At 38.9% G+C, this 249,847-nt stretch overlaps 13 protein-coding genes and 1 long non-coding RNA gene across 24 annotated transcripts; 11 read left to right on the top strand and 3 right to left on the bottom strand.

The window, feature by feature from the left end:
- Window positions 1-19,721: 19,721 nt before the first annotated feature.
- Window positions 19,722-20,989, top strand: LOC129770045 (uncharacterized). The gene is made up of 3 exons (XM_055772638.1): window positions 19,722-19,940; window positions 20,040-20,198; window positions 20,275-20,989. Exons 1-3 carry the CDS (start codon window positions 19,868-19,870, stop codon window positions 20,763-20,765), a joined length of 723 nt encoding a protein of 240 aa, XP_055628613.1. The 5' UTR covers window positions 19,722-19,867; the 3' UTR covers window positions 20,766-20,989.
- Window positions 20,990-31,574: 10,585 nt separating this feature from the next.
- On the top strand, window positions 31,575-32,808 carry LOC129770493 (uncharacterized). Its single transcript, XM_055773370.1, has 3 exons — window positions 31,575-31,769; window positions 31,867-32,025; window positions 32,097-32,808. Exons 1-3 carry the CDS (start codon window positions 31,697-31,699, stop codon window positions 32,606-32,608), a joined length of 744 nt encoding a protein of 247 aa, XP_055629345.1. The 5' UTR covers window positions 31,575-31,696; the 3' UTR covers window positions 32,609-32,808.
- Window positions 32,809-39,385: 6,577 nt separating this feature from the next.
- On the top strand, window positions 39,386-44,659 carry LOC129766602 (uncharacterized). The gene has a single exon (XM_055767181.1). It carries the CDS (start codon window positions 39,386-39,388, stop codon window positions 44,657-44,659), a length of 5,274 nt encoding a protein of 1,757 aa, XP_055623156.1.
- Window positions 44,660-47,536: 2,877 nt separating this feature from the next.
- LOC129770978 (uncharacterized) lies at window positions 47,537-48,719 on the top strand. Of its 2 annotated transcripts, none has more exons than XM_055774197.1 (3): window positions 47,537-47,732; window positions 47,833-47,988; window positions 48,049-48,719. In XM_055774197.1, exons 1-3 carry the CDS (start codon window positions 47,660-47,662, stop codon window positions 48,576-48,578), a joined length of 759 nt encoding a protein of 252 aa, XP_055630172.1. In that variant the 5' UTR covers window positions 47,537-47,659; the 3' UTR covers window positions 48,579-48,719. The 2 variants fall into 2 exon arrangements, with proteins under 2 accessions (XP_055630172.1, XP_055630173.1); XM_055774198.1 differs by having other exon boundaries at window positions 48,064-48,719.
- A 5,596-nt stretch (window positions 48,720-54,315) lies between these two features.
- Window positions 54,316-55,405, top strand: LOC129771345 (uncharacterized). Of its 2 annotated transcripts, none has more exons than XM_055774885.1 (3): window positions 54,316-54,521; window positions 54,621-54,767; window positions 54,827-55,405. In XM_055774885.1, exons 1-3 carry the CDS (start codon window positions 54,449-54,451, stop codon window positions 55,321-55,323), a joined length of 717 nt encoding a protein of 238 aa, XP_055630860.1. In that variant the 5' UTR covers window positions 54,316-54,448; the 3' UTR covers window positions 55,324-55,405. The 2 variants fall into 2 exon arrangements, with proteins under 2 accessions (XP_055630860.1, XP_055630861.1); XM_055774886.1 differs by having other exon boundaries at window positions 54,842-55,405.
- Window positions 55,406-59,887: 4,482 nt separating this feature from the next.
- LOC129771746 (uncharacterized) lies at window positions 59,888-60,932 on the top strand. 2 transcript variants are annotated; one of them, XM_055775743.1, is made up of 3 exons: window positions 59,888-60,022; window positions 60,122-60,268; window positions 60,328-60,932. In XM_055775743.1, exons 1-3 carry the CDS (start codon window positions 59,950-59,952, stop codon window positions 60,822-60,824), a joined length of 717 nt encoding a protein of 238 aa, XP_055631718.1. In that variant the 5' UTR covers window positions 59,888-59,949; the 3' UTR covers window positions 60,825-60,932. The 2 variants fall into 2 exon arrangements, with proteins under 2 accessions (XP_055631718.1, XP_055631719.1); XM_055775744.1 differs by having other exon boundaries at window positions 60,343-60,932.
- A 15,063-nt stretch (window positions 60,933-75,995) lies between these two features.
- On the top strand, window positions 75,996-77,210 carry LOC129769932 (uncharacterized). The gene is made up of 3 exons (XM_055772468.1): window positions 75,996-76,211; window positions 76,304-76,453; window positions 76,516-77,210. Exons 1-3 carry the CDS (start codon window positions 76,139-76,141, stop codon window positions 77,007-77,009), a joined length of 717 nt encoding a protein of 238 aa, XP_055628443.1. The 5' UTR covers window positions 75,996-76,138; the 3' UTR covers window positions 77,010-77,210.
- Window positions 77,211-84,032: 6,822 nt separating this feature from the next.
- Window positions 84,033-91,397, bottom strand: LOC129766603 (pupal cuticle protein 36-like). Its single transcript, XM_055767182.1, has 3 exons — window positions 91,286-91,397; window positions 84,351-84,488; window positions 84,033-84,283 (listed from the first exon to the last, which is right to left on the bottom strand). The coding sequence occupies exons 1-3, from the start codon at window positions 91,374-91,376 to the stop codon at window positions 84,033-84,035; spliced, it is 480 nt and encodes a 159-aa protein (XP_055623157.1). The 5' UTR covers window positions 91,377-91,397.
- Window positions 91,398-106,527: 15,130 nt separating this feature from the next.
- LOC129764165 (uncharacterized) lies at window positions 106,528-107,094 on the bottom strand. Its single transcript, XR_008741073.1, has 2 exons — window positions 106,794-107,094; window positions 106,528-106,712 (listed from the first exon to the last, which is right to left on the bottom strand). It is a non-coding gene; the product is annotated as an uncharacterized LOC129764165 (long non-coding RNA).
- Window positions 107,095-107,935: 841 nt separating this feature from the next.
- LOC129766604 (uncharacterized) lies at window positions 107,936-112,377 on the top strand. Its single transcript, XM_055767183.1, has 4 exons — window positions 107,936-107,980; window positions 108,041-108,541; window positions 108,719-109,476; window positions 109,549-112,377. Exons 2-4 carry the CDS (start codon window positions 108,106-108,108, stop codon window positions 112,375-112,377), a joined length of 4,023 nt encoding a protein of 1,340 aa, XP_055623158.1. The 5' UTR covers window positions 107,936-107,980; window positions 108,041-108,105.
- Window positions 112,378-112,450: 73 nt separating this feature from the next.
- Window positions 112,451-113,851, top strand: LOC129766605 (uncharacterized). Its single transcript, XM_055767184.1, has one exon. The coding sequence runs from the start codon at window positions 112,451-112,453 to the stop codon at window positions 113,849-113,851; it is 1,401 nt and encodes a 466-aa protein (XP_055623159.1).
- Window positions 113,852-114,730: 879 nt separating this feature from the next.
- On the top strand, window positions 114,731-115,906 carry LOC129764164 (28S ribosomal protein S15, mitochondrial). Its single transcript, XM_055762997.1, has 4 exons — window positions 114,731-115,033; window positions 115,087-115,220; window positions 115,280-115,475; window positions 115,541-115,906. The coding sequence occupies exons 1-4, from the start codon at window positions 114,822-114,824 to the stop codon at window positions 115,830-115,832; spliced, it is 834 nt and encodes a 277-aa protein (XP_055618972.1). The 5' UTR covers window positions 114,731-114,821; the 3' UTR covers window positions 115,833-115,906.
- Window positions 115,840-205,327, bottom strand: LOC129764163 (SH3 domain-containing protein Dlish). Of its 3 annotated transcripts, none has more exons than XM_055762994.1 (3): window positions 205,018-205,327; window positions 116,355-117,319; window positions 115,840-116,292 (listed from the first exon to the last, which is right to left on the bottom strand). In XM_055762994.1, exons 1-3 carry the CDS (start codon window positions 205,028-205,030, stop codon window positions 116,128-116,130), a joined length of 1,143 nt encoding a protein of 380 aa, XP_055618969.1. In that variant the 5' UTR covers window positions 205,031-205,327; the 3' UTR covers window positions 115,840-116,127. The 3 variants fall into 3 exon arrangements, with proteins under 3 accessions (XP_055618969.1, XP_055618968.1, XP_055618970.1); XM_055762993.1 differs by lacking the exon at window positions 205,018-205,327 and adding an exon at window positions 117,742-117,986; XM_055762995.1 differs by lacking the exon at window positions 205,018-205,327 and adding an exon at window positions 117,443-117,598.
- LOC129764161 (protein FAM13A) lies at window positions 127,687-242,264 on the top strand. 6 transcript variants are annotated; one of them, XM_055762989.1, is made up of 5 exons: window positions 127,687-127,941; window positions 159,911-159,942; window positions 180,801-182,594; window positions 225,778-227,418; window positions 240,292-242,264. In XM_055762989.1, exons 4-5 carry the CDS (start codon window positions 225,784-225,786, stop codon window positions 240,949-240,951), a joined length of 2,295 nt encoding a protein of 764 aa, XP_055618964.1. In that variant the 5' UTR covers window positions 127,687-127,941; window positions 159,911-159,942; window positions 180,801-182,594; window positions 225,778-225,783; the 3' UTR covers window positions 240,952-242,264. The 6 variants fall into 6 exon arrangements, with proteins under 6 accessions (XP_055618964.1, XP_055618963.1, XP_055618966.1 ...); XM_055762991.1 differs by lacking the exon at window positions 127,687-127,941 and adding an exon at window positions 152,350-152,621; XM_055762988.1 differs by lacking the exon at window positions 159,911-159,942.
- The last annotated feature ends 7,583 nt before the right edge of the window (window positions 242,265-249,847 follow it).

Consider the following 249,847-nt stretch of genomic DNA (forward strand, 5'->3'; position numbering starts at 1 on the left):
TCGCCACTTTTTCAAAATTTTTGTTTTTTTGTAGGCTATGTACTTATCGGACTGCCCTCGTAAGTATTAAGGATGCCTGTTAACTGCTCGCTAGCTGAAACAAGACTATGTAATACACTGAGTTTCACAACTATAGAACCACTCATTTTTTCTAACATTTTTTCTTAACTAACATTATTTATAAGGCTGACCATTTGAGCTTTATTTTTGTGTCCAGGCGCGAAACATTCAAAAAACTAAAATTTTAGTGTTTCATATCTATAGAACCAGATGGAAGAACTTTCACTCCTTCACCAAATTACCCAATTATCACGGTGCTTTTGATACAAAAACAGAATTAAATGATTCTGAAGTACTTCGTTGCACTTCTGACTGTTCATTCGTGTTGATGGTGAGCTATCTTAACCAGGTCTTTTTGAAAATATTTTCGTCAAACCAACAAACTGCTGTAATTTTTTTTAGAGTTCATATCGACATTGTGACCTCGATGCTGGATTAAGAGTTATTTTTAGGTGTAGAAGATTGAAGGTTAGGTCTGTTCGACCTTTAAATTCATACATGATCTGAGTTCAAACCAGTGCAAGCCAGGTTGGTTTCTATCTGCAATTAATTAATTATATTATAGTACGAAAGGATCTAATATAAAAAATAAAAATTTTATTCGAATGATTTACAATAATATTCCTTAGAACGAGCACTGAATTTGCATTTACAATGAGCGATTTGTGCAGAAAAAAACTGCTGAGTATGATATTAATATTAACCCTTTCTCTACGGCAGAGTGTTCCGTTGGAGTGCTACCGCTGGACGAAGTGCTACGCTGGCGGTATTTTTTAAAAATTTTCATTTGTTCATAAAATTAGTTACAATCATCTGTTTTAAGTCAAATATGCGCCGTTTTGTTCGATGACTTGTTCCCAACGAGATGCCAACTTCATAATAACCCTGTTATAGAAGCTCGCTTCCTTATTGGCAACTCGGATAGCCAATTTTCACAGGCCTCTTTTGTGGCTAACTTCTGACTACCTAGCTCGTTCGCCATGGACAAAAACTGGTGGTAGTCACTTGGTGCAAGGTCCGGACTATACGGCGGATGCAAAAGAACCTCCCATCCGAGCTCCCGGAGCTTCTGGCGCGTCACCAAAGAAGTGTGTGGCCTGGCGTTGTCCTGATGGAAGACAATGCGGCCTCTGTTTATCAAAGATGGCCTCTTCTTCATGAGTGCTACCTTCAAGTGGTCTAGTTGTTGGCAGTACAGGTCCGAATTGAGCGTTTGGCCATAGGGAAGCAGCTCATAATAGATTAAATATTCCTTGACAATCCCACCAAACACACAGCAGAATCTTCCTGGCCGTTAATGAGGGCTTGGCCACCGTCTGAGCCGTTTCAGCGGGCTTCGATCACGACCGTTTGCGCTTCACGTTATCGTAAGTGACCCACTTTTCATCGCCAGTCACCATCCGCTTCAGAAACGGGTCGATTTTGTTACGATTCAGCAGCGATTCACATGCGTCGATACGGTCAAAGATGTTTTTTTGCGTCAACGTGTGTGGCATCCATACATCAAGCTTCTTTGTGAATCCAAGCTTCTTCAAATGGTTACTAACGGTTTGATGACTTATCCCCAGCTCTTGGCCGATGCTACGGCTGCTACTATGTCGGTCTTTCTCGGCTAATTCAGCGATTTAGTCGCAATTTTCGACGACAGGCCTTCCGGAGCGTGGCGCATCTTCGACGACCTCTACACCAGAACGAAAACGTTGAAACCATCGTTGTGCGGTGGAAATGGAAACTGTATCGGGTCCATAAACTGCACAAATTTTATTGGCAGCTTGAGATGCATTTTTGCCTTTGTCATAGTAGTACTGTAAAATATGTCGGATTTTCTCTTTATTTTGCTCCATATTTGCGACACTATAACTCACGAACGACTTAACCAAACAAAACACTGTCAAGGACTATATTATAGCGCGCAAAAATACCTTTCCAACAAGCTATAGTATGACTCGATACAATGAATACAACTAGAACTACGCGCTTACAACGACACCTCGCGGAAATACCGCAGGACTTTTTTGACAGCCTAATATTTAGGGAGAAATGAATACAGTGTAAAAACTCGAAACATTATGCGTTCACTCTGCACTACTCGAATCCCAAATCCCATAAAGATTTTTTCCGAAGTATATCCAAAAAGCCTAAGTTTTCACAGCATGTTGCGGAGCCACTGAACGAGGCGTGAAGAACACAAGGGTTCTTTCCACGCATCCGTTGATTCTAAGAGTAGAGCAACACATCTATACTATACAGTCCACCCCACAGTTCTCAGGAGATGGAACATGATGATCGCTACAGGGTCATGAACAAAAACATTTTGTATACCAATTGAATGTCATCAATTGGGAGGAACTGTGGTGACAACAAGACCGTGCAACATGGTACATTACGTGTGTCGGCGCGTAATTTAGAGGAAGGAAAGTTCGAACGAATAATTTCACATAATGGTTCCGTGAATTAGTCTCCAAGGTTATGCGATTTAACAGTTTTCAAGGAAAACAGCATCAGCCTCCATCGAATGACTAGCAAAGGTTAGAAGTTTAGGTCGGACACGTCTAAAGAATGTCAGACGATAACTAGATTAATACCTTAATTTTAGTACCAAGAACAGAGGAACACAGCGTGCACGATGGCTTAACCAGATCATAGGTGACTTGCGAGTGATGAAACGCATTGGATCCTGGTGACAAAGAGCTCAAAATCGAGGTGAATGAAGATGACTTCTCGATACTGTACGAGTCGTTGGCGGCTATGAATACGTATTTTCAGTTTTGGAATATTTCGATGTCGTTATTGTTTCCAATTTCCAGGAAAAGCTCTATATCGCCCGTATACACAAGTACCGTCGATGGGGGTGAAAATGGGTCAAAAATGGTAGTTTTCGAACTTTTTGTTAAAAATCTATCGTAAATTAGAGTAAAACACAATTCTGATTACGTAGAAATGTTCTCTAATGATGAACACTCGTAAGTTATTGAATTATTGGAATTATTGGATAATATTAGTCTTTCACTGAACTACGATTAAATGAAATTTGACCCAATCTCACCCCTTAGAGGGGGTGATAATGGGTCAAAGTAGTGAATACTACTTTCTATTAAGACTTGTGTTTAGAAATCAATTTCTCAATAATTTCAAGATAATTTCCTAACAACATGTAAGTGTCTAGAATGATTATTTGAGTTACGAAAATAGTGTCAATCCACCTAAAAATGCGATGACAATGTTTATATACAGCCATTCCATGTCAATCCGATATAGTGGTTCTCAGATTTTCGTGAGAAGTGGTAGTTTTGTTCTTTATTGCAAAACATTAGACCCGTATTTTTTATCATTAGGGTGATCATTTCCATTTTAGGGTTGCCCAAGAAATCAATTTGTTCCCATTTTTTAAATTTTTTTAATTCATAACTTTTGAATTACTGTACCAATTCGGATGATCTACATATCAAATTGAATAGGTGATCATTTCCATTTTAATCTTTTTTTTTTTTCATTTTTTTCCAAAAATTACTTTCTTTTAAAACTCATAACTTTTGATCTACTGCACCGATTCAGATGATCGACATATCAAATTTAGCTCTCTTCGAAAAATATTATATTTATACTTTGAATTTTGGTCTTAATAACAAATTCAAAATTCAGAGATGCGTATTTTGTGTAATTGAGTTCTGATTTTTAAAATTAACCGATGGTTCAAAAAATCATTTTTCCCTTTTTTTCCAAAAATTTTTTTTTTAATTTATGACTTTTGAACTGTTCATATTCAGATAATCGATATACCAATTTGAAGTAACGTGAAATACCACATTTGCATAAAAATTGGATTCTAGTCGCCTAGATGTTGTCCAGTCGGCATAGTTGCATCGAACGAGAACTGAAAACTTGTTAACATTGCAAAATCACTCGAAAACTAAAAAAAAACCTCTTTGTTATTCGGATATATTATGTAAAAAAACCTCAGCTTTCAAGAAAAAATATAAAAAATAGTGTGACCTTATTTCCGAAACCATGTAAGCTATGAAAAACAATTACAATCAATAATTACGAAAACAAAATCTGTTTTTTTTCGAGTGTAATGTTTTTCGAACAAAACTAGTTATGAATTATTGAAAAAGGTCATTTTTGGAAAAAAGGAAGAAAAGTCGGACCACCATAAAATATAAATGGCCACCCTGATGATAAAAATAAAAAAAATACGGGTCTAATATTTTTCGATGAGCAATAAAACTAAGAAAAAAATGATGTTCAAAATCTATAATGACTCATCTGGCAAGACTTTAAAGAATAATTCTATATATTTTAGTAGTTCTATATAATATTGGGCATGAGATTTTTTCTGAGGTGTTATTTTAAGGCTATTTACACATCAAACTTTGATGAGTTATTAAATAATAACTGTTTGTACTACTGTTAAATACTATGCATTGGACTGATGATCGATTTATCAAATTAACTTAAATGAAAATTCTTTGAAAAAAGTCTGATCATTGACTTCAATTTGATTTGTCGGTCATCTGAATCGGCTATGAATTTTTGAAAAAAAAAACATTTTTGGAAAATGGGGAAAAATTATTTTTTCGGACCATCGGTAAACTTCGAAAAATCATAACTCAAAAACGAAAAAGACGCCTCTATGATTTCGGAATATGTTGTGTAAAAAAATAAAGCTTCCAAGAGAAAATATAAAAAAATAGCATCCTTTATCTTTAAACATGTGAACTCTGAAAAACCAATACAATAAAAAATAAAAAAAAACATCCAACAAAAAAACAAAATCCAACTTTTTCGGAAGTGTAATATTTTTCCAAAGAAACTCATTCAATTTAATACGATATATGAATTTCAGAAAAAAAAATTTAAAAAGGGGGAAAAAGTTTATTTTTATGACTACTCTAAAAGGAAAATGGGCACTATTATTAAAAAAAAAATGTGGGTCTAATATTATGCGATAAGGAACAACATTACCAGTTTTCACAAAAATCTGAGAACCACTGGATTGGTTTGGCATGGAACTGCTATATATACAGTTTGATTTATTTTTTATTTTTCAAATACGGCCTTTTCTAAGAAAAAAAAAATCAACGTAGAAAGTTAATTGGTATTACAGGTCGGACTCGATTATCCGGAGACTCCATTATCCGGGATTCGATTATCCGGAATTTTAGACTTGATTATCCGGAGTATTTCATTTTTCATTTTCGGAAATTTTGAATAATTTGTATAATAATTCTATATTGAATAGCTAATATGGGTATCAAAAGAAAGGACTTGACTAGTAGAATGTAGTTATTTATGAAAAATGCAAATCCAAGATGGCGGCCTCTACAAAATGGCGGATTACATATTTTCTCAGAATGCCATCAATATGGGTATCAAACGAAAGGGCTTGACTAGTAGAACACAGTTATTTATGAAAAATGCAAATCCAAGATGGCGGCCACTACAAAATGGCGGATTGCATATTTTCTCAGAACTCCATCAATATGTGTATCAAATGAAAGGGTTTGACTAATAGAACACAGTTATTTATGAAAAATGCAAATCCAAGACGGCCGCCACCGCAATATGGTGCCCTATATATATTTTTTTCACAAACCCATCAATATGGGTATCAAATGAAAGTGCTTGACTAGTAGAATACAGTTATTTATGAAAAATGCAAATCTAAGATGGCGGCCACTACAAAATGGCGGATTATATATTTTCTCAGAACCCCATCAATATGTGTATCTAATGAAAAGGCTTGACTAGTAGAACACAATTATTTATGAAAAATGCCCAAAAATGTATCAAAAGATAGTTCTCGACTAGTAGAACATAGCAGATAATGAAAAATCCAATTTCAAGATGGCCGCTGTCCCCAAACAACTAATTACTTTTCGAAAGGTTTCATTCAGCTTCACTTGTTTCTAAGTATGTTTGAATGTTTTTTGGGTTGTCCCACATCAATAGAAAATTGACCCCGTTCCTGTTGAATGATTGATCTGAAATTTGGAACATACATTTAATTCTACTTTCATTATAAAACTGCGTATTCCATGATCTTGAAAAATGCAATTTGGCCGCCGCAAAAAAATGGCTGAAGGCTTGATTTGGAGAATACACTACACTATGAACAACATAAATTCGAAAAGGTCGCCGCCATAAAATGGTCGACTATGTATTTTTTTGCAATCCCCTCAATATTGGTATCAAATGAAATGATTTGACTAATGGAATAAAGTACAGGTCGGACTCGATTATATGTGATTCGATTATATACAATTTTTGATTCGATTATATTCAGTTTGAAAAAAAATATATTTTTTATATTTGTAATATGGCTTATTTCATGAAGAAATGTAACCTTTCAACGTTAAGGTGAAGTTTATGTGGCTATTACATGTACAGTAGGGTAAAAATCGCGATTTTTGAAGATTTTCCTTGTATTTCACCAGAAATTGTTTATATCGATATTGCAGCCAAACTAAGAGATATAGAAGTTGTGCGTCAAAGAACAAATTGTGGATTTTCTGGCTTTAAGGGGATGAATCAAAAATCAAATTCCTCTTTTATTTTCAAAAAACGAAAAATACATGCAAAAAAACCAAATAAAGAAAAAAAGGTTTGACTCGATTATCCGGAGGATACGATTATCCGGAGTAAAAAAAAACTATACTCCGGATAATCGAGTCCGACTTGTATAAGTACAGTGGTGTAAAAATCGTGATTTTAGCAGATTTTGATTGATTGCTCGCCAGGAATTATTTATAACGATATTTCAGCGAAATTAAGAGAGATAGAAGATGGGTGTAACGAACAAATTGTAGAGCGGTTAGAGAGCTTTAATTTGGACGATGGAAACAATCAAGTTTACTATGGATTTTTGGGATAAAGCTAATAACAACACCTTATATTATTTTCTACTTTTATATTTAATAAACAATAAATAAACGTTTATGAACAATTAAAAAAATACTTCTCCATTCGATTATGTACAGGATTTGATTATATACAGTGAAAAGAAATTGGAGACTGTATAAAGGGTGTGTCACATCAAATTGCATCACGGAAAAAACGCTGTAGAAATTCGCCCTGTAGACCGATCCTTTTGAAAATTTTAGACAGTAAAATAAAAACTATTAAACAACTTTTGGCATTTTCTTTTTATTCATACTTCGAGCCCAAGCCCGTATGCTCGCACCTTCCTCTTTACCCCGTCCATAAGGTTCTGTACAACGTCAGGTTGTAGTTTTTTTTTTGAACAGAAATCCATTTTCTCTTGAAGTCCGCCTCCGATTTGACAACTTTTGGGTTCTTCCGGAGGGCCTGCTTCATAATCGCCCAATATTTCTCTATTGGGCGAAGCTCCGGCGCGTTGGGTGGGTTCATTTCCTTTGGCATGAAGGTGACCCCGTTGGCTTTGTACCACTCCAACACGTCCTTTGAATAGTGGCACGAAGCGAGATCCGACCAGAAGATGGTCGGGCCCTCGTGCTGCTTCAATAGTGGTAGTAAGCGCTTCTGTAGGCACTTCTTAAGGTAAACCTGCCCGTTTACCGTGCCGGTCATCACGAAGGGGGCGCTCCGCTTTCCGCAAGAGCAGATCGCTTGCCACACCATGTACTTTTTGGCAAACTTGGATAGTTTCTGCTTGCGAATCTCCTCCGGAACGCTGAATTTGTCCTCTGCGGAGAAGAACAACAGGCCCGGCAGCTGACGAAAGTCCGCTTTGACGTAGGTTTCGTCGTCCATTACCAGGCAATGCGGCTTCGTCAGCATTTCGGTGTACAGCTTCCTGGCTCGCGTCTTCCCCACCATGTTTTGCCTTTCGTCGCGGTTAGGAGCCTTCTGAACCTTGTATGTACGCAGGCCCTCCCGCTGCTTGGTCCGCTGGACGAATGAACTTGACAAATTCAGCTAATTGGCGATATCCCGGACCGAACTTCTCGGATCACGTCTAAACTGCTTAACTACGCGCTTGTGATGTTTTTCACTGACGGAGCATCCATTTTTGCCGTTCTTCACCTTCCGGTCGATTGGTTAGGTTCTCGAAGTATCGTTTTAGTACTCTGCTGACCGTAGATTGGACGATTCCCAGCATCTTACCGATGTCCCGATGTGACAACTCCGGATTCTCGAAATGAGTGCGCAGGATTGATTCACGACGCTCTTTTTCGTTCGACGACATTTTTCCAAATTTACGAAAAATTGACAGTGAAGCATGGCCAACGTGAGCTATACACTCTTATATGATTATAAGCGAAAACTGAAGATATAATTCCTAAAAATAAAATTTCTACAGCGTTTTTTCCGTGATGCAATTTGATGTGACACACCCTTTATAATCGAGTCCGCCCTATATTTGGGTTCAGAACGAGTGAGGCCAGAAGTTATATTCCGGGGACAAATCAAAAAGCAGCGGAGTGTATATTGGAGCGTTCCTATAGCACAAGACTATCAGCGGCTGTTTTTTGTACTCCTTTTTCACCACAATACCTTCCATTTGCTTTTCATTTCTTTTCCTCAAATTGTTCCGTATAATTCGCTCTCTATCTCTGGCGTTAATGGCCGAGCCAATCCTTTTTTCTTTCCTTTAAACCTATTTCATTTTTCTTTTTCCGTTCTTTTCCTCCTCTCCCATCCATTCCTTTCATCCTTCCTGCTTTCGGTTACCGTCACCAGTGACAGCTTGCCGAAATTTATAATTCTCGCCCAGGTGTTACACCGTCCTTGTGGCACAGTGGACATACCATAGTGGGGTTAGTATTACAGCTTTATATCAACAACTTTAATTCTAATTTCAATAAGAATAGGAACCAACCAACAAAAACAAATTTAATATAATAAACAAAACTCTACTGCGTTGACACCTAATTGTTCCGTTTTTCAACGGTAACAACCAAAAATGAATAATTTGCACATTTTTTTGGCATTCTCATTCATTACTTTAAATGAGCCTCAAGGTATCATTAAAATTTCTATCCAGCCATATCGGTACAGTTAATCAAGTGAGCGGCGAGTTTGTATATAATATACAGTGTCGGACAAAACTGTAAGACCACTGCTCAAGCAAAAAATGAAAGTGACAAAACATTGAGAAAAAGTAATCCAATCCAGTGTTTCAATCCATTTATAACAATCTATTTGCATTGTTCGAAGAGATTTATAACATATGTAGTTAAAAAAATTTTTTTTTTATTAAATCGTTTATTTTTACAGGCTCAGTTGCATAAGTTTAAAGGAACCAAACTCTTAAAGTAAAAAAAAGTCATTCATTAAAAAACGCGTTTTGAGTATATTTAACTACTAAAATGATGCGACAAAATTTAGGGCCAGTTCCTCGTTTCGGCTGTTTCGAGTATTGTTTCGACTGATTTTTGAAAAAAAATTGATTGTTCCTTGGTGGTATTTTGTGGTTTTCGGATCCTGGTAGGTATTTATCATGTAAACAGGTAGTTTGTAAGGTTTAAAACTCTCGAATTCTAGTTGCAGGCAACGAAAAATGGGTCGCGCGCATAATTGTACGGAAACACAGCAGATAGCCATCCGCAAAATGTCTAAGGCAAGCAGCAGCCAGCGTGAAAGCGCAGAGTACTTGTGACGATCCAAAACCTTCCTGTTTAATGTCATCTACGACCGCATAAATACGAAACGACTGGACCCCCAAGGAAAACGACCTCGGAGGATGACTATGCCATAAAGCGAGCCTTCAAGAAATATCCCTTCAAGGCTTTGAAAAAGATCCGGGACGAACTAAACTTGTCCGTGAGTTCCCGGACAGTTCTGCGACGGCTAGTGGAGCAGGGGCTAGGCGATAAAAGCCCCCGGAAGGTCTCGATGCCGACGCCGAAGCATCTGAAGGGGCGGCTGAAGTTTACGAAAGACCACTTCGATTGGATCGGCCCGGAGAAGAAAAAGCAGTGCCGAAATATACTATGGTCGGATGATACGAAGGTAAACCTCATTGGCTTGAACGGAAAAACTTGAGTCCATCGCCCAATAGGCTGCGCTTTAATGCCACAGTATACCACGAAGACACTCAAGGATGGAGGAGGGAACATTACGGTGTGGGGATATTTCTCCTGGTACGGGGTTGGCCCCCTTTACTGGGTGGATATGATCATGGATCAGTACTTCTACGCCCAAATCCTAAGGGATGTTCTTCTGCCACACGCCGAGTGGGAGATGCCCCTGAAATGGCAGTTCATGCAGGATAACGATCCGAAGCACACCGCCAAGACAGTCAAAAAGTGTTTCCACCGACGCAGTCACCGGATCTGAACTCTATATAGAATCGTGAAAAAGTCGATGTATACGGAGTCGAAGAATAAGCAACAACTGTGGGATAGGATTCAAGCTTGTTGGTACGCCATCCCGATTGCCAGAAGCTGCAGGAATCTATGCCAAACCGGGTGCGTGAAGTGATGCGTAATAAAGGTTACACGACCAAGTACTAACCCTAGAAGCTTTTCACGGTGTGAATTTTCTTGTTTTGACGTAGGACTACGTCTTTCATTTCTATACCGGGGTGTAAAATCAAAGTTTCGAAAACGAAAGCGTTACGCCGGAGACCGAGATTTTGAGCGTTAATAGCTCCTAAACAACTGAACGAAATGGTATGATAAACACTTCATTCGATAGATAAAATGTCTACGCGTTCTATACTTGTTACTTTCTGATCCAAAAACTTGTTTCAATAGTCTTAAAATTGCTTTCAATACAGGCTATTGAAATCACCAATCGGTATATAAGCGAGCGCCGCTCGGAAATCCACTCAGTTCTAATTGAACAGCGATTGGAGCATGTTGTCGCTGTTGTGGTGAAGCTCTTCGTTTATCATGAAAGCGCGAATGAACGGTGTCACCAAGAGCCTGTTTGTGCACCTTAGGCCAGAAGGGTATCCATCAGGAGGAGAGTGATGCCACAAACTCTTCCCCGGGAAGATCTCGAAGCAGCCGCTACACACACACACATACACACACACACACACATACACGCGCGGAATTCTTTCCGTTTGGATGCCATTCAGCATCGAGAAAGATCCGGAAAATAATTTGCCAGTTCCTCTGGGAATTTTCAAAATATAATCATGTGAAAGAGTTTAATTGAATGTTTTCTATCCATGTTACACTGTGACCAAATATGTTTCAATCAAGTGCTATTAACAGGTGGTTATCGAGTTGGCATTAACCACTGGTGGGCTTCCAGTATCGAGGAAAATGTGGAAATATCTAATCGTTACTGAAAATAATCTGCCAGTTCCTTTGGGAATTTTCAAAATATATTCATGTGAAAGAGTTTAATTGAATGTTTTCTATCCATGTAACACTGTGACCAAATATGTTTCAATCAAGTGCTATTAACAGGTGGTTATCGAGTTGGTATTAACCACTGGTGGGCTTCCAGTATCGAGGAAAATGTGGAAATATCTAATCGTTACTGAAAATAATCTGCCAGTTCCTTTGGGAATTTTCAAAATATATTCATGTGAAAGAGTTTAATTGAATGTTTTCTATCCATGTAACACTGTGACCAAATATGTTTCAATCAAGTGCTATTAACAGGTGGTTATCGAGTTGGCATTAACCACTGGTGGGCTTCCAGTATCGAGGAAAATGTGGAAATATCTAATCGTTGCTGAAAATAATCTGCCAGTTCCTCTGGGAATTTTCAAAATATATTCATGTTAAAGAGTTTATTTGAATGTTTTCTTTCCATGTAACACTGTGATCAAATACATCTGGTTTTGTGGTTTTTCAATCAATCGCAATTAACAGGATAGCTTCAGAAGATTATTCTTCCCCATCAGTAGGATATTTCCGTATCCAATATTGTATGCGCCCGCAATCGATTATTGCTCAGTCGCCGAAAGTTCCGAGCTCAGAGAGTTCATTCCCCTCTAGTTTGCCTTCCAAATTGCCATCATAAACCACACCTTCTCTCGATTCAATCACACACAAAAAGCATACTTAAGCGATATTCTGGTGGTGAGACACATTCATTTTTCGTGAGGACATCGACAAGACAACATCGTTGCCTAACGTGCTGGAGGAGGTGGACGGCGAAGGATCGATACATACACGCGCAGAACTCTTTCCGTTAGGATGCCATTCAGCATCGAGAAAGTTCCGGAAAGATCTAATCATTGCTGGAAAATAATCTGCCAGTTCCTTTGGGAATTTTCAAAATATATTCATGTGAAAGAGTTTAATTGAATGTTTTCTATCCATGTAACACTGTGACCAAATATGTTTCAATCAAGTGCTATTAACAGGTGGTTATCGAGTTGGCATTAACCACTGGTGGGCTTCCAGTATCGAGGAAAATGTGGAAATATCTAATCGTTACTGAAAATAATCTGCCAGTTCCTCTGGGAATTTTCAAAATATATTCATGTGAAAGAGTTTAATTGAATGTTTTCTATCCATGTTACACTGTGACCAAATATGTTTCAATCAAGTGCTATTAACCGGTGGTTATCGAGTTGGCATTAACCACTGGTGGGCTTCCAGTATCGAGGAAAATGTGGAAATATCTAATCGTTACTGAAAATAATCTGCCAGTTCCTTTGGGAATTTTCAAAATATATTCATGTGAAAGAGTTTAATTGAATGTTTTCTATCCATGTTACACTGTGACCAAATATGTTTCAATCAAGTGCTATTAACAGGTGGTTATCGAGTTGGCATTAACCACTGGTGGGCTTCCAGTATCGAGGAAAATGTGGAAATATCTAATCGTTGCTGAAAATAATCTGCCAGTTCCTCTGGGAATTTTCAAAATATATTCATGTTAAAGAGTTTATTTGAATGTTTTCTTTCCATGTAACACTGTGATCAAATACATCTGGTTTTGTGGTTTTTCAATCAATCGCAATTAACAGGATAGCTTCAGAAGATTATTCTTCCCCATCAGTAGGATATTTCCGTATCCAATATTGTATGCGCCCGCAATCGATTATTGCTCAGTCGCCGAAAGTTCCGAGCTCAGAGAGTTCATTCCCCTCTAGTTTGCCTTCCAAATTGCCATCATAAACCACACCTTCTCTCGATTCAATCACACACAAAAAGCATACTTAAGCGGTATTCTGGTGGTGAGACACATTCATTTTTCGTGAGGACATCGACAAGACAACATCGTTGCCTAACGTGCTGGAGGAGGTGGACGGCGAAGGATCGACACATACACGCGCAGAACTCTTTCCGTTAGGATGCCATTCAGCATCGAGAAAGTTCCGGAAAGATCTAATCATTGCTGGAAAATAATCTGCCAGTTCCTTTGGGAATTTTCAAAATATATTCATGTGAAAGAGTTTAATTGAATGTTTTCTATCCATGTAACACTGTGACCAAATATGTTTCAATCAAGTGCTATTAACAGGTGGTTATCAAGTTGGCATTAACCACTGGTGGGCTTCCAGTATCGAGGAAAATGTGGAAATATCTAATCGTTGCTGAAAATAATCTGCCAGTTCCTCTGGGAATTTTCAAAATATATTCATGTTAAAGAGTTTATTTGAATGTTTTCTTTCCATGTAACACTGTGATCAAATACATCTGGTTTTGTGGTTTTTCAATCAATCGCAATTAACAGGATAGCTTCAGAAGATTATTCTTCCCCATCAGTAGGATATTTCCGTATCCAATATTGTATGCGCCCGCAATCGATTATTGCTCAGTCGCCGAAAGTTCCGAGCTCAGAGAGTTCATTCCCCTCTAGTTTGCCTTCCAAATTGCCATCATAAACCACACCTTCTCTCGATTCAATCACACACAAAAAGCATACTTAAGCGATATTCTGGTGGTGAGACACATTCATTTTTCGTGAGGACATCGACAAGACAACATCGTTGCCTAACGTGCTGGAGGAGGTGGACGGCGAAGGATCGACACATACACGCGCAGAACTCTTTCCGTTAGGATGCCATTCAGCATCGAGAAAGTTCCGGAAAGATCTAATCATTGCTGGAAAATAATCTGCCAGTTCCTTTGGGAATTTTCAAAATATATTCATGTGAAAGAGTTTAATTGAATGTTTTCTATCCATGTAACACTGTGACCAAATATGTTTCAATCAAGTGCTATTAACAGGTGGTTATCAAGTTGGCATTAACCACTGGTGGGCTTCCAGTATCGAGGAAAATGTGGAAATATCTAATCGTTACTGAAAATAATCTGCCAGTTCCTTTGGGAATTTTCAAAATATATTCATGTGAAAGAGTTTAATTGAATGTTTTCTATCCATGTAACACTGTGACCAAATATGTTTCAATCAAGTGCTATTAACAGGTGGTTATCGAGTTGGTATTAACCACTGGTGGGCTTCCAGTATCGAGGAAAATGTGGAAATAACTAATCGTTACTGAAAATAATCTGCCAGTTCCTCTGGGAATTTTCAAAATATATTCATGTGAAAGAGTTTAATTGAATGTTTTCTATCCACAAAATATCCATATAATACATTTGGGTTTGTGATTTGTCAATCAAGTACAGTTAGCAGGTTAGCTTCTGAAGATTATCCTTCAGAACAAGCTTTTTCGTATCCTATATTGGATGCATAAAACCTTGTGCCTCCAACGTAACGCTCTTGTTTTCGAAGTCTCCCAAATATTCATTTATTCATTCATTCAGAATGGATTTAGATTCAACTTCAAACAAATGATCTCTAAATCAACGATAGTGCTACGTCACCCTTGCGGTTATACCATAGATATAACCCACTTCCTGTTTTTTGATTTTCACCATATATCATAAATAACCATAAAAACCGGTCCTAAATTTTGTCGCGTCATTTTAGTAGTTAAGTATGCTTAAAACGCATTTTTTAATGAATGACTTTTTTTAACTACAGATGTTATGAATTTCTTCGAACTGTGCAAATAGATTATTATAAATGGATTCTAGCACGGTATAGGACTATATTTCTCAAAGTTTAGTCACTTCCTTTTTTTGCTTGAGCAGCGGTCTTATTCTTTTATCCGACACTATATATGCCATAGCAATATAATAGCAATATAAGAGAGCAAAATAAGAGACACTTTGCAATCAAAAGCTTCACGTTGAAATATAGTGGCTTACGTTCTTCATTTTTCACACCTTCCATGTATTTTATAAGATTCAATTTCATTTTATGATGAGTATTATTCTCGTGCATTGGTATGACGGCACCAGTGGTTATGTGGAACAGTCTTACAACGTTTGGGATTTTTTGGGTACAAGCTGACATCGAGTCTGAGAGAATGAGAAGTTAGCTCCATTCATACAAACATTTTAACACTCTTAAAAACAGGTGCATTTATTTGTGCATCACGAATAACGGTTACTGGTGGAAATCAATGGGCAAAATTGGCAGTGAAACCTCGACAACATTTACCGTGTCTGGCATGCTTACAAATTCTAGGTCATTTTTCAAGTGATTTAGTATGTTTTTTAATGTTGCTGCTGTTGCTGCCAGTGTGAAGGATGACCCGAATGTTTCGATTCCACGGCGTGCTCAGCAATTGGGCTTGTCAAACACATCATTGTGGCGAATTTTGCATTTGGACTTGCACCTACATCCATATAAAGTCCAACTGGTACAAAAATTAGAACGTGCGTGACCATGGAATGCGTCGGGCATACGTCGATTGGGTGAACGTGAATTGGGTGAAAGTCACTGTTTGGTGCACATTATGGTCTGGTGGAGTCATCGGGCCGTATTTCTTTGAAAATGAGGACGGTGAGACGGTAACTGTGAATGGTGAGCGCTATGGCCGCATGTTAACCGATTTTTTTTGCCACAAGTTGAAGATATGGATACGGATGACATGTGGTTTCAGCAGGACGGTGCCACGTGCCACACAACACGACCGAACATGGCCATATTGCGAATGAAATTTGAGGGACGCGTAATTTCGCGTTTTGGTGATGCCAATTAGCCGTCCAGATCATGCGATTTGAACCCACTAGACTTTTTTTTGTGGGGTTATGCGAAAGACCGTGTCTATGCCAACTCTCCGCAAACTCTTGAACATTTGAAAGACAACATTCGTGAAGTTATGACCGAGATACCGCCCCATATGTGCCGAAAAGTCATCGAAAATTACCTGTTCCGGATCAAGGTGTGCGAGGAAGCCCTAGGTGGACATTTGAATGATGTTGTATTCCACACATAATGGTATAAACCAAACTTTAATTTGAAATAAAAGTTTCATCGAAATTCGAATTCTAAGTGTGTTTTATTTCAATCTACTTTCGGAATTTAAAGTTGGAAAACCCTGTATATTTGCGTAACGGAGTACGTAACATCTTGGATTTGACCGATCTAATCACATTTCGTGTACACGCGGACCTTCACTTCCGGGCTCCCGGGCTTAATACCATACCGTAGAAAAAAAAATTTTTGATGAGGTAGCCCAAATGCCAACCAACAACCTCTGCAATTTTTCTTGGCGTTTTTTTGGACGAGAAGCAAATTGGTAATCACTTGTTTATCGTACGTTTTCACAAGATATCAATGGAACACTGCAAGTACTGTTGGGCTATGTTTGACAATAATGACTGACACGTTCACTACAAAAGAGAAAAACTTCTATAATTTGGCACACTAACTCAAAAACAACTTCCCCCAGGGCTCATGTTTAAGTCCCCTTTTGTACAACTTCTATGTAAGCGACATCGACAATTGCCATACATAAAATTTCAGCCTAAGACAACTTGCAGATGATGGAGTTGTGTTTGTCGTAGGATCAAACGAATCCGACCTGCTAGGACCCTTACAAGATACTTTGAACAAGTTTTCAATCTGGGTCATTGGGCTAGGGATCGAATTCTCCACGGAGAAACCAGAAATGGTGTTTTTTCTATGAAGCATAGACCAGCAAAACCAAAGCTTCAACTTTTGGGTAAACCGATCACTCATGCTATGTCATTCAAGTATCTTGGGGTCTGGTTCGACTCCAAATGTACTTGGGAGGCCCATATTAGGTATCTGAGTAAAAAATGTCAACAAAAAATAAACTTTCTCCGTACAATAACCGGCACCTGTTGGGGAGCCCACCCAGAATATCGTATAATGTTGTATCGATCAACTATTCTCTCAGTAATGGAGTATGGCAGTTTCTGTTTTAAATTAGCTGTCAAAACACACCCCATTAAACTCGAGCGAATTCAGTATTTTGTCTATGAGTCTATGAGTCTCGAGGTTTTGGCAGGCATACTCCCACTAAAAGATCGCTTCAATTCATTATCTCTTCGGTTCTTCATCCGGTGTAAGGTTATGAACCCGTTGGTGATTGGAAATTTTGAGCACCTGATCGAGCTAAATTCACGAGTTCATATCATGAATTCATCTCCATGCAGGTTGCGTCTTCTGCGTATATTCCCAACCGTGTTTGTTTCCCTGTCTACATCAATTCGTCTGTGTATTTTGATCTGTTCATGAAGGAGGAAATCCATGATATTCCAGATTGTCTTCTATCGGGGATTGTTCCTACGATCTTCAATGCTAAGTATGGGCGTATCAATTGTGATAATATATACTTTACTGATGGGTCCTCTATGAATGAGTCCACAGGATTTGGAGTGTTCAACGTATTTTTCAGCACCTCACACAGTCTTCAGTATCCTTGCTCAGTATATATTGCTGAATTGGCAGCGATATACTGAGCGCTGGACAGCGTCGCCTCACGACCTGTTGAACACTATTACATTGTAACGGATAGTCTTAGCTCTGTCGAAGCTATCAGGAATAATAAAATAATAAATAAAACTCAAAAACAATAAAAAAAAATACTCAAAAACAAGTTGGAAAATTTCTTATTGGAGTGTTTTTTATCTATTTATATTTATTTATAGTTTTGATGACCTCAGTCAGCTCTGCAGAAAACTATAGATCCAAAACTATATCACAGGCTCGCGACATCAATCAATTTTCAAATTCAAATGTTTGATCGTTTGCTATGCTTTGAATTCTATGATCGCTCATTTTTTGTGAATTTTATTTGATTTCTGGAAAATATATTTTAATGGCCCAAGAGAGGAAGATATACAGATATCTGGTATAACAAATTAGGTTAACTCATTGTCAAGTCAAAACGTCTTTTCATTTGAATTTATAAATGAATCCTCAACAATCAAGAGTCTTTTCACTCGAGACTTTAATGCAACATTGGTACTTCTTAGCACGCAGCTCATAATTGGCACGCAATTTGCCAAATTTCCAATGAAATTATCATACAATATGTATCGAACGTTCCGGGTCTCTGACAGTTCCTACGTCATCCGTTAGCGACAGTGTCAGCTCCGTAGAATTATTTATCTTGCAAGCGCCCATTAGTCCGGAATGGGACCCATTTTATTATCTCCACCTGATCACGTTCTCTATTCATTTGATCGACACTCCAAAGACCCCGACTGCCGAAAAAGCAGGTGGATAACAGATGTTGCCAAATCGATTGACAGGATGTTCTGACGCGCAGAGCATTGAATGACTGGCGAAAGAAAACTTTTAAATAATATTGATTTTTCGCTGGACGCGATCGAAATGCTAAGTAATGCAACATTTAAACTCACATTTGCCATTTGCTGCTCCGTTCGGGTGTATCGGGAGCAGTTCATTGATATCGAAATTGACGGGGTAATTTGTCGCCTCCCAGTGACGTGATTGACGTAACACTTCTTCAGGGTGGATGAACGCCGACAAACGCGTCCATCCCAGAGCGAAAATGAAAGCCTTAAAAAAGATTACCGCTTTGATATAACAAAAAAAAATTATAAAAAACGGTAAGTGTATAAAGTGCTCCTAAAAGTTATAACCTTTTTTAAATATCTTGTAGGGATAAAAAATGGAAACAATGCACAATGTGTGAAACCGTATATCACTCAAAAGAGATGGACCCAACAAGCAACGTATATATCAAAAGTAGGAATATTAGGGTGCTCCCGTGGCCGAGTGGTTAGCGTCATAACTAACATGCCGGATGTTCGGGTTCGATTCCCGTTCTGGTCGGGGGAGTTTTTCGTCAAAGAAATTTCCTCCGACTTGCACTGTGATCACGCGTATTCTAGAGCTTGCCACTCAGAATGCATTCAAGGCGTGTTATTTGGCATAGAAATCTCAACTGAGTACTAATAAAAATGACGCAAGTAAAATACTACGTTGAGACGGTGAAGTTCCTCTAGGAACGTTAGTGCCATTGAAGAAGAAGAAGAAGGAATATTAGGATTAGTTTACAAGCTGGCAAATCATAATTATATTGCTTCATTGGCATTGAAGTTTTTTAACAATCACGCAAATTAAAATCATGCCACTTGGGAACCAAACCACCCTAACTGTAGACGCAATGTGCACTACGTACGTATCCCGGTATAATTTTTGGTCATCTCTTTCTCTGTACGAATTTGCGAATCCGGTGCGTCTTGTCGCGATACGATCCCGTTCTCTGGCGGGTCTCCTTTTCCTTCTTTGGCGCGGTTCTCTTTTGCGCTCGTGCGTACTCTGCGCTGCGCTTCAAGTAAGTCAAATTCAAATTTATTCTAAAATCTAATAAAATCGATAGCCGCACATACGAAATTAGGTTTGCACATACGGGAACAAAAGAAGCTATAATAATTTACCTTGTATGAATACCAACTAATCTTTTCGCTTCTTCGGTATAAAAGCGACTGATCCCGAAGTTTGAATTATCAGTAATCGGTGGAAACTTATCCAAGCGTTACATAAGTTTAGCTCCTGATCATTGTACCGGGGTTTCAATCGGAGACGAAATTGAAACCAGTGGAACAAATCAAAATTTTAAGAAATCTTATTCTTTGAGTGTTGAGCTAACTCAATAAAATTTGTGAAGATGCATAAGTTCGTCGCTCTGTTTGTTATCCTGTGCAGTATCAGTGTTGGATTTTCGATCCCTGTTCGAAATGGTGTGTGATCTTTTGAAAAGGACTTTGGTTTAACGCCCAGTTTTCGTGATAATTACGAGTGATTACTAATCTACACTATCAATGTCTCTCAATCGCCAGCTATCGTGTACTACCGGCAAGCATTGCCTTACATGGCCCCTCAGCAGACTATGTATGGATTCCATTATCAGAATCAACAACTGCAAAACGAGCGTCGTTCGGCAGGAGTCTCTGCTTTCGCTGCCGGAAACACTATTGCTGCTGGAACATATCTGAAGGGTAAGTTGTCAGATGTCCCAAGCTAGACTTGGTCAGTGAATATATTGCAATTAATTACGAGACTGCAAACATACAGATGTTGAAAGTGCCGAGCTACCCGCCCAAGATGAGCAGAATGTGCAAGCTGCAGCTGAAGCTCAACCAGAGTCCGAAATCATCCCAGTCGAAGACGAACCTCTGAGCGATGTTCCCTCCGTTAGCGATCAGGAAGCAGACGAAACGAATGCTGATGAACCCGCCGCCGCTGCTGTGATCCCAGCTGTCGTTCCGGATAAGAAGAAGAAGGTCATCGTTCAGCTCGAATCCGCCGAGGATGAAGAACAAGATCTTAATGTCGCTCGTCGTGGCGGAAAGGTACCAGCCCTCCCGAACAGCTATTTCCCAATAAATTTTGGAAGCACCAACGGTGGTGCCATCGCTATCGCCAACTCGTACAGCACCGGAAAGGGAGGATCCGCCACTAGCACTGCTACCGCTTACGGAAGCCCAGCAGCCGCTGAGCTGAGAAGACTTTCGCCTGCCCAGTTGAAACAGAAGCCGGCCAAACTTCGCGCAAGAAAACATTAGGAAACCTAATGAAAACGGAAGCTGCCCAGTGTTCTTAGCGATAAGCGTCCTAAATTATTAGGTGAAAATCAACTCCGCCGTAGGTTTAGGAAGCAAAAGTGCAAACTCGAATCGACTAGCGTTTAATTTTTGCAAATCTACAAGCATCCATTATTTATTGTAATTAACAGTGACCTCTCCCGAAGTCATCTCAAATATACGATTCTGGAAATCAATAGTAACAAGTTATTTGACTTTTGTTTATATTCATATATACTCACCTTATTGTCCGACGTATCTTACTGCTGTCAATTCTGATCGATCTCAAGTTCTATGACTGGGTCTAACAATTGTGCCTCCATCGTCGTTACGCTCATGAGTCTCCGGTCCTAGAAGTTCCCGCGGCAGGCTCTTCCAGATTCTTCTTTTCATTGTTGGCGAATCATTTTTAACAGTAGGGGAGGTGGGGGTAAAACGGACATGTTAAGAAGAACTTCAATTATATCGTTGGAAACTCATGTTTCCCAAAGCTTTGATGCAGTTTCAATATACTGTTTTTCCACCTAATTAGCCAAATATTTTACAAACAAATGTTTTTCAATGTCTTTACTGAAATTAGAACAGACCGAAAAGTACAAAAATTTTTTTGTTGCGGGTAATATGGACATACACTCTGTCCAACTTCTATAAGACCACCCTGATTCTATTTCGTAGCAACTCAAACAGTTAGAATTTCAACAAGATACATTAATACATTAGAATAAAGTATATTTAACGTCAATTCCGTTCAAAAGAGTTGTTTGTTTATTTATTGTGCTTAAATATGATAATATCAGCTGTCCAGTTTCTATAAGACCACTTCAAAATTTATTATTATCAGTATTATCAATGAAAAATTCAAAACGATAGGCTGATTTACATGTTAATAATTGGTAACCTTGCCATTTCGACTAATAACCTTGAAAATTCGTGTTGGAATACGATTTACCAAATTCGGCTGAACGGATTTCTCGATATTTTTCCATTTTTCCGAACTTGCGACCTTGAGTTCTTCAATCGTGGTGTACCGTTTTCCCTCAGTGTAGATTCTGCGTACAAGGATCACTTCTAAGATTTTCAACATGATTCAAGTCTGGAGAGCGAGCCGGCCAGTCGAAAAATTAGGTTTTTGGTCCTTAATCCATTGCTTAGTTTACTTGCTGGTATGAATGGAAGCATTGTTTTGCTGGAATGTGATTTTTTTGTGACGATATCCCCGCAAAAACGGTAGGAGAGAGAATTTCAGAACATGTGTGTAATCCTTGAATGATGTGAAAGCTATTTTGAGCTTTCCGGTTGTGCAGAATCCCGCCCAAACCATGCACGAGCCTCCACCAAAATTCCTGGTTGAAAAATACTGTTCCTTCTTCCGTGAATCACACCAGTACCCGTTGAAACCATCAGGACCATCCAAATTGAACTTGTTTTCGTCAGTGAAGATAACCTATACATTGAAGCAATCTTCGTTATGGTATATAGCAAAATGTATTCTATTGGAAACATTTTTTGTCATAACATACCATGTCCCACTGTCGGTTCATGTGAGCTTTGGCAAAACTCAGACGTCTTCCGAGGTGAGATGGTGTAAGATGAGGAGTTTTAACCTTTTAAGCCCTCTTTATGTGAGGATTTTTTACCAAAATTTGATGAATTGTCACCCGAGCAATTAAGTATCGTTCTGAATCATATTTCGGACAACATCATATTTCGGACAACATCATATTTCGGACACTTTGTTCTAATATCTTGAAATGCTTCATGCACTGATGATATAACTATAAATTAAATATCACAATTGCTTCTTTAGAGCGATCCCTTGGTTTCACTATCATTTCATTTGAGAATAACATTTGAATTATCACATGGTAGGAAAAAATTCAACGGTACCACTCATTATCGTTTGTGTTTGACGTTTGTTTTGCGTGAGCACGTAGAATTTACCCGTTCATAAATATTTAATTAAATTTTCCCGTGTTTCATCAGTTCTCATCATCGTTAACTGTTTACTGAGATTGCTTGGTAAGTGTTTCGCAGTTGACTATAAAATATAATCAAGTGTAATGTAATTTTCGTCCATAAAATTACAAAATAAAGTGTCCGAAATTTGAATTCAATCTATCCGAAATTTGATTTAGTGTCCGAAGCTTGATTCTTATTCGCTTCATTTGAAAAGCGTTTTATTCGATGATTTTATGATGTTTTCAATCAAATAGGTACCAAAGTAGAAACCTTGAAAGTATATTGAACTAATTTATTGAAAATATCTACCAAATAATACCTGTGCATAAAGTTTAGAACTGTTTTCTGCATCATATGCCTTAAGCGTCCGAAATATAATTCAGAACGGTAGTTGAAATATTGTTTTATTTGCACATGCGATTGTGAGGTATTCGAACCTGTTCTAGCTATTTCCCGCTTATCCCGGTCAGAGAGCTTCGATTTACGTAGAGCTCTCTTCTTCTTATCGTATCCTTGAGGATTCGCCAAATAATTGAGAACTACTTGATTGGACCGTCCGATCCAACGAGAAATTTCTCTGATACCAACATTTTCTTGGTGAAATGCATCGATGTCTCTCTTCTCTCTCCGTGAGGACTATTCCCTTCGGAATTTTCCAGATTTAATTGATCAAAACAACTAAAACAACGGAAAATGTAACTGGTCTTATAGAAATTTGACAGATGAAAATACGAAAACATTCGTTGACGCTCAGCGCTTGCACACACACACATATGAAAATCATGCAGTGTATGGTAGTCACCAACCCCTACACACTAGAATATAAATTGAAGCATTGTTTGTTCACAATGACACAAAGCAGCAAAATCATCACCTGGTCTTATTGTTGGACAGAGTGTATAGTGGGGGTAATATGGACAGATTTGTAATATATGAAGTGTAGACGTTTATCGATCGCGAGAGGAATACTTTTATTCAACCAAGGTCTGAACTCATCACGAATGTCCGTTAAATGATGAAAGAATCGAATTAATCCACCTAGAAGTGATATCGTGCTTTTCAGCAGTATACGAGGTATGGCTATTAAATAACGAGACCGCGCGCCTGGAGGGCGCCCTAGAGGGGTGGGGTAAAAAGGAATAGTGCGATCGGTAGCTTGAAGTGCCTGCTATAAACGTACGAAAACACGTTTTTGTCACTATAGTAGTTTGCGAGCAGCAGTGGTTTAAATGGAACGTGGTTTGTAGTGCGCGTCGGAAATCATGTGTGACGAAAAACACGAACAACAACGCACATGCCCATAACGCGCTGTCGGTGAAGCAATTTTTAGCCGATAAGAGCATTCCAGTGCTCGAACATGTCCCGTACCCGCCAGATCTAGCCCCATGCGACTTTTTTCTATTCCCCAAGATCAAATCCATGTTGAAAGGTACCCGATTTCAGTCCGTAGAAGAGGCGAAGGAAAAAGCGGCGCGACTTTTGAATTCCATAACAAAAGAAAAGTTTCAGCACTGCTTCGAACAATGGAAAAAATGTATGGAAAGGTGTGTGAGGAGCCAAGGGGAGTATATTGAAGGGGAACATACCGTTGTACCGTAATTTTTAATAAATAACCCTTTTTCGTAACCAGTCTAGTTATTTAATAGCCATACCTCGTAAACGGACAGACTCAACTATTTTGCTTTTGGTTCCAGTCAGCTTCTAAACAGTCCACATTTGGCGATTTGGTTTCCATTTATAGACGCAGAGCATTCCTTAGGAATAGATTAAACAGACTTTCCACAGTCCATCTCACTCCCACTGGCAACTGTCCGTTTTACCAGTATAATTATTTCAATGATTAAAATTTTCCACTCAAAAATGAATTTACTTTTCCATTCATACCTTTACGCTGCATAAAAGATTATTCAGGCCTTTTCTTTAAATTGAAGCCAGTGAAACGTTTTGAGGGTGCTTTTATTGTCGTTTGTTCAACAATTCATGAGAAAGCTTAACAGACGCAATTTAAGTCTGAAGCTTTTATTCGGCTATTAACACTTTTTCCAAACGACATGAACCGATTATTGGCTGTAATGAAACTAGTCAGTTGAAGAATAGCCGTTTACGTTGTATAAAAGATAATTCAGATCAATTTGAAGCTTCTGTTCAACCATTGATATTTACCAGTGAAGCGTAATGAAAACGTTTCTTCAACTACTGAAATGTTTGACTGTAATGAAATGAAATATTTGAAAAATGTATAAAACGCTCTTCAGACATTTAGTGCCGATGATTTCTTAGAAAATATACGGCTGTACTCCCGTAATCTCACATTTTGACGTGAACGTCAGAGGGAAGAATTTTCAGTACGAGGCTTTTCTTGAAATAGCATGTATAATCAGCATACGCGTATACTAAAAAATCAGATCTGTACAAAATGTGTGCACTTGACGGTAAAAAATTGTCAACGGCTTGATTTTTGAAAAAATGCAATTTTATTTAAGCTATGCCACCAACGCCAGTTCGTTGTGGAAACAGCAAATCTCAATGGCTGAGCAGGCGAGGAATGTAAACATCACCAAGAAACTTTGTAAGCCTTTATGTGTAATATGTGAGAACAGCAATACACTTCAATCTAGGATAAATTACTCCTTCAAGCTGAGTTAGATTTTATGAATTTAAATATTTGACGGGATTCTGAAACAGAGCTTCAAAGTGCATGATTTGAAGTTCTAAACCAACATTCTTATTATAAATGTAGCACAGCATGGGGATGGATTGTTTTCGATTGAAATATTTGCATGACGAGCTTTACGGAAAAGTGGTTTCTTTCAAGGAAGAAGGCATGTGGCTCTCATTATTTATACTAAACGTTCATCACGAAAGATGTTGTTATGTGAAAATTGCTGTCCTTACCATCAGATCAGATCACACCGCATCACAATCAACATGACTTTACGTCACGTCTTACGGGAAATGGCGCTTACGCCACTCCGTTTTCAAGCTTTCACATGGCCGGACGGAACTGAGCCTCTAGCGAAAAACAAAGTATGGACAATTCGATACAGATTGTTTACAAATGGTGACATTGGCGAAGGATTTAATGGCAGAAAAAATGAAATATTTAAGGGAGGACCCGGTCTGGAAGGTCGAAAAAATCGATTTTTTTGCATTTTTGGGAAGCCTATGCCCTCAAAAATGTTGTCCTAAAAGGATTTTTTGATATTTGATTTCGTTGGAAAGTTACAGCCAAAAGTATTAGGTCACCTCAAGAGATATAGTATTGCAGTACGAATTTTTAAACGCGTTTTTCTCGAAACAATGTTTTTTCAACTATTTGTATCGTTGTCTCAGGATCTACTCGATCGATTTGACTGAAACTTTTTATCAGTATGTAGAAATGAATTATTTTAAGCGTTACAAAGCCGTTTTTAATTGATAACTCATTCGAAAAAAAAGGCCGCCATTTTGGCAATTTGTTTGAATTTTCGAATTTTGAATTCAATTTTTTTGTGACACTTTAAGTATTGTCATATAGTTTCAAAATATTCATTGAAATTTGTTCTGTGACATTCCGTTGCTTCAGAACCGAAATCACCAGCGAGGTACCAAATTTTGAAAACACGGAAATACAGTAGAGCCCCGATCATCCGCGAAATAGTCTGGCTAGCTCACCGCGAATGACGAAAATCGCGGATAACGCCGTAAAGGACTGAAAATGTGTAAAAATAAAACACGAAAAAAAAATTCAGCCTGAAAACTTACTTCTGGCTGTAACTTTCCAACGAAATCAAATATCGAAAAATCCTTTGATATGGTGGAGAGAATATTCATTGTTCATTGTTTGATGAAAGTCGAAGTTTTAATATTATTCGTTGATGAATGCCACAATCAATCGATTATTCTAATTCGCGAGGAGGGTGTATTATTTGCGCTGGGTATTTTCGCGGAGAAATCGATTCTTCTATGAGCGTTAATTATTCTTTGCCAGCTAAACGAAGTGGATTGTAATTATTTAATTCAGAAGATAATATGTCTAACAGTTATATGCCTAATAAAACAGCTTAAAAATTGCTTTGGAAACAGTCTAATGAGATTACAAATCAGTGTATAAACTGGTGCCCGCTCGGAAATCCATTTCGAAACCGTTGTTTGGTGTTTGCTGAAACGGACAAGGTTTGCTGAGGAGCATCGAACGACAATGAAGTGTCTTTGTCAAGGCAGGGGGAGAAGAAGTTTGGATTGAGTTGTCCCCAAGGGCCCTTCTCAGGGCTAGAGACGAATGAACTGCAAACGTTTAAAGTCTCTTAAATTCAAGAAGAAGAAGAAGAAGAAGAAGAAGAAGAAGAAGAAGAAGTAGAAGAAGAAGGGAAAGAAATTCATTTAGCTCGCACTAGCTCGCATCTCCCAATCCCATTTCTTTTTTTCCGCCGGACTGAGCGGAACCGCATTTTTTGGGAAAGCAGCAGTTCTATTGTGGAATAACCTTGAGGTTGTATCACATGTATAACCCACTTCTAGCTTTTTTCCAAAGCTCATAAAAAGAGAAACGAGTTTGGTCTTGGAAGCGTTCCATGGAAATCACACAATTCCCATTCTATACTTGACTGATTGTATAGAACAGAATGCGAAGTCGAAATTTTTAGGTTGTTTTTGAAATGCTGTAACTTCGTAAAAAATCAACGCATGGAGATGGAATGTACATCATTCTAAAGCTTAAACTTTCAAGTTTATGAATAGTTTAGGAACGAATGTTGTGAATCGTTTATTCGAGGGTACGCATAACATTTTTTATTTCTGGTATAATTTGCGACAAAACGCTCCTCTAATTAACTCCAAATTTTGATCGATCAGCTAGAAAAAACGGCTGCTTTATTAATATGGAACGTTCACAGGGGTTTAAAAGATCACTCGGCAAAAAATTTGTCTGCACAGCCATTCCAAACCGATATAGATTTTCTCAGATTTTCATCAGTGCTAAGTGGTAATTTTGTTCTTTATCGCAAAACATTAGACTCGTGTTTTTTTTATGTTTTTATTAGGGTGCCCATTTTTGTTTTAGGGTGGTCCGAAAAAGTATTTTTTCTACTTTTTCCCAAAAATGGCTTGTTTCAAAAATTTATAACTTTTGAACCACTTAATCGATTTAGATGATCGACATATCCAATTAGAGCCAATAAGCTAGCCTTTTATTAAAAAAAATTAAAATAATAGAAAATACGGGCCTAATGTTTTGCGATAAAGAACAAAATTACCACTTTTCATGGAAATATGAGAACCACTATTTATATCGGTTTGGTATGGAATGGCTGTGTAAACATCGGAACTTACGGCAATATTCGCCGAATTACAGCAGATACGTTTTGGAATCGATGCAAAAATTCATTTTCTTTTGTCAAAGCAACAAACTATCCTTCTATATAATTTAGTGTAGTTTCCTGCCTTCCCATTTGTGATGCGATAATTATTTATTGAAATAATCATTATCGAGTATGAAGAGAAAATTTTTCATTCAATGAAAAATATCGTTGTATTGAAAGGTCCTACAGGAACGTTATAGGCTTCAAATGAAAGTTGGTTTATAAGGTTAAATGGATTTGCTATTTATTAACCAGACCCTTATACTTTTACACTGGCTAATATCATCAATCGCTGATACGTGATGTTCGATCAAAAACTTGAAGGATTTTTTCAACTTATCGTCGGGGTGTCACCCCTTTGAGAGTTGATATTGCGGACTCATGAAACGCCCAAAACGTCACATTCAACTATCATTGTCATCGAATATCTATGGTATACCACATTTTGGGTAACCGCATCCTTTTGTAGCATAAAATTTCGTTACTGAAAAGGCATTGCATGGTCTCTGGTCTGGCTTCGGGCATAGACACCTTGTATCGACCCTAGAACACTGTTACTGATTGAATATTATCCTGAATTACTTTACATAAACATAAGTATGTTTATTTCGATGAAACACACATATGACCAAATCACCCCACATCAAAATTTTAATGTCCAAAAATCATCTCTCTTATTGTTTTTTTTATTATTTTATTGTTAATATATGTTCGGTAGTTTCAAGCTTGATATAATGATTCAACAATCAATAATATTGAGAGAGTCTTTTTTTATTTATACCGTATTGGTTTGTATATATTAGGCTATTTGTTTTGGGGGTCCAAATTACAAATTACATTTCACCTTCATGCGTTGATTTTTACGAAGCTACAGCATTCCAAAAATCACTTCGAAATTTCGACTTCGCACTTTGTTCCTCTTTTTTCTTTTTGTCGAGTGTATTACATTCAAAGGTCAACGGATAGATAAAATGAGTACAAGGATTGGAAACGGATAAAACAACTTAATTTCAAAACGGAAAAGTACTGATAAATCCGTCAGCCTTTCATCCTGACTATGGTTGTATAATGTTACATATGATGCATGTTTCTATCATAGAGGCTGGATGATCTTCAAAAGCATTTGGTTCTCGTGTGTTCTCAAGTGACGATTGACAACCAATGTAGATGTAGTATTCCGTAGCTTGTATTCAAAATTCTGGATAAGGCTATACAAGTTTCGCAGGAGTAACTGAAAACTACGACTTTGCGGTTGTTGTTGTTCTTTTATGGACCACCAACAATTTCGAAATAGTTGATTTTATGTTAATTACAATTCCAGACTTATCCTCATCCACTCACACACTAGCAAGAAAAACTTTCAGCAATCTTTAAAGATATTCATTCATTCATTCATTCATGGAGAATTGATTCAGATGCAATTTTAAACAAATGATTAACGATCCAGCGGTAGACCTACGTTTACCTTGCGGTTAGATCACAGATATAGCTCACTTATAGTTTTGAAGAGTTTAGTGATATTATGAAAAATGAAGTATACATTGAAATTGGAGAAAGAAAAATTATGATCATGGTTTGTCCGAAAAATGATCGAGGTTTGTTCGGTTTCAAAAATCAACAATTTTTGAATGAAGAAATTCGTATTTTCAAGTAGATGTTTCATTTCACATTGCTTGAGTTTACTGTCATCATATTGATCCATTCATATTTTAGGCTTTCTTCAGAATATTGCCTTGGGTATTTTGAAGGTGAGCAGCACTCAACAGAGAAACTTGATTTCTGCTACGCGCGAAGGACATCATAAACAGTCTGCAGTGCGCCAAGCGGCTGCCATAGTAATCATGTAGACAAACCAGCATCAATGCATCAGACAAATCATGATCAAAATTGAGGTCATCGAGATGCATTAATTACATGATTCAAATATATAAATTTGATACAAATCGCCTTCAATGATTTTTTTTCTTTAGTTCGTAAAAATACAAACATAATGTTTACAATATTTGTAAGTGTTATAATCCACGAAAGGTCTGAATACGTACCAAATATTCATCTGGTGATTGATTAAAGGTTAGCTCAAATAAGGTGCGCATTGACACCAATTGGAGGTGCATTTTGTAAACCTTTAAAACATGTGAATTCGTGAAAATATCCTATAAAACTACTGTAAATCATGAAAAAGGCAATTTTATTTATTTTTTTGAAACATTTGAGTACCTGATTTAACACAGGTGCGCTGAACTAGAGTATTCAAAAAAGTTGAAAAACCAAGATCATATTTTCGACTGGACAAACCAACATCATTTACCTTCTTCTTCTTTAGGAGCGCTGGACCACTGGGACCATTAATTTGTTCCATTGTGGTGATCATCATTTAACCTTAGTAGAAACGAAAAGTTATTGTTTTGCGTGTTTCCGAAAGTGCCCTTGTGAGCCGACCGAATTCCACGCTCGAGCTAGTCTACAAAGGCGGCGCTGTATCCCGCCTCAGACGATCCCCATGGAGGGACTAGAGGTATTTATCTAAACTCTTCTGACCGAGAGTGAAAAGCAATACAGTCGATCATATGATAAGCATATCCAATTGAATTAGGTAGGATGCCATTTGTAACGAATACCATGGAGATAGATGGAAATGAAATGAATTTCTCACATTCTGGTAACCTAGGAAGATAATATATTGTTGTTAACAAATTCAGAACATCATAATAAAATTACATTGATCATCAAGAGGATTCGTGAGAATGCATGTGTCAAAAACTATCGTTACCAAACGACTTTCAGAATTTCCATAAAGGACACCCATTCGAGAAAATGAAAATAAACACAATTCTACAAAATGTAAGGAAAATCACTCACCTATATTTTTGATACATTTGTGAACCAATTTAACTCGACCCGAAAGGCTATTTTGCCTTCGACCGTCTTCGTCTCATTGCTCCTCTTATTTTTCCTTTGATTTTACTGATGAACTGTTTCCGTAACTGATACCATTATTTGGTCCAAGTTTAGTGGATCACATTATGATTAATTTAATTGTTCTGCAACCAGTGCTTTTACCAGATAGTTATCAATTGTCTTTGTACTTACATTGCTAGCCATACGATCTATAGTACATCCTCGTTTTCACCGATTCCAAGATGATCAAAAAACAAATTAAACTTGACGAGCCAGTAAAAATCTACTCCATTCACCACCTCCCGAAAACCACCCGCGTAGAACACGATCACAGTGACGACGTCACAGGTGACGAAGCCTCGATCGTCAGAGGAACATGCGTGCATAGGAAATCGGCGAAATAAATGCTAAAACTATGGGCTGCAGAAAATAACCATCGATCTCACCAAATTGGTCATACGAAATTGGGCTGTGCACAAACGGGAACGACAGAAGCAATAATAATTTACATTGCATGAATACCAAATAGTTTTTGCGCTATCTTTGGTATATAAGCAACTGATCCCGATTTTAGGATTATCAGTAGTCGGTGGAAACTTAGCCAAGCATTAAGTTTAGCTCCTGATCATTGAACCGGGGTTTCATTGAGAGACCAAGTGGCACCAATCAAAATTTTTAAAAATAATATCTTTTGGATAAACTGAGAAAAAAGTGAAGATGTATAAGTTCGTGGCTCTATTTGTTATCCTGTGCGGGATAAGCGTTGGATTCTCAACCCCAGTTCGAAAAGGTGTGTGATCTTTTGAAAAGGACTTCGATTAAATACAGTTTTTGTTTTGACTTCGAGTGATTACTGATCTGGACTATCAATGTTTTTCAATCGCCAGCTATCGTATATCAGCGACAGACATTGCCGTATATGGCCCGTCAGCAGACTATGTATGGATTCCATTATCAAAACCAACAGAGGCAAAACGATCATCGTTCCACTGGAGTTTCGGCTTTTGCTGTAGGAAATACAATTGCTCCCGGATCATATCTAAAGGGTAAGTTATCACGAACCCCAAGCTATACTTGGTCAATGAATGTTTGTAATTGCCAAATTGCAAAACTACAGATGCTGAAAGTGCCGAACTGCCAGCCCAAGATGAGCATGATGTGCATTCTGATGTAGAAGCTCTGCCGGAGTCTGATTTTGTGCCAATCGAAGATGAAACTCTGAGCGATGTACCAACCGATAGTGATCAGGAAGCTGACGAAACGAATGCTTATGAGCCCGCCGCTGCTCCAGCTTTCTTACCTGTAGTTCCTGCCGTGATCCCGGTAGCAGTACCGAACAAGACGAAGAAGGTTTTCGTTCCGACTGAATCCGACGAAGACGAAAAAGAGGTCCAGGTCAGTCGTCGCGGCGGAAAAGTTCCAGCTCTCCCAAATAGTTATTTCCCAATCAATTTTGGAAGCACCAATGGAGGTGCCATTGCTGTCGCCAATGCGTATAGCACTGGAAAGGGAGGGTCAGCCACGAGTACTTCTAACGCTTACGGAAGCCCAGCAGCCGCTGAACTGAGGAGAGCTTCGCCAGTGCAACTGAGACGAAAACCTGCCAAGCTCCGTGCCAGGAAATATTAGGGCTCATATGAAACAGGAAAACATCTCAAACATCTCAAACTATCAAATAATACTCAACTTTGCCGTAGTTTTATTACGTAAAAATCTCAACTCGAATCGATTAGCGTTTAAATTCTGAAAATTGGCAAACATTCACTATTTATTACAAATCAAAATGACTTCTCGCGAAATCATCTCCAATATAATAAATCTAAAACCGATAGTAATGTGTTATTTTTTGTAATACCGTCATCCTGGGTCAAATTATTCACCGGGGTGAAATTGATCTACTGGAAAGAAACATCAATTTTTGGAGGGATTGTGTAAGTTTAACAGGAATTAGCAATGCCAATAAAAGTAATAAAAATCCGAAAACTGCTGCTCTAACCGAATAGACGTCGCTATAGACATCTGTACTACAAAGCAGTATCACGATGGTCCTCCTGCGAGGTAGTGGGGTTGTTCGCAGGTCTTACAAACCGTAGGAGAAGGTTGCCCTAATCCGACCGGTGGTACTCAACCGACCATCTCTTGGATCTCGGAAATTGAACTGAACAGAAAATGAGTTAAATGTTCTTACAGACGTCGAAGAATTGTAAAACTGTACAATTTGGATTGCTTATGGTCTGCTCATCAAAACAAGCAGCGAGCACAAAAACTGATTCGGACTAATCGATATAGACCAAGGCGACGAGAACGGACTCTAAACACTTAAAATGTCTTCTTCTTCTTCTAACGTTCCCTGTGGAACTTTTGCCTTCTCAACGTAGGTACTACTTGGGTCATTTTTATTAGTAGTACTTAGTTGAGATTTCCATTGTCGAAAACACGCCTTAAATGTAGTCTGGAGTGGAAAGTTCTTAGAATACGCATGACCACAGTGCAAGTCTGAAGAAATTTATTTGACGAAAAATCTCCCGGGCAGAACGGGACTCTAACCCGAACCCACGGCATGATAATGTGACGCTAAGCACTCGACCACGGGAGCACGTTTAATACATCATGACTTAAAAATGCATAAAACGTCGAGATCTGGTGCTATCTTGAAAAAAAAATTTTGGCCTAAAATTTACTTTCTGGGACTTAGCCTGAGTGACAATGGATGTACGAAAAAAAATCATCATCGAATTTAAAAAACCGACCATGTACATTTTGTTTATTAGTGGAGGCGATCTAGCACAGTGGTATCATCCATACCTCTCAAGCAGAGATCGCGAGTTCAATTCTCACTCCCGACATTCTTCCGAAAATGGAAGTAAAAGTGACGAACCAGCCGAAATGTGTTGAAACTCACTATAATAGAGAAAAAAATTCGTTTATTGGCCCAAAAAAATGACCTGTGCTAAAATTTCAGCTCAATCGGATATGATTTAAGGGTGCCCCAAAGCGCTCGAAGTTTTGATTATAAGCGCTCATGATTTTGATGTTCATGTTCGGTTCAATGTTGATTTTTTTCCATACATCAATGGCCACCCTAATGTACATGTCCCGAGAAACCAATGTTATAATAATGAACACACAGGTCCGTTAAGTGTGCTTATATAGAAAACGGTATGTTATTTAAGCATTTCATAGAGTTATTTAGGTATTTTCACACGACTCACACTGGGCCACTGTTGTAAGCCGAGATGCCAACCTTCCTGATTTTTCAGGATTTCCCAGACTTTTTGGCTCGTATCCTGACATCCTGAAAAACACTCGTTTTTGCCTGATTTTTCTAAAGTGGTCCAGAATTTTCCTGATTTTTTAGTCGTTTAATTTTATCATAATGAAAAGGATCCTTGTTGGAAATCTCAACTGTCAGAATAGCCTACAGAAAAAGCTCTCCGGTTTTCCCTTGTATAGTGATTGCTCTTTCTTTCTTTTTGGAAGAATGTCGGGAGTGAGAATTGAACTCGTGACCTTGAGCGTGAGAGGCATGGATGTTACCACTACGCCAGATCGCCTCCTCTTTCGTTTATTATTTATTATTACGTATTAATATTTATTTAAATGCCTAAAACACGTAGTGCGTTTATTCCACCATTATGTTTTTCGCTCTCTCTCTCTCTCTCTCTCTCTCTCTCTTTCTCTCTCTCTCTCTCTCTCTCTCTCTCTCTCTCTCTCTCTCTCTTTCTCTCTCTCCAGAATCTTATGCCAAGGATTAAATAGTTATAGATATATAGCAGTTTTTTTCGTAAAGTATATAATTATCAACCATTCAAAAACCGTAAAAAATTTATGACATTCATTGTCGTAGTCATAGTATCACGAACCACAATACTTATAATGCATAGTTGTGGAAATGCCTAAAAAGGACAAGTGGAAGTTTGCTCAAGTAAGGTTCAGGCCTCTACAAAATTCATTCAAGAGCAAGAACTTCGATTCTATGGACAGCATAAAAAATACCTTGAACAGTTTTCGACGAGAAAGCGAACATGATCTGGTAGGATATAATGTTAAGGCTGTATGAAACATGACGAAATATTGTGAAACAAAACTGTGCCCATAAAATCGAATAAATGTATGTCTGCCTATAAAAATGATGCCTTTGTTCTCCTAAAAATTGGCACAAACTTACCGGACACCCCAAAATGAGCTAATAGTTGTCAACCCTGGTTGTAAGAAATGTTATTTGCTGTAGAGGCTGTAACACAAATGAGCTGGGCACATCTTTCATTGTGATGGGAAATATGCAGAAGCTTGTTTTGGGGTGGTGGCCAATCAATCAAAGTATGATCCCGATGATGACAAAAAACGAGCGTGAATTTGACCGCTTTCCAAAACATGTCATCAAGATCTCCATCGGAGATTTCAATGCTCTGATTGGTAAAAAGAACGAGCTTTGGGGGAGGTTTCTGATACACGCCAAATGGCACCACATACCAGGGATTAAGGGGGTAGTACACTATGGAAACTTGAAAAAATAGAAAAATATTTCTAGCTTAAAATTTTCTTTGGAATATCTATTTTACTATAATTTTTGCCCCCGGTTTGTTCGATGCTCCGTTCCAAAGTTACAAGCCAATTAGTGGACCTAAGTCTTTGCGTAAGGAGCGCGGGTCCAAAATTCAAAACGCGTTTTTCTCGAAACTACGTTTTGCAAACTGGTGGGAGTTCTACCTCCGGAACGGTTCATCCGATTTTGATGAAATATTTTTTCCCAGATTTTTCACTAAATTTCTTGTCATCGAATGTTAGATTTTTCTGATATTTTGAAAAATAAAATTTTGGTGAATGTTTTTGTTTTTGAGGCAAAAACGCATTTTTTTACAAAAAATTTCGCTATTTTGTCAAAAATCGATATTTTGAAAAAATCCTACGTACGATAACAGAAAATATATCCAAGATTACGTAAAAAAATCATTGGATGAAATCGGTCCACTAGCAAAACTGGTAGAACTCCCACAGGTACAGTACAATTGACACCAATATATTTTTTTGTTTGTTAAGTAATATATACCTAAAAAAATATGATATCAGATTAATCATAGTAATTTATTTTCTCGTTGAAAAAAATAGAGATATCACATACTTTTTATGATGTTCGTAGTGTTCTATCCCCTTAATATCAGAAACAATAAAATCTAGAATTCTATTTTAGACACTTTCATGTCAGAGAGCCACTCAAAACGGCAACTAATGAGCTTTATGGGATCATTCAAATATTCAAATATTACGTAACGTACTCAGGAAGGGAGGAGTGAATGCCTAGCGGAATCTGTCTTAAAAATAAATCCAAATCAGTCTTAACAGTTTTATGCATATGACCTTTTTTTTTGTGTTATGTTGGAAAAAGGGAGTAGAAAATAGTAGAAAATTTGCATCACGTAACATTTGAACGACTCCTAGTTGAAAAATTGACATATTGACTTGTCTCATGTCTGTGTATTCATGAATACGAATGTTTCATTTTTTTCTGTATTTATCACCATTCACAGAAAATCATCGGCAAATAACATTAATTAGTACATACATTGAAACCCGAATAAAAGTGTAAAAAATTGTCGATTCTCACTTCTGTTTCAACTTGCCCAGAAAAACATGGGTGAAACTGAAATGCCCAGAGAAAAAAAAAGATTTTCGGTTTAGTTTTCCAAATCACTAATCAAAATCACTTAGTTATCCCTATTAGATTATCTTACGTACAATTCTGAAGATATTTCTATTCAAAATCAGTGTTTCGGACCGGTTGAGTCAGTGCGCAAAAATGTTTGTTTTGATTACACGAAAGACGAAAAGTGAACAAAAGCACGGATTGCGTTGAGTAGGGATACCATCTGTCCTGATTCAGCAGGACATGTCCTGATTTTGAGATACTTTTCGAGGCGTCCTAATTCATTTTTCACATTCTAGCGTTTGTCCGGATTTTCATGAGAAATTCAATTTTGTTACACATTTATAGCAATTGAAATTTCATTCAGAGTTTTCGTTTCACCCGCCACGGTGTTGTTTTTATTGTTTTTGTTATTTTTTTTACGTAGGATTTCGAACGCTTATAACTCGAGCATTTCTTTATAGTTCGCATAGATGTTTACATCAATTGAACAACATTTTATTTTTCTTGAGATAAACAATCGTATAATTGTGAAATGTCAAGCATTATCCAGATGCATTATGTGTCTAGTTTTTATTGGTCCAAGTTGTGCTCCTCAAATGGTTCCGACCAAATGGAGTACTACGTCTCTTCGGTTATGTCATTCCCCACCCGTCTTTTTTGTCTCGATCAACTTGGAATTAATTTTGTCTAAACGAAAGTGTCATTTAACCGACGAATTGCGCAGGATATACCCCTGTTCCACAGAACGACCTCAGGATTATGAGGACTGCACTTCATATGTGATTCATACGTGTCGGCTAATAGCTGTATTTACATTCAGCCATTTTGTTCAGACAGAAGTTTGAAATTAACAATGATCCATTACAGGTAAATCTGATTAGGAAAAGCGTATCCAAACATTGAAACTCAAATCCAAACAAATTCACTAGAATATTCGATTGTCATCCACTTCCAAATCCATGCTGAACTATGGTGCAGAAATCAAATCCAGCCGCTAAGAAAATTTGGGCTGCAGAAGGAGCTCTTGCGTCTCAAACCCATGGCTTGTACTTCGGTACTATTGCGTTTGATGTTTGGGGATTATGAAACCGCCAAAAATCTCCAGTACTCGAAAAAAGACAGTAACCATCATCTCTGGACTATTTTTATTTGAATGCTGCAAACAGTCTAATCTCTGTGGCATTTATAGAAAAATACCTGCAAGGGATGATATAAGCATTTTAGACATTACCGTTTGACCAGTTTCTTATCAATTTATGAATGCTTTTATCAAAGATACGTTTTGGTCTGCATTCATTCAGCCAAAGAAAGCTCACGGAACGAATCATGGACGAAAAGGGCTTCCCCGCGAAGCTGACCAGACTGATTAAGGCTACGATGGATAGAATACGAGGTCTAATCAAGAAGTATTGCGAATTCTGAAATTCCACGTGTCTGGAAATAGCCCTAGGCTACAGCCCTGACTTGGAAGGAAGCTGTCTTCTCTTGCATGAGTTCGAAAATAATCAGGAGAATGTAAACAAGAGCAATTATTTCGGAGGCAATCACTATCTACATCGTGAGAAGAGGCTACGTCACTCCACTCGACGAAGAGCGAATCATCTTTAGGAAGAGAATAAGCCATCATCATTGAAGTGTGTGGTTGGACCCGTTTCTCCCGATCGGATGGAATCCTAAATACCGGCTGCAATTAATTATTGTTTTTAATGTTATGTTATGTATTATGTTAATGTAAATAGAGTGTTTAATGTATATCCGATGTAGACTGTAATGTTGTGAAAGAAACCGTGTTTGGTGTTGTCATATGTTGGACTATTAGTACGGTTAGCCCTTCAAAAGGAAGGCTACCAATATAAGTGGTTAAAAAAAAAAAAAAAAAATTAAATTTTACACGGTTATACCCCGACATTGGTCCTTCGAGCCGGATCTTATTACTTTGGATTCGCGCTCGATGTCGGCGAGCTTAATCTCGGTTAAAAAATTGCTAAAAGGAACTATAGTTGGTTGGACAATAAGACCATTCTTTGTGTTGATAATTTGCTGCCATTGTTCCGATATCGTAAATACTGCCACGACGTCTCCATTGAAGTTTATAAGGAATTTATGCTGTACACTGATTTCGAGCATTTGAAGTGATCGAGCTCTCCCGCTAAGACGACCGAAAGGAGATACAAGCATTTAAATGGTTACATCTGGTTGCTAATAATTGAGCATTGGAGAAGGAAAAGTGACGAAGAGGAGGCGCCGTGTATATTTTCCCAGGTTAGTGCATAGAGCATATGTCTGCCGAAGCTAGATTATACGGAAATATACACAATTTGATGAAATAAAAATTCTCTTCGATTCATTTATTGTTCCTTCCCTGGTTTTGGCACTCCCGGCCAAAAATGCATTACTGAGAAAACTGTGCATTCGAAGAACGTCAACTGAGATTATTGCATTTTATACGTGGTGGACGCTGTTGTTTCTCTAGGTGAGTTGCCACAGTATATGCCCAGCCGAAGGCTTTCTTGTGGATACTACAGCCAGTGTTATTATCCTCCCCCCTCGCCTATTACCACCTGCATCGATTGATTAAGGATCCATTGAACTGAGACTTGGTACTAGTAGCTTCTCGGTGCGTGTTGAAACTGTAATTCTGAAGTCATAGGGCGAATTCGATAACTGGTCAGGTTAGTTAGAACAGTATATGTTCACCGAAGCAAGAGGATTTGTGGAAAACTACACCTTTTCTTTCGTCATTCTGGTTCACTGCAACGATGCCTCCCACCGCGACGTCCACCAAGAAGACCCCTTCGCTAAAGATGTTGATGGCGAAGTTGAAAGACATACAGTCAACATTCAACGACATCTGGCGCTATGTGCAGGAGTTTCAAGTGGATGCCACTGCGTCGCAAGTAGAAGTGCGCTTGGAGAATATTGATGAGTTATGGCAAACTTTTCGAAGTACAGTCACCGAAATAATATCCCATGATGATTTCGAAGAAGAAGACGATGTTTACGAAAAGGATAGATTAGAGTTCAATAATCGTTATTACCAGGCCAAAGCTTTTCTGATGGATGAACTCAAGAAAAGAAAGGAGCCGGCGCAGCAGGATCAATCCCTGAGGGGTGACTCATCTGTACTTTCTACGGTCGACCATGTTCGGTTACCCCAGATTAAGCTGCAATCTTTCAGTGGAGACATAGATGAATGGTTAAGTTTTCGGGACCTTTTTACCTCACTTATACATTGGAAAGGAGACTTACCAGAGGTAGAGAAGTTTCACTATTTAAAGGGATGTCTCCAAGGTGAACCGAAGACTCTGATTGATCCACTACCCATAACAAAAGACAATTACTTGGTAGCTTGGGAGATGTTGATGAGTCGCTACAACAATAGCAAGCAGCTGAAGAAACGTCAAGTACAATCACTGTTTATGTTGCCCACGCTCTCCAGAGAATCGCTATCTGATCTTCATAGTCTTCTGGAGGGTTTTGAGAGGACTGTCTCGACCTTAGATCAGATTGTGAAACCGATGGAATACAAGGATCTTCTCCTAATAAATATTTTAACATCACGCCTTGATCTGACTACGCGAAGAGCTTGGGAGGAGTTTTCATCATCGTTAGAGCAAGATACGTTGAAAGAATTGACCGAGTTTCTCCATCGACGAATAAGAGTTCTGGAATCCTTGCCATCATTGCCATACAAGGGTACCCATCAACAGTCTGTCCTACCAAAACCGAGATTATCGACAGTAAATGCTAGTTTCGGTAGTTTTCAAGCAACTAAAGGGCGCTGTGTCGCATGTTCGGCGGATCACTTATTATACCAATGCGGTGAATTCCAAGCGATGTCAGTTGCAGATAGGGATTCCTTATTACTCAAACACGGTTTATGCAGGAACTGCTTCCGACGGGGACACCAAGCTAAGGAATGCATCTCCAGTTTTTCTTGTCGGAATTGTAGCGGGCGCCATCATACATTGGTATGTTTTAAACCGGAAGAGGATGCTAGTCCAAGGGTAATACCGGCATCCACCGCATCTACTTCCAAGGATTCAAGGGAAAGTCCAACTCCGGTATGCAGTAAGACAGTGAGCAATCTCCAAGTATCGGGTGCAGCTTTGCGTTATACATCTCAAGTTCTTCTCGCCACTGCGGTGGTCATTGTAGAGGATGACTTTGGTAATCGCTATCCTGCACGTGCTCTACTAGATTCAGGGTCAGAAAGCAATTTTATTACCGAACGGTTGAGTCAGCATCTGAAGGTATATCGAGAGAAAGTGGATATTGCTATCGTTGGAATTGGACAGGTATCGTCAAGGGTCCAACAAAGAATAAGGGCAGTGGTACGCTCACGTGTGGCGAGCTACGCACGAAGCATGAAATTTCTCGTACTTCCGAAGGTAACAGCTAATTTGCCAACTAGAAACGTGAACACCGATGGTTGGAAATTTCCCGAAGGAATAGAGCTAGCGGACCCTACATTCTGTGTCTCTCAGGAAGTAGATATGGTTCTTGGTATTGAGTCGTTCTTTGAATTCTTCGAAACCGGAAGAAAGATTTCACTCGGAGGAGAAATGCCTTTCCTGAAAGACTCAGTATTTGGATGGGTTGTGTGTGGAGGACAATCAATGACGGATCAATCGACAAAAATGAGTTGCAACGTATCCGCTTCCGAGAAATTGGAGGATTTGATAACAAAATTTTGGTCCTGTGAGGAGGTCAACCCAGTCAACCTTTATTCGCCAGAGGAGACTCAATGTGAATCGCATTTCATGCATTTTGTAAATCGTGAATCCAGCGGACGTTACACTGTAGCTCTACCAATGAAGGAGGACGTTGTGCGAAGATTGGGCAAATCAAGGGACATCGCATTAAGGCGTCTACTGTCAACCGAAAGGAGACTTGCAAGGGACGTAAATTTAAGGGAACAGTACGTGCTGTTCATGGAGGAATATATGCAGCTAGGTCACATGCAAAAGATTACTGAAGCCGATCAAGACTTAACCGAACGATGCTATCTACCACACCATCCAGTAGTCAAGGAGACTAGTACCACAACAAAAATTCGAGTAGTATTTGATGCGTCATGCAAAACATCCTCGGGAGTAGCTCTAAACGATGGATTATTGGTGGGACCGGTTATTCAGGATGACTTACGTTCGATAGTTCTTCGCTGTAGAATCAAGCAAATTATGCTCGTTGCTGATGTCGAGAAGATGTTTCGACAGATTCTAGTTCGATACGAGGACCGGCACTATCAGTCCATACTTTGGCGCCCTTCACCAAATCAGGAAGTTGATACCTTCGAACTTAATACAGTCACTTACGGAACAAAGCCAGCACCGTTTTTAGCAACTCGAACGCTCAAACTACTGGCAATGGATGAGAGAGAATCCCTCCCCCTAGCAGCCAAAGCAGTGGAAGAAGATATATATATGGACGACGTGATAACGGGTGCAAATACAAAGGAGGAGGCGTTGGAGCTTCAGATCCAGTTGAACGAGATGTTGAAAAGGGGAGGATTCAGGCTTCGAAAATGGGCTTCAAATTGCCCTGAAGCTCTACACGGAATTTCTGGAGAAAGTCTGGCAATTCGTGACTATTTTGGAATCAATATCAGCCCTGATTCGATGGTGAAGACCTTAGGGTTGAATTGGTCGCCCCAAAGGGATGAATTCATGGTATCGTTCAATATTTCCCCACTGGACAAAACTAAACCTATCACCAAACGACAAGTGTTATCCATCATAGCTACGCTGTTCGATCCACTAGGTCTGATTGGAGCGGTCATAACAACAGCAAAGGTATTTATGCAGCAAATATGGACATTGCGCTGCAATAATAATCACAGTTTTGATTGGGATCAGCCACTACCTTCAATGGTGGGTGAGAGCTGGCGCAAATTTTATGAGCAGCTTCACAGTATGAACAACATAAGGATAGATCGCTGTGTCATTATTCCAGGAGCAGTTTCGGTACAGCTCCACTGTTTCTCAGATGCTTCAGAGAAGGCCTATGGTGGCTGCATATATGTGCGTAGCGAGAATTCCGAAGGGAAGATAATTGTGCGATTGTTGACGTCGAAATCAAAGGTTTCTCCACTAAAAACGCAATCTATACCTCGGTTGGAACTTTGTGGAGCTCTACTAACCGCCCAATTATTCGAGAAGGCCATGCGAGCTACTCATTCGAATGTACCGACATATTTTTGGACTGACTCAACATGTGTGCTACGGTGGATCCAATCAGTTCCCACGACTTGGACCACGTATGTTGCCAATAGAGTAGCCAAGATCCAGAATATCACAGAAGGATTTGAATGGAGGCATGTTTCCGGAATTCAGAATCCAGCAGATATGATATCGAGAGGAATCTTCCCAAACGACATCCAGCAAAATGAAATTTGGTGGTATGGACCTCATTGGTTAGCTGAAACATCGATCAAATGGCCTTCTATAGGTTTTACCCAACATGATGAAGCGGAAGATGAACGACGACATTTGGTAATCGCGGCTCCTACAACAACTTCACCCACGGCTGAATTCAACGAGTTGTATTTAGAAAAATTTTCATCGTACTCGAATTTACTTCGGCGCACAGTTGTTTGGTTGCGTCTAATGGAGTATCTGATAAAATCTCCGGATAAAAGAACTGGGTTTATCACAACTGATGAGCTTCATCGCGCTGAACGAATATTAGTACGTTGTGTGCAAAAGGAATGTTTCGTTGAAGAATGGAAGGCATTATTGAAGAATGATTCGGTACCCCGAAATTCTCCGCTCCGGTGGTTCAACCCATATGTATCCAAGGATCAAGTTTTGAGAGTTGGTGGACGGTTGCGGAATGCTGCCGGGTGCGATGATACTAAACATCCAATGGTGTTACCAGCCCGTCATCGCTTCACGCGAATGCTATTGAAACATTATCATGTACGTCTGTTCCACGCAGGGCCACAACTTTTATTGAACACTGTTAGACTTCGTTTCTGGCCGCTAGGTGGACGGAGTACTGCCAAACAAATTGTGCATCAATGTATCAAATGTTTTCGTTCGAAACCATCACTAATACAGCAATTTATGGGTGATTTACCAGCCGCTCGTGTAACCATATCCAGACCATTTTCAAAAACCGGTATTGATTATTTTGGACCAGTTTACATAAGACCCGGACCTCGTCGTACAGCAGTCAAGGCTTACGTTTCGTTATTTGTATGCATGTGCACTAAGGCGGTACATTTGGAACTAGTGAGTGATTTATCTACAGATCGATTCATACAAGCCTTACGAAGATTTATGGCGCGAAGAGGAAAGTGCACCGATATATACTCGGACAACGGCACAAATTTCGTTGGAGCTAGGAACAAGCTTCGAGAGTTCATGCGGCTACTTCGGGATAAACAGCATAGTGACAAGATATCAAGAATGTGTGCAGATGAAGGCGTTCAGTGGCACTTCAATCCCCCTAGTGCCCCACACTTTGGAGGACTTTGGGAGGCAGCTGTACGATCAGCGAAACATCACCTATTGAGAGTGATTGGAGAAAATCCAGTGTCGATAGAAGACATGACGACTTTGCTGGCACAAGTAGAAGCTTGTCTTAACTCCAGACCAATAACTCCTATTTCGAATGATCCGTGTGATTTGCAACCGCTAACTCCTGCGCATTTCCTAATTGGTTCTTCACTGCAAGATTTACCAGAACCGGATTTATTGGCGATCCCAAGCAATCGGCTGCACCATTGGCAACTTATTCAACAAAGGTTACAACATTTCTGGAAGAGATGGCAAGGAGAGTATTTATGTCAACTGCAAGGACGTTCGAAACGCTGGAAACCACCGATACCCATTCAAACTGGCAAACTGGTCATCATCAAGGAAGATAATCTGCCTCCATTGCGCTGGAAGATGGGAAGAATCGAGGAGATTCACCCGGGAAGCGATGGAATAGTGCGTGTAGTAACGTTGAAAACAGCTACAGGTTCGCTTCGAAGACCCATCGAAAAGATTTGTTTTTTGCCAGAATTAAATGAAGAAAATTATTGAGAATTATCCAATTTCGAGCATACTATCATCTACCTATCCGTTCCCGCTCCCATATGGTCGAAGAGGATATTTATGTCTTTTCAGAAATCCACGCTATTTCTGGGTGGGTGAGGATGTCTGGAAATAGCCCTAGGCTACAGCCCTGACTTGGAAGGAAGCTGTCTTCTCTTGCATGAGTTCGAAAATAATCAGGAGAATGTAAACAAGAGCAATTATTTCGGAGGCAATCACTATCTACATCGTGAGAAGAGGCTACGTCACTCCACTCGACGAAGAGCGAATCATCTTTAGGAAGAGAATAAGCCATCATCATTGAAGTGTGTGGTTGGACCCGTTTCTCCCGATCGGATGGAATCCTAAATACCGGCTGCAATTAATTATTGTTTTTAATGTTATGTTATGTATTATGTTAATGTAAATAGAGTGTTTAATGTATATCCGATGTAGACTGTAATGTTGTGAAAGAAACCGTGTTTGGTGTTGTCATATGTTGGACTATTAGTACGGTTAGCCCTTCAAAAGGAAGGCTACCAATATAAGTGGTTAAAAAAAAAAAAAAAATTAAATTTTACACGGTTATACCCCGACACCACGGGTTACGTATATTTGATTTTTTTTTGTAGCGCTATGATGGTACTCATGTATCTCACGGATGCCGAAAGGTTCCACAATTTTGAATGTTCGATTAATTTCTGACAGCTTGCACGTGAACTTTGGCTGCTTTGGTCTTCGATTTTTTCCTATTCTAACTCAGCAGCTTCCATTGGAATGACTGTGTTCCTTAGCAATATTAATGCTGACCATATGTTATTTGAAGCATTATTTAACAATGTTCATAAAATGAAATATATAAACCCATCTCAGTTCTTCATTCGACCGTTTTGACTCCATTTTTTTACCGCAGTAGGGTAAGTGGGAGCACTTTGGACCCCCAAATCGCCTTATATTTCCAAACCAATACGGTCTAAATAAAAAAAGACACATTGTACACTGAGCTACACCTGTTTTCTCTCAATCAATAATGTTTATTCATCATATCAAGCTTCAAACTACCAAATATATAATAAAATTGAAGAGATGGACATTAAAATTTGATATGGGGTGATTTGGACAGTTTGTGGAATAATTTGGTCATGTGTGTGTTTCATCGAAAAAAAAACATACTTTTTTTGTAAAGTAATTCAGGATAATATTACAATCAGTAACAGCGTTCTGAGATCGATAGCAGGTGTCTTGTCCAGAAGCCAGACCAGAAAAATTGCATTGAGATCAGTTCGAGTTCTGCACGATTCTTTTCACTGTTGTTCGAGCATTTCCAAACAAACAAAGAAAATCCGTCCTTAATGGCCTGCGTTGCTCTTCCAGTGTTCCTTTTTCAACGTTGTTTGTCCATCCTTTTTTGTAATTCCGCGGCATCTGGCATCAATTAGACCAAAGAAAAGTCTCACACCTGTCTGACCAATTCCCCCCCAGAAACGTGTCCATGTCACCCCACACAACATGCAAAGACTTGAATGCAATTTATTTAATTTATTGTTTCGCTGCATAAAAGGGATCCTCTTCTGTCGGCGAACAGAACATCACTGCACAATACACGAAATTTTTCTTTAATCGGCGGAAAAACCTTAAAACCACGATCGTAAACTTACTTTGCTTACAATCAAAGTGCTTGCTTTAGAAACGACCCGTAAAATTTTACCAAAGTTTATTTACGTTAGGTACATACGGTTCAACAATGTGAAATAAAAAAAATCCAAGTTTAGCCGTACTTTATCCGTCCTGTCATTCGAAATATAAACAAGGCATTTCATTTTTCGTAGTAATCTCAAATGAAACAGTAAATACCACGTTTTCTAGTAATAAATAGTGTCATTAGAGAATAAGAAGAAGATGATGAAGAAAAAGAAGAAGAAGAAAAAGAGGATAAACGCGAAAGAATAGTCTGAAGAGATAAAAACTAAACCGAGAAAGATTAATCTGCTAATCAGAGATCACTAAAAACAATCCACGAATAAATAAAAATATTACTAGGAATGCATACACATAAAACAGCTGAATTGCGGGAACATTGTGGATGTATCAAGCATCACAGAGGCTGGCCGGTATAAAAAACAGATGTCGAATCACAACCAGTGAATAGTTAAGTATTACACAGACGGTGAATAGATTCATGCCGTAGCTTCTATTAAAAATTCTGGGAAAAACTGAAGAAGTTTTGAAGACCAACTTGAAAAAACAATAATTTTGGGGCATTCGTATGACGAGCAAAATTTTTTTGAATAGTCTACCTTTTTCAACAAATATGATGGAGGGAGACGAAGATGAAATGTTTAATTTCCTGTTTTTTGGCACTTCGTCTCATTTTTATCGTTCCTAAATTTCGTGATTGATAACCATTCTCATGCCTTACGATCAGCATTACCTTATCGATTAACTGAAATGCAACCAGCGCTTTTACCAAATACTTGCCAATTTGTCGTCAGCAAAGTAATCTATTGTACTTCTCGTTTCCACCGATTCTAAAATGACCAAAGAACAGATAAAATTTGATGAGCCTATAAAAATCCACTCTATTCACCACCTCCCAAAAATCATCAGCGTAGAACACTATCACATTGACGACGTCACAGGTGACGAAACACCGATCGTCAGAGAAACATGAATGTATAAGAAACTGGCGAAATAAATTCTGACACTGTAGGCTGCAGAAAATAACCATAGATCTCACCAAATTGGCCATGCGAAATTGGGCTGTACACAAACGGGAACGACAGAAGCAATAATAATTTACATTGCATGAATACCAAATAGTTTTTGCGCTATCTTTGGTATATAAGCAACTGATCCCGATTTTAGGATTATCAGTAGTCGGTGGAAACTTAGCCAAGCATTAAGTTTAGCTCCTGATCATTGAACCGGGGTTTCATTGAGAGACCAAGTGGAATCAATAAAAAAATTTAAAAATATCATCTTTTGGATAAACTGAAAAAAATAGTGAAGATGCATAAATTCGTGGCTCTATTTGTTATCCTGTGCGGGATCAGCGCTGGATTCTCAACCCCAGTTCGAAAAGGTGTGTGATCTTATGAAAAGGACTTCGATTAAATATATAGTTTTCGTGTTCGAGTTCGAGTGATTACTAATCTGTACTATCAATGTGTTTCAATCACTAGCTATCGTATATCAGCGACAGACATTGCCGTATATGGCCCGTCAGCAGACTATGTATGGATTCCATTATCAAAACCAACAGAGGCAAAACGATCATCGTTCCACTGGAGTTTCTGCCTTTGCTGTCGGGAACATGGCTCCCGGATCATATCTAAAGAGTAAGTTATCACATATCCCAAGCAAGACTTGGCCAATGAACGTTTACAATTAATTAATAGATTGCAAAACTACAGATGCTGAAAGTGCGGAACTGCCAGCTCAAGATGACCAGGATGTGCATTCTTTTGCTGAAGCTCTGCCGGAGTCCGATGTTTTTCCAGCCGAAGACGAAACTTTGAGCGATGTACCAACCGATAGTGATCAGGAAGCTGACGAAACGAATGCTTATGAACCCGCCGCTGCTCCAGCTTTCTTACCTGCAGTTCCCGCCGTGATCCCGGTGGCAGTATCGGAAAACGAGAAGAAGGTTTTCGTTCAGACTGAATCCGACGAAGACGAAGAAGAGGTTCAAGTCAGTCGTCGCGGCACCAAAGTTCCAGCTCTCCCAAATAGTTATTTCCCAATCAATTTTGGAAGCACCAATGGAGGAGCCATTGCTGTCGCCAACTCGTACAGCACCGGAAAGGGAGGATCAGCCACGAGTACTTCTAACGCTTACGGAAGCCCAGCAGCCGCTGAACTGAGAAGAGTTCCAGTTCTAGTCCAGCTGAGACGAAAACCCGCCAAGCTTCGCGCCAGGAAACATTAGGAAACATATAAAACAGGGAAAACATCCCATGCTATCAAGTGATACTCAACTTTGCCGTAGGTTTATGAAGTGAAAATCTTAACGTTTCAATTCTGCAATTTAGCAAGCATTCACTATTTATTATAAACCAAAATGACTTGTCGTAAAACCATCTCAAATATAATGAATTTAAAATCGACAGTTAAGTATCATTTATTTTTAGTACGAATTTGTTTTGTCCGTTTTTAGTTTGAAATCACTGAATGAAACAGAATGAATCAACACAAACATGAAAATATTTCCCTTCTCCTAGCTCAAACTTCTTCCATCTCCCAAGCAACCTTCGGAGTTCTATTTCAATTCCACTCAAAAAAAAAAAGATAAAAACCACATTTGGTTCAATTCTCCAGTTGCATTGAATAACAAATCCCTCATAAATGGTTTGAGTCCCAAATTAACAGTACCCAATACGAGTATACAAATTTGCCACGGTCGTGGATACTATGATAATTATCGAGTACATTTGAGTACATTATTACTTCTTCACAAAGAAACTAAACTTACGACTTTAGAACAACAACAAAACTACCTTCAAAATCATTGATGGGGTTAATTCGTTCCTTTCCGGTGGCCTTTGATTCTTTGAAGAAGTGGTCCTACATTTCTGCACATTTTTCTGTTTTCTAATAAAACTCAACTGACTCGGAAAGCTTATCCCAGGACAGATACTATACTCTATTTCAACCACAGCCAAGCACCGTGTCCCGAAGCAGGGTACTCAAGTGTTCTATGTTTCGTAATCCAGTACATATTCGGAAAATGTTTTTCAAAAAAAAAATGAAAACGGGCCATTGCACAAGATTTTAATCTAATGACGGCTTTCTCGTGAAGGCGTGACTATAATTGTCATTAGATGAGATTTAAAGTCGTTTCCTCTCTTGTTATCGACTCATATAAAAATCAGGTGTTCTGGCCTCCGAGAGCTGCGGTTAGCCGCAAGCAACTTGTTGACATGTGCTCACTCCTTCCTGAGCCACGATTAATCTTGGGAGACTTCAACTCTCACGGAACTACCTGGGGGGAACAGTACGACGACAATCGTTCATTGTTGATATATGACCTTTGTAACAGCTTCAATATGACCGTTTTGAATACTGGGGAAACAACACGTGTACCTAAACCTCCTGCTAACCCAAGTGCTCTTGACCTCTCGCTTTGCGCGAATTCACTATCGTTAGATTCCGATTGGAATGTAATCCAGAACCCCAACGGTAGTGACCACTTGCCAATCAATCGCTCTTCATCGCTCTTCATCGAATGAAAGCGAAGAATATTCACATCGATGGATTTTTGATTTTACACGGAAGGTTTGTCCCGATTCCGCTCCCGTGCGAAAAACTGATCGAGATATACCACAAGGTAGGTACGATCTCTTGCTCTCCTTTCTTGTAACAATACGGCTCCAGGAACGGATAGAATGAAGTTCAACTTGTTGAAAAACCTCTCTGATGTGGCGAAACATTGCTTGTTGAATTTATTCAATCGGTTTCTGGAGCATAATATTGTTTCAGATGATTGGAGACAAGTGCGAATCATAGCTATTCAAAAACCCGCTTCCGCGTGCTTTTGGGTTGAACGAATGGCTTACTCTCAGATACACAACATGGGTTCCGCAGGGGCAAGGAGACGAATGATTGTCTTGCGTTGCTTTCTTCAGAAATCCAAATGGCTTACGCCGAAAAAAAAACAAATGGCTCCAGTATTCTTGGACATCAAAGAGGCCTTTGATTCTGTTTCAATAGAGGTTTTGTCAGACAAATTACACTTTTGACAATTGACAATTGCCTTACACAAAATTGCAGCTTAAGACAACTTGCAGTAGTGTCTGTCGTAGGATCAAAAGAATCCAACCTGCAAGAACCCTTACAAGATACTTTGAACAATTTTTCAACCTGGGCCATTGGGCTAGGGATCGAATCTCCACGGAGAAAACAGAGATGGTGGTTTTTTCTAGGAGGCGTAGACCAGCAAAACCAAAGCTTCAACTTTTGAGTAAACCGATCACTCATGCTATGTCATTCAAGTATCTTGGGGTCTGGTTCGACTCCAAATGTACTTGGGAGGCCCATATTAGGTATCTGAGTAAAAAATGTCAACAAAGAATCAACTTTCTCCGTACAATTACCGGCACTTGGTGGGGAGCCCATCCCGAAGATCTTATAATGTTGTATCGATATCAGTGATGAAGTATGATCATTTCTGTTTTCAATCAGTTGCCAAAACACACCTCATTAAACTCGGGCGAATCCAGTATCTTTGTCTCCGTATTGCGTTGGGATGTATGCCCTCAACGCATACCATGAGTCTCGAGGTTTTGGCAGGCGTACTCCCACTAAAAGATCGCTTCAATTTACTATATCTTCGGTTCCTCATCCGGTGTAAGGTTATGAATCCAGTGGTGATTGGGAATTTTGAACAGTTCATCGAGCTAAGTTTTCATTCTGACTTCATGAGTTCATATCATGAATTCATCTCCATGCAGGTTGATCCTTCTTCGTATATTCCCAACCGTGTTTGTTTTCCTGACTACATCAATTCCTCTGTACATTTTGATCTGTTCATGAAGGAGAAAATCCATGGAATTCCAGATTATCATTCAATGCAAAGTATGGGCGTATCAATTGTGATAATATGTATTTCACTGATGGGTCCTTTATGAATAAGTCCACAGGATTTGGAGTGTTCAACGAATAGCACCTCCCACAGTCTTCAGAATCCTTGCTCAGTGTATGTTGCTGAATTGGCAGCAATACCCTGGGCGCTGGACAGCGTCGCCTCACGACCTGTTGAACACTATTACATTGTAACGGATAGTCTTAGCTCTGTCGAAGCTATCCGTTCAGTGAGGCCGGAAAAGCACTCGCCGTACTTCCTTGAGAGAATACGAGAAATTTTGAGTGCTTTAACTAGACGCTGTTATGTCATTACCTTTGTCTGGGTCCCTTCACATTGCTCAATTCCGGGTAATGAGAGGGCTGACTCATTAGCAAAGGTAGGTGCAATTGAAGGCGAAATTTATCAGCGTCAAATCGCCTTCAATGAATTTTATTCTTTAGTTCGTAAAAATACCATTGTTAACTGGCAACGCAAATGGAACGAAGATGAATTGGGCCGGTGGCTCCACTCAATTATCCCTAAGGTTAGCCTCAAACCATGGTTCAAAAGTCTGGACTTGAGTAGGGACTTTCTTCGCACCTTCTCCCGACTCATGTCCAATCACTGTTTGTTAAACGCGCTACTCTTTCGTTTTGATCTCGCCGACAGCAATATCTGTGCCTGTGGCCAAGGTTACCACGACATCGAACACGTTGTTTGGTCGTGCGAGGAGTATCATGTTGCCAGATCAAATTTAGAGAACTCTCCAGAGGAAGGCAGCCCAATGTGCCGGTGAGAGATGTGTTTGCTCGGTTAGACCTTGATTACATGTCCCAAATATATGTCTTCCTAAAAGTTATCGAACTTCGTGTGTGATTGTCCTTATATCCTTATATTCTCTTTTTCCTTTTCCTTCGCGAGAAATCAAATCCCTTCTTATTAACAATAGAATAAGGTGAAATGTAAAAACATATTAGATATAAGATAGGCCTAAGAATTGAGTGTAATGAATGTGAGTGTGAATGTGAGAGTGAACATTGTCAACATATCCTCTTATCCCTTCCTTTTCCTGAAGAAAATATGTCACCCTTCTAAACTCGAGTAGACCGCGAGTAATCGGTTTTCTACACCATTAACATTAGAATTAAGGAAAAATGTTTATAAATACTTGTAACAATACAGTCAGGAGTTTGGCTCATTTAAACTTATGTAACTGAGCCTGTATATTATTAAATTTATTAAATAAACGATTTAATAAAAAAAAATCTGTTTTAAGTCAAATATGCGCCGTTTTGTTCGATGACTTGTTCCCAACGAGATGCCAACTTCATAATACCCCTGTTATAGAAGCTCGCTTCCTTATTGGCAAAAAACTCGGATAGCCAATTTTCACAGGCCACTTTTGTGGCTAACTTCTGACTACCTAGCTCGTTCGCCATGGACAAAAACAGGTGGTAGTCACTTGGTGCAAGGTCCGGACTATACGGCGGATGCAAAAGAACCTCCCATCCGAGCTCCCGGAGCTTCTGGCGCGTCACCAAAGAAGTGTGTGGCCTGGCGTTGTCCTGATGGAAGACAATGCGGCCTCTGTTTATCAAAGATGGCCTCTTCTTCATGAGTGCTACCTTCAAGCGGGCCAGTTGTTGGCAGTACAGGTCCGAATTGAGCGTTTGGCCATAGGGAAGCAGCTCATAATAGATTATTCCTTGACAATCCCACCAAACACACAGCAGAACCTTCCTGGCCGTTAATGAGGGCTTGGCCACCGTCTGAGCCGTTTCAGTGGGCTTCGACCACGACCGTTTGCGCTTCACGTTGTCGTAAGTGACCCACTTTTCATCGCCAATCACCATCCGCTTCAGAAACGGGTCGATTTTGTTACGATTCAGCAGCGATTCACATGCGTCGATACGGTCAAAGATGTTTTTTTGCGTCAACGTGTGTGGCACCCATACATCGAGCTTCTTTGTGAATCCAAGCTTCTTCAAATGGTTAATAACGGTTTGATGACTTATCCCCAGCTCTTGGCCGATGCTACGGCTGCTACTATGCCGGTTTTTCTCGGCTAATTCAGCGATTTTGTCGCAAATTTCGACGACAGGCCTTCCGGAGCGTGGCGCATCTTCGACGACCTCTACACCAGAACGAAAACGTTGAAACCATCGTTGTGCGGTGGAAATGGAAACTGTATCGGGTCCATAAACTGCACAAATTTTATTGGCAGCTTGAGATGCATTTTTGCCTTTGTCATAGTAGTACTGTAAAATATGTCGGATTTTCTCTTTATTTTGCTCCATATTTGCGACACTATAACTCACGAACGACTTAACCAAACAAAACACTGTCAAGGACTATATTATAGCGCGCAAAAATACATTTCCAACAAGCTATAGTATGACTCGATACAATGAATACAACTAGAACTACGCGCTTACAACGACACCTCGCGGAAATACTGCAGGACTTTTTTGACAGCCTAATATATACAGGGTTTTCCAACTTTAAATTCCGAAAGTAAATTGAAATAAAACACACTTAGAATTCGAATTTCGATGAAACTTTTATTTCAAATTAAAGTTTGGTTTATGCCATGGATTAGCATTAATTTTTGAGTTTTTTTTAAAGATTTTTCCATATCAAAATAATACGTTGAATATTAATATTAAAAACAAGTTTCTGGCAATCATTTACTCATTCACTTTCTTTGCCACTCCCTTCATCGGTCAAGCGATCCATTTCTTCCGCCAATTCTTAGATGATTTATGTGTACATTACACTTGCCGAAACGGTGAATACTACTACTTTTCAAATATCGAAACCGAACCAAATATCGAATATTATCACAGCTTTCAATAGTGTTAAAATGATCGATCGTCAAAAGAACATGAATCTGTAAGAAACCGATCAAATAAATCTTGAAACTATAGGCTACAGAGAATAACCATAGATCACATCGAATTGTCCATGCGGAATTAGGCTATACAAAAAGGGAACAACAGAAACGATAATAATTTACATTGTATGAATACTAAATAGTCTTTACGCAATCTTTAGTATAAAAGCCACTGATCCTTATGTTAGAATTATCAGTAGTCGGTGGAAACTTATCTAAGCATTACAGAAGTTTAGCTCCTGATTATTGAACAAGGGTTTCAACTGGAGTTGAAATTGAAATCAGTGGAAAACATTAAAATTTTGAAGAATTCTATATTTGGAGAAAATTTTAAAAAGTGAAGATGTATAAGTTCGTGGCTCTATTTGTTGTCCTCTGCGGGATTAGCGTTGGATTTTCAACCCCAGTTCGAAAAGGTGTGTGATCTTATGAAAAGAACTTCAACTAAATACATTTTTCTTGTGATAATCACGAGAGATCACTTATTTATTATATCCATGTGTTTTATTCGCTAGCTGCCTATTACCGTCAGGCGTTACCACATAATGCCCGTCAGCAGACTGTGTATGGATTCCATTCTCAAAATAAACAGAGGCTCATCGATCAGCGTTCCACTGGAGTTTCTGCTTTCGCTGCAATTGCTCCTGGAACAAATCTGAAGGGTAAGTTATTACATCTCCCAAGCAAGACTTAGTCAACGAACGTTCGAATTAATTGACAGATTGCGAAAATACAGATTCTGAAAGTGCCGAACTGCCAGCCCAAGATGAGCAGGATGTGAATTCTGTTGTTGAAGCTCTCCCGGAGGCTGATTTTGTCCCAGTGGAAGACGAAACTCTGAACGATGCACCAATCGATAGCGATCAGGAAGCTGATGGAACGATTGCAAATGAACCCGCCGCAGTTCCAGCGTTGGCAGTACCGGATATGAAGAAGAAAGTTTCCGTTCAGATTGAATCCGATGAAGACGAAGAAGAGGTCCAGGTCAGTCGTGCCGGCGGAAAAGTTCCAGCTCTTCCAAATAGTTATTTCCCAATCAATTTTGGAAGCACCAATGGAGGAGCCATTGCTGTTGCAAACGCATACAGCACTGGAAAGGGAGGATCTGCCATCAGTACTGCTAATGCATACGGAAGACCAGCAGCAGCTGCGCTGAGGAGAATTTCGCCAGTCCAGCTGAGACGAAAACCCGCAAAGCTTCGCGCCAGAAAATATTAGAAAACATGTAAAAGATGAAGAACATTCCATGCTATCAAGTGATACTCAAGTTTTCCGCAGGTTTATAAAGTAAAAAAAAAACTCAAACCGATCAGCGTTTTAATTTTGCAATTTAAAAATCGTTCACTTTTTATCATAGTCCAAAGTGACTTACCGCAAAATCATTTCAAATAAAGGGTGGAACGATCAAGATTTGATCGAAGAAATATGAGTGTAGTTTGGTGCAGTTTTTTTATTTGAAAAAAATATTTTAGTAGGTCTATCAATATCATACAGAGAAAAATATTGATTCGAGCTTCCGCCTTGCCAAATCCGAACAGCCGTGCCTGCCGCTTAACACTTGCCTTAATGTTTTGTTCTGCATTAAAAAAAGTTATATGATTGATAAGGTAATCGAAGCATTTTTTTTAGAAGGCTAGGTATGATTGAAGGAAAATTTGGTCCATTGAATTGACTTTTGTAGTTTTTTATCGCCATTTGAAATTAGCTATTTTTTCAATGCATGCGTCATCTCTCTATAGGGCCCCAGAAGTGTTGGGAAAGTTGTGATCATTGGACACCATTACACGTTAATATATGCATACCATGCCATCTCCTTCTTTCAATTACAACAGGATGCACACCTCGTTTGATGAGGAGGCGATCTGGCGTAGTGGTAACATCCATGCCTCCTAAAGGTCACGAGTTCAATTCTCACTCCCGACATACTTCCAAAAATGGAAGTAAAAGTGACGAACCAGCCAAATGAGTTGAAAATCACTATAATACAGATAAAAAAAAACTCGTTCGATGGGGAAATTTTCACTCACCGGAATCGGTACCAGTGCTGGTCAAGAACCACCCTCCGATGAAGGATACCCCGGGTGCCAACATTTTTTCTTCTGTATTTTTCCCGTATCCAGGGGTGTCTTGGGAGGGTGATTGTTCAAAAGACAAATCGTTGACCGTATTTGGTGGAACGCAAGACGGAACACAGTCTCGTCAGCCTGCGTAAGAGGTGTACGTGGCGGAACCACTACACACGGCACGCCTTTTATGTATTCTGGAGTGGCAAGCTCTACAATACGCGAGACCTCTGTACGTGTCGGAAGAAATTTCCTTGACGAAAATCCCCCGACATGATGACCTGATAATGTTTGACGCTAACCGCTTCCATGTCCTTCCATGACTTCCATGTGAACACCGATATCTCCTTGCCAAAGACCTCATTGACTGTCTTGAATTATCCTTAACGTCATCAAGGCCCTGCTCAACATTTTCGATAACATTGGCTTGACCGCGATAAGTCCATGTAACTCCTCTTTCTTCGGTACCTAGTATACCACTTTTCGCATGTTTTCATGTTAACAACTGGTCCATAACAATTGTAAACCATAGAGACGGCTTCGCTCGTCGTATCTCCCAAATAAAAGTAATAACGTTTGCATTAAAAATGGACTGTTTTCGGATGGTGATAAAAAAAACTAAGACAGATAAATAAATTGTTGGAGTAGATCTTACGCTTCAGGTTTGCCCAGGAATACTCGATGGGACGCAGCTGGGGGACGTTGGGCGGGGTCGCCGACTTGGGTACCACATCGATATTCAGCCGCTCCATCTCCTCTAACGATCGTTTCGAGTAGTGGGCCGCCACCAGATCTGACCAGAACACCGCGTCTTGGCCCTTATGGTATTATTATGGTCGAAATGTAGTACAAGAACCTATCGAGTTTTGTTTGTAGTTAGACAAAAACCTATTTTAATACAAAATGGCAAATGCGTACGATACGATATGTTCTGATGAATAATTGCAAATATAAATCTATATAGAAGGTGCATTCGCATATGAAGTAAAATTCTATACGCTCGCGTATAGTGTAACATGAGCAAAGCTGAGCTCTTTTGTTATTAACAAGTTCTTCCGCATAGTAACTCGATGTTGATAATTCTTTAATATTTTCCTTCGTTGATCGTATTGTTTTCACATATTCATGTTGGAGAGCCTTAACCCTTCTTTTCGTTGACCGAGGCATTTTGATTGAATGTAATACTTTTTTTTTGTTTTTGAAAGCATAGGCAGCCGTGGCAGTGTTCCGAGCTCTGCAATACAGTTTTCTTAACCAATATTAAAATTGCTAAAACTTACATTATATACTCATTAAACTTAAAAATAATAATTGTATTGATATCAACACAATTTTATTCTATTGATTTTCATGACATGAAATGCTATGACTCAGTAATAACATTTTATTGGTTGGTTTTTATCGTTGTTTCGATGATGTTGTCTGGCATCAGTGTCGAAAAAATAACGATGCTTTCACCAATACAAACAAAACCATTGCCGAAAATTGAAAAATGAAAATTTAACTTTCAGTGCACTAGCCCGAGTCTTCCGACGTTTTTCACTATACAGTGCGACAGCAGATGTACCTCAAAGCGCTCAAAGTTTTGATTTTTTGATCCTCGAAAGGAAATTTAGAACATCGAAACATTTTTTTCGATACCAAATGATTTAAAAATGTATGAAACGTGGAGATATGGTGTCATCTCGAAAAAAAAGTTTTGGTCGAAAATCAACCTTTTGGGACTTGGGCCTGAGGGACAATGAAGGTATGGAAAAAAAAATATCGAATTTAAGGAAACGTGTACATTTTGTTTATTGGCCCAAAAAATGACCTGTGCAAAAATTCAGCTCAACCGGACATTATTTAAGGGTGCCTTAAAGCACTCAAAATTTTCCTCAGAGCTGATACAACAATACCGAGGTCTACCGAAATTCGACGCTTCGAGACTCCCTGCGCACCTTTGTCCCATAAGCAATTTTTGAGCTAATCGAATTTTCGAAAAAAGCTCTCGAACTTTTTCACAAAAACGAATACGATGTTGTAGATGCCGGAGCGGGCGCATCCTGCGTCCACAAAGTGCCGCACTATGTCCGTTTTCGACGCGGCAGGGTACTATTCTTTAAACGCGCACCCTTCTGAACGGTGTAGCTTCTCTGTTTGTGCCATCACGGTTAGAGTTCAACTGATGGAGCTGTCAATTTTTTTCTGCTGACTCTTGGGTTACTATGATTGATTCTGCATGAATAGTTTCGTCAGTGCGTGTGAAGGTAAACCCATGAAAAATCGGCAACTTTTATCCATTTTTTTAATTTCAAACGTTATCGAATAATAATTTGTTAGTTATTTTCTTGTCAAACTAGACCGCATACGTGTGTTCGGCCGGCTTGCGGTTCGACAGCTTCCCTATCTAGTCACTCTAAGGCTACTAAGGCTAACCCGTGATTCAGACAATACGATACGCCTCCATTGTATCATGTCAGGTGGACTTAGTGCTACCTGAGGGGTTGCTTGCCCTCAGAGGTTCAAATAAAATCCGTAGTTCAGTAATTGAGATGATATTCCTCCACTGAGTTAGAGCCGTTTGAGACATACTCGCGGTATGAGTATTACTTGTATTGATTCCAGCACATGGGCTTAGAGTTCGGCCTTTTTTCCGTGCGCAAAAGGATGAGGTGGTGAAGTTCCTTTTCAGTACGAGGTCAGACACTCAGGAGATGAGCTGAGATGAGACACTCAGGAGATGAGATAATAGAAGTTACGACCACTCTGATGGTTGATCTTGTAAAAGTTGAAACATTGACACGTTGAGCCCCTCGACAGGAAAGATGATCACTGAGATACTTACTGTTGCAAAGTAAGAACGTTAAAAAATATGGTTTGTTTTTGGATATGTTTCAAAATGTGACTACTTTTTAGTCGAATTTCTGATTTTTCTTTTATACAATAAATATCTTATGAAGCTGGGACCGACACCGATAGTGTACAAGCGCTCTTAATGCGGGTTGAATGGAAAGCACATCAAAAGAATTCGGGGCTCAACGTGTTAATTGGTGGCCGCCTCCGGACTTTCAGGAAGGTGTGTTCTGTAATGGTTTTACTTTTTGGAAGCACAGCAGTTGCAGAGTATTAATATTCTAGCATATTGTAATATTGCTATCAAACAACGTACTGCCATATTCATAATTCGCGTATGTTCTCTGATTTCGAACTACAATGGAAAAAATGGTTACACGTTGTAAGGACAATGAAAAGTATGATATTATAAAATCATAAAAGAATGAATGGTTTTACGGCCAGGATCAAATTTCATACACCAACGTCTATTCCTTACGCCGATTCCAAGATAATAATTGAAAAGATCACACTTGCCGAGACAGTAAATATCACCACTTTCTGAATATCGTTAGTGTAGAACATTATTACAGCTTTCATTAGTGTTGAATAAACGAAGCAAACCGGCAAAACAAATGCTGGTACTAGAGGCTATAGAACATAACCATCGATCTCACCAAATTGGTTATACGAAATTAGGCTGAACACAACAGGAATGACAGAAGCAATAATATGTAACTTACATTGCATGAATACTAAATAGTCTATTCGCTATCTTTAGTATAAAAGCCACTGATCCTGGTACTAGGATTATCAGTAGTCGGTGGAAACTTATCTAAGCATTACATAAGTTTAGCTCCTGATTATTGAACAAGGGTTTCAACTGGAGTTGGAGGAAATTGAAATCAGTAGAAAACATTAAAATTTTGAAGAATTCTATATTTGGAGAAAATTTTAAAAAGTGAAGATGTATAAGTTCGTGGCTCTATTTGTTATCCTCTGCGGGATTAGCGTTGGATTCTCAACCCCAGTTCGAAAAGGTGTGTGATCTTATGAAAAGAAATTCAACTAAATACATTTTTCTTGTGATAATCACGAGAGATCACTTATTTATTATATCCATGTGTTTTATTCGCTAGCTGCCTATTACCGTCAGGCGTTACCACATAATGCCCGTCAGCAGACTGTGTATGGATTCCATTCTCAAAATAAACAGAGGCTCATCGATCAGCGTTCCACTGGAGTTTCTGCTTTCGCTGCAATTGCTCCTGGAACAAATCTGAAGGGTAAGTTATTACATCTCCCAAGCAAGACTTAGTCAACGAACGTTCGAATTAATTGACAGATTGCGAAAATACAGATTCTGAAAGTGCCGAACTGCCAGTCCAAGATGAGCAGGATGTGAATTCTGTCGTTGAAGCTCTGCCAGAGGCTGATTTTGCCCCAGTGGAAGACGAAACTCTGAGCGATGCACCAATCGATAGCGATCAGGAAGCTGATGAAACGATTGCAGATGAACCCGCCGCAGTTCCAGCGTTGGCAGTACCGGATATGAAGAAGAAAGTTTCCGTTCAGATTGAATCCGATGAAGACGAAGAAGAGGTCCAGGTCAGTCGTGCCGGCGGAAAAGTTCCAGCTCTTCCAAGTAGTTATTTCCCAATCAATTTTGGAAGCACTAATGGAGGAGCCATTGCTGTTGCAAACGCATACAGCACTGGAAAGGGAGGATCTGCCATCAGTACTGCTAATGCTTACGGAAGACCAGCAGCTGCCGAGCTGAGGAGAATTTCGCCAGCCCAGCTGAGACGAAAACCCGCCAAACTTCGCGCCAGGAAACATTAGAAAACTTATACACCAAGAAGCTAGAACACTGGACTGCTCTCTGTTTTGATGAACATGCTATGCAATGAAGTGATACTCAATTTTGCCATAGGTTTATGAAGTAAAAATCTCAACTCGAAACGATTTAATGACACAACTTTCTGCAATTACAACTCGTCAAGCATTCACTATTCATGTCAATTAAAAGTGGATTTTCACGAATTCATCTCAAATATTATTACTTAAGAATTCGAAAGAAGTCAATTTTATTTCTTGGTTTCAAAAACCTTTCTTGGTTATTTTGACGTAGGATTACGTCTTTCGAAAACACATTGGGGGTACAAATTGAAAAACGAAAATAGATCGCACCTTGAAAAAAGTCCAATTTCAAATGCTGATTGCTCATTAATTCCATGATAGATTGATGAGATTTTTGCGACAATCGATTTCAGCATTCCATAACAATTGTTTACATTGCATAAAATAATGTATGTCATGTAACTAACTATCGACCAATTGAAAAATCTCAACCCCCATCCTAGCGGAAACACCCAGTTCTGATTGGTCGAAATTGACGACACAAGCAGCGACTCATGTACTTACAATTATTGCTCAGTCATTTTCTGATAGTTTTACGAGAGTTTTGCATCAATCATTTTGGGCACTCCATAACAATTCATTGCAGTGAAAATGAATAAAATTATATATTTTATGACTACAAGACTGCAAAAACAAGGTGCCTGGAGAAATCGGCATTGCAAATACATCAATGTAGGGGAAGCTTTTGCTTCCACCGAAATATGTTCCCTAACAGAGATTTCAAAACCAAGGTGCCTGGAGGAAATCGGCATTACAAATAAATACATGAAATATGGGGATCTTTGTTCCCACCGAAATGTGTTCCCTAACAGTGATTTCAAAACCTGGGGGAAATCGGCATTGCAAATATATGCAAGTCGGAGGCATTTTTATATTGCAAGTATGGTGGGTGATACAATTAATTCTAATAAATAAAATTTGGAACATTAATATTGGTTGTTTCGTGAAATTTCATATCATTGACCGATCATGCATTGTGAAACATTTAGCACAAGTGTAAGTGTAAAATTGTATATTGTAGCAGTTGTGTTAAAATGACTTGAAACGATGAAACGATTTATTTCAATTTTCATAAATAAAAACCAATGTGTGTCTCACACTTGAACGGATCGTCCTGCTTAAGCTGTCTGTTTTGTTGTGTTCATTTTCACTCAAGGAAGGGAAGGAAAAATTGTCAAAGTGAAGGAACTTTTTTTTATCCCATTTGTTTATTTTAGGCTCATTAGCATTTAGATGTAACAGAGCCGAATTTTAATCGTGTACATGTCACATGTTTATCATATCTAAAAATAGAACATTACACAGTTGCCATTTTCCGGCGTAAGAGTATTCCTTTCATACCATTGCATATGGTACATTTACACAGTCGTTGTGGTTTAATGAGTGTAAAAGTTAGTGCCTTGAACCGAGCACCTCTTTTTCGCAACGAATCTCCTCCCAATTGGATGGGAGTGACGTACACCCTTAATTCTATCAAAAATGGATGAAAATAACCGACGAAATGTGGTCGAATATAGTCCTGTTTTGACTTCCGGCTTGATGTTAATAGCCTTAAATAACCAGAAATGATGGAAGCCTCCCACGATATAGGTATTGGGTGAAAACGCTCTACTATCGGCTATAGTAGCATGTGGGCTTAGCAGGTTGCTCCATAGGTACATGAGGTCTCCTGACAGTGCGAAAATATAATAAAGTTTGCGAGAGATGAAAGTATTTACCAGTAGTCGGCTGAACGAATAAGTGATCCTGAGAGCCCTAGTCCCTAATCCTTAGAGTTACAGAGTGAAGAAAAGTTGTGGCTAACAAGTTGCATGTGAGCAAGACTTTCGTGCAGAATACCTGCTGGACTACTGTACGTTTGAGATTCAGAGATCCGCAAACCATGACGAGAAACAGAATACGTCTGCAAAAAAATCGTACCCGGAAGTTGTGCGACCAGAAGTTTACGAAACCTCACTGCTGCGTAATGGATGACAAGACATATGTTGAGGCGGACTTCAACCAGATTCCAAGAAACCTAGATGTGACTGCCAAGGATAATCTGGATGTTCCCGAGAACCTCGGGACCCTGAAAATGTCGAATTTCTGCGAGAAGTTCTTAATTTGGCAAGCAATTTGTACTTATTTATTTATTTATTTAAATCTGATTCATCTGACATCTGTGGTCTTAATGAATAAATATATAATAACATAATACAGTTATTTATATATTCGACGAACTAGTTAGTCTTTTTTTAAAGCGGCTGGATGTCTCGCCGAAATCAAATAGATCCTCCACCAATGTGAAAATTCGAATCATCGACGACAGTACGGTGAAATCTGTTCTATAGCAAAGATCGCTGTCGGAGAGGTCGTTGAGCAGCACGGAAGTCCAGTAATGAAAGTAGCCGATGAGAATCAACTTCCCCATTAAACAGCTTTGATACGAAAAATGCCTGTTGTATTTTGCGTCTTCTCTCAAGAGTGTCCAGGTTTAAAAGTCTGCATCGATCCGGGTAAGCAGGAAGGTTCAATGGATCGCGCCAAAGTAGATGACGCAATGCCAACCGGATGAATCTTCGCTGTAAACGCTCAATCCTCAAATTCCAGAAAATCACATTTGGAGTCCAAACAACGGCTGCAGTTTCGAGAATTGGTCGTACTAAAGCGCAATATAAGGACTTCAAGCAGTATGGATCAGTGAAATCCTTCGCAATCTTCGAAATAAATCCGAGCTGTCCGTTTGCCTTAGCAATGATTGAGGTTTAATGAGCGTTGAACTTCAATTTCTGATCCAGCACTACTCCAAGGTTAGTAACTTTTCCAACCCTTTCAAGCAAAGCACCGTCGATGCAGTAATCAAACTATAGCGGACTTTTGGAACGATGGAACGTCATGACGGAGCACTTTGGTACGCTGATAATCAGTTTGTTTAGATGGCAGCAGTCAACAAACACATTCAGCAAATGTTGCAAGCGTTGGCAGTCTTCAGCTGAACGGTTCATGCAAAATATTTTCAAATCATAAGCATAAATCAATTTGCAGCTCAACCATAATTTCGCAGCAATTTCATTAAAAAATAATATGAACAACAAAGGGCCTAAGTTGCTTCCTTGAGGGACTCCAGAAGAATTGCAGAAACACGAGGAAACGCAGCCATGAATTTTAACGCGCAGTTTTCTTTCCGTCAGGTATGATCTCATCCACGACACGAGTTTTGCAGATGATCCGAGACGTGACAGTTTAGCCATAAGTATGTTGTGGTCGATCCTATCGAAAGCCGCCTTTAGATAGGTAAAGCGGAAATATATAGTATAATATATAGTATATATAGAAATATAGGAGTATACCTTTCGTTACCGCAAGCACCATAAATGGACAGATGCATTCGGAAGAGTGTCTCCAAAAGCGGCTTCTCACTCTCCTGAATGCTCACGACGGTCCAAAGATCTGCCGAATTTGGCATCATGTCACTACACGAAGTACGTGCTAGAGTGGTATAAGGTGAATGATGGTACTTGGAACTGCGCTCAATATAAAAATACTGGGCCATTATGAAGGGGCACCTTCTAAAACGACCTATAGTGGTGAAGAAAGTATAAGAAAGGAAGGCAGCAACACGTTGACTGACACCGAGTTTTCGCTCAGGCTGCGTCAGTCACCGGTGACCGACAGTATAACATATGATAATAAAGGTAACTAATATAAGTATATAAGCTTATAAGCATTCCCTTTCGAACAAAAATACCTTCCACCACGATAAGGAACGATGGCCCTGATACGTTTAAAACTAACTTTAATTGTTTCATTTTACTCCTTGAAAATTTAGTGATAATCGGATAAAAACTCGAATGTTGAGAATGAATTTTGTGGGTGTGAATTTTACACAGTACACCCTTTATATTACTTATGCTACTGCCGAATCCAGAGAGAACACCAGGAGACGCGTCATCATACAGGCCTATCTAAATAAACGTGGATAGCTACTAATGCTCAAGAGTCTAACGAAGTGTACAGAGAACGAGCATTGACTTCCGAAGTTGCAGTTTGGGTTCCGGAAGAGAAAATCTACAGAGGATGCTATCCTGTGCATGATCGAAAAAGCAGAGAAAGCGCTGAAACAAAAAGGCGCGCCAATCGCGACGGCGCATTCTCGTCCATGAGAAAATTTAGGCGGCCAAACCCCAAAAAATTAAGTTGCATAAAAACACAAAAATCCTACAGTCCCTTATTCTAGGATGTTCAAGGCATCTTGGATCACGTGTTTCACCCCATTCCGCGCTCGCATCATTGCTCTGGCAACGCGATAAGATACCATTTTCGCATGCTCGCCGGTGCCACTATTTCGCGTGTGTTTTTCTAACATGTGTTTTGGTGAAGTTTTTAAACGAATTTTCTTTGGCTCATTATGTTTCTTGAACGGGGAATTTGAATTTGTTGTCAGTTTCAAAACTCGATTGGTTGTAGTATGTGTCAACTCCACACAAAGTAAGTACTATTTTGGAAGTTATTATAGATTGTGTTCGTTTTTTTATTGTTTTCATAGTCTTGGGACCAAGAGCGCAATTTTTTTTCATATTTTTTCTGAGATGCTGAGGATTTTTCACATAATATATGTCGAAACCAGAGAGGTGTTTTTTGATTTTCGATGAAACCAAGTTGAAAAATGAACTCTGTGTATCCGAAAACATGCATTTTGTTGCCAAGCGCGATAAAAACTGAAAATTTTGAACCATGCTCTTACTTTTCATCGCTAGAAAGATGGAAAATATATTTAATATTTATTTGTTCACTAGCTGACCCGGCAAACTTCGTCTCGCCCAAAATTTATTTTCCGTTATCACATTCACGTTTTCTTACTAAGCGCACGCTCATGAGTCCCATCGCAGAACTGTTCATTGATTGGTCTTCTAATCTACCTATTAAAATTACTTTTCACTATAAAATTCCTAGTACTTCTACCAAAACTTATTATTATAATATCAGATTATTTTCAGACACAATTCTCGTTCAAGATTTTTCAACACCTTGCAAATAACATGTTTCTCCGTTAAATAGAATAAATGTTTGATACAGAACACAGTATATGATAGAATAAAGACAGCCCCAAATCGGACAATTCCTTTCTCGAATTTTGCTCTTATCAACATATTCGGCGATCCATTTTTATTTATATAGATAGAAGATGCTATAGGAGTGAGTCTTATCACATTAAAATTCATGCGATGCGATGCGATGCGATGCGATGCGATGCGATGCGATGCGATGCGATGCGATGCGATGCGATGCGATGCGATGCTCTGTTCAGTCCGGTGGCAGAAAATAAATGGGATTGCCACTGTTCAGTCCGGTGACAGAGAAGAAATGGGATTGAGAGAGAAGAACATAGTATTTAGGGGAGCGAGTGAGAGAAACTATCACATTGCAAATGCAACTAAATTAATTTCCGAGCAGGCACCGGCTAATAAATCACTGTTCAGTCCGATGGCAGAAAAGAAATGGGATTGCCTCTGTTCAGTCCGATGGCAGAAAATAAATGGGATTGCCACGGTTCAGTCCGGTGGTAGAGAAAAAATGGGATTTCCACTGTTCAGTCCGGTGGCAGAAAATGAATGGGATTGCCACTGTTCAGTCCGGTGGCAGAGAAGAAATGGGATTGAAAGAGAAGAACATAGTATTTAGGGGAGCGAGTGAGAGAAACTATCACATTGCAAATGCAACTAAATTAATTTCCGAGCAGGCACCGGCTAATAAATCACTGTTCAGTCCGATGGCAGAAAAGAAATGGGATTGCCTCTGTTCAGTCCGATGGCAGAAAGTAAATGGGATTGAGAGAGAAGAACATAGTATTTAGGCGAGCGAGCGAGAGAAACTATTTTCCTATCACATTGCAAATGCAACTAAATTAATTTCCGAGCGGGCACCGGCTAATAAACCACTGTTCAGTCCGATGGCAGAAAAGAAATGGGATTGCCTCTGTTCAGTCCGACGGCAGAAAATAAATGGGATTGCCACGGTTCAGTCCGGTGGTAGAGAAAAAATGGGATTTCCACTGTTCAGTCCGGTGGCAGAAAATGAATGGGATTGCCACTGTTCAGTCCGGTGGCAGAGAAGAAATGGGATTGAAAGAGAAGAACATAGTATTTAGGGGAGCGAGTGAGAGAAACTATCACATTGCAAATGCAACTAAATTAATTTCCGAGCAGGCACCGGCTAATAAATCACTGTTCAGTCCGATGGCAGAAAAGAAATGGGATTGCCTCTGTTCAGTCCGATGGCAGAAAGTAAATGGGATTGAGAGAGAAGAACATAGTATTTAGGCGAGCGAGCGAGAGAAACTATTTTCCTATCACATTGCAAATGCAACTAAATTAATTTCCGAGCGGGCACCGGCTAATAAACCACTGTTCAGTCCGATGGCAGAAAAGAAATGGGATTGCCTCTGTTCTGTCCGATGGCAGAAAATAAATGGGATTGCCACGGTTCAGTCCGGTGGTAGAGAAGAAATGGGATTTCCACTGTTCAGTCCGGTGGCAGAAAATGAATGGGATTGCCACTGTTCAGTCCGGCGGCAGAGCAGAAATGGGATTGAAAGAGAAGAACATAGTATTTAGGGGAGCGAGTGAGAGAAACTGTGCACCTATCACATTGCAAATGCAACTAAATTAATTTCCGAGCGGGCACCGGCTAATAAACCACTGTTCAGTCCGATGGCAGAAAAGAAATGGGATTGCCTCTGTTCTGTCCGACGGCAGAAAATAAATGGGATTGCCACGGTTCAGTCCGGTGGTAGAGAAGAAATGGGATTGAAAGAGAAAATATAGTTATCTAAACGCCCTATCAACCCCGTTTTGAATGGCACGGTTTCCCCAACATAGCCATCAAAACCAAGTTGCCTGGGGAATGCGATGCGATGCGATGCTCTGTTCAGTCCGGTGGCAGAAAATAAATGAAATTGCCACTGTTCAGTCCGGTGGCAGAGAAGAAATGGGATTGACAGAGAAAATATAGTTATCTAAACGTCCTATCAACCCCGTTTTGATTGGCACGGTTTCCCCAACATAGCCATCAAAACCAAGCTGCCTGGGGAATGCGATGCGATGCGATGCGATACGATGCGATGCGATGCGATGCGATGCGATGCGATGTGATGCGATGCGATGCGATGCGATGCGATGCTCTGTTCAGTCCGGTGGCAGAAAATAAATGGGATTGCCACTGTTCAGTCTGGTGGCAGAGAAGAAATGGGATTGAGAGAGAAGAACATAGTATTTAGGCGAGCGATGCGATGCGATGCGATGCGATGCGATACGATGCGATGCGATGCGATGCGATGCGATGCGATGCGATGCGATGCGATGCTCTGTTCAGTCCGGTGGCAGAAAATAAATGGGATTGCCACTGTTCAGTCCGGTGGCAGAGAAGAAATGGGATTGAAAGAGAAAATATAGTTATCTAAACGCCCTATCAACCCCGTTTTGATTGGCACGGTTTCCCCAACATAGCCATCAAAACCAAGCTGCCTGGGGAATGCGATGCGATGCGATGCGATGCGATGCTCTGTTCAGTCCGGTGGCAGAAAATAAATGGGATTGCCACTGTTCAGTCCGGTGGCAGAGAAGAACATCAAAACCAAGCTGCCTGGAGAATGCGATGCGATGCTCTGTTCAGTCCGGTGGCAGAAAATAAATGGGATTGCCACTGTTCAGTCCGGTGGCAGAGAAGAAATGGGATTGAGAGAGAAGAACATAGTATTTAGGCGAGCGAGCGAGAGAAACTATTTCCTATCCAAATGCAACTAAATTAATTTCCGAGCGGGCATCGGCTAATAAACCACTGTTCAGTTCGATGGCAGAAAAGAAATGGGATTGCCTCTGTTCAGTCCGACGGCAGAAAATAAATGGGATTGCCACGGTTCAGTCCGGTGGCAGAGAAGAAATGGGATTGAGAGAGAAGAACATAGTATTTAGGCGAGCGATGCGATGCGATGCGATGCGATGCTCTGTTCAGTCCGGTGGCAGAAAATAAATGGGATTGCCACTGTTCAGTCCGGTGGCAGAGAAGAAATGGGATTGAAAGAGAAGAACATAGTATTTAGGGGAGCGAGTGAGAGAAACTGTGCACCTATCTCATTGCAAATGAAACTAAATTAATTTCCGAGCGGGCACCGGCTAATAAACCACTGTTCAATCCGATGGCAGAAAAGAAATGGGATTGCCTCTGTTTAGTCCGGTGGCAAAAAATAAATGGGATTGAGAGAGAAGAACATAGTATTATGGGCGAGCGATGCGATGCGATGCGATGCGATGCTCTGTTCAGTCCGGTGGCAGAAAATAAATGGGATTGCCACTGTTCAGTCCGGTGGCAGAGAAGAAATGGGATTGAAAGAGAAAATATAGTTATCTAAACGCCCTATCAACCCCGTTTTGATTGGCATGGTTTCCCCAACATAGCCATCAAAACCAAGCTGCCTGGGGAATGCGATGCGATGCGATGCGATGCGATGCGATGCGATGCGATGCGATGCGATGCGATGCGATGCGATGCGATGCTCTGTTCAGTCCGGTGGCAGAAAATAAATGGGATTGCCACTGTTCAGTTCGGTGGCAGAGAAGAAATGGGATTGAGAGAGAAGAACATAGTATTTAGGCGAGCGATGCGATGCGATGCGATGCGATGCGATGCGATGCGATGCGATGCGATGCTCTGTTCAGTCCGGTGGCAGAAAATAAATGGGATTGCCACTGTTCAGTCCGGTGGCAGAGAAGAAATGGGATTGAAAGAGAAAATATAGTTATCTAAACGCCCTATCAACCCCGTTTTGATTGGCATGGTTTCCCCAACATAGCCATCAAAACCAAGATGCCTGGGGAATGCGATGCGATGCGATGCGATGCGATGCGATGCGATACGATGCGATGCGATGCGATGCGATGCGATGCGATGCGATGCGATGCGATGCGATGCGATGCGATGCGATGCGATGCGATGCGATGCGATGCGATGCGATGCGATGCTCTGTTCAGTCCGGTGGCAGAAAATAAATGGGATTGCCACTGTTCAGTCCGGTGGCAGAGAAGAAATGGGATTGAAAGAGAAAATATAGTTATCTAAACGCCCTATCAACCCCGTTTTGATTGGCATGGTTTCCCCAACATAGCCATCAAAACCAAGCTGCCTGGGGAATGCGATGCGATGCGATGCGATGCGATGCGATGCGATGCGATGCGATGCGATGCGATGCGATGCGATGCGATGCGATGCGATGCGATGCGATGCGATGCGATGCGATGCGATGCGATGCGATGCGATGCGATGCGATGCGATGCGATGCGATGCGATGCGATGCGATGCGATGCGATGCGATGCGATGCGATGCGATGCGATGCGATGCGATGCGATGCGATGCGATGCGATGCGATGCGATGCGATGCGATGTGATGTGATGCGATGCGATGCGATGCGATGCGATGCGATGCGATGCGATGCGATGCGATGCGATGCGATGCGATGCGATGCGATGCGATGCGATGCGATGCGATGCGATGCGATGCGATGCGATGCGATGCGATGCGATGCGATGCGATGTGATGCTCTGTTCAGTCCGGTGGCAGAAAATAAATGCCACTGTTCAGTCCGGTGGCAGAGAAGAAATGGGATTGCCACGGTTCAGTCCGGTGGCAGAGAAGAAATGGGATTGAGAGAGAAGAACATAGTATTTAGGCGAGCGATGCGATGCGATGCGATGCGATGCTCTGTTCAGTCCGGTGGCAGAAAATAAATGGGATTGCCACTGTTCAGTCCGGTGGCAGAGAAGAAATGGGATTGAAAGAGAAGAACATAGTATTTAGGGGAGCGAGTGAGAGAAACTGTGCACCTATCTCATTGCAAATGAAACTAAATTAATTTCCGAGCGGGCACCGGCTAATAAACCACTGTTCAGTCCGATGGCAGAAAAGAAATGGGATTGCCTCTGTTTAGTCCGGTGGCAAAAAATAAATGGGATTGAGAGAGAAGAACATAGTATTTTGGGCGAGCGATGCGATGCGATGCGATGCGATGCTCTGTTCAGTCCGGTGGCAGAAAATAAATGGGATTGCCACTGTTCAGTCCGGTGGCAGAGAAGAAATGGGATTGAAAGAGAAAATATAGTTATCTAAACGCCCTATCAACCCCGTTTTGATTGGCATGGTTTCCCCAACATAGCCATCAAAACCAAGCTGCCTGGGGAATGCGATGCGATGCGATGCGATGCGATGCGATGCGATGCGATGCGATGCTCTGTTCAGTCCGGTGGCAGAAAATAAATGGGATTGCCACTGTTCAGTTCGGTGGCAGAGAAGAAATGGGATTGAGAGAGAAGAACATAGTATTTAGGCGAGCGATGCGATGCGATGCGATGCGATGCGATGCGATGCGATGCGATGCGATGCGATGCGATGCTCTGTTCAGTCCGGTGGCAGAAAATAAATGGGATTGCCACTGTTCAGTCCGGTGGCAGAGAAGAAATGGGATTGAAAGAGAAAATATAGTTATCTAAACGCCCTATCAACCCCGTTTTGATTGGCATGGTTTCCCCAACATAGCCATCAAAACCAAGATGCCTGAGGAATGCGATGCGATGCGATGCGATGCGATGCGATGCGATACGATGCGATGCGATGCGATGCGATGCGATGCGATGCGATGCGATGCGATGCGATGCGATGCGATGCGATGCGATGCGATGCGATGCGATGCGATGCGATGCGATGCGATGCGATGCGATGCGATGCGATGCTCTGTTCAGTCCGGTGGCAGAAAATAAATGGGATTGCCACTGTTCAGTCCGGTGGCAGAGAAGAAATGGGATTGAAAGAGAAAATATAGTTATCTAAACGCCCTATCAACCCCGTTTTGATTGGCATTGTTTCCCCAACATAGCCATCAAAACCAAGCTGCCTGGGGAATGCGATGCGATGCGATGCGATGCGATGCGATGCGATGCGATGCGATGCGATGCGATGCGATGCGATGCGATGCGATGCGATGCGATGCGATGCGATGCGATGCGATGCGATGCGATGTGATGCGATGCGATGCGATGCGATGCGATGCGATGCGATGCGATGCGATGCGATGCGATGCGATGCGATGCGATGCGATGCGATGCGATGCGATGCGATGCGATGCGATGCGATGCGATGCGATGCGATGCGATGCGATGCGATGCGATGCGATGCGATGCGATGCGATGCGATGCGATGCGATGCGATGCGATGCGATGCGATGCGATGCGATGCGATGCGATGCGATGCGATGCGATGCGATGCGATGCGATGCGATGCGATGCGATGCGATGCGATGCGATGCGATGCGATGCGATGCGATGCGATGCGATGCGATGCGATGCGATGCGATGCGATGCGATGCGATGCGATGCGATGCGATGCGATGCGATGCGATGCGATGCGATGCGATGCGATGCGATGCGATGCGATGCGATGCGATGCGATGCGATGCGATGCGATGCGATGCGATGCGATGCGATGCGATGCGATGCGATGCGATGCGATGCGATGCGATGCGATGCGATGCGATGCGATGCGATGCGATGCGATGCGATGCGATGCGATGCGATGCGATGCGATGCGATGCGATGCGATGCGATGCGATGCGATGCGATGCGATGCGATGCTTTGTTCAGTCCGGTGGCAGAAAATAAATGGGATTGCCACTGTTCAGTCCGGTGGCAGAGAAGAAATGGGATTGAAAGAGAAAATATAGTTATCTAAACGCCCTATCAACCCCGTTTTGATTGGCATGGTTTCCCCAACATAGCCATCAAAACCAAGCTGCCTGGGGAATGCGATGCGATGCGATGCGATGCGATGCGATGCGATGCGATGCGATGCGATGCGATGCGATGCGATGCGATGCGATGCGATGCTCTGTTCAGTCCGGTGGCAGAAAATAAATGCCACTGTTCAGTCCGGTGGCAGAGAAGAAATGGGATTGAAAGAGAAAATATAGTTATCTAAACGCCCTATCAACCCCGTTTTGATTGGCATGGTTTCCCCAACATAGCCATCAAAACCAAGCTGCCTGGGGAATGCGATGCGATGCGATGCGATGCGATGCGATGCGATGCGATGCGATGCGATGCGATGCGATGCGATGCGATGCGATGCGATGCGATGCGATGCGATGCGATGCGATGCGATGCGATGCGATGCGATGCGATGCGATGCGATGCGATGCGATGCGATGCGATGCGATGCGATGCGATGCGATGCGATGCGATGCGATGCGATGCGATGCGATGCGATGCGATGCGATGCGATGCGATGCGATGCGATGCGATGTGATGCGATGCGATGCGATGCGATGCGATGCGATGCGATGCGATGCGATGCGATGCGATGCGATGCGATGCGATGCGATGCGATGCGATGCGATGCGATGCGATGCGATGCGATGCGATGCGATGCGATGCGATGCGATGCGATGCGATGCGATGCGATGCGATGCGATGCTCTGTTCAGTCCGGTGGCAGAAAATAAATGCCACGATGCGATGCGATGCGATGCGATGCGATGCGATGCGATGCGATGCGATGCGATGCGATGCGATGCGATGCGATGCGATGCGATGCGATGCGATGCGATGCGATGCGATGCGATGCGATGCGATGCGATGCGATGCGATGCGATGCGATGCGATGCGATGCGATGCGATGCGATGCGATGCGATGCGATGCGATGCGATGCGATGCGATGCGATGCGATGCGATGCGATGCGATGCGATGCGATGCGATGCGATGCGATGCGATGCGATGCGATGCGATGCGATGCGATGCGATGCGATGCGATGCGATGCGATGCGATGCGATGCGATGCGATGCGATGCGATGCGATGCGATGCGATGCGATGCGATGCGATGCGATGCGATGCGATGCGATGCGATGCGATGCGATGCGATGCGATGCGATGCGATGCGATGCGATGCGATGCGATGCGATGCGATGCGATGCGATGCGATGCGATGCGATGCGATGCGATGCGATGCGATGCGATGCGATGCGATGCGATGCGATGCGATGCGATGCGATGCGATGCGATGCGATGCGATGCGATGCTCTGTTCAGTCCGGTGGCAGAAAATAAATGCCACGATGCGATGCGATGCGATGCGATGCGATGCGATGCGATGCGATGCGATGCGATGCGATGCGATGCGATGCGATGCGATGCGATGCGATGCGATGCGATGCGATGCGATGCGATGCGATGCGATGTGATGCGATGCGATGCGATGCGATGCGATGCGATGCGATGCGATGCGATGCGATGCGATGCGATGCGATGCGATGCGATGCGATGCGATGCGATGCGATGCTCTGTTCAGTCCGGTGGCAGAAAATAAATGCCACGATGCGATGCGATGCGATGCGATGCGATGCGATGCGATGCGATGCGATGCGATGCGATGCGATGCGATGCGATGCGATGCGATGCGATGCGATGCGATGCGATGCGATGCGATGCGATGCGATGCGATGCGATGCGATGCGATGCGATGCGATGCGATGCGATGCGATGCGATGCGATGCGATGCGATGCGATGCGATGCGATGCGATGCGATGCGATGCGATGCGATGCGATGCGATGCGATGCGATGCGATGCGATGCGATGCGATGCGATGCGATGCGATGCGATGCGATGCGATGCGATGCGATGCGATGCGATGCGATGCGATGCGATGCGATGCGATGCGATGCGATGCGATGCGATGCGATGCGATGCGATGCGATGCGATGCGATGCGATGCGATGCGATGCGATGCGATGCGATGCGATGCGATGCGATGCGATGCGATGCGATGCGATGCGATGCGATGCGATGCGATGCGATGCGATGCGATGCGATGCGATGCGATGCGATGCGATGCGATGCGATGCGATGCGATGCGATGCGATGCGATGCGATGCGATGCGATGCGATGCGATGCGATGCGATGCGATGCGATGCGATGCGATGCGATGCGATGCGATGCGATGCGATGCGATGCGATGCGATGCGATGCGATGCGATGCGATGCGATGCGATGCGATGCGATGCGATGCGATGCGATGCGATGCGATGCGATGCGATGCGATGCGATGCGATGCGATGCGATGCGATGCGATGCGATGCGATGCGATGCGATGCGATGCGATGCGATGCGATGCGATGCGATGCGATGCGATGCGATGCGATGCGATGCGATGCGATGCGATGCGATGCGATGCGATGCGATGCGATGCGATGCGATGCGATGCGATGCGATGCGATGCGATGCGATGCGATGCGATGCGATGCGATGCGATGCGATGCGATGCGATGCGATGCGATGCGATGCGATGCGATGCGATGCGATGCGATGCGATGCGATGCGATGCGCTGTTCAGTCCGGTGGCAGAAAATAAATGGGATTGCCACTGTTCAGTCCGGTGGCAGAGAAGAAATGGGATTGAGAGAGAAGAACATAGTATTTAGGCGAGCGAGCGAGAGAAACTATTTTCCTATCACATTGCAAATGCAACTAAATTAATATGTCGATCTCTAAAACCTCTAAATATTGGGTTATGCAGAAATTTATGCTTCATTTGTATGGCTACATTTTTACTATATTGCCTCGATTGTAAATGTTCACGGCCGTTACCATAAATTAGTCTTAGTTAAATAACATAGATAGCGTTATTGCATTGTTCAACAACGTTTTGGGTAAGTTAATTTTCTTTGTAACATCCTTCGCCAGCCGGTGAAACTACCATCTAATTTCCGGCCAATCCGCGATAATCCTTGAACACATCACACCTGCCCAGTCGGAAAGTATAACTGCTTCCCGAATAACGTCAGCACCGAACATTATCACAGCTCCATCGATCGTCATGAAACATGAATATATAACAAACCGGCGAAATCAATACTAAAACTGTACGGTGCAGAAAATAATCATCGATCTCACCAAATTGGTCATACGGAATTAGGCTTGTACACACCGGGAACAACAGAAGCAATAATAATTTACCTTGTTTGAATACTAACTAATCTCCTCGCCGTGTTCGGTATAAAAGCTACTGATCCCGATGTCAGAATTATCAGTAGTCGGTGGAAACTTATCCAAGCGTTACATAAGTTTAGCTCCTGATCACTGTACCGAGGTTTCAATTAGAATACTTTAATTAGTCTTATTTTTTTCGAGTATTATAGAGGCAGAAAGAAACAGTGAAGATGTATAAATTCGTAGCTTTGTTCGTCGCCCTGTGCGGGATAAGTGTTGGCTTCGCAAGTCCTGTTCGGAAATGTGAGTGATCTAGTGAATTGAAGTTTTATTAAACAATTTTGTGTCAAATGCGAATAAATAAATCTACTCAATCGATGTATTTCAATCGACAGCTATCGTGTATTACCGTCAGGCTTACATGACACCTCAGACTATGTATGGATTCCATTACCAAAATCAACAGTTGCAAGACGAAAATCCTTCAACAGGAATTGCTGCCTTTGCTGTCGGAAATACAATTGCTCCTGGAACATATCTGAAGGGTGAGTTATCACATGTCGGAAGTTAAACTTGGTCAATGAACGTATTTACAATGATTCAACAGACTGTGAAACTAAAGATGTTGAAAGTGCCGAACAGCCAGCTGAAGATGAGCAGAATGTACTATCTGTTGCTGAAGCTTTGCCGGAGTCCGATATTGTTCCACTCGAAGATGAAACTCAGAGCGATGTTCCAACCGATAGCGATCAGGTAGCCGACGAAACTAATGATGATGAACCCGCCGCTGCTCCTGCTATTTCCCCTGTAATTCCTGCCGTGATACCAGTGGCAGTACCGGCTAAGAAGAAAAAAGTTATCGTGCAGTCCGATTCCGCCGAGGATGATGTTCCAGCACTCCCAGTTGGTTTCTTCCCAATCAACTTCGGAAGCACCAAAGGAGCAGTCATTGCTGTCGCCAACTCGTACAGCACTGGAAAGGAAGGAACTGCCATTAGTACCGCGAATGCTCACGGAAGTCCCGCTGCGGCCGAGCTGAGGAGAATTGCACCAGTCCAGCTGAAACAAAAACCCGCCAAGCTTCGCGCCAGGAAACATTAGAACACTGGCCAGCTTCCTCTATCTTGATGAACATCCTGAATTATCGAGTGATAAACGATTTTGCCTTAGGTTTATGAAGTAAAAGTTCAAACTCGAATCGACTAGCAACTTGATTCAGCAATTTAGCAAACATTTAATATTTATTGTAATTAAAAAAGCTCTTCCCGAAGTCGTCTCAAATATACCTGATTTTAATAATTATGTGTAATGTGTTATCCAATTTGTATTTACCGCACAATGTTTTGTGTTACATTGGTACCTAATCAGATCGGTCAATGGCTTCACTCAATCATTCACATGCGCACCATGCTCCAATATTCTATTCTGTTTTCAAATTGCTTAAAATGATATCATATTGTTAAACGAATCTTTCATAAAAAATTATGATGCTAATTGTCCGTCTGTCAAGTGGTTTGAATAATGATAAATATCCGATGTGATTATCAGAGGAAATAATAGATAAAATACGTGATTTCATGATTTATGAAGAGCTATAAAATCCTGCGCATGACCAAAGATTTTAACAAATCGGTCCGTTTTTTAACTCATTCATCAACACTACCTCAACCGCCCAATCTGGCTTCCTGTGGCTATTTACTGTTTCAGAATTTATTTTGGCTATGAAAGAAAACCGTTTTGACTAAATCGAAGACATTCAACGGACGGCGATCGCCATACTAAAAAACTTCACAACCAATGACGCACAAAAGTAATTTTATTCAATTGTCGAACGAGTAAAATTAATGTTTTGACGTAGGACTACGTATATATTTACGGGTGTCAAATCAGGAAACATGTCACGCTTTTATAGAGTAGTTTTAAAACTAATAACACTTTTCACTGCAAACGGATTTTGATGTTTTGAATGCTAATGAAATCGGAACATCTTCAAGATTTGTTGTATATGTTGTATATTATGAAGATATTCTCATACAGCTTTTCAGTTCCCTTCTGTGCTTCCTAAACTGATCCGTCTATAACGAGCATCAAAAAATATTCCAATACCATTGCGAAATCAATCGTAGCAAAACGTAGGGTGAGCGACAACACGAATGTATTTTGGAACGGAGGATGTTTCAGAAGTCTTGGATCGGTCAATCGTTGATATCGCTGGAACCTTTCGGTCAATTCTTCAGTAGGTCAAACGCTTTCTTCCACAAATATCAGCCCGGCTCTCGATTTTTTGTTATTTCGGTCTTGAACTTATTTAAGCGTCCGCACGTTCTATGTTGTATCATTACCAGCTGACTTTTTAGCTGGGAAGGAAAAAAACCCAGAAACCAACGTTGATCTGTGTACGACATCTCAAGAGTATTCATTAACCAGAATGCCTTCTTCGTTGCTCGGGGTACACATTGTCAGATGAAACAAAGGTCTTGTACGTGTTCAGCTCCTTGTAAAATATCCTAGATCATCGAAACCTTTCCATTCCCGCACACTTCCGAATAGTTGAACCGATTCCGAACGAATGGAATGAAGAAACCTTCTTTTGCGTGTAATTTTCCAACCGTTTCGTTGCTGTCTAGACCGACTGGGATGCTAATTTGCACTGTGTGAATTCGACATTCAAGAGATTAAGTTCTCAGGTTCTCATCCGCTTCCAAATGTACAATGGTCCAGAAAGCGCACTCAAGTGGAAATTTGCGTCTAGAGTCCGACAGTTACTCTCTACACAGAAACTGTCTTCGACCAAGTTGTTAACTATAATTCGCGTTGAAGGCATTGAGCTCCGTTCACGAGTTCAGGGGAGCCTCAAACATAATATTTGATTTTCAGGCGGAATGAACACCTTCTTAAAATAAAATTATGAATAAAAATTAACTTTAAATGAAAAACCCTTTTCTTTTGCAGGTGGTGAAAAAATTTCATACGAAAATTGTTTTCGAAGAGAAATTCATGTTATACTGAAAAGTTTCAGTAAAAATGTCAGAAATGTATAGACAAATGATTAAATGAGTCACCTGATGTGAAAATTTTCGTTCAAATTTTAACATTTTCAAAATGGCTTCGTGTCCTCTAATCTGATTGAGATCACATTTTCGAGTTTGGGACCCAAATTATGACCCCTGATTGAAAGTCGCCACTAGACGTCAACACCGTACCACTGTCATCGCGAATTGATCGCTTATTTTTATGTTGTCAAAAATAAGATGGCCAAAATTTTCGATGTGAAAATAAATCTAACTTTCTTATCTTCATAGATAGAGGTAAACATAGTTCGACAATGTTGTAGCACCAGTTAATGTAAGCAACTTTGTAGAACAAAGTTTTTATCTGTCTCCTAAAATAATGATATAGCGCTTTTTTCTAAGTTGCATTATGGTCACCATAAAAAAACGAATTTTCTGGTCTAACTTTTATATTCCAAATTCTATATGTCAACTATCTTCAGAAGACATTCAGAGCTAACTATGACAAATATTTTGCGATGCAAAATTTGTCAATATCTCAACTCTACTCAAAGTTATTGATATTTCTCCCCCAAAAATACGCCTTTTTCATTTATTTGTGGTTTTTTCTGGGGAAAACATGAAAAATATTTATTGGCAGTATTTGAAAGAGAATATTTGACTCTACATGATGTGAGATTCTGAATACTATTTTTTTTTTGTATTTGAATAAACTGAAATTTAAATCATGAGTTTTTGTGTGAAAAACCATCAATAACAATCTTTTTTTTCGATCGCATTATTCATCGTAATTTTTCGGTTTTTTTTCGTCCTTCAACCTCGTTTCCGTGTTCATATTGTCCAGAAGTACTTCGTGACGAAAAAGGTACAGTCAATCCCAAAATTGAGTATACACATGCTACTCGACGATACTCGCCATTTATTTGGTACAAAATATTTTGAAATCATTTCTTCTTTTGATGCATATTAATAACACACACATTTAACTAACTATGCGCGCAGGAAAATTTTTCGGAAAGATTTTTACTAATTATTTATTCCAAAAAATTGAAAACAATCTCTATTCTAAGCATCGCAAAATTGAGTGTACACCTTAAATTTCACCAAACAAATGAACTTTTTTAGTAAGATCTTTGCGAATTGGCGTACTTTTTTCCTCATTTTGTGACGTCAACCCCTAACCACTGCTTTGGCAGTGTTGGTTTTTGTTTTTTGTAGATGTTTGAAAAAGTTTTTATCAAAATGGCAAGTAAGAGGAAAGAAATAGATATTGTTTCACGTACAATAATAATAAGTAAGACATGTCCAGAAAAGACATTGCAGGAAATAGCAGCTGCTGTTAGGAGAACCCACTCCATAGTGAAGAAAATCATGAACAAGTGGAATTACGAAGGAACAATCGAAAATCTCCCCGGTAGAGGACGCAACGGATCCTCTCTTCTGATGATGAACGAGTAATTGTGCGAGCATTGCGAAAGAACTCTTTAAACAAACATTCCTAAATTGACTACCGAAGAAACCTGTCAGCGCAGACACTGTCCGGAGAGCAGCATACATGAACAATCTGAGAGATCGTGTTGGCCTTTAAAATATTTGATCCCAAAGGTGAATATGAAAAAAATGACTACAGTTTGCTAAGGCATATGTAAACAGGCCTAAGGAGTTTTGGAATAAGGTATTTTATACGGTTGAGCCGGAAACCAATCTCCTTGAATCGGATGGAAGACAGATGGCGTGGAAGAAACCAGGAACGGTGCTCCAGGTTCAGCCATCCACAATTTCAGCGGCCCGGCTTCATTTTCGCATTTATAAAGAAAAGTGTAAAATGTGCCAAATTTTCTCTTTTTTGACCTCCATTGTTAACACCCTGTAACTCACAACTGAATGCAACAAACAAAAAACAGCAAAAGATTTTTTTCTAGTATGAAATGTTACCTTTACAACGAGTCTAAACTCGAAACTGTATGATCGATATTACGCGAGACATTGATCACTATCGAGAAAATAATGGAAAACTTTTCCCCCAACCTAATATACGAGGTCTGTTCAAAAAAGAATCGCGACTTTCGAATTTACGCGGGTTACGTATATTCGATTCTAGATTTTTTAATATCATTATGTTGGTACTCGTGCTGTCACTTATGCTGACAAGTATGGCTATTTTTAATGTTCAATTAATTTTTGACAACTGCTTTTCTTACACGTGCTTTGGTTTATCTTCGATTTCGCCTATCTCTAGAGAAATCTCTTCGTAGTGCTGAAGCAAAATCGGCTATGGCTATGGAAATGCCTAATGGAATGGGATAGAGTGGACCACTCCGATAAACGTTGTTTCGCTCCAAGGTAGGTTCACCAGATGTCACAATCAACATTCGGAATGTGTTCGCGCACTTAATTTTGTTTTTCACGCAAAATTTGATACAGATTTTTTGATCCATTTTTGCAATAGACAAAAATCGAAGATGAACCAAAGCACGTGTAAGAAAAGCAGTTGTCAAAAATTAACTGGACATTCAAAATAGGCGTACTTGTCAGCATAAGTGAGACCATGAGTACCAACATAATGCCAAAAAAACTAGAATCAAATATACGTAACCCGCGGAAGTTCGAAAGTCGTGATACTTTTTGAGCAGACCTCGTATACACCATAGCAATATAAGAGCAATAAGAGCGAACGAAACAAGAGACACATTGCAAATAAGCACGCATTAAACCGTTCCGTTTACTTTGCCAAATACACGGTCCAGGCCGAAAAAAGGTTTAAGTTTATACTCTCCTTTTTACCCTTAGAAATCACTTTCCAACTTCATTTTATAATGTGTTCTAATATTATCACGCATTTATGAAACAGCACCAGTGGCTATGTGAATAGCGTGGTCGTGCAAAAACAGCCTTGCATTACAGCCTTTTTTTTATATATATTTTTTTTATCCGTATAATAGTGACTTTCAACTCATTTGGCTGGTTCGTCACTTTTACTTCCATTTTTGGAAGAATGTCGGGAGTGAGAATTGAACTCGTGACCTTCAGCGTGAGAGGTATGGATGTTACCACTACGCCAGATCACCTCCACAGCCGGTCTTAGCTCAATCCCTGCTTAACATCGTTGGGACTTTTTTTTGGGTACAATCCCAAGCAGACGTTCAGTCTGAGAGAAAGAGACATACAAACATTTCAAAACTTTTGGAATGCTTTTATTTGTTCATTTCGCCACAGGAAAGAGTTCATTTCGCACACGAAAAAGCATTTTTTCTAGCGGGATAGATTCATGTCCCATTTTCCGCCATAGAGAGACAAACGCTAGAAGGAGACAAACAGCTGTGTGTGATTTTGTTCTCCTCTTCGTGGGCGTTGTTCGTGCTAAGTGTGTTTTCGTTTGTTTACGATGAAGGTCACGGAACAGAGCTTTCTCCGAGCGTCCGAAATCGTAGATGGCTACACGAAGAACTGTTTGCCAAAAATGATTGCTTTTGTAAAAAGCACCATAAGGATGAAGATATTGTGTTCTGACCGGATACTCTATGCAATACGTCAATTTACGTTGCAAACGCATTGACTTTCCTAAACGCAAAACGTTTATTTCCGAATAAAGCTTTCGTCAGTAAAAATTTCATATACTGCTTCCCTGACCCAACGGTCGCACCATAAACCATAGATTTGTCTTGACTGCACCTAGTTTGGAAATGACAACAAAATTGACGGCACAATGTTGACTCGTGGATCAAGTTATCTAGCCCGGGAGGTGGGTTGGCCGCCCATAACACAATCCCCCTAAACTGAACCGACCCTCTCTTGGATCTCGGGAATGGCGCAACCTATCGAACTTTTAGAAGTGTTAAATGAAAAATGTTCAAACACTGACAATTTGGTTGATTGATGACCATTGTCTTGCTCCCTTACTACATGGGCTGAAAAGTCCCGGGATTATTCAACAGCCACTAAAAACTGAACAAGATTCATTTCGAGAGGTTTATCTGTTACTAGCTTATGTGTGAAGTTTCATGACATTTCGTTTATTTGTTCACAAACTACGGTTTTTTTAGTGACCCTACATGAGCGTTCTTAAAGAAAATGTAAAAAGAGGAATATCATATTTTGATAAAACATTGATTTTTGATGAGAAAAACACCTGGAGAATTAATACAGTTGTAGACGAAATGTTATTCCACTTCTGCTCCTTCAAGAATAACAGTTTATCAGTAGTTTAGTACGCTGTACCGCACAAGCACCGCTACGAATCCAGAAATCGTAAAACAAGTGCATCGATTCGTTTTGTACGATCGTAAAGTGAAGTTACGCGAGTTAGCTGAGGCCCTATGCATTTCAGAAGAACGAGTGGGATACATTTTGCACTACATTTTGGACATGAAAAAGCTATCCGCGCGATGGGTGCCGCGTTTGCTGATCATCGACAAAAGAACAAAGAAACAGTTAAAACGTTATATCAAGTGTATTGTCCTCGAAGGAAACAATGTTAATGAATAAATACAGCTTTGCCCAAAAAACGATTGTTTTCATTGAAAATCCTGGGATTTTTCAGCCCATGCAGTATTTTTTTGCGTTTTGGCGATATTTTGCGTTCTCAATGCTCAAAAAAAAGGAGAAAAAAATAGAAACAGATTGTTTTACCTGTTCGGAAACGGAGTCAAATGTTATGCTTATTTGCTACCGCCATTTCGTTCTAACCCGATTTTCGTCTCTAGCACTTTCTTTGTCTAACTCCATGTCCGGTCTTCTCAATGAACCGCAAGCCAACATCTTCGTTTTTAAAATAGCATCGGAGTACAATATTCGATTTCGGCTGTGAAAGGCCTTTCGTCCAATACCCAAATAAAAAAAATAAACGAATTATTTCACTGTAACAGAATTTTTGTGTCCGGAATTTCTCGTGTTCAACCCATAGAAAGTTCTCCATAATTATGTCTTTCAATATATTATTCATAAGCATATGTTTTTGATTTTCATGGCAACAGTTTATTACGAAAATAAATTATTTTTGTTCATGATTATTTGCTTAGAACATATCAACTGTCGTATTCATCCAAAGAATCTGGAAACATTAGAAAATGATATATCCATGAAAATTATTCACTAGGTAAAAAACAAATTTTTCTTACGGTAACAAACTGCCTCCGCCCCCGAATGAATTTGCTGACGCTTGTGCATTCGAGGCAGCCCCACCGCCGAATCCACCACCAAATGAACCGGACTCAGCTGACGCACTAGCCGATGAACCCGCTCCTCCGAAGCCCGGACCACCTACAGAATTCGAACTGGCTCCCGCTGTGCTGAACGAACCACTGATGCCTCCGGGTCCAATGTTGAAGGAAGCTGTCTGAGCTTGGGCGTTGCTAGCTCCTCCCGCTACGAAGATGTTAGTTAACTTTGGGTATATATGACAATTTATAATCATCGAATAGTTCAATTTTACCTGGTCCACCATATCCGAATCCTGGACCACCATAACCCAATCCAGGTCCACCGTATCCATATCCTGGTCCGCCATAACCAAATCCTGGTCCAATTGGGCCTACAGGTACTGGGACTGGTACTGCTACCGGTAGGAAGCCTAAGAACACGTACACCATTACGTTTTGATCAGCTTTATCGCTTGTGAATTAAATTAGATTACTGGACATTTCCTAGTACTATTCAAATTCCAATGTTTCGAGTTTGTTCTCCAATGTTTCTATTTGTTTTATTTTTTATGTCTCGAATTCTGCTTCTGCGAATTGTGAAAAACTTTGCATAAAATGGTTTTGATTCGTTCATATCAAGAAACTTTGTTTCATTGCCGTCAGTGGTATTTTCGGATACGCTGTATCCTTGTAGAAATTTCGAGTTCGCTGATCGTAAACGTATAACCTCGAATATAAATCTGGTTCAGTCCCCTGCGATCAATGTTCACATTTTACGGTAGTATTTTGAATGTTGAGTATGTCATAAAATTGATAATAAAAATAATAGAATACGACAAGCGGAAGCGAAACTAATTTTTTATACCTTTGGCGATGAAAGAAGGATAGAACTTTAACTTCACCGACTGGCTGAAAATAGATTCATTTCGATTTTAAGTTTTCAAATTCCGGATCTCTTTTCAAAATTATGGCACTACTGAATTTAAACGAACTTTTTTATCCTGTAGAGTAATGCGGGGCATGGGGTAAAAGTGCGCATTGGTCTTTTTAAAACAAACAAGCATAAAAATTCGGTAACAGTGTATTTGTTTGACACATTATTACACCAGCAGCTCACACATATAAACAAGATACATTTCATGAAAGTGGCAAAAAGTTATGAAGTAAGGAAAGTTTTGCGTTGTTTTGATCTATTTTTTTCAATTTTGGGGATGACGATTTAGTTACCTCAAATAACCAGAAAGTTCGAAACCACATTGTCAAGGAAACCTTCATTCTATAGTAGATAGTAGTGCGTATTCGTTTTTGTGAAAACGTTCAAGAGCTTTTTTTTAGAAATTCGATTAGTTGAAAAATTGCTTATGGGGCAAAAGTACGCAGTGGCTGTTCGCACCAGCGTTTTGGTTTAAAAAAAAATATATAATGTTTCCAACCAAATTTTTAACGGAACTCACAAGAAGAAAACCAGTTTGATGAAACGTACTCCAGAAAGGACCGACAGAGGCTTCGGGAGAGAGTCTCGAAGTGTCGGATTGCGACAGAACTCGGTATTTCTGAATCAGCTCTTAGGAAGAGACTCATATCAAAAAGTGATTTGAATCTTCTTTTATTGACATTTCTACTTCTGCTGGGATGTACCAGCGAGTACCTAGGGCGGTTCAGACTAGTATTCACGAGTGAGCAGTCTGAGGATCTGCCGAACCGTTGCAGAGCACTGGACAAAGCTTTTTATGGTACGACTCTCAAAGATTTTCGGCGCCTGGAGTTTGGTTTTGCGGAGGCCAACAACCTCCAGCACGAATTCAACCAAGTTGCAAGTTGGGCTTCTAGCCTCATGAGGAAACATCGCCTGTATCTTCGAACCCCACAATAACGCAACAAAGCAACAGCGCTCCAGGGCAAAGCGTCGGAATCCTCAGAACCGGATTCCAAGATGAGGAAGAAAAAAAAACAATTGCATGATAATAATTGAAAATGAATTTCAAATGAAAAATATTTTTATTTTCACCATGCATTCAATTCTATAACGGTTATGTTTCGTTTATGTTTATGTTTTCACAATGAACTTCAAATAAATAATTTTTTTTACGTGGAACTACGTCTAACCGGAGTATATGGGGGTGAAATGAAAACCTAAACATAGAACATGCAGGAGAAAATGAAAGATTCCGAAAGCTTATAACTCGAACACATCTTAATAAATCGGAAAGATGATTACATCAATTGATACGAAATATTTCCACGCGTCTATCAGAATTAATAAAATGTTACTTTTCATGAGATAAACAGTTGAATAACTGTAAAATGTCAAGCGTTATCTCAACGCCCTAACTGCCAAGTTTTGATAGGCCCGATTTACGGTTTCCCCAACGCAGACTTCGAAATCATTGTACCTGTGGGAATCCGCTTTGCAAATATACATGCAAGTAGGGGGGTTTTTGTTTCCACCGAGCTGTGTTTCCCTAACACGGACTTCAAAATCAAATCCACTTTGGAAATATATGCAAGCTTCGAGTACTTTTATACGCGCTTGTCCTAGTGCAGACCGAAATATGCTTCCCTAACACGTACTTCCAAGCTGAGAAGCCTGGGAAAATCGTCATTTCAGATACTAGAGGTGAATGAACTTTCGCGGTTCGAGAACGTAAACATGTAGGATGCAATAATTTCAGAGGGGAATGTAAAGAACAATGATCTTTTGATAATTCTTCGGTTCATATATTTTGGTAGTCCTAGACATCATATCAAACGTAAAAGGACGGTCATCAAATTTACATGCAACGAAGAACATAATCTATTACACTGCATCAATCGATCTTACATGGCAACTGTTCAAACTTTTTACTTACAAAGCAAATATGTTGAATTCAATTGAATTCGAAAATTCGTTTCAATCCCCTGGTTTATAAATGGTTAAAATTTCATGAAAACCTTAAGCGTTTCCGTTTCATTTCTCCATACATTTCTTCTGTCCATTTGTGTGCTTTCCCGAACAGAGCTGTCAATAACGAGCAATGAAGGGGAAATCGTAGGATTTTAAGTCTCCGTGAATAAAGGAAAAGAAGAAGAATGAAGGGGAATACTTGCTTAGAGTATAAACTGTGGATCTCGCTGAGGCAAACTTTTAAAATCATTCTTTGTGTGGACACCGACTGGACAACATCGTTGCTGGACGAGCTGGACGACGAGGGATCGAGTGCATTTCTCAAGGTAATGAGGGTGGAGGTGTAGTGCAGGAGGAGAGTAAAGTTTTGCATGGGCCTTCCTCAAGGCTAGAGACGAATGAACCGAAATAGTTTAAAGTCTCTATAATACAAAACCTGACATGACCTGGCAAACTTTCAGTCTCGTTCTGTATTCAAACCATTGCTGATTAATGGTCAGCTGCATCCCAATAGGAAGTATCCCGTGTCGGGCACACGTAGAGAGCATTGGAGACAGCAACATCACAATTACGAAAACCCTTTTAATACTAACCTCGAGCCAACCGCGAGTAATCGGTTACATATTACTAACATAGTTATAAGGCAAACATTGGCGAAATATTGAACTCCCGGCCCCGTCAGGTTGACGCCATATGAGCCTTAATAAAAATGTATATTTTGAATAAAAAAAATAAAAAAAAAATCAATGTCTTCGTTTCGGATTGAACTGTGGACGCGACCAAATTATTTACTCGCTGATTGCAATTTCTGGTATTGCAATCATTGCATCAAACTGACGCCATTGCATTAAGGTTCTGAGCTACATAATTGTGTGAGGAATCATCAAGCTAGGCTATCGTCGGCTCACCAAGAAAATAAATGTTCTGGAATTTTGTCTGTGAGTTGGTTTCACGTGCCTACTGGCACTGCATTGCAAAACCGTAAAACATTCTCAACCAATGATGACAGCTACGCTGATCGAAACCACCAATATTAACAGAAAGGGCTTCTGTTGAGAAGGGTGCAAAACGGAGATAAGTTGCTTCAAGCCATCGATATATAGATATTTGTGTGCATTCGTGCGTGCTTCATAACCCGTATGTAAAAATAGTGCATATTTTCTACGCTGAAATCCCATTTGTATCTGCTCCCGTGAGCATTGGCCTTGTCGCGATGCAACAATCGCGTTATTTTTGATTGACGATTTTTGGTGGTGCAAATTATGCAGCCGTAATGATAAATATAAACAAGGAGGGGAAATAGCGGTCCTAGAGGCGAATGAACTGCAAAGTTTAAAGCCTCTCTAAAACAAAGAATTGAATTGAATTGAGATAGCGGATATGAAATATTTGCGCCTAGGGTATTAGTAATTAAACCCTGCTGAGGCAAATATTCAGTCTTTTTCCAAGCAGTTAACATGGTTTGTTTCCTTCATCACAAGGGCTTCGTTGGAGCCTTTGACATTGCATCAATGCATCAAACTGGCGTTATGGAGAAGCAGATGTTAAGGCTGTGCGTCGAAAAATTATTTGGGGAACACTAAGTATCTTGAATGTCGCACTAGAATGTTGTAAGTAATTTGGGTTCGCGTGCCAGTCGCAAAATTGTCTTCAACTAGGATGCAATTGCGCAATAATCATTATGATGCAATGCTACTGTTTTCGAGGTTGTTGATATTAACAAAAAGAGTTTATTTCACTTGTTTAGTCACCAAGAAAGTAAATGTCGTTCTGGAATTTTGTATGTGATTAGCTTTCGCTTGCCAGTCGCAAAACTTCCTCCACTAAGGGTGACAGCTGCGCTTATCTCGAGCACGACAAAGTAATGCAACTTTATCCGAGGTCAGTAATATTAACAGAAGCGTTTCTTTTGAGAATAGCGCGAAATTATGAGAAGTGTTTATATTCCTAGTAGTTTCAAGCCACCAATGTATGGCTCTGTATGCATGCTGTGGCGAACGTTTATTCGGCTCTTGGTTTACGTAGTACGAACGATGCCTAGAAGTGCGATTCCACTGAGACAATACTAAATAACATGTAGCACGATATTTGATACTTGCAAGTATTGTCATTGTTGTTGTTTCCATGCGGTACCAAAGATATATTGATCTAGTTATGAGATGTGGAATAATGGTACTGGTGCAACATGTATATGATCGACTGTAGCCGAATCTATATTAATTGCGAAAAAGGCCACCGGAATAGCGTTCGTGGTAAATTTTCAATGCATTGACATGAAATAAATTGCGACATACGACCAGTTAATGTATTGTTCTGCGATGGCAAGGATGAATCATCAATCAACTATCGTCAACTGACTCTACAATGGAAAAACCATTTCGGGTTTATTCTACTAAGCAGTGTTCCTAAAATTTCACAGCATTATAGAATAATATTCGAAGTTATAAATAAATGACTTATATAAAATAAATAACGTGGTCGTATCTTGGACACAACCTCCTATAGTTTTTTAAAATACAGAAATAATTCAACCTTCAGCAGCATATTTTTAATTTGTCTTATACTGCTTGTTGAATTCATAACAGACTGGTTCACAATTTTATTTTTCTCCTTCAGCATTTGTGTGATTGTCATAAGATGTACACCGTATTGTTAAGTCTTATGTGCTTTGGATAACTCACTGTATTTTAATTTCTTTAAAATGTCGTAATTTTTCGTAGAGCTAACAAATTATAAATTTTTATGCTGACTTGGGGAGCTTGGGAAACGACACGGGTTGTGCATTTCACTTTTTACACAATTTAAGAAAAAGACGCCCAGAATAATCCATATTTTTTGATTCTGAACTCTTGGAAGCGATACGAGGAGCTTTCAAGAAATAGATGGTATACACTACAAATTACGCAGTAAGAAAATTTTCCGTAAGCACCGTGAATACGGCTAAACATTACAATTGGCATGAATGCTTTAAAATATTTTTTTCTTTTTATGAGAATTAAAATTTCACGAAAAAATGAACTTTCCACATTATTTGTTATGTTTTGAAAAACGTCATATAAGCAAAACATTTTCAGTGAAAAATTCGATAGTGATATAAACGAAACGTGATATAATCGAGACGTCACTCTATATGTTTTAATATCAATACAGTGGAAATTTTCTAATAATCAAGACGCCTCCATTTAATCCTAATAACCAAGACGCCTCCATTTTTACAAGAGAAATGAAAAACATCAGATAAGCGTACGGTCATCAAATACTTGTATTTGAAAGGTCTTGAGGAACTGGATTTCACAATGGAAGACTCTTTTCAATTCGTTTTAAATGGTTAAACAGTGGATTTCTGAATTCAAAAAAAAGGTGCACGAACACTTCTGAACTCCGCTCAAGACACTCAAGATCCAAATTTTAGGAATAAAAATAATCAAATAGTAAGAGAGGACCGTAGATTAATTATGATGAATGGACCATTATGGTTAAGAAATTAATTTGATGGAGATTATGTCAGACACTTATTTTGGAAAATTGTCAACATTTCCTATAAATCTGCTTACGCTCGCAAGGGTAGGACTTATTTCAACGAAAACATTCGAACATTTGCTTTTAACTGGATTGGCAGGTTCTGTTGCTTAGAAACGACATTCTGATTTTTCCAACACATATATGTTGGTGTCACGATTCGAATTTATTTCCAAAATGATATTCTTGATAAAAATGGGTAGAATGTTCAACTGTAGCTGGTATGATAATTATATTTCCAATATTTGTGAAACTGTTGAATTTTAAAATTTGTAAAACACTCACCTTTTCGCAGTGCTGTATTACATCCATATCAAACAGTACGAAATCGCAATATATCGAAATATCGAAAACAAGACAGAATGTTATTTTCACTGAATGTAACTAAATTCTTCAACATTTCATACCTCTTCGATAAGCTGTCACACCAAATTAAACATTTTAAATAAGACGTAGCATGAAAATAAAATGTTCATAGATTAATACCGTGAAATAATGATCACACTTCGCTACTTTGTATACCTCCTGGCCGCACACCTATTGGAGGGTAAAAAAATTGAGGAAGGGCCGACGCAATCGCCACTAGCCCAAACAAAACCGTCACAACCCTCATGTTACCGAATAAACGCTGAACGCTACAACTCGCACGTGTTTCTAGGGAACGCCAACCGACCACTGCTGAGATACACCCTTCAAAACGACTTCACGGCGAACTGTTCACTATTTCAAAATGCTAATGAAAATATGGCTTTTATTCTCCCCACCATCCGAAAAAATTCAAATGCATGTTTTTCACTCTCAAAAATGCTCCAAAGATATGCTTACGTTTCTCCAAGACAGATGATTCTGTGGCCGTGATTGAGAGGAAATGATTCAACAGTTGGTTATGTTGTATGGGTTCAACGTTCCATCGCATTTTTTCGATGGATGCATACGATATATTTCACACGTTGATCAAACAAGTTCCATTCTCGGCACAACACGGTATGGGACCTTGAATACTACTAATCACTTCGGTAGTGGCATATGGATATGTAGATGAACGAGTTGTTTCCGCATGTTCAAAAAAGATAAAATAGAACTGGGGAAAACCCTTTCATTCTAAGAGATAGATCGGAATGCACGTTTCCATCTTAAAAATGAAAACGATCTACAACTCATATAAAAATATCTATTAGCAAATAACAAACAAAGCTCATACATTGTTGAAATCACTGCATTCGAAATTTCCTCAAATTGATTTAAAAAGCTTTCACGAATTGTTATTGTGGTTCTACTCGAATAACGATTCCACCCCGCGGCTCCTCAAGTATATCGTGAAAAATTTACTGTTTCTGTAGGGTTTTTTTTCTCTATTATAGTGACTTTCAACACTTTTCGGCTGGTTCGTCACTTTTTACTTCCATTTTTGGAAGAATGTCGGGAGTGAGAATTGAACTCGTGATCTCTGCGTGAGAGGTATAGATGTTAACACTACGCCAGATCGCCTCCAATTTCTGTAGGGTTAAAAACCTAGAAAATTTAACGATAACGAATACAATACAAATTAAAAAAATAGATGAATTTTTTTCAGGATAAATTGCGAGTCATATCTGTGACTGATATGAAAGAAGGAAATGCAAGATTTATAATATAAGCGGGGCCTTTGGATTCGATTTCCGGAGGATTTTTCGTCAAAAGAAATTACTTCAGACTTGCACTGTGGCCACGCATATCCTAGAGCTTGCCACTCAGAACTCAGAATACATTCAAAGCGTGTTATTCGGCATTGAAATTACTTAGAACTTAGCTAAGTTCTAATGAAGACAGACGCAAGTAGTTCCGGCGAAGTTCCTCTAAAACGTTAGTGGCAATGAAGAAGTACAGTCTATCGCAAAATTGAGTGGACAAATGCTACTTGACGATACTTTCCATTTATTTGGTATAACATATTTTGAATACATTCGTTTGATGCATATTAATTACTCTCACATTCATCCAGTTGTACGTGCAATAAAATTCCGCGAAATATTTTCTGCTAATTGTTTATTCCTAAAAATTTAAAACAATCTCTATTCTATGAATCGCAGAATTGAGTGTACACCTTGAATTTCTCCGAACAAATTAACCTTGTAAGTAAGATCTTTGCAAATTACCGTACATTTTTTCGTCAGTGATTGGTGTCAACACTTAACCACTGCTTAGGCAGTGTTGGTTTTTGTTTTTTTTTTATTGATGTTTGAAAAAGTTTTTATCAAAATGGCAAGTTAGAGGAAAGAAAGACGTACAATGTACACGTACAATGATAATAAATATGAATTGTCGTGGAAAGACATTGCAGGAAGTAGTAGATATAGTCGGAAGAACCCACTATACAGCAAAGAGAATCATAAACAAATAATATTCGAAGGAACCATGGAAAATCTCCCGAGTAGAATACACAAGCGTATCCCGTTTTCTGATGATGAACGAGTAATTGTGCAAACATTTCAAAAGAACTCTAAAACAAACATTCCTAAATTGACTACCGAAGTAGGCATCGGCATCATTGGAAGACTTGTCAGCACAGATATTGTCCGGAGAGCAGCATACAGGAACAATCTGAGAGGTCTTGTTGGCCGTGAAAAGTCTTTCATTTCAAAGGCGAATATGAAAAAATGACTACAGTTTGCTAAGGCATATGTAAACTGACTTAAGGAGTTCTGAAACAAGGTCCTTCTTTATACGGATGAGATAAAAACCAATCTCTTTGAACCGGATGAAGGACAGATGGTGTGAAGGAAACCTGGATTGGCGCTTCATATTCAGCATTTGGTTCCCACAGTAAAACACGGCGGCGGCAGTCAGATGATGTATGGTACGATGGCGACTTCTGGAACTGAAACCATGGAGTTTATCGATTCTGCGATGGACTAGATGGCTTCATTGAATATCCTGAAACGTAACCTCCAGTGTCCCGTGCAGAAATTGGCTCTCCCTCGTGATTGCTACTTTCAACAGAATGATGACCCGAAGCAAACTGACCTCATCATGCGGGAATACCTGCTCTATAATGTCCCAATCAACTCAGTACACCTCCGATATCACCGGACTTCAATACTATTGAGTATCTTTGGTGGGAAATCAAGAACCATCTAAAGAATAAAAATTCAGGGAACAAAGCTGAACTCGAAACGACGATTACGGAGATCTGGGAGGCACTTCCGTCTACAGTGACCAGAAATGCTGGACGCCAAAGGGGGACCATACCAAAAACAAGGGGATTGATTTTTGTTATCTGTTTTTTGTTTGTTCTTTGAACATCAAGTCGAAATGTGACAATTTTAATTTTTTTCTTATCACTACATGAGAGTGAAAAGGATCAATTTTACAATGAATATGAGTCGCTTTTAATAATTTACTTTTTTAACCCGAAAAACTCAAAAATAACAAACCAACACGGGGTATATACTAAATATTGCAATTGACTGTAGGGGAACGTGGTTATTAAAATTTAATTTAATAGTAAAACTCTAGAAAGTCAAGGGTGTGACACTTTTCTCTTGACACTACTGAATATTCGGTAGACGCCATTCTTCAAATTCATGACGGTCGAAACATTTACTTCTGGTTAGACACTCTTCTTCTGACAAAAACACTCGTGATGATTGTTTATTACATGAGGATCATGACATGGTACTATCAATAGGGGTTTCAAATTCTGAACTGGCCAACTTATTCGCCCGATCCTACCCTAATCCAGAACATGTAGGGATTGATCGTACAGAAACTATATAAATATATATACACTAGCTGACCCGGCAAACATCGTCCCACCCAAAATTTATTCTTCGTTATCATATCCACGTTTTCTTACTAAACTCTGTTCATGGGTCCAATCGCAGAATTATTCATTGATTGATCTTCTAATCTACCCTTTAAAATTACCTTTTACTATAAAATTCCTAGTACTTCTACTTGGAGTGTCTAACCACCATAGAATCATTTACTGCACCCTTAAACCTCCATACGCCTAATTTGGTTTCATTTGCTTGATTACTTCTCGGGTAATGCAGAAATTTGTGCTTCATTTGTATGGCAGCCCCCACTAACAGAGGGGGAGGGGTATCTACTATCTACCACTGGAGCACCTCTTGACTGTAGTGGCAGCTGACAAAATCCGGCCAAAACTTCACCGCACCTTTGTGAGCCTTAACACGTTGAGCCCCATGTCGGTCCCTAGGGACTGACATTGCGCTTTTCGTTAGAAAAACGTTAATCACTGAACGCCAACCGACCACTGCTGAGATACACCCTTCAAAACGACTTCACGGCGAACTGTTCACTATTTCAAAATGCTAATGAAAATATGGCTTTTATTCTCCCCACCATCCGAAAAAATTCAAATGCATGTTTTTCACTCTCAAAAATGCTCCAAAGATATGCTTACGTTTCTCCAAGACAGATGATTCTGTGGCCGTGATTGAGAGGAAATGATTCAACAGTTGGTTATGTTGTATGGGTTCAACGTTCCATCGCATTTTTTCGATGGATGCATACGATATATTTCACACGTTGATCAAACAAGTTCCATTCTCGGCACAACACGGTATGGGACCTTGAATACTACTAATCACTTCGGTAGTGGCATATGGATATGTAGATGAACGAGTTGTTTCCGCATGTTCAAAAAAGATAAAATAGAACTGGGGAAAACCCTTTCATTCTAAGAGATAGATCGGAATGCACGTTTCCATCTTAAAAATGAAAACGATCTACAACTCATATAAAAATATCTATTAGCAAATAACAAACAAAGCTCATACATTGTTGAAATCACTGCATTCGAAATTTCCTCAAATTGATTTAAAAAGCTTTCACGAATTGTTATTGTGGTTCTACTCGAATAACGATTCCACCCCGCGGCTCCTCAAGTATATCGTGAAAAATTTACTGTTTCTGTAGGGTTTTTTTTTCTCTATTATAGTGACTTTCAACACTTTTCGGCAGGTTCGTCACTTTTTACTTCCATTTTTGGAAGAATGTCGGGAGTGAGAATTGAACTCGTGATCTCTGCGTGAGAGGTATAGATGTTAACACTACGCCAGATCGCCTCCAATTTCTGTAGGGTTAAAAACCTAGAAAATTTAACGATAACGAATACAATACAAATTAAAAAAATAGATGAATTTTTTTCAGGATAAATTGCGAGTCATATCTGTGACTGATATGAAAGAAGGAAATGCAAGATTTATAATATAAGCGGGGCCTTTGGATTCGATTTCCGGAGGATTTTTCGTCAAAAGAAATTACTTCAGACTTGCACTGTGGCCACGCATATCCTAGAGCTTGCCACTCAGAACTCAGAATACATTCAAAGCGTGTTATTCGGCATTGAAATTACTTAGAACTTAGCTAAGTTCTAATGAAGACAGACGCAAGTAGTTCCGGCGAAGTTCCTCTAAAACGTTAGTGGCAATGAAGAAGTACAGTCTATCGCAAAATTGAGTGGACAAATGCTACTTGACGATACTTTCCATTTATTTGGTATAACATATTTTGAATACATTCGTTTGATGCATATTAATTACTCTCACATTCATCCAGTTGTACGTGCAATAAAATTCCGCGAAATATTTTCTGCTAATTGTTTATTCCTAAAAATTTAAAACAATCTCTATTCTATGAATCGCAGAATTGAGTGTACACCTTGAATTTCTCCGAACAAATTAACCTTGTAAGTAAGATCTTTGCAAATTACCGTACATTTTTTCGTCAGTGATTGGTGTCAACACTTAACCACTGCTTAGGCAGTGTTGGTTTTTGTTTTTTTTTTATTGATGTTTGAAAAAGTTTTTATCAAAATGGCAAGTTAGAGGAAAGAAAGACGTACAATGTACACGTACAATGATAATAAATATGAATTGTCGTGGAAAGACATTGCAGGAAGTAGTAGATATAGTCGGAAGAACCCACTATACAGCAAAGAGAATCATAAACAAATAATATTCGAAGGAACCATGGAAAATCTCCCGAGTAGAATACACAAGCGTATCCCGTTTTCTGATGATGAACGAGTAATTGTGCAAACATTTCAAAAGAACTCTAAAACAAACATTCCTAAATTGACTACCGAAGTAGGCATCGGCATCATTGGAAGACTTGTCAGCACAGATATTGTCCGGAGAGCAGCATACAGGAACAATCTGAGAGGTCTTGTTGGCCGTGAAAAGTCTTTCATTTCAAAGGCGAATATGAAAAAATGACTACAGTTTGCTAAGGCATATGTAAACTGACTTAAGGAGTTCTGAAACAAGGTCCTTCTTTATACGGATGAGATAAAAACCAATCTCTTTGAACCGGATGAAGGACAGATGGTGTGAAGGAAACCTGGATTGGCGCTTCATATTCAGCATTTGGTTCCCACAGTAAAACACGGCGGCGGCAGTCAGATGATGTATGGTACGATGGCGACTTCTGGAACTGAAACCATGGAGTTTATCGATTCTGCGATGGACTAGATGGCTTCATTGAATATCCTGAAACGTAACCTCCAGTGTCCCGTGCAGAAATTGGCTCTCCCTCGTGATTGCTACTTTCAACAGAATGATGACCCGAAGCAAACTGACCTCATCATGCGGGAATACCTGCTCTATAATGTCCCAATCAACTCAGTACACCTCCGATATCACCGGACTTCAATACTATTGAGTATCTTTGGTGGGAAATCAAGAACCATCTAAAGAATAAAAATTCAGGGAACAAAGCTGAACTCGAAACGACGATTACGGAGATCTGGGAGGCACTTCCGTCTACAGTGACCAGAAATGCTGGACGCCAAAGGGGGGCCATACCAAAAACAAGGGGATTGATTTTTGTTATCTGTTTTTTGTTTGTTCTTTGAACATCAAGTCGAAATGTGACAATTTTAATTTTTTTCTTATCACTACATGAGAGTGAAAAGGATCAATTTTACAATGAATATGAGTCGCTTTTAATAATTTACTTTTTTAACCCGAAAAACTCAAAAATAACAAACCAACACGGGGTATATACTAAATATTGCAATTGACTGTAGGGGAACGTGGTTATTAAAATTTAATTTAATAGTAAAACTCTAGAAAGTCAAGGGTGTGACACTTTTCTCTTGACACTACTGAATATTCGGTAGACGCCATTCTTCAAATTCATGACGGTCGAAACATTTACTTCTGGTTAGACACTCTTCTTCTGACAAAAACACTCGTGATGATTGTTTATTACATGAGGATCATGACATGGTACTATCAATAGGGGTTTCAAATTCTGAACTGGCCAACTTATTCGCCCGATCCTACCCTAATCCAGAACATGTAGGGATTGATCGTACAGAAACTATATAAATATATATACACTAGCTGACCCGGCAAACATCGTCCCACCCAAAATTTATTCTTCGTTATCATATCCACGTTTTCTTACTAAACTCTGTTCATGGGTCCAATCGCAGAATTATTCATTGATTGATCTTCTAATCTACCCTTTAAAATTACCTTTTACTATAAAATTCCTAGTACTTCTACTTGGAGTGTCTAACCACCATAGAATCATTTACTGCACCCTTAAACCTCCATACGCCTAATTTGGTTTCATTTGCTTGATTACTTCTCGGGTAATGCAGAAATTTGTGCTTCATTTGTATGGCAGCCCCCACTAACAGAGGGGGAGGGGTATCTACTATCTACCACTGGAGCACCTCTTGACTGTAGTGGCAGCTGACAAAATCCGGCCAAAACTTCACCGCACCTTTGTGAGCCTTAACACGTTGAGCCCCATGTCGGTCCCTAGGGACTGACATTGCGCTTTTCGTTAGAAAAACGTTAATCACTGGGATTGACAATTGCAAAATAAGGAAACACAAAAAGAATATGGTTTGTTTTCAGATGTTTTACGATATATGACTACTTTCTGGTCGAATTTCTGACTATTTTCTTTTTCTTCAATGAATATCTTTGGGAGCGGGACCGACGGGGGGTGTTGCAGAGTGAATTCCAATGAATATGGGGGCTGTCCAAAATCCATCTTCACGTACGTTTCATCATCCATTAGCATGCATTCTTCATACTTCGTATAAATGCTGTTGTACATCTTTCGAGCGCGTCTCCAGAGTTTTCTTAATTAAACACTTAATTAAACATTGGTTGATTGCAGACAGGGAAATTGCGATAGCTTTCTCGCATACAGATTCTCCGGATGGTACTTTGGTTAGAATTGTGTTTTTTGGACTCTCGGACTACGACGTCCCGGGTTTGCCTTAATTGTTATCAATACCTTCAACCTCAGTTTCCGATCGTAAGTTCCACTGCGACGCGTACTCTGATCCATCCGAACAACAGTTTTATGTTCACGGAAACATTTCAGCACATCATACACGGTCGATTCAGCCGATTTAGCGATCAGCGATTTTCCGATTTCAGTACCTGACCACGCCGAGTTTTTATGTGAGTGTACAAAATCAAATTTCTTCTCTCTGCGTATACCCTGTACAACTTTTTCAAAACAAAAATTTTCAAATTTTTACCGTCGAAAGATACAGGTTTTTTCGCCTACTTCCTAGCAGCGGTCGTTGCTAGGAAATGAACTGTAATTTTGGATTCTAATTGATCCAAATCGTAGGTACTCTTTTTTTGTCTAGTACAGCGCTCCCGGTGGTCGGTTCTGGAATCTTTGACAGTAGTTTATTTACAAGGTCTTTCTTTTTGAATCCTGTGCAAAAGATGCGAAAATTTGTGTTTTCCTAAATTGCCCCGCGATGAGAAAAGAAGAGAAAAAATTCGGTACCACAGTTATGAAAACTTGAAATGATTGGAAACAAAGATCGAAAAGGAATCGAAAATTGTCAAAACCACCGCAGTGGTTACACGTTACAACGTTTGTCTGTTTCCTGGAAGGTTCAATCAAGGCGTTGAATCGGTACAGTTAATCGGAAATTGCGTCAGAACGTCACAAAGGCCTTCAAAGCAAATCCAGTACACCGTGAATCTTAATAATGATATATCATTTTCATCCATAAAACTGTTACAATAAATCTGTGTGCGCCCATTAATAATGGACATGATTTTTTTTGGTTTTCTGTCGAGTTCCAATAAATTCGATGGCATTTTGCTAGAAAAAAAACAAACAAAAACAAATGCTTAGTAAAGGCTGCCATCACAAGTGACGTTTTCAGTTAGGCCTAAATAAGCTTTAGTAATGCTTATTTAAGGGTGTAACTGAAGCATTAAATCAGCGCTTTATTTCTCCTTTTAAGCATTATATTCACCCTACATTGGTTTATGTAATAAGCATTTAGTGTAATAAGCATTTATTCAGTATTCTATATGTGAATACAGTGCTGATTTAGGACCACTTCTTACTGGTTGCCTGGGTGAAGCTCTCTTCATTTCTGTTCCCTATTTTCCTTCACTAAGGGTGTTCTTCTCAGATAATCATTCAAATCACAATGTCAGTATAACTTGATCAAAATAGCTGATAAATACCCTACAGGATTTACCGAAATAAGGCTTGCCTTAAAAATCGCAAAAGAGCTAATGGACCAAATTGACATCGGTGACTCGCTGCTGAATCGAGACAGAATCGATCCATTTTTGACATAGAACTACGTCTTCCATGTCTATACATCCATATGTGGTATAATAATCATTTCATTGGAAAAGGTAAAATGTCTACGAGTGATATTGATTACTCATTGACCCGAAAAACTGGTATGTGATAAAAGCTCAAAAATTGCTTTGAAAATAGACTATTGAAACCACCAAAATATGTGCATCACTTAAGGCAACATCCTGCAAAAACGTTTGTGATCGAAGCGCAGTTAACCGCCTCAAAAGGATTCCAGGATTGACGGATAGAAAGTTTTTGGTGTGTGTTTGGTGGGATGTAGAGGAGCAATCGCGCCAGTGAGTCGCCAGATGCTTCAGAAGATTGGTTGACAGATTTTTTTGCATATACCTTATAATTTGGACCTGACTCCAAGCGATTGAGACCTGTTCCCATCATGGAGATTTTTTTTCTGTTTATTTTTTTATTGGTCTCATTTAGCAATTCAGCTGTAACAGACCCGAATTATCGTGTACATTTCTCATGTTGTATATTATATTACACAGTAGCCATTTTAGGCGTAAGACAATGTCCTAGAAAAAAGGTAATGAAGATGGTAGAGTTTCGAGCGACATAGTATGCGCATTCTTCGTATTTCTTTTTTTTTTAAGTTAAGGTGGAAACAGAATGCCGCGTTGTGCGTTGCTTCTCATCAGCTGTCATTGCTTGCGTTTTGTACTAAAACATTCGCCCGACGCAGTCTGTTGATTTGCAGTCACAATCTAGCATTCGCGTCACCACTTGTCATGTAAACAAAACAAAATAAAAGTCGTATGAGAATCTTGTTGTGTCCACGGATCAGTTGAATATTTTTAAAAACAACAAATTGACATATCCGACATATTGAGCTTCGTTTACTAGTTTAAGGGAGCGTGAAAGAATAGCTGATTTGCAGTCGGAATGAACATGTTTTCAAAATTAAATTATGAATGAAATTAGCTTTTCCATATAAAACTGGTATTCTATTTAAATGAAAAACATTTTTGTTTGCAGGTGCTGAAAAAGTCTCATACGAAAATTCTTTATGAAGACAACTCAATATTATGATGAAAAAAATCAGCAACAATGTTGGAATTGTTTAGCCATATGGTTGAATGAAAGTCAGAAACACGTGTTTCATGTAATCAAATAACATGATGTGAAAATTTTCATTCAAATTTTAGAATTTAAAAACCGGCTTCGTGTCTTCTAATCTGATAGAGATTAAACTAACGAGTTCGGGACCCAAATTATGGCCCTAATTTGAAGTTGCCTCCAGACGTCGACACCATGCCACTGTCATCGCGAATTCGGCGCAAGCAGTTTAGAACAAATGTTAGCGTTTAGTACAACGATGCTAATGACGCAACCAGCCGTATGGCACCCGCCATGTTTTTGGTGCCAACATCTAAAACGTCAGAAGTATTTGTTTTCTTCAAAACGGCGATCCGCGTTGACGGCAGTGAGCTTCGTTTGCTAGTTTAGGGGAGCGTCAAAGAATAGCTGATTTTTAGTCGGAGTGAACGTTTTCAAAATTAAAATTATGAATGTAAATTAGATTTTCCATATCAAATTAGTATTCTGTTTAAATTGAAAACATTTTTGTTTGCAGGTGGGCAAAAAGTCTCATACGAAAATTGTTTATGAAGAAAACTTTATATTATAAAGAAAAAACAGGAAGTGGGTTATATCTATGGTATAACCGCAAGGGTGACGTAGGACTATCGTTGATTTAGAGATCATTTGTATGAAGTTGAATCTGAATTCATTCTGAATGAATGAATATTTGGAGAACTTCGAAAACGAGAGCGTTACGTTGGAGGCACAAGGTTTTATGCATCCAATATTGGATACGGAAATATCCTACTGATGGGGAAGAATAATCTTCAGAAGCTATCCTGTTGATTGCGATTGATTGAAAAATCACAAAACCTAATGTATTTGGTCACAGTGTTACATGGATAGAAAACATTAAAATAAACTCTTTCACATGAATATATTTTGAAAATTCCCAAAGGAACTGGCAGATTATTTTCCAGCAATGATTAGATCTTTCCGGAACTTTCTCGATGCTGAATGGCATCCTAACGGAAAGAGTTCTGCGCGTGTATGTGTCGATCCTTCGCCATCCACCTCCTCCAGCACGTTAGGCAACGATGTTGTCTTGTCGATGTCCTCACGAAAAATGAATGTGTCTCACCACCAGAATATCGCTTAAGTATGCTTTTTGTGTGTGATTGAATCGAGAGAAGGTGTGGTTTACGATGGCAATTTGGAAGGCAAACTAGAGGGGAATAAACTCTCTGAGCTCGGAACTGTCGGCGACTGAGCAATAATCGATTGCGGGCGCATACAATATTGGATACGGAAATATCCTACTGATGGGGAAGAATAATCTTCTGAAGCTATCCTGTTAATTGCGATTGATTGAAAAACCACAAAACCAAATGTATTTGGTCACAGTGTTACATGGATAGAAAACATTCAATTAAACTCTTTCACATGAATATATTTTGAAAATTCCCAAAGGAACTGGCAGATTATTTTCAGTAACGATTAGATATTTCCACATTTTCCTCGATGCTGGAAGCCCACCAGTGGTTAATGCCAACTCGATAACCACCTGTTAATAGCAATTGATTGAAACATATTTGGCCACAGTGTAACATGGATAGAAAACATTCAATTAAACTCTTTCACATGAATATATTTTGAAAATTCCCAAAGGAACTGGCAGATTATTTTCAGTAACGATTAGATATTTCCACATTTTCCTCGATAGTGGAAGCCCACCAGTGGTTAATGCCAACTCGATAACCACCTGTTAATAGCACTTGATTGAAACATATTTGGTCACAGTGTAACATGGATAGAAAACATTCAATTAAACTCTTTCACATGAATATATTTTGAAAATTCCCAGAGGAACTGGCAGATTATTTTCAGTAACGATTAGATATTTCCACATTTTCCTCGATACTGGAAGCCCACCAGTGGTTAATGCCAACTCGATAACCACCTGTTAATAGCCGCGCGTGTATGTGTGTGTAGCGATGTCTTCCCAGGGAACCGTTTGTGGCATCACTCTCCTCCTGATAGATTCCCTTCTGGCCTAGGGTGCACAAACAGGCTCTTGGTGACACCGTTCATCCGCGCTTTCATGATAAATAAAGAGCTTCACCGCAACAGCGACAACATGCTCCAATCGCTGTTCAATTAGAACTGAGTGGATTCCCGAGCGCCGCTCGCTTATATACCGATTGGTGATTTCAATAGCCTGTTTTGAAAGCAATTTTAAGACTATTGAAACAAGTTTTTGGATCAAAAAGTAACAAGTATATAACGCGTAGACATTTTATCTTTCGAATGAAGTGTTTATCATACCATTTCGTTCAGTTGTTTAGGAGCTATTAACGCTCAAAATCTCGGTCTCCGGCGTAACGCTTTCGTTTTCGAAACTTTGATTTTACACCCCGGTATAGAAATGAAAGACGTAGTCCTACGTCAAAAATCAGCAACAATGTTGGAATTGTATGACCATGTCAGAACACCATGAAAGTCAGAAATACGTGTTTCTAATAATCAAATAACATAATGTGAAAATTTTCATTCAAATTTTAAAATTTGAAAACCGGCTCCGTGTCTTCTAATCTGGTAGAGATTACACTAACGATTTTGGGACCCAAATTATGGCTCTAGCTTGAAGTCGCCACCAGACGTCGACGTCCTCGCGAATTACCAATTTACCACCATCTGACATATCGTGATGTCGATGATGAACTTTTACAGCAGAGGGATACGCATAGCGCGGCATTCTGTTTCCACCTTTACCGCTGAATATGAGGCTAATGTGATAGCGTGCAGTGTATATTTGCGAGATCACGTCGAAAAATACGGATAAAAGTGATATTTCCATGTGCCATTTTCACTCCCCCACGTTCATACAAACAATTTTATTATTTTAACGTTATGAAGTTGATGTTTCGCAGGCGCTGAGTGTCGGTGTGTATGTTGTGAGAGAATAATCGCCAATTATTCTCTTTTTTACCGAAAATGTTACTGCTTACGAGATCTAAGCATACGACTGCTCTCTAGACCTTTTTACCACATAAATAATCGGAATAAGCCACGATACAATTGTCATCTGTTAAAAAACAGTCCCAGGAAGGTTGTGTCCAATACACGACCGCATAGTTGACGTAGGATTCCGTTAGGCTATCTATTGATTTTGGATATGTTTGAAGAATTACATCGGTAAACTCTTTTATAATGATTTGGTTTTAATGTCTTTGTTAGGGAACACATTTCGGTGGGAACAAAAGCTCCTCCTAATTTCAGGTATTGGCAATGCCGATTTTTCCCAGGCAGCTTGGTTTAGATGTCTCTGTTAGGGAATACATTTTGGTAAGAACGAAAACTCCCCCTAATTTAATGGCATTGGCAATGCCGATTTTCCCCAGGCAGCTTGATTTTGATGTCTCTGTTAGGGAATACATTTCGGTAGAAACGAAAACTCACCCTACCTTCATGTATTGGCAATGCCGATATTTCCCATGCAGCTTGGTTTTGATGTCTCTGTTAGGGAATATATTTCGGTAAGAACGAAAACTCAGCCTACTTACTTTCATGTATTTGCAATGCCGATTTCCCCCAGGCAGCTTGGTTTTGATGTCTTTGTTAGGGAATACATTTCGCTAGGAACGAAAACTCACCCTACATTCATGTATTTGGAATGCCGATTTCCCACAGGCAGCTTGGTTTTGAAAACTCTGTTAGGGAATACATTTCGGTAGGAACAAAACTTCCCGCTACTTTCATGTATTTACAATGTCGATTTCCCCCAGGCAGCTTAGTTTTGATGTCTCTGTTGGGGAACCGCCGTATGTGTCGTCAATTTCGACCATTCAGAAGTGGGTATTTCCGTTAGGATAGGGGTTGAAATTTTTCAATTGTTCAATAATTAGTTTCATGAAATATATTATTTGCTTCAATATGAAAAATTGTTATGGAGTGCCAAAATCGATTGACGCAAAAATTTCATCAATCCATCATGAAATGATTGAGTAATAAGCGTTTGAAATTGGACAATTTCCACGATGTGCTCGATTTTCGATTTACGATTTGTACCCCAATATGTTCCCGAAAGACGTAATCCTACGTCAAAACAAACAGTTGAATGATTCCATGAGAATTTTGGCTCAAATTATCATGCAACCGTGAGTACTTTCATCATTGTTTTGTTTCTTCCATATATGTACATTCCATATTGAATGCAAATAATTACGACACGATATTTGGCTTGCCAATACATATATACTTCGCCTACTACTCCACCTCGATATGTACCTCATTGGGCGTAGGAGTATTCCTATCAAATCGATAACCCTTTTTACCTATTACACAGTAACCATTTAAGAATATTCATATTGTTCGAGTGTTCACAGTTGGACTACATACACAGTAGCTAGAATAACATACAAAGATGGTCAGATGAGGGCCCTGAGCTACGAGCTAATGACTGTTCGCTTAGTAGCGGACACGCAACCAATTAGGCTACGAAGACCTCTCCAATATTGGAGATGATTTCTGCTGTTGAAAAAATCGCCTCAGGGTAAACTTGTTAAAATTGATCGTTGAGTGTTTATTTATTGAGGTATGTTGACTCGTCGCGCTAATAAAACAATTTCATAGGTCGGTAAATTAAGTGTTATGGTGGAAACAGAATGCCGCGTTGTGCGTTGCTTCTCATCAGCTGTCATTGCTTACGTTTTGTACTAAAACATCCGCCCGACGCAGTCTGTTGATTTGTAATCACAATCTAGCATTCGCGTCACCACTTTTCATGTAAACAAAAACAAAGTAAAACGATTCAAGATTCAGATTCAACCAACTAGTGAATCTGTAATTTCATTTCTTTAATTACACATCAATCTCCGTCTATTCGCCATTACCTTAAATATAATAAACTCAGTCGAAGTTCAGTTTGCATCGGTTGCTTAATTTTGCATAAGTATGATTACATAATAACTTAACTGAAAAAGACATGAACCGACTTCGGAGAGCAGCCCCCGCAAAAGCAGCTATTTATGCTTCCCGGAAAAATATGCGAGGCGCCGGCTACTGTAGATGATAGGTTCTACATATGAACCACATTACACATTACATTATTGGTGACGCAGTGTTTTCTCTAAAGCACAAGCTCATGCGACCATATCCAGGTGCACATCTTTCGGCTGTTTATGGAAACTTCAATTATCGACGTCTCGTGCTAGAACAACTATCGAAAACTTATTCGACATCTTGGTTGGAGAATTTTGGGAAAGACAATAGCATAACATCCTCAAAATGCTGAAAAAGTGTGAAAGTGGCAACGGTGCTTCACAACTTTTTGAATGCAGCGGGTTGTGAAGGTTCTATGAGATTGAGGGATTACCGTTCTCAAGTTACACCTCTTATGGATTTGTCAGCATCAAAAATTCAAATAGGAACAATTCTCGGCTTCGCTTTGTATCAGTTACATGACACATTTGCGGATAATGTTAAAGATTGTTTATTCCATTTCTGTGGAGTTTCGTGGTCACCCCTGGCAACCAAGAAAGGTATTCAATTCACAAGTTGTTTCGTCGAAATTATCTACACGAGAGCCGGTCGTTCGGGGCCATAGTTACTGGTAGTCCTACAATATAACAATTTTGTTATTTAAGACGTTGAGTATCATTGTAGCTATAATTTGTATAATTGTAGAGTTATAATTTACCTCCATTTGTGGATGTGCTTTCAAAATGATGGAACTGCAGTCGGCGCTGATCCTGGAATTGAAGCTTGTGATAAAGTATTTGTTCCGTGAATATCAGAGCTTCTTCCACCATCCTTTCATCATTTCCACTACAAAGTAAAAGCATAAAACAAATAAAAACTCCATTTTCAACGAATTCAGTTCGTATGAAAATCTTGTTCTTGTTGTGTCCAAGGATCAGTTGAATGTTCTTAAAAACAACACATTGACATTGGCGCAAGCAGTTTAGAACAAATGTTAGCGTTTAGTACAATGATGCTAATGACGAAATGAAAACACACATATTTAAAATGAAGTGTCAAAGCACAATTGTCGCGATGCGACGCATAGCGCGGCATTCTGATTCCACCTTTAGTGAATAAACGATTATCCTCTTCTTTTTAATGGCGCTAACGTTGCTAGGGGAACCTCGCCGTCTCAACGAGGTATTGATTGCGTTATTTTTAACAGTACTTAGTCGAGTATTCTGAGTGGAAGGATCTAGAAATCTGCGTGACCACAATGTAAGTCGAATGAAATTTCTTTGATAAAAAATTCCCCGGTCAGAACGGGAAACGGTCCCGTAAACGTTTTATACGATTTTTAAATTATACATTACTTTTTCTATACAAACACTAATTGGAAGTATGAAGGATGAGATAAAATATATTACAAAGCCTTTCCTCTTATATTTATCCTATTAATTGTTTGTCAACACGGCTGAACTGAAGAAAAAGATAAGTGATTTTCAGTAGCGGGAATAACAACAAACCGTCAGTGGTTGACTGAAAATGGTTTGTTTATTGAAGAAAATAATTTGTGAATAGCTGCAGCAATCAAAAGTGTATTTTGCATAAAAATCGAAAATTTATAGTCGAAGTATTTATTAAAATAATCGTGTATATGATCAATATTTGAATCACGCGGTTGACATAGATCCTTCGTAAGTAAACATCCAGAAGCCTGAAATACCTAAAAAGAAAAAAAAAAAAGGGAAAAATGTTATGAGTGAATTTGTTGTTATATAGATTGGTGGAAAGAAGGACAGAAAAGCATCGGAAAATTACAGGATAGAAGCAAAGGAGGAAAAGTATAGTTCGAAAGGCGAAGGATAGAGGCCAAAAGACGGCAGAAAGTTGTGAGCACGAGGTTGAAGAAGAAACTACTTTGTGAGTAATATTGCACCTTTATTGTATGAAATTTGTATTTATAAAATGAATATATTTCAGTTTGAGCTGATCCTAAAAAGACTGCTTCAAATTCGTTTCGTATCCGTAACAAACTCAAAAAAGTAATGAGTCAGTCGGATCTAACCTCAAATCACTCCGATCCTGAGATGGATTTTACACTTACTCCGTGTGCAGCCTGCAACAAGACGTCATCGGAGAATGAAGGGATGGTCGGTTGCGATTCCTGTAGTAGATGGTTCCACTACCGATGCGTAGGAGTGACGGCAGTCGTGAAGAAAGAGAAGAAATGGTTCTGCTCGGATGCGGCTTGTCAAGAGATGGCGATAAAATACCAGACCAAGAAGCCTCCGAAGAAAAGCTCTACTCGTTCCACTACAAAGTCAGACGCGGTTCCTACCCAGGAGGAGAAACTCAAAGCAATGGAAGAGGAATTCAAGCGGAAGATGCAAGAGTTGGAATTTGAGCGGATCATTAAGGAGAAGGAAATGGAGTTCAAACTGGCGCTGCAAGAGAGGAAGCTGCAGATGGAGAAGGAGATACGTGACAAAGAGATTTTTTTTTTTTATCTGTATTATAGTGACTTTCAACTCATTTGGCTGGTTCGTCACTTCTACTTCCATTTTTGGAAGAATGTCGGGAGTGAGAATTGAACTCGTGACCTTGAGCGTGAGAGGCATGGATGTTACCACTACGCCAGATCGCCTCCACGTGACAAAGAGATGGCTCAGGAGAAGCTGTTGTTGGAACGAGCCCGGGAGGAAAAAACTCGACACCTGAAAGAGATGAAGGCAATGCGGGAGTCCTACCAGGAGGAAATGGCCGGTATGGAGGAAAAGTTTGCCCTAATGCCGAAGCGAGACCCGAAAGTTCCAGCTGAAGATCCGAAGGAGGGTGTTTCTGATCCGGATAGAAAAGCCAGAATTCTGTCCGGTGAAAAATTGAAGTTGGATAAAGCAAGTCCGAAAAAGAAACCGATTCCGGAGGAATATGAAGAAAGCAGCGATGAAGATGAAAGCGACGAGAGTGAAAGTGACAATGAAGAAGAAGCCGACGATGGGAAAGCAGGTCGTCAGGAGGGTAGCAAAACTGTCCCTCGCGGGCTGGGGCAGCATCGCACAGGCCCGTCTAAAGCGCAGCTATCGGCGCGGAGTGGTGTGACGAAAAGGTTACCGGTGTTTACTGGGAGACCGGAGGACTGGTCGCTCTTTTACGGAACGTTCCAAGCATCGAACGAAGCGTGTGGTTTCACTGACGTGGAAAACCTTGTGAGACTTCAAGAGAGTTTGAGAGGACCAGCTCTCGAATGCGTGCGAGGACAACTACTTCTTCCGAAATCCGTCCTAAAGATGATCCAAAAACTCCGCCAGTTGTATGGCAGACCTGAGCTTCTGCTTCAAAGCCAGCTGGAACGCGTTAGGAAATTGGATCCTCCGAAGTCCGACAGACTTGCGTCGTTTATTCCTTTCGGAAATGCCGTAGAACAACTCTGCGATCATTTGGAAGCGGCAGACTTGCAACAACATCTGATCAACCCGTTACTGATTTAGGAGTTGGTTGACAAGCTCCCGGCTGGAGACAAACGCGAGTGGGTCCGATACAAGAGGAAGAAGAAGGAAGTAACATTGCGAACGTTTACCGACTTCGTGTCCAGAATTGTCGATGAAGCTTGCGAGGCAAGTGTCAAGCTGGACCTAAAATACGAGCCAGCGGGAGTCCACCGTGGAAGCAACGAGGTGAGCAAGAGCAGATCGAAGGAGAAAGGTGTCCTACTCAACCACAGTACCACTGGTGGTGCTGCAAGGAGTACTAGTGAAAAGGCGAAGCCTAAACCGTGCAGAGCATGTCAGCGCACCGATCATCGTTTGCGGTACTGTGAGGACTTTCGTCGAATGGCCTACGGTGACCGAATGGATCTCGTGACAAAGTGGAAGCTATGCCTCATTTGCTTGAACGACCACGGGAATGCTTCCTGCAAGTTCAAGATTCGTTGTAATGTCGAAAACTGCCAGGAGAGACATAATCCTCTACTCCACCCGCAAGGAGGTTTCATCGGTACGAGTGCACACATTCGATCAGCGAGCGCAATCCTCTTCCGGATGATTCCGGTACGGCTCCATTGTGGAGGGAAAACGTTGACGACGCTAGCGTTTCTGGACGAAGGTGCGTCGGTTACGCTGATTGAGAAGGAGTTAGTGGATCGTTTAGGTATCGTGGGTGTTCCAGAACGGCTGACTATTACGTGGACGGCTGATATAACTCGCGAAGAGAAAGGTTCCAGGCGAGCTAGTGTGTGGGCGTCAGCCATCGGCAGTGGGGAAAAAGTGTTGCTGTCCGCTGTCCGCTCGGTCGAAAGTCTGCTTCTCCCTAAACAATCGTTAGATTCTTCCAAAATTTCAAGTGAATTCTCACACTTGCGCAATATTCCGCTCATGTCGTATAAAGATACCAGACCAGGGATACTGATAGGGCTCAACAATCTAGATGCGTTCGCTCCGCTCGAGGTACGGATGGGGAATCCTGGTGAGCCAGTGGCAGTACGCTGCAAACTTGGGTGGACTGTCTATGGGCCGAAAAATGAAATCGCGTCGAATCCAAGGGAGCTTATGGGTTTTCATGACATCGTCAGCAACGAAGTTCTCCATGATTTGCTGAAGACCCACTACGCTCTGGAGGAGTCGGTTGTGGCTGTCAAGAAGGAGACAAAAGAGGACGGAAGGGCCTTGGGTATCCTGCAGTGCACAACGAAACGACTTGGGAACCGCTTTGAAACCGGTCTGTTGTGGAAGAACGACGAATTCAGCTTTCCAGACAGCTACCCAAATGCCGTCAAAAGATTGAAGCAGCTGGAGCAGAAGCTGGAAAGAAACCCGGCTATCTCCGAAAACGTCCACAAGCAGATAGTGGAGTACCAGCAAAAGGGATACGCTCATCTAGCTACTCCGGGGGAGCTTTCCGGAACCGATCCCTGCAAGGCTTGGTACCTGCCACTTAATGTGGCCCTAAATCCCCGCAAGCCCGGAAAAATCCGTCTGGTGTGGGATGCAGCTGCGAAGGTTGAAGGAGTGTCTCTGAATTCGCAGCTGTTAAAAGGGCCGGACATGCTCACTCCTCTAGTGTCCGTTATCATCGGGTTCAGAGAGCGTAAAATCGCTTTCGGTGCAGACATCCGCGAAATGTATCACCAGCTGCGGATCATCGAGGCTGACAAACAAGCACAACGTTTTCTCTTCCGGGCGAATAAAACAGATCCTCCGAGTGTCTACGTTATGGACGTGGCTACGTTCGGGTCGACTTGCTCCCCGTGCTCGGCCCAATATGTGAAAAACCTGAACGCAACGGAACATGCCGACAAATATCCAGAAGCTGCGGCGGCAATTATCAATCAGCATTACGTTGACGACTATTTCGACAGTGCTGAGACCGTTGAAGAAGCGATTCGTCGAGCGAAAGAAGTGCGGTTCGTCCACTCACAGGGAGGGTTCGAGCTCAGAAACTGGGTCTCGAATTCGCCTGAAGTTCTTCGGTTAATGGGAGAGGAGAAAGCTGCTCAAGCGATCCACTTCGGCCGGGACAAGGAAACCGGCAACGAGCGAGTTCTGGGTATAATCTGGAGCCCAGACCAGGATACGTTCTCATTCTCGACGGAACATCGAGATCACCTGCGTGACTATCTGAGTGGAACTGAAAGGCCAACCAAAAGAATAGTCCTGAGTTGTGTCATGGGATTCTTCGATCCGCTAGGCCTGCTAGCGCCCTTCACAGTCCACGGAAAAATTCTGGTGCAGGATCTGTGGCGCACTGGTTGTGCTTGGGACGAGAAAGTTGATGAACGATGTTGGACGAAGTGGAAGAGGTGGATCGAGTTGCTTCCGGACGTAGAAAACATACAAATTCCTCGCTGCTATTTCGGTGATTCGCTGTCGTCAGCAGTAGAGTCGCTGGAGTTACACATATTTGTCGACGCCAGTGAATACGCATACGGCTGCGTCGGCTATCTGCGTGCGGTCGTTGAGGGCACCGTGCGCTGTTCTTTAATAATGTCGCGTTCCAAGGTAGCACCACTAAAGCGGCAGTCAGTTCCACGTTTGAAATTAATGGCGGCCGTGCTGGGTGCCCGAATGCTGCACACGGTCATCAATAATCACACCGTGAAATTCCAGAGGAAAGTTCTGTGGACCGACTCGCAAACTGTGCGCAGTTGGATCCGCTCCGATCAACACAATTTCAAGCAATTCGTTGCATTTCGGATAGGAGAGATATTGGAGTTGACCAGACGTGGCACCAATGGAAGGTGTTATCAACAGCAAAAGGTTCTCGCGGTGGACGACGATGCTTCGAAGCACGGCAACAGTATTGCGTTTCGTGGACAATTGTAGGAGGAAGGTGGACGGCCGGCCGTTGTTAACGTTCAAGGCCACGTCGAAGCAGGAGAAAGTGATCAGGGCGAAAATGTCAGCAATGCATCGACCGCTGTTACAAGAAGAGCTGGCGAGAGCAGAAATTGTGCTGTGGAAGCTGGCACAGAGCGAGAGTTTTCCTGATGAAACGACGGTGCTGGTGAAAAACAGAAACAGAAGAGCTGACCAGGTTCCGATCAGGATTGAGAAAAATAGCATTCTGTATAAGCTGACACCAATGTTGGATGAAAATGGCGTCGTTAGGCTAGGTGGTAGGATGGAAGCGTCGGAGAAACTTCCGTTCGACAAGAAGTACCCTATCATTCTTAGCCGAAATCACGACATCATTCAAAAACTGATCCAACATTACCACGAGAAGTATGCCCACGGAAACCGTGAGACAGTTTTTAACGAAATGCGGCAGAAGTTTCACATTCCAAATTTCCGCGCCGCGATTGGCCAGGTGGTGCGAGGATGTATGAGGTGTATGGTGTCGCGCAGTCGTCCACAAGTTCCGTTGATGGCTCCGCTACCAGTTCAACGAATTTCTCCACAACTACGTCCGTTCAATGCCGTAGGAGTAGACTACCTGGGACCGGTCGAGGTTACGGTTGGTCACAGGAGAATTGAGAAACGGTGGATAGCATTATTCACGTGCTTGACTATACGAGCTGTGCATTTGGAGGTGGTACACTCGCTGTCGTCGCAATCCTGCTTGATGGCAATCAGGCGATTCATGAACAAGTTCGGTTGTCCAGACGAGTTCGTTTCCGGTAACGGAACCAATTTCAAAGGAGCGAGTAAGGTGCTGTTGGAAGAGCTGAAGCAGTTGGAGATTGAGTGTGCTGAAGGAGTAACCAGTGCCACTACAAAGTGGCATTTCAATCCGCCCGGAGCGCCGCACATGGGCGGCATCTGGGAACGTATGGTTCGATCCGTCAAGGAGACGATGGCGGCTCTGTGTGATGGGAGGAAACTTTCCGATGAGATCCTGCTGACAACGTTGAGCGAAGTGGAGGATATCATCAACATGCGGCCGTTGACCTACATGCCGCAGGAGTCGGCGGAGCCGGAAGCCCTAATGCCCAATCATTTCTTGCGTGGAACGGTTCGAAGCGCAGACGTCCGGCTAGCTGGTCGGGTGAACGAAGCGGAAGCACTTAGGGATGCGTACAAGCGGTCCCTACACTTAGCAGATAACATGTGGGAGCGGTGGTCGAAGGAATACCTGCCCACGATAAATCAACGCTCGAGGTGGTTTGAAGATCAAAAGGATCTGAAAGTTGGTGATTTGGTGTTCATCACGGATGGGAAGAACCGAAAGAATTGGACACGAGGAAAAGTAGAGGAAGTGTTTGCAGGGAAAGATGGAAGAATCCGACAGGCGAACGTACGGACGGCTGGTGGCGTGTATAGAAGAGCCACAGCGAACTTGGCGGTGTTGGAATGCTAAGGACGGTAAATCCGGCAAACCGGTGGACCGGTGGTGGAGTTACGGGCTGGGGAATTGTCAACACGGCTGAACTGAAGAAAAAGATAAGTGATTTTCAGTAGCGGGAATAACAACAAACCGTCAGTGGTTGACTGAAAAGGGTTTGTTTATTGAAGAAAATAATTTGTGAATAGCTGCAGCAATCAAAAGTGTATTTTGCATAAAAATCGAAAATTTATAGTCGAAGTATTTATTAAAATAATCGTGTATATGATCAATATTTGAATCACGCGGTTGACATAGATCCTTTGTCCGTAAGTAAACATCCAGAAGCCTGAAATACCTGAAAAGAAAAAAAAGGGAAAAATGTTATGAGTGAATTTGTTGTTATATAGATTGGTGGAAAACAGAGGTGGAAAATCGAAGGAAATAAAGCTTAATCCTTCTTTCCACCAAGGACAGAAAAGCATCGGAAAAGTACAGGATAGAAGCAAAGGAGGAAAAGTATAGTTCGAAAGGCGAAGGATAGAGGCCAAAAGACGGCAGAAAGTTGTGAGCACGAGGTTGAAGAAGAAACTACTTTGTGAGTAATATTGCACCTTTATTGTATGAAATTTGTATTTATAAAATGAATATATTTCAGTTTGAGCTGATCCTAAAAAGACTGCTTCAAATTCGTTTCGTATCCGTAACAAATTGTTTATTTTGGCAATTGCAGGCAGCATTTTTTGTTATTGCATATTACTCTCGAACACAAAATAAAATATAATTTGCGCGCTAATATATAAAAATATCAAATGTAACTAACAAAAATTAACTTTGGATGCGTAACCCTAAACAATACCGGCTCACATCTCATTATAGAAATGCCAGAGCAGTTCTACCTTATAACGTAAATATTTGAACACATTGGTCTTAGGTTGTGTTATTACCGTGTTGTGCAATTTCAGTGTTTTTGATAGTGTTTCTCACGGCCACATTTTCATGAAAAATGAACAGTTTAAACTGTTTAAAATCATTCTCTAGCAATGTGCTATTGTTTTCCCGTAATTACGCGTTCAAGTCCGACCTAAAAATAAAATGGGTTCGCCCAGAGAAAATTCCCTGCTACAAGCCGGAGAAAAGCGGAGATCTGCAGTCAATGCGAGCCATTCCTGAAACGGAGCTTCTGAAAGATTTTCAAAACTCGAAAGAGCTAGAGAAGTATGCTGCGTTATATAGTGTTATTATGTTGACTTTCTTTACAAATCGTACAGAGCGGATGATACGGTGAAGAATTTATTCACTGTTGGGCATAATCGCCGGAGGGAATTGCTGGAAATCTTCAAAGAGGAAATGGTTAAACGGGTTCAGAGACATGAACTTGATTACGGTTCAATGGAAGCAAAGTGTAAAAGAATGTTTCCTATGATTCTGAAAAGGAATAACTCGATTCGATTTTTTTTCTAGTGGGTTTGATGACCGCACAGATTAGAAGTCTACAAGATGTGATGGAGAGATTTCCCCGCCAATCGGCAGCTAAAGTGCATCTGAAAGAGCTCATCGACAAGAGAAAACGCTTCCTTAGATACCTGAGACGGTGGGATTATCGACGATTCGAGTATATATTGGAAAAACTCGACCTTGTGTATAAACCCTACCCGACGTATGATAATTCTTGAAATGAATTCATCGGCGTTGGCTCTAATAATAATATTCGTTTTTTCGCAGACATTTCCATTGGATTACGCGGAAAGACTCACTTCGAAAGTTAACCAATATCCACTGCGATGAAATCAAGGATACTCGTTTACAGGAATACCGACAATTTCTAGAGTCACAGCAGCTCGATTTTCTGGTTAAGAAAATAGAAAACTTGGAGTTCATCAGAAAGGAACAAATCGAGTGTAAAGTGCCGATTACAGTCAGCGCGGAACAAATTCAAGCCGCGAAAAAACAATACGAGGAACTGAAAGAACGAAGAAAATCGCTAGAGGCAACGAATGCCGAAGAACAAGAATAGAACATGATTTTCTGTAAACATTGTTTCCTTTATTTGATTTGTAGACATAAAATAATAAAATTACTTACGAACTAGTGGAGTATTTAACTTCTATAATATTTTGTTTAAGTACTGTTACATTTTACAACCTTCAGTTTACAGTCTAAAGATTTTTTTTATCAAAATGGAAGAACTTTTCACTTTTCCAGCAGTTTCACTATTGAGCGATAAAAATTACGAGGAAAACGATTTGCATTTTCATGAACTAACACTAGATAAAAAGAAGATTACGCGTTCAAAACAAATTTACTTAAACTTACAAACTGGTCATGGCCGGGGGTCTAGCGTATGCTTTGGGAATGAAGCCATATTTACGGGTTTTCGGTGCATACGCCCAAAGCCATCCGTCTACGGTTTGGTTGTTCAAATCGGCATATATCCAATCCCCACGTCGTACGGACAAATCGTCTGGTGCTTGTGCCTACAAAAAGATACATGAAAGATTAGATTGACACACGGATATTTGTCCTGATGTATCCTGACCTTATAGTCATAAAGCATAACGAGTTCCGTTCCGTGATATCGCAAATCATCGGAACCAATTCCTGGTTGTTGTGCTTGCTGTTGTTGCTGCTGCTGCTGCTGCTGCTGCTGTGTGGGGTTTAAATTAGACCCAACGTTACCCCCGAGACTGGTAACGCCATTGTTCATGTGAGTCAAATTTGTGTGGGAACCATTGGTGCCTGGATTGACATTATTGTTGACCACATTCCCGCCGCTAAGATTTGGTTTTGTTTGGCCCTGCAGAATGTTCTCTGCTGGATAAACGAATCCAGACGGTATGAAACCTTCCTGACCATCACTCCTCACTATCCAAAACCATTCTGGATCCTCGCGATTCAGCACTGTAACGAATTCTCCTCGTTCCACAGAGACATCGTTTTCATCACGTGCAATGAAGGTGTAAAGCACAATGTAGCGACCGCTTGGGTCTTTGGAAAATGGCAAGAAGTCTGGCTCGGAACTAAGACTCGCCTGCGAGTGTTTCAAAGAATTAGTTAATCCAACCAATCCGGGTGAATTGTCATCCAGCACATCGATGTTAATATCCGGGATGCCTTCCGTCAGGTCATTATTTGTCAGACCCACAGAAACAACTCGTGGCAGCTTTTTCTTAATAGCCAGATCTGCTAGCTGAGTATTGAAGGGTGCACAGTACGAATGAGGAATAAATCCTTCCTGGCGAGTGTCCTGACCTATGATGTATACCCAGTCATTCTCGCGGTACAGAATATTCACGATTTGACCCCTCTTCACTTCCAGTTCATCGTCAACACAAGGCGTGAAATCATGCAGAACTACCATTTTGCTGTCCGGACTGAGACCATGCTCCTTTTCGATTCCCACACGGACCAGTGTTTCGATACTGGCCGATCCGGTGATGCGACCCATTCCATGATTCAATCCCAAGCTGCTAGACAGATCCTTATCGATATCGCTTCCGATGGCTAAAACGAAAAAAAAGCAATTCCCGTAAGATAAACTTTTGTTCGACTCAGTGAACTATATTTCAATTCAGTAAAAAAAAACATACATTTACGATAAAATAACAAAAATTGTTATTTTATTACCTTCAATATGATAAATTGTAAGATGAAATAATTAGAACATATCTAACCACATTACGTTTGCGAACAACTGCTAAGCGCATCGAAAAAAATTAAATCAAACTTTTTAAAACTGAAACTGAAACCTTTTCGCTGGAAAAACAGAACATTCCATATCAACAGGTAATTATGTCAGTGACCTGCTAGAGTAGTGAATGGAATTCCTTGCTGAGGTTGCCCCTGACAAGTTTCTTTTTCTTCTTGTTCGCTTCTTGTTAGGTTCCGACTGTTTTTTTTTTTGATGGCACCGAATTCCTACTTACGTTTTTTCTTCTTTCCCCGTCTTATCCGTACGGGACACAGAAACGCCATGGTGAATGGTGTCCACTACACGTTCCAGGACATTTTGGTGGCTATTCAATAACTAAAAATTCCGCCGAGACTACTGAAATCATTAGAAACTTGGATGGAATGTAGGAACCGAGTAGGCGAAATGAATTTTGATTTTACAACATTACCACAAAACATACGTCATTTCAGTTGCGAGCGATTGTTACACAGCAAATATTATTTCGAACGATCAGTGACAGGAATCTCAAAATTGGGGGATAGGATGGTTTTTCACACTTTAAGGTGAAGGTGGAAGCTAGCCACAAATGGCTGCCACAATGGCGCTCATTTCTTTAATCTCCCTCCCTTACCCCTCGCCCGAAAATGAATAATTTTGCGAAACACTGTGAAGAAAATGATCGTTTGCAAACACGTCCCACCAAGTAATAGTAATAGTATACCGATTACTCACCAAATATTAAATTTTCATCTGCCATCGCAATGTATAGTAGGAAACGTCGTAAAACTCGAGCTACCCCGCAAACATTAAATCGCATAACAAGCGTATATATAACATCATATGCCCTAAAATTTGGTTGGCATATAATGCGCCTAATTGGCATATGCATGCAAAAGTGGAGGCCATATACATACATGGCAAATGCTTACCGAATTTGTTTGGATGAATATGCAACTTTGATCGGCTATAATAGCGATTACCCAGCAAACATTAAGTCGTATGAATAGCTATAATTGGAAGCGATATACATACAACCAAGACACATTTGTATGATATATGATGCAGATAACTAGCATATACACACAAAAGTGGAGGCGATATACGTATATGCCATATTTTGTACGCATATAAAGCCGTATATAACGATATGCGATGCTTTTTGGACTGATATGCGATTTGATACGACAACGTTACCACTCAATCCATCGATGACATGGAAAATCGTGTTTTTGCATTTTATGCGATTTTAGATATATATGATCGATATTTTGATTGATATTTTATGCGATTTTGATTTGATACGAAATTATATGTGACTTATCATGTGCAAAGTTATACGATTTAATGTTTGCTGGGTATGTTGGAATTGAATTGCGATCTAATATGAATATATTCATGAATTGTCAAAGCACCAAATACGACTTTTGCATACTTATATACGATTTATTACAGACATAGAAAAAAACAAATGGCGCAAAATATTTTCGTGAAATGTTTAATACAACCTCACGAATCGCCATTTTTATATATGAGTTTTTATGTTCGTAGAAATAATAATTGTGTGATTGACTTGTGTTGGGAGTGGAATATGAATGTTTGAAATGCCACAGATTGATGTTTGGTGAAAACTGTTCCGATGTGGGTTCGAACTCCGGTCGTCTGGATTTTCATCCGCCAGCTATCTCGCGCGGCTATCTGAAATATAATTCAACAGCGGTTAAAACTGTTGAGTGCATCATTAACTTTTCAATATGATGTAATATGTTCTTTATTAGGATCTAATATTTACTGTTTCATGATTTTCTTCAGCATGCAACACGATTTACTACAGTACTGAATCGATTTAAATTATACGCTTATACGACACACAAACTGCATCAGCGTAATATACGCATATGATGCGGATTAAATATATTTTACGACAATGTACAACATAAAACTGATGTTTATTATACCGAATTGCTACTTAATTTGATAATGGTATATAAAATCGAGTTTTTACATTTTATGCGATTTCAAATATACACGATACATACTTTGATTGATATTATATGCGATTATGATTTATTCGGATTTCTTGTAAGACTTGGCACGTGCAAAATTATACGATTTCATGTTTGCTGGGTACCCAGCAAACATTAAATCGCATAACAAGCGTATATATAACATCATATGCCCTAAAATTTGGTTGGCATATAATGCGCCTAACTGGCATATGCATGCAAAAGTGGAGGCCATATACATACATGGCAAATGCTTACCGAATTTGTTTGGATGAATATGCAACTTTGACCGGCTATAATAGCGACTTGTGCCATACTCATATACGATTTATTACAGACATAGAAAAAAAAACAAATGGCGCAAAATATTTTCGTGAAATGTTTATTATAGCCTCACGAATCGCCATTTTTATATATGAGTATTTATGTTTGTAGAAATAATAATTGTTTGATTGACTTGTGTTGGGAGTGGAATTGAATGTTTAAAATGGCACAGATTGATGTTTGGTGAAAACTGCTCCGATATGGGTTCGAACTCCGGTCGTCTGGATTATCATCCACCAGCTATCTCGCGCGGCTATCTGCAATTTAATTCAACAGCGGTTAAAACCTTCGAGTGCATCAGCATTTCATTGACATTTCAATATGATGTAATATGTCCTTTATTAGGATCTAATATGATTTACTGTTTCATGATTTTCTTCAGCATGCAACACGATTTACTACAGTACTGAATCGATTTAAATTATACGCTTATACGACACACAAACTGCATCAGCATAATATACGCATATGATGCGGATTAAATATATTTTACGACAATGTACATCATAAAATTGATGTTTATTATACCGATATGCGACTTAATTTGATAATGGTATATAAAATCGAGTTTTTACATTTTATGCGATTTCAAATATACACGATACACACTTTGATTGATATTATATGCGATTATGATTTATTCGGATTTCTTGTAAGACTTGGCACGTGCAAAATTATACGATTTAATGTTTGCTGGGTAGTGCTCTGAAAGTTAATTTTTCATTTTTAAATTTTCCGCAATGGTTTTGTTTGAATTGGTGAAAACATCTTTATTTTTTCGACACTAATGCCAGACAACGTCATTGAAACAAATATAAAATATATATAGATATAAAATCACTCAATAAAATGTTATTCCTGAGTCATAGCGTTTCATGTCATGAAAATCAATTAAATAAAATTGTGTTGATATCAATACAATTATTATTTTTACGTTAAATTGGTCTATAATGTAAGTTTTAGCAACTTGAACATTGGTTAAGAATATTGTATTGCAGAGCTCGGAACACTGCTACGGCTTATATGCTTTCAAAAAAAAAACTGAACGGAAAAGTATTACATTCAATCAAAATGCCTCGGCCAACGAAGAGAAGGCTTAAGGCTCTCCAACGTGAGTATGTGAAAACAATAGATATTGAGGAATTATCAATATCGAGTTACTATGCGGAAGAACTTGTTGATAACAAAAGAGCCCCAATTCGCTTGTGTTATAAATTTGCTCATGTTACGCTCAGAATTTTACTTCATATGCAAATACACCTTCTCTTATATATCATCCTCATTCCGGTTCACGATCGGCGATTGGGTTGATTGGATTTCACAATCCGAACGAGTTCGAATATTTTACATTCTACCCGTACGCCTAAAATCCTAAAGGGGGGGGTAATTTTCGAACTTTCATCGCAGCTGTCATACAACTGTGAAATCAAAACAAAAACAAAAGTTTTTTCCGCAGGCCAGCTTCGGAACGATTATTCCATTTACTGATTCACGTGTAATTCGAACTCATTGGCATCCGAAGTTGAACCAGATTTTCGTTGGGTGTGGAAATGGAATTATCTGCGGATTGTGCGATGAGAAGCGAAGTATGAGAGGAGCCTATCGCCGGAAAAGATGCGGAAGTGATCGGAGCCGCCCAAGTCATTACTCCCCACGCGTTTTTGATGTTCCGTCAGGAGAAGTCTCGCTCTCATCGGAAGAAGATGGAGAAGGATCGTTTGGTTCTTGGTCAATCCAAACGACTAAATTTGCCCACTACTAGTAAACAAAGGGGGCGTGTCGCCAGTTCCGGAGGCACCTTGACGTCGTATGTAATTAGGAATCTTGGTCAGAACAAGAGAGTGGAAGATGATCAAGATCCTCGTGAGGCACTTCTCAAATATGCTAAGGATGTAGAAGAAAGTGCCATTGAAGAAGAAAAAGAAGATGTAGAAGAAAATATTTATTGGATTGTTCCAGTCTACTCTAAAATGCAACCTAAGGCAATATCTGTCCATGAAGATGATCCGAAAAGTAAAAAAGCGAAGGAACAATAATGAAAATAAAAAATATTAACTCTTACATATTTGGTAGATGTAAGCGTTAATATTTTTTCAGTCAGTTTTATTATAATAATCTTTAAAGATAGCATCCTGTAAATGGAAATAGTTGCTAGCAATCTTCCATATGTTGGCTCCGGCTCGCAAAGCTTGCATTAACGTTTTCGTTCCGGTCTTGGCGATCGTACCAAGGTTATTGACCAGATCGGTTTTGGTCATTTCGATACAAGTATCGATGTTAGTCAGAGTTACAGCTTCCTTGTTAAAAATGAGCTTGATAAACAGCTCCTTTTTTTTTTTTTTTTTTATCCAAAATATATATTTTATTAAGGCTCATATGGCGTCAGCCTAACGGGGCCGGGAGTTCAATATTTTGACAATGTTTGCTTAGACTATGTTAGTAATATGTAACCGATTACTCGCGGTTGACTCGAGGTTAGTATTACAAGTGTTCTCATAATTGGTATGTCGCAGTCTTCGATGCTCTGTACGTGTGCCCGACACGGGATACTTCCTATTGGGATGCAGCTGACCATTAATCAGCAACGCCCCCCTAGTCTGTACCCCATATCTAGCGTGGTGCGTCTTTCTCGACTCGAGGAATCCAGGATAGAATGGCGGCGCAATCATCAGCTCGTGTAGAGTTGTCATGAGCGGTACAACCTTTGGCTCTTGTTGAATGATCAGTGGACTGCACAACCTTTGGCCCGTGTGTCTGTAAAGAGTGTGTGTATGTATTGCCGCGACTAAGTAAAAGTTTATCGATCGGATAGGAGGGATAGGAAACGGGGACAGAACGAAGGAAACATCATTAAACGTTGACATCGGCGTTTCTGAGGAACAGGTATAGATGAAGCAGAAGATCAGGATCCCGGCTACCTAAGATATCCCGGACGGGGATATCCGATTGTCTGCCTTGTGCTCTCAGTGCTCTAGAGAGCTGAGAGCGAGCAGCATGGAACCGGATACACGACCAGACAACATGCTCGATGTCGTGGTAGCCATCGCCACAATCACAAAGATTGTTTGCTGCGAGCCCAATGCGATAGAGATGCGCGTTTAGGTTGTAGTGATTGGACATAAGCCGAGATATCACGCGAATGAAATCACGACCTACATTCAATCCCTTGAACCATGCCCTCGTCGAGACCTTAGGGATAATCGTGTGTAACCAACGACCGAACTTGGTGTTTTTGTAACCAACGACCGAACTCAAACAGCTCCTTGTCGCTGTCCAGTTTTGAGGGTTCGATGAGCGATTTATTACGAGTTTTGTCAAGAGCAGAGTTGGTGATCAATCCACGCAAGAATATTTCTTTTTTCGGGTGGAACGTGTTGATGATAAGCGACATTAGCTGAGAGATCTCAGCCTTAACGCAAAGGTTTCCATATCTCCGGTTGGTTTGGCATTTGATAAATGATAGTAAAACTGTATAATAAAATCAACCGAAATTACGCAATACTTTACATTTTCAAATGTAATAAAATATCGTTTTTCACATTGCAAATAATCGATATTGAGAATAAGTAATATACATACCTTCGAGTCCTTTTGATCTTTTTGTAAAATATTCAAAAGTTTTACTGTAAAAGTTGAGCTTTTCAAAAACACGATCTGGAAAAGTCTGCGCTGCAAACATCTTCTTCTTCTTCTTCTTCTTCTTCAATGGCACTAACGTTCCTAGAGGAACTTCGCCGTCTCAACGTAGTATTACTTGCGTCATTTTTTATTAGTACTTAGTTGAGATTTCTATGCCAAATAACACGCCTTGAATGCATTCTGAGTGGCAAGCTCTAGAATACGCGTGATCACAGTGCAAGTCGGAGGAAATTTCTTTGACGAAAAATTCCCCCGACCAGAACGGGAATCGAACCCGAACACCCGGCATGTTAGTTATGACGCTAACCACTCGGCCAAGGGAGCACCCTGCAAACATCTAGAACTATCGGCTAATGAAGATTATTGAGAAATATGTTTTCGTTTGGCTTTTGCCAGAGTAAACGTCATCGCCTCCAGAGATGCCAAATGATTTTTTTAAGTCTGCTACGCAAATGCTGGCGATATTTATACACATCAATATAAATATCGCCAGCTACCTTTTTAACCGTTAGAATCGCAAAGTTACCTCTAAAAAAGAGGTTGTTAGCGCAGGAAACTGAACCAAACCATAAAGAAGAGAAACACCTTATTCCTGCAGTCTGCAACTGAAAATATAAGTCTGCAACAGAATAGAGTTTGCAACAAAAATTAAATATCAGTAAAATTGCGAACAAGTCCGCGAATTTGGCATTCTTGCATTGGGGGTAAACCGATATATGTTTCCCTAAAACGTTCTTTTAAACTGAGAAGCCTGGGAAAATCATCATTTCAGATGCTAGAGACGAATGAATTTTCAAGTTTAAAGCCTCTGTAGTATAAAAAGTAGAAATTGAATTTTTTGATTCATGTAAACCATACTTCTGTACCCGCACTCTTTGTCGTAGGACGTCAATCGATTTCGGCACTTCGTAACAATTTTTCTAATTTAATAAAATAGTATATGTCATGAAAGTAACTATCGAACAATTGAAAAATCTCAACCTTTATTCAAACGTAAATACCTCGTTCTGATTGGTCGAAATTGAAGATACCAGTTTCCTCTTGTACTCACAATTATGGCTCAGTTATTTTCTCATAGAGAGTTCTGCATAAATCATTTTGAACACTCCATAAGAATTCATTACAGTGAAAATGAATAAAATTATATATTTTATGAGACTACAGACTTCAAAACCAAGGCGCCTAGATAAATCGGCATTGCAAATACATGAAACTAGGGGAAGTTTTTGTTCCCACTGAAATATGTTCCCTAACAGAGATTTCAAAACCAAGGTGCCTGGGGGAAATTCGCATTGCAAAAAAAATACATGAAAGTAGAGGAAGCTTTTCCTCTCACCGAAATGGGAACCATGCTTTGTGAAACACTTAGCACATGTTTAAGTATAAAATTGTATTTGGTAGCAGTTGTGTGAAAATGACTTGAAATGTTAACGATTTATTTCAATTTTCCTAAAAAAGAACGAATGTATGTTCCCGCTTGAGAACGGATCATCCAGTTTAAGCTGTCTGTTTTGTTATGTTCATTTCCATTCAAGGAAAGTTCATGCGGCGAGAAAAATTGGAAAAGTGAAGGAATATTCGGAAAGGTGATTTCTCATATGATCTACATATTATATTAGGTGCTGTTAGTTCAATTGAAATTCGCATTGAGGCATACAGCATCGTGTTCCGTTTGGTTTGAAGCGAAAATTTGTTGAAAAGCACTCAGAAAGTGAGGAGGCGATCTGGCGTAGTGGTAACGTGACGTGGTAAAGTGACGAACCACCAAAAATTTATTGAAATTCACTTTAACAGAGAGAAAAATAAATACTCATAAAGTGAAAATTATAAAAGAAAATTTCCTTTTCCATTTCAAATATGTTTTCTCTGTAAAAAAGTAATTTGTTTTTTTCTAGTGAGAAAAAATGATAGAAATAATAATATTTCTATGATAATTATCTTATATTGTCCACTGATGATTCAACAAAAGCCAAAGGTTGTACCGCTCATGACAACTCTACACGAACTGATGATTGCGCCGGCTAGTGACCATTCTATCCTGGATTCCTCGAGTCGAGAAAGACGCACCACGCTAGATATGGAGTACAGACTAGGGAGCGTTGCTGATTAATGGTCAGCTGCATCCCAATAGGAAGTAGCCCGTGTCGGGCACACGTATAGAGCATCGAAGACTGCAACATACCAATTATGAGAACACTTGTAATACTAACCTCGAGCCAACCGCGAGTAATCGGTTACATATTACTAACATAGTTGTAAGACAAAAATTGTCAAAATATTGGACTCCCGGCCCCGTCAGGCTAACGCCACATGTGCCTTAATAAAAAATATATTTTGGGAAAAAAAAAATTATCTTATATTACATTGGTGAGTTTTTTTCCTAACTTCATCCATACATAACACAGGAGCCATCCGTCCAGGGCCACATAGTTTTTATCATATCTCATTCTATTTCGGCATCTTCTATCGTGATAAGCACCATCCAAAGACTAATCACCATCCTTCTGTCATCATCACTCGATTGTAATGCGGAAATGCGTACGTATGCGTGTGAGTATCATCACTCCTTGCAATTCTCGTACCTACAAACGCATGAAAACGAAAGTTACCAATAGTTCGTTCTGAAGGTCGCGTGGGATTTTGTACTTCTGGTCGATCTGCGATGAAGAGCTCCTCTAATTTACTCCAAACTTTGAAAATTGGCTAGAAAAAAACGGGTAAACGTATCAATATGAAACGTTCACAGATGTTTAGAGAATATACTAGGATAAAAATTTGCATGCAAACATTAGAACTTACTGCAATTTTTGCAGAATTACAGTGAATTCTGTAAATCACTATAAAAATCCTGTTTTTGGCACTTTTTAGAAATCGGTGCAAAAAAATTATTTTTTTTTTCGTCAAAGTAACAAATCATCCTTGTGCATAAATCAATGTAGTTTTCAAAATTGCATTGCCTTTCGATTTGTAGTGCGATGGTTGTTATTGAATAATTCATCATCAAAGACGAAGGGGTGATTTTTCATTCATACTGAAATATCTTTGTATGGGAAGGTCCTACAAGAACATTCTAAGAACCAAATGAAAGATGGTTGGTTAATTGTATTTGCTGTTGAGTTGGTAAGCAAAAAATTGTGTTAGTCCAAAAAATCTTTGAATAAACAGAGAAAAATAGATTTTTCATTTCTTCCCGATATTGTTGCCCATTACACCTACACACACCAAGATAAAAATATATACGTCAAATATTCTAATATTTGAGAGTTGTAGCTTCAAAATAATTTACATCCCATCGATATGCGTTGCTTTTTCACGAAGTTAAGGCATGTCAAAAATCACTTAAAATTTCCGACTTCGCATTCTGTTCCTTTAATTTTTTGTCTAGTGTAATAAAATGTTGTTTTCAAAAACAATTTTCGTATGAGATTTTTTCACCCCCTGCGAAAAAAAAAGTGTTTTTCATTTTAATAGAATACTAATTTGATACGGAAAAGTTCATTTTCATTCATTATTAATTTTGAAAACGTGTCCATTCCACCTGAAAATCAGTTATTCTCTGGCGCTCCCCTAAACTAGTAAACGAAGCTCAATGCCATCAACACGGATTGTTGAAAAAATCCTAAACGAAAATTGTGTCTGATGACGATTTTATATTACAATAACACACTTTAGTTTAGTTTAGTTTAGAAATATCAGGATATTTATATTAAAATGGATAGGTAAGGCTGAGTACTACAAGTTTCAAGTAATCAAATAACATGGAGTGAAAATTTTCATTCAAATTTCAACAATTTCAAACAATCTTTGGGCCTACAAATCTGAAAGGAATTCATTTGCATTCCTAAATGGATATATTGTCAAACTGTCGAGGTCGAAATCATAACCTGAAAATGAAAATGAATGATTCTGCAGCGGTGATTTTAATCGCAAATCGCCAAGAAAGATTCCAGAAGGAAACTATCCAACGTAATCAAATATGAACATGTATGACTCCAAACAGTAAACAATACGTGAGCCCCCAGAGCGCGAGCCCTGTTTTATGCTGCCTACGCTCAATTTGTATTGGTTGGGATAGGGCTGCCAGAGCCACGATCATACGTCTTCAATATAAGCAATGTTCAGTAGCGGGTGTTTTTTTATTCATTCTCTCTCGCATTGATATCGAATGGAAAAGCATAGAAATGCGTGCTCTCTGGCATGCACGCTGAATGTAAATACGGGACCGCAACTCTTTCCCACACGCGCACATGAGCCGTCGATAAAACGACGTGGTAGTTGTGACAGAAGAAATCTCACGGGTCAGCAGGAAGAACAAGCAGACGAAGACATTTTTCGCGATAATAAAAGTGGATCTACTGTGTGTTGTTTTGATTGATGATATGATTGCCGGAAGCTGTGCAATTTAATGCTTATCTAACGTGTCTAGTGGGTGTGTTAGGAATATCTTTGAAGCGTAACCGAAGGTGACGATATAAAACAATGACGAGGTAAGTGTATCTAGCGCTAGAACTTGTTAGTGGAAAAACACTCGGCTCGTACAAGTGTATGTCTGCTTTGGCTTGAAGGCCTTTCCATTCATATCGGAAGATGGATTTCAATCAGCAAACATGGCAAAATTATATTCATTACATTCCGCAACATTATAAAATATCTTTTTATGATGTCAACTACTATAGTGAGTGCAACGTTTTGTTTGTCACTTAGGGTTATTTTTTTTCCATTTCGTTGTGTAATAGGCTCTGTTTGCGAAATTGCAAATTTGCAATGAGAAATTTGCGGTCTCGCCGAAATGCCTGGCTATTTTTAGCAACGTGAAATATCGTACATGCTACATTGTGCAAATTGATGCCAGCTTTCCTTTTTGATGTGCAATGCAATGGAAATCAGTAATTTGAATTAACAAAATTTAGTCAAAACTATGCAATTTACGGAGAATGGGCGTTGTTCCTGAGTTGCGTGCACTATATGTGTGTGTTTACACATCGATGGATATTTTTGCGAACATGGAGATTTCGCTTCTCAAGGTCGTTGTGAAGCTAGCAAGTTTTAAGTGTCTTCGCGATGTCGGCGCACAAGCCGCGGTGCGTACGTGAGGCATGCATCCAACTGTATTGGATTCTAGAAAGTTCCTTTTTTCAACTCGATTGACTATATAGCCTGTAACATATCATTGATCTCCAAAGAAGACGTTGCGGGTTTCAGAAGGGGACTGCAAACAAAGTGTGGCGACTGTTCTCGAATGTTCTGCTACTTCTTGGTTAATACAAAATTGTTCATGTTATGTTTGGACAGAGTGTTCGTTTCGACTACGTTTATCTTAAAGCCTCCTTTACCCGCGAATAAGGTCTCACAGGCTTAAAAATCGATTATGTTTTGAGGAGGCTGAATTAAATTACAATTACAGGTAAACTTCGATATAACGTACATTTCACTTTAAAAATTGTACGTTGTATCGAATTGTACGTTATATCGAAGCATAATAAAGTACTCACAAACGTAGTCTATAATACATTATTAAGTTGCTGTTTTAGTAAAGTTAATGAATAACTTCAATCACAAGACGAAACCAGCCTTTCTCATGATGTTTCCCTTCGTAATGTTGATTAAAGCTTGATTCGTTTAAAATCCGGAATTACAAAACCAGCTGTATTTCGGGATTGATTGAAGGTACAAAACTAGTTTTAGCATCACAATACAGATAATTCATTGTTCTATCAGAAAAAAAATATTGAAAATTTTCTTCCTTTACACTTTGGAAATGTGTACGTTATATCGAGGTAAAATGTACGTTATAACGAGGGTACGTTATATCGAAGTTTCCCTGTAATACTGAATGAAGTCGAAGAAAAATTTTTTTTTGGGTTTTTTCATTCAATTATATCCATTTCTTTAAAACAAAACAATAACGTGCGTGCGCGAGTACAGGTGGGTTTAAAATGCCAAATGAGAAACATATCACATTTTTAAGAAATAGTTTTAACATTGATACCTATAAAATAATTTCTTAACCTATGGCAGTAATACGATCATGTGGCCTTTGAATTTATTTTTCTCTTCACCGGCTCCAAAACTTAAACTTAGTGAAACGTTCAAGTTCTCTTGTTTGTTGTATCGAAATTTATCGTGTTTTGGGTAATATTTTTTAGGCTCTGTCAACTAGAAGTAGGTACGCTAATTTTTCATGCTTTCATGCTACTGTTTTTGAAAGCATTTATTTATTTATTAATATTATATTTCATCCGAAGTATGTCTTAATGAACAAATGTGTAGTGAAACTAGCTGAACACGAAACGCTTAATTCTACTCTTAAATTCGTTAATCGTGATATTAAAATCAAACAAATGGGCAACATCGTTGAAGCATTCCATCATTGAACATATTGGTTCGTGGAGGGAGTAGTCTCGACGTCTGAACGGCAGGCGAAGGAAGTCAGAGCGACGGAGAGTATAACCAGGAACATTGATGGCGATTTGCGCAAGTACGTTTGGAGCATCAATTTCGGCGACAAGAAGTCGAGCGATGAATATTGCCTTAGCCCGTTTCCGCCTTTGCTCCAGCGTTTCCAACCCTATCAACTGACATCGATGTTCGTACGGTGGCAAATTCAGCGGATCATTCCATGGCAGGAGACGTAGAGCGAATCTGACGAACCTTCCCTGAATTGATTCGATGCGAGCAGCCATAGTGCTACGATAAGGGTCCCATATTAATGAAGCGGTTTCTAGAAACGGCCGAACCAAGCACGAATACAAGGATCTCAGCGTGTAAGGATCTCGGAATTCTCTGCTCAATTTGCTCACAAATCCCAATTGACGACGAGCCTTGTCTATGATGTTTTCGTAGTGGTTCCGAAATGACAGAGCTGGATCAAGGAAGACACCGAGATCTCGAATCGTTTGAACTCGACTTAACACTTCGTCCCCGACAGTGTATTTGAACGACAAGAGGTTCATCTTGCGATGGAAGCTTATGACAGAGCATTTTGGTATGCTTAGTTGCATCCTGTTTACGCGACACCATGCAGCGAATTTATCAAGAAGTTTTTGGAGTTTACGACAATCTTCAATGCTGTTGACGTCAATGTACAGCTTTAGATCATCAGCATATACCAGGCAACAGTCGGCTCCAAGATACACGATGGCATCGTTGATGAACAGTGAGAATAGCAGCGGTCCCAAATTGCTACCTTGAGGAACTCCGGAGCTGCTTTCAAACCAGGTTGAGGTGCAAGAGCCAATTTTGACTGCTAGTTTTCTAGCGAGGAAATATGAGCGAAGCCATTTAACGAGCCTTACAGAGAAACCAAGTTTTGCTAATTTGGCCAGAATTTGGACTATGGTCAACCTTGTCGAATGCTGCTTTGAGGTCGGTGTAAATGGCGTCAATCTGTCGGCGCTCTTCAATTTTGCTAAGACAGAAGGATGTGAATTCACACAAATTTGTAGTGACACTTCTGCCAGGAAAAAATCCATGTTGGTTCGGGGAAATGTAGTGTCTCACCTGACGAAACATGTGTTCCGACATAATTATTTCAAATAGCTTTGAGCAAGCACTCAGCGATGTGATGCCCCGATAACACCGGACATCGTTTTTGCTTCCTTATTTATGCACCGGAAACATGAACGATGATTTCCATCGAGTCGGGAAGGTTGCAGTTCTCAGAGGCAAGTTGTACAAATGTGTGAGTGGCTGCTCCAGATGTTCGAAGCATTTTTTCAGAACACACGCTGCAATTCCATCAGGTCCAGGCTGATAGGAAATTTTTAATTTCTCGACCGCTTTTCGTATCCCTTCTGATGATACTTCAGGTGTATCAGCGTCAGCGCTCCCAGCAGGAGTTAGTTCCAGAGCAGCTTCAACACTGTCAGAGGTGGGGTTGAACATCGAACTGAAGTAGGAAGCAAAAAGCTCACATTTATCCGAAGAGCTGCAAGCCAGTCGTTCATCCAAATACATTGCCGAAGGTAGTGTAGACTCTTTGCGCTTAGATTTCACAAAATTCCAGAAGCTTTTTGGACTGCGTTTCAAATTTCGTTCCATAAAGACCACATGTTTACGATAGAGTTGACGGTTCAGGCTTCTATATTGACGGCTGGCGAATTGGAACGACGCTTTGTTCGTTGATGTACGATTTCTTCGGTAAATCTTATGCGCAGCGTTGCAGCGTTTATTCCTACGTCGTATATTGGATACATGAAATGAATTATGAAAGCTAAATAAAATCTGTTCTTTTCTTGTGAATTTTAAAAATCCATTTATTAAACAATGTGCTTTTTATATAACAACTAGCTGACCCGGCAAACTTCGTCCCGCTCAAATTTTATTTTTCGTTATCACATTCACGTTTTTTTTACTAAGCGCACGTTCATAGGTCCAATCGCAGAACTGTCCATTGATTGATTTTCTAATCTACCCTTTAAAATTACCTTTTACTATAAAATTCCTAGCACTTCTACCAAAACTCGCCATTATAATTCAGATTATTTTCAGACACTATCCTCGTTCAAGATTTTTCAGCCACTTGCAAATAACATGTTTCTCCGTTACATGGAATAAATGTTTGATACAGAAAATATGACAGAATAAAGATAGTTCTAAATTGGACAATTCCTTTCTCGAGTTTTGCTCTAATCAACACATTCGGTGGTCCATTTTTATTGATATAGATAGAAGTAGACATAGAAGTGCGTTTTATCACATTAAAACAAATTTTTCAATTGTCATGTTTGGTTGGGATATATTTGGTAGAAATATGTGTATTATTTTTAAGGGACCCCCTCTCCATTTCAGAGGGAGGAAGGGTGTCATACCATCATAGAAACATTTCTCATACCCAAGAACCATCACATTCCAAATTGTGCTTGATTAGTTTTCGAGTTATGCAGAAATTTATGTTTCATTTCTATAGCTATTTCTATAGTTTCATTTCTCACAGCAAAAATAGTTATTAACACTCCTATACTCGCGCATTGGTCTGTCAGACCGAGAATTCAATAATTCGTTCATTTCTCAGAAAATATCAACACTACGACTTTGTGATTCTCTCTAGCTTCGTTATTCGTCGTTCGTTATCGTTTAGCGTATCGCATATGCTGGTACAAAGGGGACGTGTGCCACGCGAGTATAGGAGTAACTTTTTTGGACAAGTGCCTTTTTCCATATTCTAGAATATTGTTGAATGAAATGTATAAATTAATGTTAGTGGCGTGGAATATTTATTGAATATAATGCATAAGATCATTACCGGACTATTTTTATTTGATTTCAGTCCCTTTTGTAACCGGATTGAATGGATCCATATATTAACTATTCGTTAATATCGTTAGATTCATAAGTTCAATAGCAAAATATAAATGTTTGACTTTCGTATAGTTATTCGCTAAATATAAAGGTCATACATATACACACTTGTGAAAGAATTTCGCTTGTGGAAGAATTATAAACAGTAAACTATAAACTAATCGGTAGCTTATGGTAATTTTTAACAGTTACAGTTTCGGGGAAATTTTTTGACGTAGAACTACGTTATCATTAAGGGTGTCAAATCAGAAAACAGGTCACGTTTTTATGAAATAAAGTTAACGTTAATAACTAATTTTGCCGCGAACGGATTTTGGCGATTTACATACTAATCGAATCGGAAATTCCGTAAGATTTGTTTAATATGCTATACATTAGAATCCCCTGGTTTTTAAATAGTTAAAATTCATGAAAACTTTAAGCGTTTCCATTTTTCCATACATTTGTTCTGTCCATTTGTGTGCTTTCCCGGACGGAGCTGTCAATAACGAGCAACTTATCGCCGACCAACGGAGGGGAAATCGTAGGACTTAAAGTGTCCGTGAACAAAGGAAAAGTAGAAGAATGAAGGGGAATACTTGCCTACAGTATAAACAGTGGATCTCGCTGAGGAAAACTTTCATTCGGCATCGTACTGTTGAGCAATCCAGTTCACTTTGCTTTCGCTGCGCTTCGATCTAAAATTGGACCCCACCAGTGGTAATCCAACTCGGATATCGTCGTTTGGTTTTTCTGTTCGTTTTTCGCGTTATTCGTATCGTGTGTTTTTCTTTCCGCGTCATAAATTGGACGCTTCACGTAGTGTGTGATGAGCAAGAAGAAGAGGAAGGCAGGCTGGAGCCCTGCAAAAAACGAACGCATTGTCAGGGGCAATAAAATTTCGAAACAAGCGTCATCTAATGATGCACGCGATGTTGGTGCAAAGAAAAGCGCTCGCACTGAACCGAGCCTTCGCGAGTGTGACACCGCATCCAACAACAGCGAAGTAGGCGATTTCGACGCGTCGGTCGAAAATGTAAACGCCGTTACCCAGGCAGCAACCAAAATCAAGCTCCCCCCGCTGGTGGTGAAGGCGGTCGCTCTTGACAAACTCATCAGCGAATTCCACTGATGGAATACTAAATAACATGTAGCATGATATTTGATACTTGCATCTGTTGTCATTGTTGTTGTTTCCTCGCGGTGCCAAAAGTATATTGATGTAGTTATGAGATGTGGAATAGTGGTGATGGTGCAACATGTACATAATCGACTGTAGCCCAGTCTATGTCAATTGCGAAAAAGGCCACCGGAATAGCGTCCGAGGTAAATTTTCAATGCATTCACATGAAATAAAATGCGACATACGATCAGCTAGTGTATTGTTTTGCGAGAGCAAGAATGAATCATCAATCAATTATCGTCAACTAATTCTACAATGGAAAACCATTTCAGAGATTATTCTACTAAGCAGTTGTTTCTAAAATTTTACAGCATTAATAATATCCGAAGGTAAAAATAAGCGACTTATATAAAATAACAGCGTAGTTCTACGTCAACAATGCGGTCGTATCTTATCGACAAGAAAACAAGAAAAAGAAAAGGAAGATCCTAGAAATCCTTTTATATCATCTTTTTATGCCCCATCTAAAAAAGGCATTAATTCTTAGTTTACTAAGAAAACAGAGACAAGTAATTAGAAATATGCAAACTTTATATTCCAGAACCTTTTTTTTCCAATTCATTTATTTGTAAGGCTCAATCGCATGAGCTTTGCGGAGCCACTAATTCATGATTTGTTTATACAGAATTTCAACTTAAATCTATGTTTAGTAGGTTTCGACACATTACTCGCGGTATACTCGAGGTTAGAGGGACAACAATTCCAGAACCTTTATCATCTGGTAATTATCTAGAAGGTCGTTATACATTCTTCTCTTCGATAAAAGACCAGAAAAACACGCAACAACTGCATGAAATGTAAAAAAATATGTTTGTTTCCAGCATGCAGTTATGCTATGTTCTGATTCTTACTCCAATGAAACCACAATCTATTAATTCGTTTTTATGTTATTTTATAGCTCTTTATACTTCAATGAATTATATTCAGTTGCTTACTTTTAATTAATAACAGTGAAAAATTCGAATTTCGTTATTTGTGTTGGAGTATCAAAAAATACTCTATTTTGAGGAGGCTGAATTAGATGACTATTAAAACATATTGAAGACGAAGAAAACATATTTTTTTGAGTTTTTTTCATTCAATCATACCCTCTTCTTCAAATAAATACCAATAAAGTCTGAAAAATACACAATGGCAACATTACAGAGAAGTTCAATTTTCGGTCTGTGACACCGTGCGCGAGTATACGTGTTATGTGTTTGCACGCGAGTACAGGAGGGTTAACATTAACTTTGTTTCATAAAAACGTGACGTGTCTCTGATTTGGCACCTTTCGTGTGAGACGCAGAACTCTATGTTAAAAAAAACATTAATTTGCAATATCTAAAATACATATTCTTTATTTTTTCTAAAATTTGTTCATATAAAATAGATGTTATGTAGAAAATTTAAGGAATGAGTCCAAGATGGTAAAACTATTTTGGACTAAATGCAAACGCTTCGAAGGGCCACGCATCGAGTAACTTCACTACTCTGCTGAGCGTCTTAGTGCCTTGTGATATGCAAGCGCGCCACGAGAGAGACTCGATATTGTACGTCGTGGCACAATCGTTCCATATCGAGTGAGACTCGATGTTGTACGTGAAAGGGTTAAAAACCATTATGCATTATGCTTCGTCCCTCCCAAATTTTATTTTTCGTTATCACATTCACGTTTTTCTTACTAAGCGCACGTTCATAGGTCCAATCGCAGAACTGTTCATTGATTGATTTTCTAATCTACCCTTTAAAATTACCTTTTACTATAAAATTCCTAGCACTTCTACCAATCTCATATTTCTATCAGATTACTCATATTTCCTCTAACCCAAACGGAATACAAACTTTGATTCGAATCAAAAATACTCATGTTTTGTCATTTGTCGATTTGATTTGGAATTGCTTTCATCCATTATTCATAGAAGCACCATATTAACTCGTGAACAGGTTCACCATACATTAAAAGTCGTTAAAAAAAGTCTAAATTGATACATGGCTGTATAAGATTAGTATGAATGCTTGCTGTGGTGGCTGAGAGCAGACAAACTACTGGTACGGTAAAAAAGGTATGGTAGCTGAGAGCAGACAAGTGGCCGCAAAGAGTTAAAAAACTAAAGGTGGGTTATATTTGTGATATAACCTCAAGGTAGACGTAGGATTATCGCCGGCTTAGTAAACAGTTTTTGAAGTATTTGAAGTTGCATCTGAATCAATTCTCAATGAATGAATGAATGGATATTTTGGAAGCTGCTGAACGTTCTGCTTGTAAATGTGTGAGTGCATGAGTGTAAAAACGAGGGATAGGGACCGCACAAAAAAAAATCGCACTGAGCTTCACCAGTAGACGGATTTCGCGCCAACTCGGCCAGATGTTGGCATGACCCTCTCAAGATTGAAACTTTCTGGGCATGAAGACCTTACCTAATTAAGCAACTTGTCAGGGGCCTTTCGGATGCACATCTTCACTCTTTGGTTTATCGTTACCAACTAACTCATGATATTTATTTTGCTTCCTCATTTGCTCATACATTCTTAACATTTACTTATTATTATTCACCTCTCATGAGGCTAAATCCTAGATAAACAATGTCGAGACGATAATGATCGCTCGTACCACAACATCACTATCCCCTACGGAAAAGAGAGTGTGTGCAAGAATAAAACTAGAATATGCGGTGATTGTAACATGATTCCATTTTCAATTAATTTTTTTATCAACTAAACAAATTATATTTCACTAATCAATTTTCTCTTCTTCTCTGTGTTGTCATTATCATGATTCATTTTTTATACCTGTATGTTTTTATCGTAATGTCACGATCATCTAACGTTATATGTTGCCGTTTTTTATTTAAGTGATACTACTGCTTCATTTTTCTCTCTAGAATCATCTATTAATTCAACAAACTCCTTCATAGCGAGCTTGAATGATCAAATTCTAATATTCGACAAATAAAATCTTGCATGTTATTCGAATTCCAAATAAATTTCAATATGTTATATTTTCCTTGCTCATTCCAATTTACGTCTTCCCCTGCAGGAATGAAGAATTGGTTGTTTCAAGTATTTTTTTTGTTTTCATTGGCTCCAAGACAATAGAAGTTCTCCGGATGAGTTTCTATTGGATGGACCGTTTTGAATGTAATTTGCAAGATAAAACATTTTCACATTTGAATTTTCTGATACGCATTCATCTAATGTATCACTTCTTACTTGTTTACCGATTTCATATACAGGTAAACTTCGATATAACGTACATTTCACTTTCAAAATTGTACGTTATATCGAAGCATAATAAAGTACTCACAAACGTAGTCTATAATACATTATTGTGTTTTGGTAAAGTTAATGAATAACTTCAACCAGAAGATGAAGCCAGTCTTTCTCATGATGCTTCTTTTCGTACTGTTGATTAAAGCTTGATTCATTTAGAATCCGGAATCACAAAACCAGCTGTATTTCGGGATTGATTGAAGGTACAAAACTTGTACAATACAGATAATTCATTGTTCTATCAGGGAAAAAATATTGATTTTTTTTCCTTTACACTTTACACTATATCGAGGGTACGTTATATCGAAGTTTCCCTGTATCACTTTTATCATCATTTTTTATCATATTACTCATTCAACATTTTATATTTTCTTCCTTAAAATTATTATTACATAAGTTGTGAATGCGTCTCGAAAAACCCACCAATCAAAACAAACATTTCATCGAACCATAATCAATTCAAATATAAAATAGTCATATTCCAATGTCTCCTAAGCAAGCACCACTTGTTCAATTAGTATCAACTATGCCTATTGTTAACAATTTATAATCTGTTTGTATAAATTGTACTTATGTTGAAATATTTAATTCGAAACATTTTGCATTCAACATGTCAATATTGTTTTTTTCTACTTATTTCATTTTTGCCAATCAGTAACACTAGTCAAATTAAAATTTATTTAGAACTGCATTACATCAACTTTCTGCTAAAACTCACCATCTCCAACGGAATGGATAACCTTCAGATTGTTCCGAGCCTTAATGAAATCCTATCCTCTCTTCACATTGGATCATTTGACTACATCAGTAACTTTGGTGGCTATAACTTCTTCCTGTTGCTGTTGGACTATAGAATTGTTGCTATCTGGAATTCGCTGTTCTGGTTGCTGCTGCTTCTGTTGCTGGTTTTCTTGAAGCATCTGTTGTGGCGCACTTACTGCCTGTTGGTTAGCCATATCTGTATAACTCTTCCTGTCGGATTGACTGCAGACGGCTCGACTTTTTATTTTGCAAAAATACAAATGTTGTTGGTGCAGGGATCGTATTTTTTGTGGAGTAACGGATTTTATGTTCTTATTAATAAGCATAGTCACATTTTTACTTTTTCACCAAGGCAACTGCTTTTTTATCTCTATTATGCTTTTCGCTGTCATCTCAACAGCACTTTCCACAACCCCACTTCTGATAAACTTGAACTGCTTAGTACAAGTTTATCAGAACATATGGAATCAGACATATGGAAAGGGTTAAATATTTTTGACCATTTTTTATAACATTTTTTTACTCAAAAATGGCAAGTCCTACAAAAATGTGATGTGTCTGGTCATCTCAGATTTTGATGAAATGGTAGATAAATTGTAGATAAATATGTGCCATACAACTCTTCCATACATCGCAACTTGTGCATATTTAAGGCAAAACAGTTTTTCTAACAAAAACTTTTTCAATATTTTATTGAAATTAAGTTCATTCCTTTTTTAAGTACAAGAAAACCAACCCAAAACAAAAAAATAAATAATAATAATCATCTACTGAATTTGAAAACCTCTTTTAGCTGTGATTTTATTCTCATCTACAGGAATAAAGCAATGACATTTTTGTGTTCCCGAATTGATTTCGCGTGATTGAATAGTTTCTCAAGCTCACTCGCCTTCCTTAGATAAGTAACAGAAATTCAATTTCGTGATTAATTTGCCATGCTTTTCTGCAGACCGGATTGAGTTTCCCCAACACAGACTTCTAAACCAAGAAGTCTGGGGAAATCGGCATTGTACATATTTGCAAGGTGCGGGTACTTTTATACCAGCATGCATTTTTGCACTCCGAAATGTGTGCGGATTTCGAAAGCGGTATGATCACAGCGTTTTAGCTAGGTTATATAAGAATGCATTGAAAGGTATCCCTTTATGTTTTCAGTTCACTGAACTTCTACATATACCGTTTGGCAAAATGTTGATAACAATCTCGCGAAACTACATGTTAAAATCAAACTTAGTACCTGAAGTTCATCAAATCAAGCAAATTTGCGTTTCGAGAAGTACGTACACTTGGGAGATGCAATAACTTCGAAGGGAAATGTAAAATACATTGATCGTTGAGATCGTTAATCGTAGATGTCCACGATGAATGAAAGAAATGAACAAAACATCATGCCATACGTCAGACTTGCAACGAAGAACGTAATACGTCACAATGCATGAATTGACCTAAATTGAGATTTGTTCGCAATTGAATTCGGAAATTGTTACATTCGATCACTGGTTTAACTCTCCTATACTCGCGCAAAATCGTAACTCGTATACTCACAGACTGTGTGTGTTTTGTTTGTGTCTCTGTGATATTGCTATTGTGTATTTTTAGGCGTTATTGGTATTTATTTGAAGAAAAAGATATAATTGAATGAAAAAACTTCAGAAAATATTTTTTCTTTAACTTCATTCAGCATTCACATTTTCAGTCACCTCATTTACTCTGTCAGACCTATGTGCGAGTATAGGAAGGTTAATAATTTAATCAATACACTCAAATGATGTCTAAGCCAACGGTAGTCATACGTCAACTATGCGGTTATATCTTAGGTATAACACACCCATAGTTTTCTCTCCCCTATGTCGATCTATGGGCAGAGACGTATACAACAAAATAAGGACGACTCAAATCGGGCCACTTCTTCTTCGGGTATGGGAGGAGTACGACATTTTGTATGAAAATTTGTGGAACGACTTGTAGGTGATTCCCGTGTATATCGAAGAAGAATTATGAAATATTATTTTCACATAAAAATGCATTAAAACATATTTTATTTTATTTATATCTGAAGTTCACAAGTAATAAACAAATCTTATTAAGCTTTCATAATCATACATGACACATTCAATGATACATGCTCTTTCAAGGGAAATTAATTCCGACGACTCCCATATAAAAATTTAATACGACCGCAAAGGGATAATGTTGACAACATAATTCTCTGTCGTCACATACTACATTTTTAATGAAAACAATCGTGTTTTGGGCAAAGCTGTATTTATTCCTCAACATAGTTTCCTGCGAGAGGCTTCCATTTTCTATACGAATGCTTAGGTAGTGGCATGTAAACAATTGTAGATCGTGAACAAATAAACGAAATGTTATGAAAATTCACACATAAACTAGTGACAGATGAACCTCTCGAAATGAATCGAAATGAAAGTGGCGCCATCTGCCCATGTAGTATGAAACATAAAGGCAGTTTGGGAATTTGGATGTGCAAAAGAATTTTGCATTGTATAGACGACATGAAGTGGCTGCAGATTGCAATGACAAGAATAGTTGACGTTAAAATTATCTATCAAATAGAAATATTGTAAGCTCTTAAGTCCATAGTAGTGTAATAAATAAGTTTTTTTATTATGTCTCACGGAACGATTACGAATAATGAGTAGTAATACTACTTTGAACCTGTAAACTTACATACAAGTGCAACTATATCGATTCACACTCTTAAAATTGCAAATGAATGAAATCAATATTTGAACTTATTTCTGTTCTGGGTAGTTTATTCTAGATTCTTATTTCGTCTGGCGATATCTACCAACAACAAACTTTGACGCGGAAGTCGGTAAACTATTTTTTGGCACGAACACGTGTTCCACTGGTATCATCAGTCACAAACGTTAAACTTTGCCTGGGTGAATAATTGCCAGAATCCGTGTAAAATGCAGAATCGTTGCCAATCGTTGCTCTCTCGGGGCGATATGGTTAAATATTTTATGTCTGAGTAATCCATAGGTTATGAGGAAGTTATTCTTCCAAATCTGTCGGTACATTAATGTGCAAGTTTGTCAAACAGCTGTGTAAGACCTCATTACATCCGTGTATCCAAACGATAACTGTCAAATCAAGCCATCCATCATGTGTTCACGATGCCCAGGGTGTTTGTTTCTAGCCAAGTTAGCGGAGCGACTGTATTAACGTATGATAAAACACATTACCGCGGACGTGACACGGTTCCGCTGATTTGTTTTTGTCATCAACGTTAATTAGCGCTCAGCCTGTCAGGTTCGCTAGACATTTACAAGATGCCGAGGGCACCCGAACTTGTTTTCAGTCCGTACTGTGCTGTAGTCATATTTTTTCAAAATATAATGTCGATGTCATGGATTATTGATACTCGTCTTGCCATGCGAGTTGGAATCAATAACTATCCCCATCATCCTATTAATTATTAGCGTAGTTTGATGTTTTGTCCCAGTATAAATTGGTTGGTACTATGCGGAACGATGACATAAAGGCATTCGTTATCTAATCACACTCCACAACGGCGTATGCATCAGAGTCCCCCAGCGGACACCGGCCGGTTGTCATATAACAGGGATTTAATTTTGTCACCCTCAAGGCGACACAAGGTTTGATAGACTGTTTATTGTGCACTATATGCTTTTCTCGCGCAATGTAATTATTTGCGGTAATAGTTATTGCCAAGTAGAATATCGAAACGGATTGTTCATTCCGATGGAATATACAGCGATTTTCGATACCTGTTTTGTCACGATTTAGGCTTCTTAGTAGAAAGCACTTTTCGAAATGAATGTTTTTCTTACATCGCACACGAAACGTCACGAAAAATGTCCAATTTTAGGCGCTTTCTGCTTAGTCATTTTGCGAAGGATTTACGAGATTTATGCACCAATCGATTGAGACACGCTGTGATCACGAATGTTCTCGGAGATGGTCAACACGAGGAGCCCATTAGACATTTGCGAAGCAATCCGTTCAGTTTGATTGCCGACGAATCGACGGATTTGTCGTAAAAATAGTCACTAGCCTTAAGGTAACCATACACTGTTTGTCCGGAGGTCAAATATATATCGAAACTTTTTGTCAGATAAAGATTGGTTTGAAATTTGTACAAACACTATTTTGTTTGCCACTCTTCAATTATCAATAGTGGCGAACAATGTCAAACATCGAACATGGAAAAAATTCGACTGAAATATTGGAGGTAACCTGACTATGTACCGACAGGTTCGAAGAACAGACCAAAAAAGTATTTTAGGCACCCAATAAGTATATTTGCTTGTCTTGTTTTGTTTCAAATATATTTCGTCAGTACACGTTGATCAAATTTTATCTGTCAAAAAGAGTCGAATATTTGGCTTCGGTCAAACAGTGTATGATAACCCTTAGTAGCCAGAACTAGCTATTGGAAGGATGGTATGGTGTAAAAATGTACACGATAAATTCGGCTCTGTTACAGCTTAATTACTAAATGAGTCTAATCATCAAACAATTATCGTCAAATGATTCTACAGGTCGACCAAACTGGTACAATGGTTATTTCAAAAATTTCGTAGCATTAGAAAATAATATCCGCAGTTATAAACAAGCGACTTGAATTAAACTACAGCGTATTTCTACGTCAACAATGCGGTAGTGTCTTGGACACATCCTCCTATAATTTTTTTTTAAAACTTAGAGCACACACAACACTACACAAGAATGATTTGATTTTGAATTTGAGAAGTGGATAATTTAGACGCAAATATGCTTTTTTCGCACTGAAATGCTAATTGGATGATAACTTTGTCAAACATGCTTCTTTTCATACACCGCACAAAAAAAATCACGCAAGAAAAAACCGTACAAAAAAAAAAACGCACAAAAACCGCACACAAAAAAAATCGCGTTTCTCGTTTTATGTAATTATTTGCGATAACAATTATTGTGATTTTATTGCCTCTAAAACCTTGAATATAGTACAGAGCAATGTAAGGCCGCGGTGGCACTACTTGCAGCTTCTTACGAAAATGTGGCTGCACGAAACGCATGCAATCGTGAGAAGTTAACAATTACATAGAATTGTATTGGTTTGGTTATATTGCTTCCCTCTTGCTTCGTTCGAATTCGCCAGCTTCTAGTGAACAGAATTGTTTGTTTCTCTTCGTAAGTTATCGTACAATCAAATTTTCGTGCGTACTCCGATCCAATGTCACCTCGGCCTAAGAGGGATTAATGTTTTTGGAAAATTTGATGAAATTGGTTATTTTGTGGACGAATGCAGAATTGTTATCGACGTCCAGCAAGCAATACTATTCTAGATCATTTCATCTGTCCGATTAACTTTGCCGCGAATCTACAGAATCACTTCATTTTCAGTGAAATCAGGGATCATCTCCCTATTATCTCATCTCTCGTTTTGAACAATGGAAGGAGTAAACAAGAATTGAAAACAACCATTGTACATCGTATAAGGCTCTAAAATCTGTTTTCAATATTTCTGCATGATTTTGAAGTCACTGACGATGTAGATGGAACACTGAATATTCTTATCACAACCTATAATAATTATGTTATCTTAGTGTACCAAAACGTTTACTAAAATCGTCTGAATTAAAGGTAGTATTGTCCATGGATGACTTATAGTCTTTGGAAGCTGATACAGCTAAAGAAACAATTGTGTTAAAAAAGTGAAAAGCTGTCCCAACGATATACACGTTAGAGAAATGCTAATTCATATATCTAAAAATATCCAAATTATAAAGAAGCGGTTCAAAAAAGAATATTATGAACATATCCTTAAGAGTTCGAATCATTTCAGTGTGTGGAAAAAAATTGATGAAATTTTTGCTAGATCTGAACCAGATGTAAGAATTAAATTGAAAATTGATGGCAAAATCTTAGATTCAGATCTTGCCGAAGTTTTCAATCACTATTTCTCCAGTATTGGTAATAATTTGGCCAGCCAATTACCTGTCAATAATTTGGATGATTTAAAACCTGTGAAGAATGTTGGTAACTTTATTTTTCTGAGACCTACTACTGTGAACGAAGTCAGCATCTTGATAAGCCAACTTCACGTTAAGAAAAGCAAGAGTTATGACAACTTCCTAGCAGGCCTGATAAAAACAAACATGGTCCGGTTCTAAGAGACTATTTCTAAAATTTTCAATAGATTTATCACAACTGGTGTTTATCCTAATGCTATGAAGTTTTGCCAGTGTTTAAATTTAGAGACCCGAGTTATCCTTCGAACTATCGACCAATTTTTACCGTTGTCTGTCATTAATGAAATTTTGGAAAAACTTCTAACCAATTCTCCTATTCTTGTTAACTTTGTAAGTGCGAACAATGCTATGTACAAGTATCAGTACGGTTTATTTTACCCTCGTTTCAATATTCAATCAGTTCTAGCAGAGATAGAATCGGATTTGATGACTCTCTTGGAATACATCAGCGGCAATCATCTTACCCTAAATCTAACTAAAACGAAATACATGATTTTTCAATCGTCACGCAAAAGAATATTTAAACACCCCAATCCGCGTGTCAGGAATCTGTCTATTGAGAAAGTTACAACTTTCGAATACTTAGGGCTACATTTAGATTTCTGTTTTTCATGGGATTCTCATATGGAGCATGTGTCGAAAAAAGTTTCGACTCTATGTGGGTTAATGAAAAAAGTGCGTTGTTCCGTACCAAAAGAAGCATTGTTGCAATTTTATTATGCTGCAAAACAAAAACTTAAAAAAGTTCAAACGCTGCAGAATAGGTGTGTAAAAGTTATCTTCAACCATCCTGTATTATATCTGACAATTGCACTCTATACATGTTTACATCACCAAAATATACCAGTTATAGGTTTGTGTAACACTCAAGCAATTGTTTTTGTTCGTAACAGTTTACACAATCCTAAATTCCCTCACAACATTAGTTTTTCGACCCGGGTTAACATTGCAAACACTAGAAATGGCAATGATTTACTGAGAAGCAGAGCATACACAAACATGGGTTTTACACTTATCATGAGTATTGGCCATTAATGTACAACGTACTTCCTAATGACTTAAAAGCCCTCACAAATATAAGAGTTTTCGAATGTAAGCTGGAACACTACATGATCAGGAATGTGAATGAATATACTCTTTAACGTTGTCAACCACATAACAATTTATACAATTTTTCTTGTTTTTATAATTATTTCCTATCTTCCTTTATTGTAGTTTAGTTCAATGTAGTCGATAGAGGCATAAATGCTTTTACTATAAAGTCGTTTAGTCTTTCCTTTCTTATATTTTGTATAGTGAATCCCTTCAAAGAAAATAACTTCCGCTGGGATTTCACTTTTGCTTGCAATTAGATTTTCCACGCCTTTTTTTCCTGTTAGTAAGGGTCCACTACCAGTGGGCTCTTTGTCTGAGCCTTCTGGTGTGGGGGTCAGTGAAGGGTATAAAAAAAGAAAAAAAAATATTGTCAATTGAAACGATTTGGTCATTCCTATAGAAAATACAGCGATTTTCGTTACCTGTTTTGTCACGATTAAGGCTTCTTAGTAGAAAGCACTTTTCGGGATGAATGTTTTTCTTACATTGCACACAAAAAGTCACGAACAATGTCTAATTTTAGGCGCTTAGTCATTTTGCGAAGGATTTACGAGATTTATGCACCAATCGATTGAGACAATCCCTAACACCTTTTGAAATATAGAAAATTATAAATTTCTCAATAGTTAATTTGTTAAGCTAACGTTGAAATGAGAGGTTTTTTTTCAAGAAGTCATCCTAATTTGGTGTTACCTTATAGGTGGTTAGTATTTTTTATCGTTTCAAATAACAAATAATATATCATGCAATAGGTATCTTTCCAGAATAAATATCTCAGATGCATATGGGATATAGACATATCAGTTTAGTTGAAGTTTTTGCTTCTACTTCAACCTCCAATAGTGCAACCGATGCAAAACTCGGTGATAAAAGCTCTTTTTGCATTCCTCGTATTGCTGCAGACGTGCTTAAGTTTAATTTTTCCAGAAGTCTACTCTCAAACGAACGCTGCGACAATATCAACAAAAGTACGATGTAAAAGGTAAACAACACGGAGCTATCGGAAGAGAAGCAGAAAAAAAATCTTATACGTGCGCATGTCTCGGTTTATCGATTATACAGTTTCGGAGAGAGGCCGATATTCCGATAATGAGCATCAAAACATCCGTGTGCCTTCAGGATTGAAGGTATATGGATATGCCGGAGCTTTATCAAGTTCTTTTGGGAATACCAATTTTCCTACTACTTTGTTCGTGCACTGGGATACAGAAGAGAACGAATGATATAGCGGCTGCGACCATGAGTACATTCTCAGATTCCTTTTTTTTTATAAATAACACACAACCTAAACGATCATTATCGCCAGCTTCTAAAAGTTGGCTCAGACAACATCAACACGAATGTTGCCAGTTTTGTTTCGGAATAATATCATTGAACTGAAACACAGAGTGTTTTAATCAAGTTCTGGGACTCAAACCACATTTTAGCAACCAGGGTTATATGCTAGAACAAGATTGTTCCAACTAGAAACTCGAAACATTTTATGGTCGGTTTCACCGCATTTGAACCCAAATATCCCAACCCAGAATATTAACACAACATTGAACAATATTTCTCAAAAAGAGCTAGAAGTATGAATTCGATTGAATCCAGGAGAAACAACTTCGATTAACAAATTCGATAAATATTAATATAACTAGCCTTAAAATTCATTTTCACTATTTCACCCGGAATTTACAATTTTTTACTTGAAATTGTGTTTGTGTAGTTGACAAAAATCTCGGTGGAAAGAGGAGACCTCTTGTGACAACGAAAAATTGATAACGAAAAATAATAAAAAATTTACAGGAATTTTGTGTACCTTCATTAAACAGTTTAAATATACCTACGATTCTATGTGCATGCTCGGATTCTTCGACCTGAGTTGAGGGGCTCAAAATGAACGGGGGTGTAGCTGTATTTGACAATGTGGAAGATAGGTTAGAAATTCATCTATCGGATTCTATAGCAAACTCAAATTGGAACGTTTTTGCAGTTGAGTTATTAACTAAAGAAAATGTTGACGAAGAGAAATCGATCAAATCACTTACACCCATTTCATTCCAAGCCCCTCAATTATAACTACAATTATCCCGAGCATGTGGTGCACGTGATCAGCCCTGGAATTGCTAGTTAATCGACCGAGGCGATCGTTAGTCATTAGTCATCGTGAATATAAATGTGCGATGTGTAACAAACTGACTCATATCAATTGTATGCATTCTAACGTGATCCTTCATTGAGTTCATCGATCACATTTCACTATCAAGCGCATTGTCTTGTTTCGTGGAGTTTGAATTCTTTGCCACTGCCTTCAGCGAGAAACATGTACACTATTTAAGACAACTTCATTCGTAACTTCGAAATTTTCCGTGTGGAGTGTGGATTTTGATGTTTGAACGATATAAATCGCAATTCGGGCGCACAGATTGCACAGAGGTTGGTTCGGCTTTCAGTTGTATCGGTACCGTTTAGTCTCAAATTCCGAACACTCAATTTTTGAATGTAAATTTACTAAACTTTAATGTTATAATTAACTGAATAATAAAAACAAAGACATTCTCTGTGGTTTAGGCTTCATTTTAACATCATTCACAGGTATCGATACAGCCTAGAATGTATAATACAGGTCGGACTCGATTATCCGGAAAGTTGATTTTCTTTTCACTCCGGATAATCGAATCATAAAAAAATTAAAACAAAATCTCTCGATAAACGTAAAATAACTATGATTTGCACGGATTTATTTGTATTTTGCAGTATCGTAGCCAGAAATTGACTAACTCCCCCTGGGGGAAGGGGTTAATGTTTTGAAAATCAAAAAAAAAATCATCCCCTTGTTACAGTTCATGGACCAAAATATTATTCAAATGGTCAAGTCCAACTACAAGCAAAAGCTTGACATCCAAGAGCCAAGGAGAGTTCGATGACATTGTTAAGCGAGATGCTATGTTTTGGGTAACCGAGGCTTGGGACGAGGTACCGGCTGATTCCATTGTCAATTCATGAAAACATGCTGATATCCCGTAGTCGGTTGTAAAAAAACGCATACCTTCGATTCCCCAGAAATTAATTGACCAGAATACCGTGCACGCGACTAAGTCTACATTGTTTTGCATCCAAACACAGATTTCAACGATGATGGAAATTCGTTTTCGACAGCTGAGGGTGTGAATGCTTCATCAGTTTTGGAACTACATCAGGTTGATGAAGATGGAGAGTTCGAAAATTGGGTTTAAAATGAAACACCCTTATGTCGAATTGAAACAGTAGATCTCGACGTTTCATGAAAGTTAAAGACATTCGGCATCATCCTTTTTTTCAAAACTCCGATTTCATGCATTCCCTTAGGTGATTTCACGGTTTTCGGAAGACTCAAACTTTGGAATTTTTTAAACACAATTCTCGTTCAAGATTTTTCAATCACTTGCAAATAACATGTTTCTTTCTTACATGGAATACATATTTGATACAGAAATCGAGTGTCGAAACACCATAGAAACGTATCGTGCTCTCTAAAACCTCCACATGACAAATTTGATTCCGTTTGCTTGCTTAGTTCTCGAGTTATGCAGACATTTGTGTTTCATTTGTATGACAGCCTCCTCTTAAAGAGGAGGAAGGAGTGTTGAATCACCATAAAAACATTTCTTGCCCCCTAAAACCTTCATATGCCAAATTTGGTGCTTAGTTCTTAAGTTATGCAGAAATTCGTGTTTCATTTGTATGGCAGTAACCCCCCCGCCCCCCTTAAAGAGGGGGAGGAGTGACGAAAAACCATAAAACCATTTCTTACTCCCTGAAATCTCTACATGCCATTTCTTGCTTATTTTTTGAGTTATGTAGCAATTTATGTTCTATTTGTATGGCAGCCCCCCTTAGAGAGGGGGGAAGAGTCTCGAACTATCATAAGAACCTTCCCCGGTCCCGAAAACCCCTACATACGATCGGTTCAGCAATTTCCTAGTCCATAAGAATCAGAAAGACAGACAGACAGACAGAAATCCATTAATATACGAGGACAGTCCGATAAACACTACAAAAAAAAACAATAATTTTGGAAAAGTGGCGATCTCAACATCTCAACATACTCTTCTTTTAGCTCGATACACTTGACCCAGCGATGCTCCAACTTCTTTGATTCATCTGAAAAATACGTTCTCTCGAGGTCTGCAAAGTAGGTCTCCATGGCGGCGATAAACTCCTCATTCGACTCAAATTTCTGCCCGGCGAGTGACCTTTTTAAGTTTGGAAACAAAAAAAAGTCCCACGGGGCCAAATCTTGAGAATACGGTGGATGGGGCAGCAGTTCGTTGTGCAATTCGACCAATTTGGCCGTGGTGATGGCGGAATTTCCATTTTTTTTTCTTAAATCCGTGGACACGCCCGCTTCCACACACGGTGAAAACAAAACTACGAGTCCGATTCGGCTGAATTTTGACAGTAGTCGTTTACTACATTCTCGTAAACGACTACACGATAAGTAATCTCTCTTGCGACACTGACACCATCAGGCGATGAGGCTAAGGGGCTGTCCACATACCACGTGGACAACGTTTGAGGGGGTAGGGGTTACGAAGCTGTCCACGCTTGTCCACGGTGAGGGGGGAGGGAGTAGGAATAATTTCCACGTGGACACATAAAATGATTTTTTTAAAAATACATTACGTCTGATCTGTAAGTTTCTCATTTCTAATTAATTCGACCAACTCAACAGTTGCTGGTACCGGTCAGACATCCATACTTCTCTCATATCGTTGATTTTCTTCATTAAAATTTATATTCTGTAAGTAACGCACCTAAATTGTGAGCGATTGATTTATTCCATAATTTATTCATTTCACCAGGATGAAGATATCACCACAGACTGTTAGTATTGTAATATTATAAATGTTTGACATTGTTTTCATAGTTGCGGGTTTCTATCCAGCTTCCGTTGGCCGTATTTGTTGCAAATCGTGACGAGTGATGAAAAGTCAAATAAATTACAACAATTACAACAATTACAACAACGTAAAAATCTTGGGAACAGAACCATTGGTTACTCTCAAAGTCGGTCATCTCTCGAAGAAAGTCATCCTTTGTGTATGGTGTTTTGGAAAGGAATTCTGTGTTATAAGCCTCTATCAAACAATCAGTCAATAAATTACAATAAATGAAGCTCGCAACAGGATGAATCGAGGGCAGGGATCCATTCAGTATTAATCAATATAATGGGCGTCGTGTTAGACTAGAGTAACATACGGCCTCATGTCTCTTTAACATCCCGGCAAACAAATTTGGAGTTTTGCTGGCGTGTGCTATTCCTTTCATCGTGGTCATCGGATATAGCACCTCCCGATTATAACTTATTCTGACCACTGCTCAATTCTTTCAAGAGCAAGAACTACGATTCTTGAGATAGTATAAAAAACACAATGACAGTTTTTTGACGAAAGATTGTGGAACAAACCGGTAGAAAATATATATTTGAGTTTTCCCTTAAAACCGGCACAAGCTTTCCGACCAGAATGAAGTGATACCATCGACCCTACGGCTAAATTTCTTAAAAAAATTATCTTCATCATATCCATACAAAATACTTACCAATTCAAAAACTGTATGATTAGTTGAGTGAGTAAACTTGACATCATTTTCTCTTCAATAAATAGACATAAAATCCAGTAATGTACAAATATATTAATTAATCCAAATTACAACAATTATACTTTTTACGAAAATATTAATCATTCTTATTTCAAGTTCACATAACACAACTTATATAGTACCTAGAAATATTCAGATAAGAACTTGTGTTTGTTAATAGGGGCGATTTCTAGACCTCGTCGACCTCTAAAAACAGTTATCATTTATGTCGACCCCTGGAAAACCGACATCGATATCGACCACTTCTAGAACCCCCGGCTTAGATGATACCAAATAGCGAATACGAATTCCAAGCTTTTCTTAATGGGATGATGAATTTACGGATCAACTAAGTGAATGGGCTCCGAAGTTGGCCACTGATTAACTATTTTGAGTTTGTGCGACATCTTGGGTGTTAAAAATTACATCACACTACGAAACCGTTCCATAGCTTGAACAGCAAATTGAATTGGGAAATTGAATTCCTTGCAGAGATAAAGCTTGTTTGAGATGTGATATAGCTTGTTTGAGATGTAGAACGGTCCTACAAACATGCGGTCAAAACTATCGAATACACTCACTGTAGCATTTGTAGATTATCGACTGGTGTGAGTTAAGATATAATGTGTTTTGTGACTTTCCTGATCTTGGGATGCTGGTAAAACACGAGCCTCATGCAAACGAGTGTGAAGCAATTCCCTGCAGATCATTTCATAAATTCATAACAAAATGGCTGAACAATTTTGAGATGCTGGATGTATACTCATTGTTAGATTATCAGAAACAGTTATAGTATTTTGAGTTTTATAAGAAACGAAAGATCACCGAAAATCCGGGGTTTCAAAAAATTTTGTTGATGCCAAATGTCTTAGGATTGCAATTGTCGAGATTTACTGTTATCTCGAAAAAAAATTGTCAAAAAAAATGTTTTGGCGCTTGGTCCGTTTTTCCGTCTGAAAAGTCGATTTTTGACAAAATTTGAGATAACTTTAAATCTCGAAGGGTCATGCAATTTTAAGACATTTGGCATCGATTTTTATTAAAACACCGATTTCCTTGACTGCCCCCTTGGGTGATTTTTCGATTTTCAAAATACTCAAATTTTGAGCGCTTTACGCCACTCTCCCTAAAGTCCGGTTGAACTGAAATCTTGCTTGGGGTGTTTTTTCGAGGTGGTAAACATTTTGTATGGGATAACTTTTTAAAATTTTAGGATCGATTTTTCCCATACATTCATTGGCACTCTAGTGTGCATTGTATGCTTAAGCTTGAATTGAAATTTTGTTTGGACTGCCACATGAAATGGGTCTGATTTTTTTTTTCTATAAATATATATTTATTATTAGTCTTATAATTCTTTTAAAGCAATCATATGTGGCATATATAAAGCAAGCATATGTATTATCATGAATTACAGTTTTCCGGTAGGAAAACATGCTGCGATTTTGACAACCATGACTACGGAGCGTAATCGGAGTTCCGGTGGCGAAGCAGTGTTACACAATTGCGAGCGACAGAGAGTAGTTCTGAGAGGAGAGCGAATGTTACCGAAGCAGACAGGAAAAGTTCCTCAAGGACCTAGTTTTCCCTTATGCTTTTGTGGGCTGGCTTGGAGGCTGATGCAACGCACTCTCCAAATAACGACAAGTGAGAGCGACTAACAAAGACTGAGTACAAACGTACAAACAACTTGGGACACAGAAAGGCCTGTCGGAAGGCGCTTCGGTGAAGAGTGAGAGATTGAGACAGAACTCAAATTGTGTTGTGAAAATAACGACCTACTCCAGTCGTGACATCTGTGCTGTAGCTTTGATTCCCTCCGTCTCCGGTGACTGCGAAGATCCACCAAAAATCAATTATTTTTTTCCAAAACAAAATTTTATAGTGCCATTAGTGGTGAGCCGGCTGATAGTGTGAGATATGGTGTGAAACGTGCAAAAAGGATAACGTGTATTTCGGAAGCAAAACTTCTCGTGACCAGAATGAGGTAATTTTCGGCAATTGGAGTATTAGTGCAAATACGCATAAAGAAGGGCGAAATTGTGGACACAGGAATTTATATTGCATATGCGAGCCTTGGATTGCATAAAATGTCTAGTTGATCACCGGAATCTATGCTCGTTGCCGGAAGAGTTGCGTTTTGCTTTCAACAGTGCAGCTGAAAAGCCTCTCGTAATGACGTAATTTGAAAAAATGCATTGCAGAGAAAACTAGTAAAACCTTTTATCCTATTGTCTCTTTTGAAAAATTCCGATTTGGTCCTGTCGTTATACTCTGCTATTCAGGCTGGAACAAAGGGTTATACTACACCGAGCATAATGTACGTGAGAACAAGAACTACTGTGACTCAGAATTCAAGGTTATTTTTGGATTAAAATAGATTACAAATGAATTGCGTGTATATCGGATTGGCGAACATTGTGAATGGTTAATGATTTTCTTTTGGCACCAAGGGGTTTCATAACGGCAATTATACTGGAATGGAATGGAAACGATGATTACTGAACGGTGTTCAATGCTTTCATTATTGTAGTGTATTCTAGTGTACAGACACGAATCTCGGACTTTTTTTCGAACTCCATAAAAATTAAAAAAGTATATTTTTTTTTGAGTATATAAAGATGCCGCTATCGCATGAACCTCGGACAGGTCTAAAACATCTTGTTTGACTAAATGGCGGCCGTTTGGAAAACAAAATGCGGTTCAAAACATTTTTTTTCCTTACGTTTCCCGATTTTTTAAAAATAGTAAAATTGAAAAAATATCATGTTTTAGAAGTTCATGCGATAGAGAGATGCCTGCAGATTGTATCCATATAAATTCGACATGAATCGGTTCAGTAGAACGCCAGTTTGAAAAAAACTAGTTTCGAGAAAAACGCGTTCGAAGTTCATTGTTATGACCGTAACAGGTTAGATACCGCATCACTAAAATGGCTCTAACTCGGATTTTCGATAAGTCCTTTGTAGGGTATATTCTTGAATGCCTAAACTACAGAAATATGAAGAAAAAAAAAATTGATTTTCTTCAAATTTCTAGACTAGAATACTGTCTTAAATGCTACTGATTTAGGAAAAAATATGACATGATGAAATGCTTCTAGAATAGGAAATAGATCAATGTCTACTCAATATTTATTTTATATTTGTACAATTTTCATTTCATTATTATTAACTTACTTACTATTTATTAATAAACATCAAAGACTTGTTGTGTTGTGTTGTATGAACTTTACATTTCTGTATGTTTTGGTAATTATTTTTATTTTTTTTTAATTCGTTTATTTTTACAGGCTCAGTTACTTAAGTTTAAAGGAGCCGAATTCTTAAATATAATTTTAAAACTATATATATAAACAATTTTCTTACATCTATGGTTAGTAAGGTGGAAAACCGATTACTCGCGGTGTACTCGAGTTTAGGAGGGTGACATATTTTTAGGAGAAGGATGGGATATAAGGAAATTGTAACAATGTTGATGAACACTCAATTTTGGTAATTATTGATTGTATTTGTTTTTTATAGTTTGAATAGGAAGTAGCCCATGTATATAGTTCTTTTGCAGTTGTAATGTGATACCCCTGCAAACTTGTTTTAGCAGCATTCCGTTTCAAAACATCGATCTTCTCCATGGCATGTGGCGAAAAAGATCCACTCCGCATCTATACCAAAGTCTTTTTCATTTCGCACAAATTAAAGGCCGTCATCTTATTTTTGTATTGACTGCCTGATTCATCTGAGAAATAGTGAATTTTCTTAAGGCCAGGCTTGCTTTTATCAAAATCACAATCTACTACGAATAAACGAACCGCAACGTGGTTATGTTTGGTAGACTCCGCGATTGCAGTGAAACTAGTAAACTTTAAATCTGAGGCATGATCATCAATAGTGCACTGTGTGTTTGCCCAATGAAAAATTCTCAAATCATTATGCATTCCTTCACTTTCAAATTAATTTTTACGTATTTCAAATATCTCGCTTGTTGTTCAGCTATGAAATCATGTGGTGATAAATCAGATTACTCATCCAGAAACATGTCTACAAACTCTTGAGCTGACAATTCCACTAAATTCATGATAGTCTAGGATTAGAAATTATAATGAGTATTGATATTCTAACAATGTTACAGTCGCTATAAATCAGTGTAGGCGTACTTTGGAAAAAAGAGAAAATTTGTTTTTGCTGGCCTCCCCAAAATGGAAATGCCACTCTAATGACAAAATAAAAAAAAACGGGTTAATATTTTGCTAATAATCCGTCTTCGGCAACTAATTCTTGTACCTATAAAAAAAAAACGAATAATGTCAATATTAGAGTATTTGTTATAACAATATTGTAACCTCAATCTTTTTCACGGTATATTTTCTCGACGAATTCGTTCAAAATGTGTTGTGTAGTCCAAGACATTGGTAACATAGACAACCGAGAGCACGTTTGATCGTGAAACTTCTCTTTCAGCTGGTTGATGATTTCGTTGTAGTTTCCTGCTGCTTTTCTCATAGTTTCTAAATCATCATCATTTTTTCCTTCCAAGTTAAGTAAATGGCGCTTCACTCCTCGAACATTTTCCTTTGCTTTTTGTTGAGGATAAGACGCACAGCACTTGAAGATGAAATTCATAGCTTGAGCGTTTCAGTACAATTAATTTAGATTAGAGATGATGAACTGAACTATAACAGATATCCAATGTATTTACATTTGCTACAACGAATTGTACGCGTCCACAATGCCACTGTTGGAGTCTTATGATGAGTCTGGTCGGGAAAAACTTTTGAAAATAGTTAACAAGGCAGTTTATTTTTCTCTTTATCACTACCCTCACTGATGATGTCGGTTAAAAAAATGGAACAAAACTAGAATGGATTCAACGTATGCACACCAGGGTTACCATACCTACAGAATAATCTGTATATCTATAGATTTTTTGTCTTTTTGAAACCAAGAATCTGTAGATACAGATTACAGATTTTTGGGATTTCATACAGAATATCCAGATTTTTTGAAATAACGTTCCAATAATAGTTATGGTGTTATTGGTGTTATTAATATTTTTTTCATCTGACCTATTTTATTCATTATTGTTATTAATATTGTTATGTTATTAATATTTTTTTCATCTGACCTATTTTATTCATATAGGCGTTGAAAATTTTTATATAAGAATCGTTTCTTTTCGACATTCATATGTAGCGTGATGTTCTATATTCTGATTCAAACGTCTGCGTTATCGGTTACTATAAATAAATAACACCGTTTATCCTTTTTTTACTAAAGCACAGAGAATGTAAAATTCTAAAGAATGTAAAAAAATTGTTTTGAATCTTAATTTTTAAGGATTGAAAATATCTAAAATCGAAACGTTTTGACGCACGATTACGTTTCCGGGAACATATAGGAAGTACATATAAAAAAAGACATCGGTCGCGTCACGGAGTGGTCCATTTTTTTGTGTTTTATGATCAGACATTTCATGATCTACATGATATTTTTGCACCAATTGTTTGGACGCTCTCTAACAATCTATTGCAATACAATTATAAAATTTCCTTGAGGTTATATGAAAAATAACGTTGAAAATAGAGCTTTTAATTTAACATATAGTTACATCACTACTCATCTAAGGAATACGCGCTGTCAGCGATCTTCTTCAAACAGCAACAACCACCCGACAGGAAATTCGCATGATCAGTAATCGACGATTATAAAAGAACTCATTGATTGCAGACACGCTCTTTTTTGTAATCCGAACGTGACCGAGTGTTTTTGAACCGAATAAAGTGTTTAATGTGTTAATCAAAGTATTATTAAGTTTTCTTTTTTAAAAAACCCCACGTGTCCCTGAACACGTAATTGGATATTTGTGTAGACGGCAAGGCGTTTCTAGAAAATCTGTCTAATTAAAAATTATTTAAAAAAAAATTAAATCACCATCAAATTGGTTAACGACGAAAGTTTGAATAAAGAATAGAAATTTAAATGAGAACATGCCCGATTATTTTATTTAGAATCACAAAAATCTGCCTTGTCCGTATCCTAAGCATTAGCTTCATAGTAATTTTACGTCCCCTTTTCAAGCGTTGAAAGTTTCCCAGTTTTTGAATTATCGCCTTATTATGCTACCTTTTAACTCATTACAATCAATACATTTTTGTGTGTACCTGAAATATATTATGATGAAAGTATTTACATGTTATTTACAACTCAATGAAGCATTGTATCTTTTCTATAGTCTTATATGATTGCTGGCTTCACGTGGATAACATCAACATTGTTTTATCAATAACAATTATGCCAATTAATAATACTAAATAATGCTTCAAAATTGGACTTGTAAATTTAATACAGATTTCAATACAGATACGATACAGATTTTTATAGAACACATATTAGTTGTTATTGTTCTTGTTGTTGTTCGCGGCACTTCCTATAGCATGGGAATGTGAAGCAATTATAATAAATTCTACAACTTTGGTTCTTGAGGACATTAGTATATTATTTGATACGAAATAGTAAAGGGTGTGTCACATCAAATTGCATCACGGAAAAAACGCTGTAGAAGTTTAATTTTTAGGAATTATATCTTCAGCTTTCGCTTATAATCAGATAAGAGTGTATAGATCACGTTGGCCATGCTTCACTGTCAATTTTTCGTAAATTTGGAAAAATGTCGTCGAACGAAAAAGAGTGTCGTGAATTAATCCTGTGCACTCATTTCGAGTATCCGGAGTTGTCACATTGGGACATCGGTAAGATGCTGGGAATCGTCCAATCCACGGTCAGCAGAGTACTAAAACGATACTTCGAGAACCTAACCATCGACCGGAAGGTGAAGAACGGCAAAAATGGATGCTCCATCAGTGAAAAACATCACATGCGCGTATTTAAGCAGTTTAGACGTGATCCGAGAAGTTCGGTCCGGGATGTCGCCAATAAGCTGAATTTGTCAAGTTCATTCGTCCAGCGGACCAAGCAGCGGGAGGGCCTGCGTACATACAAGGTTCAGAAGGCTCCTAACCGCGACGAAAGGCAAAACATGGTGGGGAAGACGCGAGCCCGGAAGCTGTACACCGAAATGCTGACGAAGCCGCATTGCTTGGTGATGGACGACGAAACCTACGTCAAAGCGGACTTTCGTCAGCTGCCGGGCCTGTTGTTCTTCTCCGCAGAGGACAAATTCTGCGTTCCGGAGGAGATTCGCAAGCAAAAACTATCCAAGTTTGCCAAAAAGTACATGGTGTGGCAAGCGATCTGCTCTTGTGGAAAGCGGAGCGCCCCCTTCGTGATGACCGGCACGGTAAACGGGCAGGTTTACCTTAAGGAGTGCCTACAGAAGCGCTTACTACCACTATTGAAGCAGCACGAGGGCCCGACCATCTTCTGGCCGGATCTCGCTTCGTGCCACTATTCAAAGGACGTGTTGGAGTGGTACGAAGCCAACGGGGTCACCTCCGTGCCAAAGGAAATGAACCTGCCCAACGCGCCGGAGCTTCGCCCTATAGAGAAATATTGGGCGATTATGAAGCAGGCCCTCCGGAAGAACCCAAAAGTTGTCAAATCGGAGGCGGACTTCAAGAGAAAATGGATTTCTGTTAAAAAAAACTACAACCTGACGTTGTACAGAACCTTATGGACGGGGTAAAGAGGAAGGTGCGAGCATACGGGCTTGGGCTCGAAGTATGAATAAAAAGAAAATGCCAAAAGTTGTTTAATAGTTTTTATTTTACTGTCTAAAATTTTCAAAAGGATCGGTCTACTGGGCGAATTTCTACAGCGTTTTTTCCGTGATGCAATTTGATGTGACACACCCTTTAGAAAATGTATATTGCAACTGGATATTACGTCCAAGGTTCCGCGAAAGATGTGAAATTTAAATAAACCTGATTTTTATATAAAATTTGTTATATATCGAAAATGGTCAGTATTAGGGCAATAAATTTTCTTCCTCTTCTTTTTTGGCTTTAAGAGGGTTTAAACTTTTCAGTTCATTCGCCTCTAGGACAATAAACTTTGTATAGAGCAATTTCAATGAGCTAAATCACCCAAAGACATTTTGACGCGACTTTCTTCGATTTTATTGAAACTTTACACATATATGATGGAATCACAATGGAAGCTAGCCAATCATATGACCGATTTAATTTTTTTAAAAGAGTATTCAAAATCATTGATCTATTTTTCGAAAAATCGTACCGTCTGATTAAAATATGATGTTTGACAAAGTTGTTGAAAAATTGATTAACTGTTTAGGAAAAATTACATCACAAAATTTTCTAAAAAAACTGATTTTAACATTAAAAATTATTTAGGAAAAATGACATATTAATTGTTACTAAAAATTTAATTTAACATTAAACACTTGAGGATATTTTTTTTTGAATATTTTTATTGAAAAACCCTTTCGATGTAACAAAGTTTGGCGTACAGTGGTGCCGTGATAAACTCACCAAAACGGAGATATGAACGGAGATATGAACGGAGAACGATTCTACATGTATTTCTGTATGAAAACTAATGAGCAAATTCACCTCAAATCAGCTTGCCGCTGATCCGACCCTCCCTGATTTTATTGAAACTTGGTACATATGATGGAAGCTACCTAAAATTGCAACTTTCATTATCATATGATCAATTTGGTGCTTTTCGTCCCAGACGTATTACGTGCTAAGCTGAATGAATGCAGACAAAGAGGCTTCAATTACGGTAGGCAACACTTTGATCTCCTTGAATATGGAAAATATTTTTGAAGCTTCGGGTGGAACAAGATATTGACACATGGAAAATGAAAAACGCGGAGAATGCTTGAGCATTGTTTCCGGGTTGAAGTGTCGTCAATGTAATGTATTACCCTGTGGTGAGAACTGTGTTCTTCGGTGTAACGTTTGCTGTCGCCGCCGCTGCCACCACCACACAACCGAGTCAATTCGGTTTTTCTGTAGTCGATCAACGAAAGATACTGCATAGTACAATTTGTGGATTATATCTTTTTGAAAATTTTATTTTTGGGAGATGTAGTTTCGATAAGTGATACTAGACAACATATTGGATATTCAAAAAGTTCAGTGTCTCAGATTTGCTTTAAACAGAGAAGAATAAATAGTATGGTAGGACGGAACTTGTTGGTTAATTTTGAATAATTTTTGTTAAAACTTTTTAGAATTAAATGTTACGTTAGAATTTTATACGCCACGATGAAGCTTATCTTTTACCCTTTTACCGAAAAATAACTAGAGAATCATTTATTCGACCTATTTCACTATTCATCGTTTTTATATTTCAGAAGAAATTGACCAACTTAACCCCACACACGAGGTAAGTTAGTCAATATATGGAGGATGTCCACCATTTGAAAAGCATGTTCTCTTTGATCAAATAAGCGTCCATTTGAGGTTACATTTATTATTAAAAATCAACACATTTTGTCAAGTAAAAAAAACAAATTGATGAAAATGTAAAATGCTCATCCTTTTTCTATCTGAAAAACTGTTTAAAAGTGAGTCTTTTTCAAAATACAGGAAAACCTGTTTTTGTGCGGTTGCTTTTTGTGAGATATCTCATTTGTGTGACTGTTTAGGTGCGATATTATTATTTGTGCAATTAGTTTGTGTGATTCAAGATCCGATGTCATAATAAAATAGCATATAAAGAATCACACAAACGAGGAATCACGCGAAAAGGGACCGCACAAAAACAGGTTTGCCTGTATTCAGTTCATTCATTATTGCTTTTGCCGCTGCAGTACGGAATGTGGATTATCCTGGAGAGCACATATCATGTGGGCCCACTATTCGTATATGTTGTATTGAATGCGCTTTTTTCGGTTGACCTCTCATAAAAGGGTTTCCACACACCAAATACGCGCTTTTGTCACGAGACTTCGAATCGATCAGCGATACTCCACGTCTCTTCCTTATGGCCTTTGGTTTACTTTACCGTTCTGATGTTTTCAACATTTAGTCTGCATCCGAGGGATAGATTTTTCCGACGCGGAAACAGCAGCAATTATTGTAACGCTTGTTCCACACTCAGCTGAAGTGATCGTTCCGATGACGCCGTTTACCATTAGCTGTAACAATTTTTTGGGGTTTCAGAACGGTAGGAATCTCAGTTTCGTATATGTTTCATATATGCGATGCCCTGAAGTTGTATTTTTCCGCCACAGCTGAACACTTTCCGATGTTCTCCGTGACTTTCCGTGACATAAGGCTTCTAGCCTAAGAAGAGCCGCGACATTCAACTTAGGCTCGGCTTAGGGTGGTAGCTTTCGGTTTCTTAATCGGAATTCCGTTGTAACAAAGGGAAACTTTTCCTGCTTTCAAACGAGGAATTTCTATAACCGTGCTATTCGTACGCCCAAATAGTCCCGCTTTTAATTGGCCAACTAGCCCCTCTATATATGAAAAAAGAAAGCTCATGGAAATTTAATAAAAAATAATTACAGAGATCTCCAATTTTCTCATTTCATTGCTTCAGCAATCCGCTTTACATATAATAGAGCGTTTATTTTTATGTTATCAAAATAGGGTGCCCAAAATTGTCGATGAAATGAAAAATCTAACATTCTTATCTTTATAGATGGAGATAAACATAGTTCAACAATGTTGTAGCTCCAGTTATTTTAAACAACTTTGTAGAACAAAGCTTTTTCCTATCTTTTAAAAGAATCGATTTAACGCTTTTTTCTAAGTTGCATTAGGGTGACCATGAAAAAACGTGTTTTTTCTGCTTCAACTTTTATATTTCAAATTCTACATCAATACTGTCTTCGTACGACTTTTAGAGCTTATTGCAACATTTTGCGGTGCAGAACTTATATCTTAATCCTACTCAAAGTTATTGATGGTTTTTCATCCAAAAACTCATGATTTCAATTTTAATTTACTCAAACACAAAAAATAACATAGTTTTGAAAACCACACATCATGAAGAGTGAAATATGCTCTTTCAAATGCCGCCAATAAACTTTGTTTACACTTGCCCCAGAAAGAATGACAAACGAATGAAAAGAGCGTGTTTTTTGGGAAGAAATATCAATAACTTTGAGTAAAGTTGAGATATTGACAAGTTCTGCATCGAAAAATGTTTGTATTAGTCAGCTCTAAAAGTCTTTCGAAGACAGTTTCCATGTAAAATTTGAAATATAAAAGTTAGAGCAAAAAAACAGTTTTTTTCATAGTGACCCTAACGTAACTTATAAATAAGGCGCTGTATCGGTTATTTCAAGAGATAGAGAAAAACTTTGTTCTACAAAGATGTCTCAAATAATTGGAGCTACAACATTGTCGAACTATGTTTACCCCTATTTATAAAGATGAGAAAGTTAGATTTTTTATTTCAACGAAAATTTTGGTCACCCTATTTTTGACAACATAAAAACGAGCGCTCTATCATGAGTAACAACTTTGTCTAAGACAGTTTTTGTCTAGAGAATAAGTGTCGAGCTCTAAATGCTAATTTCCACTTAAATGCATCTCCTGGACCATTGTGCAATGAAATATTGATCAATAAACTTTGCTCTGCCAGAATATCAAAATCAACGACCTCAATATCAGAAAAGGCAACACAAAGTTAATTTTCTTTATGACAATGCCTTTCGCACCGAGCAAGACCGGTCAGGAAAAACGGTTGAACCACTCCATTGGCCCACGGCTTATTCACCAAACTTGGCTTCTTCCGGTTAACAGTTGTTTTTTGATCGATGGGACACGCACTCTCAGAGCATGCTTCCACTGGAACGTTAGAGCCATCCACATTAATTGAAATTTTTAAAGATATAAACAATTTCATATAATGAAGATATAATGTTTGTGAAATTTCTATACGATGTCGGAAGCTTAGTCGTGATATAGCGGTATGCATTTTCTATTATTTCACGAACACGATTTCCATTAAACAAAATTGGTCATATTGCGCGAATGGTTAATCCTAGGACAAAATGTTGCACTTAGTTTTTCACAGAGAATCGAATGTAGATTCCATTTATTATATTACTATTCTATTTTTCTATTTCTACTTTTCGTATCCGTCTTCGATTTCGCAAAGTATTGAAATTTTTGAAATTTTTAAAAGTTTATATCTCCATTTTGAAGAATCCAATACCGCACTACTACAGGTCGGACTCGATTATCCGGAGACTCGATTATCCGGAATTTTAGACTCGATTATCCGGAGTATTTCATTTTTGATTTTCAGAAATTTTGAGTAATTTGTATGATAATTACATATTGAATAGCCAATATGGGTCTCAAATGGAAGGACTAGTAGAACACAGTTATTTATGTAGAAATAAAAATCCAAAATGGCTGCCACCACAAGATGGCGCCATATATATTTTTTTAACAACTCCATCAATAATGGGTATTAAATGAAAGGGCTTGACATGATACAGATAATTTACTCAAAACTAGAAAATAAAATAAGTAATAAACTTTCTAAGTTAAACGGTTTAATGTACTAAAAGCTAGAAAATAATAAGACAAGTAGCAGTTAGTTGTTATCACATTCGTTCCTTCAATAATCTAGGGCAATGATGAGACTAAAATAAAATCGTGGGGTATATGGTGAAACAACTAACTGTGGATAATGGAAATCTAACGTTTATTATTTTTTTCTTCGGAATATTTTCATTATGTACTGTATTCTATTAGTCAAATCATTTCATAAACCTATATTGAGGGGAGAAAATACATAGTCAACCATTTAGTGGCGGAGACCTTTTTGAATTTATGTTGTTTATTATGTTTTGTGTTCTCCAAGTCCAAGTCTCCAATTCAGCCATTTTTAGCGGCGGTGAATTTTTCAAGATCATGGAATACGCAATTTTAGAATTTTATAATGACAGTAGAATTAAAGGTGTCTTCCAAATTTCAGATCAATCGGTCAACAGGAACGGGATCAATTTCCTATTAATGTGGGACAACCCTACAAACCCTATGTACATACATGCAAGCAGGTCAAGCTAAATAAAACTATTTCAAAGTAATTAGTTATTTGGGGACTGCGGCCTTCTTGGATTTGGATTTTTCATGATGTTCTACTAGTCAATCCCTTCCATTTGATATACATATTGATGGGGTTCTGAGAAAATATGTAATCTGTCATTTTTGATTTACATTTTGCATAAATAACTGTGTTCTACTGGTCAACCCCTTTCATTCGATACCCATATTGGTGAATTTGAGAAAGTATGTACATAATCCGCTATTTTGTACCGGCCGCCATCTTGGATTTTCAAGATTAAGGAATACGCAGTTTTATAATGGCACCAGAGATAAGGATGTGTTCCGAATTTCAAACCGCACGGTCAACAGGAAGTGGGTTAAATTTCTATTAATGTGGTACAGCGCTACAGACAAAGTTACAAAGTCACAAACATACAAACGGGTCCAAGCTAGATAAAATCGTTTAATAAATAAGTACAAATCATAATTATATTACGTTTACCGAGAGAAAATTGTTTTTTTTTAATGATTTGATTATCCGGAGTGAAAAAAAATCAATACTCTGGATAATCGAGTCCGACCTGTATATGTCAAAATTTGTATAATTGAGACAGCTTTCTGGTTAATTTCAATTTTAAATTTTTTGATTTCCCAACAACTTTGCCGTACACCATATTTATCTATGAGTGATTTCGCGCTAACTCGTCCATGGGATTGGCAACTCACTCTCAAAGTTGATTGAAACATCGTTGGTAGTTAATTAACACGTTGAGCCCCGCACTGTTCTTGCTGTGCTTTCCATTCAGTCCGAATGCTTGTACTTGTACAATACCGGTGTCTGGCCCAGCTTCCGAAGAGATTTATTGTACAAAAATATGTAGGGGTCTGTTTCTCGGACACGACCACATTGTTAACGTGGGACTACCAAATCAAATAATTTCCGGCGAATTTAGAAAAAAAGGTAGAACTGACAAGGGCCGGTAAACGAATGCTTGTATTTAGGGGCGCGAACGATTCGCAAAGTAAAAAAAAGCCCATTTGAGCAAATTGACAAATTAATTCCGACATCGACATGTGGGGTAGGGCAGAGCTAGTTGGTCATAATGGGGTAAGTTGGTCAGTGGCGTTATCTCGTGATCAGGACGTCCAAAAAATTAGTGATCTTTGGATGAAATATTTTTGAAGCTTCGGGTGGAACAAGATATTGACACACGGAAAATGAAAAACGCGGAGAATGCTTGAGCATTGTTTCCGGGTTGAAGTGTCGTAAATGTAATGTATTACCCTGTGGTGAGAACTGTGTTCTTCGGTGTAACGTTTGCTGTCGCCGCCGCTGCCACCACCACACAGGAGACCTCATTCAGTTGTACAAAACAACGATATTATCAGTGTTAGAATATGGCAGTTTTTGCTTCCGATCAGCTGCCAGGATTCATATTCTCAAGCTGGAGAGAATACAATATCGTTGCTTGCGTATAGCCATGGGGTGTTTGCATTCGACACATACGATGAGTCTCGAAGTCTTGGCAGGAGTACCCCCGCTTACCTTCCGGTTCACAGAATTATCCTACAGATTTCTCATCCGTTGCAAGATCATGAATCCATTGGTGATTGATAACTTCGAAAATCTACTTCAACTGACTCCTCAGTCAAGTTTTATGTCTTTATACCATGAGTACCTTACCCATGAAGTGCACCCTTCAACGGGCATCTCCAACCAAGTTTGCTTCCCATACTTTTGCAATTCCACTGTCAACATTGATCTGTCCATGCGACAAAAGATCCATGGAATCCCAGATCATCTACGCTCCGATCATATTCCGCCGATATTTTCGGCAGAATATAGGAAAGTTAGATCTGATAAAATGTTCTTTACTGACGGTTCATGCATAAACGGGTCCACTGGCTTCGGCATCTTCAATGAAAGTTCCAGTGCCTCTTTCAAACTCAAAGATCCTTGTTCCGTGTATGTCGCTGAAATGGGTGCGACATACTATGCTCTAGGGATCATTGAAACACTGTCCATCGACCATTATTTTATTTTTTCAGACAGTCTTAGCTCAATAGAGGCAATTCGCTCAATGAAAGTAGATAAACGCTCATCTTATTTCCTAACAAGAATAAGACATCTATTGAGTGTTTTGGTCGAAAAATTATTCAAGATTACCTTAGCATGGGTTCCCTCTCATTGCTCGATTCCGGGGAATGAGAAAGCGGACTCGCTGGCTAAAGTGGACGCTTCAGAAGGCACACTTTTTGAACGGCAAATTGATTATAACGATTTTTTCACATTCCTCGTCAAGACACACTCGTTAGTTGGCAGCGCATGTGGAGTGAAGATGAGTTCGGTCGCTGGTTACACACGATTATCTCTAAGCCGTGATCCTGATCTTCTGCTTCATCTATACCTGTTCCTCAGAAACTCCGATGTTAACGTTTAATGATGTTTCCTTCGTTGTGTCCCTGTCTCATATCCCTTCTATCCGATCTATAAACTTTTACTTAGTCGCGGCAATACATACACACACTCTTTACAGATACACGGGCCAAAGGTTGTGCAGTCCACTGATCATTCAACAAGAGCCAAAGGTTGTACCGCTCATGACAACTCTACACGAGCTGATGTTTGCGCCGGCTAGTGACCATTCCATCCTGGATTCCTCGAGTCGAGAAGACGCACCACGCTAGATATGGGGTACAGACTAGGGGGGCGCTGCTGATTAATGGTCAGCTGCATCCCAACAGAAAGTATCCCGTGTCGGGCACACGTACAGAGCATTGGAGACAGCAACATCACAATTACGAAAACACTTGTAATACTAACCTCGAGCCAACCGCGAGTAATCGGTTACATATTACTAACATAGTTATAAGGCAAATATGTCGAAATATTGAACTCCCGGCCCCGTCAGGTTGACACCATATGAGCCTTAATAAAAATATATATTTTGGATAAAAAAAATACATATATATTTTTGTCGAAGACAGTTTTTGTCTAAACAATAAATATCTCCCACAAAGTTGTTTTTAGCGCCTTGCTTTGCAGAACATGTCAATATCTTAATCCTGCTCAAAGTTATTGATGGGTTTTCATCCAAAAACTCATGATTTCAATTTTAATTTACTCAAACACAAAAAATAACATACTTTTGAAAATCACATATTATATAGAGTGAAATGTGTTCTTTCAAATTCCATCAACAAACATTTTTTATGTTTGCCCCAGAAAGAATGACAAACAAATGAAAAGAGCGTGTTTTTGGGAAGAAGTATCAATAACTTTGAGTAAAGTTGAGATATTGACAAGTTCTGCATCGAAAAATGTTTGTATTAGTCAGCTCTAAAAGTCTTTCGAAAACAGTTTGCATGTAAAATTTGAAATATAAAAGTAACAGTTTTTTTCATAGTGACCCTAATGTAACTTATAAATAAGGCGCTATATCGGTTACTTCAAGAGATAGAGAAAAACTTTGTTCTACAAAGATGACTCAAATAATTGGAGCTACAACATTGTCGAACTATGTTTACCTCTATCTATAAAGATGAGAAAGTTAGATTTTTTTATTTCAACGAAAATTTTGGTCACCCTATTTTTGACAACATAAAAACGAGCGCTCTATCATGAGTAACAACTTTATCTAAGACCGTTTTTATCTAGAGAATAACTGTCAAGCTCTAAGTGCTAATTTCCACTTAAATGCATCTCCTGGACCATTGTGCATTGTCCTGCGATTTGTTGCTGAATTTGACCATTGTGTTCATTCAATAAAGTTCGAAATTCAAACACTTTCCACGATTTCCCTGTTCTTTGATCTTCACGTCAAAATTACTTTCATTTTTATAAAACTATTCGTATCACTGCGATTTACCGAGAGCATGCTCACCGAAAGCTTCCACTAAGACTCTATGCGAATCGACCGGATTAATCAAAATCCACCATTTTTAACCGCAACAAAAAAGTGCCTTCATCGAACATCTGATATTTTGAATTAGATATTGTTCACAGATATCATTTTTCGTCAAAAGAATCTCTTCCGACCTGTACCGTGGTCACCCGTATTCTTGAGCTTGCCACTCCAGAATACATTCAAGGCGTGTTTTTTGGCATAGCAATCTCAACTAAGTACTACTAAAAAGGACGCAAGTCGTTGAGATGGCGAAGTTCTTCTAGGAACGTTAGTGTCACCGAAGAAGAAAAAGAACGATCAATTTGAGAATCCCGGTGCATGAGACGCCCCAAACTTGAGTTCTGATTCCTCAGAACATACCTTCAAAACCGAAAATGTGCAGAATCTTAGTAAAATGTTTTATTCACACATTTGCATTTGCGATACCAACGGCACGGTATCACAGCTAGTTCTTTCCGGACCGGCGGTTGGCCTGACCGCTTGTCGTTCATACACAAATTGAACCTAAACTAAATTGATTCGAATTGAGCGCGTTAAAGTTTAATATATTAAAATAAATTGACAGTCGTGTATGCATTGAATGGTCACGAACCGCTCGACGTATTTCGCGGATATTTATGAGCGGTATATTTCACATGACGTGGTGTTATGTCTGTTCTGCGTATTTAGAAGAATAACGTGGGAGTAAAGGCTATGCGAATCGTTAAGCGTCTTTATTTGGAGTGAATTGATATAGCGGAGAGAGCCGAGCTCGTGGACTCTTTTTATTGACATGTACACACAATATCAATTCAGTTTGATTTTAGATGATAGTGTAGACAGAAGTAAATCTCTAACGAATAATTATATGGAAAAGAGTTTTAAATCATTTTTCTAGAATAGAAAAAGTTTATTATTAGTGTGGGAAGATGCAGCACCTAGCCGTACATTATATTCCTACACTTTACGCAGACTGCAAGAAACAGCCAAATCGATCCAACAAACGTATAAAGTTTTGCGTGTTCTGAAAGGACACATTTTATGCTCGACATAAACAATGAATCGTCGTATTTTCTCTATGCGATAGCTCTTTCTGCTCGCTTTCTTCAAATGGTTCCTTCATTATTTTTTTCCAATATAAGAGCTTTACGGGTTTGCTCTGTGTGTGGTTTGTCAATTATGACACTGTTATGGAAATAGAAGGAAACTTTTGTCGAAAGTCCTTCGTGAAGCATTTTCATACCTTTTTTCATTAGACTCAATATTTTGTCATCTTACGATAAACAGAATAAAATTTCACCTTCAAAAAAGAATTTTCTATATGATTAAGACTAATAAAGGGTGTGTCACATCAAATTGCATCACGGAAAAAACGCTGTAGAAATTCGCCCAGTAGACCGATCCTTTTGAAAATTTTAGACAGTAAAATAAAAACTATTAAACAACTTTTGGCATTTTCTTTTTATTCATACTTCGAGCCCAAGCCCGTATGCTCGCACCTTCATCTTTACCCCGTCCATAAGGTTCTGTACAACGTCAGGTTGTAGTTTTTTTTGAACAGAAATCCATTTTCTCTTGAAGTCCGCCTCCGATTTGACAACTTTTGGGTTCTTCCGGAGGGCCTGCTTCATAATCGCCCAAGATTTCTCTATTGGGCGAACCTCCGGCGCGTTGGGCGGGTTCATTTCCTTTGGCACGAAGGTGACCCCGTTGGCTTCGTACCACTCCAACACGTCCTTTGAATAGTGGCACGAAGCGAGATCCGCCCAGAAGATGGTCGGGCCCTCGTTCTGCTTCAATAGTAGTAGTGAGCGCTTCTGTAGGCACTCCTTAAGGTAAACCTGCCCGTTTACCGCGCCGGTCATCACGAAGGGGGCGCTCCGCTTTCCGCAAGAGCAGATCGCTTGCCACACCATGTAATTTTTGGCAAACTTGGATAGTTTCTGCTTGCGAATCCCCTCCGGAACGCTGAATTTGTCCTCTGCGGAGAAGAACAACAGGCCCGGCAGCTGACGAAAGTCCGCTTTGACGTAGGTTTCGTCGTCCATTACCAGGCAATGCGGCTTCGTCAGCATTTCGGTGTACAGCTTCCGGGCTCGCGTCTTCCCCACCATGTTTTGCCTTTCGTCGCGGTTAGGAGCCTTCTGAACCTTGTATGTACGCAGGCCCTCCCGCTGCTTGGTCCGCTGGACGAATGAATTCGACAAATTCAGCTTATTGGCGACATCCCGGACCGAACTTCTCGGATCACGTCTAAACTGCTTAACTACGCGCTTGTGATCTTTTTCACTGACGGAGCATCCATTTTTGCCGTTCTTCACCTTCCGGTCGATGGTTAGGTTCTCGAAGTATCGTTTTAGTACTCTGCTGACCGTGGATTGGACGATTCCCAACATCTTACCGATGTCCCGATGTGACAACTCCGGATTCTTGAAATGAGTGCACAGGATTAATTCACGACGCTCTTTTTCGTTCGACGACATTTTTTCCAAATTTACGAAAAATTGACAGTGAAGCATGGCCAACGTGATCTATACACTCTTATCTGATTATAAGCGAAAGCTGAAGATATAATTTCTAAAAATTAAATTTCTACAGCGTTTTTTCCGTGATGCAATTTGATGTGACATCAGTGTCACAAACGCTCTCACGTCACTTGCACTTCACTTAATCTTTTTGTGTCTATCATCATTGTCACGGACAGTTGCGTGTAAAAATAAACTCCATGAAGTGAAAGAGTTCGTTCCCTTTTATAAGAGACATGTCAGTTGCATAATTTCGGGTGTTTGAACGTTATGTCGGTTGCATAATTTCGGACGTTTGAACGTTATGTAGGTAATATTGATAAGTTTATGAGATAGTATTCCATTTAATTGAACGTATGTTTTAGAATGACAAGTTTGCGATTATACCTCGATGATTAGGTATTTCAATGCCAACTATTCGGACTCATTCCATGAATCATTTGCTTAGTGCGTTAGTTTGCTGAATCAAACGCTGGTTCAAACATGAGGAGGAATACTTGGTTGCTCTTGAATAATATAGTTGTTGAACATATGGGAATGTAATTTTATTTCCTCTTTCTATAAATTACCCTAGAGATGAAGCATGACTATCATGAGTTCAATAATCGATATCTCGCATACTCTTGTACTCAGCTCTGTCTTACTCGTTTGAATAGTGAGTATTCAGTATAGATCAACGTTAGAATAATTTTTTAAGAACCGTTTCTACAATTTTGATGAATAATAATATATTCTATATCTCAGACTAAACCCGAATTTATCCATCTCATGATCAGTATAATCTGAGCTACTCCCATATGGGATTCTGAAGTTTAATCCTTTTATCCTTTCCATTCTCGTTTAATTTAATATACGGGAGCCAAAAGCAGAATATGATTCAGATTTTCTTTAGACGGATATCAAAATTATGGAAAAAGAACTAGAGAATAATTTAAAAATTATGAATTTAAAAGCTTTGCAATGATAGATTCATTTTTTTCCTTATTTGAAACTTAAATATTCCTTCATTCAAAGTATGTCTTCAAAACAATATCGTTGAAAATATCTATTACGTAAAAATAAATGATCAATGGCCTTATTCGATGTAACTATCGTCCTAATTCTGGTCTTGTCCACCAATTGCGAATGTTTGAATTACAAAAACCAGCTCTGCAATGTTGGAAAAACATTACAGTTATTATTTTATATTCAAAATATCAACAACTCAATATTATACATAATCAATCATAATGATCGTTTTGGGCCAGTGGCCTCCATTGCCATTTTATGGGGTTGCAACTCTCCGTTAGTCCAATCCTTAAACTAGAAACAAAAATTCTATTCATCCAGGACAATCGAAATTAGACCTTTTGCCATGTTTCAATCGGTCTACGGGAGCTACATTTTTAGTCCTCAATTACATCCCAAAGCGCATTTATCGAATCCAAATAAACAAATTTACGTTCTCTGGATACGTCAGGATTTCGTTCTAAAAATGCCACCAAGCGGGTAATTTGCTGTTTGTTTATCTTTTCTTTCTTAAAAAGCAAGACAAGATTCAAAATGTTAGCAAAAAAGCTAAATAAATCTGAAATTAAACTTACTCCATTCCGCGTGACTAGCTTTCACCATCTAAAACACAAGTGACAAATATACTTGTTTTTTTCCCGTGACGTGACAGTATCGTGGTATTCATAATAACACCGAGTTCACCAAAGTTGTCACGACGGATGAACTGCGGATTCTATACACACGGTGGCAGCCGTGATAACGTTGTATACAATTTACTTCGTTTTCACCGTGAAGTGACGTTCGTGATCAGGCCCAATGTTTGCACTTGCAGATTCCCTAAAAACAAGCATCGTCAATTTTTCAGTTTTTGTAGTTGTTTTCACTATTTGGTTTGCTGTTTTCATTTAAAGTGCTAAATGTAAGAATCTACTATAAATGAATGAACAAGTGATTATTGATGGAGAAATATTCATCAAAATAAGTATTAAAGTAGTGTTCGTACTGTGAATCAAGTTTCGATGCATGATTCAAATTCCGAACAGTAGATGTTAAAACATACTATTTTCAGGCAAATTCATTAATAGTTCATTAATTGCACTAAAAGCACAGTCCAGTCCTGGAGCAACAATACAAAAGAATCTGCACGTTATGATTTGCACGTTAATATACCCTATGCAAAATATTAGCTCATTCGGGCTTCATTTACAGGTGTCACAAACGTTAAAACTTGAGTTTTTTGAAATCCGAAAAATCACCGGAAATCAGGGTTTAAAAAAAAAGGCCCAATCTCTGGAAGTATCAAAGATGCCCTTGAAAACATAACAACAGCAACGGCAGCCACGGATTAATGAAAATACCCCAGATACAGACTAGGACAATTAAAACGCAATATATGTCGAATGGAAGAGTACGACGACGCGAACATTTAAAAGGACGCATCAATGGAAACGGCAATGACTAGGCTGACCAAACGTAACGTTTTTTTTGACCATTTTTAGTGGTCGTATCTTTTCGTCAATTTGTACCGCGTTTTCAGCTTCAATGACAAAAATGTAAAAAATATAATGTCCTGTTGCACTGCATGATTTATTTGAAAACACATGCGTCAAACAATGGTGCTTTTTACCAGACATCAGTTACAGTTATATTTACATAAGCAAGCAAACGGAACCAAATTTGGCATGTAGAGGTTTTAGGAGGTAAGACATGTTTTTATGGTGATTCGACACTCCTTTCCTCTCTTTAAGGGGAGGCTGTCATAAAAACACAAATTTTTGCATATCCCGAGAACTAATCAAGCAAAGGGGTAAGCACAAAACTCGAAGAAGCAATTGTCATATTTGAGATGTCATAATTTTAGTATATTTTCTGTATCAAATATGTATTTCATGTAAGGGAGAAACATGTTATTTGTAAGTGATTGAAAAATCTTAAACGAGAATTGTATCCGAAAATAATTTTATATTACAATGACGAGTTTTGGTAGAATTAGTAGGAAATTTATAGTGAAAGGAAATTGTAAAGGGTCAATTAGAAGATCAATCAATCAAAAGATCTACGTTTGGACCAATGAACGTTCGCTTAGCGGGAAAACGTGAATGTTTGAAAGTATTGATAACAAAAAAATCCATTTTGGGCAGAACGAAGTTTGGCGAGTCAGCTAGTGAGATATAACGGGTGAACAAAGAATTCGTGCCAACTGCAAATATTTTTTGAAATGAACAAAAAATCTAGAATGTGAGAAATTCGTGAAGCTCATTGATTATATCTTGATTTTATCTGTTAGAAACGCACTCATAAAGACGAAAGTTACGAATCGTTCGTTCTCAGAGTCGCGTAGGATTTTGTACTTCTGATACGAATGCTCCTCTAATTTACTCCAAACTTTGAAAAATCGGCAAGAAAAAACGGCTGAGCGTATCAATCTGAAACATTCACAGATGTTTAGGGAATACACTAGCCCTACAAACATTAGACCTTACGGGGATATTTGCGAATTACAGTAGGTTTTGCAAAGCACTACAAAAATTCAGTTTTTGGCTTTTTATTTAAATCGATGCAAAAAATTATTTTTTTTGTCAAAGTAACAAATTATCCTTATGCAGAATTTATTGGAGTTTCTAAAACTGTTCATTGAATTATTCATCATCAGCAGCGAAGGGGTAGTTTTTCATTCAAACTGAAATATCTCTGTATGGGAAGGTCCTATAGGAACGTTCTTGGGACCAACTGAAAGCTGGTTGATAAGGTTATTAAGATTCGCTGTTAAGTTGGTTAGCAAAAAATTGTGTAAGACCAGAATATTGTTGAAAAAACAAAGAAAAGTCGATTTTTATTTCTTCTCGATATTGTTGCCTAATACACCTACAAGATATCAAGATTAAAATATGTACTGTTTAAATGTTTAAATTTCATTCTTCGGCATAAGCTTCGAGTAACCGGTCATGTGCTGTGAGCGTCTCCGTTAAAGCATTGTTTTCGGTTACCGTTGGCTGTTATTTTTTTTTTATCGCCCGGGTGTGCTTTTTTCGCGCGTTTTCGAACTGTTCGAGATATCGTAAAACGCAGTGTGAACTCGGAATTAGTGAGAAAAGCAGAATCATCAAAGCCTGGCAAGGCCAGCCGGCTTTCAGTTTTCGCCGATTTGTCGCCATCGCAATCGAAGTCGGACGTCGGGTGCTCAGTTGCACGCACACAATACCAGCGCGATTCGCTGTTCACTTACAGCAGTGTGAAGGAGAGCATCACTTCTTAGTGGTGTGTGATAGTGCCGAGCGCTCAAGCGCTCCGATTGAGAAGCAAGCAGCGGTTGCCAGTTCATCAGCACTGGGTGCATTGTGGTGAATAGAAATAAATAAGATATAAGATTTTATTTTTTTTATTTTTTTTTATTTTTAATTATTATTATTATTAAAACAAAATATTAGATTAGAGGTACCAATTACGGAATGGCAGAAGGAGGGGGAGGATCTCCAGATATGGAGATCTCTGATGATGACTCCCCTCTGGTTGAAAAAACAAATAAAGGAACAGCGAAGACACTTAAACGCGTTCCTACATCAGAGGATGTTTCGTCCGGGGACGAGTCTGCTAACTCTAGCAAGCCCCCCTCTAAAAAACCTGCAAATATCTCCTCTCCAACCCCCCTCGCTCCTACCCCAGCTCAGATTTCGCCTCCCCATCCTGTTGTCCCCGATCCCCTTCAATCCTCGTCATCTCCTTCTCCTCCTGTTGTCTTCTCTCCACGTGTCAAGGTCTATCCTGAAGATGCACCTGGAACTGGTCCGTGGGTTGTTTTCTTCAGGCCTAAGCCGAACGGAAAAGCACTTAATGTTATTCAGATCATGAAAGATCTGGCAAGATACTCCTCCGTGACAGAAATTACGAAGGTTAGACCGACCAAACTGCGTGTTGTCGTGGCTGATCGGAAAGACGCAAACGGTATTGTCGTCGACCAGAGGTTTACCCTGGAATATCGTGTCTACGTGCCTTCCCATGACGTAGAAATCTCGGGGGTGATAACCGAAACGGGTCTGACGTGCAAATCAATTATGGAAGGAGATGGCAGATTTAAAAAGCTGCCTTTGATTAAGGTTAAAATCTTAGAATGCCGACAACTCGGCAAAGTCTCCCAGGAAGGGAAAGAATCGAAATTTACGCCGTCCGACTCGTTTAGAGTCACTTTTGCTGGCTCCGCCCTCCCTGACTACGTTATGGTGGACAAATTGAGGCTACCGCTGCGACTCTTCGTGCCAAAGCCCATGACTTGCCTGAAATGCAAGTCAGTTGGTCACACAGCAGCTTACTGCGCCAACAAGGAGCGCTGTGCCACTTGCGGAGAGCAACATGTGGACAAATCCTGCAGTGCGATTGAGCAAAAGTGTCCATATTGCGGAGGAAATCCGCACGTGCTCTCGGCTTGTGAAACTTACAAGAGTCGCTGGGAGAAGCAGAAGCGCTCTTTAAAGGAACGCTCGAAGCGCACTTTTGCGGAAATTTTGAAGGGCGCTTCTCCATTGGCCCAACAGCAACAACCTTTAACCGCAAACAATGTCTTCGCTTCGCTGCCAGTTGACGAAATGGAAGCGGATACAGCTAACGAGGGCACACCGTACATCTTCCAAGGGAATCCCCGGCGCAAAAATGTGACCACTCCCAAAGTTCAAGGACAAGCCCCTCCGGTTATACCCTCTGTTAGCATGCCTAAAAAATCGAGTGCAGCGGACAAGCAAAATCAGGTTCCTCCTGGCTTCCGTGGGAATAATTCACCTTCGAACGACCCAGCACTCGAAGGGACATCAAAAACCCCAACTGTCCCTATTTTACCGACCAGTTCAACTTCCCAATCGGGATTTATAAAGTTGACTGACCTTGTGGCTCAAATCTTCACATGCTTTAATGTTTCCGACTCCATCAGAACCATTGTCATATCAATGCTTCCAGTATTAAAGACAATTTTGCAACAATTGATGCAAACATGGCCCCTCCTTGCAATGATTATCTCTCTTGATGTCTAATTCAAATAGAGAGGTCGGAGATATCACTGTTTTACAGTGGAATTGTCGTAGTCTTATCCCTAAATTGGATACATTCAAATTTTTAATTCATAACTTCAATTGTGATGTTTTTGCTCTGTCCGAAACTTGGCTTTCTTCGCGAGATGATCTCTCTTTCCACGATTTTAATATTATACGTTTGGACCGTGATGACAGATACGGAGGGGTGCTATTGGGGATCAATAAGTGCCACTCATTTTTTCGAATTGACCTTCCACCTATTGGAGGGATTGAAGCTGTTGCTTGTCATGCAAACATCAGAGGAAAAGACCTCTGTATTGTCAGCTTGTATTGGCCTCCGAGAGCTGCGGTTAGCCGCAAGCAACTTGTTGACATGTGCTCACTCCTTCCTGAGCCACGATTGATCTTGGGAGACTTCAATTCTCACGGAACTGCCTGGGGGGAACAGTACGACGACAATCGTTCACTCTTGATATATGATCTTTGTAACAGCTTCAATATGACACTTTTGAACACTGGGGAAACAACACGTGTACCTAAACCTCCTGCTAACCCAAGTGCTCTTGACCTCTCGCTTTGCTCGAATTCACTATCGTTAGATTGCAAGTGGAATGTAATCCAGGACCCCAACGGTAGTGATCACTTGCCAATCAAAATTTCCATCACCATTGGGTCGAATTTTTCTGAATCTATAAACATGGCATATGACCTCACAAGACACATTGACTGGAAAAAATATGCGGACGCGATTGCTCTAGCCATCAATTCCAGAGATGGTTTACCTCCATTGGAGGAGTATAACTTCCTTTCTCGTTTGATCTATGACAGCGCGGTTCGCGCTCAAACGAAACCCATCCCAGGCTCCACTATTCGTCGAAGGCCTCCCAATCCATGGTGGGATAGCCAATGTTCCAAGCTTTATCAGGATAAATCGAACGCATTCAAAGCTTTTCGGAAACGTGGAACCCCTGAAAATTTTCAGACGTATTTGGACCTTGAAAATCAATTTAAAAACTTGATCAAAGGGAAAAAACGTGCTTATTGGCGAAATTTCGTGGGAGGTTTGTCACGAGAAACGTCAATGAAAAAATTATGGAAAGTGGCTCGAAACATGAGAAATCGCTCTTCATCCAATGAAAGCGAGGAATATTCACATCGATGGATTTTGAATTTTGCACGGAAGGTTTGTCCTGATTCCGCTTCTGTGCAAAAAATTGTTCGAGACATACCACAAGATAGGTGCGATCTTGATTCCGAGTTTTCGATGGTAGAATTCTCTCTTGCTCTGCTTTCATGTAACAATTCTGCTCCGGGATCGGATAGAATTAAGTTCAACTTGCTGAAAAACCTCCCTGATGTGGCGAAACATCGCTTGTTGAATTTATTCAATCGGTTTCTGGAGAATAATATTGTTCCAGATGATTGGAGACAAGTACGAGTTATAGCTATTCAAAAACCCGGAAAACCCGCGTCCGACTTCAATTCGTACCGCCCAATAGCAATGCTGTCTTGTATACGGAAATTGTTGGAGAAAATGATCTTGTTTCGCCTTGATCGATGGGTTGAAACGAATGGCCTACTCTCAGATACACAATATGGGTTCCGCAGGGGCAAGGGGACGAATGATTGTCTTGCGTTGCTTTCTTCAGAAATTCAAATGGCTTACGCCGGAAAAAAACAAATGGCTTCAGTATTCTTGGACATAAAGGGGGCCTTTGATTCTGTTTCAATAGAGGTTTTGACAGACAAATTACACTCTCGGGGTCTGCCGCCTCTATTGAATAATATGTTATATAACTTGCTTTGTGAGAAGCATTTGAACTTTTCTCACGGAGATTCGGCAGTAAGTCGGGTCTCTTACATGGGCCTCCCCCAGGGCTCATGTTTAAGCCCCCTTTTGTACAACTTCTATGTAAGCGACATCGACAATTGCCTTACACAAAATTGCAGCCTAAGACAACTTGCAGATGATGGAGTGGTCTCTGTCGTAGGATCAACAGAATCCGACCTACAAGAACCCTTACAAGATACTTTGAACAATTTTTCAACCTGGGCCATTGGGCTAGGGATCGAATTCTCCACGGAGAAAACAGAGATGGTGGTTTTTTCTAGGAAGCATAGACCAGCAAAACCAAAGCTTCAACTTTTGGGTAAACCGATCACTCATGCTATGTCATTCAAGTATCTTGGGGTCTGGTTCGACTCCAAATGTACTTGGGGGGCCCATATTAGGTATCTGAGTAAAAAATGCCAACAAAGAATAAATTTTCTCCGTACAATTACCGGCACCTGGTGGGGAGCCCATCCCGAAGATCTTATAATGTTGTATAGAACAACTATTCTCTCAGTGATGGAGTATGGCAGTTTCTGTTTTCAATCAGCTGCCAAAACACACCTCATTAAACTCGAGCGAATTCAGTATCTTTGTCTCCGTATTGCGTTGGGATGTATGCCCTCAACGCATACCATGAGTCTCGAGGTTTTGGCAGGCGTACTCCCACTAAAAGATCGCTTCAATTTATTATCTCTTCGGTTCTTCATCCGGTGTAAGGTCATGAACCTATTGGTGATCGGAAATTTTGAGCGGCTGATCGAGCTAAATTTTCACTCCGGATTCATGAGTTCATATCATGAATTCATCTCCATGCAGGTTGATTCTTCTTCGTATATTCCCAACCGTGTTTGTTTCCCTGACTACATCAATTCCTCTGTGCATTTTGATCTGTCCATGAAGCAAGATATCCATGGATATTCAGATTACCAACGATCGAGGATCGCTCCAACGATCTTCGATGAAAAATATAGGGGTATCAATTGTGATAATATGTACTTTACTGATGGGTCCACTATAAATGAGTCCACAGGATTTGGAGTGTTCAACGAATTTTTTAGCACCTCACACAGTCTTCAGAATCCTTGCTCAGTGTATATTGCTGAATTGGCAGCAATTCATTGGGCGCTGGACAGCGTCGCCTCACGACCTGTTGAACACTATTACATTGTAACGGATAGTCTTAGCTCTGTCGAAGCTATCCGTTCAGTGAGGCCGGAAAAGCACTCGCCGTACTTCCTTGAGAGAATACGAAAAATTTTGAGTGCTTTATCCAGACGCTGTTATGTCATTACCTTTGTGTGGGTCCCTTCTCATTGCTCAATTCCGGGTAATGAGAGGGCTGACTCATTAGCAAAGGTAGGTGCGATTGAAGGCGATATTTATCAGCGTCAAATCGCCTTCAATGAATTTTACTCTTTAGTCCGTAAAAATACCATCGCTAACTGGCAACGCAAATGGAACGAAGATGAATTGGGCCGGTGGCTTCACTCGATTATCCCTAAGGTTAGCCTCAAACCATGGTTCAAAAGTCTGGACTTGAGTCGGGACTTTATTCGCACCTTCTCCCGACTCATGTCCAATCACTGTTCGTTAGACGCGCTACTCTTTCGTTTCACTCTGGCCGGCAGCAATATCTGCGTTTGTGGCCGAGGTTACCACGACATCGAACACGTTGTTTGGTCGTGTGAGGTGTATCTTGTTGCCAGATCGAATTTAGAGAACTCCCTTCGGGCTAGAGGAAGGCAGCCCAATGTGCCGGTGAGAGATGTGTTGGCTCGGTTAGACCTTGATTACATGTCCCAAATATATGTTTTCCTTAAATCTATCGATGTTCGTGTGTGATTATCCTTATATCCTTATACCCTCCATTTCTTCCTTTGTGAGTAATTGGTCCGCTTGCTATAAACAGAAGAATGAAATGTAAATTCACAACTGATGTACGAATAGATTTAAGAATTGAGTGTGTGTGATTATCAACATTGTAATAATTTCCTTATACCCCATCCTTTTCCTGAGAAAATGTCACCCTTTTAATCTCGAGTCCACCACGAGTAATCGGTTTCCCACATTACTAACCATAGATTTAAGAAAATTGTTCATATATATAGTTTTAAAAATATATTTAAGATTTCGGCTCCTTTAAACTTATGTAACTGAGCCTGTAAAAATAAACGAATTTATAAAAAAAAAAAAAATGTTTAAATTTTATTTCGCATAATGTAAACTAAGCTAAAACGCATCACAATTGAACTACCCCTTTAATATCATGTATTCAAGTTCTCCAACTGAACTAACTTTTACAAAATGTCCGATTCTGGATATGTTTGTGTCATTTGCTTAGGAAATGACTTTCCTGTATTATCAACTGGTTTCCTGAATTAAAATCCTCACTGGAAATGCAAGTCCGACGGCCTTCCGGGAATTTCGAGATATCATTAGCGTTTGTTGGGAGCAAGAAAAAGTTCAAATTAGCGCTATGAAGTGAACCAAAAATTTGCATATTTTGAGTACCCGGTGTAGTTACTGCTAGGGTTTCTGAGACCTTCGTGGATTGTTTGGGTTTTTTTTTAATATCTCATTTTACAATTATTCCTTTGAGACCATCCTATCGCTACTTATCTTATTAGCGGAGTACTTCGAGAACAAAGAAACGTGATGTACTACAATCGAAACAACGCTTCGTTATACAATGGAAACGGAAGGTTTTTACTGGCGAGTCAATGTAGAAAACATTAGCGACAATAAGCCAATTAACGGTTGGCTTGCCAGTCGATCAATTCCACCGTGTTTGTGTGTTCCATGTGACACCCCCGATTGGACGGCGCTGTCCGTGACATTTCATTTACATCCCAAGGTCACTCTCGTAAGCACACCTTTGTGTAGGTTTGGTTGATACACGTGTCCCCCCTAAATTAATAACATTGTAATAAAAATTCATTGACCGTTTTCCCTTTCTCTGTCCTTTTGTGTTTCAGGAAGATCAATTCGATTCGTTAGCGCGGCCCATAATTCCTACAATCGGCAAGGAGGTCATCAGTGACGACTTCCGTCATTGCCCTAGAAGAGAGACTCGTAGCAGCCCGGCTGCGTTCATAAATCTGCCCGAATACACAGACGCAGCAACCATCGAGGGAAAAACACCACTACATACACAGCGCCATGTGAAATTGAGATAATCGGTGGAAAGCAAACGAGTGAAGTGTGTTTTTTTGTGAACTTTGGGGGCGAACATATACGGGGGTTTGTCACGTACAACATCTCTCGGAAAACTAGTCGGGAGAGAAATTTTTTTTTGTGAGAGTGGTGTGTAGAAGCTAAATTGTTGTGATTGCTACGATCGCTTTGCGGCCACCCACCACCCACCTCCTGAACGACAACGCGCGAAGCTTCGCGCTTGGATCGGCTGTCTCAACAAAGACAAACAAAGACCGAGACACCCGGCCTTTCGGTCTCCGCTCACATATTGGTTGGATATTTGCTGCGTAATAAGCGCTTGACTGTACAAGTAGCCGGTGGCGGTGCTTACCGGTGATCAATCAACGAAAGTTTGTCCCGTGTTTATCTGACTGAGATAGACACTCACATCACCAACAAAACAAAACAGCGTTGATTGTGAGGTCCAATCTGTCAGGATCGTGATTTGTGCTAGTGTAAAGTAAGCTCACAAACTGCTCACGTAAGCTATATTTGCGGCGTTGAAGGAGCAGACGGCAGTTTTCGTTCATATAGGCGCTCCTGAACATAGCAGTGCGACCGGTGTTTGTCTAAATCTGTACATCCGTCATCCCCAGAGACAAAAAGTTTAAATCTGGGGCACTCTACGCGGTTCCCATGCTAAACTACCGCCTCGTTTCAACACATTTCTTGAAACAACCGTAGATTCGTTAAGGACCGGTCGTAAAAATGTGCAGAGATAGAGATATGCCACTTCGATGAATTAATTGCAATTAATTGTTCTGCCCGTGTTCCCTTCTCGTGCGTGCATATGAGCACGGCCGTGAGTGGTTACCTTCCATACTGTGTTGTCATCGTTGAAAAAAGTGTTGCGATTTTCCATCATCGCTGTGTCGTTTCTCGGAAAAGTCTGTACGGGTGAAAGTGCATCAAAACAATCAGTCAATCAATCGACGGACGATTTTTCGCCGCATCGAACACGAAACTGTGAGCACCAATTCAGCAGCTAGTGTCACACATCATCTGATCTACACTTTGTCACGACCTGTCAAACAAACGGAGAGGGAAATCGAATTTCCCTTTCGGAGAGATCACACTTTTCAGGCGTGTGTATGTTATGGTTTTGTGGTGAGCGTATGTTCTGAGCTCCACAAATTAATTGCACACGATTCTCGACGACCACTCCTTCATTTGTTATTGCCGAAAAGTGAGAAGTATATAATTTAAAGGGCAAAACAAAATCACCATAATCGGCCCCATTAATAATTCATCGTAAATCGGAGTGAAGGTAAACCGCGAAACGTAGAATAAAAAAAGTGTGTTAACATCGTTGCGTTTGCCTCGCTGATCGAAGTTGCAGCGATTTTGTGTTTGTACCAGAACGCGGGGTTTCGCTGGAAGTGGTGAGCATTCGGAAGCGGTTTCTTTGTTTTTTTTCTTGCACGAGTCAGCATAACATAGCAAAAACAACAACAGCCAGCAACAGCAATAACAAAAACAACTCATACGCAGGATTCGGCGAATAGTTTGCGAAAATTCCACCCAAAATTGAAGTATTTACTAAAACCGTTTGGGAAACAGTAACGGCTTGTGTGGTAAGTTGATGATCAATTTTATCTGTGACTATTTATAACCCTGGGGAGCTTTGTCGTGGTACGACGGGAGAAATAAATATTTTTAAGGGGATGCTACATTATTGTTGTGCTGGTAGTAAACAACAAGTAAACAGAAAGAAGAATTAATGGGAGCGCAGTAAACTGATCCCATACAGCGGTGGACAAAACAGTAAGACCACAAAGACAAATTTTCGTTCATCGTTCCAATAACTCACAAGATTTTTTGTTTTGTTTACTACACAATGAAAGATCAAAAATAAATACAGTAGAACAACAAAAAAGAATTGAAAAAGGGTAGCGAAGTTAATTCATTCAAAAAATAAAAAATGTCACAGGAGGGTTGAGTTCGAAACACGACCACAAAATTGACGTGCATTTGGATATGTTTGATTTTTTTTCATTAAACTCTTTGATAATAATTTGGTGGCCCTCAAAAGAGCCGTTTATTTTGGTTGTTGGATATTGTTTGTTCATTTCACCAGTGCATAATAGTCCAGGAGATGCATTTAAGTGGAAATTAGCATTTATAGCCTGACAGTTATTCTCTAGACAAAAACTGTCTTCGACAAAGTTGTTACATACAATAGAGCGCTCATTTTTATGTTATCCAAAAAAGGGTGACCAAAATTTTCGATGAAATAAAAAATCTAACTTTCATATCTTTATAGATAGAGGTAAACATAGTTCGACAATGTTGTAGTACCAGTTATTTGAGACATCTTTGTAGAACAATTTTTTTTTTCTATCTCTATCTATAAAGCTCCTTTTTCCTATGTTACGTTGGGGTCACCATTAAAAAAAACTGTTTTTTTCTCTAACTTTTATATTTCAAATTCTACATACAAACTGTCTTCGAAAGACTTTTAGAACATACTGATACAAATATTTTTCGATGCAGAACTTGTCAATATCTCAACTTCACTCAAAGTTATTGATATTTCTTCCCAAAAAATACGCTCTCTTCAATTGCTTGCCGTTCTTTCTGGGGCAAACATAAAAAATGTTTGTTGACGGAATTGGAAAGAAAAAACCTCACTCTATATAATATGTGATTTTCAAAGATATGTTATTTTTTGTATTTGAGTAGATTAAAATTGAAATCATGAGTTTTTGGGTGCAAACCCATCAATAACTTTGCAGAATTGCTTGAAGGATTGCAGGATTGCAGGAAGCAGGATTGAGATATTGACGAATTCTGCATCGCAAAATGTTGGTATTGATAAGCTCTAAAAGTCGTACGAAGACTATTTTGATGCAGAATTTTAAATATAAAAGTTAAAGTAAAATGACCGGTTTTTTTAATGGTTACCCTAATGTAACTTAGTTAAAATACAACTTTGTGGGAGATGTTAATTCTTTACACAAAAACTGTCTTCGACAAAGTTGTTACATATGATAGAGCGCTCATTTTTATGTTATCAAAAACAGGGTGACAAAATTGTCGATGAAATAAAAAAAAATAACTTTCTTATCTTTATAGATAGAGATAAACATAGTTCGACAATGTTGTAGCCCTAGTTATTTTAAATAACTTTGTTCAATAAAGCTTTTTTCTAATTTTTAATATAATCGATTCAGCGCTTTTTTCCTAAGTTGCATTAGGGTGATCATGAAAAAGCGGGTTTTTTTTGCTCTAACTTTTATATTTCGAATTCTACATCAAAGCTGTCTTAGTACGACTTTTAGAGCTTACCAACATTTTGCGGTGCAGAACTTGTCAATATCCTAATACTACTCAAAGTTATTGATGGTTTTTCACCCAAAAACTCATGATTTGAATTTTAATTTACTCAAATACGAAAAATAACAAGTTTTTGAAAATCACACATTATGTAGAGTGAACTCTGCTCTTTCAAATGCCGCCAATAAACTTTGTTTATGTTTGCCCCAGAAAGAATGGCGAGCGATTGAGAAGAGCGTTTTTTTTGGAAGAAATATCAATAACTTTGAGTGAAGTTGAGATATTGACAAGTTCTGCGTCGAAAAATGTTTGTATCAGTATGTTCTGAAAGACTTTCGAAGACAGTTTGTATGTAGAATTTGAAATACAAAAGTTAGAGCAAAAAACAGTTTTTTTTAATGGTAGGGTCACCAGGGCAACTTAGAAAAAAGGCGCTATATCGGTTAAAAATTTTGTTCTACAAAGATGTCTCAAATAACTGGGACTACAACATTGTCGAACTATGTTTACCTCTATCTATAGAGATAAGAAAGTTAGATTTTTCATTTCATCGAAAATGTTGGTCACCTTATTTTTGGCAACATGAAAATGAGCGCTTTATTATATGTAACAACTTTGTCAAAGAGAGTTTTGGTCTAGAGAATAACTGTCAAGATCTAAATGCTAATTTGCAGTGATATATGGCGATGATGGCAGAGGATGGTGATTATTGTGACATATTTCCCTTTATTCTGGGCCGTACCTGAAAACCCAAATGTCTAGTGGCACTATCTATTTAGGGAGGCAAATTAATTAATAAGTGAAAATATTTACTTCATGCTATTTGATTATTACAAACACGTAGTACTGAACCTTACTCAACTATTTTACCATGAATAAATTTCCTGATATTGGGTTGGAGAAAAGGAAATGTCGTATTTCTGATCAAAATTTGACGCTTTATTTAACATACTTAAAATTATCTAATTTAAGTCAAATATGCGCTGTTTTGTTCGCAAACTTGTTGTCATTTAGAAGGCAACTTCATTATCCCCCCCTTATAAACACCCCCCCCCCCTCCTTATTTGCAAAAAACTCAGACAGCCAGTTTTCGCAAGCCTCTTTTGAGGCCAACTTAGTATCACTAAGAGCGTTTTGCATGGACCGGAAGAGATGATAATCACTTGGAGCCAGGTCCGGACTATACGGTGAGTGCAATAGGACATGCCATCCGAGCTCCCGTAGCTTCTAACGGGTCATCAAAGATGTGTGAGGCCGAGCGTTGTTCTGGTGGAAAACAACACCATTCCTATTGATCATTTCTGGCCACTTCTGGTCAATCGCCTGCTTCAAACGGTCAAGCTGCTCACAGTAGAGAACCGAGTTGAGGGTCTGGCCATAGTTGAGCAGCTCATAGTGGATGATTTCCTTCCAATCCCACCGAACACACAGCAAAACCTTCCTGGCCGTCAATCCGGGCTTGTCGATGGTTTGGGCCGGCTCACCGCGCTTCGACCACGACTTTTTTCGCTTTAGGTTGTCGTGCGTGATCCACTTTTCATCACCAGTCACCATCTTTTTCAAAAACGAGTCGAGTTCGTTCCGTTTCAGCAGTGCATCGCAGGCGTTTTTTTTTAATTTTTTTTATTGGGGTGCCCATTTCCATTTCATGGTGGTCCGAAAAATCAGTTTTTTCCACTTTTCCCCAAAAATGTCTTTTTTAAAAAAATCATATCTTTTGAACCACTGAACCGATTTAGATGATCAACACATCAAATTGAAGCCATTCGGATATCAGAGAGGTGTTATTTTTCGTTTTTGAGTTATTATTTTGCAAATTTAACAGATTTTAAGTCTTCGTTCGATATTCCTGTGTGATAAGACTAGACCTATGTCACTAGAATCCATACACCTTCTTCGAGGTGTATATAACTTGAATAAAGGGTGTGTCACATCAAATCGCATCACGGAAAAAACGCTGTAGAAATTTAATTTTTAGGAATTATATCTTCAGCTTTCGCTTATAATCAGATAAGAGTGTATAGATCACGTTGGCCATGTTTCACTGTCAATTTTTCGTAAATTTGGAAAAATGTCGTCGAACGAATAAGAGCGTCGTGAATTAATCCTGTACACTCATTTTGAGAATCTGGAGTTGTCACATCGGGACATCGGTAAGATGCTGGAAATCGTCCAATCCACGGTCAGCAGAGTACTAAAACGATACTTCGAGAACCTAACCATCGACCGGAAGGTGAAGAACGGCAAAAATGGATGCTTCGTCAGTGAAAAAGATCACAAGCGCGTAGTTAAGCAGTTTAGACGTGATCCGAGAAGTTCGGTCCGGGATGTCGCCAATAAGCTGAATTTGTCAAGTTCATTCGTCCAGCGGACCAAGCAGCGGGAGGGCCTGCGTACATACAAGGTTCAGAAGGCTCCTAACCGCGACGAAAGGCAAAACATGGTGGGGAAGACGCGAGCCCGGAAGCTGTACACCGAAATGCTGACGAAGCCGCATTGCCTGGTAATGGACGAAGAAACCTACGTCAAAGCGGACTTTCGTCAGCTGCCGGGCCTGTTGTTCTTCTCCGCAGAGGACAAATTCAGCGTTCCGCAATTCCGCAAAGATTCGCAAGCAGAAACTATTCAAGTTTGCCAAAAAGTACATGGTGTGGCAAGCGATCTGCTCTTGTGGAAAGCGGAGCGCCCCCCTTCGTGATGACCGGCACGGTAAACGGGCAGGTTTACCTTAAGGAGTGCCTACAGAAGCGCTTACTACCACTATTGAAGTAGCACGAGGGCCCGACCATCTTCTGGCCGGATCTCGCTTCGTGCCACTATTCAAAGGACGTGCTGGAGTGGTACGAAGCCAACGGGGTCACCTTCGTGCCAAAGGAAATGAACCCGCCCAACGCGCCGGAACTTCGCCCAATAGAGAAATATTGGGCGATTATGAAGCAGACCCTCCGGAAGAATCCAAAAGTTGTCAAATCGGAGGCGGACTTCAAGAGAAAATGGATTTCTGTTGAAAAAAAAACTACAACCTGACGTTGTACAGAACCTTATGGACGGGATAAAGAAGAAGGTGCGAGCATACGGGCTTGGGCTCGAAGTATGAATAAAAAGAAAATGCCAAAAGTTGTTTAATAGTTTTTATTTTACTGTCTGAAATTTTCAAAAGGATCGGTCTACTGGGCGAATTTCTACAGCGTTTATTCCGTGATGCAATTTGATGTGACACACCCTTTAAATTCAGCATATATAAACGCTTGTGAATTCCTCACTGGTGGGAAATTGCTAAAGTTGGATGCAGTTCTACTTCAGATGAATAAATTCACCGTAAATATGAATATACTAGCTGACCTGGCAAACTTCGTCCCGTCCAAAATTTGTTATTTGTTATCAATACCTTCAAACATTCACGTTTTCTTACTAAGCACAAGTTCATGGGTCCAATAGCAGAACTGTTAATTGATTGATCTTCTTATCGACCCCGTCGAAGCTACCTTCTACTATGAAATTCCTAGCACTTCTACCAAAACTCATCATTATAATATCAGATTATTTTCAGACACAATTCTTGTTCAAGATTTTTCAACCACTTGCAAATAACATGTTTCTCCGTTACATGGAATAAATGTTTGATACAGAAAATATGATACAATAAAGATCCCCCTCCCCTTTTTCCTCTCTTAGAGAAGGGGGAGGAGTGTCTGTTCACCATAGAAACGTTTCGTGCCCCCTAAAATCTTCACATGCCAAATTTGGCTCCATTTGCTTGATTAGTTTCCGAGACCCCCTTAGAGAGGGGCAGGGGCGAACTATCATAAGAACCTTCCCCGACCCCAAAAACCCCTACATACCAATTTTCATGTCGATCGGTTCAGTAGTTTCCGAGTCCATAAGACGTTTCGTCACATGGCACTGAACGATTACCTCTTAGCTACAAACGAATCACCTTCCAACTTGCTGCCTATAGAATTTAGAAATTTTGCATTCCTTTTTTAAATTTTCAACACACACTGGTAGATATTTTTCATTATCTTTTCCTACACTTTAAGCATATATTCGCTGAACTAAATGTTAGTTTTTTTTCATATTTATTCTTTGTATTTTGGTCCACTGCTTCGTTTTTTTCTTCTTTTTATTTTTCTGGTATGGACCATTTCATATGGCACATGGGCATCAACAGATTTTTGATTAGGATTTTAGATTTGATTTCTTCATAACTACATTGTGTACGTCAGACCACTGTCGGCCGAATCGTGTCAAAACTCACCTGTGGGAGCTATTGGGGCAGGAACGATAAGCAACAGTCAGTCACGTGCTTCACACGGGAATCTCCATAATTCTTCACAACTGGTGTAAAACCACCATAGAAACATTTATTGCACCCTAAAACCTCCACATGTCAAATTTGGTTTCATTTGCTTGATTAATTTTCGAGTAATGTAGAAATTTGTGTTTCATTTGTATAGGAGCCCCCCACCAAACCACCCCCTTAGAGAGGAGGGAGGGGTCTCAAACTACCATGAAAACCTTCTTCGGCCCCAGAAACTTATTTACGACGTGGGCTCGCCAAAATAATCACGCTGGGAGGATTATGTTTTGTTTTTGATGAATCTAGGTCGGTGTTATCTATTATGAGCTATTGAAACCGAACGAAACCTTCGTTCGGAAATGGTATCAAATTCAATTGATGCGATTAGGTGGAGCACAGCGCGAAAAGTGACCACAGTACGAAAAGTTTTTCTACACTGGGAAAACGTCCGGCCTTACATTGCCAAACCCTTGACCTTCTTCGAAATATTCATGGAATGGGATGCCCTACCCTGTCTGCCATATTCCTCAGACATTGCACCATCCGATTATTCGATGGCACATGGTTTGAGTGATCAGCAGTTTTGCTCATATGAAGACATCAACGATTGCTAAAAATAGGCTAAAAAGACGAAGAATTTTACTATAAGCGTATTTGAGTTCTGCCAAAAATATGTCAAAAATGTACTGATAGACAACATATCGAGTGGGTCATTTGTAACAATTCTTTCACGATAGAATTGCATATCCATAAAAACATAACAAAAACCTAGTTGGCCATCTGATAATTCTATGACCAAATCATTGAAGCTGTTGAAGTTTTATTATTATGACTATGTTTTTTTCCGCATGTTCTTTGATTGTCAATTTTATGTACGAACGGGGTAGGTTCTTCCATCAAATTTGTTATTTTTTTTATTTTTGAATCAACGGTTGTTTGAAGTTATATATGTGAAAATGTGAGTGCTGATTGAAGTTTGTCAAACTTGTGTTATACATGCAGGAGGTCTTATTGTTTTGTTCGTCACTGTATATTGTTTCGCCATATATTTTTAGTTATCAAAGCTATAGTCGAACCAAAGGGGAATGGGCGTAGCAAATTGGAACCTGTCTTCAGAAACTGACGTCACGGGATAGAACCCAAACCGCTCAACAAGTCACGAATGAACGAAAACATTGCAAACAAACGAAAGAAAGATAAACCTGTGGGGAGAAAAATAAACAAGCTAATTTTAAAAGTTGACTGAAATCTGACAAGAACCGAATGTTGGCTATCATATATCGTCGATTAATTTTGCTGAAGCACTTTTATTTCACGGCTGATTGCGCAAGGAATTTTAACCGAAAACATTATAATATTCGTGCGGTAATTTCCTCTCATACCGTGCAATTTGGGGAAAATTTTGCACGAGGAAGCAACCACGTGAAAAAATATGACATTATATTGGCACGGTGTTTGTTTTTAATTTTAGTCCATTAACAAGCGAGCCATCTTCTAGCAGTTCCTTTGATGCCCTCACCTTTATTTCGCACATTCGCTGAAAACCATCGGTTCATGTTTTATTTATATTTCACTACTTGTTATTCTGTGTGCTCCACAGACTCCGCGTTGGCGCAGTTTTTTGTTATTATGGTTGTTTTTGTGAGCTTCGTTGGTGTTATGGGGGGATCTCTTTCACGCCACTTATTCGCAGATATTTTTCTTATGCATTGATTAATTCAATAAATCACATGGCAAAATCAATCAAATGTTATATTATTCGTCATTTATTGTCACATTTCGGGGCAGGTCAAATCTTTCGAACATCATCTACACGAAAACAGGCTATCCACGAGTCGTTTCATCGCGATCGGCCGCTGAATGCATTTTCGCTAGTCAACATACTTAGAGTTCAATCAACTGCCAACCGATGCGATTGCGTCAGGTTGAATTGCTCACCGCAAGCCGCTCAGAGGACCAACCGGTTCGCGGATGCTGTATTTCTAGTGTCTGTGCATGGGTGGGGAGTATGATGATGGCTCAAAGCCCTCAACGCGCGCTGAATTGATTGATGTAATGCTTCTGGCGGCTACAGGTTTGGCATTTTTAACGATACTTGATACGATATTTGTAGTAAATCCATAATTAAGGGGATGTAGTTTTGGAATATTGATGCTTGTTAAATGAAGATGAAGTTAGGAGATTAGGTATTACTCTCTCCAAGCAAGTTTTTGCCATTGTTATAATTATAGCTCATCAATCAATCAGCACTCACATTTTGCCATATTAACCAATATAGTATACGACAAAAATAATTCTCTTCCAACTCACCTTGTTTGCGTGCACAACCCGAAGCGATACCAAAACAAGCACACGTACCTTGCTTTTGTTTATTCCAGTGAATTCTACATGCCGCGTCGTGTGCGCTTCTTCTCCGTATTTGCCTGTTATTGAATTTGAAGCGTCCTTGGTTTATATTTAAAAGGCAAAATGCAACGCTTTCAACATACCATTCTGTTTTGCCGGTGTTTGTTTTTTTCTGCAATGGCTTCGGAAGCTAACTTTTCTACTCAAATTCAATTCGTAGGATTATAATCATACAATGAGAGTCAATGAGAATCAATAGGTATGAAATCGGGGTTTTCAAAATAACTTTTCGATGTCAAATGTCTTAAAATTGCATGAATCATCGAGATCCACTGTCATATAGAAATGTTTTTGTATGGTTCAGGGTCCCAATGAAAATGGTCTTCGTCAAAATTTGAGTTTCTTAACAACAATAAAATCACCCAATCACCAAATCTCGAAAAAAAATTTTGGTCGAAAATTATCTTTTGGGCACTCGGTCATTTGGCATAGACATTTTTTTTAAAGCCTTGATGCCATGTTATTCCATCTTGAGTGATTGTCGATTGTCGAAGAGGCTAAACATTCAACTGATACTTGAAACAGATGGATTATAAGGAACATTGCTTAGTTCCGCCCAAAGCAGGCTAAGAAAAAAAAGTAGAAGGGTCTGAGCCTAGTTTAACGTAGGACTGTGATTGTTCAGAACATTTGTTTTTTCGGATGAAATTCTCTTCATTGTTCAGAAATCTGTTAGCTTAACTCTTTTGAAACTCCAAATAGTAGTCCAGAGAAGTTTGTTATATGTACTCATAACCGTCAACGAACAAAAAAAAGAAAATAAGCTTCTGGCAGGAAGTTGAGCTGTCTAACTGACACCCTGTTATGTGTCACACTGACTTTCATTAATCATTCATCTACCAGATGAAGTATATGTGGATCGGTAAATAAAAAAATGTATCGTCATTGATTACATTGAATATAAAGTTGCTTTAAATCCAGCTTAAGGCAATGAGGTACATATGAGGTGGAGCAGTAGGCAGATTATATTTGTATTGGTAAACAAAATATGGTGTTGTCATTATTTGCATTCAATATGAAATGTACAGGGTTTTCCATTTCGGGCTTCCGAAAGTATACAGCCCTGCGCTGACAATCGTTTGACATAGCTGTCAACCAAAGCGTCATATCGTTAGTTGAATGTCTGCCATTTTACAATATGGATCGTTTTAGCTTCGCACAACGTGTTAATTTTGTTGACTTATACTATAAAAATGATGAAAAACCGGCAAATGTTTTTCGAGCATTACGGACGGATTTTGGTCGTCATGGACGGCCTACAGAGCACACAATCGCTAATGTAGTGCGTAAATTCGAACAATCTAGATCTGTATCGGATATTGTGAGACCTGTGCATCATCGTAATGTGCGTTCGGCCGAAAATATTGCTGCTGTTGCTGCCAGTGTGGAGGTTGACCCGAATGTTTCGATTCCACGGCGTCCTCAGCAATTGGGCTTGTCAAACACATCATTGTGGCGAATTTTGCATTTGGACTTGCACCTACATCCATATAAAGTCCAACTGGTACAAAAATTAGAGCGTGGTGACCATGGAATGCGTCGGGCATACGTCGATTGGGTGAACGAACAACAGCAGCAAAATGCTGAGTTTTCGCATCAAATTTTCTTCAGCGATGAGGCACATTTCGAGCTCGGTGGCTATGTGAACACCCAAAATTTCCGTATATGGGGCTCAGAAAATCCACACGTGATTGTTGAGAGGCCATTGCATCCGCCAAAAGTCACTGTTTGGTGCGCATTATGGTCTGGTGGAGTCATCGGGCCGTATTTCTTTGAAAATGAGGACGACGAGACGGTAACTGTGAATGGTGAGCGCTATGGCCGCATGTTAACCGATTTTTTTTTGCCACAAATTGAAGATATGGATACGGATGACATGTGGTTTCAGTAGGACGGCGCCACGTGCCACACAACACGACCGAACATGGCCATTTTGCGAACGAAATTTGAGGGACGCATGATTTCGCGTTTTGGTGATGCCAATCATGCGATTTGAACCCGCTAGACTTTTTTTTGTGGGGTTTGCGAAAGACCGTGTCTATGCCAACTTTTGAACATTTGAAAGACAACATTCGTGAAGTTATGACCGAGATACCGCCCCATATGTGCCGAAAAGTCATCGAAAATTACCTGCTCCGGATCAAGGTGTGCGAGGAAGCCCTAGGTGGACATTTGAATGATGTTGTATTTCACACATAATGGCATAAACCTAACTATAATTTGAAATAAAAGTTTCATCGAAATTCGAATTCTAAGTGTGTTTTATTTCAATTTACTTTCGGAATTTAATGTTGGAAAACCCTTTATATGGAAGAAACGAAACAATATTTAAACAACTCACAATTTAATGATGTCATGAGCCAAAATGCTCATGAAATCTGGTAACTGATTGTTTTTCAATAGATGATAATTGTATTGTGACTTACTTTCACCATTTAAGGAGCAAAAACGTCCAGAGAACAGTCTTATTATTAGTCCTCGGAAATAGTAGAATTTTCAATGAAATGTTGCTTAATTGTAAACTATTTTTCTCAAATAACATACGCCTGTGTCGGGAGTCTTCAAAATATCATCATATCACCGCGAAAATAACGAAACTTTGTTTGTTTCTATGAAGGTGGGAGAGTGAAAATGACACACAAGAATACCACTTTTGTTCATCTTTTCCGACATCATTTGACAAATATCCACTGTACACTGTCACATTATACGCATATTCAGTGGGAACTCCAAGGAAAGATCTGTTTTTAATTGATAAAAAACTTGCCGAAAAAAAGCGTTTCCACATGGATGTGGAAGGCAATTGAATATAAACACAAATATCGACGTCACAATGGGAAGAGTAGCTATGGCAGCGCATGCTATCACGCGCACTACGCTCGCAAATTCTGCCATCTGCTCCAACTAAAAATCCTTCTCATGGGGCTTAAGGCATCGGGAGCAGTAGCTGCATGAGTGACACTTTCCTCGTTGCTTTAATGAAATCTTGCATGAAATTTGAGTGTGCATGAAATCTTGCATCTGATTACTTCGACATAGAACGAATTATTTCACACAATTTTGTGTTTCATACAACATCATGGGAACGAAGTTGAAAGAAAGAATGCATAATACATGATTTACCTTCGCATCCGCTCGCAAAACATACATCTTTTATTTGTTAAATTGCTCACTTGTTTTATTATTTCCACTGTTGATGTCTCAGGCGAAAAAATGCTGAATAAATTTGTCGTCTGATGGTATATATTATAACACATATGTTGTAAGAATGATTCTGCGTAATATGCATCCGAAAACTCTTAATAAACGTTACATTTTTCGTAGAGTGATCTCCCTATACAGAAATCAAAGACGTAGTCCTACGTCAAAACATTTATTAGAAAAACAAATCAATTCAATGAAAGTATGCTATCACTTAATTTTTTTGCGTCTCTCTGGCCAAGACTCTCTCGATAAAAAGATGTAGGTTTCCAAAGAATCCATTCGTCCTCCCATTCTTGCACCTCTTTAAGATTTTGGAAACGTGTATCACTCAAACCTTGTATCATCGCTTTGAGCAAATGTTGATCAGAAAACGCTATGTATGGTGCTGGGTACTCAGTTGATGATATTTTCAGGTACTGATCTTCAATTCTTGCGTTAAAAAAAAACTAGACAAAAACAACCGATGATTATCCAAATGCGTGGCCGTCCTTCAGGAACGCATCGTCATCCTACCTCGTTTCATTTGTCTCAGCTTGAAATAACAATTTGGTTGGGACACGCATGGCCGTGAATCCGAAACGAGCTGATTTTAGTCACAAGCAATTAATGTATCATACGTTGTCGTGGTGGTATTTAACCTGGTCGTTATAATAGTGGCAAGCGGCGGTTAACGAACTCAGATCGCGCCTCAACAAACTCGCTTTGGATGGGGATATATTTATATGGGTGAATTAATGAATTACTCATTCACATTCGACATTGAGATCTGTTGCAATACATTTCCGAAGAATAGCACTTATTAATTATTTGATGAATATTATGATTTGCATTGCCTTTGTTTCTAATCTCTTTTGAATCAAGCAAACACACGATGTCATCTTATTATTTCACTGCATGTAACAATAATACAATAGCACAACATTGTCTGTTTGTTTCTCGTTCGATTGTTAGTTTTCTTCACTATTCTATTTTTGATTTAATAATGAAAAAAATGAAATCATTTCCAGCAAAAGTTGAACCATTGATGATGGCTATGGACTCGGGGCAATGCTATAGTCACATAGTTGTGTTTCTGTTTCTTTTTTTTATCAAAGACAATTTCGTGTGTCATTTCTATTTCTGGAATCGGAGAATTAATTAGGGTTTTGATGAAATAAAAATAAAGGAGATTCAAAGAATTCGAAGATTTATTCCGATGTGTATTGACGAAATTGCGAACATTTCTTCGAATACAATGCATTATATCTTGGAAAGTTCGTTACTCAATTTAAGTGAATTTTTTAGTTAGAATAGTGACTATGCTACTTTTCTTAAGCTTTTGTTTGACTAAGAATGGTCCAATATTTCTCCACTGGGTGAAATTGATGGCAGCAGTGTAGGTTGAGGTTGTTTTGTTTAAATCCACTCCCTTATTAATATATTGCAGCACTCTGATTATCCGCGGAATAGTCTGGCAAGGTCACCGCGAATAACGAAAAACGCGGATAACGCAATAAAGAACTGAAAATTTGTACCTCTGATTATCCGCGGAATAGTCTGGCAAGGTCATCGCGAATAACGAAAAACGCGGATAACGCAATAAAGAACTGAAAATTTGTACCACACGAAAAAAAGATATTTCAGCATGAAAACTATGTTTTATTAACACTTTAAGGACCGGGAAGAAATATGTAAGACATACGCCTGAGACCGCACGTTCTGACTTGTGTGAAGTTGCTTGCTTTGCTTGCATGTTTTTAAGAGGCTTTAAACTTTTCAGTTCATTCGCCTCTATGTGTGAAGTTAGCGGATGAAAGTTCAGCGGATAAAAGTTTTTGTTGTGTGCAAGTTTCTGTTCAACGCCTTGCTGGATTTAATGAATAATAAATTATTTCAGTTGAAATAAATTGATTGTTTGTAAAGTAACAACCTTCAAAATCATGCTCATTAGATAAAGAATTGAATCATTCATTTTTTCACATTATTCATTTTTTTCTTGATCGTGACAGAGAAAAGTTATAGACTGAAACGTGAGCATGGGTCAATGTAGGAAAATATACAGAATTTTGAAAATCAAAAAAAGTTGTTCGAATAGAGCTATCAAAGTTATTCGATAGAAAAATATTTCATCTATAATATTTTCTAGCCACAATTTGATTAATCGGAAAAGGGTCTGAGAAAAGTTATAGGATAAGTTGTATGGGAGGGAGTCAACTGCGAGTAATAGGTTTTCTACCTTACTAACCATAGAATTTGTTTATATATAGTTATAAAAAACATAGCTCAGAATTCGGCTCCTTAAAACTTATGTAACTGAGCCTGTAAAAATAAAGGAATTAATAAAAAATAAGTTGTATGGGAGAAATTAATTATTTTAAAGAAAATTGAAAAAAGTTATTTGAAAGGACCGAAAACACATTCTCGAGATAGTACTCATTCGATAAAGAATATTTTTATTTATCTTTATCCGAATTTTCATTGGTCCGAAAAGGGTATGAGAAAATACTCAAAGTACATCTACTATGGTGTACCGCGACAAATTATATCAAAACTCTATCCCCTGCGTAAAAAAATCCAGGGTGTATAGAATTTATTAGAGTTTTCAAAACTGTTTTTCGATGATTATTTATTGAACTATTTATTATCAAATACGAATTCGAAATTTTTCGTTCATGCAATAATATCTCAGTACTGAATGGTCCACAACAACGTTATAGAAATCAAATGAAAGATATTTTTTTTATCTGTATTATAGTGATTTTCAACTCAATTTGGCTGGTTCGTCACTTTTACTTCCATTTTTGGAAGAGAGGCATGGATGTTACCCCTATGCCAGATCGCCTCCAAAATGAAAGATAGTTGATAACGTTAATTGGATTTGCTATCTTTGAAAAAACAGAAAGAAATAATTTCTTCCCGATATTTTTATCCACTACATCTACATACATCGAAATACAAATTTCTCTGTAAAATATTCCGTGTAAATCCATGTAAATTATGCGTTAAAGAGACTTATATCCCATCTTCATGCGTTGATATTTCACGATTTTGAAGCATTTAAAAAATCTCCTAACAATTTCGATTTCGCGCTCTGTTCCTTAATTTTTTTTTCAAGTGTGAAAGAGTTCTATTTCCACTTTCGATAAATTTATCAATTTCCCTCCTACAACTTGTATACATTTTGGCCCATACCTTTTCTCAGACTCTTTTCCGTCCAACGAAAATTTGGCTGAAGATGGATAAAAGTATATTTTCTCAAAAATGTGTTTTGGGTCCTTTCAAATAACTTTCTTCAATTTTCTTTAAATTAATTTATTTCCCCCATACAAGTTGTATAGGTTTTGGGCTATAACTTTTCTTAGACCCTTTTCCGACCAATGGAAATTTTGCTAAAGATAGATAAATATATTCTATACCGAATAAGTATTATTTCGAGAATGTGTTTTGGGTCCTTTCAATTAACTTTTTTCAATTTTCTTTTACATAATTAATTTCTTCCATGCAACTTACTTGGCTTATAACTTTTCTCATAAAATTGTGTAAAATTGTGACTGGAAGACTCGATAACTCTATTCGAACAATTTTTTTGATTTCCAAAATTCTGTAACCCATGCTCACGTTTCAGTTTATAACTTTTCTCTGTCACGATCAAGAAAAAATTAATTATGTGGAAAGATGAATGATTCAATTCTCTATCTAATGAGCATGATTTGGAAGGTTGTTACTTGATAAACAATCAATTAATTTCAATTGAAATAATTCATTATTCATTAAATCCAGCAAGACGTTGAACGGTGAAAATGAAAAAAACCAGTTTTTTGCTTTAACTTTTATATTTCAAATTCTACATCAAAACTGTCTTGGTACGACTTTTAGAGCTTATCAATTCCAACATTTTGCGATGCAGAACTTGTCAATATCTTAATCCTACTTAAAGTTATTGATGGTTTTTTACCTAAAAACTCATTTCAATTTTAATTTACTAAAACGCAAAAAATAACATAGTGTTGAAAATCACACATCATGTAGATTGAAATATGCTCTTTCAAATGCCGTCAATAAACTTTGTTTATGTTTGCCCCAGAAATAATGACAAACAATTGAAGAGAGCGTATTTTTGGGAAGAAATATTAATAACTATGAATCAGGAAGAATGAAAATAAAAATCAGGATAAATCAGGATAGCTCATAATGGTCTGTCGGAAAAGTTAATGTCGATTTTTGGGAAAACAAAAACATAGTTTTCATTCAAAGAATTATAATTTTATTTTATATCCATAGTTCTGTTTCACAATCTTTCGCATTTCCATCTTTCACATAGCTTGCATATTCTATCCTCCCAGAACATGCTTTTTTCCTCGTCGAAAATTGCTGCGAGCCATATATATGAGAAACAGGTTGCTTGGTAGTAGCTCATAATACAGAATCCATTCCACATCCCACCAGAAACAGAGTATATCTTTCTTCGGGCGAAGACCGAATATGTAAAAGAATTAATAAGCATGGTATAATCCCTCGCATATGTGGAAATGCTAGTGTTTCGCCTAACCTTTCGATCGTTTATATTTTTTTCCGAAAAAGTATAGGAGGATGTGTCCAAGATACGACCGCATTGTTGACGTAGAACTACGCTGTTATTTTATATAAATCGCTTGTTTATACCTACGGATATTATTCTATAATGCTGTGAAATTTTAGAAACAACTGCTTAGTAGAATAATCTCTGAAATGATTTTTTCATTGTAGAATCAGTTGACGATAAATGATTGGTGATTCATTCTTGCCCTCGCAAAACAATCGTATGTCGCAATTTATTTCATGTCAATGAATTGAAAATTTACCTCGAAGGCTATTCCGGTGGCCTTTTTCCAAATTGACATAGACTCGGCTACAGTCGATTATATACATGTTGCACCAGCACCATTATTCCATATCTCATAACTACATCAATATATCTTTGGCACCGCATGTAAACAAAAAACAATGACAACACTTGCAAGTATCAAATATCATGCTACATGTTATTTAGTATTGCCTCAAAGGAATCGCACCTCTAGATGTCGTTCGTACAAACTAAGCGTAATCCAAGCGCCAAACAAGCGTTCACCATAGCATGCATACAGAGCCATACATTGGTGGCTTGAAACTACTAGCAATATAAACATTTCTCATCATTATTATTATTTGTTTTATTTCATCCAACGTTTATAGTCTAAATGAAGAGTACTTAATTCTAATTTCTTCGTAGCCTTGTGCGAAACTGAGCTGAGTTCTCATTAAAATCAAACATATAAAATACGGCATTAAAATGACGCATGATCGCTCGTATTGGTTCATTACCACTGTAGTCCTGTCTCCATCGTGGCAGGCGAAAGAATTCGAAGGTCCTAAGTGCGTAGCCAGGAACGTTTATGTCCACTAGGGCCAGAAGGTTTGGAGCGTCGAATTCGGCGTTCAGCAGCTTAGCAGCAAAAACAGCTTTCGCATTCTTCCTCCTTTGTTCTAGTGTTTCCAGTCCTAGTAACTGGCATCTGTCCTGGTAGGGCGGCAGATTGACCGGATCGTTCCACGGCAAGTTGCGAAGCGCAAATCTCACAAATTTTCGCTGAATGGCCTCTATGCGATCGGTTGCGGTACTGTGATACGGATCCCAGATAATCGAACCCGTCTCAAGAATGGGACGAACCAGACTGACATACAGCGATTTCAGTGTGTAGGGATCTTTGAACTCTTTCGTCACCTTTCCAATAAAACCAAGCTGTCGTCGTGCCTTCGCAATTACTTCTGAATGATGGTTTCTGAATGTTAAGCTCGAGTCCAAAGTAATTCCGAGATCGCGCACCGTCTGCACACGCGTTAAGGGTGTTCCATTGATAACGTATTCGAATAGCAGGGGAACTTTCTTGCGATGGAAGCTGATGATGTTGCACTTTGGAACGCTGAGGGTCATGTTGTTGGCACGGCACCACAGTGCAAACGTGTCCAGTAGCTCCTGAAGCCGGCGACAATTATCTTCGTTATCAATGATCGCGAAAATTTTTGTGTCGTCAGCGTATATAAGATAGCACCCGTTCTCCAGAAGTAAAGTTGCGTCATTCATGTAGAGCGAGAATAGCAGAGGGCCAAGATTGCTTCCCTGAGGCACTCCTGAGGGATTACAGAACCAGTCTGAAGTTGATGATCCAACCTTGACCGCAAGAGCTCTATTACAGAGATACGACTCCAGCCATTGAACAAAATTTCTAGACGAGCCCATTTTACGCAGTTTACGGAGAAGAATTGAGTGGTCAACACGATCAAAGGCTGCTTTCAAGTCGGTGTAGATTGTGTCCACTTGTTTACGCTGTCCAATATTTCTGAGACAGATCGAAGTAAACTCAGTAACATTTGTGGTTACACTCCTTCCGGGATAGAAACCATGCTGGTTTGTAGAAATGTGTCCTTTCGTTCTGTTGAACATAAAGTTGGAAACAATGATCTCCAGCAATTTTGAACATGCACAAAGAGACGTGATTCCACGGTAGCATCTGACATCTGTTTTGCTTCCCTTCTTGTGGACAGGAAACATGTAGGAAGATTTCCAGTCAGTCGGGAATTTGGTCAACGACATGGACAAGTTGAATATGCGCAGCAATGGTTTCATAAGTTGGACAGAGCATTTTTTAATAACACATGCAGGTATTCCATCTGGGCCGGGACTATTCGACGATTTTAGTTTCTTTACGGCTTTTACAAATTCTTCTGTTGATACCTCAAACGTATCCAGCTCAATCACGTCATATGGAGTGAAGTGCAGTGGGTCTACGGAATCTTCATTCGCTGGCGCAACTTCAAAAATAGAGCGGAAGAATTCGGCGAAAAGTTCACACTTCTCTGAACTAGTGTTTGCAACTTTTTGATTCAGATATAAGGAGATTGGAAGCCCAGTTTCCTTTCGTTTTGAGTTTACAAAATTCCAGAATGATTTTGGATTTCGTTTGAGGTTCCTTTCGATTGATTCAGAATATTTGCGGTAGAGTTGGTCGTTCAAATGCCTGTAACGGCGGCTAGCTATATGGAATACAATTTTATCTGGAAGAGAGCGAGATCTGCGGAAGGTCCTATGAGCGAGTTTGCTGCGTCGTTTCATTCTACGTAGTTCTTCGTTCGACCACGGCGGTTTCTGGGGTGGCCGGTTCAGCGGAACACATTGAGAAATTGCTAGACGAACAGATGCAGTGAATGTGTGGACCGCAGTATCAATATCGAGACAGTTCATTACAGAGGACCAGTCGATTTGATTTAATACAATAGACAACTGTGTGAAATCAGTTTTTGCGAAGTTATACCCTTGAAGATCGAAGACATCATTAGTATAACGCGTGGGAGAGCTGCAATTTAGGGTGACATCATTTTGCGCTATTCTAAAAAAAAGGCTTCTGTTAATATTACTGGCCTCGAAAAGAGTTGTATTACTTTCTCATGCTCGAGAGAAGCGCAGCTGTCACCCTTAGTGGAGGAAGTTTTGCTACTGGCAAGCAAAACCTAATCACATACAAAATTCCAGACCATTTACTTTCTTGATGACTAAACAAGAAATAAACTATTTTTGTTAATAACAACCTCGAAAAAAGTAGCAATGCTTCACTATGATCAATATTATCGCCAATTGCAATCCTAGTTGAAGGAAGTTTTGCGACTGGCCCGCGAACCCGAATAACTTATAACATTCCAGTAACACACTCAAGATGCATGGTATTCCCAAATATTTTTTGGTGCACAACCTTAACGTCTGCTTCGCCATAACGTCAGTTTAATGCATTGATGCATTCTCAAAGGCACCAATGAAGCCCTTATGAAGACGGAAAAACAACAATGTTAACTGCTTGGAAAAAGACTGAATTATGCCACACAGCTTGTGCTCTGCTGTAACACCCATCGATGCGAATTCGCTGACGAGTTTGTCAAGAGCGACCACCTTCACCACCAGCGGGGGGAGCTTGATTTTGGTTGCTGCCTGGGCGTTTACATTTTTGACGGACGCGCCGAAATCGCCTACTTCGATGTTGTTCGGTGCGGTGTCGCATTCGCGAAGGCTCGTTTCAGTGCGAGCGCTTTTCACTGCACCAACACCGCGTGCATCATTAGATGACGCTTACCTCGAAATTTTATTGCCCCTGGCAATGCGTTCGTTTTTTGCAGGGCTCGAGCCTGCTTTCCTCTTCTTCCACGCTCATCGCGAAAAACGAACAGAAATATCAAACGGCGATTTCCAAGTTGGATTACCACTGGTGGGGTCCAATCTTAGATCGAAGCGCAGCGAAAGCAAAGTGAACTGGATTACTCAACAGTCCGATGCCGAATGAAAGTTTGCCTCAGCGAGATCCACTGTTTATACTCTAGGCAAGTATTCCCCTTCATTCTTCTTCTTTTCCTTTGTTCACGGGGACTTTAAATCCTACGATTTCCCCTCCGTTGGTCGTTGATTAGTTGCTCGTTATTGATAGCTCTGTTCGGGAAAGCACTCAAATGGACAGAACAAATGTATGGGAAAATAGAAACACTTAACGTTTTCATGAATTTTAACCATTTACTAACCAGGGGATTCTAATGTATGGCATATTAAACAAATCTTACGGAATTTCCGATTCGTTTAGTATGTAAATCGCCAAAATCCGTTCGCGGCAAAAATAGTTATTAACGTTAACTTTATTTCATAAAAACGTGACCTGTTTTCTGATTTGACACCCTTAATGAAAGACGTAGTTCTACGTCAAAACCTACAGCATCACTACAGTCCATTACAGAGAAATCAATATTCAAATTTTCACTGAATCCATCGTCCATGCTTTGGAATGAATCTTTACTCAACAAATGAGAACAGCATATATAATTTTTATGATATTTTGTACGGTTATAGATATATTTACCATAGTTCCATCATTAGAGTTGATTCAACTTTGAATCAGACGAACAAATTACATATAAAATCTTTTTATATTGACTGTGGATTTAAAAAAATGTTTCCCTTGCATAATCTTACACTCTGAAACGTATTCCTCCATTAATAACTCTGGAGACACATCTACATACACATTATCCTCAATAAAGCAACTTTGTTCCTCAAACTTAATCTAGTTGTAATTTCATAAATTCGTCAGACAATCATGAAATTTTCTAGCACTGCTTTGGAAAGCCACGAAACAATTGAGGGTAGAGATATAATAAAAAAGGTCCGGCTTTGCGTCTAGAGAATTTAATTTCATGTAAGATATATACAAGTGCGATCCGGAGAGCTATCATGACAGAAAACTTTGGCATGGAAACCAGTATATTTATTACGAATAATGTGAAGAGTACAAACAATCAGGAAAAATCAGGATAAATTGAGTGTTTGTCAGGATATCAGGGAGCGTGCTAAAAAGTCTGGGAAATCCTGAAAAATCAGGGAGGTTGGCATCTCTGACTATGAGTAAAGTTGAGATACTGACAAGTTCTACATCGCAAAATATTTGTATTAGTAAGCTCTAAAAGTCTTCCGAAGACAATTTGTATGTATAATTTTAAATATAACAGTAAGAGCAAAAAAACAGTTTTTTTCATGGTGCTCCTAACGTAACTTAAAAAAAGGCGCTATATCGGTTATTTCAAGAGATAGAAAAAAACTTTGTTCTACAAAGATGTCTCAAATAACTAGGACTATAACATTGTCGAACTATGTTTACCTCTATCTATAAAGATAAGAAAGTTATATTTTTTATTTCATCGAAAATTTTGGTCACCCTATTTTTGATAACATAAAAATGAGCGCGTATGTAACAACTTTGTCGAAGACAGTTTTTGTCTAGAGAATAACTGTCGAGCTCTAAATGCTAATTTCCACTTAAATACATCTCCTGGACCAAAACAAAAAAGGCACACAAGCCTACCATTCACTGACAATTTTTTGGGAAGGCTTATAGATTTATTATGGAACTCGCTTCCACAAATAATCCACAAGCGGATAATCGGGATTCTACTGTACCACGTTAGAATGTAGTGACGGCTTGTCGATTCTACTAAAAACCTCACAGGCCCTTCGTTTGTTGTAAATCCGTAGTTTTTTTCCTGCAATTTCGTTGGCTACTGAATCGCTGCCTGTAAAAACCCCGTCCCGTTGTACCGCCCGGTGAGCTCCCCGTTACCCAACACCTAAAATCCACTTAAAAATCGTGATAAGGTGCGGCACTAATTTCCATCATATTTTATATACGGCACATATTTTCATTCCTTCGCTAAGCTCCGCTACAAGCACTAATTACCGTTATATGCTCTGAGGGAATATAAGAGAGAAATGTGAGCTGAGAGAGAGATTTGATATTGCACTGGTATTTTTTTTACGCGGGTACCGCGTTAATTGAAAAATCCGCGTAAAAAAAACCGCGTAAAAAACCTTGGTGTAACTACAATCGATAAAAAAATTAGAGGAACAGAATGCGAAGACGGAACGTCCTACAGCAACGTTCTAGGCACCAAATTAAAGCTGGTTGATAAGGTTAATTGGATTTGCTATTGAGTTGGTTAGCAAAAAATTGTGTTAGGCCAGAGAATCTTTGAAAAAACAGAGAGAGAATCGATTCTTCATTTCTTCCCGATATTGCTGCCCACTACACCTACACACACCAAGATAAAAATATGTACGTAAAATATTCTAATGCCTGAGAGTTGTAGCTTCAATGATGTACATCCCATCGATATGCGTTGATTTTCCACGAAATTACAGCATGTCAAAAATCATCTATTTCCGACTTCGCACTCTGTCCCTCTAATCGTTTTTTGTCGAGTGAACATTTGTTTTTATGTGTTTCACTCACTTTGGATTTCCATAAACGGCTGCAGATGAAGCCAACAACCATGTTACGATTATTTACGGATTATTTGCGAAAAATGTGCCACCACCCGAAAAGTTTATGGTGGATAGTGGTCCGTAACCATGCTTTTTGTAGACGACTGATCGATAGAGTGTTATCATATCGAATAATGAACACAGAAATATGCACTTGATCGATTCATTACCACATTTATCCACTTTCCCTGAGTCATATTTTGTTTTTGTCTTCGCTGTAAGCAATTACAAGTGGAAGAATATGGCACAACTCGGTAAACAAATAGTTTCTCGTTTCGCGAATCGTCTCGAAATGCGGTAAAACGCAGACTGAGTCAGTTTCAGTTGGATCTAGTCAGATTGTCTCCTCCTCTGGGTGTAGCTTTTGTTTACGAGTCGACTGATAACCGAGTACTTACTCGCCATCCGCACATGTAATTATGCGTGATTATGACAGTGTCTTGTGAAAAATTTATTGCGATAAACCATACTCTACACTCGAGGAACATTGAAGAAGCCTAAGAAGGTACTAAATAATATTTGGATTTAGTTCTTCAATTACTAGTAATCAAAAAACTTTTCTGAAAGAGAAGTATTCCTAACCCAATTGGGTAAAGCGCCTCCAGTCACTGAAGCGAACAAATTTCTTAGATTTTTATATGGATCTTTTCAAACCTGTATTTCCCTACGTGGGTCATGAAACTTGTACAATCTATATCGGACCGGTTTGGACCTGATTGTTATCTCTGCGATAAAATTTGCTCGAAATCGAGAAGTTCCTGAAATATTTCATCCATTGTCGTGCAATATAATAGATGCTTCACATAAGAATCGGGTGAATTCAAATTATGATTGTTTTGCTTATCTTCGTTATCTCCGGTATGACCTGATTGGCAGGATGTTTGACGATATCGGACGATGGATTCTATCTTCCAATTGTTTATCTGTTATTTATAATCGAAATGAAACAAATAAATGCGGAAACATAATGGACGGTGGCTCTAGGATTTTAAACGCGTCATTCCGATCTGAACTTTGTTCATTCCATAGAAATAGTGTATGACGGATTTCGCGTCAACTAGTCTATGGGATTGGCATGATCCACTCAGAACCTCATGAAACTTTCTGGTCGTGCAGACCTTACCTAATTAAGCAACTTGGCATACTTAGTTTTCCGAAAATTTATCTAGACTAACATATGGAAAGGGCCAAATATTTTTGATCATTTTTTTATAAATTTGTTTTACTCGAACATAGTGAGTCCTACAAGAGATCCATGGAAGAGTTTTAGGAAAATAATTGAACTTTCAGAAAAAAAACAAAAAAAATGTTTTTTGAAATCCTACACTGAAAAGAATCGATTTCAAAAACTAATAGTCGATTTTCTCAAAATGGTCTCATATCTCAGATTTTGATGAAATGGTAGACAAATATGTGCCCTACAACTTTTCCATACATCACAACTTGTGCATATTTAAGGCAAAAAAGTTTTTTTTAACAAAAACTTTTTCAAGATTTTTTCTCGAAAATTTTCATTTTTTTTGTGTACAGTTATAGAAAAAAAATCAAAAACAGGTAGAAATGGATTAATCGTGACCATTGGATGTTAAAGTACAGTTTTAGCTTGTTTTTGTAGTCAAATACAATATGTTTCAATTCAGAGAGCAACGACAGCTTTCAAACAATAGCCATCTGCTAAAAATCTCTTGATCGGTCGGTCAGGTATCGAATAGTTGTTGTAGATTTAGGTACCTATTAAGAATCACTGTAAGTCACTGTCGAAATGATAATAAGAAATGGATTGTATTGATACCTAAAAGATGAAGATCAAGAGCTGTCGCTGTCGTTGCTCTCTGAATTGAAACAAATTGTATTTGACTACAAAAACAAGCTGAAGACTGTACTTTAGCATCCATGGGTCACCATGGATCTATTTCTACGTGTTATTGATTTTGACGTAGGACTACGTATAACCTTTCAATATAGGGGCCCATTTCAATATTTCGTTGTGAAAAAGTGTTCAGTTTTTGAACGCCAATACCTCCTCAATTAATGAATGTATTTTGGTTCCAAATACACACATTGATAGGAAATATTCTCAGCAATTGTTTATATGCTACACGGTTTTCAGCTCATATAAAGTTCAAATTGATGAAAAATTGGAAAAAAGAATTCCCTACTTTCCCATACATTTTGTTCGCGCTCCCGCAGCAAACAGCTATTCATTACAAGCAACCACGGGTACGGGCGAAACGTATGGACAAGGTGAAGGAGGGAGACAAAAAAGAGATTATAAATAAATATAGGCGGTCGCTACAACGTTAACTATATGACTATATAAAGTGAGCGATGGTGGAGCTTGGCCACATTCTATCCTCGGACGCCAAGCAGGAAAGACGCTATCTTGAAATTAAATTTCAGCATAAGAGCTGCATTTTCAGGCGTGTATGCGGTGCGATACCGCAAGAGTGAGAGACAGGAGTTTCAATGGGATGTGCAGCAGGAGAGCCTAACGAAGTGTGTTAAAAGCGGTGGAAACGTCGAGCCGGGTGAATGAGTGGCTAGTCGCGCTCGATTTGATAGAATGCTGGAGTTTTTGAACGGTTTTATTTAGCTGTGACATATTTGTATGTTTGTATGTAACATGTTTGTCTATGGCTCTGTACCACATTAATTGAAATTTGACCCCTTCCTGTTGACCGGTTGATCTGAAATTTGGAACACACTTTTATCTTTGCAGTCAGTATAAAACTGCGTATTTCATGATCTTGAAAATCCAAGATGACGACCGCTACAAAATGGTGGATTACATATTTTCTGAAAGCCCCATCAATATGGGTATCAAATGAAAGGGATTGACTAGTAGAACACAGTTATTTATGAAAAATGCAAATCCAAAATGGCCGCCACCACAAAATGGCGGATTACATATTTTCTCTAAACTCCATCAATATGGGTATCAAATGGAGGACTTGACTAGTAGAACACAGTTATTCATGAGGAGTGCAAAGCCCAATTATATCACGATACCAGACGGTAAATTCTTATTACGATATGCTTGCCATCAAGTATGTGTTCGTTGCCGGCTGAACATTCCCTGAATCCCTGCAACATTTGCACAGCACGACATTTGCACGACAAATTTTTTTTTTCGTATTTTAATCTAAACGTCTGAGTGTTTGCTGAGTGCTGAGGTTTTATTTTATTCTTCGATTTTTTTTCTGTGATTTTGTACATGAAAAGTTGGTCATTCTGGGATCTGTGCTCCATGATATTCGAATAATGGACACCCCTTGGTGTAGTCCTACGTCTCTCCGGTTATGTCCCCGACATTACTCACCCGTCTTTTTTCTATAACTGTACACTAGGGTTGCAGCGAAAATGGTCATTTCAAATTTCAAAAACCGATCATGTACATTTTGTTTATTGGCCCAAAAAATGACCTTTGAAAAATTTCAGCTCAATCGGACATGATTTAGGGGTGCCTCAAAACTTTCAAAGTTTTGATATGTACATGGTCGGTTTTTGAAATTCGATGAAGAATTTGTTCCATACATCCATTACCACCCTACTGTACACAAAAAAAATAGAAAATTTTCGAGAAAAATTTTTTGTTGGAAAAACTTTTTTGCCCTAAATACGTAACAGTTGCGATGGATGGAAGAGTTGTAGGACACATATTTATCCACCACTAGCTGACCCGGCAAACTTCGTCCCGCCCAAAATTTGTTTTTGTTACCTTCAAACATTCACGTTTTCTTACTATGAGCAAGTTCATGGGTCCAATCGCAGAACTGTTCATTGATTGATCTTCTGTTTGAACCCTTTGAATTTACCGTTTACTCATACCAAAAATCATCATTATAATATCAGATTATTTTCAAATCAAATTTTACGTTCAAGATTTTTCAACCACTTGCAAATAACATGTTTCTCCGTTACATGGATTAAATGTTTTATACAGAAAATATGATAGAATAAAGACAGCCCTAAATCGAACAATTCCTTCTTCGAGTTCTGCTTTTATCAACACATTCGGCGATACTTTTTTATTAGTATAGATAGAAAAAGATATAGGATTGCGTTTCATCACATTAAAATCCATTTCCAGTTTCGAACAAAGATCAATTTTACTAGTGCAAACATCAAATGGACTAACAGCACTTTTCACTATGTAATTGTAGAACATATGGGAATTTAATTTTCCGAATTTTCCCTTTTCCTTCAGAGTTTCCGAAAAATTTTCAACTGTCATGGTTGGTTGGAATATTTTTGGTTGAAATATGTGTAATATTAGGCTGTCAAAAAAGTCCTGCGGTATTTTTTTTGAATTTTCATTTGTTCATAAAATTAGTTACAATCATCTGTTCTAAGTCAAATATGTGCCGTTTTGTTCGATGATTTGTTCCCAACGAGATGCCAACTTCATAATACCCCTGTTATAGTGGTTCGCTTCCTTATTGGCAAAAAACTCGGATAGCCAATTTTCACAGGCCTCTTTTGTGGCTAACTTCTGACTACCTAGCTCGTTCGCCATGGACAAAAACAGGTGGTAGTCACTTGGTGCAAGGTCCGGACTATACGGCGGATGCAAAAGAACCTCCCATCCGAGCTCCCGGAGCTTCTGGCGCGTCACCAAGGAAGTGTGTGGCCTGGCGTTGTCCTGATGGAAGACAATGCGGCCTCTGTTTATGAAAGATGGCCTCTTCTTCATGAGTGCTACCTTCAAGCAGTCCAGTTATTGGCAGTACAGGTCCGAATTAAGCGTTTGGCCATAGGGAAGCAGCTCATAATAGATTATTCCTTGACAATCCCACCAAACACACAGCAGTACCTTCCTGGCCGTTAATGAGGGCTTGGCCACCGTCTGAGCCGCTTCAGCGGGCTTCGACCACGACCGTTTGCACTTCACGTTGTCGTAAGTGACCCACTTTTCATCGCCAGTCACCATCCGCTTCAGAAACGGGTCGATTTTGTTGCGATTCAGCAGCGATTCACATGCGTCGATACGGTCAAAGATGTTTTTTTGCGTCAACGTGTGTGGCACCCATACATCGAGCTTCTTTGTGAATCCAAGCTTCTTCAAATGGTTAATAACGGTTTGATGACTTATCCCCCGCTCTTGGCCGATGCTACGGCTGCTACTATGCCGGTCTTTCTCGGCTAATTCAGCGATTTTGTCGCGATTTTCGACGACAGGCCTTCCGGAGCGTGGCGCATCTTCGAAGACCTCTACACCAGAACGAAAACGTTGAAACCATCGTTGTGCGGTGGAAATGGAAACTGTATCGGGTCCATAAACTGCACAAATTTTATTGGCAGCTTGAGATGCATTTTTGCCTTTGTCATAGTAGTACTGTAAAATATGTCGGATTTTCTTTTTATTTTGCTCCATATTTGCGACACTATAACTCACGAACGACTAAACCAAACAAAACACTGTCAAGGACTATATTATAGCGCGCAAAAATACCTTTCCAACAAGCTATAGTATGACTCGATACAATGAATACAACTAGAACTACGCGCTTACAACGACACCTCGCGGAAATACCGCAGGACTTTTTTGACAGCCTAATATTTATATGGGGCCCCTCTCCATTCCAGATTTTCCATTTTATTGCACACTAAAACTTCCACATGCAAAATTTGGTTCCATTCGCTTGATTATTTCTCGAATAATGCAGAAATTTGAGTTTCATTTGTAAGGCAGCCCACCCTTAGAGAGGGGAGTGGTGATTCTAACCACCATAGAAACATTTATTGCACCCTAAAACCTCCATATGCCTAATTTGGTTTCATTTGCTTGATGAATTCTCGAGTAATGCAGAAACTTGTATTTCATTTGTATGGCAGCCCACCCTAAGAGAGGGGGGAGGAGTATCTAACCACCATAGAATCATTTATTGCACTATAAAACCTCCACATACCAAATTTGGTTCCAGTTGCTTGATTAATTCTCGAATAATGCCGAAATTTGTGTTTAATTTGTATGGCAGCCCCGCCTTAGAGAGAGGGGTGGAGAGTCTAACCACCATAGAAACATTTATTGCACTCTGAAACTTCCATATGCCTAATTTGGTTTCATTTGCTTGATTAATTCTCGAGTAATGCAGGAATTTGTGTTTCATTTGTATGGCAGCCCCCTCTTAGAGAGGGGGGTGGAGAGTCCAACCACCATAAAAACATTTATTGCACCCTAAAAGTTCCATATGCCTAATTTTATTTCATTTATTTGATTAATTCTAGAGTAATGCAGAAATTTGTGTTTCATTTGTATGGCAGCTCAACCTTAGAGAGGGAGGTGGAGAGTCTAACCACCATAGAAACATTTATTGCACCCTAAAACCTTCACATGCCAAGTTTAGTTTCATTTGCTTGATTAATTCCCGAGTAAGGTAGAAATTTGTGTTTAATTTGTATGGCAGAGCCCCCCTTGGAGAGAGGGGAGGGCAACATCAAATGGACTAATAACGCTTGTCAATATGTAACTGTAGAACATATGAGAAATAAATTTTTCGAACTTTTCCATTTTTTTCATAGATTTCCGAAAATTCTCAATTGTCATGTTTGGTTGGAATATGTTTGGTTAAAATATGTGTGTTGTTTTTATGAGACCTCTCTCCATGCCAGAGGAGGAAGGGGTGTTATACCATCATAGAAACATTTCTCTTACCCAAAAATCCTCACATACCAAATCTGGCTCAATTTGCTTGATTATTTCTCGAGTTATGCAGAAGTTTGTGTTTCATTTGTATGGCAGCCTCCCCTTAGAGAGAGGGGAGGAGTGTATTCACCATAAGAACATTTATTGCACCCTAAAGTTTTCACATGTCAAATTTGGTTTCGTTTGCTTGATTAATTCCCGAGTAATGCAGGAAATTTTGTCCCATTCACCCGAATTCCATTCACCCGAAGCACGTTTACCCGAAGTACATTTACCTGAATGTAACGCATACCCGAATGACATTCACCCGAATGTAACAAATACCCGAATGCAACATATACCCGAATGCAACGTTTACCCGAATGCGACATTTACCCGAATGGGATGTTTACCCGAATGAAGAAGGAAAAATTCCGACAAATCAGTTTATGAGTTTTGTCGAGTCTGCTGTTAAGAAGTTACGAAGTTACAGTGTCAGCAAGATCAGAACAATACTCCTGTTCGATTTTTCAATTCAGAGGCTCAACGCGCTCTCCCTCGAAGAGCCCCCTCTCCTCCACCGCAACAAAACATGTTGAGGCACGTGTGAATCCATCTCGTGTAAAAAATTAACTGTTGATATATTATCAGAATGTTGGTGGTATGAACACTTCCATTGCCAATTATTATCTCGCCTGCTCTGATGACTCATATGACGTCTTTGCCTTCACTGAAACGTGGCTTAACAACAACACATTGTCGCAACAAATTTTCGACTCATCGTACAAGGTATACCGTCTTGACCGATCTGTTGTGAACAGTAGCAAAGTGACTGGTGGTGGGGTTCTGCTGGCAATTAATTCAAATATTGAATCGCGCGAACTGTTCCCTCCCGATGGACGCAGTGTGGAACAAGTTTGGGCTACCGTCTTGCTGAACAATCGTACAATTTTTATCGGAGTTGTGTACATCCCTCCTGATCGTACCAACGATTCTATAGTGATAGATCAACATATTTCTTCGCTTTACTGGATTACGCATCAAATGAAGTTGAACGACTTTATACTCTTGCTTGGAGATTTCAATTTACCAGGTATCGGCTGGACCCAATGTGCTTCGAAATATCTGTATCCTGTTTATTCAAAGTCTACTATGAACCGCTTGATTGAGCGTCTATTATTGTGTCAGATGAATGAAATCCTTAACGATAACCACCGCACGCTCGACCTATGCTTCGTAAGCTCGGAAATCGTTCACAGCACAGTTGTAACCCAAGCACCTGCTCCTCTGGTGAAGTTTTGTCGTCATCACCCTCCGCTCCTGGTTTCTTTATCTGCTCCGTCTCCTGTTGTTTTTGTTTGCACCGCAGAGTCAACCTTTTATGACTATCGGAGAGCTGATTTCTCATCAATGAAGGTTTTTTTCCGTAGCATCGAATGGAATGAAATTTTGAAGGACTGTGATATCGACATATCAACGCCTTCCTTGTCCAATGTGCTGCTTTACGCAATCGAACAGTTTGTTCCTAAGAAGAAAGCCAGTAAAATAGTTAGCCCTCCATGGACAAACAGGAATTTAAAACGATTGAAATCCATGAAAAGATTTTACTTAAGGAAATTTTCCAAACATCGCGATTGTCTATGGAGGGACCGTTATTCTTCTGCAAACAGGAATTACAAACGACTGAATAATGCTTTATACGCCGCGTATCTCAGCCGCATCCAAACAAATCTGCGTGCCAACCCAAGAGGATTCTGGAAACACGTTGATAGTCAAAGAAAAGATCTGGTCTACCTACATTCATGACTCGTGACAACATTGAAGCGAACACTACAGAAGATATTTGTGAACTATTTCGGAATCAATTCAGTGGCGTTTTCGTTAGCGAAAGTCTCAGCAATGATCAGGTCTCTGAAACTGTGACCAGTATACCCTGCCTGCCATCTATCGCAGCCCACCCTGTAATAAACTCAAAATCTGTAGAAAAGGCTTGCGGTAATCTGAAGAAATCTACTAATGCTGGACCCGACAATATCCCATCTGTAATTTTGAAGATGTGCTCTAACAGCCTCTCGTTACCGCTGAGCATCTTGTTCAGCCGCTCCATCCTTAGTGGTACCTTTCCGAATGCATGGAAAAAATCATTCATCTTTCCTGTTTTCAAAAAAGGTTGCAAGAAGGATGTTAAGAATTATAGAGGAATCACATGCCTATGTGCTATCTCCAAGCTTTTCGAGGTTATTGTGTTAGACTTCATTTCTCATGCTTGCAATAATTACATCGCCGAGGAACAACACGGCTTCATGCCCAAACGATCAACTGCAACAAATCTTGTTTTGTATACCTCGTTCATAGCTCGTTCACTTGAAAGGAGACAGCAGATCGACGCAATATACACTGATTTCTCTGCTGCGTTTGACAAAATCAACCATAACATCGCTGTAGCGCCTTGGTTTCAACGGCTCTTTTCTCAGCTGGCTACGTTCTTATCTAACCGACCGTGTCATGTCGGTGAAGATCGGTGATACCCTATCTACTCCATTTCCTGTAACATCCGGTGTTCCGCAAGGGGGTCATCTCGGTCCGTACATATTCCTTCTGTATCTTAACGACATCAATTTATGTTTGAAGTGCTTGAAACTTTCATACGCAGATGATTTCAAATTATTCCTTCCTGTGAATTCCACTGTAAACGCAGAGTTTCTTCAAAAACAGTTGGATATTTTCGACGAATGGTGTGTGAATAACAGAATGACTCTAAATCCATCGAAGTTTTCTGTGATATCGTTTTCCCGCAAGCGCTCTTCAATAATCTTCGATTATAAGCTGCATGGTGTAATATTGGAACGTGTCAACACCATTAAAGACCTTGGCGTCATGTTGGACTCCAAACTGACATTTCGTGCCCACATTTCCTACATCACGTCCAAAGCATCCAAATCGCTTAGCTTCATTTTCCGCGTTTCAAAGCAGTTTAAAGATGTGCATTGCATAAAGGCACTCTACTGCGCATTGGTACGTTCAATTCTCGAGTACGCTTGTGTAGTATGGTCACCATACTACCAAAATAGCATTCAGCGAATCGAATCAATCCAACGGAAATTTGTCCGATTCGCCTTGCGCAATTTGCCGTGGAATGATCCTCTCAATCTTCCAAGCTATGAGGACCGTTGTAGACTGATAGGGTTGGACTTATTACGTTCTCGAAGAGATGTTGCCAAGGCCCTATTTACGTCAGATTTGATTTTATCAAACATTGATTGTCCTGAACTTCTTCGGTTGATAAATTTCAACATTAGCCGGCGTTATTTGCGTACCAATAATTTCTTGTTCCTCCCATCATCACGCACTAATTACGGTTATAATGAACCCGTTTCTAGTATGTGTCGTGTGTTTAACCGATGTAGTTCCTGTTTCGATTGTCATCTTTCTCGTTCGTCCCTTAAAGCTCTGTACTCTGTAGTCCTCACATAGATTTAGTTTACCAATAAGTTAGTTTTAAGAAGTATTTGTAGATTAGTAGTAAGGTCGATCATTAGGGCACTTATGTAAAGCCTGTTGACGTTTTTGAATAAATGAAATTAAATAAATGAAGTAAACTGAGAAATTGTAATGAGGAAATTCGAAATTAATTAGGTAAGGTCTTCACGCCCAGAAAGTTTCATTAAGTTCTAAGAGGGTCATGTTGGCGCGAAATCCGTCGTATGTAATCACTTCAACTATGAACCTTCCGGCAGTTTTGCAGAAATCATACAAGATTCACGACAGAATGCATGGCACGAACATTTCACACCACGAAATGCGGCAAAAGCCAGATCATTTCAGTTCAGGTCAGATTGAGCGATGATCTTTGCGGAATAATCTCACTCTGTCACAGCTCATTTTATGTTGTTTGTTGTCGTAGCTCTGCTAGTGATAATAGCTGTCTTGTCGCCGTCTAGTGGCAGGTGGGCGCTAATGAATGGACACCATATTTGCTACAGCATCAGGTGCTCAATTGTGACGCTAAGTGGGAGACATTTGAATTGACAATTCGTCACCAGTTGCGCATCACAGCACTTTGGTGTCATTTCTAAAGGTGTTCTGAAATTATCGAATGTTTCAATCTATAATATCCATCAATAGGTTCCTATAGTCTTCATTTATAATATTCATAAAGTGGAATTAATTGCCATTTTCGATTTAGCAGCCAGTAAATTTGCACTGTTGATTATCATTTTCGCTGTTCGCTGATAAGCTACGGCCTGGCGAGAGCTGATTAACTCATAGCACCTTTTGTTTTCATTATACGCAGCGATAAGGAATATAATGTTATAAAACATGCTGGCCGAGGATAGAGTCTTCCAATGCGATTGTGAAATGCGGGATGTTTCCCGCTCATTTCTTCGAAAGTCGGCGTCTGGTTCTCGTGAAAACGTCGTGAACATAGAGCAATATACACATCAGTATCAATTTAAGCCGCTCGTTCGCGAAATTTAATGTGTTGGTAACCGCGAAAAGGAAAGAAAAAACATTGCGGAACAGCTCAAATCGCGTGCGCAAGGGGCCGAATTTTTGTTCCATTCCTTAAATAGCCCTCGCAAGATGAATACATGCAAAGGTCAGAAGAAATTGGCGTAAGAAAAGAACTGTGAATGGTGGTGATGCATTCGTACAGTGATTCCAATTTAAAATAGTGGGACACATCTGTGCTGTGCTTTTTTGTGTTCATCATCAGTGAATGTATTTTTCGCTCAATAAAACAGATTATAACAACATGTTGTGTCTACAATCGGAAGATAGAATTGACGGAGCTGCTGATCTAATACATCAGTTTATTTATGCATGTCAGCTGAGACAATGGAAGAACAAAGTAAGTTAGCAAATGTTATTTTGATGATGTTACGTCTGCCAAAGTGTTATAAGGGGTTAAAGGGGGGTTATATTAACGGCATAACATAAACCTAAGAGTTTGTCATGCGTTGAAGAATCGAAAAACTATTATTGTCTTCGGACATTAATTTATTCAGTACGTTAATAGCACAGTGAATTGATTTATCGAACATTGAAAAATAAACCAAGTCGCAATATCGACCTAAAACGGTCAATACTTTTCATTATAGACAAACAATTACAGGCAGACCGCACAAAAAAGTCGCATAAAAAAATCGTGCAAATCTTCACCAGTAGCTTTAAAAAATCGTGTTCGGTACACAATTTGAAAAAAAAAAATTTTGTGCGGTAGATAGGGACCGCATAAAAATAGTTTCCCCCAAGAAAATAACTCCAATTCAAGCCGTTCACCGTTCGATTTCCCTTTGTTTCCCTGCTTTGCGATGGTACAGTTTACCTTTTCGGTTGCGCGTGGCTGTGTTGTGTTTTTAGTTGCATGTCGAAACTTGTTTCTGTTAGAAATTATGTCATGCGCAACATAGAGTATTCGATGGAAAGATGGAAATAATTTGAGAAGTGGATAAATTAGACGCAAATATGCTTTTTTCGCACTGAAATGCATATAATCTATCGAAAAAAAACTAAATGGACGAAAACTTCGTCAAAAATGCTTCTTTTTTTATATCTGTATTATAGTGACTTTCAACTCATTTGGCTGGTTCGTCACTTTTACTTCCATTTTTGGAAGAATGTCGGGAGTGAGAATTGAACTCGTGACCTTTAGCGTGAGAGGCATGGATGTTACCACTACGCCAGATCGCCTCCACAAAAATGCTTCTTTTCATATATCGCACAAAAAAATCGCACAAAAAAACGGGACAAGAACAGAAAACCGCACAAAAACAGGTTTTTCTGTATTACTCTATAACTGTATATTTTTCATTATTATTTTGCGCATAACAGGGTTTCGACTATCTGGAAAAAAACATTGAAAATCAGGGAATATCAGAGAATTTGGTCATTAATCAGGGAAATGCATTTTTATAACTACAGTGACTCATACTCGAAATCGTACTCCACCATGCAAAACTTCCTATTTTTCAAAAAAAAAAAGTGGACTAACTCAATTTTTTGCCAACCAATTCAATAGCAAATTAGTTTAACTGTATCAAACAGCTTTCATTTGATCCCTATAATGTTTCTGTAGAATTTTTCAACACAGAGATATTTTTATTTGAATGAAAATGTTCCCCTAGAGTTTGTGGGTGAGAAGCAGGGTGACTTCGAATTTTCAAACGGGACTTGATTGAAAATGCTGATACCGATGAAAAACTACCCTATGCAAAATATCAGCTCAATCGGACTTCATTTACTAGTGTCGCACAGCCGTCAAAGTTTGAGTTTTTTGAAAACCGAAAAATCACCCAAGGGTGAATAAAGGAAATCAGGGTTTTAAGAATTTTTTTATGCCAAATGTCTTCAAATTGCATGAAACGTCGAGATCTACTATCATCTCGAAAAAAAAATTTTTTTGTAAAAAATCGACACTCTGGGCACACTTTTTGACACTTATTTGTCGATTTTTAACGAAAAAAAATGTTTTCGCGATAACAGTAAATCTCGACGTTTCATGCGATTCTAAGACATTTGGCATCAATTTTTTTTTTGGAAAACCCTGATTTCATGTACCACCTCCTTTGGGTGATTTTTTTGATTTTCGGGAAACTTTAATTTTGACATCTGCGATAATATTGAATGAAGTCCCATTGAGCTGATATTTTGCATGTTTCTAATGTTTTACATAGGATATTTTATTGTGCAAATCAATCAATCGATATGACGATTTTCATTGGAACCCTAAACCATACGTCTTATCTCGTATTGCGAAAAAAACGACGAAGTCCTAGAGCAGCGGTTTTCAACCTTTTTTGCTCTATTCCCCCTTTTACGAAAATTAATTCCAATCACTGACGAAAGTCTTTCAAACCTTTGCGAAGTAGTTCAATCAACATTTCAGATTTGAAAATGCTTGCCGAGTATCGGAAATTTTTGGGTATCTAATGGCGGGTTTACATTAGGGAGATCTATAGCTATAGATGGATTTATTCACGTGGAAATAGGTGTAAACGGGTGAGAATAAATATGATACACTTATTCGAGGTATATACAAATTGAATAAATTCAGCATATGTAAACGCTTGTGAATTTCTCACTGGTGAGAAATCACTAAAGTTGGATGCAGTAGAGGTGAGGTGAATAAATTCATCGAAAATATGAATATATTCATTATATAAGTTCGCGCTAGTGTAAACGGTTGATACGATTTCTATAAATCTCATCATATTTCTTCACATGAATATATCCCTAGTCTAAACACACCCTAACAAAGTTTTCGTGGCAATTTTTGCAAATCATTGTCATCTTCAAAGCGAAATAAATGTGTAATATTCCATCGCACAATTCTCCCCTTTGATTGACCAAATTCCCCTCTAGGGGAAAATTCCCCCTGGTGGAAAATCACTGTCCTAGAGTGTCGATTTTTGACAATTTTGTTTTCAAGAAAACAGAAGATTTCGACCTTTCATGCAATTTGGAGACATTTGACATAAAAACATTCAAAATAAAAATATCTCTGTATTGAAAAATCCTATAAAATAAACTAAATGGATTTGCTATTAAATTAGTTGGCAAAAAAAATGTGTTAGTCCACAAAATCTTTGAAAAAACAGCAAGAAATCGATTTTTAATTTCCTACCGATATTTTTGTGCACTACACTAGGGTGTCAATGAAATTAGTCATCTCTAATTTCAAAAAGTTACCTCATAAAAAATGTTCACCACCTCGAAAAAACATCGTATGCCAAATATCAGCTCAATCGGACTCAAGAGAGAGTGGCGCAAAGCGTTCGAAGTTTGAGTTTTTTGAAAATCGAAAAATCACCCAAGGAAGGAGTAAAAAAGGGGTTTTCGAAATTTTTTTTTTGCCAAATGTCTTAAAATTGCATGAAACGTCGATATCTAGTGTCATCTCGAAATTTTTTTTTTGCAAAAATCGGCACTCTGGGACTTAGGAATACGAGACGAAACGTATGGTTTTGTGTACCAATAAAAATAGTTATCTCGATTTTTCATTTTCATTCGGAACATGCTGCGAAATGTTGATTTGCACGATGATATACCCTATGCAAAATATTAGCTCATTGGAACTTCATTTATCAGTGTTGCAGACGTCAAAATTTGAGTTGTTTGAAAACCGAAAAATCACCGAAAATCGGGATTTTCAAAAAAAAAAATTGTTGATGCCAAATGTTTCAAAATTTCATTACAAGTCGAGATTCAGTGTCAACTCGAGAAAAAAAAATTTGAAAAAAAAATTTTGGCACTTGGTCGTTTTTCCTTCTGAAAAGTCGAATTTTGACGAAAAAATTTTTTTGGGATAACTATAAATCTCGACGTTTCAAACCCCGATTTCCGGATTTTTCGGTTTCCAAAAAACTCAAATTTTAACGTCTGCAACACTAATAAATGAAGTTCGAATGTGCTAATATTTTGTATAGGGTATATTATCGTGCAAATCAACATTTCGCAGCAAATTCCGAATGAAAAATCGAGATAACTATTTTCGTTGGTACCCAAAACCATACGTTTTGGGTTTTCGTATTCCGAAAAAAAAGTCCCAGAGTGCCGATTTTTGACAAAAAAAAAATCGAGATGACACTAGATCTCGACGTTTCATGCCATTTTAAGACATTTGACATCAAATTTTTTTTTCGAAAAACCCGATTCCATTTACTCCCCTCCCTGATGATTTTTCGATTTTCAAAAAACTCAAACTTTGACCGCTTTGCGCCACTCTCCTCTAAGTCCGATTCAGCTGATATTTTGCATAGTGTGTTTTTTCGATGTGGTGAACATTTGGTATAGGGTAACTTTGAAATTTTAGGGACGATTTTTTTCCATACATTCGTTGACACCCTAACCTACACAAGTCAAGATGAAAATGTGTTCATGAGATATTCCGAAAGCTGTTTCCAACTTTCAAAAGTTGTGAAAATAGATTTGCATTGCGGTGTACGATTTCGAGTTTGACGCACTGTATACCAGTCGATTTGAATTTTAATTTTTAAACTAACATGTGCATAGCCCGACTCTTTGTGTGCATTTGTTACTCTTATTTTGTTTCACGTGGTTTGCTTTTGCCTGTGGGTGCAGTTAGTACTGTCGCCGAATGCAGTAAAATGTGTCACCAATCATTTCGCTCTGCTGAGAAGGACATGGTCGCATTGAGAAGAATTTTCACGATAGCTATGTAATTGCTAAGAAAATAATAAAATAAAATGATAAAACGAGGTAATGTTTTGCAATGATCCGTATTATAAATCTGAGCTTAATGAAACATTGCATAATATGTTTTAATATTTTTTTCCGTATTTGAGAAGACACCCTGTATATCAGAAGTGGCCAAACCTTCGATCATTGCGGGCGACTAATTGTTCAAATGGCGGTTTGGGGTTTACTAACGTTGACTGTATTAACGAATTATTAAAAAAAGAAATTTATATTAAACTATAGAACAAGTTCAAACTAAAGGGAAAACATATGTAATGCTAATAAGTATACAATGATAAATGAAAATAAAAATAATTATCGGATACCAAATGGTTAATAAGTGAAAAATTATTTTCTTTAAAGTCTTATGATTAAATATCGGACAATGTTCGAAAGAAATCGGCATTTTGCATGTTCGTAAAGCATTTTTCGTAAAAAATACACCCAAGTAGAGTATTATATTCCTCAATTTCATCGAAGTATAAGAACTATCATTAAAAAATTAAATGAAGGGGAAAATTCCTTTTCCGTCGAGATAATGTACTCCGCTACCGGTCGATCGCAATAATAATAAAATTATATGAAAATTACATGAAAACGCTTCTTCAACTGCAAAGCAGCGTTTGTACAATCATGGTCGACTGCTTGGATGATCATCGATGCAAGAATCATGAGTTTGAATCTTGGTCATTTTATTGATTTTTTTCAACAGCTCATTAGCAGCTGAACAAAGTTATCTAGCAGCTGTAAAAAGCTCTAGCATGCGTCTATAAAGGTGCTAAAAAGCGAATAGTATTTACAGCAATTTGGTAAAAGAAAATAATGCAATCAGAAAAAAATATTATTCTTTGATAGAGAAGTCTATGTAGAGCTGAACAAATCAAAATATGGTCGAATAAAAGTTTCGCCACAACTTGGAGTTAGATAAACGTTTTTTATTGACATTAAACTATATTCAACGAACAATTATTTCTAAAGCTTATTAATTTCTTCTAATTTGTGTAAACAATGGTTGAATACAGGCTTCAATAGTTCAGGCATTATGAGGTTGGGAAGCCACCACAGCTCAACAACTCAAATCCCGTATCATCAGATGTGCCAAAAAAGTGGATTTCAAGGTAGTCCAGACCATGATGGCGGTGTTTCGGGGAAGATTGAAGATGACGGGCCACTATCTGTCTATTTGCTTCACAACTCAAACGCATATTTTATGGGCTTGTGAAAATGCAATAAAGAATTGAATTAAAAAGAAAACTTTTTCGCCAAACGTGTTTTCATTTATTCCCGTTATTTATGACTTACCCTTACGTTGCTTCGAACGTGATAAATTCAAGGCGATTTTTGTAGATTTGTAGAAAATCATAAGCATAAAATTCACTCCAACTCCAAGCCATATCCACGTTACGAGACTAACAAAAGAAACTTAACAGCTTGTCTGAATTTATTTATTTATTCATTCATTTCGTCAAACAAATGTAGACTACACACTTATACACTAATGTTACAATGTTTTCTTAGGTTAAATATTATTTTTGCGGTACATGTTTCTTTTTAGCTGTTTTTTATTCATTGTTGTGTCAATTATTTCGCAGTGCTGATTGTATATACACATCATGCGATTGATAGGAGCGTTATTTGCATAATTTGTTCTGGATGTTTTGGTTAGAAACAAATTTCGTGTTCTTAGTTGACGCCCAGGTACATAGAAATTTAGTTTTTCTAGTAATTCAGCTGATTGTACTCGTTGCGAAATTAGGTCATTAACAAAAGAAAGCATTGCAAATTCACGGCGTTCTTTTAGTGTTTGGATGTTTATGAGCATGCAGCGTGCTTTATATGAAGGAAGTGGAAATGAGGTCCAGTTGAGTTTACGAAGTGCAAATAGAAGAAACTGTTTCTGGACTGACTCAATGCGTTCTTCATGTACGACCATATACGAGTTCCAAACGATGTTACAGTATTCCAGAATAGGCCTTACATATGTAATATATAAAAGCTTTATTGTGTATGGGTCCTGGAAGTTATGTGAGAAGCGTTTGACAAAACTTAACACACTATTCGCCTTATTTATTATAGAGTTGTAGTGTTCTATGAATGTGAGTTTACAGTCCAGGACGACGCCTAGATCTCTAACTATTTCACATTTTTCTACATTTTGATTTCCAAGACATATTACAATATTTGGTATATGTTTTTTTCTGCTAAATGTTATAGAGTTGCACTTTTTCACATTCAGTGTTAGTAGATTTTTATCACACCAAGTATGGAATACATGTATTTCGTTTCGAAATGCTTCGATGTCGTTTTCATTTCCAATTTCCGCGAAAAGCTTCATGTCGTCGGCATACACAAGTACATTGATACGCTTGAGAACGAAGGAGATGTTATTAACGTACAGAATGAAAAGAAGAGGACCAAGATGGGACTCCCGAAGTGACTTTTACTGGATTTGAAAGAGAATTTTGAAAATGAACAATTTGTTCACGGTTTGCTAGATAAGAATTGAGCCAGTTTAAGAGTCTTTGTTCCATTCCTATTTTCTGCAATTTGAAGAGTAGTAATGGAATGTCGATGCGGTCAGATGCTTTACTGAAGTCAGTGTAAAGAGCTTTTACGTGTTTGCCATTTTCCATTGCATTCATTGGCAGCTTAAGATCTTTCTATGCTGTCTACGCTCAATTTGTGTTGGTTGGAATAGGGATGCCAGGTCCTCGAATGAATCCTTTCGCATAAGTAACTGATTATTGATTTCAGCATTTCTTAGTCTGTCAGTGAAATTGTGCAGAATAAATAAACGACTCCTCCGAACGAATAATTCTACAATGTATAAAAATATCTTGTTGAAATTCTAGCCACAACGAAATATATATTTAATAGGGTGGCAATGATGGTATGGAAAAAAATAATTATCAAATTTAAAGAACCGACCATGTAGATTTTATTTTAGTGGCCCTGTGAAAAATTTCAGCTCAATTGGACATGATTTAGGGGTGCCTCAAAGCTACTCAGGCCAAAAAATCAATTTTCCTCCAAAATTTTTTTTCGAGATAACACCATATCTCGACGTTTTATGCATTTTTAAGTCATTTGGCATCGAAAAAAAAATTTCGATTTTCTAAATTTTCTTCCTCAAAATCCTCAAAAATCTCCCATCTTGGAAGATTTTTTAGGATCAAAAAATCAAAACTTTGAGAGTATTGAGGCACCCCTTAAATCACGTCCGATTGAGCTGAAATTTTTCACAGGTCATTTTTTTGGGCAAATAAACAAAATGTCGGTTTTTGAAATTTGACATGACCATTTTCGCTGCCCCCCTAATATTCAAGGTGGTCTTATAGAAGTTGAACAGAGTGTATTTAAATACTTTTGTTTCCTGCTATCGCTCGGTTAGAAGTCTTATCCTTACATGATCCACGTAGAGGGAATGACCTAATTCATTTTGACACTTCATTTTCATTATTTATATTTATATTTGTAATATTTTGTTATTTGGTATTAATTTTGTTCTAGCAGATTCTATTTGGAAATTGGACTAAATAAGCCTCTGGCGCGCTAATATGTAAGGTATCTCACATTATTCAACTGATGTTTATTTCATTCGTGTAATAGCCGGACATACGCGCTACCAAATGTCACGAATCGTTCATGTCGCGTGCATATTAGAAATAATCGTCCGTCTAGCCTCAATTCGATAATTATCACCTAATAATACATGTATTCATCAATAGCTAAGTTTAGATAATAGACTGACATGAAAAGTCTAAGAATACAACTCCAAATTACTAAAACGAAACTTCTCGCCGGAACCTTTTTCAGCCAGTAATAACTGTTGTTCCGATCAATGTGCTAGGACCGATTGAGGCAGCTAGTTAGTAGTAGCTTAATCACACGTCGTGCACCGTCAGCTTGTTTTCAGTCAGTTCACGACGTCAATCAGATCATCAGCAGCAGCCTTTGCGCTAGGGTATCTGCTGAAACCGAAAAATTGATCGTTCCAATGTGAGGGAGTGACGCATTCGAAACGGGAAACGCTATCTCTTTTCGTTGAAGGTGATATATAAACAGGAGATTATCGCTGTCGAAAGTTATTTAATGCAGGTGCTGATAACAGTCGGATTCTATTTTCATGCATCAAAACATGTATCTCGAAAGATGGTTATAATGTCGCGATAGTGTGATAACAACTGTTCAATTGAATTATATACTGTATGAATTGAATTTTAAATTTCAATTCATACAGTATTCGAATTTCGCCCATGCCGACGATGTCCAACATGGGACTAATTCGGTCATCATCCAGATATGTAAGGGTAATGCGAACACACGATGAGAGGAAGTAATTCGTGAGCTTTTAAATGCATTCAGCACAACGTAAAACAAATATTTTGTAATCGATCGTGTAGAAAGTTGAGAATATGACACGACAAGTTCATTTTCTATAGGTGTCATGATTATTCACGTCAACAATATATGTGTAATAATATGTCCACAGACAGGTTTTGGCAACGTACAGATAAAGTCTTGGTAAGACACGCTTTTGGGTTTGTGATAGGCATAATATGCTGATAGACAGGTTCCGATAACTATCAGCCTACCAAATTTAATGGTTGATTTCGTTTATGGAGTGTTAAATATTCGAGAATTGAACAAATGACACATGATAAAAGGCAAAATCGTTACGCTGCGAGTTGAAGTGTTATGCATTTCCACTCGAGACAAGAAGTGTGTTTCTAGGCAAACATCACAAGAGTACTTCAAATTGAGATGAAGTTAGCGTAAGCTCTCACATTATAATATTTACTTCGTTATGCAACATGCAACGGGTTTATTATATGTATTAACAAAAAACATTACGACAATAGTGAGATGATTAACATTTTTCACTTCTCCCCCTCTTTCCAGTGCGGCATGCGTCGCCCATCATCGGGACAGAATGAAGACGACCTGAGTCGTCTCACAACGGTTATATCCCCAACGACAGGAAGCTTATCGTCGGCGCAAACGGAACATGAAGAAGGCGAGAACAGTAGTGGCAAGAATAATCATATTATCAGCAGCATCCTGCAACAGCACAGCAATATTGGCAGCAATATCGACGGTTCCAACAATGGCGCTGGAAGCTGCAGCAAAGGCAACAGTGGCACAACGACGGGGCCCTCAACGTCCCAGTACCTGCCCAATTTGATTAATTCATCTGAGTGGCAGAATTGCAGAAAACGCAAAGAACGACAAGACAGCACATCCTCTATCAGTCAGGATCGGAAACTGATCCGCTCCAATAGCGAGGAGCACCTCCCCAACTGCCAGGAGGTGATTCGTCGTGTGTCTTCGCATGAGGATTTCAAAAAACCTCCGCCGCTGATTGAAATCAGTGTCGACAAGGAGAACATTATTGAGGAATCTGCCGAAGAGCAGCAGCAGCTGGAGGAGCAGCAAATTTTCGAGAAGAATCTAAAAAATAGCTCAGAGAATCTGAGGAAATTTTTTATAGGTAGCGAAAGTCTTTGTGCGGCCAGCAGAGACACATTCGAAGACCAGAACAACAAACCTGTCGATCAAGGTCACGGTCAAAACCATCACCACCATCATCATCATCATCATCATTCATATAGTAATCATTTGAGTCATAACAATAACCACACAAAGAATCGACTTTCGCCGTGTCGGGATATACTGAAAGCCCGCAAGGATTCTGACAGTGAGTTAGATGGAGAGCACGAGCGTCGTCGTCACTGTGAGCGATTTTCCAAAACTCGACCCCCTCCCGGGCGAAAATCCGTCTCTCCGCGGAATCGCTCCAAGCAATCAAAGCATACATCATCGGGCAAAGAAAAGAGCGGAAATGAACACTTCTACTCCAAACATGATTCGCATCATTCTTTCAAACATGAACGTCGTGGCTACGGAAAACGAGACAAATCGTCTGAGCATAAAACGCCCGAACCGGAAATCTTTTCCGATTACAACGATAACAACGTCTTGGAGAAAGGCACCCCTGATTCTCCCCGAGAGAAACAGCTGCCGTGGGACCAATCCTTCCAGGACGATACCCCTGTGGTATGTCAACGTTTTGCGGATCATAACTTCGAGCATGCCAATAAGATGGGCACCTTCGGCGAGGTGCGCAGTCTTCCGCCCAATGCAACCATGAAGCATTACGGAAACTATCGCAGCGCGGAGCTTCATCAGACGATCCAGAAACCTATTCCCCAGGCGAACAATATGTTCGACGATCGCATCAAGGCCACCAACCGCAAGCTCAGTGGATTGAAGAAGAAATTGATCCAGTACGAGGACCGGTTCGAAAGGGAGAATGGCTATCGGCCCGCCCATGGGGATAAAACGAGTGACAGCTCGATCCGGGCAGTGATTGTTGAAATACACAAACTGCGTAAGGAGAAAAATCAGATCAAAGCGGAGTTGTCGGTGGTCAACGCGAAAATGGCCAAAGGGAGCAGCACTTTGGCTGCGACGGCAGCGGAGCATGCCATGGACGAGAGCAAGCTGATGAATATGAAGGAAACGATAGCCGATATCGAGAAGGTAAGAAGATTTGGCTAACTTTTTATTGTCTAATTAGGTTTGGGTTTAGTAAATAGAAAGCATTTGTCATGAAATCCGCTTTGGGTTAAGTATTGTCAACAAATGGGGATAGACGGTTTTCACAATCACTCACATAGAAAGGAACATGCCAGATTCGAACTGAACAATGGTCATTCTATGTTACACCACCGTTGTGTACAGCCGTGCTTGTTGAATCCTTAATTAGTAGAAACCTGTCCAAATGTATTGGGACAATTTTATGATTTCTCTTTATTTTGGTAAAATCCCAAGTGCAATAAGCAGTGATTGAACAGAATCTTTTTAATTCTTGCTCTCCCCGCCAATCATCATTCGAGATGGGCAAGGAGAAACCCGCAATCGTATGCTGTGGAATAAAACTATGAGTGGGTTATACCTAAGATATAACCACAAGGTTGACGTAGGACTACCGTTGGCATTTGATTAAACCAGTAATCGAATGGAACAATTTCCGAATTCAATTTCGAACAAATCCCAATCTAGATCAATTCATGCATTGTGATAGATTACGTTCATCGTTGCAAGACTGACGTATAGCATGATGCCTTGACCATTTCATTCATTTATCGTGGACTTCCAAAATATGTGAACGGAGGAATGATCGTTTAGCCATGTATTTTACATTTCCCTCCGAAGTTATTGCATCTCCCAAGTGTACGTACTTGTCGAACCGCAAATTAACTTGATTTCATTTCATTAAATTTTCTTGTATCAACATATGAAACCAACAGATACAATTTCTTTAAACTAACTTATCTATAATACTAACATTAATACAATTATTAAAGGAGCAGATTCAGTGGTCAGAATGATAAAATAACTTAAAACATATACTTAAGGCTTGCACGAGAATGATTATAGTCAAATCTGTGATAACATTTGTTGAAAAATTTACACATGCTGATAATTGACTCGTTTGCACCATAGTTTATCCGAGATTCCGAAATATTAAAAAACGGGTGGGGAAGCAACTTTATTCGCCTTATATTTATGTCTAACTGTCGCAGGAGTGCAGCGCAGTCTATATCTGTTCGTAAGAGATCAGCATTGAACATTACCTCGGTGAGGTGACGACGCGAACTTAGGATTTGCGGATTTGTTTATAAATTAAGGAAAACTGTGTCAGTACGATCGTTTATGACAAAATATAGTTTGAATCGTCCGCATAATTTGAACTTCCGATTTGATGAACTTAAGGCACTCGGTTTTGATTTTGACATGTAAGTTTGAACGCATATTGTTCAATCGAAGTTCAGTGCGTAGAAGAAATGAAAGGATATCTTCCAATGCAGTCTTGAATAACCGAGCCAAAGCGTTGTGTTCTTGAATATTCTTGCAATGCCGACTTCCCAAGGCTCATTTGTTTAGAAATCTGTGTTAGGGAAGCACACAGATTCCAGCAATCGTACATCAACCGCTGTGCAATCAAATTTTCTTGTCATGCCATGGAATAAAAAAGCTCGCGTTCTGCCTTAAAAAGTTCATCAAATTTAGAGTATATCTGTAGCACAATCAGTCCGTTTTATTTTTATTTAATCTTTTTGACTGGTTCAGATTGATAATACAAAAGTAAATTTTTATAACTAATTATCTTAAAGATAAATCGTTCGGCTCAAACCTTTGTAGGGGAATAAGGTGGGACCATCATTATTATATAATCATGACTAAGTGGATTTCCGAGCGGGCATTCGTTTATATACAGATTTGTGTGATTTCAATAGCTTGTTTTCAAAGAAATTTTTAAGCTATCGAAATAAGTTTTCAGGTCAATAATGAACAATCTCTTGAGATGATCCCTAGGACATTTTTTTTATCTTATCTTCCGAATGAAGTTATTATTATACCACTCCGTTCAGTCGCCAAAAAGGAATTAACGTTCCTCCAAGCGTCACGCTCTCGTTTTCTAAACTTTTATCTAACACTCCGGTACAAAAATGAAAGATGTAGTCCTACGTCAAAAAGTTTGGTGACCGAGGTAGCCCAAGGTGGAAAATCCCCACAAACTCGATTCGTTCACGCAGTTCACCGATTATGGTGAAAAATGTTCCGCTCTTTTTCGAAACGGTTTAGCCAAACTGACGAGGTGACGTTCTAAGTTCATAATCGCAGGTGATCTGAATGCTCGGCATAAAGTAAGGGACAATCAACGATGGAACCAGAACGGGATCATCTTGGCGGAAGACTTCGATAGCCCCAGTTCGGGGGTTTATTCGATCTTATATTTCTTCCTGGCAAACGTGGCCGTACCAGAGGATCCAGTTGTCTACGATAAGCTGCCGTCGGACCACTACCCAGTGGTGTTGAAGTTGGTTGCTTCTGCTGATTGGTTCTTGTTACACCGAATCGTGGATTCCTCCTAGCTGAGCGACCAGGCGCTGAATTCTCTCCACAAAGTAATTGAAATTGCTCGTTATTGTACGGTTCCGGTTCAACATCAGGTGACTATCTCCAAATTGACAGCACCACAAAATATTTTACATGTATTAGGAACATATACCGGTGCCAATACCAGCATACTGCCGACCGTGATAAAAAAGTTACTTTCAATAAACTGACCGGGGTAATCCGGGGAAAGATTAAAGATCTAAGAAATTAGGAATCTCAGAGAAAACTACAATAAATTCCTACCCGATTCTGGTCCCAAAATATATTTTTTATTAAGGCACATGTGGCGTTAGCCTGACGGGGCCGGGAGTCCAATATTTTGACAATTTTTGTCTTACAACTATGTTAGTAATATGTAACCGATTACTCGCGGTTGGCTCGAGGTTAGTATTACAAGTGTTCTCATAATTGGTATGTTGCAGTCTTCGATGCTCTATACGTGTGCCCGACACGGGCTTCTTCCTATTGGGATGCAGCTGACCATTAATCAGCAACGCTCCCTAGTCTGTACCCCATATCTAGCGTGGTGCGTCTTTCTCGACTCGAGGAATCCAGATTCTTCCGATTCTGGTCGTTAACAAAAATATTAAAATAGGGACCTAAACCAACTCCTCCCATGCTCTTTTCAGGGGGATCACGTTAATGTGGTCTTCTGCTGACTTCCACAGAAAAAGCGTTTGTGTTGTCTCATAATCTCGGGCGAAACATCTTTAACCCTTATGAGCAGACTGTCGCTGAAGAGAGGAATCAAGAGTCACGGCTGATGAACTGATAGTACTTACCAAATCTGTCTAGAACTTGAAGGCCCCTGGTTTTGACAACACTTTCAAAATCGAGCTCAAGCACTTGAGCCATGGCTCATTTGTGTTCGTAGCGAAAATTTTGAATAGATGATTCTTGAGAATTTATTTGAATTAGTTGATTTGAAAGTTGGCAGTTCTGAAGCCGAGGAAAGATTCATCTATCCCTAAGAGCTATGGCCCATCAGCTGGCTCTCTATGTTCGAGAAATACATTCTTGAGGAACAATTTGGTTTTCGTAAGAAAAGGTGCACTATTCATCAACTCACTAGAGTTGATGGCACAGTCCCTCTCTGGCTGGAGGGACTGTGCCAAGACACAGACTGATACTCTAACACCTTTAGAATAAATTTCTCAAGATAATTCTGAATCTGTTTGAAGTTGAATTGCTTTACTATAAAACGTGCATTTCTTAATGCAATTTCTTTATCTAGAATAAAGATGTAAAGCATAAGCTAAGTGAACACTTGTAAGAACTTTGTATAAAACAAAAATCAAATGAAAATAATGGGTGGGTTATATTTATGATATAACCACAAGGTTGACGTGGGACTACCGTTGGATTAGTAATCATTTGTCTGTATTGATTGAATTATTGATTGAATAAAATAAATCGAATTCAATTGTATTCAACATATTTGCTGTGTAAGTAAAGAATTTGAACAAACGCCATGTAATATAAGGCACCTTAGTTTTGATAGCTGTATTAGGGAACACATTTCAATGGAAACAAAAGTTCTCCCAACATGCATTTATTTGCAATGCCAATTTCCCCAGACACCTTGGTTTGATGGCTGTGTTGGGGAAACCGTAAATCGGGTCAATCAAAACTGGGCAGTTAGGGCGCTTAGATAGCGCTTGACATTTTACAGTTATTCAATTGCTTATCTCAGGAAAAATAACATTTTATTAGTTGTGATAGATGCGTGGAAATATTTCCTATTAATTGATTAATTGAACATCGTTCCGAGCTATTAAAAAATGTTCGAGTTATAAGGATTGGAAATCTTTCATTTTTTCCTGCATGTTCTGTTTTCATTTTACCCCACATATACCAGCTCTGTTCAAAAAGTATCGCGACTTTCGAATTTACTCGGATTACGTATTCGATTCTAGATTTTTTGTGGCATTATGTTGGTACTCATGTCTCTCACTTATCCTGATAAGTACGGCTATTTTGAATGTTCAGTTAATTTTTGACAATTACTTTCCTTACACGTGTGTTGGTTCATCCTCGATTTTTGCTTATTACAAAAATGGATCAAAGAATCTGTATCAAATTTTGTGTGAAAAACAAAATAAGTGCGCGAACACATTCTGAATGTTGATTGTGACATCAGGTGAATCTACCTTGGAGCGAATCAACGTTTATCGGATTTCGAAAAAATGTTCTCGGAGGGTCTAAAATATGTAAACGGCGCAAAGAGTGCCGGAAGCCCGAGCACGATAAAAACTAAAATCGAATATATCCCATTCCATTAAGCATTTCCAGGGTCATAGCCGATTTTGCTTCGGCACTACGAAGGGATTTCTCTAGAGATAGGCTATAGGCAAAAATCGAAGATGAACCAAAACACGTGTAAGAAAAGCAATTGTCAAAAATTAACTAAACATTCAAAATAGCCGTACTTGTCAGCATAAGTGAGAGACATGAGTACCAACATAATGCCACAAAAAAAATCTGGAAACAAATATACGTAACCCGCGTAAATTCGAAAGTTGCGATACTTTTTGAACAGACCTCGTATTACGGTTAGACGCAGTCCCACGTCAAAATATATATTCATAATAAAAAAGCAAAATTATGGATGCATAAAAAAAAGCTTTTGATAAGTCACTATCGATGTGCCTCAAGGCCTCAAGGGATATAATTTATCTTCTATTGGTCTTCTTTGGTCGTCATTGAATGAATGCTTTCACTTGTTGGACATAAAGGGGCAGCTTAAAGTAGATGATTCCCGGCTAATCTGATGAAACACGCAGCAAAACCTTCTTCCCGATTGCCAACTCTGCCTTGGCTATCATAAGAATTTGTTCATGACCATTTTCACTTGTTGTTGTCGTATGTCATCTATTTCTCATCACCAGTGTGGTCTTCGCCCGAAGAAAGTCATGCTCTGCGTCTGGTGGGATTGCTACCCCATAATAGTGGACATGCGACCCATCAGTTATTTTTCGGTCAAGTTATATGGAACCATCGTAGCGATTTTACCAAGCTTCATCAGATGCTGGTGAACTGTTGTTTTAGACATCTGCAATGAATATACAAATTCACATGTCGTGTAGCGGGATTCATGTTTTAGAAATCATTAGTTTCCAATGGTTGGATCGAAACTCTTCTTAACGTGTTCGTCTTTCCTTCCCGGTTCCCCTAATCGTTTTGTAACTGTCACTGAGAGCAGACAAATGATTAAAATGGATAACGTCGTCTGCTAAAATAACACATCGTCGCTTTTGATATTAGCGGGGACAACCAAATCCATACAAGATTCATTATCCTTTTCCGTTCCTCAGCCGTTTATCGCTTTTTCATAGTCATTGTCTTACATCACTCACACCAAATCTGTGTTTTCCCCCTAAATTGATCAGACACACAATCAATAAAACTATCCTTAAAATGTTCTTCGAACGAGGAGAGTGGGGCTTAACTGGCGTTGGAGATGAGCTATATTTTGCCATTTCTGTGAGATGACGATGTCAGAGAAGACGCTACTGACGTCAATCTTCTGCAAAGAAAAAGATTGACAAAATTGAATCTTTCCACACAACCGGTCGACCGGCCGGCCAACCGTTAGAATGCTGCTGGAAGTGTGGGCTTCCAGCGTTATTCCCGCGTCACGTTCGCATAATTTAGAGCGCGACCTTGGTGGTCGTGACTAAGTCCGCAATGCAGGCAGGCAGGCCGGCAGGAGGTGTGTGGTGTTGTCGAACGCTCAAGGCATTCCGTCGCCGCCGGTGGCACGAATAATTGAATGTTTGATCAATAGCAATTGGCGCGTGCTTTCATGATGAGCACATACGACGTGCAAACTAATTCTTGTTTTTCTCACGTAAACAAATGGTAGGATGTGGTAGGGGATGAAGTGTAGATATTTAGCAATCAATTGATTAGATATGGTATTTAGTATTGCCTTTCACCTAGACGGCGAACTATCGATGGGAGCAACAATCGAAATTGCATTCGGAACTATTCGAATCTGATAAAAATATAATGCTTTGGGCTCCTCCTTTGAATGTGATTAGGCTTCGATATACAAATTTTGTACTGAAACAGAAAAATGTCAACGAGTACGATAGTACACTTCCGCTATTTTGGTTATGGTTATGGTTTGGTAGCAAAAATAAAAAGTAATCTTGATCGGCGACACAATCCAAACAACCTTGGGCTCTAGAGTAGCCTAACTAAGATGTTAAGAAGCTGGCGTCTTTATAGAGTTCCCCAATTGCAAAGCAAATGTGCCGAGGTTTCGCAATCGGTATTACAATAGCGACAAATATAAACTTGTACGAAACCTAAGTTTCAAAGATGGTATTTGCTGTAAATGTGCTGAGGTCTTTCTTATCAAGACTCAGCATTTGTAGAGTACCTTTAATACACGGCGTGATAACTTTTATGTGCCGGTCTCGCGGTTTCTGGTTTTTGGATAGGTGCTGGGTCAGTCGTTGGTTCTCTCCATGACCTTGTAAGTGCAACGAGTCAATGATATCGGGTGATCGTCCTTCGGTGAACTTCCGGCTTTATCTGGTTTTTTAATCAGGACGACCAGATTGTGGAATCATTTTCAAGAGAAATCGCGTTCAGTCCAAATCCAGCGCTACGTATTTTGTCCCAGCATTCATTTGGAGCTTCATGGTGGTTGGGCTGACGTCGCCTGATCGAGTCGACATCGTCTGGTGAATGTTGAAAGTTTATCGTCAGTTCGCATGATGATCGGGTAGGGGCCAGGGATGGTAAAAAATCGCATCGATCAATGAATAGATATATTTCTCTTATCAGATTTATTGACATCCCCATCAGCAGGCGACACTCTTTCACTCGTCAATCTTTCACAGAGAGAATATTTTGAACGGTGTGCTACCAAGATCTCAAAAGAACAGTATGAGCAGTAAATCGCTGATGCCTGTACTCTCCTGTGCCTTGCTTCTACTATGCAAGCTTTATCGTGAGCGATTGCTACAAACGATTATTCGCAGAGTATAAAGTCTGCGATGAGAACTTGTTCCGACAATGTACATCTCACGAACAACTGTTATCATAGGATGTTAGCGCTATGAGTTTGAATTTTCCTTTTGCATTGCTACTACATTGACCGAAGTTGATCGGAACAACTAAATTATTAAAAATCCTATTAAAAATTAATAAAACAAACGTCTCGGAAATAATCCGTCAAATTTCCATCGTGTGTGAAAACGGCGAATATCGATTTAACACTTTCGTCGCCCAGAACGATTCGGTGGAGTTTTTTGCGGGGCCCAAATTCAATTGTCGTTGCGCTAGAGAAATAAGAGGGCAACGATAATAACGAATTCAGGTTCGATTCAGGACTACTTTTCTGTTGAATTCGAATGAAATCAACCGATTGCTGATCAGAACTCTTTTTTCCGCCAATTGTACAGTGTTGCCAATGATAATAAAAAATGAAATTCAACCGAACGGATTTGCTCTATATATTATATTTAGTGACGACGAATAACTACAATTTTGTTAGAGAATATAGAATATTCTGTTTAATTGATTGCCAAGATTCTGTGAATATATCATGCCAAGAACATATGTTACTTTTGTGAGAAAATAATCGTCATAACTATATCACATTTGGCAACTCCGACCTTCCACGTATTCGTTTTCATTGTTTTTTGCGCTTGGTAGATAAAAAAAGCTGAAAGAGGAGGCAAGTTGCAAGCTTTTATTTCTGAGAATGAGAATAATAATTGCGCAACTCGGATAGGCCGGTGTTTATTCCCAAAAGTTTTTTTTCTTAGCCGCACATGTGTTTTTTCATCCCCAAAATGTTCACCGGACGGCGTAATGGTAAATCTGAAAGCAAGGGAAGTAGTGACGATGAAATAGTGCGAAGTGCGAGAAGAGAAATTTCGGGTGTTATCTCATCGAGTTCCGATTTGGATATTGAAGAACTATACGCAAGTGAAGACCTGGACGATATGTTAGAAGAACTTACTATAGACGACATAAAGATATAAAACATTTTAATATTAAGTTTAATTTTTGAGAATGATTTTCCAACAGTACATTCAAAATGTAACGGTTCATTGATTTTCCAATAACTTTGTCTAACATTTTATTTTAATCAGACATTTGGTTTTTGAGTTTGAAAGAAAGATCAATCATTTGAAATACACCCTTTAAAAAATCAGTCATAGTTTGAATTGGTCATATAATAATGACAATTGTAATTTTAGCTAGTTTCCATCATTTGTGCCAAGTTTCAAAAAAATCGCAGAGGGTCGGGTCAGCAGCCGACTGATTTGGGGTGGAATCGCTCTATATCGCCATTTTGGATTTGCAATTTGCATAAATTTAAAAAAAATATCGTCATTTTTGCGATGGCGGCCATTTTGAACTTGCATTTTCATAAATAAGTGTGTTCTACTAGTCAAGTCCTTTCATTTGATACCCATATTGATGGGGTTTTGATAAAATATGTAGTCCGCTATTTTGTAGCAGTCGGCATCTTAGATTTTCAAGATCATGAAATACGCAGTTTTATAACGACAGCAGAGCGTGTTCCAAATTTCATATCAATCAGTCAACAGAAAGGGGGTGAAATTTCTATTGATGGGGAACAACCCTACAGATAAACATACAAACATATTTACAATAGGTTATGCTAAATAAAACCTGTTTAAAAGTATAGTATAAAAAGTATACTTTAATGTTTTTAATTTTTTGATTGTTCTACATATCCCATATTTACATTTAAGTGCCTATTCTATCAAATTTTTTTGGAAATCCTATTCAAATTCAACGAGGAAAGTGTCATTCACATCTAGGTGACGGGGTCTCCCAGGAAATACACCCATAGTGTGTCATAGTGTTAACGCAGGTGAACGCTGCGATTACAACCCGAAATCTCTCGTGATTTCGAACTGTATGAGGCACGTGACGGCCCAACACCCACTTGAATATAGTATCCTCATTTTGGGGAAGTGGATATCAGATGAGGAAATCGAGGCTATTTGAAGAAAGAAAAAGGCTAGGGTATCTGTTATCCGGATATCGGATAGGCCGTGACTCACTATCCGGCCGGATAACGAAAATTAGAAAAAATCAATAATATCTTATTAATATAAGCTTATAAACATCACTCACACGAATTTAGAACTAAGGTGTACCGTATCCGAAATGTTATTAAAATAAAAATATTATCAACTCCTAACAGTGTTAGTATATTAACAGTATTCAAAATCAACCAGTGGTAAATTATGATGATGAATGATGTGCGTACTGCTTTGACCAGGGACTCTCAAAGTCTCAATGTCGGTTACCCAGGGGTCGACATAAATGTAAAACTGATTTCCGGAGTCGACGAGGTCTAGAAATCGCCCCTATTAATAAACATAAGTTCTTGTCTGAATCTACTGTATAAGTTGTATAAGTTGTGTCACGTATAGTAACAACTTATTACAAGAACGACTAATATTTTAGTAGAAAGTATTATTGTTGTAATTTGTATTAATAACTGTTAATAACACTTGACATTTACTGAATTTTATGTCTATTTATTGATGAGAAAATGATTCCATGTTTACTAACTCAACTGACCGCAAAGTTTTTGTATTTTGTATGAATAAGATAAAGATAATTTTTTATAAGAAATTTGGCTGTAGGGGTTGGTAGAATCACTTCATTCTGGAAGAGGTGTCTCTAGGTCAAAATAGTTCGAGAATCCCTGGCTTAGAGTAACCGCCAACTCTAAGGATCGTGATGGCGATCGATCAGGAATATTTTCACATAACAGTCGATATAGTTTGAAATTGTACTTTTCGCTTCGAATCTAAAATGGTCGCACTCAGGTATTTTGGATCTTCCCCTAAGTAGTTGTCTCCGTACCCCTCCAACGTTTAAAGGTGCTCTCATTTTGTATACAACAACACGCGGAATTATCAACGATTAATCAATAGCATTGACGGATACAAAGATTTTGAATATATAAACAAGATTTTACCTAGCCAACTCATATAATATGAGAAATCACAAGTGGAAAATTGAACATTAATTCGCTTAACCCTAATGGAATCTTTATTACATTTGCAAATAAATGTCTGCCGAAGCGCATATTGTTTTCCTTCTTTCTGGTCAAAGTAAATGCACTCGTGTTTGAATATAAAATGTCTGGGCGAAAGAGCGAGAGTGCTCAAATCATAAAAAATAGAGATACTCATTCTCGTGGAGCAAATCCCTGATGCGAGGTATACATGAAACGAGCGAGGAGAGTAACTCAATTATCCGATCTAGATTCAGTCTAGCAATGCATTGGTCAACTCAGAGTTACCTAGAGAATTTCATTTTGTTACGATGAGAATGGATTCATGGTTAGTCGCAGTTTGTACAGATCGCCATCTGTACAGTTCGCGATGAATCGTTAATCACACCACGCTCCCTTTTTTCCATTAGGGGCTTCTCCTCACTTTGTTATCACTAGTTTGCAGTTATTCTCTATCAGTTTACCAGGCCCGAAGGCAGTTTTAAATTGTTCAAATTCTAAATGAAATTTTATTTAAAAAACTATCGATGCATTCTAAAATAATATATGGAGTGATACACAAGCGGATTGAGTAATATAATTTCATAGTTTTACGTCGAAAATGCGGTTGTGTCCTAGATACAACCCCTTACCATTTTTTCTCTTCTAATTCTGATATCTAGCAACATGCCTGATTTTTTTGAGCGCGAAAAAAATAAAAAGAAACTATTCATTTTAGAGCCATTTTCGTGTTAACAACTCCCAGTTTAGAGCAGCAAGAGCAAATTTTCCGAGAAGTCACTGAAAAACAGTCAATTTGTTGAAGTTTTCAATACATATGAAATGTTTAGGACCTGCTGAGTCTGATCATGAGTTTTATTAGTTGTTTTTGTTGAAACTAACATGACAAATTTAAATATGAAAAATCATTTTTACCATCAAGTGTTTACCGCTAAACGGCCAGGTGGCAACTATATTGCCATCAACATTTTACGCTAGCCCTTTAACGGGCAGTGGCAACTACAGTGGAACCTCGATTATCCGCGAGTGGATGATCCGCGGTGCGGATAATCCGCGAAAGCGAGTTCCATAGTAGATCTATGAACCTTCTCAAAGTTTGTCAGTAAGCAATAAACTCTTGCTCTTCTGTTTTGGTCAATGCTTTCACATTATCTGATTACTGGTGAGCACGACATACAGATGAATAGTTTGATGATTTACGTATAGATAAAACATAGTTTTCATTCTGGAATATTATTTATTTTGTGTTTGTACCTCATTTTAGTCCTTCAATGCGTTATTCGCGATTTTGGCTATCCGCTGTGACCTTGCCAGATTATTTCGCGGATAATCGGGGTTCTACTGTATATTACTACCAATTTTTTCAATGCTTTTAACTGTTCTGCATGTAAACATGTCGTTGTATTGCAGTTTGCGTTGATTACATGCCTAGCTCTCATAGCTCGTTAAAGAGTTAAACGTTTGCAGCTCATTCATCTCTAGCCCTGGGAAGGGTCTCTGGGGACAACTCAATCCAAACTTTTTCTCTACCTGCCTTGACAAAAACAATTCATTGTCGTTCGACGCTCCTCAACAAACCGTGTTCGTTTTAGCAAACATCAAACGATGTTCTTGAAAAAAGGATTTCCGAGCGGGCTCCAGTTTATATATAGATTTGTTAGCCTGTTTTGAAAGCATTTTTCAAGGTATTAAAAAAAATCGACTCTAGGTAATAATTATTGAAAACTGAGACATTTTTTCATTCGAATGAAGTTACTTTCATACCATTTCGTTTAGCCGCCAGAGATTTATTAACATTTAAAACCTCCAAACTCCAATAATTTCCAATAGTTTCGTTTTTGAAATATTGAACTTACACCCCAGTACAGAAATGAAAGACGTAGTCCTACGTAAAATAATGAAAAAAAATTAAAAAGTAACAAGAATAAAAAAAATATTAAAATAAAATAATCAGATTGCACGTATTTAGTTGGTACAGTATTGGCACCATAAACACCGTTCACATATTCCAGCGGTCTGGTTTGCATTTTCATTATTATCAAAGAAAAAGTGTAAATGTACCGAATTTTCTCTTTGTTGACCTCCATTGTTAACACTATATAACTCACAACTATATGGAACAAACAAAAAACATAAAAGGAATTTTTAAGTGTCAAATGTCAACTTGACAACGAGCATAAACTAGAAAATGTATGATGCGTATTACGCGAGATACCGATCACTTCTGTCATCTATCGAGAAAATAATGGATTTCTTTTTCTCCAATATAACATATAAACCCCAACATATAAAACGTATTATTATTCTGGTATGCACTCATATATTGGTTGCCTATCACACTTTAATAAAATCCACTCAAAACAATCAACTGTAACTAAGGTGTGATTCCCAATTAATGGTTTGTTCTTATCCTCTTCTTCTAGCGTCTTCACGAGAAGCGTGCCACAGATCATCGTAGTGACAATTTGGACAGTCTCTCCAGTGAACAGTTGTCCGAGGAAAAAGCATCGGTGCAGCGAGCTCTTCTCTATTTGGAATCGATTTACGGGCGCCCTGCTAGCCGGGAAGAGCGTGATGCGGCGCGTCCTCTCTACGATCGGTACCGGATGATCAAACGGTTGGTGAATCGCGCCAACTCCATCAGTGGACCATGTGGCGGCAATTCTCAAATGCCAACGATTTTGGAACATGAAGCGCTAGCCATTGTGGGAACCACGACACCTTCAACTGATATCTCGCCACCATCGGCCACCTCTATGGTTCAATCGCCGACCGACACCTCGGTAGCGTCCACAGCAGCTCAGTCAACCGATGAATCCGAAACCACGTCCAGTTCGATCACCGAGAACATCCATTCGATGACGATTGAGCAGTTGTGGGAGCATTACGATGCTGCCCGCGAAGAGAAGAAAGAGCTGCGGCGAACAATAAAGGACTTCGAGCAAAAGTTCGAGGAAACCACGGGCCGAAAGATGTTGAAATCGGACCGGAAGACAATTGAAGAAACCTACGCTCTGTATAAGCAGAAAAAGGCGAAGCTTCGGCTCATTGATGCTCTTTTCAAAAAACAAATGTCGATTTGAAGTGATCTCGAGATTCCATTTTTAACGTATACATACTTTAGCGTTGTCTTTTTTTCTCATCATCCAGACCGAATCTTCCTTTTTTTTTGTTTTCCGAACGACAACGTTGGAACTTTCTTTCCATTTTTCGCATCCAACCATCGAGCTTCTATTTATTTCATTTCCTTGATTTTTCTATTCCTTCCTCGATGTTTTAGAAAAAGTTCACCTCGCGTCCCTTTGTGTGCATCGTGCATATATGCGTTGGATTTATTGTAACATAATAAAAACCCTTTAGATATTATCAACGGAAAGCAAACTACATGAATCAAACGGTAAATCTTTATAAAAGATATAATGGAGCAAATAATATTATTAAAACAAGGTACGATATACATGAGAACCATAGATATCATATTCTATTGTATGGCTTGTTCGATTGTTTAATTTTATCTTCTGTTGTCTAATATCTGTTGTTAATTATTAATTACGTACCTCTATTCATTTTCGAGCTACTTATTAGGATGCCTTTCCACCTGGGGGAGACATCCTAATAAGTGGTAGCGTCGTATAAGAAATTACGAAAAACGGTTTTTTGCCGAGGAGAAAAAAAATAGTATATATACAAGTAGAGGAAACAAAAAAAAAACGCATATATACTGATAAGCGAGAAAGAAATATTTGCATACAAAATATTCAGTTTTATCTAGTGCAACAATGTAAACAATATTTACATTTCAAAATGTGACCTAAGCAAGATACATGTAATGTATTGAAATTATGATTTAACCTTTTATATATAATGGAACATAAGTGCAAACTTATAACTACCACATCTGTTTGAAGTATGATGTAAAAAACAACACACTCTTTAGATCGTATTACCCCACATTTACAGAACTACACACTAAATTCACAGCATACAGATTCGTTTGAAATAAAAAAATAACCATAGCGTCATCTCCGTACTAACTTATCAATAACAGAAAAAAAAATCAGCAGCATACCCGAAACGGCATAATACAGAAAACACACACACACACGTATTTGTAGCTCTTTAAGATATATTACGAATATTATTGAAGATGATGGAATGAACAAAAGCGATAAGTTCTTAAAGAACGATTTATTACAGATTATGAGTATGATTATTATTGCTATTAATATTATTGCTAGTGTATTTGGTGCATAATTTGACATGATGGATACAAAGAAAGAAAGAAAGAAAAGTTGGGATTATGAGAGCGGAAGTTGCGAGAGTGAGCATGAATTTAACAGGATTAATAATGTTTCATGAGAATAAACAAGCAAAGTTACGTAACGTGCTAGTGAAACAGTGTGTGTGTCGATCAATGCCTATCGAAATGTCCATGTCCAATGAATTACTCGGCTTCGGCTTCTGAGCTAGGATGAGTTGGTGAGATTGATTATGTGCCGATTGACTATTCGAACTTTTTGGTTGTTAACCCTTTCAGGACCATAAGGTTACGGTACCTTATTAAATCAATTTAGCTATATGTTATGAATCAATAGGCACCCTAAAAACATAATTTATACTAAAAATTCAAAAAACTTTTACCTTTTTTTTTTAAATTTATGGCACAAATATGTCCCTATGGTTGCTATTATGTATTGCCAGTAAAAATAATAAAAAGGTACATTCCGAAATATTAAAATAAAAAAAATAATTTACAATGGTTACGTGAATATTTAATTAATCCATGATTTTTGCTTGGGACATCGGCGTCCCCGTGGTCGTGAAAGGGTTAACGTGAGGTCTTTACGGGGTCCTAATAACGACTCCGATCTTTTTTCTCGCCTTTTGTATAATCCACGTACCGTTGTCAAAAGCGTTAAGATCTCGCATAAAGAGGATGTTGCGTTTCAACATTCAATGGTTGAAAGCTGATAATCAACGAAACGCAGAACAGCAAGAGGAGCGAGAAGATGATATGTAAGGACTATGCAGTGATACTCATATTACCATAGAATCGATCGCGATGGTAAGAACGATGCGTGAAATTCCACGTCATAGCCGGTCGACGTCGAGCTTGAGCGTAACCGTAATCGTTACGTAACAAAAATCAATTTCTATTCCTAAACTAGCTGACCCGGCATACTTCGTTTCGCCTAAAATTTATGTTGCCCACTCTAAAACCGCCACATGCCAAATTTGGGTTCGTTCGCTTGATTAATTCTCGAGTAATGCAGAAACTTGTGTTTCATTTTCGAACATGTGAGAATTCAATTTTCCGAATTTTCCGACCCTCCTTCATGATTTTTCGAAAATATTCCGATTTTTCTCTCCACTATATTGATCTACGGGAAGAGACGAATACAACAAAATACAGGAGGCTAAAATCGGACCATCTCTTCTTCGGGTTTTTCGCTTACCAACAGATTTTGCCTTACATTTTTATTTATATAGATATAGGATATGGAAATGCGTTATTTCGCCTGGAAATCCATTTCCACTAACGAACAAAGATCAATTTCGATAGCGCAAATATCGAATGGACTAACAACGCTTATTATGATGTAATTTTCGAACATGTGGGAATTCAATTTTCCGAATTTTCCGACCTTCCTTCAGAGTTTTCCGAAAATTTTCCGGTTTTTCTCTCCACTATATTGATCTACGGAAAGAGACGAATACAACAAAATAAAAAAGCTAAAATCGGATCATACCAACAGATTTTGCCTTACCGTTCTGAATCATATTTCGGACAACATCATATTTCGGACACTTTGTTCTAATATCTTGAAATGCTTCATGCTTTGATGATATAACTATGAATTTAACATCACAATTGCTTCTTCAGAGTGATCCCTTGGTTTCACTATCACTTCATTTGAGAATATCATTTTAATTATTACATAGTACACATCGATTTATTTTAAATGGACACAGACGAAATCAAATAGACGAACTTCTATTACAGATTATGAAGGTATTGCTGTTGGTGTAGTCATGCAGTAGCGTAGTGTGCGGCCGACAAACCCGTCATTTGCCGGGGACGCTGACCCTTTGGGCACCAAAATCCAGGAATTTGCAATAGATATTTTTTCTCCGTATTATAGTTCATCTATCGTGTCAGTAAAAAACATCCATCACGAGTACTTGCTTCTGTCCATACATGAAACTTATAACCTCTCATTGATTTTCGCAAAATTGAAACACCAAACATCATTTGTCCATCGCATTTAGTGTTTGACGCAGACCTATCTTTTAGCCTAAATGACGACCAAATCAATAACATGACCGTATCTCGAACTGACTTCACCCACATGCTGGAACCGGGACGCTCTACACAAAGCAGTAAGGAAGCCTCCGATCCCTCTGACCCAGTCCCGCCTTCCATCGAATCTATTCTCCAAAGTCGCCCCGGTCCAGCGGTCGGATGTGGTGAGGAGGTTTTCCGATCTGTTCGACAGGGCAAGTACAATTCAACTACTGAACATTCGCAGTCTGTAGCGCAACTCTCTATTCGAGTGACCGTATATCAACAACGGTTTTGATACCACAAGCTTCGACATCTTCAACAACTCCACAAAACACGACGCATTCATCCCGGGACGCAACGATTTCTAGCTATTTGGAAGCCCCTAATTCTACCATCACAGTCGAGCCTATACTTCAACTGACCAGCAGTCGTCCCGGTCCTGACATGGTGTGGCGATAACGGCATGCAGGTCAATAGTAAGAAGTGCAAAATCATATCCTTCAGTGTTGTGACGATTGCTTATCACGAATATTTTATGGAAGCGGGCTCGCTTGAACAGGTCAAATCTATCTGTGATTTAGGAGTGACCGTTGACGCCCAACTCAGGTTCAACGAACACGTAGGAATCACGACCGCTAAAGTTTTTGCTACTCTTGGATTTATCCGCCGGCACGTCTCCGATTTCACCGATATACACGCATTGAAGTCGATCTATTGTTCTTTGGTGCGCAGTATACTGGAGTATACTGCTACTGTCTGGTGCCCATACTACAGATCGCACATAATCAGTATTGAACGCACACAGAGGAAGTTCATACGTCAACTTCCATGGATCCTATCGATCTTCCTTCATATTCCGACCGATGCCAACAGATCGACTTGGAGACCTTATCCAGCAGGAGGTTCAATATGCAGCGCTTATTCGTCTTCGACTTGCTACGAGGCAATATTGACTGTTCTGAACTTCTGGAACAAATCTCGTTCTATGTTCCACCTCGACGTTTCCGGAGTTCGTTTCTGTTGGCACTTCCCCGTCATAGAACCAACTACGGCTAGAACAGTCCGTTCGACTCGGGTCTTCGTGCGAATTTGATCTGAATATGTCCACAAGCACATTTAAAATTAAGATAAAGAATATCGTATAGATTACTAACTATTATTCAGTCTGTACGTCTAGGACGAAGACGGTGATAAATAGATAAATCACATTACACCAACCCCCTTTTAATTTTTCCAGTACGTATGCCCGAGCGTTCCTCCATGCTATGCGATGTTTGACAGTTAACCCCTTCACGTACAACATCGAGTCTCACTCGTGGTGAACTTACATAACAGAGGGCGCTTAAACGCTCTGCAGAGAAGTGAAATCACTCAATTTGTGTTTGTGTTTTGATGTGTGACGAGAAACAGAATACGGTCGCAGTAAGCGGTTTAGTAAGCGGTTAGTACTTGCGGAAACCGGAGTATATTTGGAAGAGTGTCCCCAAAAGCGGGTTCTCTCTCTCTTGAAGACTCACGATGGCCCGACGATCTTCTGGCCGGATTTGACATCATGCCTCTACACGATGGACGTGCTAGAGTGGTATAAGGCGGAAGATGTTGATTTCGAAAGATCTGAATCCCCCAAACACTCCGAACTGCGCCCAATAGAAAAATACTACCCCATTATGATGGGGCACCTCCCGAAACGGCCTAAAGTGGTGAAGAATGTAGAAGAAATGAAGAAAGCATGGGTTAATATGCAAAATAACTGTCGCTTCTGAGATCGTGTAGAACCTTATGGCTGCGGATAAGGCCAAGATTCGTGCCAAACCCAAAAACACTTCACTTTATTGCGCCTTTGGTTATGCAAAAATCAAAACAATATTTCTAGTGCAGCCTGTTTTTTTATATAGAGTTTCAAAGAAAAAAGACGGGTGGGTAATGTCGGGGACATAACCGGAGTGACGTAGGACTATACAAAGGGGACAGCTTTTGTTAAATATATATTTTAAATATATTGTTTTATTTTCTTCTCCTACGTGAATACCTACCTACCTACCGTTCTGAATCATATTTCGGACAACATCATATTTCGGACACTTTGTTCTAATATCTTGAAATGCTTCATGCATTGATGATATAACTATGAATTTAACATCACAATTGCTTCTTCAGAGTGATCCCTTGGTTTCACTATCACTTCATTTGAGAATAACATTTTAATTATTACATAGTAGGAAAAAATTCAACAGCACCAATCATTATCGTTTGTGTTTGACGTTTGTTTTGCGTGAGCACGTAGAATTTACCCGTTCATAAATATTTAAATTTCTCCCGTGTTTCATCAGTTCTCATCGTCGTTAACAGTTCACTGTGATTGCTTGGTAAGTGTTTCGCAGTTGACTATAAAATATAATCAAGTGTAATGTAATTTTCGTCCATAAAATTACAAAATAAAGTGTCCGAAATTTGAATTCAATCAGTCCGAAATTTGATTTAGTGTCCGAAGTTTGATTCTTATTCGCTTCATTTGAAAAGCATTTTATTTATTTAATTTTCTTATGTTTTCAATCAAATAGGTACCAAAGTATAAAGCTTAAAAGCATATTGAACTAATTTATTTAAAATATCTACCAAATAATACCTGTGCATAAAGTTTAGATCTTTTTTATGCATCATATGTCCGAAATATGATTCGGAATGGTACATTTTTATTTATATAGATAAATCAACGCGCTCCTATATGCTTGTGAAGTTGGCCTCGATTCCGGGACCGAATGAGGTGTGTTTACTGAGCCAAGATGATGAAGCACGTGTTGTAATGGACTTAACAGTAGCCAATAAGCAGGCATCGATATTAACCCTTTGCGGTCGTTTGTCTACTCTCAGCTACCACAGCAAGGAATCATACTAAATACTTTATTCAACGATGTAATAGTTTACATTTTTTTTTCTAAACGAATCTTAATGTGAGTCTTAACTTTCTCACGAATGTATACGGAATTTCTATGAATAATAGGTAGCGATACTTGGTATAAACAAAATATTATTAGCGTCGAAAGATAAGAGAATCTTTTGAAAGTTACCTTTTTGCTTGGTACTTTGCCCAGCTAGCTCACCTGTTCTTCCTCTCAGGGTCGGCTTCCGATCTCGGGAGGACTTACACTTCAGACGCGCCTTACTAGAGGGAACTTTTGAAGATCACCAAAGTAGAAGGAACTGGTTTTATATAAGAAAAATAGAATTGACTTGAACTTAATAGTGTTTTTTTATTTCTTACGAGGTTAGTAAGTTTCCCGGTGCTCGAATGTCGCTGGTCGTTGGGAAGGGGAGGAGGAGTAGCGTACCTTGTTCTTGGTTTTCGCAGGTGTGTTCAGAATGGCGCACTTCCTAGGGTGTCCTTCGTCTTCGTCCGGTGGTTTCAAAACTCAGTCGAGTAAGATTGGCTCGTTCGGGTGGCAACTAATTCCCAACTTGCGGGATATGATATGCCTCACAAGATAGTTGAATTGGTGTGGTTGCACACTGCCTGGACCGTTAGCGATAGGCCCAAAGCTAGTGTGGCCATAGATTATCTTCCGGGGACACACCTGAGAGCGGCGGAGTGTGTACCGGAGCGTTCCGAAAGCGCTTGGCTCCTTTTCGATTCGCCACACACGTACTTCTTTTTTCACACCACTATCAACTCTTCTCTCAACTTCGTATCTCAATCTTTTCTGACTATCTTGCTCTCGATCTCTGGCGTCAATGACCGAGCCCATCCTTTCCTCCCCTCCTATCCGTCCTTTCTCTTTTCCCACTTCTATTTCTTCCATCCTTCCTTCTCCGGTCACTGTCACCAGCTTGGCGGGATTTGTATCTCTACCAAGCGTTACCTCTTCATCGGAGCACAGTGGGTTAGTGATTACATTTTTTTCCCATATTAACAAATTTCACATATTAACAAACCAGTCACAAAAAAAATTTAAACAGGAAAAAACAAACAAAACTCTACTGCGGTGACCTCTAATTGTTCCGTGTTCCGACGGTAACACTTTTTTAAGGGGAATTAATTCCGACCGCAAGGGGTTAATGAATCTCGATTATCGCGTTAATCTTCCGGATCATGATTTTGTCGTGACTACTAAACAGTGGCGTAATGTACGGGAGCGAGGGAGGTGAACACCAAGACGATAAGTTATAAAAATCCTTCAATCCAGTGAAAGAGTATAAGGTCTGTGCCTAAGGGCATGAAAAAAATCTTAACGTAAAACTGTGATTGTTTGAAAAATGTTTTTGAATTTAATTCTTTTAATTGTTCAGAAATTTGTAGAATTTACTAATCTCACATTTCAATTGGTGGCTCTGAACGAGTGGTAAGAGTTGAAGTGGCATAAAAATTTCGGAACCAATGAACAAGTGGATTTGAGAGATTTAAGCGGAACGAAGACGTAGTCCTACGTCCAAAATTTCATCATGGTCCAAGCAAAAGATTCGGTCTTGAGTTTTTTTTCCGTTTTGGATGGAAAAAGGGTGTTAATTTGAGTAACGATTCTTCATGACCTGGAGAGTAACGGTTGAAATTTCATGAAGTGCCTTTCACAATCGTTCGACAACGCTCGAACGATGTCAGTAGAGACGTCGGTTAATCGTTCGATCAATTCAAATAATCGAATATTTGCAATTTTAATCGAGTAATTTTGAAAATCAAGATATGAAAACATCCAATAATTATCACAGTAATCGCGATTAATGAAAAAACGAACCATTTTTTTGAAAAGTACAGTACAGTACAAAAAATGTATGTTGGGGCAACAAAAATATTGTGCATCATTTTCATGATCTGCTCTTTTTTCAATCGTCCGCAAAAAATCATGAAATGGTAAATTAATCAATATACTGAAATACCATTTCATTCAAAAACCATTATTCTGCACCATTTTTAATTTAGAATTATATTTAATTTAATTTTTTAAAATTATGACATAAAAAATAAAATAAAAATAAAAAAGATTATTTTTATAATCAATGTCTGTTCGTCATTATTACAAGAAATAAATATATATTAAATATATAAATATTAATCGAATACTGAAAGACAATTAATCGAACGAATCAAATCTTTAGAAATGCCCCACGATTAATCGATAATCGAATAAACGAAAAATTTAGACATCTCTAGATGTCAGGATTGAATGGAGAATTTTATGTTGATAAAGTGAAATATAAAGGCGTATTCATTGGGTTAATAGACCACTCTTTGAACTTATGTGGATAATATTCTTTTGTTGAAAATTTGGTTGTGTTTGAACTTTTTGGAATTGTTTTCCCGTTTTTCGCATTTTCAACTATGACCATAATCAATCCGCCAATCGTATATTGGCTCATTCAAACGATCCTATGATTAAACCGATTATGTTGTCCTAAACATTGTTCTACTGCTCATAAATAACGTCAATAATGCACTTATCAATCAGAATATAAATATAACACGAGTAACTTCTGTTTGGAAAGCTACGTGTAACGATTCGCTGATGCTGACCTTGATGTGAAAGATTTTGAAGTCTTTCTGAAGAAGCCTGAAGATGTTCACGTTGGTATTGATGAAGAAGAAGCGGAAAAAGGATTGGATGCAGCTAGCAAGCTTCAAATCGATTTGTCGTGAAACGTGAAACAGATTTCAAAGCGATTTGATTTCAGAAACCCTCAAAATTTCGTTAAGATTCAAAACC

Source organism: Toxorhynchites rutilus, chromosome 2 (assembly GCF_029784135.1).
Source record: "Toxorhynchites rutilus septentrionalis strain SRP chromosome 2, ASM2978413v1, whole genome shotgun sequence".
Taxonomy (NCBI): domain Eukaryota; kingdom Metazoa; phylum Arthropoda; class Insecta; order Diptera; family Culicidae; genus Toxorhynchites; species Toxorhynchites rutilus.

What these genes read in the sequence shown, in the direction of transcription:
- LOC129770045 (XM_055772638.1), top strand. Translation starts at nt 19,868, where the DNA reads ATGCATAAGTTCGTCGCTCTGTTTGTTATCCTGTGCAGTATCAGTGTT. An exon ending in TTCGATCCCTGTTCGAAATG is followed by an intron (nt 19,941 to 20,039) that starts GTGTGTGATCTT and finishes CTCAATCGCCAG; the next exon opens with CTATCGTGTACTACCGGCAA. An exon ending in TGCTGGAACATATCTGAAGG is followed by an intron (nt 20,199 to 20,274) that starts GTAAGTTGTCAG and finishes GCAAACATACAG; the next exon opens with ATGTTGAAAGTGCCGAGCTA.
- LOC129770493 (XM_055773370.1), top strand. Translation starts at nt 31,697, where the DNA reads ATGTATAAGTTCGTGGCTCTATTTGTTATCCTGTGCGGGATAAGCGTT. An exon ending in CTCAACCCCAGTTCGAAAAG is followed by an intron (nt 31,770 to 31,866) that starts GTGTGTGATCTT and finishes TTCAATCGCCAG; the next exon opens with CTATCGTATATCAGCGACAG. An exon ending in TCCCGGATCATATCTAAAGG is followed by an intron (nt 32,026 to 32,096) that starts GTAAGTTATCAC and finishes GCAAAACTACAG; the next exon opens with ATGCTGAAAGTGCCGAACTG.
- LOC129766602 (XM_055767181.1), top strand. Translation starts at nt 39,386, where the DNA reads ATGCCTCCCACCGCGACGTCCACCAAGAAGACCCCTTCGCTAAAGATG.
- LOC129770978 (XM_055774197.1), top strand. Translation starts at nt 47,660, where the DNA reads ATGCATAAATTCGTGGCTCTATTTGTTATCCTGTGCGGGATCAGCGCT. An exon ending in CTCAACCCCAGTTCGAAAAG is followed by an intron (nt 47,733 to 47,832) that starts GTGTGTGATCTT and finishes TTCAATCACTAG; the next exon opens with CTATCGTATATCAGCGACAG. An exon ending in TCCCGGATCATATCTAAAGA is followed by an intron (nt 47,989 to 48,048) that starts GTAAGTTATCAC and finishes ATTAATTAATAG; the next exon opens with ATTGCAAAACTACAGATGCT.
- LOC129771345 (XM_055774885.1), top strand. Translation starts at nt 54,449, where the DNA reads ATGTATAAGTTCGTGGCTCTATTTGTTGTCCTCTGCGGGATTAGCGTT. An exon ending in TTCAACCCCAGTTCGAAAAG is followed by an intron (nt 54,522 to 54,620) that starts GTGTGTGATCTT and finishes TTTATTCGCTAG; the next exon opens with CTGCCTATTACCGTCAGGCG. An exon ending in TCCTGGAACAAATCTGAAGG is followed by an intron (nt 54,768 to 54,826) that starts GTAAGTTATTAC and finishes ATTAATTGACAG; the next exon opens with ATTGCGAAAATACAGATTCT.
- LOC129771746 (XM_055775743.1), top strand. Translation starts at nt 59,950, where the DNA reads ATGTATAAGTTCGTGGCTCTATTTGTTATCCTCTGCGGGATTAGCGTT. An exon ending in CTCAACCCCAGTTCGAAAAG is followed by an intron (nt 60,023 to 60,121) that starts GTGTGTGATCTT and finishes TTTATTCGCTAG; the next exon opens with CTGCCTATTACCGTCAGGCG. An exon ending in TCCTGGAACAAATCTGAAGG is followed by an intron (nt 60,269 to 60,327) that starts GTAAGTTATTAC and finishes ATTAATTGACAG; the next exon opens with ATTGCGAAAATACAGATTCT.
- LOC129769932 (XM_055772468.1), top strand. Translation starts at nt 76,139, where the DNA reads ATGTATAAATTCGTAGCTTTGTTCGTCGCCCTGTGCGGGATAAGTGTT. An exon ending in CGCAAGTCCTGTTCGGAAAT is followed by an intron (nt 76,212 to 76,303) that starts GTGAGTGATCTA and finishes TTCAATCGACAG; the next exon opens with CTATCGTGTATTACCGTCAG. An exon ending in TCCTGGAACATATCTGAAGG is followed by an intron (nt 76,454 to 76,515) that starts GTGAGTTATCAC and finishes ATGATTCAACAG; the next exon opens with ACTGTGAAACTAAAGATGTT.
- LOC129766603 (XM_055767182.1), bottom strand. Translation starts at nt 91,376, where the DNA reads ATGCGATGGAACGTTGAACCCATACAACATAACCAACTGTTGAATCAT. An exon ending in ATCATCTGTCTTGGAGAAAC is followed by an intron (nt 84,489 to 91,285) that starts GTAAGCATATCT and finishes ACGTGTTCTTAG; the next exon opens with GCTTCCTACCGGTAGCAGTA. An exon ending in ATTCGGATATGGTGGACCAG is followed by an intron (nt 84,284 to 84,350) that starts GTAAAATTGAAC and finishes ACATCTTCGTAG; the next exon opens with CGGGAGGAGCTAGCAACGCC.
- LOC129766604 (XM_055767183.1), top strand. Translation starts at nt 108,106, where the DNA reads ATGAGTCAGTCGGATCTAACCTCAAATCACTCCGATCCTGAGATGGAT. An exon ending in GCAGATGGAGAAGGAGATAC is followed by an intron (nt 108,542 to 108,718) that starts GTGACAAAGAGA and finishes CACGTGACAAAG; the next exon opens with AGATGGCTCAGGAGAAGCTG. An exon ending in TTATTCCTTTCGGAAATGCC is followed by an intron (nt 109,477 to 109,548) that starts GTAGAACAACTC and finishes TTACTGATTTAG; the next exon opens with GAGTTGGTTGACAAGCTCCC.
- LOC129766605 (XM_055767184.1), top strand. Translation starts at nt 112,451, where the DNA reads ATGTCAGCAATGCATCGACCGCTGTTACAAGAAGAGCTGGCGAGAGCA.
- LOC129764164 (XM_055762997.1), top strand. Translation starts at nt 114,822, where the DNA reads ATGAACAGTTTAAACTGTTTAAAATCATTCTCTAGCAATGTGCTATTG. An exon ending in CGGTTCAATGGAAGCAAAGT is followed by an intron (nt 115,221 to 115,279) that starts GTAAAAGAATGT and finishes TTTTTTTTCTAG; the next exon opens with TGGGTTTGATGACCGCACAG. An exon ending in GTGTATAAACCCTACCCGAC is followed by an intron (nt 115,476 to 115,540) that starts GTATGATAATTC and finishes GTTTTTTCGCAG; the next exon opens with ACATTTCCATTGGATTACGC.
- LOC129764163 (XM_055762993.1), bottom strand. Translation starts at nt 117,790, where the DNA reads ATGGCGTTTCTGTGTCCCGTACGGATAAGACGGGGAAAGAAGAAAAAA. An exon ending in ACGGGGAAAGAAGAAAAAAC is followed by an intron (nt 117,320 to 117,741) that starts GTAAGTAGGAAT and finishes TTTTCGTTTTAG; the next exon opens with CCATCGGAAGCGATATCGAT. An exon ending in TTATGCTTTATGACTATAAG is followed by an intron (nt 116,293 to 116,354) that starts GTCAGGATACAT and finishes ATCTTTTTGTAG; the next exon opens with GCACAAGCACCAGACGATTT.
- LOC129764161 (XM_055762987.1), top strand. Translation starts at nt 216,395, where the DNA reads ATGTATTTTTCGCTCAATAAAACAGATTATAACAACATGTTGTGTCTA. An exon ending in TGAGACAATGGAAGAACAAA is followed by an intron (nt 216,527 to 225,777) that starts GTAAGTTAGCAA and finishes CCCTCTTTCCAG; the next exon opens with TGCGGCATGCGTCGCCCATC. An exon ending in CGATAGCCGATATCGAGAAG is followed by an intron (nt 227,419 to 240,291) that starts GTAAGAAGATTT and finishes CTCTTCTTCTAG; the next exon opens with CGTCTTCACGAGAAGCGTGC.